This window comes from Aquarana catesbeiana, linkage group LG06 (genome assembly GCF_042186555.1).
Source record: "Aquarana catesbeiana isolate 2022-GZ linkage group LG06, ASM4218655v1, whole genome shotgun sequence".
Classification (NCBI taxonomy): Eukaryota; Metazoa; Chordata; class Amphibia; order Anura; family Ranidae; genus Aquarana; species Aquarana catesbeiana.
The window spans coordinates 414,305,266-414,517,712 of record NC_133329.1 but is presented as its reverse complement, the minus strand read 5'-3'; the positions used below and the strand labels follow the sequence as shown (position 1 = coordinate 414,517,712).

The window sequence follows — 212,447 nt, the reverse complement described above, 5'->3', positions numbered from 1 at the left end:
GAACACACACTACACAGGGCCGCCGTGCAGGCGGCCTTATATAGTGTGGGGCGTGTACTAAATCCCCTGAGCCATAATTGGCCAAAGCCTCCTTGGCTTTGGCCAATTACGGCTCTCTATACAGACGGCGCTGTGATTGGCCAAGCATGCGGGTCATGGTATGGACCGTGACGCGCCACACAAATTTGGTGCGAACGGAATTCGGCGAACGACCGAATAGGCAATGTTCGAGTGGAACATGCATTCGATTCGAACACAAAGCTCATCCCTAGTGACAACACTGAAGAAATGACACTTGTCTACAATGTAAAGTAGTGAGTGTACAGCTTGTATAACAGTGTAAATTTGCTGTCCCCTCAAAATAACTCAACACACAGCCATTAATGTCTAAACCGCTGGCAACAAAAGTCAGTACACCCCTAAGTGAAAATCTCCAAATTGGGCCCAAAGTGTCAATATTTTGTGTGGCCACCATTATTTTCCAGCACTGCCTTAACCCTCTTGGACATGGAGGTCACCAGAGCTTCACAGGTTGTCACTGGAGTCCTCTTCCCCTCCTCCATGATGACATCACAGAGCTGGTGGATGTTAGAGACCTTGCGCTCCTCCACCTTCTGTTTGAGGATGTCCCACAGATGATCAATAGGGTTTAGGTCTGGAGACATGATTGGCCAGTCCATCACCTTTACCCTCAGCTTCTTTAGCAAGGCAGTGGTGGTCTTGGAGGTGTGTTTGGGGTGGTTATCATGTTGGAATACTGCCCTGCGGTCCAGTCTCTGAAGGGAGGGGATCATGCTCTGCTTCAGTAGGTCACAGTACATGTTGGCATTTTAAAGTGTCATTTCTTCAGTGTTGTCACATGAAAATATTGAAGAAAAGATTTATAGAAATGTGAGTGAGGGGTGTACTCACTTTTGTCAGATATTGTGTGTGTGTAGATATACATACACACACATATATCTGGTGTAGATATATATATATCTACACCAGAGGTTCTCAACCCTGTCCTCAGGGCCCACTAACAGGCCAAGTTTGCAAGATAACTGGAATCCATCACAGGTGATATCATTTGCTGCTCAGTGATTGCAGTATTCTAGTCTGCATCTCCCCGAGGTAATACATAAAACCTGGCCTGTTAGTGGGTCCCGAGGACTGGAGTTGATCCTCTGATGTACACGCATACATACGTGTGTTTGAGCTTCGAGCTGCACACCTATGTTTATCACCCTTGCACTGTGTGATGTGATCACTAGGGGGCGCTGTTCCTGGGTGGGGTTATTAGTCTGCTCACTTCTATATTGCAGTGTGTGGAGGAAGGACTGAGCTCCATTGATGAATGGACAATATAAACTCTGTTGCTTTGCTGCGATACCTCTCTGTACCTGTTCTGGATTTCTTTGTGGGTGAGTACTGGGCACTTACCTCACCCACTGAACATAAATACCAACATTTCAAGAGAATTTTCAGGGACACCTTTGATGTTTTTGGTTGCGTCTCTAGCAAACCATTGTAGGTGACTGACATTAACCTCTCTGCGCCGGCCCCTCCTGACCGTTTGAAAGGTTTATGACGCCGGGAGGCGGATTAAGATCACACGACCTCCATGATTGGCTGTCACGGTGGTTATGTGGCCTGAAAACTGAATGTAATGAGTGATTGGGAGCTTTGTGTTAGGTGACGGAGCTGTGCTGGGAGCACGCAGCATGGACGCTCTCTCGTCACAGGTGGAGAGGCAGCAATTCACGCAAATATGCGTCTCCTCAGCGCTAAGGGCCAGGCGCCGAGAGGCCGCTTATTTTGTGTACGGCTGGCGCCAAGGGGTTAATTAGGGGCGGGTCTTTTGTTTTAAAATGGGCGTGGTTCTATAGAGGCGTATCATTATCCTATTGAAAAAAATAAGTTCACCTTTTGCAACATGTTACTGTAGCACCGCCCCCTGCACCCCCCCCCCCCCCCCCATTGTGACAGTGAGCGGGGGAGTTGCAATCGTAAGATATGAACGGGACCTCCCAGATTTCTACAAATAAAACCTCAGAATACAGGAGACACATTTTGGGGTTTATAAAGTGAAGGTAATGCTGCGCTATGACCCTAAATACTGTGTGTAATAAAGTGTAAAGGTGCTCAATAAAAGATATGATTGAAAGAGGCAAAGTTCAGAGGTCACAATATATCCAATCCTGGGCAGTATAAAAACGTACCGCATGCCCTGCGATTTCTTCAGATAAAACAATAAAAGTGTATCAATAAGACAATAAAAGTATATAAAACACTCAAATGATTCTTCATAGAGCAGTGATAGGAAATATATCCATATGGTGTACAAATGAAGTGAAAAAACAGCTCAGAAGAAGGTGCACTACAACCTACCAGAAATCCTGAAGGAAAAGGTAAAATCCTAAACGGCATATAAAAGCATACAAAAAAAGTTTCCTCCATATAGATATATGCTGCAAATGTTCTTATAGGTGAAAGCAAAAAAGATAAGTAGTGTCCATATAAGGTGCAAAGTAGGTAGGTGGCTGTATATTAGCAGTGTCAGCATAAAATGACAAAGTGTTGGTGACAATCCTCTGACATAAAGTGCTGACGATCGATGACTTCCTGGTTCCTGTGCAGAGTAATGTATAGATGTTCCCTTATCTTACCGCTGTAAGGTCACAGCATGTGGGTATATCTCAATGGGTTTCTTGGCAGCCTCCCAGTATGGGGTACCCGGCTCCACTGGTTTGTGTCTCTAGTCTGGAATCAGAGTCCCCCTATTGTCCCCGGTGTGTCCGCATCCAATGAACCTCGCAATGGGGTATGGGGGGGGTGTAAAGAGGGGTGCCCCATAGTGTAGTATTTCCAAATGTTTATTGACAAAACAGTAAAAGTAAAATCAAGGTACTCACAATAAGAAGTATCAAACAAGCATATAACAAACGAGCTGCGAGCTCGCCCATGTCACTTCCGGTGCCTCGTGTTCCCGCAACGTGTTCGTCACTGTCACATGACTTCATCAGTGTCACATGACTTCATCAGTGTCACATGACTTCATCAGTGTCACATGACTTCATCAGGAGATGGACTTTGCACCTTATATGGACACTACTTATCTTTTTTGCGTTCACCTATAAGAACATTTGCAGCATATACCTGTATGGAGGAAACTTTTTTGTATGCTTTTATATGCCGTTTAGGATTTTACCTTTTCCTTCAGGATTTCTGGCAGTTGTAGTGCACCTTCTTCTGAGCTGTTTTTTCACTTCATTTGTACACCATATGGATATATTTCCTATCACTGCTCTATGAAGAATCATTTGAGTGTTTGATATACTTTTATTGTCTTATTGATACACTTTTTTATTGTTTTATCTGAAGAAATCGCAGGGCATGCGACACGTTTTTATACTGCCCAGGATTGGATATATTGTGACCTCTGAACTTTGCCTCTTTCAGCCATATCTTTTATTGAGCACCTTTACACTTTATTACACACAGTATTTAGGTTCATAGCGCAGCACTACCTTCACTTTATATATTTTCTGGGTTCAGATATTTCCTTCATTGTTACAGCATATTGTTAAAAAACGCACACATTTGGCAGCGCGGGAATATCATTGTATTTACATTTTGGGGTTTAATGACACTTTAGAATATAACTAAACATACCTAATGTCTGATGGAGGGGGGAGGGGTGAGACCCCTTGTCAGGTTCGGTGCCCCCATTAGGGAGATTCTCTCTCCATTTGTCTCGTTTTACTGTTTTCATTGAAAATTCCAAATTTTGTGTCCTCCTCAGAACAGGAATAGAGGGGAAATCTTCCAATGGGGACACAAGTTCTGGGATTCCTTCTCTTTGAAGGGATTTCCTCTGACTTCCTGTTTTGGAGATGGGACAGGAAGTGAAGGGAAATATCCCCAATGCCATTCCATTACACAGACATCATCCTCTGGTGTCACCATCAGGAGACCCGACCTGAGAAATGCCGGCAGCCGTCACTGGAGTGTATGGAGACAGGAAGTGGCTGTAAAGATGTGACCGGAGATCAGCAGCACTGGAATCAAATAAAGGAGAAAAATAATATAAAATCTGGATTTTTATTTTTTTTTGACAATTATTATGTTATACAATCCAAACTAATTGTCATCCAGTTGGGGTTTATAGACCTGGAAATGTATATAAAGTAAATCAGATGTCACCTCCCATGTCTGTACATTCCTCTCTTTCCTGGAAAGTTTTTATCACAATGTCCAATCAGCATGGAGCTTGTAGAGAACCCACAGGGGCCCCTAAGACACCCAGGAGGGGGCGGTGCCTATTGAGGAAGGGATTCAGAGGTGCCTCCTCAGGGATAATGACTATTGGGGGTCACACCCCACCTGCCCCTCTTTATCACTGTATAGGCACCCCTCCCCCCCTTGGGGGTCCCAGATTTGGAGTAAATCCCCCACCAGCCCCCCATACAACCGGGACAATGAAAAGGAACTCCTGTGTACATGCAGGGCGGGGTGTCCACTCATCTATTGGACAGACCGGCTCCAATCTTTATTATACAATCCATCTTTATTTTGTTAATAAAAGACAAGATTGAATGAAAAGCCCCCTCCCCCCCTCCTTGTCCTGAGACTCCTGACCCTGAGTGCAGCAATGGAGGGAGGAGCTCAGCAGACAAGGCACAATGTCCCCGCACCCCCCTACAGTAGATCCAGCCGTGTTCCGCACTACTTTTTTCTGCTGATAGATGTCCTCAGTCTGATGTCAAGCATCATTCAACCTACTTCCTATGAACCCAGATAATCCTGGACCTGCCCCCAGCATGTCACTTTGATCGCTCCTCCAATCAGCATGCTTCCTGCCATCACATGACCTGATTGGCTCATTCTCCCTCTCCCAGTCTGAGCTCTGCTGTACAGGGACTGTAAGAGGCTGATACCAGGAAACCTTCAGGTACTTACATTGCTTGTTTAAAAAAAAAAAAAAAACAGGTCTGTACAGTTCGTCTTTTATATCCGCTTAGAGCTGTAAAGTAGCAGCACAGTATACAGAGTATATATATATATATTACATCCGGAGCCTTTCAAATCATGGAATTTGTAGTTGGACTCCATCCAGTGAGCCTTTGCTGAATAATTTCCAGGGACACTTCACTGCTGTACAATACTAATTAGATGTAATGTCGCTCACAGCAATCATGTCATGGCGGGTTTAGTGATAGAGAATAGAATGGTTACTTTTATTTTGCATTTTGAACACTTCTGGGTCTATTTAATCACCTCAATACCGGGGGGCACTTACACCCTCTTCCTGCCCAGGCCATTTTTCACCTTTCAGCGCTCACACTTTAAATGACAACAATTAAGCGGTCATGCTACACTGTAACCATGTGAATTTTTTATCATTTTCTTCCCACAAATAGAGCTTAGTGGTATTTAATCACTTCTAGATTTATTATTTTTTCCCCAAAAAAAGACCAAACAGTTTGAAAAAAAAAAAAAGTTTTTTAGTTTCTGTCAGTAAATTTTGCAAATAAGTAATTTTTCTCCTTCACAGATGGGCACTGATGAGGCGGCACTGATGAGGTGGCACTGATGAGGTGGCACTGATGAGGTGGCACTGATGAGGTGGCACTGATGAGGTGGCATGAATTGCTGGCACCTTTGGGCATTGTTTAGTGTCACTTCTGGGCACAGATAGAGTCCCGGAGCTAAGGACTGAAGAGAAATGGGCGCAGGGACAGCATGACAGTGCTGGACAGCACAGTTGCTGTTTTAGAAAAGGGGAAGGGTCTGGGAGAAGGCGGTGCTCAGAGCCGAAGAGAGGAAAGGAGAGGGGAAGCGACGTCAGTTGTAGAGCGGAGGAGGCAGCGATTCCCACCCACCCGCCCAGAGTTGGTTAAAAAGGGGGTAAGGGACAGGTCAGGATGACCCGGCAGTGTTGGGTCGCTGGAGAAGGAGAAGATAGAGGTTACATGTATGGAACATGTGGTACCCATCCATGGGATGGGGGTTGTTTCTGGTACCCATCCATGGGATGGGGGTTGTTTCTGGTACCCATCCATGATAGGATGGGGGTTGTTTCTGGTACCCATCCATGGGATGGGGGTTGTTTCTGGTACCCATCCATGATAGGATGGGGGTTGTTTCTGGTACCCATCCATGGGATGGGGGTTGTTTCTGGTACCCATCCATGATAGGATGGGGGTTGTTTCTGGTACCCATCCATGAAAGGATGGGGGTTGTTTCTGGTACCCATCCATGATAGGATGGGGGTTGTTTCTGGTACCCATCCATGATAGGATGGGGGTTGTTTCTGGTACCCATCCATGAAAGGATGGGGGTTGTTTCTGGTACCCATCCATGAAAGGATGGGGGTTGTTTCTGGTACCCATCCATGAAAGGATGGGGGTTGTTTCTGGTACCCATCCATGAAAGGATGGGGGTTGTTTCTGGTACCCATCCATGAAAGGATGGGGGTTGTTTCTGGTACCCATCCATGAAAGGATGGGGGTTGTTTCTGGTACCCATCCATGAAAGGATGGGGGTTGTTTCTGGTACCCATCCATGAAAGGATGGGGGTTGTTTCTGGTACCCATCCATGATAGGATGCTGGTTGTTTCTGGTACCCATCCATGAAAGGATGGGGGTTGTTTCTGGTACCCATCCATGAAAGGATGGGGGTTGTTTCTGGTACCCATCCATGATAGGATGGGGGTTTTTCTCCAGAAGCATGACAGGAGAGTCGGCAGCGCAGGAAGCGCTCGTTTTTTTCAAAACTCGAGGGGGGGGGGCGGTAGAGGAGGGGGCGGGACATCAGCACAGGTGCTTAGACTCCCACTCAGGCCAGCTGGAGGCTATTAAAGGCACTCTGTACAGGTGCACACAGCCTTCTGAGAGACACAGAGCTGACAGTCGCATGTAAGGTGGGACACAGGCATTCTCCTAGGCAGCATTTACTGAAGTAACACCGGACTGAGCATTGGGTAGCAAGGCTTTTAGCCAGACTACATCGCTCAGCGGGCAGTGTTCATTTGTATACCTCACACCTTGTTGCTTTGAACTATGGGTAGAAGAGGTTCAAGCACCCCAGGAACCAGAGACACTAGGGGATCTCGTTCAGGTTCTGAGGGCCCCCTGTCGGCAGCATCCTCCCCCCCTAAAGATGGGCCAGGGACGGCTAGCCAGGGAGAGCCATCAGGGTCAGGGGCTACACCTGCTTCTGGCACTTCAGCCCCTGTATATATTACACAAGAGGTTTTTTCCTCAACCATTAATGGTCTAGAGGAAAGATTAATGGCCGTGATTACGTCTTCACTCAGTGGAAGAAAACGCACTAGGCTTTCCTCTGTTCCCCAAGACCCTCAGACAGAGGAGCTCTGGGATAAAGGAGATGAATCCCTTTCAGAGGATCGGGATGGGATGGATGATTCCTCTTCGGAGGATTCAGGTGGAGAGGGACCCTCTGCGACTTCCCAAGAGGAGAAAGTCTTAGTGCAGATCCTCACTGGATTGGTCCGCTCCACATTTAAGTTGCCCATACCTGAAACTGCTAAAGAATCCTCTTCTGCTTTGGGGTCACTGAAACCTTTCCAAGCAGCACATGCTTTTCCTGTTCATACTTTACTTGAAAAGCTCATTTATTCTGAGTGGGATCACCCAGACAAACGTTTTTTTCCGCCGAGAAAGTTTTCAACACTTTATCCGATGGAAAAAAAGTTTATTAAAATGTGGGGAATACCGGCTATTGATGCCGCCATTTCCTCCGTAAATAATAGCCTGACTTGTCCTGTAGACAATGCTCAGATGCTCAGGGATCCTGTAGATAAAAGGATGGAATCCCTATTGAAGGATGTTTTCTCCTTAGCAGGATCAGTGGCCCAACCTGCAATAGCAGCGATTGGAGTCTGTCAATACTTAAGAGACCATGTTAAGCAGGTCATCAAAGTATTACCTGAACAGCAGGCCCAGGGGTTTGCTAACCTTCCAGCGGCCTTATGCTTTGTGGTTGACGCCATTAGAGATTCTATCGTGCAAACCTCCCGTCTTTCACTGGGGTTGGTGCATATACGTAGAATCCTATGGTTGAAAAATTGGTCAGCCGAAGCACCATGTAAGAAGCTACTGGCTGGGTTTCCATTTCGTGGTGCAAGGTTGTTTGGAGAGGACTTGGATAACTATATCAAGAGAATCTCTTGTGGGAAAAGCACTCTCTTACCTGTCAAGAAGAAGAGTAAGCGTCCCTAATTCAAACGGACTCTTTCCCCAGCGCCGGGGGCTTCAGCCTCCAGGCAGTCTCGACGGCCGCCTCCATTGGGGTCCAGAGACAAGAGTCAACCCCAGGGACAAAAGAAGTCCTGGGGAAAGAAGCCTACTAGGCAAAACACTAAGACCTCTGCATGAGGGGGCGCCCCCGCTCACTCGAGTGGGGGGAAGACTGCGACAGTTCTCAGAGCTCTGGCACGAGGACTTCCAGGACAGATGGGTAATCTCCACGGTAACCTTAGGGTACAAGCTGGAGTTTCAGGAATTCCCTTCTCCTCGGTTCCTCAGATCAAATGTTCCCAGAGACCCAGAGAAGAAGCAGTCGCTCCTTCTAGCATTAGAGCGACTTTTGTCGCAGGAGGTCATTATGATAGTTCCCGCAAAGGACCAGGGATTGGGCTTCTATTCCAACCTTTTTACGGTCCAAAAGCCAAATGGGGATGTCAGGCCCATTTTGGACTTAAGGGATCTAAACCGATTCCTAAGGATTCAATCCTTCCGCATGGAATCAATTCGAACAGTAGTTCCCACCCTGCAGGGAGGAGAATTTCTGGCATCAATAGACATCAGAGATGCATATCTGCATGTGCCCAATTTTCCTGCTCATCAGAAGTATCTGCGCTTCGAGGTAGGAGGGCGCCATTTCCAGTTTGTGGCTCTGCCTTTCGGGATAGCCACTGCACCTCGAATGTTCACAAAGATCTTGGCTCCTCCTCTGGCCAGATTAAGGGCTCAGGGTATAGCTGTCATAGCATACCTAGACGACCTGCTCTTGATAGACCGGTCGGTAGCCTCTTTGGATGGAAACTTGAGGACCACGGTCAGGTATCTAGAACACCTAGGTTGGATCCTCAACTTAGAAAAGTCTTTCCTAAAACCAGTAAGAAGGCTGGAGTATTTAGGTCTGATTATAGATACAAGCCAGGAGAAAATATTTCTACCTCAGGCAAAGATCACTGCTTTGAGAGAGCTGATTCTGACAGTAAGGACCAAGAAGGGTCCCTCAGTCCGCCTTTGTATGAGGCTACTAGGGAAGATGGTGTCTTCATTCGAAGCAGTTCCCTATGCTCAGTTTCAGTCAAGAATGCTGCAACACAGTATTCTGTCGACCTGGAACAAGAAGGTTAAGGCATTAGACTTTCCGATGCACCTGTCGCATGCGGTGCGTCAGAGCCTCAATTGGTGGCTCATACCCGAAAACCTGCAGAAGGGGAAATCCTTTCTACCGGTTACCTGGACGGTGGTAACAACAGATGCCAGTCTGTCAGGTTGGGGAGCAGTTCTGGAACAGGCTGCAGTCCAAGGGGTATGGTCCAAGACCGAGAGGACCTTACCCATCAACATTCTGGAGATCCGGGCGATACATCTAGCTCTAAAAGCCTGGACTATCAGGCTACAGGGTTGTCCGGTCAGGATCCAGTCCGACAATGCCACAGCAGTGGCTTATGTCAATCATCAGGGAGGCACCCGGAGCCGAGCTGCTCAAAAAGAGGTGAACCAGATCTTAGTCTGGGCAGAGATGCATGTGCCATGCATATCGGCAGTTTTCATCCCAGGAATAGAGAATTGGCAGGCGGACTATCTAAGTCGCCAGCAGTTACTTCCAGGGGAATGGTCTCTGCATCCCGACGTCTTTTGGGCCATATGCCAAAGATGGGGGGTTCCAGATGTAGATCTCTTTGCATCCCGATTCAACAAAAAGATAGACAGATTTGTGGCAAGGACAAAAGATCCTCTTGCATGCGGGACGGATGCGTTGGTGATTCCGTGGCATCGGTTCTCACTGATTTATGCATTCCCGCCTATTCTGCTACTACCACGACTCCTTCGCAGGATCAGGCAGGAAAGGAAGTCAGTACTTCTGGTGGCCCCCGCTTGGCCCAGAAGGACTTGGTATGCAGAAATAGTAAGGATGACGGTGCGTTCCCCGTGGACCCTACCGGTACGCCCAGACCTGTTATCTCAAGGTCCAGTGTTCCATCCTGCCTTACAAACGCTAAATTTGACAGAGTCGTGGGCTCTCAGGTCCTGTCATATCTACCTTGATTAATGCAAGGAAGCCAGCTTCCAGGATGATTTATCATAGAGTCTGGAAAGCTTATATAACCTGGTGTGAATCCAGAGGTTGGCATCCCAGGAAATATGTCATAGGTAGAATCCTTGATTTTCTACAGATGGGATTAGAGATGAAGCTGGCCTTGAGTACCATCAAGGGCCAGGTCTCTGCTTTATCAGTATTATTTCAGCGGCCACTTGCTTCGCATTCTTTGGTCCGAAACTTTATGCAGGGGGTGATGCGTCTTAATCCTCCTAAACCCCTGGGACTTGAATTTGGTCCTGGCTGTGTTACAGAAACAGCCTTTTGAACCAATAAGTCAGATTCCTTTGGTCTTGTTGACAAGGAAATTAATTTTTCTGGTGGCCATCTCTTCTGCTAGAAGAGTATCGGAATTAGCAGCTCTTTCCTGTAAGGAGCCTTATTTGATTGTACACAAGGATAGAGTGGTACTGAGCCCTCATCCTAGTTTTTTACCGAAGGTGGTTTCTGATTTTCATTTAAACCAAGACATTGTTCTACCTTCCTTTTTTCCAGATCCCTGTTCTCCGGAAGAGAGATCTCTACATTGGTTGGATGTAGTAAGAGCAGTTAAGGCCTATCTAGGGGCAACTGCTCAGATCCGTAAGACGGATGTTTTGTTTGTGCTGCCAGAGGGTCCCAATAGAGGACAGGCAGCGTCAAAAGTTACCATTTCTAAATGGATTCGACAGTTGATCATTCAAGCTTACGGTTTGAAACAGAAGATTCCTCCGTTTCAGATCAAGGCACATTCCACAAGGGCTATTGGTGCTTCTTGGGCAGTGCATCACCGGGCCTCTATGGCTCAAATCTGCAAGGCCGCAACCTGGTCTTCAGTTCATACATTCACCAGATTCTATCAGGTGGATGTGAGAAGGCATGAGGATATCGCCTTTGGGCGTAGTGTGCTGCAGGCAGCGGTACAGGGTCCTCAGGTCTGATTGCACCCTACTTGGTCGTGGTTCCCCCCCCCTCAGGTAGCATTGCTCTGGGACATCCCATCAGTAATTACTGAGGCTCTGTGTCCCGTGATGTTCGAGAAAGAAAATAGGATTTTTTAAAACAGCTTACCTGTAAAATCCTTTTCTTTCTAAGGACATCTTGGGACACAGAGGTCTCGCCCCTCTTCTAATACACTATATTGCTTGGCTACAAAACTGAGGTATCCCTGCAAGGGGGAGGGATTATATAGGGGGTTGAACTTCCTGATAGGGTGTGCCAGTGTCCAATCACCAGTGATACCTATATAACCCATCAGTAATTACTGTGGCTCTGTGTCCCGTGATGTCCTTCGAAAGAAAAGGATTTTACAGGTAAGCTGTTTTAAAAAATCCTATTTTCCCATCCATGAAAGGATGGGGGTTGTTTCTGGTACCCATCCATGAAAGGATGGGGGTTGTTTCTGGTACCCATCCATGAAAGGATGGGGGTTGTTTCTGGTACCCATCCATGAAAGGATGGGGGTTGTTTCTGGTACCCATCCATGAAAGGATGGGGGTTGTTTCTGGTACCCATCCATGAAAGGATGGGGGTTGTTTCCCATCCATGAAAGGATGGGGGTTGTTTCCCATCCATGAAAGGATGGGGGTTGTTTCCCATTCATGAAAGGATGGGGGTTGTTTCCCATTCATGAAAGGATGGGGGTTGTTTCTGGCACCCATCCATGAAAGGATGGGGGTTGTTTCCCATCCATGAAAGGATGGGGGTTGTTTCCCATCCATGAAAGGATGGGGGTTGTTTCCCATTCATGAAAGGATGGGGGTTGTTTCTGGCACCCATCCATGAAAGGATGGGGGTTGTTTCCCATCCATGAAAGGATGGGGGTTGTTTCCCATCCATGAAAGGATGGGGGTTGTTTCCCATCCATGATAGGATGGGGGTTGTTTCTGGTACCCATCCATGATAGGATGGGGGTTGTTTCTGGTAATTTTAGGTTACGAGGAGTTAACTTGGAAGGGTTAAAAAGGGTAGGTCTCTGTGAAGGTTGGGTACCGCCTCCGAGTCAGGGGTTTCCGACTGGAGGCCTAAAGTTTAAAATAAGTTAAGTCCCCAGCAGTTTAGGCTTCCCAAAAACGCAGTGTTAGTGGGATCAGCCCAGATACCTGCTAGCACCTGCGTTTTGCCCCTCCGCCCAGCCCAGCCCACCCAAGTGCAGTATCGATCGATCACTGTCACTTACAAAACACTAAACGCATAACTGCAGCGTTCGCAGAGTCAGGCCTGATCCCTGCGATCGCTAACAGTTTTTTTGGTAGCGTTTTGGTGAACTGGCAAGCACCAGCGGCCTAGTACACCCCGGTCGTAGTCAAACCAGCACTGCCGTAACACTTGGTGACGTGGCGAGTCCCATAAGTGCAGTTCAAGCTGGTGAGGTGGCAAGCACAAGTAGTGTCCCGCTGCCACCAAGAAGAAGACAAACACAGGCCCGTCGTGCCCATAGTGCCCTTTCTGCTGCATTCGCCAATCCTAATTGGGAACCCACCACTTCTGCAGCGCCCGTACTTCCCCCATTAACATCCCCAACCAAATGCAGTCGGCTGCATGAGAGGCATTTTCTTTATGTCCTCCCGAGTACCCCTACCCAACGAACCCCCCCCAAAAAAGATGTCGTGTCTGCAGCAAGCGCGGATATAGGCGTGACACCCGCTATTATTGTCCCTCCTGTCCTGACAATCCTGGTCTTTGCATTGGTGAATGTTTTGAACGCTACTATTCACTAGTTGAGTATTAGCGTAGGGTACAGCATTGCACAGACTAGGACACACTTTCACAGGGTCTCCCAAGATGCCATCGCATTTTGAGAGACCCGAACCTGGAACCGGTTACAGTTATAAAAGTTACAGTTACAAAAAAAAGTGTAAAAAAAAAAAATTATATATATATATATATATATATATATATATATATATATATATATATATATATATATATATATATATATATAAATTGTTGTCATTTTATTGTTCTCTCTCTCTATTCTTTCTCTATTGTTCTGCTCTTTTTTACTGTATTCTATTCTGCAATGTTTTATTGTTTTTATGTTTTATCATGTTTGCTTTTCAGGTATGCAATTTTTTATATTTAACTGTTTACTGTGCTTTATTGTTAACCATTTTTTTGTTTTCAGGTACGCCATTCAGCTGCAGTGCGGATTTATTTATCTTGACAGCAACAGCGTTTGCTCCCACGATACATAAAGCCGTGACTCCAGCACTGTCGGAGGTGATTTCACCACCACAGTTACATACTTCAGCATATATGCCAAAGCGTGGGGGCAGCAGTGGGTGGAGGAGCGATTTGCTCCTGCCTTTTGCGGGAGGATGCCCCCATGCTTCGGCATATATAAATGGTGCATGTATGCCCATTATTAGAAGTGGGTGGATGAAGGGAGGTATTCTAATGGTGGGCATACCCACCAATCAATCTCTTTTTCATTCAGCCCACAGGCTCCATGAAAAAAAAAGATTACAATATATGCCCAACAAGGACCAGCAACGTACTGGTATGCTGCTGGACTTTGAGTGTTTATACCAGAATGATGCCTGCAGGTTTAGGTATCGTCTTGGTATCATTCTTTTCAGCCAGCGGTCGGCTTTCATATAAAAGCAATCCTAGCGGCTAATTAGCCTCTAGACTGCTTTTACAAGCCGTGGGAGGGAATGCCCCCTCCCACCGTCTTCCATGTTTTTCTCTGGCTCTCCTGTCCCAACAGGGAACCCGAGAATGCAGCCGGTGATTCAGCCAGCTGACCATAGAGCTGATCAGAGACCAGTGTGGCTCCAAACATCTCTATGGCCTAAGAAACCGGAAGCTACGAGCATTTCATGACTTAGATTTCGCCGGATGTAAACAGCACCATTGGGAAATTGGGAAAGCATTTTATCACACCGATCTTGGTGTGGTCAGATGCTTTGAGGGCAGAGGAGAGATCTAGGGTCTAATAGACCCCAATTTTTTTTTTTTTTTTAAAAGTACCTGTCACTACCTATTGTTATCATAGGGGATATTTACATTCCCTGACATAACAATAAAAATGATAAAAAAAATGAAAGGAACAGTTTAAAAATAAGATAAAAAAGCAAAAAAAATAATAAAGAAAAAAAAAAAAAAGCACCCCTGTTCCCCCCTGCTCTCGCGCAAACGCAAGCATCGGTCCAGCGTCAAATGTAAACAGCAATTGCACCATGCATGTGAGGTATCACCGCGAAGGTGAGATCGAGGGCAGTCATTTTAGCAGTAGACCTCCTCTGTAAATCTAAAGTGGTAACCTGTAAAGGCTTTTAAAAATGTATGTAGTTTGTCGCCACTGCACGTTTGTGCGCAATTTTAAATTATGTCATGTTTGGTATCCATGTACTTGGCCTAAGATCATCTTTTTTATTTCATCAAACATTTGGGCAATATAGTGTGTTTTAGTGCATTAAAATTAAAAAAAGTGTGTTTTTTTTCCCAAAAAAATGCGTTTGAAAAATCACTTCGCAAATACTGTGTGGGAAAAAAAATGACACACCCACCATTTTAATCTGTAGGGCCTTTGCTTTAAAAAAATATATAATGTTTGGTGGTTCAAAGTAATTTTCTTGCAAAAAAAAATAATTTTTTCATGTAAACAAAAAGTGTCAGAAAGGGCTTTGTCTTCAAATGGTTAGAAGAGTGGGTGATGTGTGACATGAGCTTCTAAATGTTGTGCATAAAATGCCAGGACAGTTCAAACCCCCCCCAAATGACCCCATTTTGGAAAGTAGACACCCCAAGCTATTTGCTGAGAGGCATGTCGAGTCCATGGAATATTTTATATTGTGACACAAGTTGCGGGAAAGAGACAAATTTTTTTATATATAATTATACTATATAATTATTATATTTTTTTTTATATTGCTCAAACATGCCATGGGAATATGTGAAATTACACCCCAAAATACATTCTGCTGCTTCTCCTGAGTACGGGGATACCACATGTGTGAGACTTTTTGGGAGCCTAGCCGCATACGGGACCCCAAAAACCAAGCACCGCCTTCAGGCTTTCTAAGGGTGTAAATTTTTGATTTCACTCCCCACTGCCTATCACAGTTTTGGAGGCCATGGAATGCCCAGATGGCACAAAACCCCCCCAAATGACCCTATTTTGGAAAGTAGACACCCCAAGCTATTTGCTGGGAGGTATAGTGAGTATTTTGCAGACCTCGCTTTTTGTCACAAAGTTTTGAAAATTGAAAAAAGAAAAAAAAATTATTTTTCTTTTCTTTCTTCATTTTCAAAAACAAATGAAAGCTGCAAAATACTCACCATGCCTCTCAGCAAATAGCTTGGGGTGTCTACTTTCCAAAATTAGGTCATTTGGGGGGGGTTGTGCCATCTTGGCATTTTATGGCCTTGGAAACTGTGATAGGCAGTGAAGAGTGAAATCAAAAATTTACGCCCTTAGAAATCCTGAAGGCGGTGATTGGTTTTTGGGGCCCCGTATGCGGCTAGGCTCCCAAAAAGTCCCACACATGTGGTATCCCCGTACTCAGGAGAAGCAGCAGAATGTATTTTGGGGTGTAATTCCACATATGCCCATGGCCTGTGTGAGCAATATATCATTTAGTGACAACTTTGTGCAAAAAAAAAAAAAGTTTGGCATTTTCCCGCAACTTGTGTCACAATATAAAATATTCCATGGACTTGACATGCCTCTCAGCAAATAGCTTGGGGTGTCTACTTTCCAAAATGGGGTCATTTGGGGGGGGGGTTGTACTGCCCTGCCATTTTAGCACCTCAAGTAATGAGATAGGCAGTCATAAACTAAAAGCTGTGTAAATTCCAGAAATTGTACCCTAGTTTGTAGACGCTATAACTTTTGCGCAAACTAATAAATATACGCTTATTGACATTTTTTTTTTTTACCAAAGACATGTGACTGAATACATTTTTGACTAAATGTATGACTAAAATTGAGTTTATTGTATTTTTTTTATAACAAAAAGTAGAAAATATCATTTTTTTTTTTCAAAATGTTCGGTCTTTTTCCGTTTATAGCGCAAAAAATAAAAATGGCAGAGGTAATCAAATACCATCAAAAGAAAGCTCTATTTGTGGGAAGAAAAGGACGCAAATTTCATTTGGGTACACCATTGCATGACCGCGCAATTATCAGTTAAAGTGACGCAGTGCCAAATTGTATAAAGTGCTCTGGTCAGGAAGGGGGTAAATCCTTCCCGGGCTGAAGTGGTTAATTGTGGCCACTAGATGGAGCTGAGGAGCATAGAGAATACACAGGTCTTTGTAAGAAGAGATACAATGTAACAATTCTAGAGAAACGCTGAAAGGAAATGGCAAATATAATCACTGGTTACAATAATTTGCTAGTTCTCTAGAATAGATACACAGATTTATAACAAGAGATACAATGTTATTTCATATGCTCCTCAGCTCCATCTAGTGGCCATAATGCATTATTTTACTATTAAATAAGGTCCTCTCCTCCTCTCTCCCTGTTTTCTGTTTTTGCATCATTTTACTATGGCCCATAATAAAAGAACATTCGTTCAGAAGAGAAAATGGCCTAAACACACCCTCACCCAGAACAAATGTACATGCAGATTCACTGGGTGAATAGTTATGCAAATGTTGTTAATTCCTTCCCACCCACCTGGGAGTAGTGGCTGACTTCCTGATCATGTGACCACTTTGTCTGCACAGTGGTCACATGATTGGGAATTGTCCCATCGGCTCCTGATCAATGCTAGAGAGGAGGAGATGTCGGTGACACTGTGCTGGGAGCGTGCAGAGTGTGAGCTCAGCTGCCAAGGACACACATGTGTAGATGTTGAGGTCCACCCTCCTCTCTGCCGCACATACTGTGTGTTCCATGGTCAGCGAGAGGTTAAATATGTAACAAAACACAACCGGATGATATGAAAACTTTTAACTTGTTGATTATTATTATGATGATGATGATGATGATGATGAATGTATTATTTATAACACAGAATGTACAGGACTCAGGAGGAGGGATGAGACTTTAGACGGTCCCTGGACATCGGGGACAATGTCACTCCCCTCCTCCGCTCACCTGACATCTCACATTTTTCGGATGTCGCCTTCAGACATCACCCCTCTTCCCCCCCCCCCCCCTATCTATTATGTTACAGAATGTCAGTAAATATCATTTTACTTCCTCATCTGAGTCATGTGATTCCTTCCAATGTCCCCGGAAATACAATATTAAACTCTTTGTGAGGATTAGAGTGTCAGCTCCTGTGCTCAGCCCTGCCCCCATGTTTGTATCTCCTGCAGAGCTCAGTGATCGGTGGAGACATTCTCGGAGTGGGAAGGGATTTCCCAGAAGAGGAGGAGAGACTGAAAACTGAGAAACAGAAAGTGAAAGTCAGCCGAGAGCCATTTTCTGCCCCACACCCAACACAGCCGTCGCCATGTCACTGACATAGACCGTCACCTTCCCAGAGCAACACACAGAATGGGGGACAAAACCAACCAATATCCCTTACTTGTTCAGTGGGATCAGGGGCCGGAAAAGTTGAAAGAACTAAAGAAGAAACTTCTTAAATATTTCCAAAGTCAGAAACAATCTAACGGAGGAGAATGTGATATTCCTGACACTGACTGCAGCCAGGGATACATCACCATATACTTCAAGGATAAGGAAGGTAGGTACCGGGGGAGGGGTTACTCATAACTAATAGGAGGCGGCAGGTAAGTCCTTATACACTACAAGGAGAAGGGAGGTAAGTACTGAGGACTGGAGGGGATCCTCATACACTACAAGGAGGAGGGAGGTAAGTACTGAGGACTGGAGGGAGATCCTCATACACTACAAGGAGGAGACAGGTAAGTACTGAGGACTGGAGGAGATCCTCATACACTACAAGGAGGAGGGAGGTAAGTACTGAGGACTGGAGGGGAGATCCTCATACACTACAAGGAGGAGGGAGGTAAGTACTGAGGACTGGAGGGGAGATCCTCATACACTACAAGGAGGAGGGAGGTAAGTACTGAGGACTGGAGGGGGATCCTCATACACTACAAGGAGGAGGGAGGTAAGTACTGAGGACTGGAGGGGATCCTCATACACTACAAGGAGGAGGGAGGTAAGTACTGAGGACTGGAGGGGATCCTCATACACTACAAGGAGGAGGGAGGTAAGTACTGAGGACTGGAGGGGATCCTCATACACTACAAGGATGAGGGAGGTAAGTACTGAGGACTGGAGGGGATCCTCATACACTACAAGGAGGAGGGAGGTAAGTACTGAGGACTGGAGGGGATTCTCATACACTACAAGGAGGAGGGAGGTAAGTACTGAGGACTGGAGGGGATCCTCATACACTACAAGGAGGAGGGAGGTAAGTACTGAGGACTGGAGGAGATCCTCATACACTACAAGGAGGAGGGAGGTAAGTACTGAGGACTGGGGGGGGATCCTCATACACTACAAGGAGGAGGGAGGTAAGTACTGAGGACTGGGGGGTTCATCATACACTACAAGGAGGAGGGAGGTAAGTACTGAGGACTGGAGGGGATCCTCATACACTACAAGGAGGAGGGAGGTAAGTACTGAGGACTGGAGGGGGATCCTCATACACTACAAGGAGGAGGGAGGTAAGTACTGAGGACTGGAGAGGATTCTCATACACTACAAGGAGGAGGGAGGTAAGTACCGAGGACTGGAGGGGATCCTCATACACTACAAGGAGGAGGGAGGTAAGTACTGAGGACTGGAGGAGATCCTCATACACTACAAGGAGGAGGAAGGTAAGTACTGAGGACTGGAGGGGGATCCTCATACACTACAAGGAGGAGGGAGGTAAGTACTGAGGACTGGGGGGGTTCCTCACACACTACAAGGAGGAGGGAGGTAAGTGCTGAGGACTGGGGGGGTTCCTCATACACTACAAGGAGGAGGGAGGTAAGTACTGAGGCCTGGAGGGGATCCTCACACACTACAAGGAGGAGGGAGGTAAGTGCTGAGGACTGGGGGGGGTTCCTCATACACTACAAGGAGGAGGGAGGTAAGTACTGAGGACTGGAGGGGATCCTCATACACTACAAGGAGGAGGGAGATAAGTACTGAAGACTGGGGGGGTTCCTCATACACTACAAGGAGGAGGGAGGTAAGTACTGAGGACTGGAGGGGGATCCTCATACACTACAAGGAGGAGGAAGGTAAGTACTGAGGACTGGAGGAGATCCTCATACACTACAAGGAGGAGGGAGGTAAGTACTGAGGACTGGAGGGTGATCCTCATACACTACAAGGAGGAGGAAGGTAAGTACTGAGGACTGGAGGAGATCCTCATACACTACAAGGAGGAGGGAGGTAAGTACTGAGGACTGGAGGAGATCCTCATACACTACATAGAGGAGGGAGGTAAGTACTGAGGACTGGAGGGGATCCTCATGCACTACAAGGAGGAGGGAGGTAAGTACTGAGGACTGGAGGGGATCCTCATGCACTACAAGGAGGAGGGAGGTAAGTACTGAGGACTGGGGGGGTTCCTCATACACTACAAGGAGGAGGGAGGTAAGTACTGAGGACTGGGGGGGTTCCTCATACACTACAAGGAGGAGGGAGGTAAGTACTGAGGACTGGGGGGGTTCCTCATACACTACAAGGAGGAGGGAGGTAAGTACTGAGGACTGGAGGGGATCCTCATACACTACAAGGAGGAGGGAGGTAAGTACTGAGGACTGGAGGGGATCCTCATGCACTACAAGGAGGAGGGAGGTAAGTACTGAGGACTGGGGGGGTTCCTCATACACTACAAGGAGGAGGGAGGTAAGTACTGAGGACTGGGGGGGTTCCTCATACACTACAAGGAGGAGGGAGGTAAGTACTGAGGACTGGGGGGGTTCCTCATACACTACAAGGAGGAGGGAGGTAAGTACTGAGGACTGGAGGGGATCCTCATACACTACAAGGAGGAGGGAGGTAAGTACTGAGGACTGGAGGGGATCCTCATACACTACATGGAGGATGGAGGTAAGTACTGAGGACTGGGGGGTTCATCATACACTACAAGGAGGAGGGAGGTAAGTACTGAGGACTGGGGGGGGTCCTCATACACTACAAGGAGGGAGGTGAGGACTGGGGGGGTTCCTCATACACTACAAGGAGGAGGGAGGTAAGTACTGAGGACTGGAGGAGATCCTCATACACTACAAGGAGGAGGGAGGTAAGTACTGAGGACTGGAGGGGATTCTCATACACTACAAGGAGGAGGGAGGTAAGTACTGAGGACTGGAGGGGATCCTCATACACTACAAGGAGGAGGGAGGTAAGTACTGAGGACTGGAGGGGATCCTCATACACTACAAGGAGGAGGGAGGTAAGTACTGAGGACTGGAGGAGATCCTCATACACTACAAGGAGGAGGGAGGTAAGTACTGAGGACTGGAGGGTGATCCTCATACACTACAAGGAGGAGGAAGGTAAGTACTGAGGACTGGAGGGGGATCCTCATACACTACAAGGAGGAGGGAGGTAAGTACTGAGGACTGGGGGGGTTCCTCACACACTACAAGGAGGAGGGAGGTAAGTACTGAGGACTGGGGGGGTTCCTCATACACTACAAGGAGGAGGGAGGTAAGTACTGAGGACTGGAGGGGATCCTCATACACTACAAGGAGGAGGGAGGTAAGTACTGAGGACTGGAGGGTGATCCTCATACACTACAAGGAGGAGGAAGGTAAGTACTGAGGACTGGAGGAGATCCTCATACACTACAAGGAGGAGGGAGGTAAGTACTGAGGACTGGGGGGTTCCTCATACACTACAAGGAGGAGGGAGGTAAGTACTGAGGACTGGAGGGGATCCTCATACACTACAAGGAGGAGGGAGGTAAGTACTGAGGACTGGAGGGGGATCCTCATACACTACAAGGAGGAGGGAGGTAAGTACTGAGGACTGGGGGGGTTCCTCATACACTACAAGGAGGAGGGAGGTAAGTACTGAGGACTGGAGGGGATCCTCATACACTACAAGGAGGAGGGAGGTAAGTACTGAGGACTGGGGGGGTTCCTCATACACTACAAGGAGGAGGGAGGTAAGTACTGAGGACTGGAGGGGATCCTCATACACTACAAGGAGGAGGGAGGTAAGTACTGAGGACTGGAGGAGATCCTCATACACTACAAGGAGGAGGGAGGTAAGTACTGAGGACTGGGGGGGTTCCTCATACACTACAAGGAGGAGGGAGGTAAGTACTGAGGACTGGAGGGGATCCTCATACACTACAAGGAGGAGGGAGGTAAGTACTCAGGACTGGAGGGGATCCTCATACACTACATGGAGGAGGGAGGTAAGTACTGAGGACTGGAGGAGATCCTCATACACTACACTGGGATTCCTCATGTAATAATAAGGAATGCATATATACATATATAGATAATAAAACAGATCTAAATTTATCAATTTATATTTATAAATAATAAATGAAGTCGGATACATTGTAGATTTCCTTTATGTTTCCTGGAGAGATATTTGAATATTTATATTTATTTTTTTTACAGCTCCACAAAGGGTTGTGCAGAAAAATCCTCATGAAGTTGTATTAGAGAAAACCACATTATCATTGTGGGTCTCATTACCGGATGCAGAAAACTCGCAGAGGATGGGCAATTCTCTCTTCTCATCGGCCGTTTCCAGTGTAAGTTTTTCTTCTCTTGTTACTAATGAGATCAAACCTTCATTTTATATTTTTATATTATTAGTATTATTATTATGTGTCTGTTATTTGCTCAGCTCAGTGTCGGGGGGGTTCTAATTCATTTCCTCTCCATTCAACACTAAAAAATGTTTTTTCCTTCAGTTATACTTTTACTAAGAACTATCTGTAATGCTGCATAGCAGCCAATCAAATATATTCTGCCCCACATCTGTCCTGTATAGGGGGTCAGGATATACAGGACAGGGGATGGGGGGGGGGGGGTTTGGGAGGATATAGGGGACAGGAGATGGGGGGGCAGGATATATGGGACAGGGGATGGGTGGGGAGGGGGTTGGGAGGATATAGGGGACAGGAGATGGGGGGGCAGGATATATGGGACAGGGGATGGAGGTAGTATATACGGGACAGGAGATGGGGGGGGGCAGGATATATGGGACAGGGGATGGGGGGGCAGGATATACAGGACAGGGGATGGGGGGGCAGGATATACAGGACAGGGGATGGGGGGGCAGGGTATATGGGACAGGGGATGGGGGGGCAGGATATACAGGACAGGGGATGGGGGGCAGGATATACAGGACAGGGGATGGGGGGGCAGGATATACAGGACAGGAGATGGGGGCAGGATATACAGGACAGGAGATGGGGGGGGGGGGGGCAGGATATACGGGACAGGAGATGGGGGGAGGATATACAGGACAGGAGATGGGGGCAGGATATACAGGACAGGAGATGGGGGGGGGGGCAGGATATACAGGACAGGAGATGGGGGGGGGGGGGATATACAGGACAGGAGATGGGGGGCAGGATATACAGGACAGGAGATGGGGGGGTAGGATATACAGGACAGGAGATGGGGGAGGATATACAGGACAGGAGATGGGGGGGCAGGATATACAGGACAGGAGATGGGGGGGCAGGATATACAGGACAGGAGATGGGGGGGCAGGATATACAGGACAGGAGATGGGGGGCAGGATATACAGGACAGGGGATGGGGGGCAGGATATACAGGACAGGAGATGGGGGGGAGGATATACAGGACAGGAGATGGGGGGGCAGGATATACAGGACAGGAGATGGGGGCAGGATATACAGGACAGGAGATGGGGGGGGGGGCAGGATATACGGGACAGGAGCTGGGAGGCAGGATATACAGGACAGGAGATGGGGGGCAGGATATACGGGACAGGAGATGGGGGGCAGGATATACAGGACAGGAGATGGGGGGGGTGGCAGGATATATGGGACAGGAGCTGGGGGGCAGGATATAGGGGACAGAAGATGGGGGGCAGGATATACGGGACAGGAGATGGGGGCAGGATATACGGGACAGGAGATGGGGGGCAGGATATACGGGACAGGAGATGGGGGGCAGGATATACAGGACAGGAGATGAGGGGCAGGATATACGGGACAGGAGATGGGGGCAGGATATACGGGACAGGAGATGGGGGGGGCAGAATATACGGGACAGGAGATGGGGGGAGGATATACGGGACAGGAGATGGGGGGCAGGATATACGGGACAGGAGATGGGGGGGGCAGGATATACAGGACAGGAGATGGGGGGGGGCAGGATATATGGAACAGGAGCTGGGGGGCAGGATATAGGGGACAGGAGATGGGGGGCAGGATATACGGGACAGGAGATGGGGGCAGGATATACGGGACAGGAGATGGGGGGGCAGGATATACGGGACAGGAGATGGGGGGGGCAGGATATACAGGACAGGAGATGGGGGGGGGGGCAGGATATATGGAACAGGAGCTGGGGGGCAGGATATAGGGGACAGGAGATGGGGGCAGGATATACGGGACAGTAGATGGGGGAGGATATACGGGACAGGAGATGGGGGGGCAGGATATACAGGACAGGAGATGGGGGGGCAGGATATACAGGAGATGGGGGGCAGGATATACAGGACAGGAGATGGGGGGGGGGGGTAGGATATACGGGACAGGAGATGGGGGGCAGGATATACAGGACAGGAGATGGGGGGCAGGATATACAGGACAGGAGATGGGGGGGCAGGATATATGGGACAGGAGATGGGGGGGGCAGGATATATGGGACAGGGGATGGGGGGGCAGGATATACAGGACAGGAGATGGGGGGGCAGGATATACAGGAGATGGGGGGCAGGATATACAGGACAGGAGATGGGGGGGCAGGATATATGGGACAGGGGATGGGGGGCAGGATATACAGGACAGGAGATGGGGGGGGGGGGGCAGGATATACAGGACAGGAGATGGGGGGCAGGATATACAGGACAGGAGATGGGGGGGGGGGGCAGGATATACAGGACAGGAGATGGGGGGCAGGATATATGGGACAGGGGATGGGGGGCAGGATATACAGGACAGGAGATGGGGGGGGGGGGGCAGGATATACAGGACAGGAGATGGGGGGCAGGATATACGGGACAGGGGATGGGGGGGGGAGGATATACAGGACAGGAGATGGGGGGCAGGATATACAGGACAGGAGATGGGGGGGCAGGATATACAGGACAGGAGATGGGGGGACAGGATATACAGGACAGGAGATGGGGGGGCAGGATATACAGGACAGGAGATGGGGGGCAGGATATACAGGACAGGAGATGGGGGGGGGGGGGATATACAGGACAGGAGATGGGGGGCAGGATATACAGGACAGGAGATGGGGGGCAGGATATACAGGACAGGAGATGGGGGGAAGGATATACAGGACAGGAGATGGGGGGAAGGATATACAGGACAGGAGATGGGGGGCAGGATATACAGGACAGGAGATGGGGGGGGGGGGGATATACAGGACAGGAGATGGGGGGCAGGATATACAGGACAGGAGATGGGGGGAAGGATATACAGGACAGGAGATGGGGGGCAGGATATACAGGACAGGAGATGGGGGGGGGGGATATACAGGACAGGAGATGGGGGGGGGGGGATATACAGGACAGGAGATGGGGGGGGGGGGATATACAGGACAGGAGATGGGGGGGGGGGGGAGGATATACAGGACAGGAGATGGGGGGGGGGGGAGGATATACAGGACAGGAGATGGGGGGGGGGTAGGATATACAGGACAGGAGATGGGGGGCAGGATATACACCTGATCCTGGTGTAATATATGTAATATTAGTAGTGTTTTCTGAGCAACTTCCACCCCTTGATGCATACCATCCGTGCGGTTTATGTATGGGGATGTATGAATTACATGGTATGTTTGAAAATTGCACTAATTGAGATATAGCCTTGAGGTTTTTCTATTGGGTGTTTGCCTGTATTTAACCGTTATAGTGCATATTGATACATATAGTGGAATTGGTCCTAATATTGCACATAATTAGCTATTATATTAGTGTGGATACACCTATATAGCTTATCTTATCCCCACATCAATACAATTCTATGGGGAAGGGATTTTAGGATGCCTATTGCTATGGTTATGTGCAGGAGTGTAATAAGCTACTCAGATTACAAGGCTTATTCCTGTACATACCTAACATTTAGGTTCTTGAGGTAGCGCCAACTATACCCACTTTTTGATATTTTATGAAGGATATACAGGACAGGAGATGGGGGTAGGATATACAGGACAGGAGATGGGGGGCAGGATATACAGGACAGGAGATGGGGGGGCAGGATATACAGGACAGGAGATGGGGGGGCAGGATATACAGGACAGGAGATGGGGGGGCAGGATATACAGGACAGGAGATGGGGGGGGGGGATATACAGGACAGGAGATGGGGGGAGGATATACAGGACAGGAGATGGGGGGGCAGGATATACAGGACAGGAGATGGGGGGCAGGATATACAGGACAGGAGATGGGGGGCAGGATATACAGGACAGGAGATGGGGGGGCAGGATATACAGGACAGGAGATGGGGGGAGGATATACAGGACAGGAGATGGGGGGGCAGGATATACAGGACAGGAGATGGGGGGGGGCAGGATATACAGGACAGGAGATGGGGGGGGGCAGGATATACAGGACAGGAGATGGGGGGGGGGCAGGATATACAGGACAGGAGATGGGGGGGGCAGGATATACAGGACAGGAGATGGGGGGGGGCAGGATATATGGAACAGGAGCTGGGGGGCAGGATATAGGGGACAGGAGATGGGGGGCAGGATATACGGGACAGGAGATGGGGGCAGGATATACGGGACAGGAGATGGGGGGGCAGGATATACAGGACAGGAGATGGGGGGGCAGGATATACGGGACAGGAGATGGGGGGGCAGGATATACGGGACAGGAGATGGGGGGGCAGGATATATGGGACAGGGGATGGGGGGGGCAGGATATACAGGACAGTAGATGGGGGAGGATATACGGGACAGGAGATGGGGGGGCAGGATATACAGGACAGGAGATGGGGGGGCAGGATATACAGGAGATGGGGGGCAGGATATACAGGACAGGAGATGGGGGGGGGGTAGGATATACGGGACAGGAGATGGGGGGCAGGATATACAGGACAGGAGATGGGGGGCAGGATATACAGGACAGGAGATGGGGGGGCAGGATATATGGGACAGGAGATGGGGGGGCAGGATATATGGGACAGGGGATGGGGGGGGGGCAGGATATACAGGACAGTAGATGGGGGAGGATATACGGGACAGGAGATGGGGGGGCAGGATATACAGGACAGGAGATGGGGGGCAGGATATACAGGAGATGGGGGGCAGGATATACAGGACAGGAGATGGGGGGGGGGTAGGATATACAGGACAGGAGATGGGGGGCAGGATATACAGGACAGGAGATGGGGGGGGGGCAGGATATACAGGACAGGAGATGGGGGGCAGGATATACAGGACAGGAGATGGGGGGCAGGATATACAGGACAGGAGATGGGGGGGCAGGATATATGGGACAGGGGATGGGGGGCAGGATATACAGGACAGGAGATGGGGGGGGGGCAGGATATACAGGACAGGAGATGGGGGGCAGGATATACAGGACAGGAGATGGGGGGCAGGATATACAGGACAGGAGATGGGGGGGGGGGGGGCAGGATATACAGGACAGGAGATGGGGGGCAGGATATATGGGACAGGGGATGGGGGGCAGGATATACAGGACAGGAGATGGGGGGGGGGGCAGGATATACAGGACAGGAGTTGGGGGCAGGATATACAGGACAGGAGATGGGGGGCAGGATATACAGGACAGGAGATGGGGGGGCAGGATATACAGGACAGGAGATGGGGGGGCAGGATATATGGGACAGGGGATGGAGGTAGTATATACGGGACAGGAGATGGGGGGGGCAGGATATATGGGACAGGGGATGGGGGGGCAGGATATACAGGACAGGGGATGGGGGGGCAGGATATACAGGACAGGGGATGGGGGGGCAGGATATATGGGACAGGGGATGGGGGGGCAGGATATACAGGACAGGGGATGGGGGGGCAGGATATACAGGACAGGGGATGGGGGGGCAGGATATACAGGACAGGGGATGGGGGGGCAGGATATACAGGACAGGAGATGGGGGGGCAGGATATACAGGACAGGAGATGGGGGGAAGGATATACAGGACAGGAGATGGGGGGGCAGGATATACAGGACAGGAGATGGGGGCAGGATATACAGGACAGGAGATGGGGGGGGGGGGCAGGATATACGGGACAGGAGATGGGGGGGCAGGATATACAGGACAGGAGATGGGGGGGGCAGGATATACAGGACAGGAGATGGGGGGAAGGATATACAGGACAGGAGATGGGGGGCAGGATATACAGGACAGGAGATGGGGGGCAGGATATACAGGACAGGAGATGGGGGGCAGGATATACAGGACAGGAGATGGGGGGGGGGGGGATATACAGGACAGGAGATGGGGGGGGGGGAGGATATACAGGACAGGAGATGGGGGGGGGGGGGGAGGATATACAGGACAGGAGATGGGGGGGGGTAGGATATACAGGACAGGAGATGGGGGGCAGGATATACAGGACAGGAGATGGGGGGGGGGTAGGATATACAGGACAGGAGATGGGGGGCAGGATATACAGGACAGGAGATGGGGGGGGGGGGGAGGATATACAGGACAGGAGATGGGGGGGGGGGGAGGATATACAGGACAGGAGATGGGGGGGGGGTAGGATATACAGGACAGGAGATGGGGGGCAGGATATACACCTGATCCTGGTGTAATATATGTAATATTAGTAGTGTTTTCTGAGCAACTTCCACCCCTTGATGCATACCATCCGTGCGGTTTATGTATGGGGATGTATGAATTACATGGTATGTTTGAAAATTGCACTAATTGAGATATAGCCTTGAGGTTTTTCTATTGGGTGTTTGCCTGTATTTAACCGTTATAGTGCATATTGATACATATAGTGGAATTGGTCCTAATATTGCACATAATTAGCTATTATATTAGTGTGGATACACCTATATAGCTTATCTTATCCCCACATCAATACAATTCTATGGGGAAGGGATTTTAGGATGCCTATTGCTATGGTTATGTGCAGGAGTGTAATAAGCTACTCAGATTACAAGGCTTATTCCTGTACATACCTAACATTTAGGTTCTTGAGGTAGCGCCAACTATACCCACTTTTTGATATTTTATGAAGGATATACAGGACAGGAGATGGGGGGGGACAGGATATACAGGACAGGAGATGGGGGGCAGGATATACAGGACAGGAGATGGGGGGGCAGGATATACAGGACAGGAGATGGGGGGAGGATATACAGGACAGGAGATGGGGGGGCAGGATATACAGGACAGGAGATGGGGGGCAGGATATACAGGACAGGAGATGGGGGGAGGATATACAGGACAGGAGATGGGGGGGCAGGATATACAGGACAGGAGATGGGGGGCAGGATATACAGGACAGGAGATGGGGGGCAGGATATACAGGACAGGAGATGGGGGGGCAGGATATACAGGACAGGAGATGGGGGGGCAGGATATACAGGACAGGAGATGGGGGGGGGCAGGATATACAGGACAGGAGATGGGGGGGGGGGGGGCAGGATATACAGGACAGGAGATGGGGGGGGGGGGCAGGATATACAGGACAGGAGATGGGGGGGGCAGGATATACAGGACAGGAGATGGGGGGGGGGCAGGATATATGGAACAGGAGCTGGGGGGCAGGATATAGGGGACAGGAGATGGGGGGCAGGATATACAGGACAGGAGATGGGGGGCAGGATATACAGGACAGGAGATGGGGGGGCAGGATATACAGGACAGGAGATGGGGGGAGGATATACAGGACAGGAGATGAGGGGGGACAGGATATACAGGACAGGAGATGGGGGGCAGGATATACAGGACAGGAGATGGGGGGCAGGATATACAGGACAGGAGATGGGGGGAGGATATACAGGACAGGAGATGGGGGGGCAGGATATACAGGACAGGAGATGGGGGGCAGGATATACAGGACAGGAGATGGGGGGAGGATATACAGGACAGGAGATGGGGGGGCAGGATATACAGGACAGGAGATGGGGGGCAGGATATACAGGACAGGAGATGGGGGGCAGGATATACAGGACAGGAGATGGGGGGGCAGGATATACAGGACAGGAGATGGGGGGGCAGGATATACAGGACAGGAGATGGGGGGGGGGCAGGATATACAGGACAGGAGATGGGGGGGGGGGGCAGGATATACAGGACAGGAGATGGGGGGGGGGGCAGGATATACAGGACAGGAGATGGGGGGGGCAGGATATACAGGACAGGAGATGGGGGGGGGCAGGATATATGGAACAGGAGCTGGGGGGCAGGATATAGGGGACAGGAGATGGGGGGCAGGATATACGGGACAGGAGATGGGGGCAGGATATACGGGACAGGAGATGGGGGGGCAGGATATACAGGACAGGAGATGGGGGGGCAGGATATACGGGACAGGAGATGGGGGGGCAGGATATACGGGACAGGAGATGGGGGGGCAGGATATATGGGACAGGGGATGGGGGGGGCAGGATATACAGGACAGTAGATGGGGGAGGATATACGGGACAGGAGATGGGGGGGCAGGATATACAGGACAGGAGATGGGGGGGCAGGATATACAGGAGATGGGGGGCAGGATATACAGGACAGGAGATGGGGGGGGGGGTAGGATATACGGGACAGGAGATGGGGGGCAGGATATACAGGACAGGAGATGGGGGGCAGGATATACAGGACAGGAGATGGGGGGGCAGGATATATGGGACAGGAGATGGGGGGGCAGGATATATGGGACAGGGGATGGGGGGGGCAGGATATACAGGACAGTAGATGGGGGAGGATATACGGGACAGGAGATGGGGGGGCAGGATATACAGGACAGGAGATGGGGGGCAGGATATACAGGAGATGGGGGGCAGGATATACAGGACAGGAGATGGGGGGGGGTAGGATATACAGGACAGGAGATGGGGGGCAGGATATACAGGACAGGAGATGGGGGGGGGCAGGATATACAGGACAGGAGATGGGGGGGCAGGATATATGGGACAGGGGATGGGGGGCAGGATATACAGGACAGGAGATGGGGGGGCAGGATATACAGGACAGGAGATGGGGGGGCAGGATATATGGGACAGGGGATGGGGGGCAGGATATACAGGACAGGAGATGGGGGGGGGGCAGGATATACAGGACAGGAGATGGGGGGCAGGATATACAGGACAGGAGATGGGGGGCAGGATATACAGGACAGGAGATGGGGGGGGGGGCAGGATATACAGGACAGGAGATGGGGGGCAGGATATATGGGACAGGGGATGGGGGGCAGGATATACAGGACAGGGGATGGGGGGGCAGGATATACAGGACAGGGGATGGGGGGGCAGGATATACGGGACAGGGGATGGGGGGGCAGGATATACAGGACAGGGGATGGGGGGGCAGGATATACAGGACAGGGGATGGGGGGGCAGGATATACAGGACAGGAGATGGGGGGGCAGGATATACAGGACAGGAGATGGGGGAGGATATACAGGACAGGAGATGGGGGGCAGGATATACAGGACAGGAGATGGGGGGCAGGATATACAGGACAGGAGATGGGGGGCAGGATATACAGGACAGGAGATGGGGGGCAGGATATACAGGACAGGAGATGGGGGGGGGGGATATACAGGACAGGAGATGGGGGGCAGGATATACAGGACAGGAGATGGGGGGGGGGGATATACAGGACAGGAGATGGGGGGGGGGGAGGATATACAGGACAGGAGATGGGGGGCAGGATATACAGGACAGGAGATGGGGGGCAGGATATACAGGACAGGAGATGGGGGGCAGGATATACAGGACAGGAGATGGGGGGGGGGGGATATACAGGACAGGAGATGGGGGGCAGGATATACAGGACAGGAGATGGGGGGCAGGATATACAGGACAGGAGATGGGGGGGGGGGGATATACAGGACAGGAGATGGGGGGGGGGGGGAGGATATACAGGACAGGAGATGGGGGGGGGGGTAGGATATACAGGACAGGAGATGGGGGGCAGGATATACAGGACAGGAGATGGGGGGGGGGGGGAGGATATACAGGACAGGAGATGGGGGGGGGGGGAGGATATACAGGACAGGAGATGGGGGGGGGGGGAGGATATACAGGACAGGAGATGGGGGGGGGGGAGGATATACAGGACAGGAGATGGGGGGGGGGGAGGATATACAGGACAGGAGATGGGGGGGGGGGGGGAGGATATACAGGACAGGAGATGGGGGGGGGGTAGGATATACAGGACAGGAGATGGGGGGGGGGGAGGATATACAGGACAGGAGATGGGGGGGGGGGGAGGATATACAGGACAGGAGATGGGGGGGGGGGGGGAGGATATACAGGACAGGAGATGGGGGGGGGGTAGGATATACAGGACAGGAGATGGGGGGCAGGATATACAGGACAGGAGATGGGGGGGGGGGGTAGGATATACAGGACAGGAGATGGGGGGCAGGATATACAGGACAGGAGATGGGGGGGGGGGGGAGGATATACAGGACAGGAGATGGGGGGGGGGGGAGGATATACAGGACAGGAGATGGGGGGGGGGTAGGATATACAGGACAGGAGATGGGGGGCAGGATATACAGGACAGGAGATGGGGGGGCAGGATATACAGGACAGGAGATGGGGGGGCAGGATATACAGGACAGGAGATGGGGGGAGGATATACAGGACAGGAGATGGGGGGGCAGGATATACAGGACAGGAGATGGGGGTAGGATATACAGGACAGGAGATGGGGGGCAGGATATACAGGACAGGAGATGGGGGGGCAGGATATACAGGACAGGAGATGGGGGGAGGATATACAGGACAGGAGATGGGGGGCAGGATATATGGGACAGGGGATGGAGGTAGTATATACGGGACAGGAGATGGGGGGGGCAGGATATATGGGACAGGGGATGGGGGGGCAGGATATACAGGACAGGGGATGGGGGGGCAGGATATACAGGACAGGAGATGGGGGGGCAGGATATACAGGACAGGAGATGGGGGGGCAGGATATACAGGACAGGAGATGGGGGGAGGATATACAGGACAGGAGATGGGGGGCAGGATATATGGGACAGGGGATGGAGGTAGTATATACGGGACAGGAGATGGGGGGGGCAGGATATATGGGACAGGGGATGGGGGGGCAGGATATACAGGACAGGGGATGGGGGGGCAGGATATACAGGACAGGGGATGGGGGGGCAGGATATATGGGACAGGGGATGGGGGGGCAGGATATACAGGACAGGGGATGGGGGGGCAGGATATACAGGACAGGGGATGGGGGGGCAGGATATACAGGACAGGAGATGGGGGGGCAGGATATACAGGACAGGAGATGGGGGGGGGGGCAGGATATACGGGACAGGAGATGGGGGGGCAGGATATACAGGACAGGAGATGGGGGGCAGGATATACAGGACAGGAGATGGGGGAGGATATACAGGACAGGAGATGGGGGGCAGGATATACAGGACAGGAGATGGGGGGCAGGATATACAGGACAGGAGATGGGGGGCAGGATATACAGGACAGGAGATGGGGGGCAGGATATACAGGACAGGAGATGGGGGGCAGGATATACAGGACAGGAGATGGGGGGGGGGGATATACAGGACAGGAGATGGGGGGCAGGATATACAGGACAGGAGATGGGGGGGGGGATATACAGGACAGGAGATGGGGGGGGGGGGAGGATATACAGGACAGGAGATGGGGGGCAGGATATACAGGACAGGAGATGGGGGGGGGGGGTAGGATATACAGGACAGGAGATGGGGGGAAGGATATACAGGACAGGAGATGGGGGGCAGGATATACAGGACAGGAGATGGGGGGGGGGATATACAGGACAGGAGATGGGGGGGGGGGAGGATATACAGGACAGGAGATGGGGGGCAGGATATACAGGACAGGAGATGGGGGGGAGGATATACAGGACAGGAGATGGGGGGGGGGGAGGATATACAGGACAGGAGATGGGGGGGGGGGGAGGATATACAGGACAGGAGATGGGGGGGGGGGTAGGATATACAGGACAGGAGATGGGGGGGGGGGGGAGGATATACAGGACAGGAGATGGGGGGGGGGGGGGAGGATATACAGGACAGGAGATGGGGGGGGGGGGGTAGGATATACAGGACAGGAGATGGGGGGCAGGATATACACCTGATCCTGGTGTAATATATGTAATATTAGTAGTGTTTTCTGAGCAACTTCCACCCCTTGATGCATACCATCCGTGCGGTTTATGTATGGGGATGTATGAATTACATGGTATGTTTGAAAATTGCACTAATTGAGATATAGCCTTGAGGTTTTTCTATTGGGTGTTTGCCTGTATTTAACCGTTATAGTGCATATTGATACATATAGTGGAATTGGTCCTAATATTGCACATAATTAGCTATTATATTAGTGTGGATACACCTATATAGCTTATCTTATCCCCACATCAATACAATTCTATGGGGAAGGGATTTTAGGATGCCTATTGCTATGGTTATGTGCAGGAGTGTAATAAGCTACTCAGATTACAAGGCTTATTCCTGTACATACCTAACATTTAGGTTCTTGAGGTAGCGCCAACTATACCCACTTTTTGATATTTTATGAAGGATATACAGGACAGGAGATGGGGGGGCAGGATATACAGGACAGGAGATGGGGGTAGGATATACAGGACAGGAGATGGGGGGGCAGGATATACAGGACAGGAGATGGGGGGCAGGATATACAGGACAGGAGATGGGGGGGCAGGATATACAGGACAGGAGATGGGGGGGAGGATATACAGGACAGGAGATGGGGGGGCAGGATATACAGGACAGGAGATGGGGGGCAGGATATACAGGACAGGAGATGGGGGGGCAGGATATACAGGACAGGAGATGGGGGGAGGATATACAGGACAGGAGATGGGGGGGCAGGATATACAGGACAGGAGATGGGGGGCAGGATATACAGGACAGGAGATGGGGGGAGGATATACAGGACAGGAGATGGGGGGAGGATATACAGGACAGGAGATGGGGGGGCAGGATATACAGGACAGGAGATGGGGGGCAGGATATACAGGACAGGAGATGGGGGGGCAGGATATACAGGACAGGAGATGGGGGGGGCAGGATGTACAGGACAGGAGATGGGGGGGCAGGATGTACAGGACAGGAGATGGGGGGGCAGCATATACAGGACAGGAGATGGGGGGGCAGGATGTACAGGACAGGAGATGGGGGGGCAGCATATACAGGACAGGAGATGGGGGGGCAGGATATACAGGACAGGAGATGGGGGGCAGGATATACAGGACAGGAGATGGGGGGGGCAGGATGTACAGGACAGGAGATGGGGGGGGCAGGATGTACAGGACAGGAGATGGGGGGGCAGGATGTACAGGACAGGAGATGGGGGGGCAGGATGTACAGGACAGGAGATGGGGGGGCAGGATGTACAGGACAGGAGATGGGGGGGCAGCATATACAGGACAGGAGATGGGGGGGCAGGATGTACAGGACAGGAGATGGGGGGGGCAGGATGTACAGGACAGGGGATGGGGTGCAGGATATACGGGACATGAGATGGGGGCAGGATATACAGGACAGGAGATGGGGGGGGGGGGGGGCAGGATATACTTGATTGGTCGCTTTGCAGCATTAGACAGTTCTTATTAGGGTATAACTGAAGGTAAAAAAAATAGTTTTGGATGGAGAGGAGATGGATTAGATCCCCTGTCAGATTTTTATTGCTGTTTGTGTCCCCCTTTCGGGAAGCTCACCCTCTTTGACCCAAATTTTGGGTTGTCACCAGAACAGGAATAGAGGAGACATTTTTCAATGGGGACACTAGTTTTGGTGACAACCAGGATTTCCTTACTTCCTGTTTGGCTATGGGACAGGAAGTGAAGGGAAATCTCCCCAATGTGGCACAGATGGAAAAATAGAAACTGACAATGGTTTGGTTTTAGTTTTAATTTTAACACCTCAATAAACATCTCATTTCCATTTCAGGAAATTTCTCGGTTACCTCTGTCTGACCAGTTCAGCTCACAGGGAGTGGAGGGAATTTTTACAGAGCTGTAAAAAGATAAGATGGCTGAAAAATGTGATAAAACGGGTCATAATTATGAAATAAGGAAGGGGGATGTGCAGGGTGCAGCCATTGCTTTGCTTTCCTCTGGGTCAGCGATGGGTATAGGATTGTGTATATGGAGGTGTTCTGTTCAGTGGGTGGGGTATTTTTATTTTAGTTTTTTTGTTTCTTTGGTTTTTTTTTTTTTTTCTATTGGGTGAAGTAGACGGACTTGTGTCTTCCCCCTTTTTTTTTTTTTTTTTTTTCAGTCTAACTAGGTTACTTTTAGCAGCCAATCAGCAGTCGTCTCTTATCAATGTGACAGTTACAACAGCTATTAAAGCAAAACTAAAACTTCCTCTCCATTACAGCCAAGGAAGCGAGGGACACCTATTAGCAAAAGTATGTAGGAATAGGACACGCCCCCTTAAGGGAGAATTGTACCAAAAAAAATATAATCATTTAACCACTTCAGCCCGGGAAGGATTTACCCCCTTCCTGACCAGAGCACTTTTTACAATTTGGCACTGCGTCGCTTTAACTGCTAATTGCGTGGTCATGCAATGCTGTACCCAAACGAAATTTGCGTCCTTTTCTTGCCACAAATAGAGCTTTCTTTTGATGGTATTTGATCACCTCTGCCGTTTTTATTTTTTGCGCTATAAACGGAAAAACTGAAAATTTTGAAAAAAAATGATATTTTCTACTTTTTGTTCTAAAAAATATCCAATAAACTCAATTTTAGTCATACATTTAGGCCAAATGTATTCGGCCACATGTCTTTGGTAAAAAAAAATGTCAATAAGTGTATATTTATTGGTTTGCGCAAAAGTTATAGTGTCTACAAACTAGGGTACATTTTCTGGAATTTACACAGCTTTTAGTTTATGACTGCCTATGTCATTTCTTGAGGTGCTAAAATGGCAGGGCAGTACAAACCCCCCCAAATGACCCCATTTTGGAAAGTAGACACCCCAAGGAAATTGCTGAGAGGCATGTTGAGCCCATTGAATATTCATTTTTTTTTGTCCCAAGTGATTGAATAATGACAAAAAAAAAAAAAAAAATTACAAAAAGTTGTCACTAAATGATATATTGCTCACACAGGCCATGGGCATATGTGGAATTGCACCCCAAAATACATTCAGCTGCTTCTCCTGAGTACGGGGATACACATGTGTGGGACTTTTTGGGAGCCTAGCCGCGTACGGGACCCCGAAAACCAATCACTGCCTTCAGGATTTCTAAGGGCGTAAATTTTTGATTTTACTCCTCATTGCCTATCACATTTTTGAAGGCCATAAAATGCCCAGATGACACAACTCCCCCCCCCCCAAATGACCCCATTTTGGAAAGTAGACACCCCAAGCTATTTGCTGAGAGGCATGGTGAGTATTTTGCAGCTCTCATTTGTTTTGAAAATAAAGACAAGAAAAAAATTTTTTTTTTCAAAACTTTGTGACAAAAAGTGAGGTCTGCAAAATACTCACTATACCGCTCAGCAAATAGCTTGGGGTGTCTACTTTCCAAAATGGGGTCATTTGGGGGGATTTTGTGCCACCTGGGCATTCCATGGCCTCCGAAACTGTGATAGGCAGTGAAGAGTGAAATCAAAAATTTACGCCCTTAGAAAGCCTGAAGGCGGTGCTTGGTTTTCGGGGTCCCGTACGCGGCTAGGCTCCCAAAAAGTCTCACACATGTGGTATCCCCGTACTCAGGAGAAGCAGCTGAATGTATTTTGGGGTGTAATTTCACATATTCCCATGGCCTGTTTCAGCAATATATCATTTAGTGACAACTTTGTGCAAACAAAAAAAAAAATTGTCTCTTTCCCGCAACTTGTGTCACAATATAAAATATTCCATGACTCGACATGCCTCTCAGCAAATAGCTTGGGGTGTCTACTTTCCAAAATGGGGTCATTTGGGGGGGTTTTGAACTGTCCTGGCATTTTATGCACAACATCTAGAAGCTTATTTCACACATCACCCACTCTTCTAACCACTTGAAGACAAAGCCCTTTCTGACACTTTTTGATTACATGAAAAAAAATTTTTTTTGTGCAAAAAAATTACTTTGAACCCCCAAACATTATATATTTTTTTTAAAGCAAATGCCCTACAGATTAAAATGGTGGGTGTTTCATTTTTATTTTTTTTCACACAGTATTTGCGCAGCGATTTTTCAAACGCATTTTTTGGGGAAAAAACACACTTTTTAAAATTTTAATGCACTAAAACACACTATATTGCCCAAATGTTTGATGAAATAAAAAAGATGATCTTAGGCCGAGTACATGGATACCAAACATGATATGCTTTAAAATTGCGCACAAACGTGCAGTGGCGACAAACTAAATACATTTTTAAAAGCCTTTAAAAGCCTTTACAGGTTACCACTTTAGATTTACAGAGGAGGTCTACTGCTAAAATTACTGCCCTCGATCTGACCTTCGCGGTGATACCTCACATGCATGGTGCAATTGCTGTTTACATTTGACGCCAGACCGACGCTTGCGTCCACCTTAGCGCGAGAGCAGGGGGGACAGGGGTGCTTTTTTTTTTTTTTTTTTTTCTTTCTTATTTTCTTATTTTTTTGCTTTTTTATCTTATTTTTAAACTGTTCCTTTCATTTTTTTTTTTTTTTAAATCATTTTTATTGTTATCTCAGGGAATGTAAATATCCCCTATGATAGCAATAGGTAGTGACAGGTACTCTTTTTTGAAAAAAATTGGGGTCTATTAGACCTTAGATCTCTCCTCTGCCCTCAAAGCATCTGACCACACCAAGATCGATGTGATAAAATGCTTCCTCAATTTCCCAATGGCGCTGTTTACATCCGGCGAAATCTAAGTCATAAAATGCTCGTAGCTTCCGGTTTCTTAGGCCATAGAGATGTTTGGAGCCACTCTGGTCTCTGATCAGCTCTATGGTCAGCTGGCTGAATCACCGGCTGCATTTTCAGGTTCCCTGATGAGACAGGAGAGCCAGAGAAAAACACGGAAGACGGTGGGGGGGGGGCATTCCCTCCCACTGCTTGTAAAAGCAGTCTAGAGGCTAATTAGCCACTAGGATTGCTTTTACATGAAAGCCGACCGCTGGCTGAAAAGAATGATACCAAGATGATACCTAAACCTGCAGGCATCATTCTGGTATAACCACTCAAAGTCGTGAACGGCGTACCTGAAGACAAAAAAATGGTTAACAATAAAGCTCAGTAAACAGTAAAGTATAAAAAATTGCATAACTGAAAAGCAAGCATGATAAAACATAATAACAATAAAACATTGCAGAATAGAATACAGTAAAAAAGAGCAGAACAATAGAGAGAGAATAGAGAGAGAGAGAACAATAAAATGACAACTATTTTTTTTTTATTTTATATTTTGTTTGTGTTTTTTTTTTTTTTACACTTTTTTTTTAACTAACTTTTATAACTGTAACCGGTTCCAGGTTCGGGTCTCTCAAAATGCGATGGCATCTTGGGAGACCCTGTGAAAGTGTGCCTAGTCTGTGCAATGCTGTACCCTACGCTAATACTCAACTAGTGTATGGTAGTGTTCAAAACATTCACCAATGCAAAGACCAGGATTGTCAGGACAGGAGGGACAATAATAGCGGGTGTCACGCCTATATCCGCACTTGCTGCAGACACGACATCTTTTTTGGGGGGGTTCGTTGGGTAGGGGTACTCGGGAGGACATAAAGAAAATGCCTCTCATGCAGCCGACTGCATTTGGTTGGGGATGTGAATGGGGGAAGTACGGGCGCTGCAGAAGCGGTGGGTTCCCAATTAGGATTGGCGAATGCAGCAGGAAGGGCACTATGGGCACGACGGGACTGTGTTTGTCTTCTTCTTGGTGGCAGCGGGACACTACTTGTGCTTGCCACCTCACCAGCTTGAACTGCACTTATGGGAATCGCCACGTCACCAAGTGTTACTGCAGTGCTGGTTTGACTACGATCGGGGTGTACTAGGCCGCTGGCGCTTGCCAGTTCACCAAAACGCTACCAAAAAAACTGTAAGCGATCGCAGGGATCAGGCCTGACTCTGCGAACGCTGCAGTTATGTGTTTAGTGTTTTGTAAGTGACAGTGATCGATCGATACTGCACTTGGGTGGGCTGGGCCGGGCGGAGGGGAAAAACGCAGGTGCTAGCAGGTATCTGGGCTGATCCCGCTAACACTGCGTTTTTAGGAACCCTAAACTGCTGGGGACGCTAGTATAGATCTGATCGGATCAGATATTGATCCGTTCAGATACTATACCACTAAGGGAGGCGTACGGTGCGTGCGTGGGTGTTAGCGGTACTGGCGCTAATCTGACGCTGCCTGGGGCGACGCATATCACCGCCGGACGATCAGGGGGCTAAACCTTTATTCGGTAATAAACGGCGAGTCCCCTGACACTATAAAAAATAAACAAACTAACCAGCGTCACCCGTAACACTTATACGGTGATCAGTGGTGAAAGGGTTAACTAGGGGGCCATCAAGGGGTTAAAACATTTATTAGGTAGTATATGGGGGTCGCTGACGGCGAACCTAAATATTTACCTCCCTAACTAGCGTTACCAGCGACACTAATACAGCGATCAGAAAAATGATCGCTTAGTGACACTGGTGACGGGGGGTGATCAAGGGGTTAAAACTTTATTAGGGGGGTACCCTAGACCTACAGGGGGCTAACATTCACTGCCCTACCACTTCTAACTGTCACAAACTGACACCAATGCAGTAAACGGAAAAAAAAAAAAATACTGCTTGGTGTCAGTGTGACAGGGAGGGGGGAGGGGTGATTGGGGGGGGGGGATCGGGGGTGTAAAGTATGCCTGGCATGTTCTACTGTGTGTGTTGTGCACTCACATGTCTTCTCTGCTCGGCACTGGAACAGAAACTGCCGAGCCGAGGAGAGATGACATCACATCCTCTGCCTCTGTGTACTACACACAGGCAGGGGAGGATTCCCATTGGCTGGGAGCGATCGCGAGGTGGGCACGATCGGATGGCCCCCCCTCGCCTCTCAACGCTCCCAGACAAATGCCGACCGGCGCTGGCACCGGGGGGGGGGTGTCCGATCGGACCCCTCGCCTGCGGGAGGCAGATCACGTATGGGTACGTGATTCTGCCTGCCCGTGCCATTCTGCCGACGTATATCGTCGTTAGGCGGTCGGCAAGTGGTTAAAGGAGAAGTACGGGGAAAGCTGGTTTGGCTGGACTTCTCCTACGGATCCCATGATGTCCATTTGGCACTCCTGTGACCCGTTTTCAGCCAGCCACTAAGAGCCGGCCGCTCCCTCCCCCTCCACAGCCCAGCGCTCCAATGAGCGAGGGGGGGAGGGGGCAGAGCAGAGAGCTGTGACTGACAGGCAGCAGCTCTCTGCTCACGGAGCTGTGAGAACCGAGCGATCAGCGTTGTTTGATCGCTCGGTTCTTAGTGTAGAGGCGCTGGGGGACAGATGCAGCATCCACCTAGGAAAGTATGAATGGGGGGAAAAAAAAAAAACATACTGCTCTTTTAAACTCAAGTGCTTTTTTTTTTCACCACAACTATTCCTTTTATACTGGCCTTTTAAATTATACAAATGCAGCAACTTAGAAATCAGATGGAAAACACTATTTAAAAGATAAAAGTGCATTTTATATACAACTATATACAGTAGATCAGACCAACACGAGGAGGATGGAGGGACAGAGGGACTTTGTTCCAAATCAGTGACAGTTGGGAGCTATGCATGTGGTCAGTTAGTGGACTCCGGCCATTTGATGATTTAATAGTTTGGTTGAGAGCACAAGCAAATGTGACAGTTCCCGGCGTGTCTGGAATTTAGTTCCGCTTTAATTTCGTCCCAGCCATTTAAAGAGGAAGTAAACTTCCCTGGATTGTTTGTACCTATAGGTGATCCTAGAATAAAGCTTACCTGTAATTACTGTAAATATCACCTAAACTTGCACCATTTAGGAGATATTTGCTGTATACTGCACTGATGATATCATGCGCGCTCAAGGAACGGGTGACCAGTGCCGCGGCCAGCGGCGCCTGCGCAGCAGTGACGTCACGCAGCCCCAACCAGTCACACGGAGTACGCAGACCCGGAAGGAAGACGGGTAAAAATGGATGCAGCTTCCAGCAGTGACAACGAGGGCTTCATTTGCAGGTAGGTTTCACATAATGTGCTAGTATGCGATGCATACTAGCACATTATACCTTTACTTTGCAGGTCAGCAAAGGCAAAACAAAGAGGCAGAGTATACTTCCTCTTTAAGAGCTCCTAAATGTCGGGAGGCAGAGGTGGGCATTCGGGTCATGTGACTAATGTGATTGGCTGTCGCAGCAGTCACATGATCAGAAAGCTCCTGATCGCACGTATGCATCGGAACCTTTCTGGTCCCTGCCGCTGGCTGTGTCGGGAGCGCGCAGGGGGCGCGTTCTCCGCACAGAAAACTGTTTACATAAGGCCACATATCTGTGCCACGTTAGCGGGAAGAGGTTAAAGAACGCTCCTAAAATCCCATATAATATGCAGCCCCGCGGTGTCGCCGCTCCTACTCCGGGGTCCTCCATAGGAAGTGCAGAGATCTCCCCATTAGAGCCCTCCGAGGAACTATCACTATGAGGATTTTTTTTTTTCTAAATTAACAAACCTGTTATACTTACCTGCTCTGTAATGGTTTTGCACAGAGCAGCCCTGACCCTCCTCTTCTGGGGTCCCCCCGCTGACTCACTTGGCTCCTCCTCTTCTCTGTGCACCCCCATAGAAAGCCCCTTCCCATAGGGACGCACCTGGGGGATCGCTGCTGACCCGGGTCTATAAACACATGCAGTGCGGCTCAGTCCTACTCCCCCACTCTCTGCTCACAGGATTTGATTGACAACAGCAGGAGCCCATGACTTGAATGAATGAGTGACTTGTATAGCGCTACCTATGCGAACTGAATCGCCTCAGGGTGCTTCTGCCGCCGCTGTCCTTACCCCATAGGGTCCCGACACGTTTACAAACACATACACATATTTTGGACAATTTTTTAGACAGGGTCTAATTAACCTCCTGCTGCTGTCTCTGTGAGCAGAGAGAGGAGAGCCACTACAGAGGGGCGCAGTGCTGGATCGAGACACAGGAGGGCGAGGGGGCAAAACAAATCCTGGGACACTTTTTACCTTAAAGGCTAAGTTCACCTTCTTTTTTTTTTTTTTTCTAATTTCCAGCCCCCCTATGTACCAATATAGCATTTACAGAAATAAAAAAGCTTTCTAATTATCCTGCACTCCTTACCTCGGTGTCCAGCTTGTTGTATAAAAGAACTTATCCATTCCTTTTTGGACAGACTTTGGGATATTAACCACTTCAGCCCCATAAGAATTTACCCCCTTCCTGACCAGAGCACTTTTTGCAATTTGGCGCTGCGTCGCTATAACTGACAATTGCGCGGTCGTGCGACGTGGCTCCCAAAACAAAATTGACATCCTTTTTTCCCACAAATAGAGCTTTCTTTTGGTGGTATTTGATCACCTCTGCGGTTTTTATTTTTTGCGCTATAAACAAAAATAGAGCGACAATTTCGAAAAAAAAAACACATTGTTTTGAACTTTTTGCTATAATAAACATCCCCAAAAATGTTTAGGCCGATATGCATTCTTCTACTGTACATATTTTTTTTTAAAAAAAAATCGTAATAAGCGATTTATTAATTGGTTTGCGCAAAAGTTATAGCGTTTACAAAATAAGGGATAGTTTTATGGCATTTTTATTAATAATTTTTTTTTTTACTAGTAATGGTGGCGATCAGCTATTTTTTTTTTTTTTTTTTTTTTAATATCGTGACTGCGACATTATGGCGCACACATCGGACACTTTTGACACATTTTTGGGACCATTGGCATTAATACAGCAATCAGGGCTATAAAAATGCATTGATTACTGTGTAAATGACACTGGAAGTGAAGGGGTTAACCACTAGGTGGCAGTGTAGGGGTTAAGTGTGTCCTAGGGGCGTGTTTCTAACTGTAGGGGGGATGGGCTGTGTGTGACACATCACTGATCTCTGCTCCGATCACAGGGAGCAGAAATCAGTGACACTGTCACTAGGCAGAACAGGGAGATGGTTGTTTACATTAGCATCTCCCTGTGAGACGATCGCGGGTATCCCCGCGGACATCGAGTCCGCGGGACCCGACTCGCGGAGATCCCGGCCGGCGCGCACGCGATGGCACGGCAGCAAATTTAAAGGGATGTACCTGTACGCCCATTTGCCTGTCCGTGCCATTCTGCTGACGTACATTGTCATGCACCGGTCGGGAAGCGGTTAAAGGGATTGTAAAGGCAGAAGGTGCATTCTATGCATGAGGATAAAAAAAACCTTCTGTGTGCAGCAGCCCCCCTAATACTTACCTAACCCCGATCTCGATCCAGTGATGTGCACAAGACCCCAGGCTGTCCAGGGGGCCCTCCCTCCTGATTGGCTAAGATGATTGGCTCCTGCTGCTGTCAACTTTTAGGAGACAGGAATGAGTTCACCAGCTGACCCTCCAGGAGGTCGCTCCCACCCTCCCCATCAGGTGCACGATGTTCCAATGCAGTCAGTAAGTGATCACTAAATACATCTTGCATACATCATTCGTTTGGCAGAGTGTGCAGGAGCTGAGCGATCAGATAACCGCCCATGTGGATAGCTGAATTAGAAGAAGTGTGTGTTGGGTTCTGTAAAGCTCACCATACACTGTACAATCTTCCTTTCTGCCATCAACTATGTAGTGCAAGGGCCTACCAGATTGGATACAGAGTGATTGGATAGCTGGTGTGTCCTCCCATTATATAGTTTTGGTAAATCTAAGAAGATCGCACAGAGTATGGCCACCTTTTATACACCTAAAATTACCTAGTTGCGCTTTTGGTGCCATTAATTGTTAACGACATACCAAACACACAATCTGCCACGTAAAAAAAAAAAGTGACAAATGCAACAAATCGCAAAATAAAACAGTGAAACCAGCATCACGCCAAAATGTCCCATGAGCTACTTTGCCACGTGTAGAGCAGCCCATTGTAATCAACCGATTGCCCTATTTGTGTCACGGGAAAAATGAGCCAAAAATAGTGCGCTCCCTCTACACTAGGTGTAAATGGGGCCTGAAAGTGAATTTGCTGCATTTACACAAGAACAATGAGGCTCCATTCACATCTGTGCGTTTCAAAACGCATGGCAAACCACACAGAACATGCGCGCTTTGCCTTGTGTTTCAGAAATGCGTTGCAAACGCACCAAAAAGTACGGTAAAAAACACAGCACACTCCACTCTAAAAAAAAAAAAAAAAAAAAAAAAAAAAAAAGTCCTGGAGCTTCTCCGGGGCGATTGTTGCGTGTAGGGCTGCCCTATGCGTGGTGAGTGCAAACACTCCAGAATGCTTAAAAAATTGCATGGGGGGATGTGAGTCTTTGCTACTTAGAGATATGAATGGGGCCTGACAATTGAGTGTCTCCATCTTCTTCCTTCTATGTACTTGTATAAAGATGGCCATACACTACGCAATCTGATTGTGCAATCTGTATATAATTTCCTTTTAGGTTTACCAGAACTTTGGAATAGGAGGACCCACCTGACCAATCTATTCAATTTGTATCCAATCAGGCAGGCTCTTGCACTACATTGCTGATGGGAGATCTAAAGGAGATTGTACAATCAGATTTTATAGGAAGTTGGTGGAAGGTGGTATAGTAATGAGGGAGGTGTGGCCCTGAGTGGTGGACACGCCCCCATCACACCCTCCTCTGTGATGCAGATAGGCAGTGCATGCTGACTTTCAAAGGTTCATGGATGTCACATGATCTACAGGAAGCGATGGAAGCAAAAAAAATAATGTTTCCAGCACATATGAGATTTAACAGCTTCTGTGAATGAGGTAAGTGAGAGACGAGCACATTTGGGGGGGGGGGCGGAGCCAAAAAACATTGGAAAATGCTTCTATTGATTATGAAAAATGAAATTCTGCCAAAAAAGATGAAGTTATCATTTAATGCAGGGAATGCACTAAGGTATAAAATTCCCGGCTTTGTTTGGATTGATAAATAAAGATACACAAATCCTGCTGATATTCTAATGATTGGTCATCTCTGTGTTTTGTAGGAGGATAAAGCATCTGGATACTCGGGTGATACAGGTAATATAAATCATTCCTATAACTCCTCATATCATATAACGATCTTATATTTAGAATGGTCGAATGTTACAAAGGAAAGATGTAGCGCTGCTTTTAGCTGGACATTCAGGTTGAGGAGTGCAGCTCTGGTTGTGTCTTTATGTCTAATGTCCTGCTGGAAGGTGATCATCTAATAGACTGAACAAAGCCTATTCCTCCTCATCCTCAACCCTGACCTTACACTTTCTCTGTCAATGAAAAGCCTAATCACACCATGAAACCCACCACACATGTGTTCCAAATCTAAAGTCCGTCAGATTTTAGACCAAAAAAGTCTGCTGCAGGTCCCATGGAGCCCACACACGATCGGATTGTCCACCGGATTCAGTCCGTCGGACCAGTCCGGTCGAAAAGTCTGCTCGTGTGTACGCGGCATAACAGCTCTTTTGGAAAAACTCCAGAATTAAAGTACTATAATTTTTTTTTTTTGCAAAAGCTTTCTTCTCAGCCTGGCTCTGTAGATCTAAAGAATTGAATTGTATTTACAGTAAAGCCTTGGATTGCGAGCATAATTCGTTCCAGAAACATGCTTGTAATCCAAAGCACTTGTATATCAAAGCATTTTTTTTACAGTGTATAAAAGAGAAGAGACGAGCCTCTAAGTGTAGCAATAAGTTGCTAAATGTTGTACCTTCATTAAATGTAACCATATGGCTACACTTAGAGGCTCCTCTCTTCTTTTTTTTATACTCAGCTGTGACATGACGATACTCTTATATCAAGACATCGCTTGTATATCAAGGCAAAATTCATGCTTGCCTTGCAAAACGCTCTCAAACCAAGTTACTCTCAAACCAAGGTTTTACTGTATTTTGATTTATCTGAAGGCTTATAGTTGTCCCAACCGGATCTCCGCAGCTCTCAGTTACCATTGGCCCTTTGGTGCTTCTCTCTGACTAATTCCCACCTTACTCATCACTGATGTTTGGTGGTGAAGATGGTCAGGACTTCCTACCAGAAGGTCATGTGGCAGGTCCTCCGGAACCATCTTCATTCCTGATCACCGTCAAGTCCTAAAATCTTTCAAAAGCTAATACCCCCTGTGTTTTAGGAAGATAATATCCGTAACCGTATTGCTTTCTAACATCTTAACCGCTTCAGCCCTGAAAGATTTTACCCCTTCCTGACCAGAGCACTTTTTGTGATACGCAACTGCATTGGTTTAACTGACAATTGCGCAGTTGTGCGTTGTACCCAAACAAAGTTGACGTCCTTTTTTTTCCACAAATGGAGCTTTTTTTTGTTGGTATTTGATCACCTCTGTGTGTTTTTTTTTTTTTTTTTTTGCGCTATAAACAAAAAAAGGGGGACAATTTTGAAAAAAAACGCATCATTTTTTTACTTCTTTGCTATAATTAATATCCCCCGAAAATATATAAAACAAACAATATTTTTTTCCTCAGTTTAGGCCGATTATATATTCTTCAGTCTCTTCTCCCCTCAGAGAACTGGAAACTGTGTGTTTACACATACAGATCCCCGTTCTCCATGTGTCAGCAGCGATCACGGGAGCCCAGGGGTGATCGTGACCACCGGGCACTCGCTCCGGGGGCGTGCAGCGGGCACGCGCCTTTAGTGGCCACAGGGCGAAGCAACATAACGTTGTTTCGCTCAGCCGTGCCATTCTGCCGCAGTAAAACTGTAGCGGCTGGTCAGCAAGTGGTTAATCTATTAATTTTTTTTTTTTTTTTTAAGTTTTCCGAGAGACATTATTTCAACTTTATGTGTCAAACTTTATCTCTTCTCCTTTTTCACATCATTGTGGATTGTTTCCGTCACATCTTTATTATTTTTCCCTTCTAGGATATTCTTAAATAATTTTAAAAACCGACGACAAAACGCCTTCTATAATTATAAACCCTATTATTATCTTAGTCTCTCTCAGTCCCTCTTATTTCCCCCCGCCCCCCCCCCCCCTCCCCCTTCCCCTCCCCTGTGTCTGGTCCGTTCCTTTATGTTGTTTATTTATCCACTTGGCTCTGCACCTATTCTTTCTTTTATCCTATCTAAATAAATATCCGAGACTTTGTAGTTTTTCCAACTTTCCCATCTACTATTATCCCCTTTCTCTCCTCTTTCCATTTTGTAGTGATAATCTATTTCCTTTAGCCAGTTTCTAATGTCTGGTTTTCCACTTTTTAGCCAATTCTTGGGAATTAAGGCCTTGGCCGCATTCAGGAGGTTAGGTATTGTCACAGACAGAGCCAGAACAGAGGCTGTTGGAGAGGACTGTATGCAAGCCTGTTGCCTTTTGATTATGGGCCCTGGATTTTCAATGGAACAATACTCTTTGTGAGGTGAATGAGAAATCCAGTCTGAACTGTATTAATCGGACTCAGTCATGTATATATTGTATGGGGACTCCTTACTGTATATTTGTGTCCCTGAAGAGGGAGGGGGGATTCCTCCAGCAGCCCCCTGCTGATAAGACTGATTCATTCTGCTGGGACACATCCTGTGAGGAGATGCTGGTGTTATCAACATGTGTTTATGTTAATTGAGAGAGCTGATCACATTAGCCACCAGCCCTGGCTAATAGACGAATGGTCTAGGCTGAGGAGGGGGGAGATTGTTGTTTGTATTGTTAATTGTATTAATGTGTGAAGCTCGGTGCCCACAAGACTGTCATCTGGTCTGGGTACATTTTGTAGTAAATTAGGTCATGTTAATTAGGTTAGCTTTGAGTCATCCCTGCTGTATAAAGGTCTGTGAGATCTCAAAATAAAGGTAGTTCTGATGTACTCCAAGACTGGTGTTGTCTAGTTCTTGGGGTTCCTATAGCCAGATCCATTGGACTCGTGTTCCAGAACTTAGGAAGCGGTATATGACGGAAGCACTCAAGCGGAGTGTGGGGCGTTCCGTGACATTGGTGGCAAGCAGCGGGAAAGCTTCCTGAAGTCTGAAGTCTGGGACATCCAAACCTCCAACTGGATCCAAGATCAGCATAGCAGACTTCAGTCACCCCAGCGGAGATATGGACCTGGCATCAGAATTCCCGGGGCTGCTGCGGATCATCCTTTCAACGTACACCAGGACTGTGTCTGAGGATGAATACCTGGAGCTCAGGCAGCTGATTCGGGTGGAGCTCTGGATTGCAGCCCTCCGTCTCGCTGGTATAAAACAGGGCAAGTGCTTTCCAACCCAAGAGCAACAGGCCAGTGACCAATGGGCATTGCGGATGGCATTCCTGGGAGAGCAGCCCCAGGAGCAATGGGTGACTGAGTTGGACAGGTTGGTCCAGCAGGAGATAGAGCTGGACAATCGATATCGGGCTCTGCAATGGCACGCAGAGGAGGGATATTTAGGGGAGACAACAGAATGCTCTCCGGAGGGATATGACTTTGGCGGCCCTGGATTGCTGTGGGAGAACCTTACAGATCTTTTTATGTTTGGCGATGAAGAGGAACCTGACCTTGAGGACATGAGAGACTATAGAGAGTCTATGCTCGGTCTTGCAGGGGTCTCAGAGCTCAAACCTGATCTGGACCATTTGCTAAGGAAGGAACAGCATCTGGAAAGGGCATACAGGAAACTGCTAGAACAAGTTCAGCAGCATGCCAGAGAATCGGCAGTGGAAAATCCGGAGATTGCCGTCCCCAAACCTGAAGTGCTGACAACAGGGCAGAGCTCTGCTAACCTCTGTCCAGAAATGATAACATCTTCTGGGTTCCATGGACAGGAGATGGTGAACCCCTATTCCCCGACATCAGTTGCAGAGACATGGGATTTGATAGACTTTTCTGCTGAGGAAGAACAACCTGATGAGCCTCCAGCAGAAGAGCTGCTATCAGGGTCAAAGTTCACTGTGTTCTGCCCAGCACCAACAGTGGCTTCGGCCTTCCTGAGAGAAGAGGTAGTCGGCCTTTCTCCCACAACACTGACAGGGACATGTGATTTTCTGCCAGCAGCATCTATGGAGTTAAAACAAACTTCTCCAGCTGAAGATCTGGTAACTGAACAGAGGGTCCAAGACCTCTGTCCCACACTTTTACCACTTCCAGAGACTGGGGATTTAATAGACATTTCTGTAGAGGAACCACCTAGCAAACCCCCAGCAGAAGTGCTGGCAACCGGACAGAGGGTCCAAGACCTCTGCCCCACACCTGCAGCAATTGTGGAGGCTCAGAGTGAGAAGATGGCAATCACTTCCCAGCAGCAGATACAGGGGGAGAAGGGAGAGGAGGTGTGTGTTGTCCCTCCCCAACAGTTGGCCAGGGTGGAGGAAGTGGGCTTTCCTCCCCAGCAAAGATCCGTGTACCTGGGAGACAGTACCATCGACATGTCGTCCCAGCAGCCAGATGAGGGAATGGAAAAGGAAGCAGCCGGCTCACCTCCCCAATGGCAGCTACACAGTTTGGGAGTGGAGGAAGCCAGCTGCCTGCCCCAACAGTTAGCCGGAGCAGAGGATGCGGAGTCCCCAGCAGAAGTGCTGGCAACAGGGCAGAGTGCTACCAACCTCTGCCCAGCACCGGCAACAACTGCAGAGTTCCAGGGAGGCGGGGCAGTCGGCCTCCCTCTCCAACAGTTAGCCGGAGCAGATGGTGTGGGGTTTCCAGCAGTAGGGCTGGCAACAGGGCCGAGGACTGCTGGACTCTGCCCTCAACTAACAGAGGATGGATTTCCTGTGAAGGTGGATGGGACTTCAGTCTTCACCTGTATACCCCAGGGATGCTGGGCAGTGGGCCCAGATCCCCAACAGCATGACAGAGTGAGCCCAGTCACCCTGTCTTCTCTCCAGCGGCAGAAAGGATTCCAGGGAGAAGGGCCAGTCCGGGCCTCTCCCCAGCGGCAGATATGTTCTCTGAGAGAGGCAGAGGTTGGCTGGGTGAGTAATGCACTGTTTGGGATAATTTGTTTGGGGTACTGTGTGGGTACAGGCAGTAGAGGACTGGAGCTGTTTACTAACTTCGGAGTCAACCCGTCTGGGGTCTCCTCCTATGTTAGTCTCCTGCCGAAAGGGGAGAAATGTCACAGACAGAGCCAGAACAGAGGCTGTTGGAGAGGACTGTATGCAAGCCTGTTGCCTTTTGATTATGGGCCCTGGATTTTCAATGGAACAATACTCTTTTTGTGAGGTGAATGAGAAATCCAGTCTGAACTGTATTAATCGGACTCAGTCATGTATATATTGTATGGGGACTCCTTACTGTATATTTGTGTCCCTGAAGAGGGAGGGGGGATTCCTCCAGCAGCCCCCTGCTGATAAGACTGATTCATTCTGCTGGGACACATCCTGTGAGGAGATGCTGGTGTTATCAACATGTGTTTATGTTAATTGAGAGAGCTGATCACATTAGCCACCAGCCCTGGCTAATAGACGAATGGTCTAGGCTGAGGAGGGGGGAGATTGTTGTTTGTATTGTTAATTGTATTAATGTGTGAAGCTCGGTGCCCACAAGACTGTCATCTGGTCTGGGTACATTTTGTAGTAAATTAGGTCATGTTAATTAGGTTAGCTTTGAGTCATCCCTGCTGTATAAAGGTCTGTGAGATCTCAAAATAAAGGTAGTTCTGATGTACTCCAAGACTGGTGTTGTCTAGTTCTTGGGGTTCCTATAGCCAGATCCATTGGACTCGTGTTCCAGAACTTAGGAAGCGGTATATGACGGAAGCACTCAAGCGGAGTGTGGGGCGTTCCGTGACAGGTATTATTGATTTTCTATATTGTTTCTTAGGTTTATTGTAGATATGGAAGAGGCAAGTCCAAATATTTTGTTCTATTTCTTCTCCAGTTATTTCTTTTATGTTATTTAACACTTCCTTCCAGTACTCCATTATTATTGGGCATTCCCACCATATGTGTGTGATCGTTGCTATTTGGCCACATTTTCTCCAACACAAGGAGGTTCTATCTTGATGGAATCTGTGTATTCTTACTGGGGTCATATACCATCTTGATACTAGTTTATAATTCATTTCTATGGTCTTCATGTCCCAAGCCTTATTATATCCCATTTCTATCATTTTTTCCACTTTTTGGTTATCTATTTTTAAATTCATTTCTTTTTCCCATTGATTTATATATTCTGGTCTTTCTTGTGCTTCCAAATCTGTCAGTATACTATAAATTTTTGATGTTCCGTTTTTTTAATGGTGTTTCATTGCTACATAGCTTTTCCAGTGCAGTTAATTTTGTTTCATCTCTCAGTGGGTGTGGTATTGTGCTTACTAGGTGCCTTAGTTGAGTATAATTTCATTCATCTTCCATCCATTCCTTTCCTCTATTTCTACTCGTGCTCTTATTTTGCCATTTCTAGTGATATCTTTCAATTGTGGGTTACGTATTCCTTGGATTTCAAATATTTCCCTCCCAGGGGTGAAGAAATTCGATCCTGTGAGTGCTAATAGTGGTGAATTATATTTCCATTCATTCTTTAAGTGGATGGTGTCCCAAATTTTAAATACATTTTTTGTTATTTTGTGCGTGTCGATGTCCAATATTCTATATTTCCGTGGAATCCAAATATGTAGTGTGGCTCCACTTATTGTGTTTTCCATTTCCACCCATTTTTTTTCATTTTTCTCATTTGTCCACTCTAACATTCGTATTAAGACTATGGCTTTATAGTGCCTACTTATATCTGGAGCGGCAAGACCTCCATGCTCCTTTTTCCTTGTGATCAGCGTGTATTTAATTCTTGGTTTTTTATTAAGCCATATGTATTTTAGCAGGATTGTTTTAATTATTTTAAAAAAGCTCTGCGGGATTTTTACTGGTAACATCTGTAATCTGTAGTTTATTTTAGGTAATATCGTCATCTTAAACATATTTATTCTTCCAATCCATGAAAGTGGCTGTATTCTTAACTTTTTCATTTCTTCTTTGACCTCATTGATCAGTGGAATAAAGTTTGCCTGATAAATTTTTTCGACTCTAGGAGTTATTTTAATTCCAAGGTAATTTAGTTCTTTTACCCAAGTGAATGGGAATTCTTTTTGTAAAAACTGAACTTCCTTTTTCTCTAGACCTATGTTTAATATTTCCGTTTTTATTGGATTAATTTTGAAGTTTGACAGTTCTCCGTATTTTTTAATTTCTTTCAGTATGTTTGGGAGTGACACTCTTGGGTTGGATACGTACATCAAGATGTCGTCCGCGTAAGCAGCGATCTTATGCTCTTTTCCTCCTAGTTTCGCTCCTTCTACCTCTTTGTTATTGCGGAGTGTTGCTAATAGTGGTTCTAAAGCCAATACATATAATAGTGGAGACAGTGGACAGCCTTGCCGTGTTCCATTCTGCATCTTAATTTTTGGAGAGAGTCTACCGTTTACTTTTACGACTCCTGTCGGGCCATTATACAAATTTGTTATCCACTTCATCATTTTTGTCCCGATACCCAAGTACCGCAATGTATCCATCATGAAACCCCAGTCTACCCTGTCAAATGCTTTTTCTGCATCCAATGACAGGAATAGAACTGGGGTCTCATTCTGCACCTTCTTGTGCAACATCAATAATGATTTTAGGCTGTTGTCCCGCCCCTCTCTCCCCGGGACAAAACCAGTTTGGTCCGGGTTGATCCACAGTGGGATTAGTTTTTTTATCCTAGTGGCCAGGATCTTGGAGTACAGCTTCGTATCGGCGTTCAATAGGGCTATTGGCCTGTAGCTTGAGCAATTAACTTTGTCTTTCCCTTCTTTTGGTAGTATTGTAATATGAGCTAATAACGATTCACTTCTTATTTCTTCATCTTCCCCTAAGGAATTCATATATTCTAATAGTTTTGGAGTCAGCTGTTCTTCAAATTTTTTATAGTATTTGACCGTAAACCCGTCTGGTCCTGGGCTTTTTCCTACGGGAGTTTCCTTTAATGCCAGTTTTACCTCTTCATGCGTAATATTTTTTTCCAATTCTTCTAGTTGGTCTATTTTTAGTTTTGGTAAGTTTGCTTTTTTAAAATATTCTTGTATCTTCTTTGTTCTTGTATTCGCTTCTTTCCAACTTTCCTGTCCTTTTATTGCATAAAGGGAGCTGAAGTATTTTTGAAATGTTATCGCTATATCTGTAGTTTTATTTACCACTTCTCCTTTTTCATTTTTGATCTTCTCAATGTAATTCAAAGACTTCTTTTTTTTTACCAGATTTGCTAGGTATTTTCCTGGTTTATTACCCCATTTATATTTTTCTTGTACTACTCTGTTGTAGTCCTTCCTTTCTTCTTGTTCCATCCAGTCTTTTAATTGCTCTCTCTTTTGAGATAGTAGGCCGAAGATTTTGTTGTTTACTTGATTTTTGTGTTTTCGTTCCAATTCATAAATTTCTTTAATTATTTGTTGCATGTTTGTTTTCCTTTCCTGTTTTTTTTCTTGCCCCTATGGCTATTAACTTGCCCCTAATAACAGATTTATGCGCCTCCCATATTGTTGCTTTCGATACCTCTGGTGTATCGTTTTCTTCAAAATATCTTTTAATTTCTTCTATGATGCTTTTTTCGGTCTCACTGTCTTCTAATAAAGTTTCGTTGATTCTCCATGGACCCCTTTCAAGGACTTCTCCTTTTATTTTCATTCTCAAGGTTACTGGGCTGTGATCTGAGGCGGTTATTATGCCTATTTTTGTTTCTTCTATTTCTTCCAAGTTTCTATGTTCGACCATGATGTAATCCAATCTGGAGTAAATTTTGTGTACTGTTGAGTAGAATGTGTAGTCCTTTGTGCTGGGGTGCTGAATTCTCCAAGGGTCTATTAGTTGCTGTTCATATAATGTTCTTTTTAATTTCTTTAGTTGATTTACCTCTTTGTCCCTTACTCTTGAGGTACTGTCCATTTTATTATCCATGCTGAAGTTGAAGTCTCCAGCTAGTATTAATTTTCCTTGCTTGAATTCCATTAGTATTTTAATTATATCTATCAAATATTTTTTAGGGTTCTTATTAGGACAGTAGACATTGGCCAATGTATATTTTACCCCGTGTATAGTTCCTGTAATAAAAAGATATCGACCCTCCGGGTCTAGTTTCCTTTGATCTATTAGAAAACGTACATTTTGGTTAATCTATTAAAGCGAATCCAAACCCAAGAATAGAAATGTCACATATTGCAGTTTACCAGTCCTTAGTTTTCTTTTTTCCCACCTTTATTTTCACCTGGTGATCCTGCCAGTAACCAACTTCCTGTCCTAAGGTGACAATGTCCGGTTCAGGAGTCAGGCTTGGAGACCAGTAGCTGTAGCAGTAGAGAGACTCCCAATGACCAGCAGGATAGGTGCACAAGCAGGTCACCCTGGGGGGATGACGCGGGCTCACCTGAGGTGCGGGGACTAAGCACTAACCGGTATTCACTGATGGTGGAGATGGGTTCTGCTGTGTGTTAGTACCAGGCTGTGTTCCTCAGGATCGCCCACCAGGAGGTGAGCAAGTCGGGGTCCAGTAGCGGCTATAGCAGGTAGTGATTAAGCAGAAGCATAGTCAAAAAACAAGCCAAAGATCAAGGAGTGGTTGCAGGTTGGGATCCAGCAGAAGCATAGCCGAGGAACAAGCAAAGGTCAGTAATGAATGGCCGTGATGATACGAGGGACGGCAGCAGGAGAGACAAGAGGGAGATATTGGCTGGAGGGAGCACAATAATCTGGCAAACAGGAAGTGCAGAGACATGGCTTAAATCAGAAAGTGCATGGGAGCAGCAAAGAATTTTAGGTTAAAGAAAAACGGGGTTCATGGCAAAATCATTCAAGGAATTGTCCAGCAGTCCAGGTGGTTCAGCAAGAAGAAATACTGCCAGACTCAGCAGAGGTCGTGGGTTCAGACCCGGGTCCTGATACTCGCAGTACTGTATCTATCGAGGAGCAGTGTTGTACCCCTCCCCCAAGAATTAAAAATCTATTAGTACTATAGAACCCGACCACCCCTTACCGTCATGTTATGGAGATGAGGAGGGGGAGGTGTCATGTAGTCCTTTCACACTTTCTATGGTCACATGGCTCACACACTGTACTGGATATACAGAGGAGTGTAACAGAGTGTCTCGCAGGGACAGTGGAAACGTCTGATTCGGGATTTACACATCCTCTAGGCTCCTGTCCTGCACCTTTCAGGACCTCTGATCCACTGTTCCTGTCCCAATGGTGCATCTTTTTCCTTGCAGGCCTTTTAGGATCACCTGGAGCTCAGAGTCATTGCTCTGCAGCCTGGGCAGCAGACAGGTCATGTGTCGAGCTAAAGGTGAAAACTGAGGCCGTCCAGTGGGGGGGCTTGGACTGCCTGATAGTTATTATTGCCTTGTGTGTAGTCCGAGCCGAGACGTAGCTAGGTTTGGTCATTTATTTACCTCTGAAGCACTATACAGCACCTGTATATAGCAGCAGTAAACTCACCACTGGTTGGTACCATGTCCTTATACTGGTTCAAAGTTCAAGGAAGTTGGGACTTTAAATGAAACAACTGGGTAGTGGAGGTATATGCATATTATAATTTATTGAGTAGCATAAATACATAATTCATCTTGTATATAGCAAAGCTTGCATAGGACCTGAACATGAAGCATAAGAAGATGTATAAAAATACATACAGACAACATATGAATAAGGTAGTGAGCATATATATAGTAATGGCAAAAAGCCCAATACTGGTACATGCGTCCACATGGTATAAATGTATTCATCAATGAGTATATAGGTAAAAACAAAGGATAAAAATGGTAAACTAAGTAAGTATCAGTCCATATAAGGTATAGTTGTGGCATCAGATGTAGCTCGACGCGTTTCGTGGGTTTGCCCACTCGTCAGGAGCAGATGCAATAGACATATCTATGGAATATAAATAAGTAAAGATGGAATGAGTCATACTCTAAATAGAATTCATTTGTATTATTTTAGATATATAAAGCTAGTAGTCCGTCCGCACTCACCCATTCAGACAGCAAATGCAATGCGGGGCAGTCAGCATAGGTGTGGCCGAGGACATAGCTCCCCCACGGGAGCTGAGGCGGCATATTTCATAGAAACAGTGTCACACAGTGTGGGGACGTGTAAGGTGGGACTGAGGTATCCATATAACAAACCACAGTATATATTCCAATGGACCATCTGGGAACAAATATCAAAATGTTTGTATAGTATAAACATGTAGTTAAAATATGATTAAAAGTAATGATGGTATATAGATAATGAACCCAGTAAGTGTCAGAGGGGAAGGAGGTGAAAGTACAGTGCTGCTAAAGGTTAAAGGAAAAAGGGGGGGCTAAGTCTAGGAGTGATCAATGTTTTTATAAGTGTGAAAGGATTATTTGGAGATCTATGAAATATGCCGCCTCAGCTCCCGTGGGGGAGCTATGTCCTCGGCCACACCTATGCTGACTGCCCCGCATTGCATTTGCTGTCTGAATGGGTGAGTGCGGACGGACTACTAGCTTTATATATCTAAAATAATACAAATGAATTCTATTTAGAGTATGACTCGTTCCATCTTTACTTATTTATATTCCATAGATATGTCTATTGCATCTGCTCCTGACGAGTGGGCAAACCTACGAAACGCGTCGAGCTACATCTGATGCCACAACTATACCTTATATGGACTGATACTTACTTAGTTTACCATTTTTATCCTTTGTTTTTACCTATATACTCATTGATGAATACATTTATACCATGTGGACGCATGTACCAGTATTGGGCTTTTTGCCATTACTATATATATGCTCACTACCTTATTCATATGTTGTCTGTATGTATTTTTATACATCTTCTTATGCTTCATGTTCAGGTCCTATGCAAGCTTTGCTATATACAAGATGAATTATGTATTTATGCTACTCAAATAAATTATAATATGCATATACCTCCACTACCCAGTTGTTTCATTTAAAGTCCCAACTTCCTTGAACTTTGAACCAAATTATCGGGATGGAGGTACCTTCGGGTGCTTCATCTAAAGTCCCAAACCCCCCTCTTTATGTACCCATGTCCTTATACTGGTGTTTGGGGCTGAAAAGGTTGCTCACTGTGACTGGAGTCACTTTGGGTGGGGGGCTTTTGGAACCCAGCTTACCTTATGCCGCGTACACACGATCGGAAATTTGGCCAGCAAAAGACCGTGTGTACGCTCCATCGGACTTTTGCTGGCGGAGCAAAAGATTGAGTGCAGGTTCTCCATTTTTCAGTTGGAAAAAGTTCCTATCCGAAAATGCGATCGTCTGTACAAATTCCGACTCGCAAAATTCCTACGCATGCTCGGAAACAATTTGACGCATGCTTGGAAGGGTTGAACTTAATTTTCTCGGCTCGTCGTAGTGTTGTACTGTTATGGAAATGATTAAGAGCTCCAATCGAGCTCAAGGTTATCTGCGGCTGTCTCTAATTGGAAAGTGTGGCTATGCATGCATATAAAAGTAAACACTCTGAGACACGCTCAGCTCCGTTACTTCTTACACTTCTAATTTATTCAAGGCGGTGCTAATGTTTTATACACACAAATACGTCATTGCTATGTTAGTCTAATAGGTACATCTCATTGGTTAAGATAGAAAAGAAGATGGAGAATCTTCATAACGAGGTTTGGCTGTCCTTGGTTTTATCTTCAGTTCCGCGTTCTTCTGATGTGTGGGATGTAGGGGGTACCCGCCATTTTGAGAAAAATATAGGAACAGAGCTAATCTGTATACTTATATAATGAGTAAGGAGAAAAATATGTATACACATAAGAAACTAGACATTTTCAGATTATTATTATCTACATCACATTCCTTCACAATCCCCCCTAAAATGACTATTTTCTCTTTTCTGTCCCTAATACTAAAGGTCCCACTTTGGCCTGGCCCTTCTCCTCAGCAACTCTTTTAGGCTGTATATAGAATTGGGCAGCAACTGTTCACTTCCCTCCTCGATACAGCTGGAGAGGTGCAGTCAGGTGCTATCTATCCCTAAAACCCTATAGGATTGTGAGGTTTTGGACAAGGAGTGACTGTAGGGGAGTGAAGGGTTTGTCATCTTCCATCATAAGGGGGTCCTCTTCTTCTTGGTGGAGAAATGTAGGTGTGCTATTGTCTACAGCCTTGCTCATTAACTTTTTACGAAAGGTAGAATACAGCATACAATCAGGGCTAAAAGAACCAGGATTATTAATACCGTTACCCGTATCTGGGCGAGCACCTTCTGCCACCCACTCATCCAGCTAAAGTATTGGTCCCATGGGTCTGTGATACCTGAGTTCTTCTTCAACTCCAATGACAGATCTTCTAATTTCTTTATAGCTAAAGTAACCTTACCATTTGGGCCAGTATTATCAGGAATGTATGTACAACAGGTTCCCGTTTTTTCCTATGATTTTACAAAACACCTCCTTTCCCAGCTAGCACCATGTCTAAGGCCATCCGGTCCTAGAATGTCATGTAGGAAGTGGGGGCTAACTGGTCAGCAATTCCCTGGAGGGCATCTTTAGAATAATTTACAAATCTCTGTTGGTTATAATATGTGTAGTGTCAGGTCACCTAGAGGCTGGGTGACAGATGCACACCGTTGGGATCAGGAGTGCACCGCAAGGTAGTGGACCATATGGCTGACTGCTGCGGATTGTACCCTGGGAGGTTCAGGAAGCAGGTCTACTGGATCACTGACACAGATCCCACTGGGAGCTAGAGCATAGATTCCCCAGGGCGCGGAGTCTAAGAGCCAGCAGGTGTTCACCAGAGCCTTTAATGGTAAGGATGGACTGCGCTGCAGTCTGGCTCCAGGTCGCGGCCCCCAGGGTCTCACAGCTCACGCTCACGGTAGACTACAGGAGAAGAGGAAGGAGGCAGCAGGCTGGAACAACAAGGAAAGTAAGGGACAAGCCAAGGTCGGTAACAGGAATCAGATGTAGGAAACACAGCAAGTACACACAGAGGCTAACACACAATGGTTGATCAGCACTGCTGGCTTGCAGTGCACAGGTTAATATAGGGTTCCCTGATAGGGCCTGGGGTGGGGCCATGCTTAGAGGAGAGGTTACAAAAGCAGTCAGGTGAGGGTCAGCTGGTCTCTAGAGATGAACACATGGAGATAGGTATGCTGATCGACAAACTCTATTGCATAACCATGACATGTAGTTAATCCAATCTACATTCTTGTTGACAGTTGTTATGGGGATCAAAGACTCAAAACCAGCTTTTACCTGGCCCCTGGCTTTAAATTCATCAGGGACCCCCCTTGTAACCCCTATGACATCTAAAGGGAGGATCCTAGTATTGAAGTACCTAATATACAGGGTGACTCTGTAATTACTTAGAAGTCGTTTGTGCCAACGTCCCTGATAAGCAGTTGGAGATATCAAAAGACTAAAAACTTTTTGGGACTTTAAAGGCACAACTGTAGTGAGCTACACAACGTATATTATAAATAAAATTCAACTTTTTTATATACGTTGTGTAGCTCACTACAGTTGTGCCTTTAAAGTCCCAAAAAGTTTTTAGTCTTTTGATATCCCCTATGACATCTATGTACACATGAGGGTCAAAGCTTCCGGAGAGAGCTGCTCGCTTCCTCCTCTGACTGTGTGCTGGGTCAGTGTATGTATCAGGGGTATCTTTGGTTAGGATATGGGGGGGCATAATGACCTTTGCAAGGGCACATTCACTGGTCCAGATTCCCTCTAGATCAAACAGAAAAAGGATATGCAGCATCCGAAAACACGCTCTCCTGCAGTGATAAGCGTGCATTCGGATGTTCTTCCTGGCCAACTTGACTGAGGTGGCTGTGGTCAGCAAAACTTGGCATGGACCATCATATCTTGGCTCAAGGATCTCCAGACAGTAGTTGGTGTGTTCCTGTATCTAATTCAGGATCTGGAATGGAAGAAAACACCTGGACATGCATTCAGGTTAATTCTCGTGATAATGTGGTTACATAATTAGTCAACACATCAGACTGCAACTGTAACTGTTGTGGAAAGTAACAACCAAGTCTGGGAGCTGAACCAAACAAAATTTCATAAGGGGATAGGGCATGTTTCCCCCGGGGGTGTGTCTGACACTGAACAGGGCAATGGGCAAACTGTCTGGCCAACTCATGTTAGTCTCTTGGGCCATCTTTAACATTCTGTTTTTAGTGTCCCATTCATCCTTTCTACCTTCCCGCTACTTTGAGGGTGGTATGGGATGTGTAGTGCCAACTGAACCCCCAGTGCAGCCCAAATCTCTTTTGTAAGGGTTGCTGTTAAGGCTGGTCCCTGATCTCTCAATATCACCTCTGGGACCCCAAATCTACATACTATCTCACTCAGTAGTTTCTTAGCTGTGGTCCTGGCAGTCATGACCACTTCCATTAGGGCGTTTTCGAATCTGCCACTTCTTGGCACTTGAGAATGATCAATTTGCATCCTCTGGAATGGGGTATAGGGCTTTTGCCAGGTGCTTCTTCTGTGTATCCTGTGTTACATTTGGTGCAGATAATGCATGATCTGCAGAAGTTGTCGGTCAGTGGAGTAACTCTTGGTGCAAAACTTGTTAATAAGAGAGTTCATAAAAGTCTTTGTCAAGTGGGCAGCTCCATGTGCCCATTGCACCACGGCTGGGTACATACTCCTGGGTAGACAAGGCTTCTTGTTGCACTCAAATAGTCCATTTCTGAGAGTTGCTCCTCTCCGTTTCCAGCTTTCCTTCTTATCCGGACTTGTTGTTTCCTGTAGTTCTTTTAGATAAACTCTGTCCACTGGGAAAGTCTGTAAGGTAAGCACAGGGTGGTCTTCTTCTACCACCCTGCTGTCCACTTCCCGTGGACTACCAGCTGTCTGTTTGGCAGCTGAATTGGCTAGATGATTGCCTCGAGCTTCCTTTGAGTTCAGTTTGTCGTGTGCTTTTACTCAGAATAGTCACTTGGGTTGGGAGAAGCAAGGCATCAATTTTTCACAGGTGTTCCTGCAGCGTCAGGAATCCTCTGTCCTAGATAACACCATAATCATGGGCAATGCTGAAAGCATATCTTGAGTCCATATGAATGTTGGCTCTTTTTCCCTCTGCCCATTTACATGCTGTAGCAAGTGCTTACAGCTCTGCCTCCTGTGCAGACATCACCGGTGGTAAGGCTTCAGCTTGTAGAACAGTGTTTTCAGTGGTGACCGCGTGTCATGTGTAGTCATGGGGTGACAAGTCAAGACTCTACTCCTCCTCCTCCTTTCCCCCCTCGAGAAGTGGAAGAAGGGTGGTAGGGTTCAGTGTTTGACAACTTAATAGAGTAATGCTGTCCAGTAGGAGGGAACACAGGAGTCTCAAGTGTCTGGTAGTGGAAAAGTGTTTCGGCTGGATCTTGGTTGAATATGGCAACAACGTCATGGGGAGCAAGCAGAACGAGGCAGTGTCCGAGGACCAAGTTCAAAGTTTTGTCAAGCAAGGCTTGTGTAGCAAAGACACAATAGGCCTCCTCTTGCTACCGCATCCAGCCGACAGGAATAATATCCTATGGGGCGTAGGCTGATGCCGTGTGATTGGGTGAGTACACCTGCAGCATGTCCCAGACGTTTTGATACAAAGAGCTTGAGCGTTTTGTCGTAGGCTGGGAGCCCTAGCACTGGGGGTGGCGCACTTGAGGGCCTCAAACTTAGATATTTCTTCAGGAGACATCTGGAAGGGTCTGATTGCAGAGCATCAGTAGGAAGGCTTCTGGAATCCATGCTCTGCACTAGGAAATTAGTCCAAGGAAAATGACAGGTGTTGAGCACCACTGCAATTTGGGCTTTGAGGCTCTGCAGCCCTGGTTGGCAAGATAGCACAACAGGCTTTCTGAGGTGACTTCAACAGGGGGTAAGTCAGCTGCACAAAGGAGAAGGTCATCAACTTGTTGGAAGAGAATCACTTCCGGGTGTTCCTCTTGTCATGTGTCAAGGATGATAGCCATAGCTTTTGCAAACTGGCTTGGAAAGTTCTGTGCCCCTTGCGGCACAACTGTTTAGGTATGTTGCCGTTTCTTTCCGTGGATGAATGCAAAAAGGTACCATCAGGACGGGGTGAGGGTGGACACTGAAGAAAGCGTTTGTAAGGTCCACCTCTGTGAGGTACTTTGCAGTCAAAGGCATCCACCGCAGGTACCTGGTTCTCCTTTAGGGGTTCTCTTCTTGGGGTTATTGTGGTTTCCGGGGCAATGATGCGCCCTCTTTTAGCTTGACTGAAACTGGTGGCACCTTTAAGTGACCGTTGTCTTCCGGTCCTGTGGACCATAGGCACGCAGGGATTCTGTCAAGTACTTCCTGTAGTATTGAACTTGAAGTTTTTGCTTCATTAAGTGTCATCAGGAGAGGCAAAAAAACACAAAGCAGATGAGTCTTCTAAACATAGGGGAGTATGTAACTTCATCCCCCCTTCAGGCGTGTCCTGATTGAGGCCTGTAGTCTGGACAACACATCAGCTCCTAGTAGATTCAAGGGACATGTAGAGGACACCAGAAATCTGGCAAGCAAATCAGGAAATGTCCCCACTTGGAGTGGCTCAGTAAGTGGACTAGAGCGGGGCACCCTATCCATTCCCACGCAGGAAACGTGTGTGTCTCTTTTCATAGTGGAAGAAACTCAGATCATCAAAGGCCTGTACGAGTCTAGCATGATACTTCTTCACAGACTCCCCTTTATCTTGGGTAATATCTTGGATTGTGGTGGTCTGACCCATCAACTTCTCCTTTGCCCAGTCATGGAGTTGTGCACAGAACTCCACGCCTGAGGTGTAGGAAGTGGCACTTGATCAAGTCTCTCCAGGCAGCTGAGTAAGTTTTTTGTATCTGCACTATCCTGTGGTAGAAGGGAATTGGCTGCTTCTCTGGGTCAGGCAGACTTGTCACTAAGGCCTCTGCTTGTGATGGAGTAAAAGCGACATACATCGCTGGTGCCCCTTCTAGTAACCGAAACTGTTGTTGGGGCGGGGGCTGGCAAGAGGCACTGTTCTTTACGGTTGCCAGCATGTGTTTGAGATCCTCTCAGAATTGAGAGTCTGGAGCCGGATTGGGGGTTAAATCAGTGGGTGGCCTTGCTGCCTGCTGTTGGGCTTCCCACTCAGATGCTTCTTCATCATTAACATATCCGGCCTGGGAATGTGATGCTCCCGTATTGGGGAAGACAGGTGTGTGGTATGAACCATCCTGGTTTAAAACAGGGAGGGCTGGGTACAGGCTGTTTAAGCTTACTGGGTGTACCAAGATGGCTGCCGGCAGGAAGTGCACAGGGCTGGGTAGAAAGTGAAGGCATGGGTGCACTAAGATGGCCGCCGGGCTGAGTTGTCACAGTGGGTTGTGCTTGGGTGGTGAGAAAGGAGTGGTTGTTAGACGGAGGGCAGTGCTGTCCCTCCCCTCCTTTTGTTTCAAGTTCCAACATAGCGTGGTAATTTCACATGCTGTATCATCAACTCTGTGATACACATACATAATACAATCGCCATCTTTCTTAACTTCCTTTATCCAATTTTCTTTATCATACAGGATTTTTCTCCCTGTTTCTTTAGCAACATAACTTTCGCCACTTCTTTCAACTTTGTTAACTATTTCAACATCTTCTTCTCTCCTTCTTTACAATATCACATTCTTTACAATATCACTTTCTTTTCTCTCTCTGTTTCTTGGCTAACGGCTTGAGAGGAGAATACGTACAACTAATGGGTTAATATTCTTTCTCACTGTTCCTTATCAACAAATTCCTTGGGTGGGGGCACATATGGCTGCGCTCCTAGCTGCTACTGTCTGCTATAACCCTGTAATGTACGGTTAATCTCAGAACAAGAACAAACACGATAGGGGTAGTGAGGAGCAACGGCCCGCGACCCAACAGATCCCCCGGGTAGCCCCCCCTCCGACCTTAACCAGTCCCAACCCCTCTCGTGTATAGCAAACAATAAACCACAAACACACTCAGGACAGGACATTACACCTGCCACTCTCTGAACAGCAAAGCCTCAGCAGGCTAAGATAACCACAAGGGCAGACCACCCTGCAAAAATTAACCCGTTTATAGACGTCTATTACAGCTCTACACCAAGAGGCCGACAGCTCGTCTTGGGGTGAGACATCTGTAACACTTTCAGACTGCAAAGCCAGCAGCTGAGATAACCCTCAAAGGTTCGACAAACCCAGAGTAACCCGTCTATAAACGTCTGCTACAAGGGAAAAAATCTAATTCCAGAGGCCGACAGCTCATCTGGAGACGAGACCACACATTCACACATGTAGCACTTTTAGACCGCTGAGTTTCGTAGCCCAAAGAACAGTGAACAAAAAATACAGTCAGCAGAAACCCATTGGCAGGTTCGTTAAAACAACCTCAGGCGAGGAGATACCTGCCTCTAAGACAGTCTCAGGATACCGACAGAATCCAGCGGTCAACCGAAAGATAAGAAAGTCGTACAGTGGTAAGAATATAAATCAACTTACCGGTACTGTTAGGGCTGCGCAAACCCCACTCTTATCAATCAACGCTCGAATCCTTATCGCGGTCTGGCTTCGACTGTAGCCTGAGGTCCCGGGTTTCGGCACCATCTGTTATGGAAATGATTAAGAGCTCCAATCGAGCCCAAGGTTATCTGCTGCTGTCTCTAATTGGAAAGTGTGACTATGCATGCATATAAAAGTAAACACTCTGAGACACGCTCAGCTCCGTTACTTTTTACACTTCTGATTTTTTCAAGGCGGTGCCTTGAACAGAGCAAATCTGTATACTTCTATAATGAGTAAGGTAGAAAAATATGTATGCACATAAGAAAATAGACATTTTCAGATTATTATTATTATTATTATTATCTACATCACATTCCTTCACAGTAGGAGCAGTAGTAGGGAGAAGACAGAAGGCAGGGTGATATGTATAAGCAGGCGGGTGGAGAGGGGGGGTGAAGGTAAGAGAGTTTGAGGAGAGGGGACAGGAGTGTCAGAAGCAGTGGTAGAGAGTGCATGTTACAGAGTGGAAGGAGAGCTTAATAGAGAGACGGGTCACCTGCAGTCTGTTAGGTGCTTTCCAGTGCAGATTGCTGTATTTGTTTGCTTCGTGCAATCGCTGAAGTGCAGAGATTGAAGTGCATATCACTTGTAGAAAGAATCACTTAGAGATAGAAGCCCCTGCAATGTGCACCCCGAGCAATGTGCTCACCCCTTAAGGATGCTCAAATATATACTGTTATAAGAGTGGTGTTGAAGTTCGTTAATTAATCATGAGTGACTATAAGAATGCCTAACAATCAAAGTGGACTTTTTGCTTCTAAAGTCAGGAAAGCAAAAGGCCAGAGGCCAAGATAAGATCAACACATAAAACTTGGGTAAGACAGTCTAGAGCAGTGGTTCTCAACTCCAGTCCTCAGGACCCACCAAGAGGCCAGGTTTGCAAGATAGCTGAAATACATCACAGGTGATATCATTTGCTGCTCAGTGATTGCAATATTCTAGTCTGCAACTCCCCAAGGTAATACTTAAAATCTGACCTGTTGGTGGGTCCTGAGGACTGGAGTTGAGAACCACTGGTCTAGAGCAACAAATAATGTCATGGTTGTGCACACAGGGCAATAGATAGAGAAGGCCACATACCAACACATACACACATGCCGCGTACACACGGTCGGACTTTTCGTCTACAAAAGTCCAACGGACGCTGACGGACTAAAGCTGGCTGGTAATCCGATCGTGTGTGGGCTTCTCCGGACTTTCAACGGACTTTTTTAGCCTCAAATCCGACGGACTTTAGATTTGAAACATGCTTCAAATCTTTACGTCGTAAGTACGACGGACCCCGAAATCCGCTCGTCTGTGTGCTAGTCCGACGGACAAAAACCCATGCTAGGGCAGCTATTGGCTACTGGCTATGAACTTCCTTATTTTAGTCCGGTGTACGTCATCACGTACGAATCCGTCGGACTTTTGTGTGGTCGTGTGTAGGCAAGTCCGTTCGTAACAAAGTCTGCCGCAAGTCCGCCGAAGGTACGTCGGAAGTCTGTCGGACAGGCTGTCGGACTTTTGTAGACGAAAAGTCCGACCGTGTGTACGCGGCAACAGAGACAGCAAGCAGATCCCAATTTCCCAGATCCCAACTATTCTTTTGCACTCGGTTCTAATTTCATCCAGTAATACTACAAAATTTACTCTGTAGATTCTGTTCATGGTATTTGCTAGTTTAATCCCCAAATAATTCAATTCTCTCCTCAGGCAAATTTAAATTCCGTTTTCAGTATTAATTCTTCTGTCTTACATATGTTTATGTTAAGAATTTCTGACTTTGCAAGATTTAATATGAAATTGGATATCTCACCGTATCGTTTCAGGGTGTTCAATAAGTTGGGTAAGGAAATTCGCGGATTGGTAACGTAAAACAATACGTCATCCACATTTGCTGCAAGTTTATGCTCCTCTTCCCCAATCTTAAATCTGCTTATATCGGGGTTCTTTCGCACCGTGGCCAATAGGGGTTCCAGGGATAGGACAAATAGGAGCGGGGATAGAGGACAGCCCTGCCTTGTCCCATTTTTCATCTCTATGGGAGAAGATAATACACCGTTTATTCTTATGGTTGCTGTTGGATGATAATATAAGGTTTTGATTCACTGGATCATTCTTGGACCAATTCCCATTACTTCCAACGTCTGTATCATGAGCCCTCAGTCTACCCTGTCAAAGGCCTTTTCGGCATGTATTGACAGGAGTAGACCCGGGGGCCCCCTTTCTTTTATCCTCTGGAGAAGGAGTGTTCTTACCCCATTATCTCTACTCTCTTCCAGGGGTAAAGCTCCTGGTCCAGATGGACCAGGAAGGTCATCACTCCTTTAATCCGCCCTGCTAGAACTTTGGCGTACAGTTTTGTATCTGCGTTCAGCAGCGAAATGGGCCTATAGCTGGAGCACCTCGTCTCATCCTTCCCCTCCTTCGGAATGACTGTGATGATTGCAGACAATGCTTCTCCCCGCCCATTTCGTAATCTACCCCTAGGCCATTCATATATTGACATAGCCTAGGAATAAGAATATCTTTAAACTTTTTATAATAGAACGTTGTAAACCCGTCTGGGCCAGGTATTTTTTCCTTTGGCCGAGTCTGCAAGAGCCCTACTGATTTCCTCCTCTGTTATCGGGGACTCTAGAACTTTTCCCGTATTCTCTGGGATTTTGGGTAGTTCGGCTTTTTCTAGGAAATTTTTTTTTTTTTTTTTGTCTCCTGTCTGACCCCTATCATGTATTACCGCGTACAGGTCCTGATAGTACTTTTTAAATGTTTCCGCTATTCTCTTAGTGGTATAAGCCATTTCCCCTCCTTTTGTTAGAATTTTGTCTATAAAATTTAAGGATTTTTTCTTTTGCAACATCCGGGCTAGATTTCTACTGGCCCTATTTCCCCACTGGTACCTTTCTTTAGATAGTCTAATAAAAACTCTTGTTGTTTCCTGATCTATGAGATCTTTCAATTCGTCCCTTTTTCCTAACTAACTTTAGGTGTATTTCTGTATGGTTACCCTGATATTTCTTATGCTCCTGTTCTATTCTGAAAATCTCTTTCATTAATTTTTTTATTTTCTCCGATCTCTCTTTTTTTTTTTTCCTTGATCCTATTTTTATCAGAATCCCCCATATATAGTGAAACAAATGTTAACAAATATCTGCGTTAACTAGAAAGAAGGGTTAGCTGCCAGCATAGTTTGTTGATTCATCAAACGTATATATAAAAAAAGTCATAATGCAGCGCTAAATTGAAACAAAGTTATCAAGTAAATATAATAGTCCTAAGAACTTTTTGGAGAGTAGAAATGACGTGAAGCCTCCACCAAACTTCAGTGTGCACAAAGAAAGCACACCACACCCATGTGCTGCCAATCTGTTTACCAGAAAAATATAAAAAGCATGTAATGTAATCATATGATGCCAAGGCTCAACATTAACTCCGGGTGACACTCCATCACAGACAGCCAGAAGATGGGAAAAGCCAGGTAGTCACATATCATCAGGACATCAAGGTACACATGGAAAGATGAATGGATTATGCAGTCACCAGCAGGATAACCCACTCTGAAATGTTACTTTCCTGGTCACTCTCCATGGCAGCATATGCACAATCCAGCACAGTGCCATGGATCTTGTAGAAAGACCATCCCTGCCCCATGTCTTCTAAGTTCTTCTAAGATCTTATATCTCTTAGTAGAAGTATTTAGACCCCTTACGTTGTAGGTCATGAAGGTTAGTGTTGTCTCTTTTTCTATTTTTAGTTTTAGTTAGGAGAAAATACCAGAGGATCCCCCCCTTGCCACCCTTCCACCCCTCTTCCCCCACCCAGGCCACACACCGGCCTTGGTTTCACCTTCAGATCTCTTCTGGTGACCATCAAATCCTACGGTGAAGCTCTGATTGCGGCCCCTGTTGTCCATGTCCCTCCTCCCCTCCGAATGGGAACAGGGACAGGACCGAGCCCACAGGGGAAAAACACCTAGCACCCTGGTGACCCTTATCCTTCCCGAACTCCCCCCTCCCCCGTCCCAAAAATGACCCCTCCCCCCCACCCAGCCTATGTAAACTTATACACACTTTCACGCTCTCTGCCATTGACCACCCTCCCCTGCCACTCCTGCCCATTCCTGTCCACTCTGGATGTTTGATATTGGAATCTCAAGTCTTTTACAAAAGTCATTGAGCTCTTCAATGAATTTTAATCGTACTGTCATTCCCTCTTTCCGGACTACTAGAGAGGCTGGAAACCCCCAGTTATACCTAATATTAGCAACCCTCAGCTGTTCTAGTAGAGGTTTAAGCTGTCGCCTCCACGCTAGGGTTCCTGCTGACAGGTCAGTGAACACCTAAAGATTTATTCCATCGTACTGTAGTTGGGGGCGCTCTTCTCAGGTTGCTCCAAATTTTAGCTTTATCTTCATATTTATGGAATTTTGTTATGACATCTCGGGGTGTCTCTTCTTTCAACCCCGGGGGTTTCCTTACTCTATGTACTCGGTCTATCTTTAATTCGTGTTCTTCATTTCTACCCACTATTGGATTAAATATTTTTCTCATTTTTATGACCAAGTCTTCCCCCTGCTGTTCTGGTAGAGCTCGTATCCTGAGGTTTTGACGTCTATTGTGATTCTCTTGGTCCTCTAGCCTATAGAGGAGTTCTCTCTGGGCCAGTTGTAATTTCTTTACTTGTGCCTTTAACTCCCCAATCTCCTGGGCTTGTTGTCCTGTTTTTTCCTCAGCCTCTTCCACTCTCTTCAACAAATGGCTCATATCCCCTCTTACGTTAGAGATCTCGCTTTTGATGGAGCTCTCCAGTCTAGAGAACATTTCCATTATTTCTAATTTAGTTGGCATTTGGGCCATACTGCCACTATCTTGAGTAGTGGTTGGGTTAAGTGCCATTCCAATTCCAATACCTTCCCTGGATTTGTCTTCCTGGGCTCCCTTAAATTTAGCCCCCTCTTTCCTTCTTTTTCCCTTTTTATGGTCTCCTGTTTCTTCTCCTCTCCTGGACTTTGGGGGCTTTTCTCTTTTTTAAGTACTTCTGAATTGAGCTTGTGTTTAAACTTTCTCTGGGGGTCTTAGGCTCGGTTGTTCTGTGTCCTCCCTCTCATTCTTCTTATTTCGGTTCCCTTAGGTAAAATTTTCCTAGGTGGGCTTTTAACAAGGGACTATCATTTCATTGCCACAGGCACTATGTTATAAAGGAAACCTCCTTCAGACCAAATGACAGTCCCTTATATAGCAAGTTATTTAGTCCTGTCTCCAATTCAGAATACACGTGGAACAGCGGGCCATCTGCACCTGTCCCCGTGCACCTGTATGTTTGGCTAATCAGACAAAAATAAGCAGGCTCGCTTACTTCCCTCCCGCTGAGATATAGTCCAATACCCCGGCATATACTAGTAATAGGGCGTACACACGGTCGGACTTTGTTCGGACATTCCGACAACAAAATCCTAGGATTTTTTCCGACGGATGTTGGCTCAAACTTGTCTTGCATACACACGGTCACACAAAGTTGTCGGAAAATCCGATCATTCTGAACGCGGTGACGTAAAACACGTACGTCGGGACTATAAACGGGGCAGTGGCCAATAGCTTTGATCTCTTTATTTATTCTGAGCATGCGTGGCACCTTGTCCGTCGGATTTGTGTACACACGATCGTAATTTCCGACAACGGATTTTGTTGTCGGAAAATTTTATCTCCTGCTCCCCAACTTTGTGTGTCGGAAAATCCGATGGAAAATGTCCGATGGAGCCCACACACGGTCGGAATTTCCGACAACACGCTCCGATCGGACATTGTCCATCGGAAAATCCGACCGTGTGTACGGGGCATTAGGGTTTATCGATTACGGGTTTTACAATATAAACTGTTGCCACCTACTAATTTGTAGCCTTAATAAAAATAGAAAGTATGCCATACGTTTTCAAGGCTGCTCCGCACCTGTGGGAACCGTGCAGTTTGGATGTCTATTTCCTGGGAGATGTTTTCTTTCTTCTTAACACATTTTTCCAGCCGTTGTTACCTGAGCCTTGTTTAAATGCTGCTTCCCATTTCCAGCCTGCGCTCTTTTACCTTTTCGTGGTTATATGGATGGCTTACTGGGCGGCTTCAATCCTTGTGTCATCAAGCTAGTGAGCAGCGAAGCAGGGGGGCAACGACTAGGCTAGGAGACGGGGAGAGATGAGGGAAGGAGGGACAGAAGAGAGGATGAGGATTCAGCAGCAGCAGGCGGCGGCTCCGGAAAGTTCCCCTTGAGCTCCACCCGCCCGCCTGCCCATCCAGTCCCGCAACCTCCGATCCTCCTTCCTCCGTGTTAGAAACTGTGCCGCTGAGCTACCGGAGGCTGTTGCTGCCACGAACGCCCTCTCCCGCCTTCCTCCGACGGGGCTTCTCAAACTCTCACCCCGCTCGGATCTCAGCTGGTCACAGGGCGCTCCTCCATGGGCTCGCACAGATGCCGCGACAGGCCCCTCCCCCCGGATGTGCACGCTCCTCACTTCCGCATCACACCCCACCCTGTAAGATTGAATTTCTAGGATGCCTCATTGTTTGGTTTAGATCACATACCAGGTAATGATCACGGCGCCCCCTATCCTCACCTATTTTACACATTATATGGAGGAGCAGTGTTATCCCCCAAGGATTAAAAGATTATTAGTACTATAGAACCCCACCACCCCTTACCCTGTCATGTTTTGGAGATGAGGAGGGGGAGGTGAGATGTAGTCCTTTCACACTTTTTATGGTCACATGGCTCACTCACTGTACTGTAAATACAGAGGAGCATTACAGAGTGTCTCGCAGGGAGCCTGGAAAGGTCCTATTCAGGATTTACACATGGCTGCTGTCCTACACCTTTCAGGACCTCTGTTCCTGTCCCAATGGTGCACCTTTTTCCTTGCAGGTCTTTTAGGATCACCTGGAGCTTAGAGTCATTGCTCTGCAGCCTCGACAGCAGACAAGTCATGTCTAGAGCTAAAGCTAAAGGTTGGTGAAAACTGAGAGTTACGTTTGTGAAGGCCGACCAGTGGGGGGCTTGGACTACCTGATAGCGAGCATTGCTTTGGGTGTAGTCGGAGCCAAGACATGGCTAGGTTTTGTCATTTATTTCAGCAAGTGAAATGCATGCTCAATTGGATTCAGGTCAGGTGATTGACTTGGCCATTGCATAACATTGCACTTCCTTACCTTAAACTCTTTGGTTGCTTTCGCAGTATGCTTCGGGTCATTGTCCATCTGCACTGTGAAGCGTCGTCCAATGAGTTCTGAAGCATTTTGCTGAATATGAGCAGATAATATTGTCCGAAACACTTCAGAATCCATCCTGCTGCTTTTGTCAGCAGTCACATCATCAATAAATACAAGAGAACCAGTTCCATTGGCAGCCATACATGCCCATGCCATGACACTACCACCACCATGCTTCGCTGATGAGGTGGTATGCTTTGGATCATGAGCAGTTCCTTTCCTCCTCCATACTCTTCTCTTCCCATCACTCTGGTACAAGTTGATCTTGGTCTCATCTCTTCCATAGGATGTTGTTCCAGAACTGTGAAGGCTTTTTTAGATGTTGTTTGGCAAACTCTAATCTGGCCTTCCTGTTTTTGAGGCTCACCAATGGTTTACATCTTGTGGTGAACCCTCTGTATTCACTCTGGGGAAGTCTTCTCTTGATTGTTGACTTTGACACACATACACCTACCTCCTGGAGAGTGTTCTTCATCTGGCCAACTGTTGTGAAGGGTGTTTTCTTCACCAGGGAAAGAATTCTTTGGTCATCCACCACAGTTGTTTTCCGTGGTCTTCCGGGTCTTTTGGTGTTACTGAGCTCACCGGTGCGTTCTTTCTTTTTAAGGATGTTCCAAAGAGTTGATTTGGCCACACCTAATGTTTTTGCTATCTCTCTGATGGGTTTGTTTTGTTTTTTTAGCCTAGTGATGGCTTTCTTCACTGATAGTGACAGCTCTTTGGATCTCATATTGAGAGTTGACAGCAACAGGTTCCAAATGCAAATAGCACACTTGAAATGAACTCTGGACCTTTTATCTGCTCCTTGTAAATAGGATAATGAGGGAATAACACACACCTGGCCATGGAACAGCTGAGCAGCCAATTGTCCCATTACTTTTGGTCCCTTAAAAAGTGGGAGACACATATACAAACTGTTGTAATTCCTACAACGTTCACCTGATTTGGATGTAAAATCCTCAAATTAAAGCTGAAAGTCTGCAGTTAAAGCACATCTTGTCCATTACATTTCAAATCCATTGTGGTGGTGTATAGAGGCAAAATGATTAGAATTGTGTCCATGTCCCAATATTTATGGACCTTAGTGTGTGTATATATATATATGTATATGTGTGTGTGTGTATATATATGTATATATATATATATATATATATATATATATGTATATATATGTATATGTATATGTATATGTATGTGTATGTGTGTGTGTATATATATTATACCCTGTATAACTTACCACTGATTGGCCTTGGACTGGTGTTTGGGCCTGAAAAGCGGTTGCTTACCCCAGGGGACACTGCACCCACTACTCATCCCCGGCTCACGTATAATGGACTACTGCGGGCAGTTGTAGCTAGAAACTGCTATTTAAAGGGCCAGTACCTGGAGTGAATGGAAATGGAGGAGTTGATGAAATAGTTGGTGATATCTAACGCTGCACAGCAACAGGCAAATGCCGAGTATTGGGACAATGGGGTGCAGGAACAAATGCAGATGCTGTTAAAGCCGAAGCAACTGCAGGCCAATGCTGTGCAGGAATAAACACAGGTACTGCACAAACAGGTCAATGCTGCACAAGAACAAATGCAGGTGCTGCTAGAAAAATTAGCAAGTGCTGCAGAGATGGACAAAAAGGCACTGACTGAGGTGGTGCAGACGCTTCCACAGAGGTCTCCGGAAAAAATTGCGGCTGTTCTTTTGGCAGCTCCTCGCCCATCCTTATTGGTCTCTCTCTGTCCAAGATGACAGCTGAAGATGACCCAGAGACCTTTCTAGCAACATTCAAAAGAACCACAGAGGGGGAAGCTGACCTAAAACACAGTGTGCAGGACAGGTCACCCCCATGCTAACCGGGGAGTCACAGAAAACTTATTATGATTTGCAGTCTGCGGACACTGTTGTGGATTATGGTCAGACAGGATATACTGGCAGAGCTGGTAATTCCTTGGCGGTATGAGTACTTAGTCATCTCCCCTGCAACTCCCATTGACTTTCCACTGAAAGCCAAAGTCTCCCCCAACAACTGGCTGGAGTCAGGGATCTCGTGCAGCAAGTGCTAATTTCTGTGCAGCAGGTGCTTTTTTTTTTCATGCATGCAGGTTTGTGAGCAATGAAGCTCAACAAGACAAGCAAGGACAAGAATTCAGCACACACAAGCCCCTGGACTCAGACGCGGACACACCCAGCGCCCTATTTAAAGCTGAGGTCTGCCTAGCCTCATTGCTGGATTGTCTTCAGCTCTGATTCCTGAAAACCTGTTATGCCTGACACTTCTCATCAGATTTCCCTTGCCTGTCACATTTGCTGCTCACCTGGTACCTCACTGCAAGCATGTTGCTGACATCTGCCTGTCCCCTGCCTTGAACCTGATTGTGATTCTGTGCCTGTCTGCTTGGTTACTGCTGAAGACAGCTTTTATACTGACTCCATACTACCACTGAGTGGATTCCTGTGTATCCAGACCCAAGTCCACTACTCCAGCTTCCTGGCATCTGTGCCCTTCTGCTGCCCTAGCAGTCCTTGTCTCCACTAACAGGACAGGAATTGTACAAGAGGGCCCCCTCGTCTTCTTGGGCTCCACAGTCAGGTATGTGACAGCTGGTCCTTCCAAGTCAAGAAGTCTCCATAATCTCAGATGTTTGATCTTATCCACCTGGTGTAGATGTGGCTGCAACCAGAGTCTTCATGTGGACCACAGATAGTGGAGCATGTTGTCTTGGATTGTTACCTAAGGTATTTACCTATCTCCCTGAAGAAATGGGTGAGCCAAGGGGACCCGAGTCAGCTGATATTCTTGTGGAGCCCGTTGATAAGTACCCCATTGACTTTTCACTGAAAGCCAAAGTCTCCCCCAACAACCGGCAAGACTGTTCCGGGGGAAGCAGGTGGTAAGCATTGCAAAAAGATGGGGGAGAAACTCTGTGGTGTAGTCTAGAGCTTGGCACCCCAAACTAGGAAGGCTGGTGCCTCCTAGCAGACCCAACTGGAGAAATAATAAATGTTTACGTTGCCAGGAACATGGACATGTGGCAGCAAACTGTCCATTGACTAATTGGCCTATGCAGTGTGACTTCTCTTTCAGGGATAGACAGCGGTCTTTCTTTGCCACTGTTTCATGCAATGCAGTGCTGGTGTTAGGAAGTACATGTGCCAAATGGCTTTTCATTTATGGTGAATTATAAGCATATTGCAGCTTTGTTGGACTCAGGAAGTTTGGATACTCTGGTTAAACCTGATGTGATTGCACCTGTGGATTTCCATGCTAGAAAGATGATGGCTGATGGGATAACTCAAGAGTATCCTATAGTAATTAGTAAGTGAAGTTTGAAACTGGCTCCAGTACTGTGACTCATCCGGTTGGAGTTCTACCCCACTTGTTGCAGGATGCAATAATGTTACAAAATTCCCCCACGATATTTCAGAGGTCCATGGACAGAACATTAAGACATCACCAACAGTACCGTATGTAGCAGCATATCTGGATTAGATAGTGACACATAGCACTGAGTCCAGGTTGTTTTGGATGTGCTCTTTTAGCTAGACTATTGGTTGAGGAGTCCTCAAATCTCAGTTGAACAAAACAGAAGCCGGAACGTCCCACCAGCCAAGAATGGCAAGGTCCTACAAACGAGAAAAAGATCAGAGCCTTCCTTGGCATAACGACTTACTATAGGAGATTCATCCCTAATTTTGGCCCTCTAGCAGCCTCATTAACTGACCTTACAAAAGAGAAAAACTCGGTAATTGTAAAAGAAGTAGAAATATTTTCAAGTGTTAAAGAGGGCTCTGTGTGCACAGCCTGTGCTGTACTTCCTAGATCTTTTCTGGGATTTTGTGGTGCAGAACACATACATCCGACGTTGGTCTGGGGGAGATGTCACAGGTACACAATGGGGAAGAACACCCTGTAGTGTGCCCAGGACTTTTTCTGTGGGAATGGGGGGGGAGCAGTTCCAGCACTGAATATAAGTAATGGCAAGTGGTGCTGGGCTGTGCTGGATGGTCTTTTAAATCTGTCTGCTCAGGGATCTATTGTTCCTGGAGGGGATCTATTTTTGCATGGAGGAGGTCTATTATTGTTGCTGGTGAGGGATCTTTTGTTGCTGGGGGCCTATGTTGCTGGTTGGGTCAGTTTTTGGTGGAAGGAAACTACTGTTGAGTGAGGGGTCTAATGTTACTGGCTGTTGGGGGATCTATTGTTGCTGGAGGGCATCTATTTTTGTGTGGCTGTTTATTGTTGCTGGTTTGAGAACTGTTGTTATTGGTTGGGCATATGTTGCTGGGGGGTCAATTGTTGCTGGAAGGGATCTACTGTTGAGGGAATGATCTATTGTTTCCGGCTGCTGGAGAGTCCATTGATCCTGGAAAATCTGTTGTTACTTCTGGGGTCTTGTTGACTAAATCGATTGTTGCTGGGAAGGGTATATTGCTGCTCACTGCAGGGTATCTACTTTACTGCTTTTCTTGTTATTATTAACAAATTCCATACAAATTACTTATCACCACAAAATATTTTGGTTCTGTATCCTCTAAAAGGGGCTGTACTGGGAATTAGGTAGGGGTGGAACAAGGGATGTTGCTCAGAGGTGGGTAGAGGGTGGAGACAAGAAGTGACTCAGATGGGGGGAGTTCCTGTACCTGTCCTTGTGAGAAAAAAAATCCCTGAGTGTGCCTCAGCAGAAAGCTTAATGAACATGAAAAAAAATGCAGGAATTGCAAAATAATGTTTTTAGCCAAAAAGTGGGCTTTAGATGCTTTAAGATGGTATTTTTAGGACGCCAGTTTGACGTGGTGACTGACCATGCCCCCCTCAAATGGATAACCCAGAAGGAGATAAATAGATGAACCGATGGTTTTTGGCTCCACAGGATGATTTATTTATGGTAAAACACCAACCAGGTGCTAAGATGGGAAATGTAAACGCCCTGTCCTGGGTTCATTCTTGTTGGGCCGTATGCTTTCCAACCCTGGGGCTGAAACAAAGGGGGGAATGTGACAGAGGGTCTCGCAGGAAGCCTGGAAATATCCTGTTCTGCATTTGCACATCTCTGAGCAGGCCCGGAAGCCCTATAGACAGATGAGACCAAAAAAAAAAACTGTCAACTGCACACGAAAATGAATCTTTATAAAGTAAATGCTGTAAACCACTTAAATAATAGTAAGAAATCAACTGAGCTTTGTGCCATTAAACCTCAGATCCTGCACCTTCACACCTCAGACAGCCCTGATTCCTGCAATTCACAAAAGGCAACGCAGCTAGCCACTCACAGGTGTCAAAAACAGCAGTAGGAATCAGCCTGCCCTTGCCATTTGCATTGCGCCTAAACACGTGTGCAAATGTAGCCTTAGAACAGGGTTGGGAGCTGCTACTTTAGAAAACAAGTTACCGTACCCTGTTATAAAGTGCAGTTCCCTTTTTAAAACTTTGTAACCACTACTAAAGTAGTGGTTACAAAGCCAGTTATAAAGCATGACTCAGAAAGCCAGTGTAGCGATGTAGTTGCCGCTAGTAACAAACAATCCATCAATTCCCCCCGCTGCCAGACTTCATACATCACTTCCAGAGACAATGAACAGTCTTTTGCTGGTTTTGTTTTTGTTGTTTTATTGGGGCGTACAACTTGGCTGGGGGAAGGGTATATGGGATGCCCATAGAACAGATCATTGCCATCACATTTTAAGATTTAAACACAAAAGATATGGTAGAGCCAGAAGATTGAGTCCTTGATGAGGAACTTGACCGGACCATACGTCCAACAACTTCACCTGCCCATCTGCTCCAGGAATTCTCTATCACTGACCGTGTGGTGATAAAGACCATGCCAATGACCGTGTAGAGGCAAAGTTCCTTCACAGCCCCCCTGGGCCTTCTCCTGCGATCGGCGCACCCCCCCCCCCCAGATGGGGGTGCCCTCTTGTTGCTGTCTAGCATTCCATTCCTCACTTCACTCAGCCGACAACTCCTCCCCAGTGGCTTATCACCTCAGCTTATATAGGAGGCCCGCCCCCTGCCAATACTAATTGAGGATTGGTTAGGGCTCCCACATGAGCTTCCTGCCACTCCAGTTCCAGTTCCAGGCCCAGCCCCTCTTCCAGAATCTTCTCTGTGGAAGCAGGGGAGGCGCCTCAGAACTAGAGCACAGGTGGTAACACCACTCCCAGCCCCAGATCAAAACAGACAGGCCTAGTTTGCAGCATAAGCCTGCCGCGCTCACAGCAGAATTACTTCTTACACTTCTAATTTATTCAAGGAGGTGCTAATGTTTTATACACAAAAATACGTCATTGCTATGTTAGTCTAATAGGTACATCTCATTGGTCAAGATAGAAAAGAAGATGGAGAATCTTCATAACGAGGTTTGGCTGTCCTTGGTTTTATCTTCAGTTCCGCGTTCTTCTGATGTGTGGGGTGTAGGGTGTAACCGCCATTTTGAGAAGATATAGAAACAGAGCTAATCTGTATACTTATATAATGAGTAAGGAGAAAAATATGTATACACATAAGAAAATAGACTTTTTCAGATTATTATTATTATCTACATCACATTCCTTCACAGTCCCCCCTAAAATGGCTATTTTCTCTTTTCTGTCCCTAATACTAAAGGTCCTACTTTCACCTGGCCCTTCTCCTCAGCAACTCTTTTAGGCTGTATATAGAATTGGGCAGCAACTTGTTCACTTCCCTCCTCGATACAGCTGGAGAGGTGCAGTCAGGCACTATCTATCCCTCTAACCCTATAGTATTGTGAGATTTTGGACAGGGAGTGACTGTAGAGGAGTGAAAGGTTTGTCATCTTCCATCATAAGGAGGTCCTCTTCTTCTTGGTGGAGAAATGTAGGTGTGCTATTGTCTACAGCCTTGCTCATTAACTTTTTACGAAAGGTAGAATACAGCATACAATCAGGGCTAAAAGAACCAGGATTATTAATACTGTTACCCCTATCTGGGCGAGCACCTTCTGCCACCCACTCATCCAACTAAAGTATTGATCCCATGGGTCTGTGATACCTGAGTTCTTCTTCAACTCCAGTGACAGATCTTCTAATTTCTTTATAGCTAGAGTAACCTTACCATTTGGGTCAGTATTATCAGGAATGTAGGTGCAGCAGGTTCCCGTTTTTTCCTATGATTTTACAAACACCTCCTTTCTCAGCTAGCACCATGTCTAAGGCCATCCGGTCCTGGAATGTCATATAGGAAGTGGGAATAACTGGTCAGCAATTCCCTGGAGGACATCTTTAGTGTAATTTACAAATCTCTGTTGGTTATAGTATATGTAGTTAATCCAATCTACATTCTTGTTGACAGTTATTATGGGGATCAAAGACTCAAAACCAGCTTTTACCTGGTCCCTGGCTTTAAATTCATCAGGGACCCCCCTTGTAACCCCTATGGCATCTATGTATACATGAGGGTCAAAGCATCCGGAGAGAACTGCTCGCTTCCTCTTCTGTGTGTGGGGTCAGTGTATGTATCAGGGGTATCTTCGGTTAGGATATGGGGGGGCATAATGACCTTTGCAAGGGCACATTCACTGGTCCAGATTCCCTCTAATCTGGTCCTGATTTTCAAATTCCCACAGATCCAATACACATCACCAAGGGACTGGGCCCGGTTTAATACCTGTCTTCTGCAAAGTCATTATGCTTATCAGGGCCTTTCTATTTTCATCTTTCTTGTCTAATGCACTCTAGGGTCACCCAGTCTGGCCCTGTGTTCCAACCCACTGCCCCCCCCTGGAACCACAACTCTGTCCCCAGCAACTGTCTGTGTGGCATACATATATATATCCTTACCGTCAGGGATATCACTGTACCAATGGCATTGCCATGAAGGGTCAAATGGACAAGGTACTATGTCGCAGTAATCTAAGGTAAAGTTGGTCACATGTGTACCTGAAGAGTTATACCAAAACGTAATTATGTTATCATTTTTGTGATGGCCACCTCCTGGGCCCCTCCCCCCCAGATCAAACAGAAAAAGGATATGCAGCACTTGTAAACGGTAATGGTAAGCGTGCATTCAGGTGTTCTTCCTGGCCAACTTGACTGAAGTGGCTGTGGTCAGCAAAACTTGGAATGGACCATCATATCTTGGCTCAAGGATCTCCAGACAGTAGTTGGTGTGTTCCTGTATCTAATTCAGGATCTGGAATGGAAGAAAACACCTGGACATGCATTCAGATTAATTCTCATGATAAAGTGGTTACATAATTAGTCAACACATCAGATTGCAACTGTAACTGTTGTGGAAAGTAACAATCAAGTCTGGGAGCTGAACCAAACAAAATTTCATAAGGGGATGGGGCATGTTTCCCCCGGGGGCGGTGTCTGACACTGAATAGGGCAATGGGCAAACTGTCTGGCCAACTCCATGTTAGTCTCTTGGGCCATCTTTAACATCCTATTTTTTTAGTGTCTCATTCATCCTTTCTACCTTCTGCTACTTTGAGGGTGGTATGGGGTGTGTAGTGCCAATTGAACTCCCAGTGCTGCCCAAACCTCTTTTGTAAGGGTTGTTGTTAAGGCTGGGCCCTTATCTCTCAATATCACCTCTGGGACCCCAAATCTACATACTATCTCACTCAGTAGTTTCTTAGCTGTGGTCCTGGCAGTCATGACCACTGCCACTAGGGCATCTTCGAATCTGCCACTTTTTGGCACTTGAGAATAATCAATTTGCATCCTCTGGAAAGGGGAATAGGGCTTTTGCCAGGTGCTTCTTCTGTTCGACCTGGGTTTCATTTGGTGCTGATAACGCATGATCTGCAGAAGTTGTTTGTCAGTGGAGTAACTCTTGACAAGTCTTTGTCAAGTGGGCAGCTCCATGTGCCCATTGCACCACGGCTGGGTACATACTTCTGGGTAGACAAGGCTTCTTGTTGCACTTGAATAGTCCATCCCTGAGAGTTGCTCCTCTCCGTTTCCAGCTTTCCTTCTCATCCGGACTTGCTGTTTCCTGTAGTTCTTTTAGATAAACTCTGTCCACTGGGAGAGTCTGTAAGGTAAGCACAGGGTGGTCTTCTTCTACCACCCTGCTGTCCACTTCCCGTGGACCACTAGCTGTCTGGCAGCTGAATTGGCTAGATGATTGCCTCGAGCTTCCTTTGAGTTCAGTTTGTCGTGTGCTTTTACTAAGAATAGTCACTTGGGTTGGGAGAAGCAAGGCATCCATCAAGTTTTCACAGGTGTTCCTGCAGCCGTCAGGAATCCTCTGTCCTTCCAGATAACACCATATACATGGGCAATGCTGAAAGCATATCTTGAGTCCATATGAATGTTGGCTCTTTTTCCCTCTGCCCATTTACATGCTGTAGTAAGTGCTTACAGCTCTGCCTCCTGTGCAGACATCACCGGTGGAAAGGCTTCAGCTTGTAGAACAGTGTTTTCACTGGTGACCGCGTGTCCTGTGTGGTATTTGCCTCGTTCATCAGCAAACAAAAATTGTTAGGTCTGAATTCTGCAGAGGTATTTCACTCACAGGGGGGAGATGCGTGGTTTCCAGCCACATTAGTTTGATGCAGTCATGGGGTGACAAGTCAAGACTCTATTCCTCCTCCTTTCCCCCTCGAGAAGTGGAAGAAGGGTGGTAGGGTTCAGTGTTTGACAATTTATTAGAGTAATGCTGTCCAGTAGGAGGGAATACAGGAGTCTCAAGTGTCTGGTAGTGGACAAGTGTTTCGGCTGGATCTTGGTTGAATATGGCAACAACGTCATGGGGAGCAAGCAGAACGAGGCAGTGTCCGAGGACCAAGTTCAAAGTTTTGTCAAGCAAGGCTTGTTCAGCAAAGCCAGCTCGCAGACACAATAGGCCTCCTCTTGCTACCGCATCCAGCCGACAGGAATTATATCCTATGGGGCGTAGGCTGGTGCCGTGTGATTGGGTGAGTACACCTGCAGCATGTCCCAGACTTTTGGATACAAAGAGCTTGATCGTTTTGTCGTAGTCTGGGAGCCCTAGCCCCGGGGATGGCGCACTTAAGGGCCTCAAAGTTAGATATTTCTTCAGGAGACACCTGGAAGGGGTCTGATTGCAGAGCATCAGTAGGAAGGTTTCTAGAATCCATGCTCCGCACTAGGAAATTAGTCCAAGGAAGGCATGAAGGGATTTCTGGCCTTGTGGCAGTGGAATGTCAGAGATTACTCTCACCCTGTCTTCAGTGAGGTGTCTTGTCCCATGGGACAAACCGTGTCCAAGGAAAATGACAGATGTTAAGCACCACTGCAATTTGGGCTTTGAGGCTTTGCACCCCTGGTTGGCAAGATAGCACAACAGGCTTTCTGAGGTGACTTCAACAGGGGGGAGGGCCGGCTGCACAAAGGAGAAGGTCATCAACATATTGGAAGAGAATCACTTCCGGGTGTTCCTCTTGTCATGTGTCAAGGATGATAGCGATAGCTTTTACAAACTGGCTTGGAAAGTTCTGTGCCCCTTGTGGCACAATTGTTTAGGTATGTTGCCGTTTCTTTCCGTGGATGAATGCAAAAAGGTACCAGCAGCAGGGGTGAGGGTGGACACTGAAGAAAGCGTTTGTAAGGTCCACCTCTGTGAGGTACTTTGCAGTCAAAGGCATCCACAGCACAGGTACCTGGTTCTCTTCTTCCTAGAGAACAGAAATGTGTTGCATGGAGATGTACAGGCTATCAGGGCTCCATTTGACACGTAGGTCTTGACATACTTCGAAATAGCTGCAGGTTGGGCTAACTTTAGGGGGTATTGTGGTTTCCGGGGCAATGATACGCCCTCTTTTAGCTTGACTGAAACTGGTGGCACCTTTAAGTGACTGTCCTGTGGACCATAGGCACGCAGGGATTCTGTCAAGTACTTCCTGCAGTATTGAACTTGAAGTTATTGCTTCATTAAGTGTCATCAGGAGAGGCAGAGAACACAAAACAGATGAGTCTTCTAAGGATAGGGGAGTATGTAACTTCATCCCCCCTTTAGGTGTGTACACGATTGAGGCCTGTAGTCTGGACAACACATCAGCTCCTAGTCGATTCAAGGAACATGTAGAGGACACCACAAATCTGGCAAGCAAATCAGGAAATGTCCCCACTTGGAGTGGCTCAGTAAGTGGACTAGAGCGGGGCACCCCATCCACTCCCACGCAGGAAACGTGTGTGTGTGTGTCTGTGTGTCTTTTCATAGTGGGAGAAGTTCAGATCATCAAAGGCCTGTATGAGTCTAGCATGATACTTCTTCAGACTCCCCTTTATCTTGGGTAATGTCTGGTCCATCAATTTCTCCTTTGCCCAGTCGTGGAGTTGTGCACAGAACTCCACGCCTGAGGTGTAGGAAGTGGCACTTGTCAGGCAGGCATCATTGAAGGCCGTCTGCATGACCGGCCAAAAGACATGTCCTGCTTTGATTTGGCATAGGCTGATCAAGTCTCTCCAGGCAGCTGAGTACATTTTCTTTTATCTGCACTATCTTGCGGTAGAAGGGCATTGGCTGCTTCTCTGAGTCAGGCAGACTTGTCACTAAGGTCCCTGCTTGTGATGTAGTAAAAGCAACATACATCACTGGTGCCCCTTCTGGTAACCGAGACTGTTTTTGGGGCGGGGGCTGGCAAGGGGCACTGTTCCTTACGGTTGCCAGCATGTGTTTGAGATCCCCTTGGAACTGTGAGTCCGGAGCCAGATCGGGGGTTAAATCAGCGGGTGGCCTTGCTGCCTGTTGGTCTTCCCACTCAGACGCTTCTTCATCATTAACATATCCGGCCTGTGAATGTGATGCTTCCGTATTGGGGAAGACAGGTGTGTGGTATGAACCATTCTGGTTTAAAACAGGAAGGACTGAGTATAGGCTGTGTTTGAGCCTACTGGGTGTACCAAGATGGCCGCCGGCAGGAAGTGCACTGGGCTTGGTAGAAAGTGAAGGCATGGGTGCACTAAGATAGCTGCCGGGCAGAGTTGTCACAGTGTGTTGTGCTTGGGCTGGGCTGGTGAGAAGGGAGTGGTTGTCAGGCGGAGGGCAGGGTTGTCCCTCCCTTCTCTTGGTCCAGGTTTTTTTTATAGGGGGGCAGTTTAGGCACATTATCAATTCTGTGATACACATACATAATACAATTGCCAGCTTTCTTAACTTCCTTTATCCAATTTTCTTTATCACACAGGATTTTTCTCCCTGTTTCTTTAGCAACATAACTTTCGCCACTACGTTCAACTTTGTTAACTATTTCAACATCTTCTCTCCTCTTCACAATATCACATTCTTCACATTCCTTTCTCTCTCTCTCTCCCCCTCTCTCTCTCTCTCTCTCTCTCTCTGTCTCTCTCTCTCTCTCTCTCTCTCTCTCTCTCTCTCTCTCTCTCTCTCCTGTTTCTCGGCTAACGGCTTGAGAGGAGAATACGTACAACTAATGGGTTAATATTCTTTCACACTGCTCCTTATCAACAAATTCCTTGGGTGGGGACACATACAATGTTACACCTCCCCCCCCAGAGGCCGACAGCTCGTCTGGGGGTGAGACATCTGTAACACTTTCAGACTGCAGAGCTAGCAGCTGAGATAACCCTCAGAGGTCCTACAAACCTCGAGTAACCCGTCCTATAACAGTCTGCTACAAGAAAACATCTCATCCCAGAGGCCGACAGCTCATCTGGGGATGAGAACACACATACACACATGCAGCACTTTCAGTCTGCTGAGTTTCGTAGCCCAAAGAACGGCAGACAGTGAACAGATAATACAGACAGCAGAAACCCATCGGCAGGTTCGTTAAAACAGCCAGTTAATGCAACAGCAAGGTAATGATCTCTGCCTCTAAGACAGTCTCAGCGTACCGTCAGAATCCAGCAGCCAACTAAGAAATAAGAAAGTCGTACAGTGGTAAGAATATAAAAAACTTACCGTACTGTTAGGGCTGCGCAAAGACCCCCTCTTTTATCTTATCAGTTTAGCCGCTCGAATCCTTATCGCGGTCTGGCTTCGACTGTAGCCTGAAGCTCCCGGGTTTCGGCACCAGCTGTTAACCTTGAGCTCGATTGAAGCTCTTAACCTTATCTGCTGCTGTCTCTAATTAGAAAGTGTGGATATGCATGCATATAAAGGTAAAACTCTCTGAGACACGCTCACAGCAGGATTACTTCTTGCACTTCTGATTTATTCAAGGTGGTGCTAATGTTTTATACACAAAAATACATCATTGCTATGTTAGTCTAATGGGTACATCTTATTGGTTATGATAGATATGAAAATGGAGAATCTTCATGTCGAGGTTTGGCTGTCCTTGGTTTTATCTTCAGTTCCGCATTCTTCTGATGTGTGGGATGTAGGGTGTACCCGCCATTTTGAGAAGATAATATTAAACTGAGCAAATCTGTATACTTATATAATGAGTAAGGAGAAAAATATGTATACACATAAGAAAATAGACATTTTCAGACTATTATTACCATCTACATCACATTCCTTCACACTAGTAAAATAACCCTTACTAACACCTACCTATTGGTAGAGGGTTCTACACCAGTCATTAAGCAAAACTCCTTTATAACTGGCTCTGTGAGTAATGCTTTATAACTGGCTTTGTTAGTACTGCAAAGCCAGTTATAAATAATTACAGAGCCAGTTATAAAAGAATATTGCTTTATAACTGTTTTTTTTTACCATTACTTTTACTAGTGCTTCCAAAGCCTGTGAAATACTTCATCCAGTTAACATTTCTGGGTAGAATTTTTTTTTTTTTTCCCTTTTCATCTTGAGCCTGGCACAAGGCTGATGAGGGAGAGGAGTACCCAGAGACAGCAGGTGCACAAGGATTAATTACACTGCAGTTACTGAAGAACAAAAATCATAGCTACCATTAGCAAAAGCAGTGCTCTCTGGCCTGGAGCATCAGATCCGACCCTTTCACTGGCAGAAATGGAGATGGGTGTACACCAGTCGGCAGCGGCACTGCTTTCCCTATAGGGGGCCGCAGCACCTTGCTGGCTTTCATGTGCAGGAGGCGGGTCTCAGTAGGTGGTGGTGCATAAGGCCTCTTCCTCTGCTCTTCCTCTGCTCTTCCTCTCCTCCGTCCCTCCTCCTCTCCTGGCGTCCTGGTTGCCAGGTGACCGTCGGCTGCATGGCGCATGCGCGAACACGGACTTCCTGTTCAGCGGCGGCCTGGGTTGCCATAGGTCGGCTTGGTAGGCAGGGAATGGGGAGACTCTTTCCGCTCCTCTCACCACCACCCAGCATATACGGAACATCAGCGGCCGGCCCTGCATGTCGGAACATGCAGCCGGCTCTACATATCACACTCAGACATGCAGCCCGGCTGCCCCCGGCCCACCAGGCAAACGCCCAGGCTGCCCTATGGCCAGTCCGGGCTGCTCATTGCATATACCTTTCGGGATTTCTGTTCCACGGTGGGTGGTGCACCTCTTCCTTGCAGGCCATTTGGGCTCACCAGGAACTCTGAATCATTGCTCTGCAGCCTGGGGAACAGACAGTTCATGTTTGTTACAGCTAAAAGGTTGGTGAAAACTGTAAAACTGTGTCTGGAGGCCGACAAGTGGTGGGTTTGGACAGCTGGATCTAAGATCTAGGATTGCCGAGACACGGCTAGGTTCTAGGTTTTTCTTTATCATCTATTTTCCTCTGGAGTACTGTGCACCTGTACATACCCTGTGTATAGCACATATAAAATCAGCACTGTTTGACACCACATCTATGGACTAGTATTTGGGCCCGAAAAGCATTACTTGCCTCTCCTGGCTTGCCTTCTTCCTGGTACCATCTCTTCCCCAGGTAAGTGACATATCCGGCAATCAACATGATGTGAAAGAAAACATCTTTAATTACACCAGGCCACCTATTTCCATTGCTCCATGCTGATAGAGATGTGAGGGGGGGCCCATTGATGGAGGTGTAAGGGGGGAGGGATGGAGGGGAAGGTTTATTGATAGAGGTGGGGAGGGAAGGCTGGCCTGTGTAGTCTGATCCAATAGAAGAGCTCAAATTTAGGTAAAAGTGAATTCTGGTTCTTATAGAAAGGTGTCCGAACTTATAGAGCATCGCAGGTTGTGTATGGGGCTGTGTAATCACAGACCAGTCAGGGTGCCCATGCTGACCCGTGTCCACAGCCAAAAGTGTCTAGAATAAGCATGTGAGCATCAGAACTGGACCACGGAGCAATGGAAGAAGGTATCTGGATCTCATTAATTCAAGAATGGTTTGTGGAACACAACAATGAGTTTGAGGTGTTGACTTGGCCTCCAAATTCTCCAGATCTCAGTCCAATCGAGCATCTGTGGAATGTGCTGGAAAAACAAGTCCGATCCATGGAGGTACCACCTTCCAACTTACAGGACTTAACCACTTACCAACCGATCCATAGCCGAATGACGGCTGCAGGGCGGTCGGATAACAAGAATCCCGCTCTCGCGCGCCCCCAAGAACATCCGTGACCGCCAGGTCCAGAGGACCCGGCGCACCATGGATCACGGTAAACGGCCACTGATCGCAGCCGTTTACCATGTGATCGCTTCTTCAAATGACGGAGCGATCACATGTAAACAAACCGGCATCATGTCATGACGCCGGTTCCTCTCTCCCCTCTGTGTACCGATCAGTACAGTGTGAGAGGAGAGGGGGAGGGATCGGATGACAGCAGCGCTGTGGGCTGCATCTGTAGTGCCCACAGCGCTGCTCTGTGACAATTGCAGTCACATTCAGCCATCCATCCATCCATGCTCAGCCATCCCTCCATGCTCAGCAATACCCTGCAATACTCTGCAATTGCAATACTCTGCAATACTCTGCAATACTCTGCAATTGCTATACTCTGCAATGCCCTGCAATACTCTGCAATACCCAGCCATACTCTGCAATACCCAGCCATACCCGGCCATACTCTGCCATGCTCAGCCATACTCAGCCATACTCGGCTGTACTCGGCCTCTGTATGTGACCAGGCTGTGGAAGTCTCACACATGTGGTATCACCGTACTCAGGAGGAGTAGGAGAATCTATTTTGGGGTGTCATTTTTGGTATGTACATGCTATGCCGCGGCGAGGTCCGACAGAAGTGGGGAACAGGGTGCCTGTCAAACAGGAATTGGAAAAGTGGAAGTTCCTCTTTTGGGTGGAATTCTGCTTTAACCACTTGACAACTGGGCACTTAAACCCCCTTCCTAACCAGACCAATTTTCAGCTTTTGGTGCTCTCACATTTTGAATGACAATTACTCAGTCATGCAACACTGTACCTATATGAAATTTTCGTCCTTTTTTTCACACAAATAGAGCTTTCTTTTGGTGGTATTTGATCACCTCTGGGTTTTTTATTTTCTGTGCTATAAATGAAAAAAGACCGAAAATTTTGTAAAAAAATGCATTTTTCTTCATTTGTATTATAAAATTTTGCAAATAAGTAATTTTTCTTCATAAATTTGGGCCAAAATTTATACTGCTACATATCTTTGGTAAAAATAACCCAAATTAGTGGATATTATTTAGTCTGTGTGAAAGTTATAGAGTCTACAAGCTATGGTGCCAATCACTGAAAATTGATCACATCTGATCACACCTGATGTACTGAGGCCTATCTCATTTCTTGAGACCCTAACAAGCCAGGAAAGTACAAATACCCACAAAATGACCCCTTTTTGGAAAGTAGACATTCCAAGGTATTTAGTAAGAGGCATGGTGAGTTTTTTGAAGTTGTTATTTTTTCCCACAATTCTTTGCAAAATGAAGATTTTTTTTATTTTTATTTTTTTTCACACCAAATTGTCATCACAACAGGTTATTTCTCTCACATGGCATGTACATTACACAAATGACACCCCAAAATATATTCTGCTACTCCTCTTGAGTATGGGGATACCACATGTGTGAGACTTTTACACAACCTGGCCACATAAAGAGGCGCAACATTGAAGTAGCACATTCAGGCGTTCTGGGAGCATAAATTACACATCTAATCTCTCAACCACCTATTACACTTTTGAAGGCCCTGGAGCACCAGGACAATGGAAACGCCCACAAAGTGACCCCATTTTGGAAAGCAAACACCCCAACGTATAATCTATGAGGCATAATGAGTCTTTTGAATGGTTCATTTTTTTCCAGAAGTTTGTGGAAAATGTGGAAAAAAAATGAAAACGCATTTTTTTTTTACACAAAGTTGTCCATTTCTAAGATATTTCCGACACATAGCATGTACATAGCAAAAATGACACCCCAAAATATATTCTGCTACTCCTTCCGAGTATGGCGATACCACATGTGTGAGACTTTTACACAACCTGGCCACATACAGAGGCACAACATTGAAGTAGCACATTCAGGCGTTCTAGGAGCATAAATTACACATCTAATTTCCTTACAATCTATCACATTTTTGAAGGCCCTTCATATTTCTAACACATAGCATGAACATACCAAGAATTACACCCTAAAATACATTCTGCTGAGCAAAGGGTAAACAAAAGATTACCTGTAGTTTTAGTAGTGCAGTTGTCCACAGGAGGAGAGCCCTGATCCAGGCAGCAGGCAGGGACGTGGTCATCCACAGTGAATGGAATTGTCCAAGCAGCAGGCAAGAATATTGTCCATAGCACAGGCAGGGATAATGTCCTTGTACAGTCCAGGGTTAGTGCACGTAGAGACATTGCCAGCAGTGCCAAAATATTGGTCCTGGTAGTAAGCAGGAACATGGTCCAAGTAGCAGACCAGGAAAGAATGGGGACAGGGGTAGAGGCTTCTCTCACCCAAATCTCTTTGAAGCCTCCGAGTCTCCAGACCCTAAATCTGGGAATGAGAAAACTAAAAAGTTAGATTTCTTCATCCAGAAAAACATTTCTGGAGCCCCTCACATATGTGAGATCCCTGTGTTCCCACTAGCATAGCAGGGTAAATGATCAGTCCAAGAGGCAGGCAAAAAACGTGGTCAAACAGTCCAGGGTCAGTTCCAGAGCAGGCAGAGGTAGGTACAAATCAGCGTTAGGCATAAGCTTGGTCGTATAACAGGCCAGGGTCAGTTCCGGAGAAGGCAGAGGTATGTTTATCGTTAGGCAGAAGCTTGGTTGTATAACAGGCCAGGGTCAGTTCCGGAGAAGGCAGAGGTAGGTACAGTTTTAGTGTTAGGCAGAAGCTTGGTCGTATAACAGGCCAGGGTCGATTCCGGAGAAGGCTGAGGTAAATCAGGTTCAGTGCAGTGGCATAAGGGGTATGGAGGAAAATTACAGGAAATGAGAATTACGTTTACCATACTTCCCTAATATTGTAGAGAAGTATGGTAACGGCGGAAACATTCACTTATACAGAGGCCTGGTTGGGAAGGACAATCGGGACAATAATACGTGGTGTCTCTTCTAATTCCTCTTCTGGAGCACACCCGGCATTTTTTCTGACGTCTGTGGCCTGTTTCACGGGGGGGATTTTGTCAGGAAAGTGGCGTTCGTGGAGTCTGCTCACAGAATCAGAGCGAATATTTTCTGGTGGGCTTTCAGGGTACAAAAGGGAGGAGATTACTTGTTCCTGGTATTGCAGATAGGATACGGGGGTCTCAGTAGATTCTTGGTAAATTACGTAAGTGTTGTACATGGCCAAACTGAAAAAATAAATGGACACTTTTTTATACCAGTGACGGGATTTTCTTGTGGGAAGGTAGGGTTCAATCATCTGATCGTTGAAGTCCACTCCCCCCATAAATAAATTGTAATCATAAATACAAGCAGGTTTCTGGATTGGGCCGTTTCTTCTTGGGACTTCCACGTAGGTGTCATTGTGGATTGTCGTCAGCATGTGGACGTTTAGTCTGTCCCTCCACTTGACAGCCAATAGCTCCTGGTTCCGCAAAGCCACCGTATCCCCTCGGCGTAGCCTTTCATTGACCAATTTTTGCGGGAAGCCTTTTCTATTGGTTCTTACAGTACCACATGCTGGGGTGTCCCTCCGGTGAAGATTGCGGAAGAGGGGCAAGCTAGTATAAAAATTATCCACATAAAGGTGGTACCCCTTTCCAAGCAGTGGATAAACAAGCTCCCAGACAACTTTGCCGCTGGTTCCAATATATTCTGGACATTCAGGGGGATGCAGTTGGGTGTCCTTGCCTTCGTACACCCGGAAGGCGTAAATGTACCCCGTGGCTCGGTCGCAAAGTTTATACATTTTAACCCCATATCGGGCCCTTTTGCTGGGGATAAACTGTTTGATGCCAAGCCTGCCTGTAAATTTTACAAGGGACTCATCAACAGAAATATTCTGGTCGGGGGTATATAGCTGGGGAAATTTTTCTGAGAAATAATTTAGGAGTGGCCGAAGTTTGAATAATTTGTCAAATGCTGGGTCATTTCGGGGAGGGCACTGGGTGTTGTCATTATAGTGAAGGAAGCGCAAAATCATAAGGTATCTTGATCTTGGCATTTTTGAAGAGAAGAGTGGCATGTGGTGGACGGGGTTAGTTGACCAATATGAGTACATTTCGTTTTTTTTTGTGAGACCCATTGTAAAAGTTAGGCCTAAGAAAATTTTAAATTCTGCTATGGTAAGCTCTCTCCACTCAAAGGGACGGGCATAACTAGAGCCAGGGTTGCTTACGATGTACTGCTGTGCGTAAAGGTTGCACTGGGCCACAATGGATGATAGAAAGTCTTCGGTGAAAATCAAATTAAAAAAATCGAGCATGACAAAATTATCGGTGTTCACCTGGACACCTGGCTGGGCGGTAAAAGGGGGGATATTTGCTGCTCCGGAATTAGGGGGAAGCCACAGGGGGTTTTGAAGGGCATAGGGTAGGCTGGCATGGCCTCTATCCCTTTGGGGCTGAGATGACACCCTACTGGTGCCTGGCCTTTGTTGCAGTGGCTCTTCGCTGGAGGTGGACGGCACTGCGCTGGAGGTGGACGGCACTGCGCTGGAGGTGGACGGCACTGCGCTGGAGGTGGACGGCACTGCCCTGGAGGTGGACGGCGCTGCCCTGGAGGTGGACGGCGCTGCCCTCGAGGTGGACGGCACTGCCCTGGAGGTGGACGGCACTGCTCTCGAGGTGGTAGTAGGCTACTGCTCCACGCCAGAACGCCTTCTTTTCACGGGCACACGTTCCTCTTCTGATTCTGTATCGGACCCGCTGCTTGTCACGGGTTCATAGGCCGAATCCGAATCGGACAGAGACTCAGAGAGCTCCCCGCTGCTCTCATCGGTCATGCTGAGACGCTGGTAGGCCTCCTCGGCCGTAAATAACTGTTTTGCCATACTGGTAGCTGGTGAGGTTGATGTGGCGCAAATGAGCACTGATGGGCACAGGTGGCACTGGTGTGGCTCTGGCTGCACTGGTGTGGCTCTGGCTGCACTGGTGTGGCTCTGGTGGGCACAGGTGGCTCTGATGGGCACAGGTGGCACTGGTGTGGCTCTGGCTGCACTGGTGTGGCTCTGGCTGCACTGGTGTTGCTCTGGTGGGCACAGAGGTGGCTCTGGTGGCACTGGTGGGCACAGGTGGCACTGGTGGGCACAGGCGGCACTGGTGGGCACAGGCGGCACTGATGTGGCACTGGCGTCACTGATGTGGCACTGGCGGCACTGATGGGGCACTGGCGGCACTGATGGGCACAGGTGGCACTGTTGGGCACAGGTGGCACTGGTTGGGCACAGGTGGCACTGGTGTGCACTGTAGTGGCACTGGTGTGGCTCTGGTTGCACTGGTGTGCACTGTAGTGGCACAGAGGTGGCACTGGTGGGCTCAGGCGGCACTAGTGGGCACAGGCGGCACTGGTGGGCACAGGCGGCACTGGTGGGCACAGGCGGCACTGGTGGGCACTGGTGACACTGATGTGGTACTGCAGTGGCGCAGATGAGCACAGGTGGCACTGATGGGCACAGGTGGCACTGGTGTGGCACTGGTGTGGCACTGGTGGGCACTGGTGTGCACTGGTGTGGCTCTGGTGGCACAGAGGTGGCACAGAGGTGGCACAGAGGGCACAGATGGCACAGATGTGGCACAGGTGGCACAGAGGTGGCACAGAGGGTACAGATGGCACAGATGTGGCACAGGTGGCACAGATGTGGCACAGATGGCACTTGTGGCACAGATGACACTGTTGTGGCACTGTTGGGGCACTGTTGGGGCACTGTTGGGGCACTGCTGTGGCACTGCTGGGCACTGGTAATAAAAAAAAACTCACTGTTCGGCACTGTGAAGCTCTCCTCTCCTCTCAAGCTGCATCGGTGTGAGGAGAGGAGAGCGATGAACTTGTGCTGACCCTGCAGCACAGCCTTTGTTGACATTTGTGATCGCTCCGTCATTGGACGGAGCGATCACATGGTAAAGGGCCGCTGTCATTGGCCCTTTACCGCGATCCGTGTTGCGCCGGGTCCCGTGGACCCGGCGAACACGGATGTTCCCGTGTGCGCGCCCGGGGGGGCGCGCGGGACCGTTTCTCCGGGAGGACGTCATAGTACGTCCTCCCAGAGTTATCCAACCGCCCTGCAGCCGTCATTCGGCTATGGGCCGGTTGGTAAGTGGTTAAAGAATCTGCTAGTGATGGCCTGGTGCCAGATACCACAGCATACCTTCAGAAGTCTAGTGGAGTTTATGCCTCAATGGGTTATTGTGGGTGGTTATGTTATGGCTGACTGGTGTATGCTAGAAGTTACAGAGATAAATATTCTTCTAAAGCAACAAAAAAATAATCTCGCTCTTTTTAAACAGAACAGCTGGTGGCAGAAGTTGTGACTCCTGGAATGGCTTCCCACCCCCCGCCACCTCTTTTTGCCATGAGTAGGGAATCCTTTTGGACTCCATTATTTGCACCTTCTGAATGTTCCATACCATAGTGATATATTGTATTGAGGTATGAGGGTTGCTGAGACACCACCTAAAATACTCCCCTAAAATCCCATCCTGTTTGAGGGATTGATTGTGGTTTCATTCCATAGTGATAAAGTAGCAGATTATCGGTAATGACATTATTGGACAATGAACTCTGGTATGGGAGATTTTATTCCATCTTTCTGGCCAGAAAAGAATGGACATTCCTGACCCGACTCGTGTCTACACATCAAGAGTCCCAGATACAGTGAATACAGTGTAGATATATATTTTCAGCATATTGCGTCACAAGCGAACAGGCGGTACACTTCTGTTATACCAGACATTCTAACCTTTTAAAAATCAACCTATGCATCCTAACCCAGACAAGTTCCGCAAAACCATATATATTTTTAGCTTTATACAAAACTCGTTTCTCTGCAGTATACTCTTGCGGTTCCTTCATCTGTCTTAAATGATGTCAGCAAGCAAGCTTTTTGCACAGAAAGAGGAATGTAGCAAATTGATGGGGAAGTCACAAGTAGCTTCAAAATGAAATACAAGAAATATGATTCTTAGCTGAAATTCTAAATCAGTCTTACTACACACATAACTATGGCCATATAAACTGACCCCCGTTGCCACTTCATTCCCCCCTTTGATCATAATCATAGCGATTAATATGAGCGAGATTAAGCATCACTAAATAGCATACAGTTTTGTTTTGTTTTGTTTTTTTCTATGATGACCTCACTAGCAGTCACAAAACATTCTTCTACCGAGATTATTCCCCATTGTCGGCTCCAGCCGGGTCTCTCATTAACTTATAAAACACTGGGATAATGATCCTTGGCCCATGGTAACAATAAGAATGCAAAAAGAGTAAAAATATTAGCACTCCATACACTATAGGGAGAATCAGAAAATAATGAAAACTTGTCTCTGCAATACTTGAGTTGGTGATCAGTGTACGGTTTACCAGCTTACCGGTGGAGCTAAAGCTCCGAATGGTTAGCCAGGTTTTATAGGGTGCATAAGTAGGGTTATAACAGGTTATCTGATTTTCAACGGAGCACATTGAATAGGTAGTCCCATTATGTATGCAAGTACCAGTCTCTGTGCCCTTGCATTGATAATGGGAGTGCCACAGTAACATCTTAGTAGCTATGGATCCTACTCTGGTAGTCTTTATACAAGGGTCACATGAGTTACTCTCTCCCTCTTTTAACCCGGTCAGTATCACTATTATGACTATCAACAGTCTCGTTATAAAGATTTTAGTAAGCATTACACCGATGAATATCCTCAGGCTTCAGCTTGTGCGTAGACCAACCAGCGTCCGGGGTGTGGTTGGAGCAGAGCTTAGTAGATATCCTTTATCTTCCGCCGTGCGTTGAGACAGCAGCTTCCAGGAGTGTGTTGGCCGCAGGGCTGCAGTCTGTCTATCTTCTGCCGTGCGTAAATTCAGCAGCTTCCAGGGGTGTGCTGAACACAGGGCTGGAGCTCTTCCTTCTGATTTCTCTGGTCAATCTCAGTCTCAAAGGATCTTGGGGATCTACTGTACTGTGCCAGGAGTCTGTGAGGTCAGCAGCTCGTTTTACCCTAGAGTGGTGTATCCAGGGTGTCACCTCAGCTACATTAATGGCTGTTGGGGTAGATAGCAGAACAGTGTAAGGACCCCTCCATTTTGCCCCTAGTGGGGTTAAGTTCCACTCCTTTACCCACACTGTGTCTCCTGGTTTGAAGGGGTGTACTGGGTTTGACAAGCTTACAGCAGGTTTCTCTTGAACCCATTTCCCTATGTCTTGCTTACTTTCCCCCAAGTCTCTGTATCAGTTCACGGTTAACTACCCCTCCTATCTGATGCAAGTCTCCTCTTATCCCTCTATTGATGGGTGGGGGCCTACCATACAGTACCTTAAAGGGGACAGATTTGTCCTCTTTGTTGGGGTACTCCGAATTCTCAGTAAAGCAATGGGCAACATCAAGGTCCATTTCATTTGGGTTTCCTGACAGAGCTTGGCCAGTTGTGACTTGAGCATGCGGTTCATTCGTTCAACTTTTCCAGAGCTTTGGGGCCTATATGCAGTGTGTAGTTTCCAAGTAGTCTTAAGTGCTGTTGCTAATTCCTGGAGGCACTTGTGGACAAAGGCAGGGCCATTGTCTGAGCCTATATCTGGGGATAAACCTCTTTTACAAAACTGCTTCCGTCAGTAAAGTACTCAACGTTTGGATTTTCCAAGGGGATGTCTTTCAAGGCTGGTCGGCTTGCATATCCATTACCTGGAGACTGTCATGAGTTAGGGGTTCCTGTGAGGTGGGGAGCAGAGTGGCTGGGTTTAAAGTGTTTACAGTCTCTAAGTGGATACGAGGATTTTCACACAGCATAGCTTGATATTTAACCATTTGACTGTTAATGAACCAGTGATTTCCCTTGTAATCCATTAATGCCTGTACTTGGTGTGGGACCCGGACATAAGTCTCCTGACCCAATGACAACTTGTCAGCTTCGACCACAAGGAGGGCTGTTACTGCGATGGCCCGCAGGCAGGATGGCCATCCCTGAGATACAGTGTCCAGTTGTTTTGAAAGGTATGCTACAGGGCGCTGCCAAGACCCAGAGTATTGTGTCAGGACTCCTACTACTATTCCTTGTTTTTCACTGACATACAAATAGAAGACTTTTTGGCTATCTGGCAAGCCTAGCTCAGGAGCCTGCATTAGGGAGACCTTAATGTCTTAATGCTCTGTTTTGCTGTTCTCCCCATTGGAAGGGTTCCTTTTCTCCCCCCTTTGTGGATTCATAGAGGGGTCTGGCTTTTATGGCAAAGTCCGGTATCCAGATTCAGCAGAATCCTGCCACCCCCAGGAATTCACGTACTTGCCGTCTGATAGTCAGGGTGGGAATCTGACAAACAGCTTCTTTCCTGCCTTCTCCCAATTGTCTCTGTTCTTGTGATACTCTGAATCCCAGGTACTTTAAGTCTCTTGTCACAATTGCACCTTTCTCCGGGACACCTTATAACCTGCCTCCCACAGTAATTGTAACAGTTCATTAGTGACCGCTGGGTGCATGGTCATTACAGCCTGATTGACCACTCTGAGGTCTTGAACAGGACGACAGTGAGCTGTTCCGGGTTTCTGTACTGGGAGTAGAGGTGTATTCCAGGGAGACTGACAGGGTTTTAGAATTCCATAGTGTAGGAATTTATTTAAGTACTTTTGTATTCCTATTAGGGCTTTTAGAGGGACTGGGTACTGTTTCAGGCTGACTGGAGTGGCTCCTGGTTTTAATTCAATAAGGATTGGGGAAATGTGTCTGGCTAATCCTGGTGGGTTGTCTTCTGCCCATAGTCCCGGGATGTCTTGCAGTATGCGGGCTTCAAAGGGATGGGGCAATTTTAGGATAGCCTCTCTGTCAGATTGGAAGTATATGTATGCTCTGAGTTTAGCAAGTAAGTCTCTGCCCAGCAAGGGTATAGGGGAATCCGGCATGTACAGGAACTGATGTTGGACTTGATGCCCCCCCCCCAAATTACAAAGTCTTTCTAATAGGAAGGGTCTTTTGCCTTTATACTTCTGCACTGCTTGGTTAATTCTGTGTCTCTCCTCAGTATTAAAAAGGGTAAATAAAAGTTGCTGGCAGTCCGACCAAGTGGGGTTATGGGTCTGAGTTATTGACCAGAGCAAATCTGTGATGGCTTGGGGCTTCTCAGAGTAGGCAGGGTTATGAATCTTCCAGTTCAGTAAATCTGTTGTGGTAAAAAGGGGTGTAAACTAGAGTCCGATGTTCCTCCACCGCCTGTTTTCTTAGGGGCATTTGCAGAGGTATGTTGAAAGACGGGGCAAGGGTCCGGCTGTTTGCATCAGGATTTCTCAGAGTGGAAGTGGACACTTGATTGGGGAGCCCATTGACTACTACTGAGTTCCCTATTTCTATCCTGCCTATACCCAGAGTGTTACGGTTCGGAGTATATTTACTGAGATTTGGCATTGACAAACTTGCTGAATCTGATGTAGGTGGACAACAACTTGAGTCCCCTTGTTTACTGGACGGGGCATTTTGACATGGTTCTGACCTGTCTCTATCTGAGGTCCGTTCATCTACATACGGGGGAGGCTGATCTGTCTCTTCAGGTTGAGAATATATGTGTTTTGTTTGTTTTGTCAGTGGTACTACTCTTGTCATAACCATAATTCTACACTGTTCCTCTTTTTGTGGCTTCTATCCACTGCAGGTCTTTATCTCCCATTTGTCCAAAGGATGCACAATCATCCAGACGGACGTTTTCTCCTAGCTGACTGACTGACTGAGGATTTGTCCGAGAGATGCACAATCATCTGGACGGATATTCCTCCTGACTGGCTGGCTGAGGATTTGTCCGAGAGATGCACAATCATCTGGACGGATATTCCTCCTGACTGGCTGGCTGAGGATTTATCCGAGAGATGCACAATCATCTGGACGGATATTCCTCCTGACTGGCTGGCTGAGGATTTATTCGAGGGATGCACAATCATCCAAACGAACAGTCCTCTTGATTGCCTGAGGATTTATTCGAGGGATGCACAATCATCCGAACGAACAGTCCTCCTGGAAGGTGCGTCTTGGTCATGTTTCTGTGAGTCTGACATAATATTCTCAAATAATCAGTCAATGGTCTCTAAGTCAAGGGTTCCCCTTGGGGGCCACCGCGTTCCATAGCAGGGCCAATCTTTCTCACACAATGTTATCAATTTCTCAGGGCTAAGTTTTTAAATTGCAGTTCTTAGCAAATCCCTTCCTAAAGTTGGAGATCATGGATTGTAGGGGAGATTCAACACTATGTTTCCCACCCATTCTTATAACCTAAAAGACACCAAGACAGACACAGAGGGTAGGGTAGATGATGAGAACTCAGTAAGGGGTCTGAATCCTCGACACAAGTAGGAACAATAGACAACGCTTCCCTCGGTCAGTGGCCTGGGTGCGGTCTCCCGGCCAGAAAACGCACTTAGAAGAGGACCACGGTCACTTCACCACAAAGTGATGTCTCATACACACATCAATCATACCAGACACTCCCACCCAAAAATTACTGAGTGACTGAGGATTCGTCCGAAAGATGCACAATCATCTGAACGGACGTCTCTCTCGGAAGGTGATCGGGCTTCCCTTCTCTCGATCCGTCGAGAGGCTGGCTGGCTGTCTGACTGTTATCCAAAAACAGAAGTAAAAAGACTCTCACCTGTTCCCGTTGGAGCTCCAGCTATCTATTTCTCGGATTCCCAGGTCCTTTTGACGCTACGAAGGTCGTCCACAGCAGGCCACCAAATGGGACACAGTGCAGTCTCCTAGATAACAGTTCTAGAAGGCGCCTTTTGAGACTACGATATAGCCCGCAGGGCTGGCCTCTCGGACCACTCCTTGTAGGTCTGGTGGAAAACAGTGCCACCTGCCTCAACAGGTCACACCGATATTCCCCCCTCATGGCCAAATGCACCAAATAAAGTAGCAGAATATCGGTAATGACTGCTGGACAATGAACTCTGGTATGGGAGATTTTATTCCATCTTTCTGGCCAGAAAAGAATGGACACTCCTGACCCCACTCGTGTCTACACGCCAAGAGTGTCGGATACAGTGAATACAGTGTAGATATATATTTTCAGCATATTGCGTCACAAGCGAACAGGCGGTACACTTCTGTTATACCAGACATTCTAACCTTTTAAAAATCAACCTATGCATCCTAACCCAGACAAGTTCCGCAAAACCATATATATTTTTAGCTTTATACAAAACTCGTTTCTCTGCAGTATACTCTTGCGGTTCCTTCATCTGTCTTAAATGATGTCAGCAAGCAAGCTTTTTGCACAGAAAGAGGAATGTAGCAAATTGATGGGGAAGTCACAAGTAGCTTCAAAATGAAATACAAGAAATATGATTCTTTGCTAAATTCTAAATCAGTCTTACTACACACATAACTATGGCCATATAAACTGACCCCCGTTCCTACTTCAGTGATGTCTCTGGTTTCTAGTGAATTGATAGGATGAATATTGCCGAATGGGCACTGTGTTGTGGTGTGTTCAGGTGTTGGGGACACAGTTATATGCCAAGCGTGTTCCTGCCGGAGGAGTCATAAGCTGCACTCAAAAGATTCTCTCTCTGATTTCTACATACAGATCACCAACAAGAAAACAATCAGAACCCAGATAATCGAAAGAGAAGTAATTCTTCAATGACAGATACCGACTCTGGGAATGGAGATGCCAAAAGACATGGAGATGATTTCACAGGACAAGGAGAATCGGAAATAAACAGACGTGATGTTGTTGCAGTTGAGGGGGGAGAACAAAATATTGACCCTTCTGCACCAAGATCATTGACCGTGAATAATGAATATATGGGTCCTGAGGATTCTGTCATTCCCAGGAATGAGTCCAGAAAGAACTCATTAAGACGCCATATGAGCACCGAGGAACCTGTGGAGAACATTCCTGCAGCCCCCCCACAGGTATATGTGTGTTCATTGGAGGGTGGAATTTAGCGGGTGATATGAATGGGGCTCTGCCTGTCCTCAAGTTACATTACAAGGGAATTCCTCCGAGAGGTGCTGGGGGGATTGTAGTTGTATTGGTGCACTTGTGACAGAAACAATTGAGTACTGTCCTTGATACTACTTTTTTTTTTTTTATTTGCACTAACATCCAATTTTTCACGACAAGCTTTCGGGTACCCCCTCCATCAAGGTCCCAGCAGTACTAATGCACAAAGTTTTAGCAGAGTTTTAGAAATAAACTGAAAGTCCCGCACAGGTAATGGGGTTATACACCCCGTGGATATCAAACTAAAGGAACTGATATGTAATAAATGGATCCTCCGTATGGAAGCAATGCAGGCTTACCGGAACTGTTGGACTCAGAGAGACATATGTCACCTGAGTCAATATTGCTTGTATTGCCACCATGCAATGAAGTGGGGTTTCCCAATGAAACGTTGTGGAATCCTGATGTTGTTCTAGGACTCTCGGCAGACCTCTTCCATATGTGACCCGATCTCGTAGTGGCCCATATAAGGTAAAGAAAGTGGCCACATAGTGTGATAACGTTTTTAAAAGTAAATTTATTGAAAAGTAAAACACTTACATTTTCCGTATTAAAAAAGCGCTTATAGTAAAATAGTGGCAGGCAGTGGAGTCTCCCGACGCGTTTCGTCTACTCAGACTTCATCTGGGGTACCCTACCACTGCTGCCATACTCCCTTTTATAGGTACCAAGACCCCCCATGATGAGAATCCGGCTTGTTCCCATTGTTTGCTTGCACTTCCGGGTATCGCCAAAATGGCGGCCCCGCGTGCGTTCCAGGCCTCTTTCTAATGCCCAATGTGCGTTCCAGCACTTCTTTATGGATGTTAAGAAAATATAAATAAATAAATCAATTCGCCACAAAATTCCCAAAGATTTCTCAATAAGAAGTATCTAGATTAGTATGTGTAGTAAAAAACGTGAACAGAGAATGTAAACTAGAGAAAGATCATCCGGATATTCCCCAGAGAATGTGTACATCCGGATGGTCGCTCCCCGTGACGCAAATGGCGTCATCTTCCGCCTCGGTGGAGCGCAAGCTAGGCAGTCGTCGGGCGCATGCGCATCATGCCTCGGTATAGTGGAGAACGTGGCGCGATGCCTTCATAGGCGCTCCGGTCTAATGACACGCCCATCCTAATGCAAGTGATGCGCTGTTATCTGACAGCTGCTGTGTGCTATGTGAATCGAACAGTTACGTGTATAGGAATACCTGAATGTTATCTGTGTATATTTTGAAACAAGAGTGAAGTCCTTAATTGTGAATCTAATTATAATGTAATTAGAAAATTAAAACATCTATTATGTGCAAAACAAATTATGTTCTAATTATGTGTTGATTGGCTAGACCAATGGTTCTGGTGTATATATTTCCACCAAAATACATTTAGTGTAGCTATCCATTATATGTGCAATATAGTTGTGGACTAAAGAAAGGACAAAAAAAAAAAAACGTGGCTATAAGACCGTGGCTAAAAAATTCAACATAAAAAATATATATATTTTATGCAAGAAATCATCTATGATTCATGATTCTGGAGGCTAAATAGCAAATCCTCAGCTATTCTTGGTCTAGGAGAATATAGGTCCAAGACGAATTCTCAATGGGTGATCGATATTGTGCAAAATAGCATATATCATATGGGTAATGACAAAAATGAAAAATAAAAATAAAAAATATTAAAAATTAAAAATCAGAATACACGTAAAAAATTCACGTGAGAAATACCTCATTGCTAATAAACATGAATCAGATCCTGCCAACTCATATGACCCTAAGATTCATTAATAAAAGCATTGATGTCTAGATCTACATTCATACCCCATGGGTGGAGGGAACGTAACTTGTGGATCCAGAACATTTCTAAACAAGAAACGCCTCTGGTTAGGGCCCCGCCTCTCCATGGGGGAGTATATTTATCAATTATCATAAATAGTGAGCCGGCAGGGTCACTATTATGAAACTCTTTGTAGTGTCTAGGGACACTGTGTTTTGAGACCCTACTTTTAATGAGACTGATATGTTCACTCACTCGTATCGTAAAGGTTCTGGTTGTTCGGCCCACATATTGTTTGCCGCATGGACAAACAATTAAATACACTATATACCTGGTGTTGCATGTACAGAAGGGTTTGCTAGTGTATCTCTTCCCTGTAACAGTTGAGGTAAATTCTGTTAGTTTTCGTCTTATCGGTACATTATGCCGACAGACGACACACTTTTTACAGTGATAAAACCCCGTCCAATCATGAAAAAAGGATGGACGTACTGGAGGGTTAATGATATTCGGTGCTACGTGTCCCTGTAGGGATGGTGCCCCCCTAAAGATAACCCTAGCTTGTTCCGGTAGTATCTTTTTCAAGATATTATCTTGTCTTAGGACCCCCCAGTGTTTTTTCATAATACTCTTAATTTGTTTATGTTGTATTGAGTACGTGGTTGACAATGCCCATTTGTGTGTAGTGTCTGGTTCTCTCTCTGGTTTCGTTATTAAAAGGGTATTTCTATCTGTGTTGATCACTTTTTGGAGTTCCATATCCAGATCTGCCTGGTTATATCCTTTATCTATAAATCTCTGTCTCAAAACTCCTGCTTGGGTGATAAATGTATCAACATCAGTACAGTTCCTTCGGAGCCTTAAGATTTGGCTCCGAGGGACCACATTAAGCCAGGAGCTGTGATGGCAACTGTCTCTGGGGATAAAACTGTTTCGGTCTGTTGATTTGAATTAGGTATTAAACTTAAATTGACCATTCACAATTTTAATTTCATCTTGAAAAAGATACTACCGGAACAAGCTAGGGTTATCTTTCGGGGGGCACCATCCCTACAGGGACACGTAGTACCGAATATCATTAACCCTCCAGTACGTCCGTCCTTTTTTCATGATTGGACGGGGTTTTATCCCTGTAAAAAGTGTGTCGTCTGTCGGCATAATGTACCGATAAGACGAAAACTAACAGAATTTACCTCAACTGTTACAGGGAAGAGATACACTAGCAAACCCTTCTGTACATGCAACACCAGGTATATAGTGTATTTAATTGTTTGTCCATGCGGCAAACAACATGTGGGCCGAACAACCAGAACCTTTACGATACGAGTGAGTGAACATATCAGTCTCATTAAAAGTAGGGTCTCAAAACACAGTGTCCCTAGACACTACAAAGAGTTTCATAATAGTGACCCTGCCGGCTCACTATTTATGATAATTGATAAATATACTCCCCCATGGAGAGGCGGGGCCCTAACCAGAGGCGTTTCTTGTTTAGAAATGTTCTGGATCCACAAGTTACGTTCCCTCCACCCATGGGGTATGAATGTAGATCTAGACATCAATGCTTTTATTAATGAATCTTAGGGTCATATGAGTTGGCAGGATCTGATTCATGTTTATTAGCAATGAGGTATTTCTCACATGAATTTTTTACGTGTATTCTGATTTTTATTTTTAATATTTTTTATTTTTCATTTTTGTCATTACCCATATGATATATGCTATTTTGCACAATATCGATCACCCATTGAGAATTCGTCTTGGACCTATATTCTCCTAGACCAAGAATAGCTGAGGATTTGCTATTTAGCCTCCAGAATCATGAATCATAGATGATTTCTTGCATAATATATATATATTTTTTATGTTGAATTTTTTAGCCACGGTCTTATAGCCACGTTTTTTGTTTTTTTTTTGTCCTTTCTTTAGTCCACAACTATATTGCACATATAATGGATAGCTACACTAAATGTATTTTGGTGGAAATATATACACCAGAACCATTGGTCTAGCCAATCAACACATAATTAGAACATAATTTGTTTTGCACATAATAGATGTTTTAATTTTCTAATTACATTATAATTAGATTCACAATTAAGGACTTCACTCTTGTTTCAAAATATACACAGATAACATTCAGGTATTCCTATACACGTAACTGTTCGATTCACATAGCACACAGCAGCTGTCAGATAACAGCGCATCACTTGCATTAGGATGGGCGTGTCATTAGACCGGAGCGCCTATGAAGGCATTGCGCCACGTTCTCCACTATACCGAGGCGTGATGCGCATGCGCCCGACGACTGCCTAGCTTGCACTCCACCGAGGCGGAAGATGACGCCATTTGCGTCACGGGGAGCGACCATCCGGATGTACACATTCTCTGGGGAATATCCGGATGATCTTTCTCTAGTTTACATTCTCTGTTCACGTTTTTTACTACACATACTAATCTAGATAATTCTTATTGAGAAATCTTTGGGAATTTTGTGGCGAATTGATTTATTTATTTATATTTTCTTAACATCCATAAAGAAGTGCTGGAACGCACATTGGGCATTAGAAAGAGGCCTGGAACGCACGCGGGGCCGCCATTTTGGTGATACCCGGAAGTGCAAGCAAACAATGGGAACAAGCTGGATTCTCATCATGGGGGGTCTTGGTACCTATAAAAGGGAGTATGGCAGCAGTGGTAGGGTACCCCAGATGAAGTCTGAGTAGACGAAACGCGTCGGGAGACTCCACTGCCTGCCACTATTTTACTATAAGCGCTTTTTTAATACGGAAAATGTAAGTGTTTTACTTTTCAATAAATTTACTTTTAAAAACGTTATCACACTATGTGGCCACTTTCTTTACCTTATATGGGCCACTACGAGATCGGGTCACATATGGAAGAGGTCTGCCGAGAGTCCTAGAACAACATCAGGATTCCACAACGTTTCATTGGGAAACCCCACTTCATTGCATGGTAGCAATACAAGCGTTATTGACTCAGGTGACATATGTCTCTCTGAGTCCAACAGTTCCGGTAAGCCTGCATTGCTTCCATACGGAGGATCCATTTATTACATATCAGTTCCTTTAGTTTGATATCCACGGGGTGTATAACCCCATTACCTGTGCGGGACTTTCAGTTTATTTTTATATTTTATTTTTATATTTTATATGCAATAGATGCTTATTGGAGTTCCTTCTCAATATGGAATACATGGTGTTAGGAACAACTGTATGATATCTCTTTGAAATCTGTAAAAATCATCATCTTAATCAGCGCTACACTATATACACCTGCATTATTGACAAATTTCCTTGTTTTGTTGTGTGAGCTGCTATTGTACAGAGTGAGCGCAGTATTTTTGGAGATTTTTTAGCAGAGTGTTAACAAGAGAATCTCTAAAAGAAAAAAGCAAAGGTAATTAAGCTTGGATGGCTGGTGAAATTGGAGGAGTGGGGGGTGGGGTGAAGTAAGTCACAGAGGATCGGGTGTGATGAATAGTGATTTAAAAGGCTGAGGTTCACATTTAGACCTCTATTTCTTGTGTCTAATAGGATTAATAGACCTAAGTTCAAAAGTTTCTCTTTCCTGAGTAGTCTTAAAGTTCCCTTACGAACCAAAACATTGAGGTCTCCCATAGTGTTGTCTGTTTGTGAGAAATGATGTCCCCACAGGTGTGCAGAAATCAATCACCTATCAGCTATAGACTGGTGGGGTGACAATCACAGAGGGGGTCAGAAAAATGTTGGATAATGAGTAAGAAAACCCAAGTCTAAATTTAGGCCCGTATCTTTTGTGCCAAATAGAAGTATCATTCTTAGTTAAAACACTTTCCTTTCCTGGATAGTTCTGAGATTCCCTTTAAGTACTAAGACACTGAGGTCTTCCATGGTGTGGTCTGGTTGTGGTCCACTACTGGCTTTCAGACAACCTCCCAACCTCAGACAGAAACATATAACCAGGGAACTTCATTCTGATTATGACGTTACAATTAATGGAAGCCATCCCTGCAATAAAAAACTCTGCAAACTATGCAACCGAATGAATCCATCAAAAAGTGTCACACACACAATAGGGACCTTCAATATCCCAGGATCAAACAACTGCGCCTCCAGTAACGCTGTGTATCTCATCCAATGCAATAAATGTAGCAAGGATCTGGAGCTGCACGATTAATCGTTAACCACATGTCGACCAGCTGCCGCACTGCGGCAGAATGGCACGGCTGGGCAAAATGATGTTATGTGACGTCACTTCACCCTGTGGCCACCGATGCGAGTAACCCGGCAGTCTCTATCACCGCCGGGCTCCCGCGTTCGCTCGGGGCACACCGAGAACCGGGTTCTGTGTGTGTGTGTGTGTAAACACACAGTTTCCGGTTCTCTGGGGGGAGAACAGACAGATCCTCTGTTCATACAGAATATGAACAGAGGATCTGTTAGTTTCCCTGCACAGTCCCCTCCCCCCTTCAGTTAGAACACAAACTAGGACATACATTAACCCCTTCACTGCCAGTGACATTTTTACAGTAATCAATGCATTTTTAATCACACTGATCGCTGAATTAATGACAATGGTTCCAAAAATGTGTCAAAAGTGTCCGATGTGTCCGCCCTAATGTCACGATAAAAATCGCAGATCGCCGCCATTACTAATAAAAAAAATTATTAATAAAAATGCAATAAATCTATCCCCTATTTTGTAGACGCTATAACTTTTGCGCAAACAAATCAATATACGCTTATTGCGGTTTTTTTTATTTTTATTTTTTTTTTACCAAAAATATGTAGAAGAATACGTATCGGCCTAAACTGAGGAAACATTTTTTTTTAATATATTTTTTGGGGGATATTTATTATAGCAAAAAGTAAATAATGCGTTTTTTTTTTTAAATCGTCGCTCTTTTTTTGTTTATAGCGCAAAAAATAAAAACCGCAGAGGTGATCAAATACCACCAAAAGAAAGCTCTATTTGTGGGGAAAAAAGGACATCAATTTTGTTTTGGGAGCAACGTCGCACGACCGCGCAATTGTCAGTTAAAGCGACGCAGCGCCGAATCGCAAAAAGTGCTCTGGTCTTTGGCCAGCCAAATGGTCCAGGGCTGAAGCGGTTAAGAATCAAAATCTCGATTTTTTTTTTTTTTTTTTTTTTTTTTTTCTCTTCCCTATCTTCAAAACAGCATGTCACCATTCTTTCTAACAAGTGCAGAGTTCTCACAGCTGGGAAAAAAAAATAAAAAATCCAGGCAGCCTGCCAAGTTTAATCACAACACACAAATAAGTAGAAACATCGGGGGTTATTTACTAAAGGAAAATTCACTTTGCACTGAAAGTGCGCTTGGAAGTGCAGTCGCTCTAAATCTGAGGGGAAGATCTGAAATGAGGGGAAGCTCTGCTGATTTTATAATCCAATCAAGTGCAAGATAAAATGCTGTTTGTTTATTTTCCATGCATGTCCCCCTCAGATCTACAGCGACTTTACTTCCAAGTGCACTTGCAGTGCAAAGTGGATTTGCCTTTAGTAAATAACCCCCAAAGTATCTTTTCGTTCTTTTATCAAAGGAGAGAACTCCAGCGTGTAAATGAAGGAAGTTTAATCATTTAAAGACCAAACCTTTTCTGACATTTATTGCTTACAAGTAAAAATCATTATTTTCTGCTAGAAAATTACTTGGAACACCCAAACGTGATATATATATTTTTTTTTTAGCAGAGTCCCTAGAGAATAAAATGGTGGTTGCTGCAATATTTTATGTCACACTGTATTTAGACAGCAGTTTTTAAAACGCAATCTTTTTTTAAAAAAATACACTTTAATGAATTTAAAAAAACTAAACAGTAAAGTTAGCCCAATGTTTTTGTATAATATGAAAGAAGATGTTACACTGCTAGAATCGTGAGAGAATCGTGATCCTTATTCTAAGCAAAAAAATCATGATTCTCATTTTAGCCAGAATCGTGCAGCTGTACAAGGTTCCTATGTTGGCGGAATAGGACAGATGTTGAGAACAAGAATGAATTTGCACAGACATAGATACCATCAAGGAACATAAACAAGATGAGCTCTGCACCCCTGTGGGACATCATTTCTCACAACTTGACCACCCTATAGAAGACCTCAATGTTTTAGTTCTTAAAATGAATTTCAAAAACATCATCCCTTCATCAGGGCTACAAGAGATTAGATTAAAATATAAATATAATATGGACAATACAGTAATAAATCTCAGTGTGCTTAACCACTTCACGCAAATCGCCTTACCGGTACGTCAGCTTGAGGAAGTGGATGTATCAAGGTATAGCCTACAGCTGCAGGCTATACCCCAGTATCGTTTTTCAGAGCGGGCGGTCAGCTATTTGGTGATAATGGACAATTCGGCTCAGGCCATTATCATCGAATAGGGAGGGGACGTCGTCCCTTCCGCTGCTCTTCCCGGGCCTCCCGTCCCACCAGGAGACCCAATCCACAATCCGGCGCATCCGCCAGCTAGGCTGTCACCCGAACAAAGCCGGAAACTGCTTCAATCAGGTCTCTGGAGTAATATTCCGGAAGCAACATCACTTCCTGTTTACTCAGCTGCCAATGGCACCAATTTAAAATAAAATGACGGTATTCAGACTCGCTGATTTTGGTGATCTGAATACTTTGAGATGCAAAAGGAGGAATTTGTGTTTTTTTACACCCCAGATCTCTCTATAAAGAATACCTGTCACCACCTATTACTGTCACAAGGGATGTTTACATTTAAAGTGGGTGTGGTCTGAGTCTGAGATGAACAAAGGAACGGAGGGAGAAAGAAAGAGGGATGGTGGGAAGGAGAGAGAAAGCAGGAAAAGAGTGATGGAGGGACAGCAGGCCCAGAACACAATAGAAATGTGTGTATTCCAGAAAGTTTAACATTCAGCAGATAAAGATGCTCCAAACACCTGGTGTTAGCGCTTCAATCATCCCAGCACCATGGTTGTTATGGTGTCAGGATGATTGAAGCGCATTATTTCTATTATTACATTGTAATATAAAATTAAATCAATCAACTCCCCATAATGCAGAATCAGTGGGAGCCCTGAGCGTGTCACTTGCCACGTCGCCTGCCATCAGGTGTCCCCAGCGGAGTCCCTCCTTAGATCAGGCGTCCCCAGCGGAGTCCCTCCTTAGATCAGGCGTCCCCAGCGGAGTCCCTCCTTAGATCAGGCGTCCCCAGCGGAGTCCCTCCTTAGATCAGGCGTCCCCAGCGGAGTCCCTCCTTAGATCAGGCGTCCCCAGCGGAGTCCCTCCTTAGATCAGGCGTCCCCAGCGGAGTCCCTCCTTAGATCAGGCGTCCCCAGCGGAGTCCCTCCTTAGATCAGGCGTCCCCAGCGGAGTCCCTCCTTAGATCAGGCGTCCCCAGCGGAGTCCCTCCTTAGATCAGGCGTCCCCAGCGGAGTCCCTCTTTAGATCAGGCGTCCCCAGCGGAGTCCCTCCTTAGATCAGGCGTCCCCAGCGGAGTCCCTCCTTAGATCAGGCGTCCCCAGCGGAGTCCCTCCTTAGATCAGGCGTCCCCAGCGGAGTCCCTCCTTAGATCAGGCGTCCCCAGCGGAGTCCCTCCTTAGATCAGGCGTCCCCAGCTGAGTCCCTCCTTAGATCAGGCGTCCCCAGCTGAGTCCCTCCTTAGATCAGGCGTCCCCAGCTGAGTCCCTCCTTAGATCAGGCGTCCCCAGCTGAGTCCCTCCTTAGATCAGGCGTCCCCAGCTGAGTCCCTCCTTAGATCAGGCGTCCCCAGCTGAGTCCCTCCTTAGATCAGGCGTCCCCAGCGGAGTCCCTCCTTAGATCAGGCGTCCCCAGCGGAGTCCCTCCTTAGATCAGGCGTCCCCAGCGGAGTCCCTCCTTAGATCAGGCGTCCCCAGCGGAGTCCCTCCTTAGATCAGGCGTCCCCAGCGGAGTCCCTCCTTAGATCAGGCGTCCCCAGCGGAGTCCCTCCTTAGATCAGGCGTCCCCAGCGGAGTCCCTCCTTAGATCAGGCGTCCCCAGCGGAGTCCCTCCTTAGATCAGGCGTCCCCAGCGGAGTGCCTCCTTAGATCAGGCGTCCCCAGCGGAGTCCCTCCTTAGATCAGGCGTCCCCAGCGGAGTCCCTCCTTAGATCAGGCGTCCCCAGCGGAGTCCCTCCTTAGATCAGGCGTCCCCAGCGGAGTCCCTCCTTAGATCAGGCGTCCCCAGCGGAGTCCCTCCTTAGATCAGGCGTCCCCAGCGGAGTCCCTCCTTAGATCAGGCGTCCCCAGCGGAGTCCCTCCTTAGATCAGGCGTCCCCAGCGGAGTCCCTCCTTAGATCAGGCGTCCCCAGCGGAGTCCCTCCTTAGATCAGGCGTCCCCAGCGGAGTCCCTCCTTAGATCAGGCGTCCCCAGCGGAGTCCCTCCTTAGATCAGGCGTCCCCAGCGGAGTCCCTCCTTAGATCAGGCGTCCCCAGCGGAGTCCCTCTTTAGATCAGGCGTCCCCAGCGGAGTCCCTCCTTAGATCAGGCGTCCCCAGCGGAGTCCCTCCTTAGATCAGGCGTCCCCAGCGGAGTCCCTCCTTAGATCAGGCGTCCCCAGCGGAGTCCCTCCTTAGATCAGGCGTCCCCAGCTGAGTCCCTCCTTAGATCAGGCGTCCCCAGCTGAGTCCCTCCTTAGATCAGGCGTCCCCAGCTGAGTCCCTCCTTAGATCAGGCGTCCCCAGCTGAGTCCCTCCTTAGATCAGGCGTCCCCAGCTGAGTCCCTCCTTAGATCAGGCGTCCCCAGCTGAGTCCCTCCTTAGATCAGGCGTCCCCAGCTGAGTCCCTCCTTAGATCAGGCGTCCCCAGCTGAGTCCCTCCTTAGGTCAGGCGTCCCCAGCCGAGTCCCTCCTTAGGTCAGGCGTCCCCAGCCGAGTCCCTCCTTAGGTCAGGCGTCCCCAGCCGAGTCCCTCCTTAGGTCAGGCGTCCCCAGCCGAGTCCCTCCTTAGGTCAGGCGTCCCCAGCCGAGTCCCTCCTTAGGTCAGGCGTCCCCAGCCGAGTCCCTCCTTAGGTCAGGCGTCCCCAGCCGAGTCCCTCCTTAGGTCAGGCGTCCCCAGCCGAGTCCCTCCTTAGGTCAGGCGTCCCCAGCCGAGTCCCTCCTTAGGTCAGGCGTCCCCAGCCGAGTCCCTCCTTAGGTCAGGCGTCCTCAGCCGAGTCCCTCCTTAGGTCAGGCGTCCCCAGCCGAGTCCCTCCTTAGGTCAGGCGTCCCCAGCCGAGTCCCTCCTTAGGTCAGGCGTCCCCAGCCGAGTCCCTCCTTAGGTCAGGCGTCCCCAGCCGAGTCCCTCCTTAGGTCAGGCGTCCCCAGCCGAGTCCCTCCTTAGGTGTTCTTAGTGCAGTAGAGTCCCTTGGCTCTGCCTCTCACAGAACGGGAAAACCTGCTTCCCCTGGCTCTCGGCTGAGAACGGAACTCCGCCTCTCCAGCCTACTGCACTCCAGATCCTCCTAATCTCCAGCCCTCTGCACTGCAGCTCCTCCCACTCTCCCTCACAATGCTATTTAGCCATCTACCTCCCCCGTGTGCACCCCTGGTTTTCATGGGGGAAACTTTGTCTCGGTACAACACCATGAAAACCGGGAGCGCGCATGGGGGCAGAATAACTTTGCAAAGGGAGAGTGGGAGGAGCTGCAGTGCAGAGGGTTGCAGGGGCGGAGTTCTGATCTGAGCTGAGAGCCAGGGGAAACGGGAAAGAGATCTTGCGGCTGCCATATTTTTGGAGCCAGAAGCAGCTGCTGTGCCAAAAACAGTCCTGATTTCCCGGGACAAAAGCAAAATCCCAGGTTTTTAATCAGGAAGAGGGTCTCAAAATCGGGATTGTCCCGGGAAAATCGGGACTGTTAGCAAGTATGTCAATGATAATGGTAAACAGGAAAAATAGAGAAGTTACATCTCCCTAATGGAGACACTGACAGCAATAAAAACCTTGACAGGTGTTCTAATCCATCTCCACTCCATCCACAACTAAAAAGAAAAAAGGTTTTGCTTTTAGTTATACTTTAATCTTATATAAAATATATAAATAGTCATGTATTTTATCTATGCCTTCTTGTAGCCCTGATGATGGTTTTTGGCCTTTGAAATGCATAGGCTGTTTTATTGTAGACTGTTAATCTATTTGAACTATTTTTATGATTTTGGTCTGGTGCTCCTTTTTTCAGTTCATGCTTTCAGCGACAATGAGTCCCTGGAGGGTTGACCTGTTTGCATGTGAATTCCTTAACCAGAGTCAGTGAGATTAAGGTATAATCTGAAGCAGGGCCGTCTTACTGCTCACTGGTTGCTAGAGGTTACAGCACACATTAAGGCTCACTGATTAGTTGCTAGAGGTTACAGCACATGATTTCTGCTTGTTGATTGGCTGCTAGAGATTAGTGTGGATATGACCTCAGGGGGCATGATATACATATCAATCCCGCCGGCCGCAGCTATTTACATATGAATGCCGGTAATTTACATGTAAACACAGGTTCTTCAGGGGAGTCATCTGTACACAACAAAAGGGCAGAGCTGGGCAGCATTAGTAGCAGCACTTCACACTGAGATATCAGGACACAGCACGGGACTAAAACCTCAAGGGACGAGGGAATTTAAACCAGGATAGTTGGCAAGTATGAGGCAGCTGCTTTGGGCCCCACAACAATGATAGGGCTCAGGGCAGCTGCCCCTTTTGCCCTGCCTTAAAAACGGCCCTGATCTGAAGTCCTCACCATCACTGTAGTTTTTCTAGGATGAGGAAAATTGCACATTTTACAGATAAAACATTGCCAGTACACTGTTGTGTGATAGGACCCCAATGGGTCCCTTACACGTAGGACCGTCTAGGAGCAAGGTGTCCCTTCCAGCATTTTAGTGTGCTGAGGGACAGGTGCAGGGTCCAGCCTCACCGCAGGCAGACTATCAAAGTCTGGGACAGGCTGCAGCTGAATGAGGCTTAACGTGGTACCCTTGTTTAGGGTCCTGTACATTCAGGTGCATTAAGATGCCAGGAGGGAGGCATGGCTCCTAGATGGGCGGCCATGTGTGGAAGGAGCCTTTATGTGTAGAAAAAATTGGATACAATGGGCCACCTCCTTTTTTCATTCCCCATTTATCCAGGATTCATTCAGCTCATCCGGAAACCCTCATTCATCCAACACTGCGTCCACTGTTCAGTGCTAGTAATAAGATATACCTGTGCTCAGATCCCAACAGCTTCTACAGGCACAGTATATAATCCATCAGGTGCTAAAGGGGTGAGACCACATGTTAACACTAAAAATTCTGGATGAACTCTCTGCACACTGCTACAGTATATACTTTTTTTAGCAAACTTTGCAAAAATTTGGATTGGCATTTTTGGTTCACACCTATTGAAGTGCATGTTTAAAACGGCCAGCTGCTTCAAAGTAATCGCTCTATGGCCAGTCCCTACTCTGCTCTGGAAAATGCAAATGCTTCAGTGGATAAAGTGCCAATGTGACCTGCAAGTCAGTGACCAGACCTGAAACTTGTAGCTCTCCTACAATTTGTGCCTATTTGCCCCATATTGGCCCTATATCCACTGAAGCATTTGCATTTTGAGAGTAGGGGTTAGCCAGAGAAGGATTGTTTTGACGCAGTTGGCAGGCCTATTCCCACAGTTATTCCAGAAGAAGGAAAAAAACCTTTAAAGTATGGTCCAAGTTGCTTCATCAGGATAAATTAATAATCTTTCCCAAACCGCTAAGACAATTGTATATTCTCTGGCTTAACCATCTTTGTTCCAATTCCCCAGATAGCATGCAATTGAGCTGCAAGTTTGAAAATGACTTGCTAAGCTTTTGCTAGACTTGCCAGGCTTCACATGTTTGTTGCAAAATTGCAGCAAGTCCACATTGCATGACTCCAGATCAACTTTCTTTGCAAACATTCTGCAAGTCTGCTGCAAGTTCTGGTTCAGTTATGTTGTGCAATAGTCCTCCCACCACAGGGGGGCACTGTGGCTGAATTTTCATGCTGTAGACTTGCAGAGCTCTTGCTGTAGACTCACCACTGCAACTTTTGCTCTTGCTAGAGACTTGCCATGCAAATTTGCTACAGAGATGGACAATAAACCTGTTTGTAGACCCAAACTAGAGTGTACTTTTTAAACTATTCCAAACGAACAATGCTACAATCTGAATGTATGGAGTAAGGGATTAGAATGATCGATTATCCTTTTGGATGGAAAATTCCAGTTTGAAGGGCTTTTTCATCCTCCTAAAATGACTTATTATATACTGATGATATAGGATGTAGCATGGTGTAGCCTGTGGAGAAGACCCCTGAAAGCACTGAAAAGTGAAAATTCTCTGCACACAGCCGATCACCCTTTCTAGCAAACTTTGCAAAAAAAAAGAATTTCACCAGAGATTTCCTCAAAAACCTGGCCCTAAGATATCCAGAGGACATCATGGGAGGATGGGAGTACTGTCAGGCCCTGGGCTCAAATCTGGGACCTTTTCTTTGTCTGGCATTGATTCTTCTCGCTGAGCCATCAGGGATGCTGGACAGCTCCCTGCCTGATCTATTGGACAATCGTGCCTGATTGTCTGGTTGGACCTATCATATTTATCGGCGTATAACAAGTTTAGGAGGGAATTTTAAGGAAAAAACTTACATTTAAATGCCCATCAATGCAGCCTCATCAGTGTCCATCTGCAGCCTTGTCATTGTCATTTGCAGTCTCTGGTCATCTCCTGTATTAGATTTGCAGTCTCTGGTCATCTCCTGTATTAAATTTGCAGTCTCTGGTCATCTCCTGTAGTACGTCTCTCAGTGAGCAGTAATGATGTGTTGTAACCTCTAACAACCAGTCAGTGATCGGTAATAATATGTTGTATCCTCTGGCAACCAATTGCAATTGCTGCTGATCTGCTCCAGTAAACGGATTTTGAGTCTTACAGCTACTTGTTATATGTCTAAGAGCGGTTGGGGGGGCCCAAGAAAATGTTTGCCCAGGGCCCAATCAATATTAGAGACGGCCTTGGTTATTTGTGTCTTGATGGCAGTGCCACAGAAATTGCCATATGAATGCCATGGAGTTCTGTGGTATGAAAATGATTAAAACTGGCCATACATGAATTGAAATTCAGCAGAAATCAGCCAAATTTCAATTCATGTATGCTCTTTCCGTTTATAAGACAATCTATCGATCAACTTCTAATGAACCAGCTTGTTGGAAAATTTTGTGTAATCAGTGTATGCAGCTAATCGGTGGAGGAATCCCACTGTTAGAATACAATGACTCAATGAGGAGGATTCCTGCATCCACCTCGAATGTGTGGATGGGGGAATGGGTTTAGTTTTTTTTTTGGTCAGCCAGCTGGCTGACCGAAAAAAACTGAACCATGTATGGCCATCTTAAATGTACAACTCCTAACATGTGTGCAGCCTCTATGTGTGATGTGATCCAACTTTACCACCTGTCACCATTTATTGCCACTGTCAGGCCACCAGAGCTTTGTACCCAAGAGGCTGTGAGAAAACCTGAAGGATCTAAAATTGATCTGCCCAGAAAGATCCTAAATTCTGGCAGTTTTATCATCCTCATATAATGTATCTGTGGAAATGCTGAACAAAAATATCTGGTAATGTTTTATGATGGCTCTACCCCAGGAATACCATTATTTCTGCCATCAACAGGTGAGAATTTGATGTTAGCTGTGTACTGGCATACACTTTTGATTCATGTTCTGCTGGAAAAACAGAGTTAAAAAATTCCCTTAATTCAGATAAAATGGTAGTAACTCCAAAATATATCATTGTAAAGTAGGTTCCTGTTCTAAGGTAAGGCAGATCCCAGACCGTGGTGTATCCATGTTTGATAGGTGTCACAGTTGCTGGTGGTCCAGTGAAAACATATTTAGCTAGAGGAGGTCACTCTGATGACCTGAGAGATAAAGGAACCTCTTACTGCCAGTTTTAAAATATTGTGTTTAGGATTGGCTTCTGCTCACCCCAACCACTGAACAATACTGCAAGATAAGACAACTTTGTACACACTATATTGATGAAAATGTTGCAGAAAAAGAGAATGGAGTTCTCTGTTGTACCCAATAAGGTGACCCAATAACTCTTTTTCTGCATTTTTGTCATCTTTTCAGATCTTTAGGTCAGTGAGAGCAAAATTGGATAAGAAATGGTTCACTGAAGCTTTACAAGAGAAAATAAAAGCAGATATTCCATATCTCACTATAAAAGATGCATCTGATTTTGTGGAACTAACGGGAACATTTGATAATCTAGATTTGGTGCACCGCTATGTCCTGGGGCAACTGGAACCGCAACTCGGTGTAGAGAAGCCTCCAGACACATCCAGTGATTGGAGTCCCACCGACAGCCAGACAGACCAGGTGTGCTTTCCATCAGCTTTATATGAATACATTATAGAGATCTACAGAACAGAAATTGATCAGCTAGAGGAAAAGTATAGAGTGAGGATTGATCATCGCGCCATACCGGAAGGATCCACATATGTCAGATTTATCCCTCAGGGATCAGAATCCTCACCTGAGAAAGCCAAGGAGAAATTTACAGACAAGGTGCAGAAGGTGATGGATGACTGGACCCAGGTAATAGTGGATCCCTCAGTTGTCACCCTGACATTCTCTGACATCAAAGAGCGAGTGGCAGACCGGTGGAGTAAAATCCAAGTGATAAAGGAAAAGAACATGGGAATCATTCTTCGTGGTCCCAAAGATGAGTTGCCCCAGGTGAAGACCTTCTTAGAGAAGGCAGACCATAAACCTGCAGACCATAAACCTGCAGACCATAAACCCGCTCGTCCTCCCAGGGCTGTGACCATCTCCACCAGCAATATGAGGACTGAGATCGAGGTAGACGTCAGACACATGGATATCCTGAAGAAATTAAAGCTCAGGGAGATCTCTGACATTGAGAAGAAGTACAATGTAAAGATGGAAGAGAATATGAAAAAGGGCAGCTTATGTATCACCTTCAGAACCATGAATGCCCCCCCTGACCTTTCACCCCACGCTTCTCATAGCTTCATCACTCTTCTGCAGAAAACTTTCTTTAATATCAAAAGAAAGGAAATCAGCGTGAGGCCGGAAATCAAGAAGGAAGATGCCAATATGCTGCAGGAACAGCTGATGATGGCGGGAATAGACATTGTGATGGAATATTCCAAAGACACTGTGCTCCTCATCGGCCACCCAGTCCATGTCGCTTTTGCTGAGGAGAAACTCAATGGAAACCAGAATCCAGGAAGAGGTCAGACAGGAGCTACCTCAGGAGAGCCAATGGACACCGACAGTTCCTCAGCTGCTACACAGAAAGCGGAAGAGCCAGACAAGTGTCCTATCTGTCTGTCTGAGATCGAAGATAAGGTGATATTAGAGAAGTGTAAGCATGTATATTGTAAGGACTGTCTTACGCAAGCCATGGCCCATAAACCTGTGTGTCCAATATGTGGAGTCTCGTATGGGACAGTCAGAGGAAACCAGCCTGATGGAACAATGACCGTGACAACAAACAGAAACTCCTTACCGGGATATCCTGGATGTGGAGCCATAGAGATCCACTATGACATCCCATCGGGCATCCAGAAGGTAAGTGCAGACCTCAGAAATAATGACATATTTCTCCTAATAGATATACTTCTTCCCCCTCAGCACTAACATCATGACATTTAGTCCATTTCATTTGCTGACATTGGCTTTTGGATGCATAAAATCAAGAGTTTTATCTACTCTTCAAAGATGAGATTATTTCTGATTGTATTCTATGGTATAGTGCAGGGGTGTCAAGCTGGCTGGCTGTATCTGTATGACGTGATAAATTTTTTACATGGCTTTTTTTTTCTCAGAGAATAGGGGCAGGAACTTCAATTCCACCCCTACAAACTACATTGAATGGTGGGTGTGGTCAAATTACAGTAACAGTGGTAGGAATCATTAAGGAAGGAGCAATAAATAACAGCAGTGCGTTAAGTGCAGATTTCAGGGATCCGCTATGTACAGAGTTCAGAGGTGTGCTATATACTGAGTGCAGGGTTTAGGGGTGTGCTATGTATTGAGTTCAGGGGTCTGCTGTGTACAGAGTGCTGGGTTTAGGAATGTGCTACATACAGAGTGCAGGATTTAGGAAGGTGCTACGTACAGAGTGCAGGGTTTAGGAGGGTGCTATGTACAGAGTGCAGGGTTTAGGAGGGTGCTATGTACAGAGTGAAGGGTTTAGGAGGGTGCTATGTACAGAGTGCAGGGTTTAGGAGGGTGCTACATACAGAGTGCAGGATTTAGGAGGGTGCTATGTACAGAGTGCATGGTTTAGGAGGGTGCTATGCACAGAGTGCATGGTTTAGGAGGGTGCTATGCACAGAGTGCAGGGTTTAGGAGGGTGCTATGTACAGAGTGCAGGGTTTAGGAGGGTGCTATGTACAGAGTGCAGTGTTTAGGAGGGTGCTACATACAGAGTGCAGGATTTAGGAGGGCGCTATGTACAGAGTGCAGGGTTTAGGAGGGTGCTATGTACAGAGTGCAGGGTTTAGGAGGGTGCTATGTACAGAGTGCAGGGTTTAGGAGGGTGCTATGCACAGAGTGCAGGGTTTAGGAGGGTGATATGCACAGTGTGCAGAGTTCAGCTCTTTCACAGGCTGTCCACATCTCACTTCCACGTCTCCCCCTGGGTGCGAGGGCCACATGAAAAAAGCATGGCAGGCCGGATTCTGCCCATGGGCCTTGTGTTTGAGACATGTGGTATGGTGGGTTGTTATTTTAGTTTCTTGCAGCGCAAACTCTTCACTCTTCACACAAGAAATAGACAATTATACACAAAGCAGTATGGTAGAGCAGGGGGTCAAACACAGAAATCACAGTGAGGGGGATTTATAAAAAATTGAGCAGCCAAAATCTGAAACAGCTGTGTCTGGCAGCCAATTAGCTTCTGTCTTTCATTTTCAAGGCTTAAAGCAGAGGTAAACCCAGCGATCTAACGGTTTCCCAAATCTGTTCCATTCAAGACATGTCACAGTTGTTTGTACTCTCAACTCAACTATCAAGCTATCAAAGGCTTGTGTCATAACTGATTACATGTGCAGCACCATGGCAACTGCAGATCAGTGGCTAAGATGGCAGCTTCCTTGGCTGTAAAGGAGAGGAAGGTTTAGTTTTGCTTTCAGCTGGTTGGTTGCCAGATTTTCTCTTCTCCAGTCCCCCCCGCCCCACCCCGCGATTGTATTTGATTTTAACTTGTTTCCCATATGGGTAACTCAATCACATCAGTGGTGTACAGGGCATATCTGGTACTGTAATATTGTTAACACTCCTCCCCACAAAAAACTAATTGCTGTAATAAATATTTTGGGTGTGACCAAATTATGCTAACATTCGGAGGGGCATAGTTAAAAAAAACCCAAGCCCACTCACTGTATACACAGCACATATATGCCACAGACCTTTAACACACATTATATGCGTTAGTAACCATTCCACAAGTGGGAGCCAAACTCGCCTAACCCTAACCTCAACACATTGATTTAGAAAAATGAAACCTTTCCATTACATTTGCTTTTCTGTATGCAGACTATCTTAAAGAATAACCCTAGGAGCAGGACAAGGGAGGGGGCAAAAGGGTCAGCTGCCTCGGGCGCTTGTATAATGCGAGATGGGTGCAAGGAGAGTTTGTGTCACTACAAGCTGATAGGAGGAGTAGTGACAGCAGCTTCACAACTTCTGTCAGTTTAGCACTGGAAGATACAAGCCAAGTCTTAGGAGGAGAGAGCCAGGAGGAGGTGAAGACTGTGCTCTATATTCCCTCCAGCTTCTTGTAGAGGGCAATGGAGGAACATTGCACCTAATTTTGCAGTGATCTCATGTATATGGGAATTGCTATGTGGATGGCCATGTCTAGTCCAATGCAGCCCCATGTCATCTGCTGCCATCCAAGGATACAACTGTCCTTCAGCCCCTCAGACCGCCATTGTGACACCAAAGTGTCCTCCAATCATCATACAGCATGGGCGGGAGAAGGAGACTAGTTTTTACATTTCCAGCTTTTCCAAAGAATTGATTATCTCAGACTCTGGCAAAATTTTAGTTATCAAAATGTATTTTAGGTAAACCAATATATGAGGCTTATGTATGGTGGTCCTTCATACCACACCTTGCTGAGTCTGAATGCAGGAGGTGTGCAGAGCTCCCTTCTCATGAATCCCATTATCTCATTATCCAGGAAAACCATCCTCATCCTGGAAGGCATTTCTCGGGTGCCAGACGTACGGCTTATTTACCGGATAACAGGGAGGGGAAAGAGATCCTGAGTCTGCTGAGTAAAGCCTTCGATCAGCGACTGATCTTCACTGTGGGAGATTCTCGTACAACTGGCGCCTCCGACACCGTCACCTGGAATGATGTCCACCATAAAACCAATATCTACGGGGGAGCACAGAGGTAAGATCAATATATACCATATACAGAGAGACGTGTGTTATACAGTATACAGACTGAATTGTATTGTAACTGTACTGTTGCTTTATATTGTAAAGCGCTGCACAAACTGTTGATGCTATATAATAAAATACGGAAAGGAGGTGTAGTAGTATATTCTGTCAGACTTTTCTGGGTACACAGTTGTGCTCATAATTTTACATACCCTGGCAGAATTTATGATTTCTTGGCCATTTTTCAGAGGATATGAATGATAACACAAATACTTTCTTTCACTCATGGTTAGTGTTTGGCTGAAGCCATTTATTATCAATCATCTGTGTTTTTATCATAATCACAACAGAAACTATCCAAATGACCCTGATCAAAAGTTTACATACCCCCGTTCTCAATACCATGTATTGCCCCCTTTACCATCAATGACAGCTTGAAGTCTTTTGTGGTATTTGTGGATGAGGCTCTTTATCTTCTCAGATGGTTCCTCTTAGTAAAAGTCCTCCAGTTCCTGTAAATTCTTGTAAAAACAAAATAAACTGGCGCTCAGAGGCAGTGAAGCAATTAAAATAAAAAAATATATATAATTAAAAAGTCATAAAAAAGTCATATGCTGAATCAATACCGGTGTAGCATGAGAGATGCTAATCGACATTGACAGGTGCTGGGAAGCAGTCCATAGTTCAGGGAAAAAACCATAAGGAATAAACAGTATGTGGAGGACAACAGATATGAAATTTATCTTGTGGGACACTGTATCCAAAGTTCACAAAGGGCAGCTCTTCTCTGGAGTGAAGTCAGTTCAGATCCATCAAAGACAAAAAACAAAAGGAGAGGAGCGCCGCTAAGTAGGTTGATTTATTAACAATTGACAAATAAAAGTATCCACTTACATGTAAATACGGTATGTGCCGCAAGAGGGTACATTCCAAAGTTGGAAGGTAAGAGGACAATCATCGATTCCCAGGGACGCCCCAAGCCTATGCCGCAATCTGACGGGAAGCCAGGAAGGAACACAGTCTGTCTGCGCAGAGGAGCGGAGCAGCAACCCAGGAAGCAGCTGGTGATGTATAGTGGTGGGGAAGAACACAACGCGTTTCTAAGCTTGCGCAAGATCCGTACAGCACATGCGCGCTCCTTTTTCAAGTGTAAGGTAGGGGAGAAGCAAGGAGCTATTTATAGCAGGCATCTGCCGACTGAGACGCACTCAATCCATCAGCTGTGAGTGGATACTTTTATTTGTCAATTGTTAATAAATCAACCTACTTAGCGGCGCTCCTCTCCTTTTGTTTCCTGTAAATTCTTGGGCTGTCTTCCATGAACGGCACGTTTGAGATCTCCCCAGAGTGGCTCAATGATATTGAAGTCAGGAGACTGAGATGGCCACTCCAGAACCTTCACTTTATTCTGCTGTAGCCAATGACAGGTGGACTTGGCCTTGTGTTTTGGATCATTGTCATGTTGGAATGTCCAAGTACATAGTTGCCAACATTGTAAAAAAAAAATGTGGGGCACTTTTGTTGCTGTAGGCGGAGCCGTACAATAATTAGGGGGCGTGGCATTCGTTTGTAGGTGTGGCGTTGCGACGAAGAATGGGCGTGGTTTACGTGACATATTGGGTGTGGCTCAAGAGGGTGTGGTTAGAGTCTGAGATGAATGAGGGATGGAGAGGGATTAGAGGGGGAGAGGGAAATGACAGGGCGGTAGCCCCAGATCCTACACAATAAAAATATGTGTATTCTAGAAAGTTTAACAATCAGCAGATAAAGATACTCCAAACACCTGGTGTTAGCACTTCAATCATCCCGGCACCATGGTTGTTATGGTGTCAGGATGATTGAAGTGCATTATTTCTATTATTACATTGTAATATAAAATGAAATCATTCAACTGACCATAATGCAGAATCAGTGGGATCCCTGAGCGTGTCACTAGCCACGTCGCCTGTCACCAGCCATCCGTCCTTGCGTCAGATGTCCCAGCAGAGTCCGTCCTTGCATCAGGTGCCCCCAGCGGAGCTCCCCATACATCAGGTGCCCCCAGCGGAGCCCCCCATACATCAGATGTCCCCAGCGGAGCCCCCCTCACACCAGGAGTCCCCAGCAGAGCTCCCCCTCTCAACCAGGAGTCCCCGGCGGAGCTCCCCCTCACATCAGGTGTCCCCGGCGGAGCCCCCCCCCTCACATCAGGTGTCCCCGGCGGAGCCCCCCCCTCACATCAGGTGTCCCCGGCGGAGCCCCCCTCACATCAGGTGTCCCCAGCGGAGCTCCCCCTCACATCAGGTGTCCCCAGCGAAGCTCCCCCTCACATCAGGTGTCCCCAGCGGAGCTCCCCCTCACATCAGGTGTCCCCGGCGGAGCTCCCTCTCACATCAGGTGTTCCCGGCGGAGCTCCCCCTCGCATCAGGTGTCCCCGGCGGAGCCCCCCCCTCACATCAGGTGTCCCCGGCGGAGCCCCCCCCTCACATCAGGTGTCCCCGGCGGAGCCCCCCTCACATCAGGTGTCCCCAGCGGAGCTCCCCCTCACATCAGGTGTCCCCAGCGGAGCTCCCCCTCACATCAGGTGTCCCCAGCGGAGCTCCCCCTCACATCAGGTGTCCCCGGCGGAGCTCCCTCTCACATCAGGTGTTCCCGGCGGAGCTCCCCCTCGCATCAGGTGTCCCCGGCGGAGCTCCCCCTCGCATCAGGTGTCCCTGGTGGAGCTCCCCCTCGCATCAGGTGTCCCCGGCGGAGCTCCCCCTCGCATCAGGTGTCCCCGGCGGAGCCCCCCTCGCATCAGGTGTCCCTGGAAGAGCCCCCCTCACATCAGGTGTCCCCAGTGGAGCCCCCCTCACATCAGGTGTCCCCAGTGGAGCCCCCCCTCACATCAGGTGTCCCCAGTGGACCCCCCCTCACATCAGGTTTCCCCAGTGGACCCCCCCTCACATCAGGTGTCCCCAGTGGAGCCCCCCCTCACATCAGGTGTCCCCAGTGGAGCCTCCCTTGCATCAGGTATCCCCAGTGGAGCCCCCCTTGCATCAGGTGTGTGTCCCCAGTGGAGCCCCCCTTGCATCAGGAGTGTGTCCCCAAAGGATCCCCCCCAATAACATCAGGAGTCCCACAGCGGTGCGCCCCCCCCTACCTCAGAGGTGTCCTAGTAGTGTCCACAGCATGGCTAGAACCCCCGCCCCTTTCCATATCAGACAGGAAGACGGCTGGGGGGGCTAGATGGAGCTCCTGCTTCGCCGCCCACCCTCCGCCTCACCCCACCTCGCCCCGCCTACCCCCCGCCCCGCTGCCAGTCTGATATAGAAAGGGGCAGGACGTGGCAGGTGAGGCAGAGCGGGGTGGAGGGTGGGCGGCGACGCAGGTGCTCCGTCTAGCCCCCCCAGCCATCTTCCTGAACTTCATCAAAATGGAATGTCTCCGCCGGCCGCGGACCTCTAGCGGCGGCGGTGAATCGCGAAGAACCGGATTTCTCGGGACATTTCCCCGGACACCAGAAATTCGGGAATGGCGTCCAAGTCCCGGGAATGTCCTGGGAAATCCGGGACAGTTGGCAAGTATGCAAGTAGGTCCCATGCGCAGCTTCCTGGCTGATGAATGAAATGTTCCTCCAGTTTTTTTTTTGATAACATACTGCATTCATCTTGCCATCAATTTGGACCAAATTTCCTGTGCCTTTTGTAGCTCACACATCCCCAAAATATCAGCGATCCACCTCCGTGTTTCACAGTAGGGATGGTGGACTTGTTGACTACTCTCCAAATGTAGTGTTTATGGTTGTGGCCAAAAAGCTCATTTTTGGTCTCATCACCCCAAATGACTTTGTGGCAGAAGTTTTGAGGCTTGTCTCTGTGCTGTTTGGTGTATTGTAAGCGGGATACTTTGTGGCATTTGCGTAGTAATGGCTTTCTTCTGGCGACTCGACCATGCAGCCCATCTTTCTTCAAGTGCCTCCTTATTGTGCATCTTGAAACAGCCACACCACATGTTTTCAGAGAGTCCTGTATTTCACCTGAAGTTATTTGTGGGGTTTTTCTTTGCATCCCAAACAATTTTCCTGGCAGTTGTGGCTGAAATTTTAGTTGGTCTACCTGACCGTGGTTTGGTTTCAACAGAACCCCTCATTTTCCACTTCTTGATTAGAGTTTGTACACTGCTGATTGTCATTCTCAATTCCTTGGATATCTTTTTATATCCTTTTCCTGTTTTATGCAGTTCAACTACCTTTTCCCGCAGATCCTTTGACAATTCTTTTGCTTTCCCCATGACTCAGAATCCAGAAATATCAGTGCAGCACTGTCTGTCAGGAGTCCAGAAACTCACTGACTTTTTATACACAGACACTAATTACAAGCAAACAGATCACAGGTGATGATGGTTACCTTTAATAGCCATTCAAACCCCTTTGTGTCAACTTGTGTGCAGGTTATTAGGCTAAAATCACCAGGGTATGTAAACTTTTGATCATGGTCATTTGGGTACTTTCTGTGGTCATTATGATATAAAAAGAGTAAACACAGTTGATTGATAATAAATCCTTCAGCCAAACACTAACCATGAGTGAAAGAAAAGTTTTTTTGTGTTATCATTCAAATAGACAGGCGGTCTGTTTTCATCCAACAACCCCATAGAGAACAGCCTGTCATCCACCTGCTCAGCAGGGATCAGCAGACAGATCCCTCGCTGAGCATGAGGATCAGCTTGATGGAGTCTGTCCTGTGTGAAAGGGGCCTTACTTGTGTTTTAAAATATTGCTGATCAAACTTGAAAAAAGTTTAATTTTTCTCAAAATGTTACACTTCTTTTTTTTTTTTTTCCCCTTAAAATGCAAACACATTTTAAAAAATTCTCAGAAGACTTTAGGACCACAAGAAAGCCCCGTTTGCTTTCTTTGGTAGTCCTAAATAAAAGAAGGGTCCTAAAAATAAAATAAAAGAACATTTTATCAATTTTGCATCATAAGTAAATACAAAGTTATAGATTCATGAATGGACACATAGTGGAAATGTGAAGTTATGATCTGGTCCATAGGTGTGAGAGCTGAAGTGGTCAAACCAATACAAGAATACCTAAGGAATTCCAAAAGAAACTTTTTTTTTTTTTTTTCCCCAGCTGTCATAGACTATGGAGCATTGTTTGTTTGTCAGCCAAAAGATTGAAAAAAAGTGCTTGTAAGATCAACCAATCAGCTTCCTCTACATTCTAGTGTATGGGGAAATGATGTATATTAGTGGAAGTGTCCTATAGCTTGCAGTAGGAAAGAGATGCACTGGGTCTACTGACTGGAACTCTGAAGGTTTCTATTATTATTCTATAATTTTGTATATATTCTGTTGGATTTGTCATGCTGGGATCCAATAAACATTCGATTCTATGGAGAAGAACCCAGCCCAGGTTGTATGATCATTCATTCGGAGGAGTTTGCGTTCTGCACTCCTCTTTCCACAATACTAATAATTATAATAATTATTATTTATTAATGTTATTTTAGAAGAGGAGGGACTATTCTATTCAGAGAGCAGAGTAGGAATTGTATATACAGAGGAGATACATACAGTAGAAGGTATACATTGTATCATTTGATTATTTTTTGTGTTTTCTTCTCGTAGTTTTGGTTACCCGGATCCGGATTACCTGACCCGCGTGCGGGATGAGCTGAAAGCGAAGGGGGTGGAGTAAAAAAACCATCAGCAATCTGTATTTGTTGTATTTCTGGGTTCATGGGGTTTAATCGTCGGGTGGGGTGACTCTTCACAATAAATATATCATGTGAGGATATTTTGGTTTTGTAGAACAATGAGTAAGGCCGGCCATACATCATACAATTTTCTTGTTCAATTTCCCTTTAGATTTACTAAAACCATAGACTATGAGGTCACACCTAAATACTTTCAGTTGGTATGCAATCAGGCCCTTACACCCCATTTGAAGGTAAATCTAAAGGAAATTGAACAACAAAATTGTATAATGTGTGGCCAGCTTAAGTTTTTTTATTCTCCCTTCTCTGTCCATGGTTTCTGCGCTGTGCACATCCTGGGAACGCTTTGTACAGGAACTATCTGTGGATGTCTGTGCACCCTCCAGCAGTGGTAGAATGTGAACTGAATGTGACAGCACTGTGCATTAGGAGGGCTGCATAACTCAGAAGGGTGACAACACTGCAGCTGAACAAAGTGTTGTCACCCTGAGAAAGGAAGTTCCTGTGGATAAACTGGTGTTCTGTCAAAACAGCCAACTTGCCAAAGTCTCCAATCACGTCACTTCTGGTGACTCTTCAGCAGCTGTAATTGGAGATTTCAACGAGTTACCTGTTTACACTCCGGTACACGACGAGTTGGCCGTTTTTTTGACAGAAAACCAGGTAAGGAGAAAAAAAATTTCTCGCCGCCTTGGAGGCTGCCGGGACTACCAATGTTTCCTCATTATAGTGTGTACCGGAGTGTATATGCTGCCAGTGTTCTGTGAAAACAGCCAGCTCGTCAAAATCTCCAATTACTGATGCTGGAGAGTCACCAGAAGTGACGTGGTTGGAGATTGTGACAAGTTGGCTGTTTTGACAGAACACAGGGTCATAGGAACACCAGGAATGATTTGATTTTAAGTGGCAAATAAAAAAAAAATCAACTTTTTGACATTACTGGATCCCATGCAGCATCGTGCTCAGTTTATATGTTTGGGTTTAGATACACTTTAGATGCTGTGTTGGGATTGTCAGTCCTCTCTGTATGGGTGATATACATTCTATCTGACTGTCTATGGTGGGGGTGGGGGTGGGGGGTGGTGGTGGTGGGGGGGGGGGGTTTGGAGTCTGCACACCATTACCAGAGCCAATGTTCATCCATCACTGAGTACAATTGGTACAGATACCAGAGTAGGTCAAATCACATCAATATATTACGAAGAGAGGATTTGTTACATTGTAATTGCAATCTGTACCCATAGGGATGCATGTATGTACGGGGGGAGGGGTAACAGCACAGCTCTGTATATTAGAGGATGGGAGCTGGGAAGGGGGGCGGGTCTGGAGGAGGACTCCGGATGAAGTGCCACTATCCCATGAATGCTGGGACAAGCTTGTCATTGGTTGCTAGGGTGCCAGCAGCCATATGGCAGCCAGTTTCTAGCAAACAACAACGTGGTTGGGGGGTTGCAAGCTGGTGACTGAAAGGGGAGGAAATGAATAGAACACAGGTTCTCCCCCACCAAACAGAATCCTCAATGTAGACAGTCAGTGGGTGCATAGTGGGCACTGACCCCCTTGGGGTCCATTTTACCCGGTATACATTGGGGGTACCCCACTGGTTCTTTCTCCTGCTCTCTCACCGGGGTCTGTCTCTTCTTCCATTCTCATTACTCTAAAGGGGGTCCTGACTTCTTGTATGGATTCCCAACATCAGCTGCCATATGACTGGTGACCCGCCCCCCTCCCCTGTACATACATGGATCCCTATGGACATAGATTGGAATTACAGTGGAACCTCAGATTGCGAGTAATGTGGTATACTAATACTGACTTGGTTTGCGAGTGTTGTCTCGCAAGATGAGCAGGATTCAAGCCTCTGGGGTGTGCAGTACCGCATTTGGCCAAAGGTGGGGGGGGGGGGCACCTGTGTTGCTCGGAGCCGCTCGAAGACACTAAAAAAAACTCCATTCCCGAGTGTCTCTGGTGCCCCCCCACCTCTGTCCACATACAGTACTGCATACACTAGCAGTGATACTGGAATGAATTATCTTTGTTTCCATTATTTCCTATGGAGAAACTCACTTTGATATACGAGTGCTTTGGTTTACAAGTATTCTTCTGGAACGGATTATGCTCGTAATCCAAGGTATTACTGTACAATGTAACAAGTCTCCTTGTTGTATATTGATGTGATGGGATATCTGTACCGATTGTACTGCAGTGATTCTATACACTGTATATGATCAATACAACTTTTATTGAAGAATCATTTGTTGGATGTAGTATGCAGACTCCGTATGTTTCCAATCAGAGCAACAAAAATCTGAGGAGTGGGAGGGGGGAAGGGTGGGGAATTGTCATATATATCTGATGAATATAACGAATATCTGCCAATAAAATTTATGAATAATCCAGATGATTTAAATAAAAATCACATTTCTCACCGTGTCCAATGAATTCATTGTGCGTTTTTTTTTTTTTTTTTTCTTCATTCTGAGCTGCAGGCAGACTATTCTGTATGGAGGAGATAATTGTGTTCGGCCTGCAGACATAATGTCACCCAGCATGCTGGCAAATCTCTGCAGATCGATATTCTCCTTATTGATCCCATGCTGAAGAGCGATCAAAGCATTGTGTGTGTTGGGGTGGGGGAGGGGCAGATTTTGGGGTTGCACATGAGATCTCCTTGTCTTTGGCTCCTGATTATAAACTTTACACATCGCCCCCAGGAGAGGACGGGGGACTTTTGTCCTCGGGGGGGGGGGGGGGGGGACCAACACAAACGCCTCACCATTTCTATGCTAAGGAAGGTGTGCCACGTGGAGAGGTTCTATAGGACGGGGTTTATAGTAAAGTCAAAGTTTAGGTGGTGGACTCTTTTAGCTTCATTATGCTAAAGGAGGTTTCATCCCTACAAATTCATAATAAGGTTCAAAGGATTTTTTGGGGGCTTTAAATATAACTCCAAACGTAACTACACCTTACTTAACCACTTCCCACCCGGCCTATAGCAAAATTACGGCCGGGTGGTGGTTCCGCTATCCTGACTACATCTTTCAGGATAACGAGCCGGCGGGCACCCGTGGGGGCAAGCAGCGCGGTGATCGGTGGTGTGGTTTGTCTGTCAGTCTGGCGGAGGCTCTTTACCACGTGATCAGCTGTGTCCAATCACAAGCTGAGCACGATGTAGACAGAGAGAAAGCCAATACACGGCTCTTCCTATCGCATCTGACAGACGCAACTAGAGGAGAACCGATCTGCTGCTCTCCTGATGGGGGGGGGGGTCTGCACTAAATGATAGCCCTCCCCGAGGATGCCCACATAGGACCACCAGGGATGCCCACCACTGATGACCACCAGGTATGCCATTCATGGCCACCAGAGATGCCAATCTGTTCCCACAAATGCCAATCAGTGCCCACCAGGAATGCCTGCCAGTGCCTCCTTATCAGGGATGTCCATCCGTGCCCATCAGTGCCGGCTATCAGTGCCCATTGGTGCCACCTATAAGTACCCATCAGTGCTGCATATTAGTGCCCATCAGTGTCACCTATCAATGACCATCAGTGCCGCCTTATCAGTGCCTGTCAGTGAAGGAGAAAACGTACTTATTTACAAAATTTTATAACAGAAACTAAAAAAAAAAAAAACGTTTTTATTCAAAATTTTCAGGTGTTTTTTTTTTTTTTTTTTTTGACCAAATACCACCAAAAGAAAGCTCTGTTTGTGAGAACAAAATGATAAAAATGTTGTTTGGGTACAGTGATGCAATTGTCATTGAAAAAGCGACAGCGCTGAAAATTGGGCTGCTTTCTTTTGGTGGTATTTGATCACCTCTGCGGTTTTTGTTTTTTTGTTTTTTTGTTTCTAAACAAAGAAAATAAGATTGAAAATTTAGAAAAAAAATTTTTTTTCGTTTCTGTTATAAAATTTTGTAAATAATTACATTTTCTCCTTCACCGACAGGCACTGATGAGGTGGCACTGATAATGGCAATTGGCCTGGGCAGGAAGGAGGGAAAGTGGGTATTGAAGTGGTTTAAAAAGCATCACTTTTTTTGTATACAAAACAATAGTGATGGACCGAACACCCCTCCCCCCCCCCCCAAGTTCAGTTCAAACCAGAACTCCTGAACCTGTAAAAAGATCGGACCTGAGCCACGAACCTCATTGAAGTCTATGGGACCCGAAACTTGAAAAATCAAAAGTGCCCATTTTGAAGGCTTATATGCAAGTTATTGGGCATGGGGGACATGGTGACCTGGTGATGTCACCTGGTGGAACCGCCTCTGTGTGATGTCAACAATTGATGCATGCTGCATCAATGATGTCACATGGGAGCTGTGCCACGAGGTGACATCGCCAGGTAGCCCCACCCCTATTTAAGAACTGTCAGATGGCAGAGCAGGCACGTGGCCATCAGCCTTCAATGCAGGCGGAATGTTTTTTTTTTTTTTTTTTTCGGGTTCGGCATCATGATTAATGATGGATCTACATTAGGGGACTTTTTTGTTTGTTTTTTTATTAAATAAAGGAATTGTCAAAAACTGTATATTTTTATGTATTTTTTAACACTTTGTTTTTTTGGTGAATGGCTATCTACTCCATACTCATTCATATGGGGGGGGGGGGGGGATGTGGCAGGATCTGGGTGACTGCAAGATTCCCATAACCTCCTGTCCACAGACCCCCACAACCACAGTCCAGGGTTGTGGGGAAGAGGCGCTTGTTTCCATCAACATGGTGCTTTGGGGTGGAGGGTATGTAGCCTGGGTCAGGAGGAGCGCTCGCTCATCCCCCCCCTTTCCTGACCTGCCAGACTGCATGCTCAGATAAGGGTCTGCTATGGATTGGGCGGGGATCCCACGCTGTTTTTTTTTTTTCAAATTTTTTCTATTGCCGGTGTTCTGCCATATAGTGTCCTCCTATCGGATAGTGTCCGCTCCGTACTGCGCAGGCGCAGCGCTTGCGCAGTACGGAGCAGAAGGAGATGCCGAAAATGTCCGAAGTTGATCAGCTGACCATCAGCTGTACACGGCGCTTCTGCACTTCTTAGCGATGGCTGTGTAAGAGGGCCCCTCGCGGGCTCGCTTCGCTCGCCACGCTTCGGGCACGGCCTCGCTGCGCTCGGCAACTATATATTCTCACTCTATGTCCACTTGGATAGTAGGGAATGATCCTGGACATAGGGTGAGAATAAAAGCGCAGGCACCGTGTACAGCTGATGATCAGCTGTTAAACTTCAGAGACTTTCGGCGTCTCGTTTGTCCTCCGTACTGCGCCTGCGCAGTACAGGGAGGACACTATATGATAGGGGACTGTATTTGACAAGACACCGGCAATGGATTTTTCATTCAGCTGTCAGTGGGGAAGCCCGTTGCCAGCTGATGACTCATCCGTTGTTAAGGATGCAGTGGCCGGCCCAGCTTTGCCCAATCAGGGCTTAGAATGCACTGTGTAGTGCAGTGCATTGTGGGGCGCTCAGCGGGCGAACATTCTGCTGAGCGCCCCACGAATTCGGGTGTTTGCCGGACGGGTGATGTTTGAGCCAAACTTATGCTCGGTCCAAACTGCTCACCCAACACCATCAAAGAATATAAAATTGTATTTGTTACATTCATCATAAAAAGCATTACATGTCATGTGCACAAGGTCCAATTAGAAATACCAACAAGACATCTCAGAGACGTCCCACATGGAATCTCACAGGTTGGCTCAAATAAGGTTGACGCGTTTCACACATCCCTTGATATGAGAGTTGTACTATAGTGATTCTATACACTATGCTTGGACCTTGCTTTGCTTTGTGCACTAATCATTTGGTGGGGGGGGGGTTATGGTGGGGGGTTGTTTTTCAGGGGTTGTTCTTGGCCCCTTAGTTCCAGTGAAGGGAACTCTGAAGGTGTCATCATACCAAGACATTTTGGACAATTTCATGCTCCCAACTTTGTGGGAGGAGTTTGGGGACGGCCCCTTCCTGTTCCAACATGACTGCCCACCAGTGCACAAAGCAAGGTCCATGAAGACATGGATGAGTGAGTTTGGGGTGGAGGAACTTGGCTGGCCTGCACAGAGTCCTGACCTCAACCCATTAAAACACCTTTGGGATGTATTATAGTGGAGACTGGGAGCCAGGCCTTCTCATCCAACATCAGTGCCTGACCTCACAAATGCTCTTCTGGAAGAATGGTGAAACATTCCCAAAGACACCCTCCTAAACCTTGTAGATGGCCTTCCCAGAAGAGTTGAAGCTGTTATAGCTGCAAAGGGCGGAGCCAACTCAATATTGAACCCTCCGGACTAAGACTGGGATGTCATTAAAGTTCATGTGTGTGTAAAGGCAGGCGTCCCAATACTTTTGGTAATATAGTGTATTTGCCAGCTGGATTGGATGTAGGGGGCACTCCTACTGGGACTGGTTTAAAACAATCGTGTTCCAGTCCCCCCACCGCTGGTCTGCACTCACATTATCACCTCTGATAACCAGACCAGTGATCCCGGTTTCTGGACACGATCCCTTATGGAGAGGTCTGGGTTCTGGTATAGTTTGCACTCACATTGCCGCAAACTGCTCTGGACCACAAATGAACCGCACCCAGAACCACCTTATCCGAGTGGTCCCAGGCGTGGTTCAGAGCGCTGACTCTACACAAATGAACCAATCCAAGGGGCTGAGCTGTGCTTGGGACCAATTCAAAGTACCATTGTAAGTGCAGGCCCCTCCCCCACACATCATTCCGCGCATTCCGAACCATTACCTGCATCCAGCTTGTATTTGGCCAGAGAATGCCGGCCCCGGACACCAACCACCTGCTGGCCACGGCTGGTCACACACAACATGTACATGGGGGGGGCAGAGTGTCTCCATTGCTGGTTATTGGCGGTGGGGAAGCTTGTCACCCGTGTACATGAACCCCAATACCTCTTTAGGTGTTCAGAATCTGACATGTGAATATGAAATGAAAGACACAACTTTGTAAACATTTGCAGTTTCAATGCGTTTTATGTACACAGATAACAAGGAAATCACTGACACCAATCAGGATCCAATCCCATTACATTCTACAGACAGAAACAATGTATCGTTATTTCATATTCACATTACTTTCTAAAAAACAATCTTATTGCCCCTTCATTGTGCTACAACAATCAATCTAAGGAACTTTGTAAACATTTTATTCATTTTCATTTATTATCTTGTTACATTGTAGCAGACTGAGGGGCCATATACAGTGCCTTGAAAAAGTATTCAGACCCCTTGAGATTCCCCACATGTTGTCATGTTACAACCAAAAATGTAAATGTATTTTATTAAGATTTTATGTGATAGACCAACACAAAATGGCTCATACAGCATCTCACAAAAGTGAAAATCTCCAAATTGGGCCCAATTAGCCATTTTCCCTCCCCGAGGTCATGTGACTCGTTAGTGTTACAAGGTCTCAGGTGTGAATGGGGAGCAGGTGTGTAAAATTTGGTGTTATCGCTCTCACTCTCTCATACTGGTCACTGGAAGTTCATCATGGCACCTCATGGCAAAGAACTCTCTGAGGATCAGAATAAAAGAATTGTTGCTCTACATAAAGATGGCCTAGGCTATAAGAAGATTGCCAAGACCCTGAAACTGAGCTGCAGCACGGTGGTCAAGACCATACAGCGGTATAACAGGACAGGTTCCACTCAGAACAAGCCTCGCCATGGTCCACCAAAGAAGTTGAGGTCACGTGATCAGCGTCATATCCAGAGGTTGTCTTTGGGAAATAGACGTATGAGTGCTGCCAGCATTGCTGCAGAGGTTGTAGGGGTGGGGAGGTCAGCCTGTCAGTGCTCAGACCATACGCCGCACACTGCATCAAATTGGTCTGCATGGCTGTCGTCCCAGAAGGAAGCCTCTTCTAACCATTTCAGCCCCAGAAGGATTTGCCCCCTGAATGACCCGGCCATTTTTTACAATGCGGCACTGCTTCAATTTAACTGACAATTGCGCAGTTGTGCGATGTTGTACCCAAACAAAATTGACGTCCTTTTTTTTTCCACAAATAGAGATTTCTTTTTGTGGTATTTGATCACCTCTGCGGTTTTTTATTTTTTGCGCTATAAACAAAAAAAAAAAAAAATTTGAAAAAGGAAACATTTTTTTTTTTTACTTTCTGCTATAACACATATCCAAAAAAATATAAAAAAACAAATTTATTGATCAGTTTAGGCCGATATGTATTCTTCTACATATTCTTGGTAAAAAAATCGCAGTAGGATTGGTGTGCGCAAAAGTTATCACGTCTACAAACTATGGGATAGATTTTAGGGACTTTATTTTTTTAAAATAGTTTTTACTGGTAATGGCGGCGATCTGTGATTTTTAGTGGGACTGCGATATTGCGGCAGACAAATTTGACCCCAAATTACACTTTTTGGGGACCAGTGACATTTTTACATTGATCAGTGCTATACAAATGCATTGATTAATGTAAAAATGACACTGGCAGGGATCAAGGGGTTAAGTGTGTTCCCTTAGCATGTTCTAACTGTAGGGGGGGATGGGCTTACTGAAGACAGAGATCACTGGGAACAGTAGATCCTTGTCATGTCATTAGGCAGAATAGGGAAATGTCCTCTTTACATACGCAGTTCCCCATTCTGCATCTCTTTGATCGCGATCGCAGGCTGCCACCAGACATCGAGTCCGCGGGACCTGATGGGACATCAGTTCATGTAGGAGAGCCGACCTGCCGCAGCATATCTGCATCACCAAGTGGCTAAAGATGAGGCACAAGAAAGTCCACAAACAGTTCTCTGAAGAGAAGCAGACTAAGGACATGGATTACTGGAACCATGTCCTGTGGTCTGATGAGACCAAGATAAACGTATTTGGTTCAGATGGTGACAAGCGTGTGTGGGGGCAACCAGGTGAGGAGGACAAAGACAAGTGTGTCTTGTCTACAGTCAAGCATGGTGGTGGGAGTGTCATGGTCTGGGGCTGCATGAGTGCTGCCGGCACTGGGGAGCTACAGATCATTGAGGGGACCATGAATGCAGGGGAGGGCTGGCAGCCTGAGGCCTGGGGGGGCAAGTCCAGTCAAGTGGCCCATAGAACCGGTGGTGGCAAGGTGATGGATCGGGAAAACAGTCTCTAAGGTTTTTCATGATCACAAAGGTGGGGGGGGGCAGGGGGGACGATGTGGCCCCGCAGGGCCTGTAAGGCCTCTTTCACACTGGGGCGGTAGGGGGCGTTGGCGGTAAAACAGCGCTATTTTTAGCGCTGTTTTACCGCGGTATTCGGCCGCTAGCGGGGCGGTTTTAACCCCCCGCTGGCGGCCGAAAAAGGATTAAAACCCCTCGTACAGCGCAGCTATAGCTGCGGTATTGCCGCGGTATAGCTGCGCTGTCTCATTGATTTCAATGGGCAGTAGCGGTTTAGGACCGGTGAATACACCGCTCCTTCACTGCTCCAAAGATGCGGCTTGCAGGAGATTTTTTCTTCTCCTGTCAGCGCACCGCTTCAGTGTGAATGCCCTCGGGCTTTCACACTGAACAAACAGCGGAGGCTGTTTAGGGGCGGTTTGCAGGTGCTATTTTTAGCGCAATACCGCCTGCAAACCGCCCCAGTGTGAAAGAGGTCTAAGGGAATTGTACTACCATGGCCTTCAGGAACTAAATTGCAAGCAAGTCCCTGTATGAATCTCTGAGAGCTGAAGACCTGAACCCCCCCTCCGCAACTAGTGACGAACTACAAGTCCCAGCATTAACCCCTGAGATCTAAGGATGTGTCCCCTTAGATCCCACAGGTTCATGCTGTGCCCTGTAGTCCTTCACTAATTGGGAGGGGGGGGGGGTGACACATCCTCAGCTCTGAGGGGTTCATTTAGTCCTTTACTAATTGGGGGGGGGGGGGAGGTGACACATCCTCAGTTCTGAGGGGTTTAAGCTGGGACAGTGGGACCTGTAGTCCTTCACTAGTGGGGGGGGGGGGGGGGCGCAGGGGTGTGTGACACATCCTGAGCTCTGAGGGGTTCATGCTGTGCCCTGTAGTCCTTCACTAATTGGGGGGGGTGACACATCCTCAGCTCTGAGAGATTTAAGCTTGGACAGTGGGACCTGTAGTCCTTCACTAGTTGGGAGGGGCAGGGGTGTGTGACACATCCTGAGCTCTGAGGGGTTTATGCTGGGACCTGTAGTCCTTCACTTTTGGGGTGTCACATCCCCAAAAGGAAAGGACTACAAGTCCCAGCATGAACCCTGGCTGAGATTTAAGGATGTGATCTCCTCCTCTGCTGCCGGCTCCCATGACACACATATGTTCTAATTCATTCACTGCTCCCAACCTCACCTCAGGCAGCTTGACCAGAGGCTCTAATAGGCTTCAAAATAGGGTGGACTCAGAGTGCAGAGCATTGGGCTCTGAGCCCACCCAGGTGTGTTAGAAAAGCAAATGAATATTTGCTTTTCTAACACTGAACCGCCTCTCTGCCAATCAAGAAGAGCGGGTCTGATACCCGTCACCTGATTGGCTGAAAGGACAGGCGCTCCTATTGCATGTCTAGCAGGAGGAAAAGCATGGAGAAAGCACAGAGAACACAGGAACCGCTGCCTGTCCCACAGCTCCCCGCCTTCACTCGCTGCCTGACCCGCCACCAAGATGGGGTAAGTGCCGGTCAGATAGTGGGTGAGGTGGGGTGCTGGTTAAATGCCGACAGGGGGGTAATATTGGCTGCATTTGATGGGCACAGTGAGGCTGCATTTGATTTTTTTTCAGTATTTTTTAGTTTGCCCCCCCCCCCCCCCTCCCCCTCCTCCAAAACATTTTGAGCACCAGCCGCCACTGACAGAGAGAGACATCGCTCCAAATTGTCCACACACAGAGAGACCACTACTCAAGAAAATTGCTTGATTCCTTTATCAACATAGTAAAGCCTTCTACACACCACTAGTTTTTTTTTTTTTTTTTTGCTCAATCCAGTGAGTTGAACAAAAATACTGACAGCTCTGGTTGAAGCCGCTGAGCATGAGCAAAAGTGACCTGAGCATTGATCACTTTTCAGAGTGGCAGTGGCTGCTGCATGTGTGTACAAGCCTTTGGCCGCAGTGCTTATGTACAGTTTTCCTTAGCCGCAGTCCCATAGGCTTCTTTTAGGTTGTGCGTTTTTGCTGCAGTTTTTTTTTTATAGCGCACTAAAGATGCACTTTCAGAAAATGCAGCAAAAATGTGCAAACTAATAGAAGTCTATGGGAGATGCAGGAAGACGGTGAGACCACCAACACTGCAGCAGACCAGTGTGAGCCCACATCATAGTACATAGGGGCCGGTACTGCATGGGCTGCTGAAAGAAACTTCCTTATCGGGGGAGGGGGGAGAGGGGGGAGAGAAGGGAGAGAGGGGGGGAGAGGAATTTGGGAGAGAGGGGGGGGAGAGGCCGGCACAGCCCCGCCCACACGTTCTATTCACAGAAGCAGCACACAGGGTGCCCGGAGTGTGGGGCGGGCACAGTGAGAGAGGGGGCTGGAGGAGGCAGAGCGGATCCCCCCTCTTCCATTCGGCTGTGCTCTGAAGGGACACAGAACTGTCAGCTCAGAAGCCGGGAACAGCACGGTGACAGGACAGATGTCCGATCACAGCACGAACGTTCCTGCAGTTTCTGGGCTGTTATCCAGACCAGCCCGCCCCTGTTCAGATGGGGCTCTGTAGTTTGGAGATCCCGCAGAGTCTTGGGTGGGACGGGATCTCTAACCCTGTGTCCGGGTCTTGTGGATAGCCAGCAGGTTGTGTGTCCAGGTTCACACAGTCCATATAACGAGGAACTGGTGAGAGCAGAGGGGGGAGGAAGGTGGAGTGTGAGCAGCTGTATCAAGACAGACCTGTGTCTGGAAAGCTGTCCGCCCTGTGTGACCACATCCCTGGTAAGAGGGGACTTGGCGTCTGAAGGACTGGGAAGGTTGGGACGGCTACAAGGGCCTGTGAGACCAGAGAAGGGGCTGGGAGAGCCGAGGTGACTAGCAAGTCCAAGGGGGATGAAGGAAGTCCTGAAGTCTGGGGGACAGTAAGAAAACCCAGGGGTCTGGAGAGTTCTGTTGAGGCCAGGAGTAGGCCGGTTCAGCAGGGAACTGCAAGGCAAAGGAAGCCAGTGAGTCCAGGGGGCTGTAAAGAATTGCCAAATCTGTTAAGAGCAAGCAGAGGAACTGCTGACAAGAGAGCCAGGTGGCTCGGTATGTTTTCCTTATTTTTGGAGTGCTAAATGAAGGTAAACCCCTGCGTGGGAATCCTGAATGGACCTTTTTGCTTTTGTTTTTCTGTTTAATAAATGTGGGCTACCAGGCCCTTAACTATAACGCTTGTCTGACGTGGACTCACTGCACTAAAAACACATTATATCACTTGAGCTAAATACCCCAATATTACAGACTGTGTATAGAGACTGTGTATAGAGACTGTGTATAGAGACTGTGTATAGAGACTGTGTATAGAGACTGTGTATAGAGACTGTGTATAGAGACTACATAGGACTGTATATAGAGAATGTGTATAGAAAGATGTCCCTGAAGTTTGTTGTTGAAGTTCGGTGGACATCCCATAACCTCCCATCCCTACCCAAGTTATAAATAACAAAAACATTGGGGTTGATTTACTGAATGCAAATAGCCTGAGTGCTCTGCAAGTGCAGTTGCTCCAGAGCTTAGTAAATGAGGGGAAGCTCTGCTGACTTCCATCATCCAATCATGTGCGGGCAAAAATTCTTGTTTTTTATTTCCCTTTCATGTGATTGGGTATTCTATGCAAATTTAAAGCTTCACCTCATTTACTAAACTCTGGATCAACTCCACTTGCAGAGGGGAACTTCATTTTGCAAAGTGCTGAGTTTATTTGCCCAAAGTCCCGGACTGTTCTCTGACTCTATGGGGCTGAATAAAGACACCAGTCCATCCAGTTCAACCTCAGTGAGTGTGGGTACGTGTCTACAATTGTCCCCATCCCTATACATTGTGTCTCATTAAGATGTTCATCTATTATATATTTAAGGTATTCATATAGCGCCATCAATTTACACAGCACTCCACACACACATCACACACTCACACATCGCACACTCACACCGCACACACACACCGCACACACACACCACACACACACACACACACACACATCACACTCACATCGCACACACACATCACACTCACATCGCACACTCACATCGCACACTCACATCGCACACACACATCGCACACACACATCGCACACACACACCGCACACACACACCGCACACACCGCACACACACATCACACTCACATCGCACACACACACCGCACACACACATAACACTCACATCGCACACACACACCGCACACACACATAACACTCACATCGCACACACATCGCACACACACATCACACTCACACATCACACTCACATCGCGCACACACCGCACACACACATCACACTCACATCGCACACACACACCGCACACACACACCGCACACACCGCACACACACATCACACTCACATCGCACACACACACCGCACACACCGCACACACACACCGCACACTCACACCGCACACACATCGCACACACACATCACACTCACACATCACACACACCGCGCACACACACACCGCGCACACACACACCGCGCACACACACCGCGCACACACACCGCGCACACACACCGCGCACACACACCGCGCACACACACCGCGCACACACACCGCGCACACACACCGCGCACACACACCGCGCACACACACCGCGCACACACACCGCGCACACACACCGCGCACACACATCACACTCACACACCGCACACACACACCGCACACACACATCACACTCACACCGCACACACACATCACACTCACACCGCACACACACATCGCACACACACATCGCACACACACATCGCACACTCACATCGCACACACACACCGCGCACACACACACCGCGCACACACACACCGCGCACACACACACCGCACACACACATCGCACACACACATCGCACACACACATCACACTCACACCGCACACTCACATCGCACACACACATCGCACACACACATCGCACACACACATCGCACACACACATCGCACACACACATCGCACACACACATCGCACTCACACATCACACACACACCGCGCACACACACCGCGCACACACACCGCGCACACTCACATCGCACACACACATCGCACACACACATCGCACACACACATCGCACACACACATCGCACACACACATCGCACACACACATCACACTCACACATCACACTCACACATCACACTCACACCGCACACTCACACCGCACACACACATCGCACTCACATCGCACACACACACCGCGCACACACACATCACACTCACATCGCACACTCACATCGCACACTCACACCGCACACTCACACCGCACACTCACACCGCACACCCACACCGCACACTCACATCGCACACACACACCGCGCACACACCGCGCACACACCTCGCACACTCGCACACTCACACCGCACACTCACACCGCACACTCACACCGCACACTCACACCGCACACACCGCACACACATCACACACACATCGCACACTCACACCACACACACCGCACACACATCGCCCGCACACTCACACCGCACACGCACACCGCACACGCACACCGCACACGCACACCGCACACCGCGCACACACACCGCGCACACACCGCACACTCACATCACACACTCCGCACACTCACACCGCACACTCACACCGCACACTCACACCGCACACTCACACCGCACACTCACACCGCACACTCACACCGCACACTCACACCGCACACTCACACCGCACACTCACATTGCACACTCACATTGCACACTCACATTGCACACTCACATTGCACACTCACATTGCACACTCACATTGCACACTCACACCGCACTCACATCGCACGCACACTCACATCGCACGCACACTCACATCGCACGCACACTCACATCGCACGCACACTCACATCGCACGCACACTCACATCGCACTCACATCGCACACACATCTCGCACACATATCGCACACTCACATCACACACACATCGCACACTCACATCACACACACATCGCACACTCACCGCGCACACACACATCGCACACACACTCACATCGCACACACACTCACATCACACTCACATCGCACACACATCGCACACATATCGCACACTCACATCACACTCACATCACACTCACACATCGCACACACACATCGCACACTCACATCGCACGCACACTCACATCGCACGCACACTCACATCGCACGCACACTCACATCGCACGCACACTCACATCGCACGCACACTCACATCGCACACTCACCGCGCACACTCACCGCGCACACTCACCGCGCACACTCACCGCGCACACTCACATCGCACACACACTCACATCGCACACTCACATCGCACACACACTCACAGCGCACACTCACAGCGCACACTCACAGCGCACACACACTCACATCGCACACACACTCACATCGCACACACACTCACATCGCACACACACACTCACATCGCACACTCACATCGCGCACACACACTCACATCGCGCACGCACACTCACATCGCGCACGCACACTCACATCGCGCACACACACTCACATCGCGCACACACACTCACATCGCACACTCACATCACACACATCGCACACACACTCACATCGCACACTCACATCACACACATCGCACACACACTCACATCGCACACTCACATCACACACATCGCACACACACTCACATCGCACACTCACATCACACACATCGCACACACACTCACATCGCACACTCACATCACACACATCGCACACACACTCACATCGCACGCACACTCACATCGCACACACACTCACATCGCGCACACACACTCACATCGCGCACACACACTCACATCGCGCACACACACTCACATCGCGCACACACACTCACATCGCGCACACACACTCACATCGCGCACTCACATCGCACACACACACTCACATCGCACACTCACATCGCACACTCACATCGCACACTCACATCGCACGCACACTCACATCGCACACACACTCACATCGCACACACACATTGCACACACATCACACTCACATTGCACACACACTCACATTGCACACACACTCACATTGCACACACACTCGCACTCACACTCACATCGCACACTCACATCGCACGCACACTCACATCGCACACACACTCACATCGCACACACACTCACATCGCACACACACTCACATCGCACACACACTCACATCGCACACACACACTCACATCGCACACTCACATCGCGCACACACACTCACATCGCACACTCACATCACACACATCGCACACACACTCACATCGCACACTCACATCACACACATCGCACACACACTCACATCGCACACTCACATCACACACATCGCACACACACTCACATCGCACACACACTCACATCGCACGCACACACACATCGCTCGCACACTCACATCGCACGCACACTCACATCGCACACACACTCACATCGCCCACACACACTCACATCGCGCACACACACTCACATCGCGCACTCACATCGCACACACACACTCACATCGCACACACACACACATCGCACACTCACATCACTCACATCGCACACTCACATCGCACACTCACATCGCACGCACACTCACATCGCACACACACTCACATCGCACACACACATTGCACACACATCACACTCACATTGCACACACACTCACATTGCACACACACTCACATTGCACACACACTCGCACTCACACTCACATCGCACTCACACTCACATCGCACTCACACTCACATCGCACTCACACTCACACTCACATCGCACACTCACATCGCACACTCACATCGCACACTCACATCGCACACACACTCACATCGCACAACTCACAACTCACATCGCACACTCACATCGCACACACACTCACATCGCACACACACTCACATCGCACACACACTCACATCGCACACTCACATCGCACAACTCACATCGCACACTCACATCGCACACACACTCACCGCACACACACCGCACACTCACATCACACTCACATCACACTCACATCGCACACTCACATCGCACACTCACATCGCACACTCACATCGCACACACACTCACATCGCACACTCACATCGCACACACACTCACATCGCACACACACTCACATCGCACACTCACATTGCACACACATCGCACACTCACACTCACATTGCACACACACTCACATTGCACACACACTCGCACTCACACTCACATCGCGCACTCACATCGCGCACACACACTCACATCGCGCACACACACTCACATCGCGCACACACACTCACATCGCGCACACACACTCACATCGCGCACACACACTCACATCGCGCACACACACTCACATCGCGCACACACACTCACATCGCACACACACTCACATCGCACACACACTCACATCGCACACACACATCACACACTCACATCGCACGCACACTCACATCGCACGCACACTCACATCGCACGCACACTCACATCGCACGCACACTCACATCGCACGCACGCTCACATCGCACACTCACATCGCACACTCACATCGCACACACACTCACATCGCACACACACTCACATCGCACACACACTCACATCGCACACACACTCACATCGCGCACACTCACATCGCGCACACTCACATCGCGCACACTCACCGCACACACATCGCGCACACACATCGCGCACTCACATCGCACACACTCACATCGCACACTCACATCACACTCACATCGCACACTCACATCACACTCACATCGCACACGCACACACACACACCGCACACACTCGCATCGCACACTCGCATCGCACACTCGCATCGCACACTCGCATCGCACACTCGCATCGCACACTCGCATCGCACACTCACATCGCACACTCACATCGCACACTCGCATCGCACACACAATCGCACACTCACATCGCACACATCACACACACACACTCACATCGCACACACACTCACATCGCACACACACTCACATCGCGCACACACACTCACATCACACACACACTCACATCACACACACATCGCACACTCACATCGCGCACACACTCACATCGCGCACACACTCACATCGCGCACACACTCACATCGCGCACACACTCACATCGCGCACACACTCACATCGCGCACACACTCACATCGCACACACACTCACATCGCACACACAATCGCACACTCACATCGCACACATCACACACACACACTCACATCGCACACACACTCACATCGCACACTCACATCGCACACACATCACACTCACACCGCACACTCACACCGCACACTCACACCGCACACTCACACCGCACACACACATCGCACACTCACATCGCACACACACATCGCACACACACATCACACTCACACCGCACACTCACACCGCACACTCACACCGCACACTCACACCGCACACTCACACCGCACACTCACACCGCACACACACACCGCACACTCACATCGCACACACACCGCGCACACACCGCGCACACACCGCACACTCACACCGCACACACACATCGCACACACACATCGCACACTCACACCACACACACCGCACACACATCGCCCGCACACTCACACCGCACACGCACACCGCACACGCACACCGCACACGCACACCGCACACGCACACCGCGCACACACACCGCGCACACACCGCACACTCACATCACACACACCGCACACTCACACCGCACACTCACACCGCACACTCACATCACTCACATCGCACACATCGCACACTCACACCGCACACTCACACCGCACACTCACACCGCACACTCACACCGCACACTCACATCGCACACTCACATCGCACACTCACACCGCACACTCACACCGCACACTCACACCGCACACTCACACCGCACTCACACTCACATCGCACGCACACTCACATCGCACACACATCTCGCACACATATCGCACACTCACATCACACACACATCGCACACTCACATCACACTCACATCGCACACTCACATCGCACACACACACCGCACACACACACCGCACACACACACCGCACACACACACTCACCGCACACACTCACCGCGCACACTCACCGCGCACACACACATCGCACACTCACATCGCACACTCACATCGCACGCACACTCACATCGCACACACACTCACATCGCACACTCACTCACATCGCACACTCACTCACATCGCACACTCACATCGCACACACACTCACATCGCACACACACACTCACATCGCACACACACACTCACATCGCACACTCACATCGCGCACACACACTCACATCGCACACTCACATCACACACATCGCACACTCACATCACACACATCGCACACACACTCACATCGCACACACACATCACACACTCACATCGCACGCACACACACATCGCTCGCACACTCACATCGCACACACACTCACATCGCACGCACACTCACATCGCACACACACTCACATCGCCCACACACTCACATCGCGCACACACACTCACATCGCGCACACACACTCACATCGCGCACACACACTCACATCGCGCACACACACTCACATCGCGCACTCACATCGCACACACACACTCACATCGCACACTCACATCGCACACTCACATCGCACACTCACATCGCACACACACTCACATCGCACACACACATTGCACACACATCACACTCACATTGCACACACACTCACATTGCACACACACTCACATTGCACACACACTCACATTGCACACACACTCGCACTCACATCGCACTCACACTCACATCGCACACTCACATCGCACACACACTCACATCGCACACACACTCACATCGCACACTCACATCGCACACACACTCACATTGCACACACACTCACATCGCACACTCACATCGCACACACACTCACATCGCACACTCACATCACACTCACATCGCACAACTCACAACTCACATCGCACACACACTCACATCGCACACACACTCACATCGCACACACACTCACATCGCACACACACTCACATCGCACACTCACATCACACTCACATCGCACACTCACATCGCACACACACTCACATCGCACACACACTCACATCGCACACACACTCACATCGCACACACACTCACATCGCACACACACACACCGCACACACACATCACACTCACATCGCACACTCACATCGCACACTCACATCGCACACTCACATCGCACACTCACATCGCACACTCACATCGCACACTCACATCGCACACTCACATCGCACACACACACATCGCACACACACATCGCACACACACATCGCACACACACTCACATCGCACACACACTCACATCGCACACTCACATTGCACACACATCGCACACTCACATTGCGCACACACACTCACATTGCACACACACTCACATTGCACACACACTCACACTCACATCGCGCACTCACATCGCGCGCACACACTCACATCGCGCACACACACTCACATCGCGCACACACACTCACATCGCGCACACACACTCACATCGCGCACACACACTCACATCGCGCACACACATCACACACTCACATCGCACGCACACTCACATCGCACGCACACTCACATCGCACGCACACTCACATCGCGCACACTCACATCGCGCACACTCACATCGCGCACACTCACATCGCGCACACTCACATCGCGCACACTCACATCGCGCACACTCACATCGCGCACACTCACATCGCGCACACTCACATCGCGCACACTCACATCGCGCACACACATCGCACACTCACATCACACTCACATCGCACATGCACACACACACACTGCACACACTCACACCGCACACACTCACACCGCACACTCGCATCGCACACTCGCATCGCACACTCGCATCGCACACTCACATCGCACACACACTCACATCGCACACACACTCACATCGCACACACAATCGCACACTCACATCGCACACATCACACACACACACTCACATCGCACACACACTCACATCACACACACATCGCACACTCACATCGCGCACACTCACATCGCGCACACACTCACATCGCACACACAATCGCACACTCACATCGCACACATCACACACACACACTCACATCGCACACACACTCACATCGCACACACACTCACATCGCACACACACTCACATCGCACACACACTCACATCGCACACACACTCACATCACACACACATCGCGCACACACTCACATCGCGCACACACTCACATCGCGCACACACTCACATCGCGCACACACTCACATCGCGCACACACTCACATCGCACACTCACATCGCACACTCACATCGCACACACACTCACATCGCACACACACATTGCACACACATCACACTCACATTGCACACACACTCACATTGCACACACACTCACATTGCACACACACTCGCACTCACACTCACATCGCACACTCACATCGCACGCACACTCACATCGCACACACACTCACATCGCACACACACTCACATCGCACACACACTCACATCGCACACACACTCACATCGCACACACACACTCACATCGCACACTCACATCGCGCACACACACTCACATCGCACACTCACATCACACACATCGCACACACACTCACATCGCACACTCACATCACACACATCGCACACACACTCACATCGCACACTCACATCACACACATCGCACACACACTCACATCGCACACACACTCACATCGCACGCACACTCACATCGCTCGCACACTCACATCGCACGCACACTCACATCGCACACACACTCACATCGCCCACACACACTCACATCGCGCACACACACTCACATCGCGCACTCACATCGCACACACACACTCACATCGCACACACACACACATCGCACACTCACATCACTCACATCGCACACTCACATCGCACACTCACATCGCACGCACACTCACATCGCACACACACTCACATCGCACACACACATTGCACACACATCACACTCACATTGCACACACACTCACATTGCACACACACTCACATTGCACACACACTCGCACTCACACTCACATCGCACTCACACTCACATCGCACTCACACTCACATCGCACACTCACATCGCACACTCACATCGCACACTCACATCGCACGCACACTCACATCGCACACTCACATCGCACACACACTCACATCGCACAACTCACAACTCACATCGCACACTCACATCGCACACACACTCACATCGCACACACACTCACATCGCACACACACTCACATCGCACACTCACATCGCACAACTCACATCGCACACTCACATCGCACACACACTCACCGCACACACACCGCACACTCACATCACACTCACATCACACTCACATCGCACACTCACATCGCACACTCACATCGCACACTCACATCGCACACTCACATCGCACACACACTCACATCGCACACACACTCACATCGCACACTCACATTGCACACACATCGCACACTCACACTCACATTGCACACACACTCACATTGCACACACACTCGCACTCACACTCACATCGCGCACTCACATCGCGCACACACACTCACATCGCGCACACACACTCACATCGCGCACACACACTCACATCGCGCACACACACTCACATCGCGCACACACACTCACATCGCGCACACACACTCACATCGCACACACACTCACATCGCACACACACATCACACACTCACATCGCACGCACACTCACATCGCACGCACACTCACATCGCACGCACACTCACATCGCACGCACACTCACATCGCACGCACGCTCACATCGCACACTCACATCGCACACTCACATCGCACACACACTCACATCGCACACACACTCACATCGCACACACACTCACATCGCACACACACTCACATCGCACACACACTCACATCGCGCACACTCACATCGCGCACACTCACCGCACACACATCGCGCACACACATCGCGCACTCACATCGCACACACTCACATCGCACACACTCACATCGCACACTCACATCACACTCACATCGCACACGCACACACACACACCGCACACACTCGCATCGCACACTCGCATCGCACACTCGCATCGCACACTCGCATCGCACACTCGCATCGCACACTCGCATCGCACACTCGCATCGCACACTCACATCGCACACTCACATCGCACACTCGCATCGCACACACAATCGCACACTCACATCGCACACATCACACACACACACTCACATCGCACACACACTCACATCGCACACACACTCACATCGCGCACACACACTCACATCACACACACACTCACATCACACACACATCGCACACTCACATCGCGCACACACTCACATCGCGCACACACTCACATCGCGCACACACTCACATCGCGCACACACTCACATCGCGCACACACTCACATCGCGCACACACTCACATCGCACACACACTCACATCGCACACACAATCGCACACTCACATCGCACACATCACACACACACACTCACATCGCACACACACTCACATCGCACACTCACATCGCACACACATCACACTCACACCGCACACTCACACCGCACACTCACACCGCACACTCACACCGCACACTCACACCGCACACACACATCGCACACTCACATCGCACACACACATCGCACACACACATCGCACACACACCGCACACTCACACCGCACACTCACATCACACTCACACCGCACACTCACACCGCACACTCACACCGCACACACACACCGCACACTCACATCGCACACACACCGCGCACACACCGCGCACACACCGCACACTCACACCGCACACACACATCGCACACACACATCGCACACTCACACCACACACACCGCACACACATCGCCCGCACACTCACACCGCACACGCACACCGCACACGCACACCGCACACGCACACCGCACACGCACACCGCGCACACACACCGCGCACACACCGCACACTCACATCACACACACCGCACACTCACACCGCACACTCACACCGCACACTCACATCACTCACATCGCACACATCGCACACTCACACCGCACACTCACACCGCACACTCACACCGCACACTCACATCGCACACTCACATCGCACACTCACATCGCACACTCACACCGCACACTCACACCGCACACTCACACCGCACTCACACTCACATCGCACGCACACTCACATCGCACACACATCTCGCACACATATCGCACACTCACATCACACACACATCGCACACTCACATCACACTCACATCGCACACTCACATCGCACACACACACCGCACACACACACCGCACACACACACCGCACACACACACTCACCGCACACACTCACCGCGCACACTCACCGCGCACACACACATCGCACACTCACATCGCACACTCACATCGCACGCACACTCACATCGCACACACACTCACATCGCACACTCACTCACATCGCACACTCACTCACATCGCACACTCACTCACATCGCACACACACTCACATCGCACACACACACTCACATCGCACACTCACATCGCGCACACACACTCACATCGCACACTCACATCACACACATCGCACACTCACATCACACACATCGCACACACACTCACATCGCACACACACATCACACACTCACATCGCACGCACACACACATCGCTCGCACACTCACATCGCACACACACTCACATCGCACGCACACTCACATCGCACACACACTCACATCGCCCGCACACTCACATCGCGCACACACACTCACATCGCGCACACACACTCACATCGCGCACACACACTCACATCGCGCACACACACTCACATCGCGCACTCACATCGCACACACACACTCACATCGCACACTCACATCGCACACTCACATCGCACACTCACATCGCACACACACTCACATCGCACACACACATTGCACACACATCACACTCACATTGCACACACACTCACATTGCACACACACTCACATTGCACACACACTCACATTGCACACACACTCGCACTCACATCGCACTCACACTCACATCGCACACTCACATCGCACACACACTCACATCGCACACACACTCACATCGCACACTCACATCGCACACACACTCACATTGCACACACACTCACATCGCACACTCACATCGCACACACACTCACATCGCACACTCACATCACACTCACATCGCACAACTCACAACTCACATCGCACACACACTCACATCGCACACACACTCACATCGCACACACACTCACATCGCACACACACTCACATCGCACACTCACATCACACTCACATCGCACAACTCACATCGCACACTCACATCGCACACACACTCACATCGCACACACACTCACATCGCACACACACTCACATCGCACACACACTCACATCGCACACACACACACCGCACACACACATCACACTCACATCGCACACTCACATCGCACACTCACATCGCACACTCACATCGCACACTCACATCGCACACTCACATCGCACACTCACATCGCACACTCACATCGCACACTCACATCGCACACTCACATCGCACACTCACATCGCACACACACACATCGCACACACACATCGCACACACACATCGCACACACACATCGCACACTCACATCGCACACACACTCACATCGCACACTCACATTGCACACACATCGCACACTCACATTGCGCACACACACTCACATTGCACACACACTCACATTGCACACACACTCACACTCACATCGCGCACTCACATCGCGCGCACACACTCACATCGCGCACACACACTCACATCGCGCACACACACTCACATCGCGCACACACACTCACATCGCGCACACACACTCACATCGCGCACACACATCACACACTCACATCGCACGCACACTCACATCGCACGCACACTCACATCGCACGCACACTCACATCGCACGCACACTCACATCGCGCACACTCACATCGCACGCACACTCACATCGCGCACACTCACATCGCGCACACTCACATCGCGCACACTCACATCGCGCACACTCACATCGCGCACACTCACATCGCACACTCACATCACACTCACATCGCACATGCACACACACACACTGCACACACTCACACCGCACACACTCACACCGCACACTCGCATCGCACACTCGCATCGCACACTCGCATCGCACACTCACATCGCACACACACTCACATCGCACACACACTCACATCGCACACACAATCGCACACTCACATCGCACACATCACACACACACACTCACATCGCACACACACTCACATCACACACACATCGCACACTCACATCGCGCACACTCACATCGCGCACACACTCACATCGCACACACAATCGCACACTCACATCGCACACATCACACACACACACTCACATCGCACACACACTCACATCGCACACACACTCACATCGCACACACACTCACATCGCACACACACTCACATCACACACACATCGCGCACACACTCACATCGCGCACACACTCACATCGCGCACACACTCACATCGCGCACACACTCACATCGCGCACACACTCACATCGCGCACACACTCACATCGCACACACACTCACATCGCACACACAATCGCACACTCACATCGCACACATCACACACACACACTCACATCGCACACACACTCACATCATACACACATCGCACACTCACATCGCGCGCACACTCACATCGCGCACACACTCACATCGCGCACACTCACATCGCGCACACACTCACATCGCACACACAATCGCACACTCACATCGCACACATCACACACACACACTCACATCGCACACACACTCACATCGCACACACACTCACATCGCACACACACTCACATCGCACACACTCACATCGCGCACACACTCACATCGCGCACACACTCACATCGCGCACACACTCACATCGCGCACACACTCACATCGCGCACACACTCACATCGCGCACACACTCACATCGCGCACACACTCACATCGCACACCTCACATCGCACAACTCACATCGCACAACTCACATCGCACACTCACATCGCACACACACTCACATCGCACACACACTCACATCGCGCACACTCACATCGCGCACACTCACATCGCACACTCACATCGCGCGCACTCACATCGCGCGCACTCACATCGCACACACACACACCGCACACTCACATCGCACACGCACACACTCACATCGCACACTCGCATCGCACACTCGCATCGCACACTCGCATCGCACACTCGCATCGCACACTCGCATCGCACACTCGCATCGCACACTCACATCACACTCACATCGCACACGCACACACTCGCATCGCACACTCGCATCGCACACTCGCATCGCACACTCGCATCGCACACTCGCATCGCACACACACTCACATCGCACACACACTCACATCGCACGCACACACTCACATCGCACGCACACACTCACATCGCACGCACACACTCACATCGCGCGCACACACTCACATCGCGCACACACTCACATCGCGCACACACTCACATCGCGCACACACTCACATCGCGCACACACTCACATCGCGCACACACTCACATCGCGCACACACTCACATCGCACACTCACATCACACTCACATCGCACACGCACACACTCGCATCGCACACTCGCATCGCACACTCGCATCGCACACTCGCATCGCACACTCGCATCGCACACTCGCATCGCACACACACTCACATCGCACACACACTCACATCGCACACACACACTCACATCGCACACACACACTCACATCGCGCACACACTCACATCGCGCACACACTCACATCGCGCACACACTCACATCGCGCACACACTCACATCGCGCACACACTCACATCGCGCACACACTCACATCGCGCACACACTCACATCGCGCACACACTCACATCGCGCACACACTCACATCGCGCACACACTCACATCGCGCACACACTCACATCGCGCACACACTCACATCGCGCACACACTCACATCGCGCACACACTCACATCGCGCACACACTCACATCGCGCACACACTCACATCGCGCACACACTCACATCGCGCACACACTCACATCGCGCACACACTCACATCGCGCACACACTCACATCGCGCACACACTCACATCGCGCACACACTCACATCGCGCACACACTCACATCGCGCACACACTCACATCGCACAACTCACATCACATCGCACAACTCACATCGCACACTCACATCGCACAACTCACATCGCACACTCACATCGCACAACTCACATCGGTCCCCGCCCTCAAGGAGCCCCACAATCCAAGGTCCCCCAACTCACATTCATATACTGGGGCCAATTTTGGACAGAAGCCAATTAACCTCCCAGCATGTCTTTTGATTTACTAAAGGCAAATAAACTCAGCACTTTGCAAAAAGCAATTCCTCTCTGCAAGTGAAGTGGCTCCAGAGCTTAGTAAATGAGGTGAAGCTTCACTTTGCAAAGAATACCCAATCACGTGCAAGGAAAATAAAAAACAAGCATTCTTGCCTGCACATGATTGGATGATGGAAGTCAGCAGAGCTTCCCATCAATTACTAAGCCCTGGAGCAACTGCACTTTGCAAAGTGCACAGCCTGTTTCCCCTTAGTAAATCAACCCCTGGAGTGCCTGTGAAGATTTGGTGTGCCTGGCTGTGCAGGAGTGGGGGAACCAGTTCATCTGTGGCCCTTAATGTCTGAGCCTCCATCCTGGGGTGAGTGAGCTCACCATCCATCCCCTGTCTGAGATGGAGTCTCCTCCCCCCTTCTCTTTCCTGCCTCTGAGTGGGTACACTAATGTAAGGGGGGCTCTGATGTAAGGGGGCTCTGCTGACTCTGATGTAAAGGGTCCTTACATCAGAGTTCTCCTTTACACCAGAATCCACGGAGTTCCCTTTATCAGCGCCCCCCTTAAATCAGGGTTCCCAGAGCACCCCTTACATCAGAGTTCCTCCTTAGGCCCCTTTCACACGATCGGACCGTTCAGGTCCACCTGTCAGTTTTGACAGCCTATGGAGCCTATGGAGCGACGGATGTCAGTGGAGACATGTCCGCTGACATCCGACCCCGTCCGATCCGCTAAAAGCAGACGGATGACTCTACGTCCAGGTCCGTCGCTATCGGATCGGGTGAGATCTGATGAAAATGGACACGCTGTCCGTTTTCGTCCGATCCCTCCATAGGCGGCAGCGGCGCTTGACAAGCCCCTCCCCCGCTCAGTGAGCAGAGAGGGACCTGTCATCCGCCGGCTCAGCGGAGATCAACGGACAGATCTCCCACTGAGCCGGTGGACCGAGGCGGGCTCCGTAGAAACGGAGTCCGCCTCATGTGAAAGGGGCCTTACAGTGTAAGTGGAAATTCTGCAGACTCAGCTGTAAGGGGGAACTCTGTCGATTCAGATGTATTGGGGGGGGGGGGAGCTCTGGGGACTATGATTAAAGGGGAATGCTGGGAACTATGATGTAGGTGGGGCCTCTGGTTACCAGAAATCTCTTTACACCAGAGTCTGCAGTGTTCCTCCGTACATCAGAGTCCCCAGAGTTCTCCCTCACAGTGTAAAGGGGAACTCTGCGGAAATTTTTTTTTTTTTTTCCCCTTGCATTTTCCCACCATTCATTACCGCTATTTCCCCAACTCACAGGTACCACCTCGGTATCGCTCCTGATGAGTGGCTTTAAGGCCCCGAAACAACGTAACGACGTAGAGCTCCAATCTACCGCTAGGTGTACACTACATGAACCCATATGCATATAACGTTCCTATATACTTGTATCCATTTATTTATATTTGTCATTTTTGATGCATTAGTTTTCGATTACACTTTTAATACCTAATATATACTACCTTAGAGCTGAGTGCCAACATATGCAGAGCCATGTGCCTAATTATGTATTGTATGAATTTTTGTAAAACTTTTTTTCTCATTAATAAATTTCAATTTTTACCCAACTCATACCTCTGTTCCCATGTGCCTTGTATAAAGTCCCACACCTGTTCTCTCCATACTCCACTACTGTGGATTCAGATGTAAAGGGGAACTCTGCGGATTCAGATGTAAAGGAGAACTCTGTGGATTCAGATGTAAAGGAGAACTCTGTGGATTCAGATGTAAGGGGGAACTCTGCAGAGCGGGTTCACCTGAGCTCAAGCCACCTTTCCACTGTCAGGAACCCACCACTGAAGCACAGGATTGCTGAGAGAGTTACCAACCCACCAAGCACTCTGCACTACAAAACCCAGCAAGACTTCAGTTACCCTCAGACCTACCTCCCAACTTTTTGAGATGGGATCGAGGGACACCTATTAGCAAAAGTATGTGGGCATAGGACACACCCCCTGCCCTGCCCCCTTAAAGTAGTGTAGCACTAACTCACGTTGGAGCTGCTGGTTTAAAGCGGGCTGTTACCGTCACCTTTTTTTTACCTGTAATTTCACCAACACCGAAATTAGAGTCCACGATGAGCTTATTATCTGACAATGTAGGCACCAGTCACTTTAGTACTTTTCCAATGCTTTAATGGGAGATAACTGGAAGAGGTAGAAGAAGAGATGCAGGGAAGTTCAAATACCTTTTCTTGGTGTAGCACTAAGGAATTGAAATCTCGGGGATGAATGTATCCTCAGTACAGGATTGAATCTTTGCTCGCCCAGATAGGTCTCTCTCACTGACCTAGCAGCCGGAACGTAGCACCAACAAAAAGTCTCTGCCACAGACTTAAGTGAAATAAAACTGTACGATCCTCTGCCACAGGATGTAGTAGTTTTTGATGAACAGCAAACACAGTACCAGAACCTTTAAGCCGACCCGGCAGTACTTGTGCGGTAGATTAGTTTACAATGCGTCCTCCAATCGAGTCACCAGGCCCTTCTTAAGACCATCCTTGCATGGTCCCTTCCAAGATGGGTCCTCCCCTGGATCTTCCCGATTGTCCGGCTTCTTCCCGCAGGACAGACAGCACAGGACCATCCCAGCGGTAGCAGGCCCCAGACAGACTTCTGGGCTTACCCGCACGGCTTCCGCGACGCAACCCTCCAGGCCGGAGGGCCGCAAGGTGGAACTCACTAACACATACCTCTAGGCCCTCCTGGCCTAGAGGTAAAGACTCCTAGAAACATGGCGTCTATCCCATAAATACTCTCTCCCAGAATGCAACCCGGAGGACCACCTCCGCAGAGTTGTCTATGGGACAGAAGGGCATCCATATACTTCAGCTTGTTGCTTTCCAACACTGACCCATGGTGACAACGACACCCACAGGCAGAATGTGGAACTGCACGCAACACAGCCAAACTGGAACAGAGGCTAATCTAACAATAGATTGAATCTGAACTATGTACAGCCCAGATGACCCACTAAATTTACATATAAGGGGTAGATTGGAAAATCTACCGGCGCTACATACTCCCCCCACTACAATAGACGTTGTCCTCAACGTCTGGCAAAATGTGATAGGTATTTGAACTTAAAACTTGGATGAGTAAGAAAAAGAGACAGTATAGAAATGTTACAGCTTCAAACATTTATACAATAACATATTCACATCAGCAAAAGAAGTCACATTAGACACGTCACAAAACCCCACTATCTACCTAGCTGAAAAGCCTAACAGCTTGATAGGAGATCTCGTTGTTCCTGAAAGAAACAAAGTTAAACACACACAGAAATGTACAGTAATATCACCAAACAATTTAGGAGCAAAGCCTCATTCCACTGAAGAATGGCACTCTCTTCCCCACACATTTTCCTTCTAATGAAAATGAACTAAAGTAACTTGAAAAGTCCATCCCTATCTTTGGGCAAATTATATTTTTTTCCAGTAAAAGAAATCCAGCTATCAAAAAGTCTTTGGATATAGAAGAGGTGGATAAAATCTCTTGACCACAGAGTTCTCTAAACCCTGACACCATAGGTGTGTGCAGCCTATTGCATTAGGGTGTGCACCCCAATGCTCAAACGTACATGTGTGTATGTATGTATGTGTAATAAATAAATATAAATATATATATATTTATATAATGAATAAATGTAAAAAACAGTAGGGCCATGGATGGTGTCAGTAGAGCAGTGAATGTGTCAGTTGTTTTTATTTTTATTATTTTATATTTGTATTATTTTTACAATTTTTTTAGGAGCCCCAATGGGGGGACATTGGTGAAATATCAAGAGAGGGAATCTGCGCTGCACAGGGTGATTAGGGTGTGCCCTGGCCACACCCCCTGAGCACACCTATGACTGCAAGTCTATATTAAAGTGATTTTAAAGCTTCAGCCTTTAAAAAAAAACAAAAAAAACATGTCATACCTGCTCTGTGCAATAGTTTTGTACAAAGCAGCCCCAATCCTCTTCTTCTCAGGTCCCCCATCGGCGCTTCTGGTTCCTGCCCCTTGACCAGTGCCCCCAATAGCAAGCTGCTTGCTGTGTCAGCCAATGAGGAGAGAGAGACCTAGGACAACCAAGGCTCCTATGCACATCACTGGATCAAGAGGTGAGTGTTGGGGGGGCTGTGGAGGGAGCAACACATAACCTTCAGCCTTTACAACCACTTTAATTTTGAGAGTTTAAATATGCAAAATAAAAATTTATGTACAAAAAACATTACAGTTATAAAGAACCATTGGAAGGGGTGGGTGAGGGCTGGGCCAGCTGTCCCTGGCAATGGAACTAATGGCTTATAGTATTGTAGCACTTGATAAACTGAGTAAAAAAAAGTAACTAATATCTCAAGAGACAAACCCTTTGCGATCACCTCCTTTACAGTAATTGCAATAAAAATGGAAGGCTGATTGTGTCATGTTACAATGAAAAGCAAAGAATGTATTCAAAATATTGCAGTAAGAATACTTAGTCCTCAGGATAACATGTGCCATCCTTTTTTTTTTTTTTTCAAATCATCTTTTTATTCATTTTATATACCAACAACAGGAAAGGAAAAAACACAACTAACGACATACAACCCCAGCCCGTATTAAGAGGGGAGAAAAAAAAGAAAAGGCAAAAGAGCATAAACACTTTTCTTATGGCAGAGCAGGTAAGAGGGAGATCTTTACCATGTTCCTGCTGCTACACAGAGCGATAACAATAATGCGCATGGGGTGATTAGGGTGTGCCTGGGCACACCCTGTGCGCACACCTATGCCTGGGCACACCCGGCACACCCTGTGCGCACACCTATGCCTGACACTATCTGGCTATATACCCCAAAGTCCTTTTTCTTTTCTTTTAGCAGAGCAGAAGAGAACAGTCTCTTTGCATAATCACCAATAAAACCGGGGATCTGGTAATGTCAGTTTCTTCCCTTGTTTATCCACGGTGGTGATAAAATAAACAATGTCATCTTTTCCAGGTCTGCAAATGACCACTTTGTCAGCAAAGATGTGCCGACCATAGTTCCAATGCAACAAACATCCATTAAAACGTTCATCCATAGTAGCAGAATACCCAGCTTTCCGGAAAGGTTTTGGCACAGTCCCAAACAGCTTCACGGTACCACTGTTCCCGGTTGGCCTCAATTTCCTGCATAATTTCCTGAGTAACGTTGGGAAATTCCAGACCATATTCTGTGGCAACTCATTTGGTGAGCACTCTCTGTTAACAGGCAAGTCTAGGCAAAGCTCTGTTTTTCCCCAAACCAGGAGGCACACAAGAATTTGGTGATTTGCGCACCATAGATCCAATAGGTGTCGGCTCAAACTCAAGCAAACTAGCAACTTTAGACAATGTCTCTTTGGTAGTACTGCGCGGCTCCACACAAGGTGATGTCTTTCCAGAATCCATGGCTATCCATTCTGAGAAAGTAAGGGCAGAAGCAACACCTTCACCCTGGGCCCACAATAGTTCCTGTGACATTGTCTCAAGCAAATCATCATCACCGGAGAGATTTGACATAGAATCTATCACTGAGTCTCTCAACTCTTCCGCTGGCAAATATTTACAAAGAATCCCAGATATGTCCCTCTTTGATCTCTCACCCGTTCCTGACGTGGACTTCTCCGGATCCATGTATTTCTCAGACTCCGGTTTGGGTAGTCTCTGGGGCAGGCCTCGACCACGGCCGCGGGAAGCCTTCTCATATCCCACCTTCCTTGGGACAGGTGCAGCAGGGATAGGTGTAGTAGAAGTAGAAATAAGAGTGATGTCTGCTGAGGAAGCGGTAACAGCGACATCTCCTTCGGGAACACTCACGGTAGCAGACGAGGTCATGGCCTGTTGCTCTCCAGCAGCAATGGCAGTAGTTTCCACTGTAGCGATTCCTGTAGCCCAGTCCACACGATAAGCACGGGGCGACGTTGTAGGTTGCTCCACTATGAACAAATATTCTTCACACTGCAAACATCAGACAAATGGACGGAGATGTATGGCCAGTCATTCACACTTGTGGCAAAGCATGCCCAGCCCTTCGATATCTCCAACATTGTATAGTACAAACCGCCCCTGCGGCTTCAAACGAATGCCGGTATCTGTCAGCAGGGTTCCGGTCAGCATAGCACCTGCAGCGGTGCTTGTAGGGAACATCTTGGATCCTATAGTCAACGGTACCAATGGAAAAGAAGACATGGCCGCACTCTGATCCTCTCAGTACGATCACAAGGCCTCTCTTCTCCTTTGGCGCCAAAACACACATACCCGCGTCCCACGCAGCAACAAGTAGATGTGGCTCCTCCCACTTGTTCCTCTGATCACGTAGCTCCCGGGCTTTTACTTCTCACCCACAGCCTACGCAGTCAGAAATAAAGTCCTGCAATTTAACCCCTTCTTTTCCTGGAAAAAGTGACAAAGTCCAGAAACCTCTTTTAACATAGACTCCCAGTGAAATACTTCTCAGGGCTGCTTAGGGTAACGGCAAACAATCCCGGACGACGCCCCCACATGTAGCAATAACTCACGGTGGAGCTGCTGATTTAAAGCGGGCTGTTAATGTGCCCTTTTTTTACCTGTAATTTCACCAACACCGAACTTAAAGTCCACGTTGAGCTTATTATCTTACAATGTAGGCACCAGTCACTTTAGTACTTTCCCAATGCTTTAATGGGAGATAACTGGAAGAAGTAGCAGGAAAGAGGTAGAAGAAGAGATGCAGGGAAGTTCAAATACCTTTTCTTGGTGTAGCACTAAGGAATTGAAATCTCGGGGATGAATGTATCCTCAGTACAGGATTAAATCTTTGCTCGCCCGGATAGGTCTCTCTCACTGACCTAGCAGCCAGAACGTAGCACGAACAAAAAGTCTCTGCCACAGACTTGAGTGAAACAAAACTGTACGATCCTCTGCCACAGGATGTAGTAGTTTTCGATGAACAGCAAACACAGTACCAGAACCTTTAAGCCGACCCGGCAGTACTTGTGCGGTAGATTCGTTTAAGATGCGTCCTCCAATTGAGTCACCAGGCCCTTCTTAAGACCATCCTTGCATGATCTCTTCCAAGATGGGTCCTCCCCTGGATCTTCTCAATTTTCCGGCTTCTTCCCACAGGAACAGACAGCACAGGACTATCCCAGCGGTAGCAGGCCCCAGACAGGCTTCTGGGCTTACCCGCACAGGTGCCGCAACGCAACCCTCCAGGGCGGAGGGCTGTGAGGTGGAACTCGCTAACACATACCTCTAGACCAGGAGGACCACGAAGTTAAGACTCCTAGAAACATGGCGTCTGCCCCATAAATACCCTCTCCCAGAATGTAACCTGAAGGACCACCTCCGCCGAGTTGTCTACGGGACAGAAGAGCACTCATATACTTCAGCTTGTTGCTTTCCAACACCGACCCATGGTGACAACGACGCCCACAGGCAGAATGTGGAACTGCACACAACACAGCCAAACTGGAACAGAGGCTAATCTAACAATAGATTGAATCTAAACTATGTACAGTACAGATGACCCACTAAATTTACATATAAGCGGTAGATTGGAAAATCAGGAGAATTATACAAAAAAAAAAGATTAGTTAAACCCAAAAGTGATTTTTTACCATACTATTCCTTTATATTGGATTCTAAAATGTACAAATGCAGCAATTTAGAAATGGGAAGGAAGGTTTAGCGCTGGAAAACACTTTGACAGATAAATAGTGCATTTTATATCCAACTATATAGATCAGACCCCATGGCGGAATTACCAGGATTGCAACAGTCGCACTTGCAACTGGGCCCCTGCATTCCGGCAGTGTGGGGGGCCCCAAGACCCTCCCCCTGTACCTCCCGCTGGCATCTAACTATACAGGGGAGGGGGAGGGGATGATCGGCAGCTCTGTGATGTCCGCGGGATGTCCCTCCAACGAGTACAGTTCACTTCCCGAGTGTATACAATGGAGGGGGGAGGGGACTGTATACAATAGAGAGGGGAGGGGCCTTTATACAACGGGGAGGGGCCTATATACAATGGAGAGGGGAGGGGCTGTATACAATAGAGAGGGGAGGGGCCTGTATACAATGGAGAGGGGAGGGGCCTGTATACAATGGAGAGGGGAGGGGCCTGTATACAATGGGGAGGGGGCTGTATACAATAGAGAGGGAAGGGGCCTGTATACAATGGAGAGGAGAGGAGAGGGGCCTGTATACAATGGAGAGGGGAGGGGCCTGTATACAATGGAGAGGGGAGGGGCCTGTATACAATGGAGAGGGGAGGGGCCTGTATACAATGGAGAGGGGAGGGGCCTCTGACCCGAGCAGGCACCAGATTCAGTGCACAAGTTTTTCGCTCTGCTTGAACACTCCTGCCGATACATGCTCAGGTCAGAGGCCCTTCCCATCTCCATTGTATACAGGCCCCTCCCCTCTCCATTGTATACAGGCCCCTTCTCTCTCCATTGTATACAGGCCCCTCCCCTCTCTATTGTATACAGGCCCCTCCCCTCTCTATTGTACACACTGACACTTGGGAAGTGAACTGTGCTGGCTGGAGGGACATCCCGCTGACATCACAAGGAAGTATGTACAAGGGCTGCTGCTTCTTGTATTTAGACTTCTCATGTAGGTAAGCCTGGCATCAGCCCCCCACCTGTGACACTGGCCCCCCCACCTGTCACCTGTGACACTGGCCCCTCACCTGTGACACTGGCCCCTCACCTGTGACACTGGCCCCTCACCTGTGACACTAGCCCCTTTCCTGTGACACTGGCCCCCCCACCTGTCACCTGTGACACTGGCACCCCACCTGTGACACTGGCACCCCACCTGTGGCACTGGCCCCCCACCTGTGATACTGGCCCCCCATCTGTCACCTGTCACACTGGCACCCCACCTGTGACACTGGCCCCCACCTGTGACACTGGCCCCTTTCCTGTGACACTGGCCCCCCACCTGTGACACTGGCCCCCACCTGTGACACTGGCCCCTTTCCTGTGACACTGGCCCCCCACCTTTCAACTGTGACACTGGCACCCCACCTGTGGCACTGGCCCCCACCTGTCACCTGTGACACTGGCACCCCACCTGTGACACTGGCCCCCCACCTGTCACCTGTCACACTGGCACCCCACCTGTAACACTGGCCCCCACCTGTGACACTGGCCCCCCACTTGTCAACTGTGACACTGGCCCCTTACCTGCAACACTGGCCCCCCACCTGTGACACTGGCCCCCCACCTCTCACCTGTGACACTGGCACCCCACCTGTGACACTGGCACCCCACCTGTGGCACTGGTCCCCCACCTGTCACCTGTAACACTGGCACCCCACCTGTGACACTGACCCCCCACCTGTGACACTGGCCCCCCACCTGTCACCTGTGACACTGGCACCCCACCTGTGACACTGGCCCCCACCTGTGACACTGGCCCCCACCTGTGACACTGGCCCCTTTCCTGTGACACTGGCCCCCCACCTGTCAACTGTGACACTGGTCCCTTACCTGTGACACTGGCCCCCCACCTGTGACACTGGCCCCCACCTGTCACCTGCGATACTGGCCCCCCCGCCTGTCACCTGGGACACTGGCCCCCCACCTGTCACCTGTGACACTGGCCCCTCACCTGTGACACTGTCCCCCCACCTGTCACCTGTGACACTGGCCCCCCACCTGTGACATTGGCCCCCCACCTGTCACCTGTGACACTGGCCCCCCACCTGTGACACTGGTCCCCCCACATGTCACCTGTGACACTGGCCCCTCACCTGTCACCTGTGACACTGGCCCCTCACCTGTCACCTGTGACACTGGCCCCCCATCTGTCAACTGTGACACTGGCCCCCTACCTGTCACCTGTGACACTGGCCCCCCCACCTGTGACACTAGCCCCCCACCTGTCACCTGTGATACTGGCCCCCCACCTGTGACACTGCCCCCACCTGTGACACTGTCCCCCCACCTGTGACACTGCCCCCCCACCTGTCACCTGTGACACTGGCCCCCCACCTGTGACACTGCCCCCCACCTGTGACACTGGCCCCCCACCTGTCACCTGTGATACTGCCCCCCCCACCTGTCACCTGTGACACTGGCCCCCCACCTGTGACACTGCCCCCACCTGTGACACTGGCCCCCACCTGTCACCTGTTACACTGACCCCCACCTTTCACCTGTGACACTGGCCCCCCACCTGTGACACTGCCCCCACCTGTCACACTGGCCCTCCACCTGTGACACTGGCCCCCCACCTGTCACACTGGCCCTCCACCTGTGACACTGGCTTCCCACCTGTCACCTGGGACACTGCCCCCCCACCTGTGATACTGGCCCCCCACCTGTCACCTTGAACACTGGCCCCCCACCTGTGACACTGGCCCCCCACCTGTCACTTGGGACACTGGCCCCCCACCTGTGACACTGGCCCCCCACCTGTCACCTGTGACACTGGCCCCCCACCTGTCACCTGTGACACTGGCCCCTCATCTGTGACACTGGCCCCCACCTGTTACACTACCCCCCCACCTGCCACATAGCTCCTCTTTTATCACACTGCCCACGTCATATTATTTCCCCATCACACTGCCTCCCACATGGCACAATACCCTCCTTTCATACTGCCCCCCTCCTGTAACACTGCCCCTCCATCATTCTGCCCTCTCATCACACTGCCCCCTTCTGTCATATTTACTCCCCTCGTGTGACACTGGCCCCCACCTGTGACACTGGCCCCCCACCTGTCACCTGTGACACTGGCCCCCCACCTGTCACCTGTGACACTGGCCCCCCACCTGTGACACTGGTCCCCTCACCTGTCCCACCTGTCACCTGTGACACTGGCCCCTCACCTGTGACACTGGCCCCCCACCTGTCACTTTGTCACTTGTGACACTGGCCCCCCACCTGTGACACTGACCCCCCCATCTGTCACCTGTGACACTGGTCCCTTACCTATGACACTGGCCCCCCACCTGTCACCTGTGACACTGACCCCTTACCTGTGACACTGGCCCCCACCTGTCACCTGTGACACTGGCCCCCACCTGTGACACTGGCCCCCCTACCTGTCACCTGGGACACTGGCCCCCCACCTGTGACACTGGCCCCCCTACCTATCACCTGTGACACTGGCCCCCCACCTGTCACCTGTGAAACTGGCCCCTTACCTGTGACACTGGCCCCCCACCTGTCACCTGGGACACTGGACCCCCACCTGTGACATTGGGCCCCCACCTGTCACCTGGGACACTGGCCCCCCACCTGTGACACTGGCCCCCCACCTGTCACCTGTGAAACTGGCCCCTTACCTGTGACACTGGCCCCCCACCTGTCACCTGGGACACTGGACCCCCACCTGTGACACTGGCCCCCCTACCTGTCACCTGGGACACTGGCCTCCCACCTGTGACACCGGCCCCCCACCTGTCCCCTGTGACACTGGCCCCCCACCTGTCACACTACCCTTCCCCTACCTGTCACACTGCCCCCCACCTGCCACATAGCTCCTTTGTTATCACACTGCCCACGTCATGTTATTTCCCCATCACACTGCCCCCCACCTGGCGCAATATTCTCCTTTCATACTGCCCCCCTCCTGTAACACTGCCCCTCCATCATTCTGCCCCCTCATCAAACTGCCCCATTCTGTCATATTTACCCCCTCTCCTGTCACACTACCCCATCATACTGCCCCCCTTTTGTTACATAGCCCCCCTCATTTCACAGTGCTCCCTCATTACACTGCCCCCTCCTGTCATACTTCCCAGGTATCCTTTTCATGTCACACTTCCCCCCTCTTGTCACAAAATCCCCCTGTCATACTGCCCCCTCCTGTCACACTGCCCCATCGTACTGCCCCTTCTTGTCACACTGCCCCCCTTCCTTCACAGTGCCCCCTCTTATCACACTCCCCCCTCCGGTCACATTTTCCAGATACCCTTCTGTGGTCACACTGTCCCCCTCCTGTCAAAATACCCCCTCATACTGCCCCATCACACTGCCCCCCATCCTTTCACAATACCTCCCCCATCATACTACAGGTCAGGGGCCCTTCATGGTTTCTTGCACTGGGGCCCTGAAGGTTATAGTTACTCCTCTGTTAAAACCCAATCACTGAGAGACCAGACTGTGCCCCTGTGTTTATTTTATTGTTAGCATTTAATGGCATGGCAATGGTATAAATATAAGGAATCTGAATATTGGACTTCCATGATAACCTTGAGTTGTGATAGGATTAAGTGAGTTTACAATTGAAGCGACATGCCATGAAATTCAATTCCAAATGCAAGTTTATTCCAATGATAGATTGTTTGTAAAACCAACGCGTTTCTGGGACTGTAACTCCTTCATCAGGGCTTAAGAGAATTATGCAACGATACTGTAACATGGACTGTAAAATCTGTATATTGTTGGGAGTTAGTAGTTGACTCCAGCTCACTACTGACTCCACATGCACTGTATCTTCTTTATTCTCTTAAAAGAGAAGTATGGGAATTTTTTTCCCCCAGATTCATAATTACCTCGATGGATGCAGCATCGGACCGTCCCCCGCCGCCTCTGCACTGAGAACCGAGCCATCGAAAATTGCCGAAGGCTCCGTTTTCTTGGCTCCCCAAGCAAAGAGCTGATGACTGTCAGTCAGCGGCTCTCCTGCTCTGCTCCCCATGCTCTATGGAGCGCTGAGCTGGGGGGGGGGGGCGGGGAGCAGCTCGCTGAGAGGCTAAGATGGCCATCAGTCCCGGCAACTGGTGGATCCAGACTCCCAGAGTTGGGATGATGCGGTGCCTGAACCGATCTGTGTGATGTCAGCAGAGGGCGGACTTCTGCTGAAAACGGGTCACGGGAGTGCAAAACTAATTGCACTCCTGTGACCCGTAGGAGAAGCCCAGCCAAACGAGCTCAGGCTGGACTTCTCCTTTAAAGAAGAAATCTCACCATATACAGCATATCTTCTTTGTGTAGGGGACAAAGTACATGCAGCCTTTTGGTAGGTGCTGTGTATCCCAATCTAGCATGGTTGACAGCACACCCCTCCTCCCCCTACTGCTGTTTGACCGCACTGCTCTGTAGGAGATAAATAATTCATGTGCATTGATTTACAGTACTTGTCCCTGGCACAAGGGGCTTACCGGAGACCAACGGAATTAAAGAAATTGCCTGGAAATCCTCTACACTAAGGCACTCTCACAGCAAGGGGGCAGGAGCAGCAGAGTAGACTTGATCAGAGATAATGAAGTCAGTACGCTTGAAAAGGCATGTCTGAGATGATCAGTGACAGCATTGGGGATGGGTGTGACAGAGCACACTACATCTATGATGACGTCAGTGAGTCCAAGGTGCATGACAGCAGAAGGGGCAGGAACAACACAGCAGACAAGATCAGTGATGTTAACATCAGCCTAACTAAAAAGCATGCTGAGATGTACGGTGACAGCAGTGGGGTCTGGACAGAGTAGACAACATATGGCGTCACTGCATCTGACAGGTGCACTTGAAATGTGTAGGGACATCAGACAGGGAGGGAGCGATGGAGCACAGTAGACCAGTGATGAGGACATCAGCGTACCTTACAGGTGTAGCCAAGATGCATGTTGACAGTAGAGGGGGGCAGGAGCAACAAAGCACATAAGATCAGTGATAATGATGTCAAGGGCTCCAAGAGATGTGCCTGAAATGCATAGTGACAGCAGAATGGTGGGGGGGGGGAGTAGATTTGATTGACGATGGTGATAACAGTGCATCTGACAGGCAGGTCTCAGATACACAGTCAAAGCAAATGGGGCAGGAGCAACAGAGCTCTGCTTGATCTACCACTTAGGAAGACCCACAAATTGGGCTTCAGGCAGGGAAGGAGCTGACAGCCAGTAATAGCACAACTGTTCAACATTCAGAGATAAGTATTTCCGCCTTAACAGACAGCAGTTATGTTTTCATTGCTCATGAGACTTATTTATTTTTTAAGCCCTGATGAAGGGTTTGGAGTTACAGCCCCCAAAATGGTTTGCATTTGCAAACAATCTAACATTGTAATACATTTGTATCCAGACATGAATATAAGTCCACAGCATATCAATTGGTTGCTCTTCCAGGATTTCAGGATCCTGAGCTTCTACATACAGAAAGGTTTCTTTCCCTTTCAATCAGCCATCCTGAACTCACATGACACTCACCGGTGATTCCACCAAAGAATCCACCAATTCTAGTGAAGAAGGATTTGGCTTCAGGAAGGGCGGTCCCCTCTCTCTTCTTCATGCTCATGTAGAAATCGTTCAGCATATGTTGCTGGAATAGAACCACTTTCACCGTCTGAAGAGAACGGACTGATTTAGTTTTGATGAAGTCCACCAAACCTTCGAGGATTGAGTCGGCCACTGTGGAGGCGGCTAATCCCCCCGCACCTGTATCAACCAGACAAAATTGTTTATCAAAGATATTTACTGACCACAAAATTTAACTTTTCCTTCATTCAATATAAAAGGTAAAAAAAAAAACATTACTCAGAGGAACCTGACCTCTAGAGGTTCTACTATGGAATACTAGAGATGGTGAGGACCCCTCATAATGGGTCCAGTAGGTGTACAGCAGTGGTCATCAACCCCGTCCTCAGGGCCCACCAACAGGCCAGGTTTTATGTATTACCTCGGGGCGATGCAGACTAAAATACTGCAATCACTGAGCAGCAAATTATATCACCTGTGATGTATTTCAGTTATCTTGCAATCCTGGCCTGTTAGTGGGCCCTAAGGACAGGGTTGATGACCACTAGTGTACAGACCCGGGAACTCAGCACAGGGATGGTGGGAACCCATCATAATGGACATAGCACGTGTACAGACCCAGAAATTCCTTGCAGGAATGGTGGGAACTTCTAATAATGGGACCAGATGGCATGTAGACCTTTGATTTACCTTTCCACAATTTACCGAACACTGAAATAAAAGTTCTGTCTGGACTAATCCCATTACTCATCTCTTAGACCAACGTCACATTTGTAAACCCAAATTCAAGCTTGCTATGGAGGACACATCACAGGAGAACATCACAGAAGGTGGAAAACAAACACCAAAATCAAGTCTGTAAACGAGACTTTATAAATTATTTCTTTAAAAAAAACTCTAACTTTCCAGTCAGAAATGCTTTATTCTGTACACTGACGGCGGCACATGCCCAGTAAAGTATACAGTCCTTTTATCTTACAGATGCTGGGAATGAAGTTGGGTGCTGAGATAATGCGCAGTGCACATGTGTAGGAGTTACAATGGGCAAAGCAAGAGAAAGGTGGACCCATAGGAAGATTATATGGTACCATACATGGCAGAACTGTCTGTGATGCCTTCATCATACCTGTTCCCAGAGCCGGGAAGGTGATAGAGGAGACTTGATTCTTCTCACACGTCTTTAGGGCATCGAGGACAATTTTCTTGGTGGATGCTGGATCCTGTGGTCCTATCACATGGAGAATCAGTTTACACTGTCTGAGGAGTCCAGGCTCGGTGATGATGTATCCCTTATGAGGTTGGGCACCTGTCAGAAATGAAAACTTATAAAAAAAAGTAGCTATAGGGTATACAAGCCAAAACGATTGCCAATATGTCTGTGTTCATTTCATAGCTTCTCCAAGCTACATCTTCAGTTTTATTGAATGTCAGGAAGATACCCCAACTTTTATATCCATCCCTAAGACACCTTTATCTAATCGTCATGGAATGCATCAAAGCAGATGCTGATTTCCAAGAACAGGATGGGAGGTGGGAAGGTTGTGGAACCCCTCTGTCCTAGTTAAATAATCCCATCCTTTGTGTCAGGGAGCCTCCAGAGGTGTTAACCTCTTTGATTTTCATGTCTGAAGGTGTGAATTGTTGTCAGAGGGAAGGAGATGTTAGGATGGCCCAACATGGGAGGGAAAATTCTAAAATTCTTCAAAAGGACAGTGAGGTGCATTATTTGGACAGAGACTGGTTCCTAAGAGGTATGAAAGGGGCCATCTACTTCAAGTGGGAACAGCCATCACTGCACAAGGCTGAGGACCTTCAAGACCATCTGCTTTTTACATATAATGCCATTTTATCTTTTCTTCCACAGCAACCTGACAACAATTCATCATTCGATTTACAATGCTGAATGTGTGAACACCTAAGCAGACACATTGACATCAAAGAAAGATTTATGCAATAATAAAACGGGAGTGGGGGTTGTACAATGTTCACTCCTCCCATCCTGTGCTTGGACAATCAACATCTACACATTCCATGGTGATTGGATGAAGGTGTTGGTGCTGCCTCTGTGGATCTAAATGCTGGTATAATGTTATTGACACTTATTAGGGCTGAAGAAGTCGCTTGAAGAAACGATGCAACATCTTCAACAAAACAGTCCAGCTGAACGTGGCTAACTTTTACTAGCTATACCATGACCTGGATAATTGAGAACCTTCAAAGACATATACAAATGTACACAGCCTGGCCTTTACTGGCACCCAGTGAGCATTCATCAACCCCATGGGGTAATAACCCCATTTCCTTCTATATCGTTCCTAATGGTCTGCTACTTTTTCTTGGTGCATTGTCTATTCCTGTACACAAGAAAAACAATTTTTGACAAAAGCAAAAAAATAAAAACAAGGATGGATTTACCCTGTGCCACAGCAGATGATGAAACAGATGGTCCAGCAGCTTCTAGAATCGCTTTTGAAACTCCTACAAATAAAAATATAAAAAACACAATGGAGGCTCAATTTACAGAGCTTTAACACAAGGTTAAGTGTCCTTATTTAGCCAAGTGACTGTCAATGTCATATCTTATTGGACTAAACTGAAAATAACTTTTTGAAAATAAGTATCCTCTATCCTGGTGTGTTAGCATCATAAATTGGGCCCTATGTCAACTCAACAGAGAGCTGAGCCCACTAGAGTTCATATTCCTTCATCTACAAGTCATTACATCTATAACTCCTACAAAGCCTTCACATTCTGATGTCTCTATACATTCCCATGGCCTGCACATGGCCTTCACCTCTCCTCCAGTCATGTCCTCACACTCCTCCACCCAGATCTTCTCTGGGATTCCCCTTCACAACCTGATCACCTCTACAGCCTTCAAGTGATTTTATGCATCGTATTATCTGTACTACCAACCCATGTTCTATCTAGGATCTAGGAAAAAGTCTGTGACCCTCCTTACAATTGTTCTGGATTTCTGCATGAATGATTTTTAATCAAGAATCTGATATTTGAATTTCATGCATGAATCACCTCTGCACAGAGAAAAGTCTCGGTTGGACAAATTTACAATGACTTCGGTCTCCTCTTTGGTTATATCGCCGGTCTTCACCTGATAAGTGACAGATCCGATCTTCATTTCATTAACCCCGAGTGATGGGTTTGTCACCGTCCCAAAGAACGCTGCAAGACAGAAAAAAAAGGGATGATAATAAGAATAGGGGATAAAAGAAAGCCGTGTTCCCACCACCGATGACCAACTGTGCATGGAAAGATTAACAACCTTATGGCCTGGCAACTACAGAAAGTTGAAATCTCCAGAATCGGGGACACACCGAGATAATGGATTAATCTGAATACTATTCTTATCCTCCTCCTCTTCCTTTCACCCCCGCTGTCCCCACCTCTGTCATCCTCCCCCTCTTCCGACATCCGCCCCGACTGTCCCCACCTCTGTCATCATCCTCCTCCTCTTCAAACCATCCCTACTCTGCTGCCCTCTGTCATTATCCTCCTCCTTTTCCATCTATTCATCCATCTCCACTGTCTTCCCATCTGTCATTAGCCTTCTTCTCCTCTTCCATCCTTCATCCCCACCTCTTCCATCCATACCCACTATCCTTCATTCTTTGGTCATCTTCCTCCTAAATCCATCCCCATTTTCCACTGTCATCCTCCTCCTGATCCATCTGCACTCTCCTGCCCTCGGTCATCCTCTTCCTTCTCCATACATGCCTCTTCTCTAAACATTATCCTCATCTTGCATCCCATGCTAATTTATTATATAACATAAAACAAACAAAAATTAAACACTAAACAAAATGAAAACAGAAAATGCACCCACTCGAAAATTACACAACTTCTAGAATACACAGGGAGGCCAAAAGTATATGAACCCCTCCAAATGATGGAGTTTAGGTGTCTCCAGTAAGGGGCCTGGTAATACACCATCATACAAAGACATTGTAGATGATTGTGCTCCTCCAATCTTGTGGTAACAGTTTAATGAAGACCCTTTTCTACTCCAGCATGACTATGTCCCCCCTGTGTACAAAGTCAGCTCCATAAAGATATGGTTTGACCAGTTTGGTGTAGAGGAGCTCGAGTGCATAGAGCCCTTACCTCAGCCTTACTGAACACCCTTGTAATGGTTTGAAATGCCTATTGTGATCCAGGTCCTCATCCAACATGAGCACCTGACCTCATAAATTCCCACAGACACCCTCCAAAATCTTGTGGAAAGTCTACAGAGAAGAGTGGAGAATAGTGGCAGACACAATAAACCATTTGGATGGATGGACCACTTGGCCTTTTTCTGCCATCATTCTTCTAGGTGTCTATGCTATAGCCACAAATGGGACCCAATGCTTCTGTAATGGCCATGGGGGGGGGGGGGGGGGGCGGGACTCCACAATGATGGTCATGGGGAGAAGGGGAGGAGGCAAACACATATTAATGTCAATGGTTTTAGAATGGGATGTTCAACAAGCTCATATAGGTGTGATGGTCAGGGGTTCACAGACATTTGGGCATATATACTAAATTAGATTCGGATATGAAGCTTCCATTGTAGATTATAACATACTGTATGTGGAGTAGTTTTGGGAAATAAACTCCCTATAGCAGACAAAGCTTCATATTAAAGAATAAAAGCCTCTTAGCTAAATGGGGGTACAAAAATCAGGAAAATTGGGGACAGAGACAGTTCCCCAAACTAGTCTCCAAGGGTCCATTCTCCTATCCTTGGAGACTAGTTTGGGGAACTGTCTCGGCTCCCAATTTTCTTATAGATTCAGATTACATAAACGTACTTGATCCCATCCCAACTGATTGTCTGTTGGTGACTCCAGTAGTGCCTGCACCAGTGTAGTTTTCCAGTTGACTTGTAAATGCCTGTAAATACATAACACAAGAAAATGCCCATTATACAGCAAGAAAAACACACACGAGATACAACGTGTGACATTTGAAGTGATGTGCCGGGGGTCCAGTGGGATATAAGGCTTTCTATAATCTTGTACACTGCAAGGACACCTTTTATAAAGAGTAATATATCTTTTCTGCTTGTAACATTCACATTGTAATTACCAAGTGTATTGTCTGGTCTAGGAATCCTGTCCAAGGTTGAATTATCACCACTCATTATTTCTCAACTGACGCTCCTAAAAAGGTCCAAATTTCTCATCCCCTTTTTTGTTATTCAGATGCCTTTTTCTGTCACTTTTTAAATAGCTTTTTTTTTTTTTTTTTTCCTCTGGTTCCTTTAGTCTATCAATTAAGGGGGGTGGTTAATTGCTCACAGGTGCCTATTTAACTGGGTGTAGGACTCAGTCTGAGCGTGCTCAGTCTGAGGCTGTGGAACTCGGTGTAAGTGGAGCTGGTATAAGTGGGAGTTAAAAACCAGAGTTTAAAACAGGAGGTTATAATAGGGGTCATAGTACCTGTATAGTGTGAGTATCTGAGTGTTGTCTGAGTAGTGTGTGTGGATCGTTAGTACTTGTGTATTGTGTACTGTATACTTGAGTATTGCGAGTGCACGTAGGTCTGCGACTGTTCTGCGATTGCACATAGGTCTGTGAGTACCTGTGTATTGTCTTGAGTATTAGTGCCAGGAAGCTAGCTGTTAGGTAATTTGGACAGGGTAAAATCCCCAAATCCTCACTAAATTTAATAGGTACGATGCCCGGCGGGTGTGGAGAGGCGACTCTTTTTACATCTTGCCGCATGTATGCGTTCCTTGATCATCCGATCGAGGGCGAATACTGCTGTGCAAAATGTAAGCACATTGTTTCCCTGGAAGCCCAGGTTCTGAATCTGGGGAAGCAACTGTCAGCACTGAGAAGTCCCTCCATACTAAAGGAGAGCCAGGAATGTACATGGCAGGTGCCGGCAGGGGCCAGAACAGAGGCGGGTGGAGACAAAGAGGTGCAGGCACTAGCAAAGAGTAGATGGGTGACAGTCAGGAAGGGTAGAGGGGGAAGTGCCAGAGAGGCCGATCCAGGACTGGAGCATCCCAATAAGTACGCTCCATTGAGTGACATTGGTGAAACCAATCAGGGACCAGCACTGCTGGAGCTGAGGGACTCTCCTAGCTGCCAGGGGAAGAACTCCTCCAGTGAGAGTGGGGGGGCAGCAAAGGGAAAGGAAAGACAGATTCTGGTGGTAGGGGACTCAATTCTTAGAAGGACAGAGAGGGCAATCTGTAACCAAGACCTGAAGCGCCGAACAGTATGTTACTACCGGGCGCTCGGGTTCGGCACATCACGGATCTTGTGGACAGATTACTGGGAGGGGCTGGGGAAGACCCGGCTGTCATGGTGCACGTTGGCACCAATGACAAAGTCAGAGGCAGATGGAGTGTCCTAAAGAACGATTTTAGGGACTTAGGTGCTAAATTGAGGAAAAGGACCTCCAAGGTAGTGTTCTCAGGAATACTACCGGTACATCGAGCCACACCAGAAAGGCAGAGGGAGATTAGGGAAGTAAACAAGTGGCTGAAGAGCTGGTGTAGTAAGGAGGGGTTTGGGTTCCTGGAGGACTGGGCTGACTTCTCAGTCGGTAACCGGTACTATAGAAGGGACGGACTGCACCTAAATGAGGAGGGTGCAGATCTGCTGGGAAGGAAGATGGCCAAAAAGTTAGAGGGGTTTTTAAACTAGGCGATGGGGGGGAGGGTCCAGAGACAGTGATAGCCAGCGCGGAAGATATTCCAGAGGGTAGTATTGGGGGGCATTAGTGGTAGGTTAACCAAAGCACAAAAACACAAGGTGAGTATAGTAGCAAGTCCTAGTTGCAATCTTGAAACACCCAATACGAGGACAATATGCGACCGATCTAAACTATGTGGCATGTTCACCAATGCCAGGAGCATGGCGGACAAGATGGGTGAACTAGAGATACTGTTGTACAAGGAGGATTTGGATTTTGTGGGAATTTCAGAGACCTGGTTCAACAGCTCTCATGATTGGCTGGCAAACATTCAAGGGTATACCCTATACCGCAAGGATAGAGAGGGTAAAAAAGGGGGAGGGGTATGCCTATATATCAAGAATAATGTACAAGCGAATGTGAGAGATGACATCCCTGAGGGAGCTAGAGAGGAGGTGGAATCCTTATGGGTAGAGCTCCAAAGGGATGAAGCTAAGGGGAAAATAATACTGGGAGTATGCTCTAGGCCCCCTAACCTGAGGGAGGAAGTGGAGACGGATCTCCTATCACAAATTGGATTAGCAGCAAGGATGGGAAGTGTTATCATAATGGGGGATTTTAATTATCCAGACATAGACTGGGCGGAGGGAACCGCGCATTCATTTAAGGCTCGCCAGTTCCTTAATGTCTTGCAGGACAATTTTATGGGTCAGATGGTAGACGCACCAACTAGAAATAAAACATTACTGGATCTACTGATTACCAACAATACAGACCTGATAACAGATGTGGAAATACGGGGCAATTTAGGTAACAGCGATCACAGGTCAATTAGTTTCAGTATAAATCACACAAATAGGAAACATGAAGGGAACACAAAGACACTGAATTTCAAAAGAGCCAACTTCCCTAAACTACAAACCTTGCTAAAAGGCATAAATTGGGATAAAATATTAGGAACAAAGAATACGGAGGAGAGATGAGTTTGCTTTAAGATCATATAAAATAGGGCATTAGCCAATGTATCCCATTGGATAATAAATTTAACAGAGCGAACAAATATCCTGGATGGCTTAACTCCAATGTAAAAATGCATATAAAAGCAAAGGAGAAGGCCTTCAAAAAATACAAGGTTGAGGGATCATCCTCAGCATTCAGACTTTATAAAGAATGCAACAAGAAATGTAAGGGTGCAATTAGGACGGCTAAGATAGAACATGAAAGACACATAGCGGAGGAGAGCAAAAAAAATCCCAAGAAATTCTTTAAGTATGTAAACAGTAAAAAAGGGAGGACAGACTATATTGGCCCCATAAAGAATGAGGAAGGACATCTGGTTACAAAGGATGGGGAGATGGCAAAGGTATTGAATTTATTCTTCTCCTCAGTCTTCACGGGTGAATCGGGGGGCTTCAGTAACCAAAACTGCAGTGTTTATCCTCATGACACAACACAGGAAGCACCTCCATGGTTAACAGAGGACGGAATTAAAATTAGACTTGAGAAACGTAACATTAATAAATCACCGGGACCAGATGGCTTGCATCCGAGGGTACTTAGGGAACTCAGTCAGGTGATTGCCAGACCGTTGTTCCTAATTTTTACAGACAGTCTATTGACTGGAATGGTACCAGCTGATTGGAGAAAAGCCAATGTAGCACCAATATTTAAATGGGCCCAAAAAACATCCCTGGGAATTACAGACCAGTTAGCCTAACATCAATAGTATGTAAACTCTTGGAGGGGATGATAAGGGACTATATACAAGATTTTAGTAATAAGAATGATATCATTAGCAGTAATCAGCATGGATTCATGAAGAATCGTTCTTGCCAAACCAATCTATTAACCTTCTATGAGGAGGTGAGTTGCCATCTAGATAAAGGAAGGCCCGTAGACGTGGTGTATCTGGATTTTGCAAAAGCATTTGACACAGTTCCCCATAAACATTTACTGTACAATATAAGGTCCGTTGGCATGGACCATAGGGTGAGTACATGGATTGAAAACTGGCTACAAGGGCGAGTTCAGAGGGTGGTGATAAATGGGGAGTACTCAGAGGGTGGTCAGGGGTGGGTAGTGGGTAGTGGGGTTCCCCAGGGTTCTGTGCTGGGACCAATCCTATTTAATTTGTTTATAAACGACCTGGAGGATGGGATAAACAGTTCAATCTCTGTAGTTGCAGACGATACTAAGCTAAGCAGGGCAATAACTTCTCCGCAGGATGTGGAAACCTTGCAAAAAGACCTGAACAAATTAATGGGGGAGGGGCGACTACATGGCAAATGAGGTTCAATGTAGAAAAATGTAAAATAATGCATTTGGGTGGCAAAAATATGAATGCAATCTATAGACTGGGGGGAGAACCTCTGGGGGAATCTAGGATGGAAAAGGACCTGGGGGTCCTAGTAGATGATAGGCTCAACAATGACATGCAATGCCAAGCTGCTGCTAATAAAGCAAACAGAATATTGGCATTAAAAGGGGGATCAACTCCAGAGATAAAACGATAATTCTCCCGCTCTACAAGACTCTGGTCCGGCCGCACCTGGAGTATGCTGTCCAGTTCTGGGCACCAGTCCTCAGGAAGGATGTACTGGAAATGGAGCGAGTACAAAGAAGGGCAACAAAGCTAATAAAGGGTCTGGAGGATCTTAGTTATGAGGAAAGGTTGTGAGCACTGAACTTATTCTCTCTGGAGAAGAGACGCTTGAGAGGGGATATGATTTCAATTTACAAATACTGTACTGGTGACCCCACAATAGGGATAAAACTTTTTTGCAGAAGAGAGTTTAATAAGACTCGTGGCCACTCATTACAATTAGAAGAAAAGAGGTTTAACCTTAAACTTTGTAGAGGGTTCTTTACTGTAAGAGCGGCAAGGATGTGGAATTCCCTTCCACAGGCGGTGGTCTCAGCGGGGAGCATTGATAGCTTCAAGAAACTATTAGATAATCACCTGAATGACCACAACATACAGGGATATACAATGTAATACTGACACATAATCACACACATAGGTTGGACTTGATGGACTTGTGTCTTTTTTCAACCTCACCTACTATGTAACTATGTAACTATGTAACTCTTCCCAACAGGTCTTATGCAGCTCCAGCACAATCTCCATTCACTTAATGATGACTTTGTGCTTGCTGGGGACAAGAAGCTGGACACATCACCACCCCGATGGCCATGTGAGAATTTTCAGTCTACAGACCAGTCATTTTCAACCAGGATTCCATGGGACCCTATGGTTCCTCTAAAGGCTGCTAGAGCTGTGGCTGGTTGACCTCCCAAATTTGATGGTGCCTGCATAGTTCCAAACACCACTGCAGAGCCAGCTGCATGACACCATTGATCTTTATTGGTGACCGCTGGCCACCAATGTGAGGGACAATCTTCCCACTGACCCCCAATTAATCCGTTTTAGAAGGGGTTATTTAGGATCTACAAAATAATTTTAAGGGTTCCTCGGGGTAAAAAGGCTGAGAAAGGCTACTCTAGACCAACAGCATCACAATAAACATGGTATCTCCATTACCTTGATGGTGTCCCTGTCACTAGGGTGAAGGACCAAATGAACTTCTTGAAGATTCTGTGCTTTGTTTTTGCAGCTGAACTGGAAAATCTCATCAAACATTACAAACGCCACCAAAACTTTCGGGAATCCAAGATTGCCTGTTCCGATAGCTGGGAATGATATTGACGTCCACTGGTTCTGCTCTGTCGCTGTCAAACAGTCTTGAATAATTGTGCGAAGAGTCTGAAACAAAGAGACCAAGATTGAAGTGTAACTCTGGGCAAGGAAAAAAAAAAAAACCCATATATTTAATTTTGGATTTCTATAGAGCTTTACTTCCTGGGGACTCAAAAAGCTTAGGAAGTGTGGCAGTCATCTTGGGCACACTCAGTTGAGCCAATGAACCTACCAACACGTTTGGGGGAAACCCACACAAGCACATGGAGTATACGCAATCTCCATGCAAACGGTGTGCTGATCGGGATTCAAACTGGGGACCCCAGTGCTCAAAGGCAGAAGTGCTGACCACTGAGCCACTACACTGCCATCTAAGCTGTAGTACTGCCACATTAAAGTGGAGTTCCACCCACTTTTACAACTCTTCAGCATCCCTCACTAAACTGCGCACTGTAAACAAATTGGATATTTTTAAATTTTTTTCTCAGCACCTACTGTAAATCTGCTGTATTCATTTTTCACTTCCTCCTCCCTGGCCCGTGGCCCATCGCATCATTTCCTGTTTGCAATGCCTTCTGGGAAGGGGCGGCAACTTCCTCTGACACTGCCGTTGCTATGGAAACCTGACCTGAATCCTATTACACTGCTTGTGCTGCACTGAGCATGTGGGAGATCTGCAAGGATGAGATCCAGGAAGAAATACAGTCTGGCTTCAGATGCCCACGCTTAAGATGGCCACGGCCTGCTGTAAGTTTATAAAATAACAAACTACTGCTATAAACTAACAAAACAGACCTTTGTTTACAGACTAACTTTACTAGAATACATTAAGCTTGTGTATTATAGGGGGATTTTTATTTAAAAATTATAATTTCGGCCGGAACACCACTTTAATAGTCTTTCACTAGCATTACTACAGCAGGGTATGTATGTATGTATGGGTCCCCCGGTAACAGTGTATCTGTTGATGGCAGTGGATCTGTTATTTTTCCCACTTCCTGTAACAGGCCAAGCATCCCTGTCGAAAGTGGCAATTACAGGAAGTCTAAGTTTCAGCTGCTTAATGGTCAGAGAATTTACATTCACTTCAAGGCAGTTTCAGGTAAAAATATTGCTATGGCAATACTTATTGCAGGGAACCACAAAAACAAAGATTATCAAAGACGATGGCCGCACATTTTGTCATGTTACAACCAAAAATGTAAATGTATTTTATGTGATAGACCAACACAAAGTGTCACATAATTGTGAAGTGGAAGGAAAATGATAAATGATACAAATAAATATGTGAAAAGTGTGGGGGGGGGCATTTGTATGGTGCCCCCCGTAGTCAATACTTTGTAGAACCCCCTTTCTCTGCAATTACAGCTCCAATCTTTTTGGGGATGTCTCTACCAGCTTTGCACATCTAGAGAGGGACATTTTTGCCCATTCTTCTTTGTAAAACATCTCAGATTGGATGGAGAGCGCCTGAACAGCACTTTGTAAATCTTGCCACAGATTCTCAATTGGATTTAGGTCTAAACTGTGACTAACACATGAATATGCTTTGATCTAAACCATTCCATTGTAGCTCTGGCTGGATGTTTCGGGTCGTTGTCCTGCTGGAAGGTGAACCTCCGCCCCAGTCTCAAGTCTTTTGCAGACTCTAACAGGTTTTCTTCTAAGATTGTCCTGTATTTGTCTCCATCCATCTTCCCATCAACAATGACCAGCTTCCCTGTCCCTGCTGAAGAAAAGCATCCCCACCACATGATGCTGCCACCACCATGTTTCACGGTGGGGATGGTGTGTTCAGGGTGATGTGCAGTGTTAGTTTTCCCCACACATAGCGTTTTGCTTTGATGCCAAAAAGTTGAATTTTGGTCTCATGTGACCAGATCACCTTCTTCCACATGTTTGCTGTGTCCTCCACATGGCTTCTCACAAACTACAAACAGGACTTCTTATGACTTTCTTTCACCAATGTCTTTCTTCTTGTCACTCTTCTATAAAGGGCAGATTTGTGGAGAACACGACTAATAGTTGTCCTGTGGATAGATTCTCCCACCTGAGCTGTGGATCTCTGCAGCTCCTCCAGAGTTACCATGGACCTCTTGGCTCTACTCTGATGAATGCTCTCCTTGCCCGGCCGGTCAGTTTAGGTGGACGGCCATGTCTTGGTAGGTTTGCAGTTGTGCCATACTCTTTCCATTTCCCGATGATGGATTGAACAGAGCTCCGTGAGATGTTCAAAGCTTGGGAGATTTTTTTATAACCTAACCCTGCTTTATACTTCTCCACAACTTTATCCCTGGCCTGTCTGGTGTGTTCCTTGGCCTTCATGATGCTGTTTCTTCACTAAGGTTCTCTAACAAACCTCTGAGGGCTTCACAGAACAGCTGTATTTATACTGAGATTAAATGACACACAGGTGGACTCTATTTACTAATTAGGTGACTTCTGAAGGCAATTGGTTCCACTAGATTTTAGTTAGGGGTATCAGAGTAAAGGGGGCTGAATACAAATGCCCCCCCCCCACACACTTTTCACATTTATTTGTATCATTTATCATTTTCCTTCCACTTCAAAATTATGTGATACTTTGTGTTGGTCTATCCAATAAAATACATTTACGTCTTTGGTTGTAACATGACACAATGTGGAAAATTAAGGGGCATTGTAGTAGGAAAGGGTTAGAACTTCTGGAGTTTGGATTGAGTTCCTTCTAAAGATTCACATGTAAAATAAATTCTTTGTATGCCTTTAATATGGCTATACGTAGGTACATTTTGGTCAATGTTACATTTTCATAAAATGTTGACCCACACTGTATATTCTAAATCCATCTCAAACATACACTGTAGTTATCCTTCTATATTTTGAAAGAGAAAATTGAAAAACCCCAAGAATGCTTTTAGTCATACCAAATGATACCCATTTGGTAAAAGAGAACAGAAAGTTCAAAAGATCAGAGAATATATGAAATGTTTATCTGGATGTAGCACCCTCCTAGATAGGTGCTAGGTTAGGTACATTTTGTTATTAGCTCCGCTGTAATCAGTTGAGCTGCTTGTGATTAATTGGGTCTGCTGTGTGTCTCACTTGACTGCTTCCCCCTGCCTTCTGGAGGATTCTGGAAAGTAGTGGGCTGAGAGAGTCAAATCAAGCAGCTGAATATTTATGCAATCCCAGCCGATCCCTGCAGGAGGGTACCCAGACGGAGGCTGGGAGAGAGTATAAATAGTTTAAGGCCGGGAACAGAGGGGTTCTTGTCCAGGAAGAGGAGATCCCAGCCTGAAGGGCTGCTGTCTACTGCTCATTGAGGTCCCAGCTGTGGGGGGGGGGGTGCTACCCTACTGAACTGTAAACTCTGCTGGAGCTGACTGTGGGAATTCTTTTTCTTTTTTGGGATCTGGTCTAGAGAATTCTCAGGAGAGGTGTCTGGAAGATATTGGAAGGAGGCATCCAACTATCCAAGGACATTAGTGAGTACAGACCGGTGTGTGAGATCCCAGTGACTGTGTGCTGCTGGCATCAGAGTCAGCTTGCACAAAAAGTGGACATTGTTCATGGTGTCCCTCCGTAGCTTAGCACATTATTTGCCACTGAAAGGACTGTGCTCAGAATCTTTAGGAGAAAGAGAGGTGTCCTCAAGTTACTACTTGAAATGTTGTTGGAGTATCCCACAGTTACCTTACACCCATCCAAGTTCAAGTTCTTCATTAAAGCATAAAAAAAAAAAAAAAAGAAAAGAATACCCCTAGACCAGGGGTCTCCAACCCCCGGGCCGCGGCCCACTGCCGGGCCGTAGCCTGTTTGCAGCCGGGCCGCGAAGGCTGCACTTTCAGAGGTTCGGCAGGAGCGAGCGAGCAGAGAGATGACATCACCTCTTGCAGCCCCCCATCAAAGCTGTTCCGCCCACACAGCCAGCTGCGAACACAACACTGTCTGAGGTGTTGTGTGAGAGCAGAGAGATGATGTCATCTCTCACTGCCCGCCACGCCCTACCACCATCAAATCCTCACAGCCGGCGCGAACACTACACTGAGGTGCGGCGGACGAGAGATGAAATCTCTCACTGCTCGACCCGCATTGCCGCATGTTCCACCCTCACTTGGCAAGTGGCAGTCAGCATTTGGCAAGTGACAGTCCCCACCTGGCAAGTGACAGTCCACACCTGGCAAGCGACAGTCCACACCTGGCAAGCAAAAGTCCCCACCTGGCAAGTGACAGTCCACATCTGGCAAGCGACAGTCCACATCTGGCAAGCGACAGTCCTCACCTGGCAAGTGACAGCCCCCCCTGGCAAGTGACAGTCCCCCCCTGGCAAGCAACAGTCCACACCTGGCAAGCGACAGTCCACACCTGGCAAGCGACAGTCCCCACCTGGCAAGCGACAGTCCCCACCTGGCAAGAGACAGTCCCCACCTGGCAAGAGACAGTCCCCACCTGGCAAGCAAAAATCCCCACCTGGCAAGCGACAATCCCCACCTGGCAAGCAAAAATCCCCACCTGGCAAGTGACAGTCCACATCTGGCAAGTGACAGTCCACATCTGGCAAGCAACAATCCACATCTGGCAAGCAACAATCCACATCTGGCAAGCGACAGTCCACATCTGGCAAGCGACAGTCTACATCTGGCAAGCGACAGTCCCCACCTGGCAAGCAAAAATCCCCACCTGGCAAGTGACAGTCCACATCTGGCAAGTGACAGTCCACATCTGTCAAGTGGCAGTCCACATCTGGCAAGTGACAGTCCACATCTGGCAAGCGACAATCCACATCTGGCAAGCGACAGTCCACATCTGGCAAGCGACAGTCCCCACCTGGCAAGCGACAGTCCCCACCTGGCAAGCGACAGTCCCCACCTGGCAAGCGACAGTCCCCACCTGGCAAGCGACAGTCTCCCCCTGGCAAGTGACAGTCCCCCCCACGCAAGTGACAGTCCCCCCCTGGCAAGTGACAGTCCACATCTGGCAAGTGACAAGCTGCATCTGGTGGTAGGCGATCGTGGCAACTATTTATTTTTTATCACAATGTAATAATGTAAATTATGCGCTTCAATCATCATGACACCATATCAACCATGGTGTTGTGATGATTGAAGCGTCAACACCAGCCATTTCTCCAACAAGTCGCCCGCAAAAAAACGCATCGCACCCCCCCTACCCCCCCCCCGGCCTTAGCATAATTTTCTTCCACACAGCCGGTCCCCGGTGTCAAAGAGGTTGGGGACCGCTGCCCTAGCTGATCATTGAGCCGGAAAAGTGTCAGAGATTGTGTGTCTGGCTGCTAGCATGTTAACTGGGGAAAAAAATCTTAGGACCTAAACAATGGGACCTCTAGGGGGTGAGTGCTACATTTAATTGGTAAAAAAGCATAAGATAAGACCTAATCCCCCCACCCCATTGATAGCCTTTTGGAGCTCCAGCACATCTTAAAAACAAAAAAAAAAAAATGGAAGATCCATCATCCCTCCAACACCATGAGGAACAATATGGGAAAACTTGTTTTTGTCAGATCTGAGTTCACACACCTCCTAAGCAATTCCCCCAGGAAGTAAAGTGCTATAGAGGGAAATTTCTAATTGCTTACGGAATGTTCAGATCTCCGCCAACCCTCTAGATATTGTCTCTATTACAACTCAAAGGCTGTCTCTTCATTCTTAAGCCACCATCTACAGGCTAATATCACATTCTAAAGTGGGCTCTGGCACAGTATACCCCCCCTTCCCTTTTCCATTTCTCGCCCCCCTCCCCTCCTTTTCTCACACATGGTCTCTCTCCCCTTACCATCCATTCACAACTCCACTCAACCCCTTACCAAATGGCCCTTACTCCCATCCTTCCCACCAATTTACTCCTTTGTTTTTTATTTTTTTTGTCCTTTTTGTCCATGTCTTCTCAAAAACCAGCAGCTGGACTGTGCAAGTGTGCCCAGCATTTATAATCCACGAGCTGGTAGTGATTCAGAGGCTCTATCTGGAAGACAGGAGGCCCAGGTCAGGGTGTGGGCCAGTGCAGAAGGGAGCTGTGAGAGACACGGTGTGTCTTTAGGCAGGAGCCTGTGAAGCATAGGTGGGCACATTTGTTAGAGCACTGACTGAGACTGCAAGGCGAGTCTGTGCGGAGACAGACTCCAGGTCTACAAAGTCTAAATAGCCAGGAGGCTGAATAACTGTGTTATATGCTGGTGATGCTGAAAACCCCTGCAAGGGTAACCCCAAGATATGTTTTTGAAATGTTTACTTTCTTCCTAAATAAAAGTGGGCCAACAAAGCCTTGGAAGCTGGGCCGGGACAAGGGGTGGGCAGGGCAGGAGGGGCTGCTGCCCCTGGCACAATGATTTATTGCAAGGATGGGGGGAACCCTGACCTTAACCCTAAGGGAAAGGGGGGGCGCAGATTGGCATCTTTGCCCTGGATGACCTTGTACCAGCACTGCCTGGAAGGTCAGCGATTTTCTGGTGTTGTCCCTCATCATTCTCTACACCAGTGGTTTTCAACCCTGTCCTCAAGTACCCCCAACAGGCCATGTTTTAGGAATTTTTGTTAGATAAAGTAGCTGTCCAAAATTCCAAGCCATTGACTGATTTAAAGCACCTGTGCAAGATAAAGCCTGCAAACATGGCCTGTTGGGGGTACTTGAGAACAGGGTTGAGAACCACTGATCTACACAACGTGGCTGATTTACTAAAGGAGTGAATTTTCACTCTCAAAAGGTAATTTTAACCTAGAAGAATGAGGTGAGGTTATAAAGTGTAAATCAATAAATTTTCCCACTACACTCTGCAGGCCAGAAGGTACCGTTTCCGAGGTTCCTTGTCCGCTGTCCCATAGAGGGCTCACAACATGAAGAACCTCTTGACAGTTGAGATTGCAGCCGTCGGTACTAAACACGGATCCTGGCGCGGCCTGAGTGCCGAGACTTGCATCGTTCAGGAGTTGCTGCATATTAGAGCCTGCCCGACTCAGCAAGGCTTTGGATATGGCACCAATATTCAGGTCCAGATTGGCTCCTACTACACTGTTCACGATGACATCCGTCTGCCATGGAAAGAGATGACAAACATTATCAAGTGATTATTTTTTAAAACGATTATTTGCTAAGAGATAAGTGGTTTGAATTTGCAAAGGGTCCAAATAATCTTTATAATTTATTGCAGATCTGGAAAGGAAGGAGAAGCAAAATATGAAAAACTTCATTCAGACCAAAATGAGGAGGAAAGAAGAGGTTCAATGTAGAAAAATGTAAAATAATGCATTTGGGTGGCAAAAATATGAATGCAATCTATAGACTGGGGGGAGAACCTCTGGGGGAATCTAGGATGGAAAAGGACCTGGGGGTCCTAGTAGATGATAGGCTCAGCAATGACATGCAATGCCAAGCTGCTGCTAATAAAGCAAACAGAATATTGGCATTAAAAAGGGGATCAACTCCAGAGATAAAACGATAATTCTCCCGCTCTACAAGACTCTGGTCCGGCCGCACCTGAAGTATGCTGTCCAGTTCTGGGCACCAGTCCTCAGGAAGGATGTACTGGAAATGGAGCGACTACAAAGAAGGGCAACAAAGCTAATAAAGGGTCTGGAGGATCTTAGTTATGAGGAAAGGTTGCGAGCACTGAACTTATTCTCTCTGGAGAAGAGACGCTTGAGAGGGGATATGATTTCAATTTACAAATACCGGACTGGTGACCCCTCAATAGGGATAAAACTTTTTCGCAGAAGAGAGTTTAATAAGACTCGTGGCCACTCATTACAATTAGAAGAAAAGAGGTTTAACCTTAAACTTTGTAGAGGGTTCTTTACTGTAAGAGCGGCAAGGATGTGGAATTCCCTTCCACAGGCGGTGGTCTCAGCGGGGAGCATTGATAGCTTCAAGAAACTATTAGATAATCACCTGAATGACCGCAATATACAGGGATATGTAATGTAATACTGACACATAATCACACACATAGGTTGGACTTGATGGACTTGTGTCTTTTTTCAACCTCACCTACTATGTAACTATGTAACTATAAGAAAAGAGGGACATTGTTCCAAATCAGGGACAGTTGGGAGGTATGCCTTAGACATTACTGTACTTATGCAGCATACCATTAGGTGGTGCCACATCACTTGTTCTGGATTACCCTCTGCTAGCTCAGCTCCACTATACCCCTCCCTGCGCTTTCTCCTTTCTTTCTTCATCACTGTACTGCCCCGTACACACGATCGGACTTTCCGCCAACAAAACCGTGGATTTTTGTTCGAAGGTTGTTGGCTCAAACTTGTCTTGCATACACACGGTCACACAAATGTTGGCCAACAATTACAAACGTGAGAACGTGGTGTAGTACAAGACGTACGACGAGCCAAGAAGAATGAAGTTCAATAGCCAGTGCGGCTCCTTCTGCTTGATTCCGAGCATGCGTGAACTTTTGTGCGACGGACTTGTGTACACACGATCTGACTTTCCGACAACAAGCTCACATCCAACATTTCCCGTCGGAAAATCGGACCGCGTGTACAGGGCATTAGTCTTGTTCAAGTTCTTCCTTGCAGAGATCTTCCTCAAATCCTCATCTGGTGCCTCCAAGTAGAGGGGAGGAAGCTGAGTTGACATGCTCCACTCTCTTCCCCTTCTTGTTTCTGACCCAGAAGTGATGTGTAAAAAGTCAATTCCGGGTTCCTATGTGATGAAAAAAAAGTTAGGCCCCTTTCCCTCCATTGACGGATTAAAAATGGACATACATGTATCTCTATGGGAAGATCATCCGCTGACATCTGCTAACATGTGCCCCCCGCCAAGCTCCATTTGTTATGACGGAAGAAAACCCTATTTTTTCACCCAAAAAAAAAAAAAACAGGAACAGACGAAAAACGGACGAAAAATGGATGTTAGCAGGTGATCTGCTTACATCCGATCTGCTAACATCTGTTTTTAAACCCTCCCCCCCTTATTAAACACACTGCAATAGCTGGTTGCTAAGAAGGGGGCCAGGAAGCTGTCAGCTGAATGTAAAAAAAAAACTACCAGCAAAAATAAAAAAAAAAACCCAAAAAAATGGCGTGGGGTTCCCCCCCAGGTCCATACCAGGCCCTTTGGGTCTAATATGGACACCATTTTTTTTTTTTAAATGGCGTGGGGTCCCCCCCAAAATCCATACCAGATCTTATCCGAGCATGCAGCCCAGCAGGTCAGGAAAGGGAGGGGATGAGTGAGCACTCCCCCTGAACCATAACAGGCCTCATGCCCTCAACATGGGGCTCTGTGCCCCCCACCCCAAAGCTCCTTGGCCCCATGTTGATGGGACAAGGGCCTCTTCCCGACAACCCTGGCCGGTGGTTGTCGGGGTCTGTGGGCGGGGGGCTTATCCGAATCTGGGGGCCCCCTTTAATAAGGGGTCCCCCAGATCCCCACCCTATGTGAATGGGTATCAGGTACATACTACCCCTACCCATTCACCAAAAAAGCAGTGAATTGTGAATAAAAACAAGAGCCGTTTTTGACAATTGCTTTATTGATAGCTCTGTCTTCTCCCGGTGCCATCCTCTCTGCCGCCGTCCTCTCCGCCGCTATCTCTTCCCGCCGCGTCTTCTCCTGCTGTCTCTCCTGGTGCCTTCTCTCCCGCCACTGTCTTCTCCTGCCGCCATCATTCCCGGTGTCTTCTCTCCTGCCGCCATCTTCTTTCTCGCCGCCTCGCAGCCGGTTACTTGCAAAAAAAATTAAAAAGCCGCTGTTCTTCTGTTGCCGGCTTCCTCCGTTTTGTTGTCGTCCCCTGTCTGGCATCTGTTTATATAGCCTTGGGGCGTGGCTATCGGATGATGTCACCCGGAGAGTCTGTCCAGGTGACGCCATCTGATGGCCACCCCCCATGGCTATATAAACAGATGCCAGGGAGAGAAGGCACCAGGAGTGAAGACGGCAGGAGAAGAAGGCGGCGGGAGAGACGGTACCGGGAGTGACGGTGGCAGGAGAAGACAGCGACAGGAGAGAAGGCACCGGGAGAGGCAGCAGCGGGAAGAGACAGCGACAGAGAGGATGGCACCGGGAGAAGACATAGCTATTAATAAAGAAATTGTCAAAAACCGGCTGTTTTTTTTTTTTTTTACATTTACTGCCCTGTTCAGAAGATTTCACCTCACTTTCTGTCCCAATGACAATTGGATTTTGAAAACTTTGGGTTATTAAGGAAACAAGGATTGCTGATAAAGCATCAGTGGAGACACCTTTTTCCCATATTAACTCTTCCTAGGGGTAGATTTCCTCTCACTTCCTGTTGTCTCCTTCCGTTTGTAAGTAGGAGTCGTTTGTAAGTCAGATGTTTAAAAATAGGGGACCGCCTGTAAATACTATATGGCCTGCCCTATACACTCTGCAGAAAATTGGGCCTTAGGTGTTGGTGGTACCAGAACACTGTAAGCCCTCACAGTTACTCTTGGTGGGCGCTGGAACGGGCCCTGCTGTAAAATATTATATCAAGAATTGTAATTACATGCCCCTGTTAAACAGGGGCAGAAAAATTGGGCCTTAGGCGGTGGTGGTGGTGGCACAACACTGTATAGCCTCACAGATACTTTTGTTGAGCGCAGGAACAGGCCCTGCTGTTAAATATTTTATCAAAAATTGTAATTACATGCCCCTGTTAAACAGGGGCAGAAAAATTGGGCCTTAGGTAGTGGTGGTGGTGCCCTGAACCGAAAATATTCTTAGAAGCTATCATCATGAAAATTGAAGAGGAATAGGATAGTCACTCAGCATAATAGGATAGTCACTCAGCATATGCAGTTCTCAAGGGATCCCACATCCATAGAACAATCAATCGGTTACATCAGCATCAGGTGCTTGGTAGCTGGAGATCCAAGACTGATTCATTTTTTTGAATGTGAGCCAATCAACAGAGTCTGTGGACAGGCACACTCTGTGATCGGTTACAAAGCCTCCAGCAGCACTGAATGTGCGTTCAGAAAGAACGCTGGATGCAGGACAGGCCAGTAGCTCAATTGCATAATGAGCAAACTCTGGCCAGTGATCCATCCTCAAGACCCAGTAACCCAGTGGATTTTCTGGTGGAAAGGTGTCCAAGTCAAATCTTGCCTCTAGATATTCCTGCACCATGGAATTCAGACGCTGGCGATGGTTGCTGGAAACAATCAGACCTTGGCGCTGAGGATGGAAGAATTGCCTGAAGGCATCGGTCAGCCGGCCACCTTCTCTACCGCTCTTTCTGTGACTGAACGAAGCCTCAGCAACACGTTGTCCAGCACCAGGAAATTATAACCTCCCAGGCTCTGGAAACGCATTGCACAAACCTGTCAGGAAAGGCTTTCCAGCAACCATCTGAGCAATCTGGGTGTTAGAAGAATGCCTTGCGCAGAAAGGCTATTTGGCGCACGCGCATGCATAATAGAGAGAATAGCGGCTTGTGGGTGTGCGGGAATGCATGCGCGCTCCTTGTGGCAGCACTTGGCGCCAAGATGCGCTATTTAAAGGGGACTGATACCTTGCTGTCCGGTCTACAGCGTTTCCTGAGACCCCTGCTACCCGTTACTCTGTTAATCTGATCTTTATCTGACTTGGCTTGTTCCTGACATCCCTGCTTGCTGCCCGCCCCGATCCCGGCTTGGACTTTGACTACTCTTTGGATTACGTTCCTGTACCTGATCTGCCTGCCTGTGTTTGACTCGGAGTGTCCTCACTACCCAGTATTCTGCCTGTATCCTGCTGCTGGACTGCAGTGCACCTCCCTACTGTCTGCTGCAACTAGTCTTCTGCCTGCATCCTGCTGCTGGACTACAGTGCACCTCCCTGCTGTCTGCTGCATCCAGTCTTCTGCCTGCATCCTGCTGCTGGACTACAGTGCACCTCCCTGCTGTCTGCTGCATCCAGTCTTCTGCCTGCATCCTGCTGCTGGACTACAGTGCACCTCCCTGCTGTCTGCTGCATCCAGTCTTCTGCCTGCATCCTGCTGCTGGACTACAGTGCACCTCCCTGCTGTCTGCTGCACCAGTGCACCTCCTTGCTGTCTGCTTCATCCAGTCTTCTGCCTGCATCCTGCTGCTGGACTACAGTGCACCTCCCTGCTGTCTGCTGCATCCAGACTTCAGCCTGCATCCTGCATCTACAGTGTCCACACCTCTACATTAGCTTTCCAGTCAGGCACTTGTGCCCCTTTGCACTCCTGAGCCCCTGTCACCTCTACCAGGGGTTCCTGAGTCGGAGGTATACAAGAGGTAGCTCCCTGCATTCCGGGCTCTACTATCAGGTACGTGACAAAACCTTTCTGCAAGGCCTCCCGAAGATGTTTCATCCTCTGCTCCCTCTGCGACGGCAAGATAAGTTCCGCAACCTTACCCTTGTAACGTGGATCAAGGAGGGTTGCCAGTACTGATCCCTCTCCTTGATACCACGAATCCTAGGTTCCTTTCGCAGGCTTTGCAGGATCAGGGAGGCCATGCAGCGTAGGTTTGCAGAGGCATTCGATCACATGATCCTCAACCACCTCCTCCCAGCCACGTACAACTCCATGGGTTTCTGGGGACTGCAAACGATCCCTTGAAGACTGCTGCTGATGCTGAGTGTTATCCTCCACCTCCATGCTGACACAATCCTCCTCCTCTTCTTCTTCATATGTGATCGGCGGGCCTGCAGGAATACTAGTATCTGGATAAAGGGGGCCTTGAGAGCTAAGGAAGTCCTCCTCTTCTTCTCGCTGTTCTGCCTCAAGTGCCCTGTCCATTATTCCACGCAGCATGTGCTCCAACAGGAAGACAAGAGGGACAGTATCACTGATGCATGCACTGTCACTGCTCACCATCCTCGTGGCCTCCTCAAATGGTGACAGGACAGTGCATGCATGCTTGATCAGTAGCCAATGGCGTGGCGAAAAAAAGCCAAGCTCCCCTGACCCTGTTCTGGTGCCATACTCACACAGGTACTCATTGATGGCCCTCTGCTGTGTGTGCAGCCGCTGCAGCTTTGCCAACGTTGAGTTCCACCTGGTGGGCATGTCACAAATGAGGTGGTTCTTGGGCAGGTTGCATTCTCTTTGAATGTCAGCCAGCCGAGCACTGGCATTATATGACTGGCGGAAATGCCCACAGACTTTCCTGGCCTGCCTCAGGAGATCCTGTAAGCCCGGGTACCTGCTCAAGAACCGCTGCACCACCACCACGTGGCATCAACCACTTCTGAGCCTGCCCCTGCAGAGCTGACAGAATCTCTGCCCCAGTGTGGCTCCTGTCCCAGAAGCAGACCAACTCAAGCACCGCATGGCATCTTTTTTGCCTGAGTGCTTGCGTAGCCCCTTGAACACCTATGAAGCACCGCTGGTTCCGAGGAGAAATCTGCAGAGGAAGAGGCCATAGAGGAAGAAGAATAGGAGGGGGTGGAGGAGAGAGGTGTGGCAGAATCACCACTACTAGCATTTTGGAGGCGCGGTGGCGGAAGAACCTCCAACAATACTGCACCGTGTCCTGCATCCGATGTGGCCCGCCATGACTTGCTCTGCGATGGCAGGTCGGCAAGCCCAGATCTTCGCGCATTTGTGCGAACAATGGAGCCGCCGCTAGAGGAAGCAGAGCCGATGCTTCCTGTATAGCGGCGGCTCCTTCACAGGCGGAGTGGTACCAAATGTACTCCGCCTGTGACAGGAAGCATCAGCTCTGCTCTCTACTGCAGCTGCATGCTTTTGTCACAATTATGCTCGGGGATGGCGGGTCGGGACACAGGAACCCGGGATCTAGGACAGCAGCCACCAGTATCAGTACCAGCCACCAGTATCAGTACCAGTACCAGCCAGCAGTACCAGTACCAACCAGCAGTACCAGTACCAGCCAGCAGTACCAGTACCAACCAACAGTACCAGGACCAACCAGCAGTACCAGTACCAGCCAGCAGTACCAGTACCAACCAGCAGTACCAGCCAGCAGTACCAGTACCAACAGTACCGGTACCAGCCAGTAGTACCAGTCATCAGTACCAGTACCCGCCAGAAGTGCCCGCCAGCAGTACCAGTACCCACCATCCGTACCAGTCATCAGTACAATCCAGAAGTACCAGTACCAGCCAGAAAGACCCGCCAGCAGTACCAGTACCAGTCACCAGTATCAGTACCAGCCAGCAGTATCAGTACCCACCAGCAGTACCAGTCATCAGTATCAGTACCAGCCAGCAGTACCAGTACCCACCAGCAGTACTAGCCAGCAGTACCAGTCAGCAGTACCCACCAGCAGTACCAGTACCAACCAGCAGTACTAGCCAGCAGTACCAGTCAGCAGTACCAGCCAGCAGTACCAGTACCCACCAGCAGTACTAGCCAGCAGTACCAGTCAGCAGTACCCACCAGCAGTACCAGTACCCACCAGCAGTACTAGCCAGCAGTACCAGTCAGCAGTACCAGCCAGCAGTACCAGCCAACAGAACCTGCCAGCAGTACCAGCACCTGTTAGCAGTACCCAACGGCAGTACCCGCCAGCAGTACCAGCACCTTTTAGCAGTACCAGCCAGCTGCAGGAATCCTGAGGAAGAAGTGAAGACAGCTGAGGAGCAGGTAAACCGCTGTGCATCAGTGTGAAAGCAGCCTTAGGCTGCTTTCACACGATCGGTCCAATCAGGTCTTCCTGTCTGTTTTTCAGGTGGACTCAAACGCACTCTCTCTTCACCTCTATAAAGTGGCAGATGTAAACGGACTCGTGTCCGTTTACACCCGCCTATCTGCAATCCGATCCCCTTAAAAAAAAAACAGAAGGGGATCTGTCCTCTTCTGTCTGGGTGGATCGGAGGGCCCTTAGGGTAGAGCGTTTTACATCCTTGTCTGCTCTACATATGCAGAGTGGACACAGACCTGCCATCCCCCCTTTATGCTCATTGTGGCCCACGACTGGTTACCAAGTCAATAAAGTGGCCCTCGCTCCTCAAAAGTTTGGGCACCCCTGCTCTACATAGTTTAAAGTTAAACCTCTTTTCTTCTAGTTTTAGTGAATGGCCACGAGTCTTGTTAAATTCCATTTTGCGGAAAAGTTTTATCCCTATTGTGGGGTCACCAGTCCGGTATTTATAAATGGAAATCATATCCCCTCTCAAGCGTCTCTTCTCCAGAGAGAATAAGTTCAGTGCTCACAACCTTTCCTCATAACTAGGGATGAGCCGAACACACCCCGGTTCGGTTCGCACCAGAACCTGCGAACGGACCGAAAATTTGCACGAACGTTAGAACCCCATTGACATCTATGGGACTCGAACGTTCAAAATCAAAAGTGCTCATTTTAAAGGCTAATTTGCATGGTATTGTCCTAAAAAGCGTTTAGGGACCCGGGTCCTACCCCAGGGGACATGGATCAATGCAAAAAAAACTTTTAAAAACGGCAGTTTTTTCGGGAGCAGTGATTTTATTGATGCTTAAAGTAAAAAAAAAGTGAAATATTCCTTTAAATATCTTACCTGGGGGGTGTCTATAGTATGCCTGTAAAGTGGTGCGTGTTTCCCGTGTTTAGAACAGTCCCTGCACCAAATGTCATTTTTAAAGGAAAAATCTCATACTGCTTGCGGGTTTAATGTAATGTCGGGTCCTGGCAATATGGATGAAAATCAGTGAGACAAACGGCATTGGTACCCCCCAGTCCATTACCAGGCCCTTTGGGTCTTGTATGGATATTAAGGGGAACCACGCACCCAAATTAAAATAAGGAAAGGTGTGGGGCCACCAGGCCCTATATACTCTGAACAGCAGTATACAGGCGGTGCAAACAAGACAGGGACTGTAGGTTTGTTGTTAAGTAGAATCTCTTTGTAATTTTGAACGGGTACATTTTTAATGTGTTTAGCTCCAGCCATCACCCCTGTGACATTTGTTTTGCTGTATTTCCTCCTCTTCAGAAGATTTCACCTCACTTTTTGTCCCAATGACAAATGTTTTTTGAAAATTTGGGGTTTTTGTGGAACAAGGATTGGAAAGCATCAGTGGAAAGGAGAAATGTTTTTCCCATATTAACTCTTACAGGAGAGAATTTCCCTTCCTAGGGGTAGATTTCATCTCACTTCCTGTTGTCTCCTTCCGTTTGCAAGTAGGAGTCGTTTGTAAGTTAGATGTTTGAAAGTAGGGTCCTGCCCTATATACTCAGCAGAAATTTGGGCCTTAGGTGTTGTTGTGGCCACAACATTGTAAGCCCTCACAGGGCCCTGCTGTGAAATATTAGATCAAGAATTGTAATTACATGCCCATGTTGAACAAGGGCAGAAAAATTGGGCCTTTGGTGGTGGTGGTGGTGCTGGTGCCACAACACTGTAAGTCCTCACTCGCTCTTGGTGAGTGCAGAAATGGGCCCTGCTGTGAAATATTAGATCAAGAATTGTAATTAGATGCCCCTGTTGAACAAGGGTAGAAAAATTGGGCCTTTGGTGGTGGTGCTGGTGCCACAACAATGTAAGTCCTCACTCGCTCTTGGTGGGTGCAGAAATGGGCCCTGCTGTGAAATATTAGATAAAGAATTGTAATTACATGCCCCTGTTGAACAGGGGCTGAAAAATTAGGCCTTAGGCACTGGTGCTGGTGCCACAACACTGCAACCCCTCACAGACACTCTAGTTGGAACGCAGGAACGAGCCCTGCTGCAAAGTATTGCATCAAAAATTGTAATTACATGTCCCTGTTAAACAGGGGCTGAAAAATTGGGCCTTAGGCACTGGTGCTGGTGCCACAACACTGCAACCCCTCACAGATACTCTAGTTGGAACGCAGAGACGAGCCCTGCTGCAAAGTATTGCATCAAAAATTGTAATTACACGCCCCTGTTAAACAGGGGCTGAAAAATTGGGCCTTAGGCACTGGTGCTGGTGCCACAACACTGCAACCCCTCACAGATACTCTAGTTGGAACGCAGAAAAGAGCCCTGCTGCAAAGTATTGCATCAAAAATTGTAATTACACGCCCCTGTTAAACAGGGGCTGAGAAATTGGGCCTTAGGTACTGGTGCTGGTGCCACAACACTGCAACCCCTCACAGATACTCTAGTTGGAACGCAGAAACGAGCCCTGCTGCAAAGTATTGCATCAAAAATTGTAATTACACGCCCCTGTTAAACAGGGGCTGAAAAATTGGGCCTTAGGCACTGGTGCTGGTGCCACAACACTGCAACCCCTCACAGATACTCTAGTTGGAACGCAGAAAAGAGCCCTGCTGCAAAGTATTGCATCAAAAATTGTAATTACACGCCCCTGTTAAACAGGGGCTGAGAAATTGGGCCTTAGGTACTGGTGCTGGTGCCACAACACTGCAACCCCTCACAGATACTCTAGTTGGAACGCAGAAACGAGCCCTGCTGCAAAGTATTGCATCAAAAATTGTAATTACACGCCCCTGTTAAACAGGGGCTGAAAAATTGGGCCTTAGGCACTGGTGCTGGTGCCACAACACTGCAACCCCTCACAGATACTCTAGTTGGAACGCAGAAAAGAGCCCTGCTGCAAAGTATTGCATCAAAAATTGTAATTACACGCCCCTGTTAAACAGGGGCTGAGAAATTGGGCCTTAGGTACTGGTGCTGGTGCCACAACACTGCAACCCCTCACAGATACTCTAGTTGGAACGCAGAAACGAGCCCTGCTGCAAAGTATTGCATCAAAAATTGTAATTACATGTCCCTGTTAAACAGGGGCTGAAAAATTGGGCCTTAGGCACTGGTGCTGGTGCCACAACACTGCAACCCCTCACAGACACTCTAGTTGGAACACAGAAACGAGCCCTGCTGCAAAGTATTGCATCAAAAATTGTAATTACACGCCCCTGTTAAACAGGGGCTGAAAAATTGGGCCTTAGGCACTGGTGGTGGCGCCCAGAACCAAAAATGTTCTTACAAGCTATCAGCGTGATCATTGAGGAGGAAGAGGATAATTACTAAGGGATAGTCACTCAGCATCAGCATAGGCAATCTTTGAGGGGATCTGAGATTTCAAAAAAAATTATTCGGTTACATCAGCATCAGGTGCTTGGTAGCTGGTGGTGATCCAAGACTGATTCATTTTTGTGAAGGTCAGTCGATCGACCGAGTCGGTGGACAGACGCACCCTGTGATCGGTTACAAAGCCTCCAGCAGCACTAAATGTGCGTTCCGAAAGAACGCTGGATGCAGGACGGGCCAGTAGCTCAATTGCATACTGTGCAAGCTCTGGCCAGTGATCCATCCTCAAGACCCAGTAACCCAGAGGATTTTCGGTGGGAAAGGTGTCCAAGTCAGATCTTGCCCCTAGGTATTCCTGCACCATGTAAAACAGACGCTGGCGATGGTTGCTGGAACCGATCATACCTTGGGGCTGCAGACCAAAAAATTGTCTGAACGCATCGGTCAGACGGCCACCTTCTTCACCGCTCCTTCTTTGACTGACCGAAGCCTCAGCAACACGTTGTCCAGAAACAGGAGTTGTAACCTCCAAGTCTCTGGAAATGCGTTGCACAGACCTTTCTGCAAGGCCTCCCGAAGATGTTTCATCCTCTGCACCCTCTGCGATGGCAAGATAAGGTCCGCAACCTTACCCTTGTAACGTGGATCAAGAACGGTTGCCAGCCAGTATTGGTCCTTCTCCTTGATACCACGAATACGAGGATCCTTACGCAGGCTTTGCAGGATCAGGGAGGCCATGCAGCGTAGGTTTGCTGAGGCATTCGGTCCGGAGTCCTCTGGGTCACTAAGGACGACATGGTCCGCAGCCACCTCCTCCCAGCCACGTACAAGTCCATGTGTTTCTTGGGACTGATCACTTAAAGACTGCTGCTGATGCTGAGTGCCAGGCTCCACCTCCATACTGACACAATCTTCCTCCTCCTCCTCCTCCTCCTCCTCTTCCTGTGTGATCGGCGGGCATGCAGGAACACTGTCTGGATAAAGGGGGCCTTGAGAGCTAAGGAAGTCCTCCTCTTCCTGCCTCTGTTCTGCCTCAAGTGCCCTGTCCATTATTCCACGCAGCGTGTGCTCCAACAGGTGGACAAGGGGAACCGTGTCACTGATGCATGCACTGTCACTGCTCCCCATCCTCGTGGCCTCCTCTAATGGTGACAGGACAGTGCATGCATCCCTGATCATGGCCCACTGGCGTGGGGAACAAAAAACAAGCTCCCCTGACCCTGTCCTGGTGCCATACCCACACAGGTACTCATTGATGGCCCTCTGCTACGTGTGCAGCCGCTGCAGCATGGCCAATGTTGAGTTCCACCTGGTGGGCATGTCACAGATTAGGCGGTTCTTGGGCAGGTTAAACTCCTCTTGGAGGTCTGGCATTATATGACCGGCGGAAATGCACACAGACTTTCCTGGCCTGCCTCAGGACATCCTGTAAGCCTGGGTACCTGCCCAAGAACCGCTGCACCACCAAGTTAAGGACGTGAGCCAAACAGGGCACATGGGTCATTTGTCCCTGTCGGAGGGCAGAGAGGAGGTTGGTGCCATTGTCGCAAACCACCATTCCTGCCTTAAGTTGGCGTGGCGTCAACCACCTCTGAACCTGCCCCTGCAGAGCTGACAGAACCTCTGCCCCAGTGTGGCTCCTGTCCCCCAAGCACACCAGCTCAAGCACCGCATAGCATCTTTTGGCCTGCGTACTTGCGTAGCCCCTTGAACGGCTACGGAGCACCGCTGGTTCCGAGAAAAAAGCACAGGAAGAGGCCATGGAGGAAGAAGAAGAGGAGGGGGTGGAGGAGAGAGGTGTGTCACAATCATTATTAGTTTCATTTTGGAGGCGTGGTGGCGGAACAACCTCCAACACTACTGCACCTTGTCCTGCATCCTTCCCAGCTGCCAGCAGAGTCACCCAATGCTCCGTGAAACTTAGGTAACGTCCCTGTCCATGCCTGCTGGACCATGAGTCAGCGGTAATATGCACCTTACCGCTGACCGCCCTGTCCAGCGAGGCATGAACATTGCCTTCCACATGCAGGTAGAGAGCCGGAATCGCCTTCCGTGAGAAAAAGTGGCGTTTGGGTACCTGCCACTGAGGAACCGCACATTCCACAAACTCATGGAAGGGGGCAGAGTCTACCAACTGAAAAGGCAGCAGTTGAAGTGCTAGCAATTTTGCCAAGCTAGCATTCAACCGCTGGGCATGTGGATGGCTGGGAGCAAACTTCTTTCGGCGGTGCAGCAGCTAGGGCAGGGAAATTTGCCTGGTACAATCTGACATCGGTGTACCAAAAGCAGATTGCCCACAACTACTTGGCTGTGACACACCTAATTCTACACCTTCATTCCTCTCAGTGCAGGTCTCAGAGAGGACTGAAGGTATAGTGGGGTTGGAGATCTCAGCTGATGAGGAGCAAGGAGAGGTCCTCTTTGTTCTTTGGTGTGGGTCTTTTAGATACGCTTGCCAACGAACTGCATGGCAGGTCAACATATGTCTGGTCAAGCATGTGGTACCCAAGCGGGAGATGTTTTGGCCACGCGAGATACGCTTGAGACATATGTTGCAAATAGCAGCGATGCGATCTGATGCACTCGTCTCAAAAAAGGCCCACACCAAAGAACTTTTTGAATAACGCGCAGAGACTGCAGCGCCCTGCACATGTGGAGCTTTGGGGTGTGATGCAGTCAGTGTGCTGCCCTTAGGCTGGCCCCTGGAGGGCATCCTGCCTCGTTGGTGATGTGCCGCCTCCTCCTCCTCTCTCCTATCAGGCACCCACATTGAGTCAGTGACCTCATCACTGGAGCAAACCTGGCAGTATGCTGCAGCAGGGGGAGCATGACTGCCAGATTGCTGTCCTTCTTGGGCACCCCCTCTGTCCGTGCTCATGTTACTGCCTTCATCGAGCTCAGTATCATCGTCAGAGCCTTCCAAACGCTGGGCATCCTCCTGGAGCATGTACCCAACACTGTGGTCAAAAGGTTCGAGGAACTCCTCAGGAGGACATGGTGGGGCTAGGGAAGGAGTCACTGATGACATTGAGCCGAGGGAAGAGGCCGCTGCTTTGCCAGACAAAGTACCCTGGGCATGGGTGAGAGAGGATGAGGAGGATGAGGACGACTTGGTCATCCACTCGACCAAGTCTTCCGCATGTTGCGGCTCAACACTGCCAGCTGCCGAAAAAAAGGCCAAGCGTGTCCCACGGCCACGTGCTGATGAGGATGCACAGTCTCCACGACCAGCACTAGACACAGAGCCTGCTTGCCCTCTCTTATTGGCTTGTGACTGTCTGCCTCTCCTTCTTGGCCTTCCAGACATACTAATGGCCTGTAGCTGCACTAGGCTGGGATATATATATATATATATATATATAGGTACTGATACTGCAGCTAGCAAAATCAACTGCCTGCCTGTAGTATGAGAAGAACACCACCAACCTTCTACAGGTAGCTTTAGCTGAACACTGTGCAGAGCTCGCAAAAAAATAACTTGTAGGTTTAGCTGAACACTGTGAGCAGGACGCACTGCACTAACTGTAAATAGTCTAGCTGCCTGACTGTGGTACTAATAGGATCAAGAGAACACCAGCAATTTTCTTCAGGTAGCTGTAAATACTGTAACAAGACAAGCCTGCCTGTCAGTAAGAAGATAACAGGATCGGATCTAGCTAAACTGAATACAGTGTAAATATATATATATATATATATATATATATATATATATATATATGCAACACCTGGGATGCATATATATACACAATACACTGTAAGTGCAGCTAACTGACTGACTGTTCTGCCTAATCTATCTAACTCAAATGAAATGACACTGTCTCTCTGTCTATCTATCTCTCTTTCAACCCTGGAACACACACTACACAGGGCCGCCGTGCAGGCGGCCTTATATAGCGTGGGGCATGTTCTAAACCCCCTGAGCCATATTTGGCCAAAGCCACCGTGGCTTTGGCTAATTACAGCTCTCTCTACAGACGGCGCTGTGATTGGCCAAGCATGCGGGTCATAGTGCATGCTTGGCCAATCATCAGCCAGCAATGCACTGCGATGCCGCAGTGAATTATGGGCCGTGACGCGCCACACGAATTTGGCGCGAATGGCCCATAACGTTCGGAATTCGGCGAACGGGCGAAAAGACAATGTTCGAGTCGAACATGGGTTCGACTCGAACACGAAGCTCATCCCTACTCATAACTAAGATCCTCCAGACCCTTTATTAGCTTTGTTGCCCTTCTTTCTACTCGCTCCATTTCCAGTACATCCTTCCTGAGGACTGGTGCCCAGAACTGGACAGCATACTCCAGGTGCGGCCGGACCAGAGTCTTGTAGAGCGGGAGAATTATCGTTTTATCTCTGGAGTTGATCCACTTTTTAATGCCAATATTCTGTTTGCTTTGTTAGCAGCAGCTTGGCATTGCATGCCATTGCTGAGCCTATCATCTACTAGGACCCCCAGGTCCTTTTCCATCCTAGATCCCCCCAGAGGTTCTCCCCCCAGTGTATAGATTGCATTCATATTTTTGCCACCCAAATGCATTATTTTACATTTTTCTACATTGAACCTCATCTGCCATGTAGTCGCCCACCCCATTAATTTGTTCAGGTCTTTTTGCAAGATTTCCACATCCTGCGGAGAAGTTATTGCCCTGCTTAGCTTAGTATCGTCTGCAAATACAGAGATTGAACTGTTTATCCCATCCTCCAGGTCGTTTATGAACAAATTAAATAGGATTGGTCCCAGCACAGAACCCTGGGGAACCCCACTACCCACCCCCGACCATTCCGAGTACTCCCCATTTATCACTGACTCGGTTGAATTGATGATAGGCAACTCCTATCCTCATATTGATTAGTGGTTCCAAATTAATAATAACTACTGCAGTAGGGAACAGACACAAAAGATACGCTCAGCATCTTTCCAAATTACTGTTCTGCTTTATTATGACGCAATTGAAGGTTTTTATGCACATGATTACGTAGGTATCACATTAATATTACAATTGTAGGTTTATCGTAACAAGGGGCGTTACATAGGCAGGCTAATTCTAATCAGGACTCGAAAGAATGTAAACATTTACTGAAAACATTATTAGTGCCTTGTGCACAGTGAGGGCAGAGTGCAATACATACAAAATACAATACAATTATATACAGAAATTACAAATTTCCATTACAGTCTCCCCTCTTTTGATCAATATTTTGATCACTAACCATACCTGCTATCACCTTTAACCTGGAACCTCCACACGCTTAGGTGGAGGTAGTCCTGGCCAAAGAGGCAAAAAAAAAAAACTCCATTGTGGAGAAAATAATAGCTGAGCAACTTTTTCATTACCAAATGACTTTTCATTGTGAAAAACAAATGATTGATAAGACATATTTACAGAGTACTGGCTGTACACTCCTGTGGCCAGAATGGCCTTCTAGCTTAATTGTTGGCATGCTGACTTATCAGCATATGTAAACACAGACAATTCTACATAAAATGGAAGACGTACAAAAGACAAGATATGACTTCAACATGGCTAAACTACTTTTCAAATATATATATATATCCCTTACAATTAAAGTAATTTAATCAAAAAGTACCCTAGACTGTGATCACAAGAGGGAAACAAATCAAACACAGAGATTTCTTTAATTTAGTCATTTTTGCAGTGTCTGGTGTGGATCCAGGTGACTTTTCCTTCAAGTTTTGCAAAAACTGTACATGAAATAGATGCTGTATTGAGTCTCCAAACATTTCCTTATATATAAATGTCTCTTAACAATCCAAAAGTCACCTGGCTTTAGTTTTAGATCCTTCCAAACTTTTAGGATCTGGAATTGGGGAGAAAACACATAAATGAGTTTGTCAAAAACCTTAAAAGATCAGCAACATTCTCTATGAGCTCCGAATGAAGGACTTCAGCTGCTGAGACAAAATATAAGTGAGTAACACACTCCCAAACCAAATCCCATAGGGAGAGAGTCCAACATCCCCCTTAGGGGCTTCATAAAATATAAGAAAACATTCAGGCAAAAGTTTTCTAGTTTCTTACTCTACTTTGTTTGATACATTGTAGACAGTAGGGGGTGTAAAAATAAAACCTCAAAACTTCTAGTAAGGACTCTCCTATAAAAAATTATTTCCTCTGTTACTCTCTGTACTCCCTGGCACTCTGTACTTACAAACTACTTCTGATAACACTTTTTACTGTGGCCTTTGCAGTAGCATTTGCCACTGGACATCCAAAAAACATGTCCATACAGACAAAATGCATACTCGTAAGATCCTGACTTGGGCATCTGGATATATCTTTTATGTAATCTCTGGGAGGGATGTTCAGCTTTTGGTAACACCTTTGGTAACAGGTAAAACAAGAAGTGGTGTGTTATAAAAACAACTGTGGAGAACCCTGGCTCTATCCCATGCTCATTTACTAAGGCAGCCATAACTGCTTGTGACTGATGACACGGTCCATGTGTCAAGCTGAAGGGAAAAGAGTGGCTGGCAGACATAAATGATCACCTTTTCCAAAGTCCTGTTTCATAAGAAGTTGCCCCCTGTGGACCACTTGTTCTTCTCGTTCTGGGGTCCTTAAAGTTGAATTATTAATCCCAGCTATACTGGGCCAGAACTAGGGTGGAATCTGTGAGTTGCACAGACCCATCAAGTGTCCGGGGCTGTAAATGCAGCATCCTTAGTCACCTGGTCTGCTTCCATGTGTGAAAGTTAATATGGCTACCTCAGCAAGAACCTGGAAGGCTGAAAACAGCCAATCAAATTAACTTAGCATGCTTTATTGGTTTACCTGCCGAAGTAAAAACAAACTTCTGGCCCTTTAAATGGAACCAAAAGCTCTCTATATCTTGACTATCTATATAAATATACACTTTTTATAGCTCACAGGCTTTGCTAAAACATGGAGCTCTGTTTCTTGAGCTGGGGAAAAAGGATCCAATGACTTTGAATACAGAATATCCTTCTGGGTGATAAACTGCATACTCAAATCTACAAAAAATTAAATATCTGGGTCTTCAGGGAGTGTGTCCTGCACTGGGCTCACAGCAGCTGATTCCTACACCATCAATTTAACACATGTGTCTTTTCCTTTCTTTTGAATAAATGTACGCATTTTTCATTGTTAGATTTGTACATAAACAAACTCATATTTTAAACCTTTCATTAGACAAACATTTAGTTAGCTGTAAATTTGCTGCACAGAATGTCGGACCATTGACCAAAACAATATCTAACTTTGTCTAATAGCACCTTTGCATAAAAGCTACAGCTCTGATATATCGGGGTGAACCCTTCATTACTGGGTCCAGCTTGCATAAATATATTACAATGGCTTGTTTTCTATCACACTGTTTGTGTAAGAACTCCAGTTTCATGTTTCAAAAGACAACTTCTTCCTGGCAATATTATAATAAATGATAACAATACCCTGCGGTCATGGAGAGATGCCCATAAATCCAAAATATTCTTCTGCTTATACCACAGTACTTTACAAGAAAAAGGGGCACATCATTTCACAATCCACACATTCTGCTTTGGATTTCAAAAATAAAAATAAATAAAAACAAAAGGACCAATCTGTATGATGGACCAGAAAGCATCAAAAACTATAAAACAACTGGCTGCAGGTGACATCTATCCTAACAGGGTGTGTGGACTTGATGTGACGGGTCTGTTATATTTACATTTTATTTATAACAACTCTCACATCATGGACCGCACATCAAGTTATTATCAAGAACCTTGAAATTTCATTTTTGTAGAAAAACTTCTTATGTATCCCATTCATCTTGGCTTTGTTAAATATTATGTCAGCTTTATTCAAAATAACAACCTCATCTTAATCTTTTTTTCTCTCAATAAGGGCTTATTATATAAATGTAAAATTACAAAATTGTTATCTTAATCTAAACTAATCCCATTTTTACAAATTTCCCCAATAACCTGGATTTCATTTCCAACCAAAGGTTGTCTAAACCAGTTTCATTATATCTATATTATTAATAAAATTGTTAAACTCATATTAGAAATGAATACTCATTACTACTTAATTTTACTTAATTTCCCTTTTTTAAATGCACTGTTTCCACTATCAAAGGATATTCAATGTGTGTAATACACGGTTAAATGTAACCTTCATTTTACCATGTTTGGAAAACAGATTCAAAATAATTGTGATCACATTGTTTACCATTAGATTCGTTAACCCGGCACATTTTGTTATAAATGTTTTGTCTAAAAAACAGAACTTGGCAATGGTGTCCTTCCAGCTTATCACTGACCTCTCATCCCAGCCACATTTCTTTCATGAGAGCACAAAGGAGGGGGTCACATCTGCGTACATGACACACACAAGCAATAGAACTAAAGGTCCCAGCATTCGCACACACACCAATATCTCTCTAAAATCGCTTACATTTTTCCCATTTGTGCACAACACATGCATATCATTCTCTCACTTTCTTTTAACTCTTTAATATTTCCCTGCCTAAATTCTGCTTTCCTTATTTTGTTTAAATAACTTTTATATCTAGCTTCTATGATCAGATGGGGAGCCAGAGTGCTCATCCCATCTTCCCTCTCTGACAACATATAAAGTATTCTGTTTTACCTCTCATTTCTCTGTTTCTGACTTTTACTAGTTGTAGTGCCTGATCCCAAATTCATCCCACAACTTAACATGAAAATGTCCCTTTCTGTCTAGTGTTATTGTCACCCTTGATCCATCCTGCTCACATAGATAACTGTTTCTTTAGCTATTTACTCTGCACGATTCTTAGTCCCTGTGGACCTTGGTAACCCAGTTACCCAATGTGGATCCCTGTCCACTCTAACCATTAATCTAGGGGCTCAGTATAGGCGGAACCGCACCTTCGGTTCATATATAGCGCTTCTCTTGCGCTGGGCATTTTTGAGGGTCTCTTACCCTTCATTCCCTTACTTAATTCAATGCCCATAATGACTGGCCAGTCTTCTCTCTTCTCTACTTGTGCCTATACCCTCTTGCCTCTAAACTACTTTATCTAGCAGATGTACTACATATACCTGTAAACAGCACTATTCTTCCCTTTCTTATTTATAACACTCCGATGGACAGTAGACAGGGACAACATAACATATAACCACCAATCAATACAGTTCGATTAAGGGGAGTAAAATAGGTACCCTTTGTCCCGAAAATGCCTTACCGATCAAGGAAGTCTGATAACTCAAATGTAAGCAAAAGGCTTACCTCAGCCGGCTGATTATCAGAAATTCCCGGATCGTCTCAAGCTCCTCGTTTCGGATACTCAGGGTCACCTGGAATCCCCTCCTGGCTGGCTCGCCATGCTGACTCGGTTGAATTGATGATAGGCAACTCCTATCCTCATATTGATTAGTGGTTCCAAATTAATAATAACTACTGCAGTAGGGAACAGACACAAAAGATACGCTCAGCATCTTTCCAAATTACTGTTCTGCTTTATTATGACGCAATTGAAGGTTTTTATGCACATGATTACGTAGGTATCACATTAATATTACAATTGTAGGTTTATCGTAACAAGGGGCGTTACATAGGCAGGCTAATTCTAATCAGGACTCGAAAGAATGTAAACATTTACTGAAAACATTATTAGTGCCTTGTGCACAGTGAGGGCAGAGTGCAATACATACAAAATACAATACAATTATATACAGAAATTACAAATTTCCATTACAATCACCAAGTGGCAAGTGGTTAAGGTAAGAAAAAACTTTCTGCCTTTAGAACCACTTTAAGCCGTATTTTGTAGATCTACATTTATTATAACTTCCTATGTATCCAGGTGACCGGTAAGATGATAACTTTACCTCCCATCAGAAGAATTTGTTGCTGTTATCTGAAAACTTGAATAGAAAAGATTGGACTATAAATAGAAATGCTTATCACGGCGCAGATAATAAATTCTTTTATAAATACCATTTGTTTCGTCATGCCGTCCGGCGCAGTTTAGAACTTTGACTCTAGAGCTCATGGAATCTCCACTAGAAGAATTGTTTTCCTATCCGGAACCCACCAAGTTGCTAACTACTTTCTACTTCAGGTGGCTGGGGCCAACCCCCTTTTATAAATTCCCATTGCCATAGGCATGCCCAGGGGGTGTGCCGGGTGTGCCTGGGCACACCCTAATCACCAAGATTGCTAATTGTGCAGCATCTCTAAAAATCCAGAGGCTATAGTTGCTCCTCCTCTCAGCTGCCTCCTCAGCCAATGGAAAAGGCCCTCTACCTGCCCCCCTCTCCCAGTGCCCCTTATTTGACATTACAACAGGAGATGCTGGCAGCTGGAGCGGGCAGGAGAGGGAGGAGTAAGCAGTGTGGGAGGGACTTCAGTCTACCAGGAGAAGGTAAGCTGGGCTGAGCACAATGTAGTCAGTGGCTTACCTTAGTGGAGGATGTCCAGTGCCCTCCATACACAAAGGAGGGAGGAGGGGCTGTGCTCCGTCTATAGCAGGGGCCCCTGTGTTTTAGGAGATGTTAGATCAATTTTTTTTTTTGTCTACACTGCCTGCTTCTTCTGGAGGAAGGGCATTACAGGCTGAGATCTTCCACAATCTCTGCTAAACCTCCCTACTCATTTCCAGACATGTGCAATTCGTTTTGGTCCAAATGTAAATTCGGACAAATTTTGGGTTATTCAGAGATCCCGATGTATCCAAATCTCCGAATGAAATAATAACGAATTTAGTTTTGTTTATCCGTTTTCTAACAAATTCCAAATTTCCTGAACAAATCGAATTTGGATTGGTCGAAAAATGATCCACCGATTTGAATTCTGTGTGAAGAATAGCTGGTTGCTAAGGAGGGGGCCGGGAAGCCGGTCGCTGCGTCAGTAACAACCGATGAGTCATCAGCTGTCAGCGGGATTCCCCACTGACAGATTAATGTAAATAAAAGAATGCCGGCAATAGAAAATTCAGAAGAAAAACAGCGTAGCCCCCCCCCCCAATCCATACCAGACCCCGAAGGATTTAAGGGGACCCTTATCTGAGCATGTAGCCCGGCAGGCCAGGAAAGGGGAGGGGGGACGAGCGAGTGCCCCCCCGAACCATACCAGGCCACATGCAGGGATGCTTTGGGGGTCGCCCATGTGAATGAGTACCCCTACCCAAAAGTCTAAAAAGTGAATAAAGACATTACAAGAGTTTTCGAAAATTCCTTTATTAAAAATAAATAAATGCCCCCCCCCCGCTGTAGATCCATGGTTATTCACAACACCCGCTGCCATTGCTGGACCCGAAAAAAAGAAGAAAAAAAAACTCCGGTCTCATCACACGCTCCTGCCAACTGCCCGCTCTGCCGTCTGACATTTCCTAAACAGCCAAGGGGCAGAGTCACCAAATGATGTCAGTGAGTGAACCCGCCCCCTTGTGACATCATCGACTCGCCATGCCCCGTTCGGTGAAGTCACAAGGGGGGTGGGGTCATCCGCTAAAGTCATGTTGAAAACACCCCCCATGTTGAGGGTATGTGGCCTGGTATGGTTTGGGGGCCTGCTGGGCTGCATGCTTGGATAAGAGTCCCCCTTAAAATCCATACCAGACCCTAAGGGCCTCGTATGGATTGGGGGGTCATGCAGTTTTTTTTAAATTTTCTATTGCTGGCATGTTTACATTTCAGGTGTCAGCGGGAAAGCCCAGTCACAGCTGATGGCTCAAAAAAAAAAAAAAACCACGGGGTGTCCCCCCAAAACCCGTACTAGACCCTGATCTAAGCATGCAGCCCGGCAAGTCAGGAATGGGGAGGGGGGACGAATTCCCCACATCCTGGACCATATCAGGCCACATGCCCTCCACATAACCCCCCCACCCCAAAGCACCTTGACCCCATGTTCATATGAACAAGGGCCTCTTCCTGATAACCCTGGGCAGTGGCTGTGGCAGTCTGCGGGCAGGGGGATTATCGGAATCTGGAAGCCCCCTTCAAGAGAGGGGCCCCCCTATGTGAATGTGTATGGGTACTGTAACGGATCCTATCCCCCACTCCGCTTGAGTGCTTCCATCAGTATAGCACTTCCTCCCAGTCTGAATATAGATATCAGATATTCCAACCACTCACAAGCACAAAACAGGACAACACTTGTTTAGCTGCTAACATGAACTGTTTTATTTGAGATGACACACAAATATATACAGCAGGCTTACAATAAAACTGTACCCAGAACCTAATTAACATGAGCTAGTTATCTAATCATTGACCCAGACTAGGTGACTCGGAGATATGACCTTTCAGGGTAAGACTTTACGTCTCCTAGCTCACTGACTATACAGAACTCCTTCATACAATTTCAGGGTTAATTAGCACAAGCAACAATGTGTGGAATACTCTTAGAAGCTGTGGTAAACCAGACTAGACTCATTTACATTATAGAGGATAACAGACAGGTGGCTGGAATTGATGATATTAGCATCTCCTCACAGTATGTCCCAACAGTATGAATCAGTCACTATTTCTAATATGGCAAATTCAGGGTCCCCAGAGTCTGTGTGTCCTGGGGGACAAGGACCCGAATCCAAAGTAACAACACCTCAAGGGTCCCCAGGCATACAGCTCACAAAGTGCACCGTTCCCCCAAATGCCATGGGCCCATAATCGGTAGGCAAGAGGCTAGGATTCAGTCCCCTCCAAAAGCCTCTGTCCCGGGTGAGTCTGTCACAGGTACATTGTACCCCTACCCATTCACCCATAAAAAAGCAGTGTAGTGTTCCAAAAAATAAGAGACGGTTTTTGACAAGTCCTTTATTAAAAATGAAGAATGTCCCCCAACGTAACTCCAATGTGTCTTCTTTCTCTGGTACCGCCACCGATGTCCTCTTCCTCTGGTTCTTCTCCCTCTGCTGATGTCTTCTTCCTCTGGTCTTCTCCATCCAGTGATGTCTTCTCCCTTTGCTGATACCAAATACTTATTCACATAGGGGGGCCCTTTCTTAAATGGGGCTTTCAGATTCCGATAAGCCTCCTGCCCACAGACCCATACAACCACTGGCTAGGGTTGTGGGGAAAAGGCCCTTGTCTCTATCAAAATGGGGATAAGGTGCTTTGGGTGGAGGGGGGGTGCAGAGCCCAATGTTGAAAGCATGTGGCCTGCTATGGTCCAGGAGGGGGGGGGTGCCACTCGCTCATCCCTCCCCCCTTTCTGACCTACCAGGCTGCATGCTCAGATAATGGTGTGGTCTGGATTTTGGGGGGACGCCATTTTTTTTGGTGTGGGGCTTCCCTTTAAGATCCATACCAGACCGAAAGGCCTGGCATGGATCTGGGTGGGACCCTACACCATTAATTTTTGGTGTGGGGTTTCCCCTCAAAATCCCTACAAGACTGAAGCGTCTGGTATGGTCTTGGGGGTGAACCCCACGCCTTTTTTTTTTTGCCATGGGGTTCCCCTTTAAGATCCATACCAGACTCAAAGAGCCTGGTATGGATCGGGGGGGGGGCCCCACGCCTTTTTTTTTTTTTAATTTAGCGTGAGGTTTTCCATACCAGAAGCAAAGGAATTGTTTTGATTGGTCAAAGGACAATTCGCAATCATCTCAAAGTCAGATCCAGTTCATTGAAGTCGCAGGCCAAAGTCAGATCGGAAGTCGTGTGACTTCCATGTTGGATCAGTGTAAACATAGCCTGGATGTACAACTCTCTATTGTTTCAATTATCTACTGTGACCTATATGTTGGGATATTGGCGCAGGTATATGTGTTCTATATATGTGTGTTCTATATATGTGTGTTCTATATGTGTGTGTTCTATATGTGTGTGTTCTATATGTGTGTGTTCTACTATATGTGTGTTCTATATGTGTGTGTTCTACTATATGTGTGTTCTATATGTGTGTGTTCTACTATATGTGTGTTCTATATGTGTGTGTTCTACTATATGTGTGTTCTATATGTGTGTGTTCTACTATATGTGTGTTCTATATGTGTGTGTTCTACTATATGTGTGTTCTATATGTGTGTGTTCTACTATATGTGTGTTCTATATGTGTGTGTGTGTGTTCTATGTGTGTGTGTTCTATGTGTGTGTGTGTGTTCTATGTGTGTGTGTTCTATGTGTGTGTGTGTGTTCTATGTGTGTGTGTTCTATGTGTGTGTGTGTGTTCTATGTGTGTGTGTTCTATGTGTGTGTGTGTGTTCTATGTGTGTGTGTGGATGAATGTGTACTGGGGATTTGGCACATATATCTCTCTGGATATTGGGCTGTTTATAGCCCCTGGGAGTTGGAAATGTTATATGCCTTCCGGGTGCTTTACTTTTATCTGCTTTCAATGCAATTTCTGTCATTTTTCCTTTTTTTTCTGTTCCTTTCCATTGTTATATTTTTCTCTTTGTGTGTTTATGAAAATAAAGTCAAATAGACACCTTCCATAAAAATAAAGTAAAAACAAACGGAGGTCTGTGTGTGTTATTTGTTACATGTTTCTTATAATAGATAAATTGTTACTTTGTATCCCTCGTGAATTGTCTGCTGGTTACATAGTTGGGCTGAAAAAAGTCACAAGTCAATCTAGTTCAATCAAGAGAAAAACAAACAGAACCCCTCCCTGCATGTCCTAACCCCTCCCTGCATGTCCTAACCCCTCCCTGCATGTCCTAACCCCTCCCTGCACACAATCCTACCTACCCCCCTCTTTTTATTTTTAAAACAATCTACAGAGTCACTTGTGTACAGCGCTGAGTCAGTGTCCAGCCTGTGTGCAGTGCTGAGTATTCTATGTACAGAGCTGAGTATTCAGTGTCCAGCCTGTGTACAGAGCTGAGTATTCAGTGTACAGCCTGTGTACAGAGCTGAGTATTCTATGTACAGAGCTGAGTATTCAGTGTACAGCCTGTGTACAGAGCTGAGTATTCTATGTACAGAGCTGAGTATTCAGTGTACAGCCTGTGTACAGAGCTGAGTATTCTATGTACAGAGCTGAGTATTCAGTGTACAGCCTGTGTACAGAGCTGAGTATTCAGTGTACAGCCTGTGTACAGAGCTGAGTATTCAGTGTACAGCCTGTGTACAGAGCTGAGTATTCTATGTACAGAGCTGAGTATTCAGTGTACAGCCTGTGTACAGAGCTGAGTATTCTATGTACAGAGCTGAGTATTCAGTGTACAGCCTGTGTACAGAGCTGAGTATTCAGTGT

The 212,447-nt window shown here is 47.5% G+C and overlaps 2 protein-coding genes across 7 annotated transcripts; one reads left to right on the top strand and one right to left on the bottom strand.

Annotated features, from left to right (window-relative positions):
• The first annotated feature begins 17,553 nt into the window (after positions 1-17,553).
• Positions 17,554-127,612, top strand: LOC141147318 (E3 ubiquitin-protein ligase DTX3L-like). Of its 6 annotated transcripts, XM_073634535.1 has the most exons (8): positions 17,554-17,970; positions 21,833-21,969; positions 45,688-45,721; positions 52,805-52,858; positions 100,283-100,614; positions 116,571-118,037; positions 120,658-120,875; positions 126,460-127,612. In XM_073634535.1, exons 1-8 carry the CDS (start codon positions 17,781-17,783, stop codon positions 126,527-126,529), a joined length of 2,502 nt encoding a protein of 833 aa, XP_073490636.1. In that variant the 5' UTR covers positions 17,554-17,780; the 3' UTR covers positions 126,530-127,612. The 6 variants fall into 6 exon arrangements, with proteins under 6 accessions (XP_073490636.1, XP_073490637.1, XP_073490641.1 ...); XM_073634536.1 differs by lacking the exon at positions 52,805-52,858 and having other exon boundaries at positions 17,559-17,970; XM_073634540.1 differs by lacking the exons at positions 17,554-17,970; positions 21,833-21,969; positions 45,688-45,721; positions 52,805-52,858 and adding an exon at positions 74,600-74,963.
• A 41,346-nt stretch (positions 127,613-168,958) lies between these two features.
• Positions 168,959-186,484, bottom strand: LOC141148099 (protein mono-ADP-ribosyltransferase PARP15-like). Its single transcript, XM_073635250.1, has 7 exons — positions 186,217-186,484; positions 179,273-179,494; positions 173,895-173,976; positions 172,117-172,266; positions 171,499-171,561; positions 170,210-170,389; positions 168,959-169,263 (listed from the first exon to the last, which is right to left on the bottom strand). Exons 1-7 carry the CDS (start codon positions 186,361-186,363, stop codon positions 168,959-168,961), a joined length of 1,149 nt encoding a protein of 382 aa, XP_073491351.1. The 5' UTR covers positions 186,364-186,484.
• Between the last annotated feature and the right edge of the window lie 25,963 nt (positions 186,485-212,447).

Excerpts from the sequence above, each read along its gene's own strand:
- LOC141147318 (XM_073634535.1), top strand. The coding sequence starts at position 17,781 with ATGGGGGACAAAACCAACCAATATCCCTTACTTGTTCAGTGGGATCAG. Across the intron at positions 52,859-100,282 it reads TACATCAAGATGTCGTCCGC|ATCACCAACAAGAAAACAAT; the intron begins GTAAGCAGCGAT and ends TTCTACATACAG. Across the intron at positions 120,876-126,459 it reads ATCTACGGGGGAGCACAGAG|TTTTGGTTACCCGGATCCGG; the intron begins GTAAGATCAATA and ends TTCTTCTCGTAG.
- LOC141148099 (XM_073635250.1), bottom strand. The coding sequence starts at position 186,363 with ATGCAGCAACTCCTGAACGATGCAAGTCTCGGCACTCAGGCCGCGCCA. Across the intron at positions 179,495-186,216 it reads GACAAGGAACCTCGGAAACG|ACTCTTCGCACAATTATTCA; the intron begins GTACCTTCTGGC and ends TCTTTGTTTCAG. Across the intron at positions 171,562-172,116 it reads AGACTTTTCTCTGTGCAGAG|GAGTTTCAAAAGCGATTCTA; the intron begins GTGATTCATGCA and ends TTTTATTTGTAG.